At 44.4% G+C, this 283,691-nt stretch overlaps 16 protein-coding genes and 1 long non-coding RNA gene across 49 annotated transcripts in view; 8 read left to right on the forward strand and 9 right to left on the reverse strand.

Moving 5' to 3' along the window:
* Positions 1–93,694: 93,694 nt before the first annotated feature.
* On the reverse strand, positions 93,695–98,008 carry cfap45 (cilia and flagella associated protein 45). The gene is made up of 12 exons (XM_062472995.1): positions 97,347–98,008; positions 97,132–97,248; positions 96,908–97,032; positions 96,559–96,703; positions 96,273–96,443; positions 96,008–96,186; positions 95,769–95,898; positions 95,520–95,666; positions 95,271–95,384; positions 94,913–95,106; positions 94,484–94,708; positions 93,695–94,336 (listed from the first exon to the last, which is right to left on the reverse strand). Exons 1-12 carry the CDS (start codon positions 97,347–97,349, stop codon positions 94,261–94,263), a joined length of 1,626 nt encoding a protein of 541 aa, XP_062328979.1. The 5' UTR covers positions 97,350–98,008; the 3' UTR covers positions 93,695–94,260.
* Positions 98,009–98,678: 670 nt separating this feature from the next.
* Positions 98,679–102,756, forward strand: slc37a4a (solute carrier family 37 member 4a). The gene is made up of 9 exons (XM_062473062.1): positions 98,679–98,945; positions 99,032–99,204; positions 99,460–99,692; positions 100,027–100,273; positions 100,744–100,902; positions 101,193–101,278; positions 101,660–101,773; positions 101,934–102,072; positions 102,157–102,756. The coding sequence occupies exons 2-9, from the start codon at positions 99,057–99,059 to the stop codon at positions 102,321–102,323; spliced, it is 1,293 nt and encodes a 430-aa protein (XP_062329046.1). The 5' UTR covers positions 98,679–98,945; positions 99,032–99,056; the 3' UTR covers positions 102,324–102,756.
* Positions 102,757–102,830: 74 nt separating this feature from the next.
* Positions 102,831–104,169, reverse strand: trappc4 (trafficking protein particle complex subunit 4). The gene is made up of 5 exons (XM_062473063.1): positions 103,951–104,169; positions 103,673–103,847; positions 103,373–103,476; positions 103,160–103,286; positions 102,831–103,061 (listed from the first exon to the last, which is right to left on the reverse strand). Exons 1-5 carry the CDS (start codon positions 104,123–104,125, stop codon positions 102,983–102,985), a joined length of 660 nt encoding a protein of 219 aa, XP_062329047.1. The 5' UTR covers positions 104,126–104,169; the 3' UTR covers positions 102,831–102,982.
* Positions 104,170–104,341: 172 nt separating this feature from the next.
* Positions 104,342–106,292, forward strand: LOC134029084 (small ribosomal subunit protein eS25-like). Its single transcript, XM_062473065.1, has 5 exons — positions 104,342–104,457; positions 105,026–105,115; positions 105,412–105,595; positions 105,985–106,083; positions 106,231–106,292. Exons 1-4 carry the CDS (start codon positions 104,455–104,457, stop codon positions 106,077–106,079), a joined length of 372 nt encoding a protein of 123 aa, XP_062329049.1. The 5' UTR covers positions 104,342–104,454; the 3' UTR covers positions 106,080–106,083; positions 106,231–106,292.
* Positions 106,293–108,279: 1,987 nt separating this feature from the next.
* sgcg (sarcoglycan, gamma) lies at positions 108,280–118,014 on the forward strand. The gene is made up of 8 exons (XM_062473738.1): positions 108,280–108,560; positions 111,998–112,192; positions 113,259–113,363; positions 114,067–114,154; positions 114,879–114,998; positions 115,984–116,056; positions 116,377–116,500; positions 116,622–118,014. The coding sequence occupies exons 2-8, from the start codon at positions 111,998–112,000 to the stop codon at positions 116,787–116,789; spliced, it is 873 nt and encodes a 290-aa protein (XP_062329722.1). The 5' UTR covers positions 108,280–108,560; the 3' UTR covers positions 116,790–118,014.
* Positions 118,015–118,600: 586 nt separating this feature from the next.
* Positions 118,601–135,500, reverse strand: sacs (sacsin molecular chaperone). Of its 2 annotated transcripts, XM_062473739.1 has the most exons (6): positions 135,389–135,500; positions 135,073–135,219; positions 133,492–134,974; positions 133,247–133,338; positions 132,388–132,414; positions 118,601–131,510 (listed from the first exon to the last, which is right to left on the reverse strand). In XM_062473739.1, exons 1-6 carry the CDS (start codon positions 135,450–135,452, stop codon positions 119,950–119,952), a joined length of 13,374 nt encoding a protein of 4,457 aa, XP_062329723.1. In that variant the 5' UTR covers positions 135,453–135,500; the 3' UTR covers positions 118,601–119,949. The 2 variants fall into 2 exon arrangements, with proteins under 2 accessions (XP_062329723.1, XP_062329724.1); XM_062473740.1 differs by lacking the exon at positions 132,388–132,414.
* A 2,649-nt stretch (positions 135,501–138,149) lies between these two features.
* LOC134029578 (uncharacterized) lies at positions 138,150–140,126 on the reverse strand. Its single transcript, XR_009931645.1, has 3 exons — positions 139,993–140,126; positions 139,676–139,781; positions 138,150–138,797 (listed from the first exon to the last, which is right to left on the reverse strand). It is a non-coding gene; the product is annotated as an uncharacterized LOC134029578 (long non-coding RNA).
* A 2,360-nt stretch (positions 140,127–142,486) lies between these two features.
* LOC134029104 (tumor necrosis factor receptor superfamily member 19-like) lies at positions 142,487–156,246 on the forward strand. Of its 2 annotated transcripts, none has more exons than XM_062473090.1 (10): positions 142,487–143,023; positions 143,420–143,510; positions 143,836–143,949; positions 147,820–147,998; positions 148,136–148,221; positions 153,250–153,414; positions 153,589–153,714; positions 153,966–154,068; positions 154,443–154,753; positions 155,670–156,246. In XM_062473090.1, exons 2-10 carry the CDS (start codon positions 143,445–143,447, stop codon positions 155,672–155,674), a joined length of 1,155 nt encoding a protein of 384 aa, XP_062329074.1. In that variant the 5' UTR covers positions 142,487–143,023; positions 143,420–143,444; the 3' UTR covers positions 155,675–156,246. The 2 variants fall into 2 exon arrangements, with proteins under 2 accessions (XP_062329074.1, XP_062329075.1); XM_062473091.1 differs by having other exon boundaries at positions 142,487–142,901.
* Positions 156,247–157,422: 1,176 nt separating this feature from the next.
* On the reverse strand, positions 157,423–175,148 carry LOC134029216 (mitochondrial intermediate peptidase-like). Its single transcript, XM_062473260.1, has 19 exons — positions 174,586–175,148; positions 174,235–174,408; positions 174,020–174,108; positions 173,832–173,918; positions 173,605–173,668; positions 173,313–173,495; positions 172,702–172,858; positions 172,539–172,587; positions 172,091–172,151; positions 171,934–171,986; positions 170,183–170,336; positions 169,980–170,057; positions 169,608–169,815; positions 169,036–169,145; positions 168,771–168,845; positions 168,248–168,364; positions 164,802–164,923; positions 163,874–163,947; positions 157,423–157,951 (listed from the first exon to the last, which is right to left on the reverse strand). Exons 1-19 carry the CDS (start codon positions 174,733–174,735, stop codon positions 157,851–157,853), a joined length of 2,106 nt encoding a protein of 701 aa, XP_062329244.1. The 5' UTR covers positions 174,736–175,148; the 3' UTR covers positions 157,423–157,850.
* A 361-nt stretch (positions 175,149–175,509) lies between these two features.
* On the reverse strand, positions 175,510–193,400 carry brwd1 (bromodomain and WD repeat domain containing 1). Of its 2 annotated transcripts, none has more exons than XM_062472376.1 (43): positions 193,187–193,400; positions 193,028–193,086; positions 192,890–192,919; positions 192,616–192,675; positions 191,768–191,918; positions 191,534–191,632; positions 191,189–191,349; positions 190,845–191,066; positions 190,569–190,669; positions 190,366–190,436; positions 190,073–190,173; positions 189,863–189,903; positions 189,646–189,747; positions 189,397–189,550; positions 189,095–189,229; positions 188,813–188,941; positions 188,456–188,681; positions 187,341–187,496; positions 186,841–187,024; positions 186,562–186,652; positions 185,964–186,089; positions 185,786–185,856; positions 185,432–185,660; positions 184,784–184,900; positions 184,507–184,614; positions 184,075–184,199; positions 183,683–183,765; positions 183,415–183,526; positions 183,199–183,260; positions 182,897–183,052; positions 182,641–182,761; positions 182,400–182,525; positions 182,220–182,289; positions 182,035–182,088; positions 181,648–181,773; positions 180,605–180,757; positions 179,918–180,081; positions 179,627–179,802; positions 179,364–179,498; positions 179,089–179,250; positions 178,669–178,986; positions 178,313–178,462; positions 175,510–178,224 (listed from the first exon to the last, which is right to left on the reverse strand). In XM_062472376.1, the coding sequence occupies exons 1-43, from the start codon at positions 193,221–193,223 to the stop codon at positions 176,762–176,764; spliced, it is 6,717 nt and encodes a 2,238-aa protein (XP_062328360.1). In that variant the 5' UTR covers positions 193,224–193,400; the 3' UTR covers positions 175,510–176,761. The 2 variants fall into 2 exon arrangements, with proteins under 2 accessions (XP_062328360.1, XP_062328359.1); XM_062472375.1 differs by having other exon boundaries at positions 187,293–187,496.
* Positions 193,401–194,406: 1,006 nt separating this feature from the next.
* hmgn1a (high mobility group nucleosome binding domain 1a) lies at positions 194,407–197,700 on the reverse strand. Of its 3 annotated transcripts, none has more exons than XM_062473800.1 (7): positions 197,607–197,700; positions 197,453–197,490; positions 196,097–196,120; positions 195,958–195,987; positions 195,828–195,860; positions 195,586–195,720; positions 194,407–195,489 (listed from the first exon to the last, which is right to left on the reverse strand). In XM_062473800.1, exons 2-7 carry the CDS (start codon positions 197,468–197,470, stop codon positions 195,373–195,375), a joined length of 357 nt encoding a protein of 118 aa, XP_062329784.1. In that variant the 5' UTR covers positions 197,471–197,490; positions 197,607–197,700; the 3' UTR covers positions 194,407–195,372. The 3 variants fall into 3 exon arrangements, with proteins under 3 accessions (XP_062329784.1, XP_062329786.1, XP_062329785.1); XM_062473802.1 differs by having other exon boundaries at positions 197,611–197,676; XM_062473801.1 differs by having other exon boundaries at positions 197,578–197,668.
* Positions 197,701–198,135: 435 nt separating this feature from the next.
* get1 (guided entry of tail-anchored proteins factor 1) lies at positions 198,136–201,208 on the forward strand. Its single transcript, XM_062473799.1, has 5 exons — positions 198,136–198,297; positions 199,095–199,260; positions 200,213–200,280; positions 200,369–200,483; positions 200,830–201,208. The coding sequence occupies exons 1-5, from the start codon at positions 198,208–198,210 to the stop codon at positions 200,901–200,903; spliced, it is 513 nt and encodes a 170-aa protein (XP_062329783.1). The 5' UTR covers positions 198,136–198,207; the 3' UTR covers positions 200,904–201,208.
* A 127-nt stretch (positions 201,209–201,335) lies between these two features.
* Positions 201,336–205,523, reverse strand: LOC134029590 (lebercilin-like protein). Of its 3 annotated transcripts, none has more exons than XM_062473769.1 (9): positions 205,003–205,523; positions 204,454–204,740; positions 204,052–204,323; positions 203,479–203,721; positions 203,137–203,274; positions 202,827–202,896; positions 202,586–202,719; positions 202,324–202,411; positions 201,336–202,019 (listed from the first exon to the last, which is right to left on the reverse strand). In XM_062473769.1, the coding sequence occupies exons 1-9, from the start codon at positions 205,128–205,130 to the stop codon at positions 201,424–201,426; spliced, it is 1,956 nt and encodes a 651-aa protein (XP_062329753.1). In that variant the 5' UTR covers positions 205,131–205,523; the 3' UTR covers positions 201,336–201,423. The 3 variants fall into 3 exon arrangements, with proteins under 3 accessions (XP_062329753.1, XP_062329752.1, XP_062329754.1); XM_062473768.1 differs by having other exon boundaries at positions 202,318–202,411; XM_062473770.1 differs by having other exon boundaries at positions 202,318–202,411; positions 205,022–205,522.
* Positions 205,493–215,751, forward strand: sh3bgr (SH3 domain binding glutamate-rich protein). Of its 25 annotated transcripts, none has more exons than XM_062473771.1 (13): positions 205,493–205,675; positions 206,153–206,338; positions 206,440–206,520; positions 206,912–206,989; positions 208,193–208,519; positions 209,069–209,098; positions 209,187–209,213; positions 210,237–210,263; positions 211,117–211,140; positions 211,557–211,583; positions 213,583–213,612; positions 213,945–214,004; positions 214,923–215,751. In XM_062473771.1, exons 1-12 carry the CDS (start codon positions 205,631–205,633, stop codon positions 213,963–213,965), a joined length of 903 nt encoding a protein of 300 aa, XP_062329755.1. In that variant the 5' UTR covers positions 205,493–205,630; the 3' UTR covers positions 213,966–214,004; positions 214,923–215,751. The 25 variants fall into 25 exon arrangements, with proteins under 25 accessions (XP_062329755.1, XP_062329756.1, XP_062329758.1 ...); XM_062473772.1 differs by having other exon boundaries at positions 209,072–209,098; XM_062473774.1 differs by lacking the exon at positions 213,583–213,612 and having other exon boundaries at positions 205,494–205,675.
* Positions 215,752–216,349: 598 nt separating this feature from the next.
* On the forward strand, positions 216,350–226,723 carry igsf5b (immunoglobulin superfamily, member 5b). Of its 2 annotated transcripts, none has more exons than XM_062473720.1 (9): positions 216,350–216,505; positions 216,811–216,901; positions 218,282–218,590; positions 222,145–222,438; positions 222,924–223,055; positions 224,712–224,736; positions 225,315–225,403; positions 225,716–225,783; positions 226,350–226,723. In XM_062473720.1, the coding sequence occupies exons 2-9, from the start codon at positions 216,850–216,852 to the stop codon at positions 226,458–226,460; spliced, it is 1,080 nt and encodes a 359-aa protein (XP_062329704.1). In that variant the 5' UTR covers positions 216,350–216,505; positions 216,811–216,849; the 3' UTR covers positions 226,461–226,723. The 2 variants fall into 2 exon arrangements, with proteins under 2 accessions (XP_062329704.1, XP_062329705.1); XM_062473721.1 differs by having other exon boundaries at positions 216,826–216,901.
* Positions 226,724–245,059: 18,336 nt separating this feature from the next.
* pcp4b (Purkinje cell protein 4b) lies at positions 245,060–271,448 on the forward strand. The gene is made up of 3 exons (XM_062473085.1): positions 245,060–245,217; positions 264,903–264,954; positions 270,838–271,448. Exons 1-3 carry the CDS (start codon positions 245,209–245,211, stop codon positions 270,981–270,983), a joined length of 207 nt encoding a protein of 68 aa, XP_062329069.1. The 5' UTR covers positions 245,060–245,208; the 3' UTR covers positions 270,984–271,448.
* An 8,499-nt stretch (positions 271,449–279,947) lies between these two features.
* Positions 279,948–283,691, reverse strand: part of LOC134029329 (cell adhesion molecule DSCAM-like) — a 35,225-nt gene continuing 31,481 nt past the window's right edge. Inside the window, exon 29 of the mRNA XM_062473415.1 lies at positions 279,948–281,288. Coding sequence (XP_062329399.1) covers positions 280,813–281,288 — 476 coding nt within the window. The 3' untranslated portion in view covers positions 279,948–280,812. The remainder of the gene's footprint in view (positions 281,289–283,691) is intronic.

Raw genomic sequence — 283,691 nt, forward strand, 5'->3', positions numbered from 1 at the left:
CCATGGGTTATAGTTTCTCATTTCGGCCTCCATCTTGGCCTCAGCCCGGTCCCTCTCCACCTTCTCCAGCCTCCGGAGCTCCTGCTTCTCCTGGATCTGCAGGGATTCAAGGTTATGAAGGAACATGGTGAGGAATACTGACTCCCCTGGAACCACATGTACCAGAGGTTTGAGGATAGACTCAGCATAGATTATGACATCATCATGAACATGAGATTGACTTTCACTGGGTGAGACGGTCTAAATGGGATGAATTAAACTAACTTACAAATTATGTTAAAAGTCAATATCGATCTACAACTTTTATCATTTATCTGACCAAAACATTCACTCCTCCATTCTCTGTACCCTTCATGTCAAAACATGACATGCCCACCATCATTGCTCTACTTGTTTCAAACATAGACTAAGGTAAAACACACAATCTCAAGTCAAAGTTGATAAAGAAAATTCCATGTATCATAGTTCAGTCCATGTTTTGGTGAGTTTATACCTTCAATACCAATCACTTATCTATGAGCAGAATCAATAATATTTATAGTATTTTGTGTATTTTAGTACAGTATCCCAACTCATAGTGGGGAGGGGGGTCACCTGCTGTTCTAGTTCCTCTTTGTACGTTTGTGCCCTCCTCTCCACAGGCTCCACCCTTCCTAGTCTGGTGGTCCTGCTCTCTCGAAAGGGAGGTCCACCCTCCTCAGCCCAGGGACCCCTGCCCTCGGCCGGGTGGTGGCCCAGGTACACCCCTCTCCAGCCCTCAGTCAAGGTGGAGGGATCTCTTCTGAGGGAGGCACCGTACTCCTAGGGAAGAGAGAAAAGGCTTCATGCTATGAGCAGTGATCCATTTAAAAATACATTTACTCGTTACAAATGAGGTGCAATTCACAGATCAGTATTCCTCTCACACCATTTTTTAAATAAAAGCCAGTCAGCTGTCTATACTCTACTGAATAAAGAGAAACTCACCCTTGTTTCCATGTAAGGACCATCTTGTTTGAAGTTAGGGTTAAGCTTCATCTTCTGACACTTTGGCCCTCTGTTGCTTGAGGAAGTTCTCAAGTTCAGTTTTCTCAATTTTGCAGATGGAAAATTGTGAACACTTCTGTGAACACAAGACAGTGTTTACCTACTAATATTAGTGGTACGCATTAAGACGGTATCTCTGTACTGAGTTTCTGTTTGTGTCAGTCTTAGCTAATATCGGCTGCCAAAAAGCGTCAGGCGTGACATCATAATGCTTTGGAATGCCACGATGTGTCCGTTGCTATGTCAACTTCTGATTATGATGTCACGCCTGATGCTTCTTTGCATGGCAGTTCTCTAGTGTATTAACATAGGGTGACCAGATTCGAGTTTGTGGGATGGGGGGGGGGGACGGACTCTACAGTCAGAGCTCGCGCAAGAAGGTGGAACGTAAGGGAGATACCCTTTCCAAAACTTATAAGGGCGTAATAGTTTAATAGTTTAATAGCATAATAGAGAAACACAAATATCCGACGAGGCAAAATCTCGGACAATTTTGGAATCCCTGCCGGACGCATTTTTTAGTCTGGTCACATTAATTAACAGAATAATATCATCACAATGTCTAATATGTCGGCTAAGGGATAATATTATTAGGCTACAAAATAACAGACAGTGTGTGAATCGCGCATGGTCATTAACTTTCGTTCCTATGTTTAGTAAATATTTGTATCCCGCCTACACAATTCATAAATTATTTTTATAAGTTACATCGGAAAGTGATCAATACTAAGTAACATGATTAGATCAGTAACACTCCGGTAGCTGTAATTTATTTTGATTCTTATTATGAAGAATTTGATCTCAGTACATCTTACAATTCTTTGTCAAGAATGGTCTGAAATAAAAGCCTGTATATAACCTCAGTGTATTCCCTAAATGCTTTGAGCTGTGTGTGTCATCCAAAAATACTACAGTGGAACTATTTCTGTTGTCATGCTGTATTAATATTACAAGGGGAAATCTGTCAAAGGTTTAAGCAAAAGAATGACTTTGCTGGAAGGGAAATAATGGTAGAAATAAAAGTTGTGTCCAGTCAATCTTGAGTCTTATGTAATGAGTTTGTGTGACAAAGACAAGGTTCAGTTAGGCTACACCAACTAATAAGTACCCACAGTGGACCTTTTTTTATTCAGTCCACTACGTTTTCAACTGAAACATACAAACGCAATTCACGTAAAATGGACATTCAAATGTAAATAATAGACGTCAAATTATGCAGGTCTAATGATGATGCTATACAAGCTAGTTTTAATTCCCTCAACAAGCAATTCATTTCCAGATGTGATAAGAGTTGCCATTTATTCTCCACTTGGGAATTGTTTATAATGATCTAATGGATGCATAGAGGGTAAAGAAGGTTGCAGTCTAGAAGACACTACTCTCAGAAAGCCAACGAGAAAGAGAGAGGGGGGTGGGGTATTCTTATTTAGATCTTATTTACAGAAAATGGATAACTTCCCTAAACGCCAAGATGTTTTCCTATGTCACATTCTGTCCACAAGTCTGAGTTCGGTTGCACACAAAAAACATTGTACAGTGATCGGAACACGGAGTGATCGGAGTATCGTTCTCGTAAACAGTCAGCAATAGTCCCAGCTTTGTCACCACAGCCTCAATGTTGCTTCAGAGCCGGAAGTCTCCTGGTCCAGTTGTGGCGTTCACGCTCCCAGGCCCGCTCTGCTGACTCTGATTGGAGGATGTGTCACGGCCACGGTCTTGCCCCAGGTCTTCCCTCGTGTGTTTTCCATGCTCCCTAGTGTTTCCAGTCTTCCTGTAGGTCAGATTTTCTGTGTCTGTGCCTTGTCAAGTGTGAGGTTCGTAGCTTTCTCGTTTGTTGTAGTCAGTTCTCTTGTTGTCGTAGTTTCCCCTGTCTAGTTTGGTCCTTCTGTGTGTGTATATAGTTGCTTTTTGTAAGGATAGGCGCGCTCTACTTCCAAAATAAAGGCGATTTAGGGTGCGAGTGAAAAAGACTATTAACTTAAAGTAAAAAAACGCACTCTCAGGCTTGTCTCATTGCTTTTTTGTGACCAGTTTATTTAACAGACGCGTTTCGGCCTAAGCCATCGTCAGTGTGTGTGATATAGTTGCTCCCTTTGACAGTCCTTGTCACGTTCTTGTGTCTTCATGTTTGTGTGTCAGTATTTCCCCATGTTCTTTGGGTCCACCCTCTTCGACCACACCTTGACAGGATGTAGTCATCTGGAAGTCTGATAGGCTCCCCGGAAGCCTCCATCCTAAGCCACATAGAGAGATTTAGCGTCTCGTACTTAATGACCAAACTCTGTTCTACTCTCCCCTAAACTTTTCAGTAGTGCCCCAGTAGTGGAGGGTGTTACCTGTCAAGTGAGTCCAGCTCCTCTCACTCTGAGCGCATCATCTGGCCCTTTACCCGTTTCTGCTCTCTGAGCAGCTTTTTACGGATTGCAGTCAACTTACAGAGCACTTCCCTGTTGTACTCTGGTAGGCAGCCTGACACACATACACACACAATCATCACATACCAGTTACAAATAATCTACAATGTGTTGGTTCCAGCTATATGGAACATTTCGTGTTTTTGTGTGTGTGTTACCTGCAGCTCCCAGCTCCTTCCTAACAGCTGGGACAGAGGGTGTCTGGGACTGGGGCACTGAAAGAGAGCCCTTCTAAAAGGTGTTTGTGGAGGGGAGAGAGACATCAGTTTATACCCGTTTTCAGATGATGCTCTCCATAGTACGTTTATGGTTTATACAAGCGGGTAACTTACAGACAGGGGGGTGGTGGGGCGTTTGCTGTCCATGCTGGGGGGACTGGGGGTGGACTGGGGGGCCCTGTGTCTCTTCTGGAGGGTGGGGATGGGGGGCGAGATCTCCCTCTGCACCTGCAGATAGACAGTAAGATGGGGATCATACTGATATTTCTGTTTGTTCAAATCTTTCTAATAAAGTTTTGTGGTCCTCTCACCTGAATGCGCGCCTGTCTCTCTTTCTCATAGCGCATCCTCCCAGCAGCAATCTCCTCCTCCTCCACCTCTTTCTTCTTCTCCACCGCTTTCTTCTTCTTCTCCTCTGCAAGATGGACCAGCTCCTTGTTTTTGTCCGTTTTCTGTTGCAAGAAGACCAAACTTTACTTAGCTAATAACAGCTGAGTCATAAGAATATGTTACACTCGCTTAAAATCTACCCTTACGTCAAGTGTTTCCACACCATAAAAATCCAATTCTACTATCAAGATTGTTTAGCATTGTTATTCAAGAGTGTGTGGTCCAAATAAGATAAGTTGTATACTGTATATTGCAAACGCATAAACATTAATTTCTGCCAAATCCCTCTTAGCCAATCAGTGCCCAGCTGACCTTCATCTCCTTGAGTCTTCGGATCTCCTGATTCTCGTCAAACTCCCTCTTGATTTGAGCCCTCTGCTCTGCCAGCCTCCTCTCCTCCTTCACCTCCTCCAGGCGTAGCTTCTCCCTCTCCTCTGCCTGCTTAAGGTGCTTCTCCTCAATCTGGGCAGGGCCCGAGAGGTAAACAGTTTGTTATACAACATCATGTACCTGTGTGTGTGTGTTTGTGTACAGTACACAACATCCTTCAAATCAATGGCTTGTTGAAGCTACAAGACCCTACAGCCACAAGAGGCCAGGGTCTTGAAATGTAAACATAACACATCCCAAACCATATCACACTGTACCTGTTGTTTTAGGCAAAGCTTATACTTATCCAGTTCAGTGAGTTGATGAAGCGTTGGCTGGTTAGGAAACACATTTCCTCTGGCATACATGGAGGTCTGGACGGGGGCAAAACCTGCAAAGATAAAATAGAACAGCCATATGCATTGTGTGTACATGTGTATTACATTCACGTGAAATTATTGGTTGTCTGCAATGTGCCAGCTGGTGCAGTGACTGGCTACCTGAGACTGTGTTGATGGGAGGCAGTCTGTCCTCTCTCTGGGTGGGCCTGGTGACTGTGGCTTTATTCTGAGAGGTCTCGGGGTTAAGCCAAGCTTCCTCATTCTGCCTGTGCATATGCTTCAGGTCAGCTAGTGAGAAAAAACATAGGACGTTTTTTAATTTACAAGACCCTTGAAGTAAAACTTTTAACCACAGTAAAACCAGACCAGCAACCTTTTTACCCCACATGGTAGACATGTTAAAAATGTGGCCTTCTGCAGTGTGAAAATATCAAATCTTATTTGTATATCCCTCTTTACAAACAATGTCACAGAGGGCTTCACAGATCAGATGAGCACCTATATATAGTGGGCATAAGCCTGTAGCGTGAGCTACTTCATGGCAGTTAAAGCTACTCTAGTCCACCTTGTCCCAGAAACACTTCAGACAGAACTGTCTGATATCAATCTAACACAATCCACGTATAATATCCTGTAAGGTGAGCTAAAAGGGGATGCAAATGAAACATGCTACAACGTACTAATGAGGTCCCCTCGGGTGTCTCTGAGGGGTGCGCCGCACCCTCCCCGGCCCCATGGGTTATAGGTTCTCATTTCGGCCTCCAGCTTGGCCTCAGCCCGGTCCCTCTCCACCTTCTCCAGCCTCCGGCACTCCTGCTTCTCCTGGATCTGCAGGGATTCAAGGTTATGAAGGAATATGGTGAGGAATACTGACTCCCCTGGAACCACATGTACCAGAGGTTTGAGGATAGACTCAGCGTACACATTGACATCATCATGAACATCAGACTGACTTTCAACTTGTGGCGCAAATTGAATAATTCATCTTTTGTGAATAAAGATTGTCAGAATTAATACATTCATTGCATTTGGTGTATTTTGGTGCTGTATCCCAACAGATAGAGGTGGTGGTGGTGGTGGGGGGTCACCTGCTGTTCCAGTTCCTCCTGGTAAGTTGGTGCCCTCCTCTCCACAGGCTCCAGCCTGCTCTCTCTAAAGGGAGGTCCACCCTCCTCAGCCCAGGGACCCCTGCTCTCGGCCAGGTGGTGCCCCCAGTGCGCCCCTGTCTGCTGGTTAGCAAACATACTCCTGGATTTCTCAGTGGTCTGGACATGATCAAAACCTGCAAAGAATAAATATATTATAACCATGTGTATTCCATGCACGTTAATGTATGTGTTGTCTGCAATGTGCCAGCTGGTGCAGTGACTGTCTACCTGAGACTGTGTTGATGGGCGGCAGTCTGTCCTCTCTCAGGATGGGCCTGGTGACTGTGGCGTTTTTCTGAGAGGTCTCAGGGTTCAGCCAAGCTTCCTCATTCTGCTTGTGCATCTGCTTCAGGTCAGCTAGTCAGACAAAGTACAGTCAGACACTTCACACAGAAATATCTGCCATCAATTGAACTCCAATCAACTTATGCAATCCTGTAGGGTGAGCCAACATGGAATGTAAGTGAAACATGCTACAACGTACTAATGAGGTCCCCTCGGGTGTCTCTGAGGGGTGCGCCGCACCCTCCCCGGCCCCATGGGTTATAGTTTCTCATTTCGGCCTCCATCTTGGCCTCAGCCCGGTCCCTCTCCACCTTCTCCAGCCTCCGGAGCTCCTGCTTCTCCTGGATCTGCAGGGATTCAAGGTTATGAAGGAACATGGTGAGGAATACTGACTCCCCTGGAACCACATGTACCAGAGGTTTGAGGATAGACTCAGTCAGCGTACACAATGACATCATAATGAACGTGAGACTTTCAACTTGCGCAACTAGAATAATTCATCCTTTGGGAATAAAGATAGTCTTGTATTTACTTTTATCAGGTTATAAAAGCATAATGATTATTTCATAATGAAACAGAGTCGCTAAAGTGTCTAAATGGGAAGGATCCACTTTGTGAATTAAAGTAACGTATAAAAAACACAAATCTACTTTGATGTACAACTGCTCTATTTCATCTGACCAAAAGGTCACCTCCCTCCTTTTCTCTACCCTTCCTGTCAAAACCTTACATATCCACCATCATAAGGTCCAACTTGGAATCTCAGTCACCACATCTCAATTTCAACCACAACATCTCAAAGTTGATAAAGAACATTCCATGTTCTACAGTTCAGTCCACATGTTGGTGAGTTTGTTCTTTCAATCCTGAAACATTATCTATGAGTAGAATTAATTGCATTTGGTGTATTTTGGTGCTCTATCCCAACAGATAGAGGTGCGGGGGGGGGGGGGGGGGGGGGGCGTCACCTGCTGTTCCAGTTCCTCTTGGTAAGTTGGTGCCCTCCTCTCCACAGGCTCCACCCTTCCCAGTCTGGTGGTCCTGCTCTCTCTAAAGGGAGGTCCACCCTCCTCAGCCCAGGGACCCCTATCCTCGGCCAGGTGGTGCCCCCAGTGCGCCCCTGTCTGCTGGTTAGCAAACATACTCCTGGATTTCTCATTGGTCTGGACATGATCAAAACCTGCAAAGAATAAATATATTATAACCATGTGTATTCCATGCACGTTAATGTATTTGTTATCTGCAATGTGCCAGCTGGTGCAGTGACTGTCTACCTGAGACTGTGTTGATGGGCGGCAGTCTGTCCTCTCTCAGGATGGGCCTGGTGACTGTGGCTTTTTTTTGAGAGGTCTCAGGGTTCAGCCAAGCTTCCTCATTCTGCTTGTGCATCTGCTTCAGGTCAGCTAGACAGGCAAATCATAAGAAATGTTTTAAATACAAGATTCAAAAGTAAAAATCACCAGACCAGCAAACATGTTTACCCCTGACGGTAGAACAGTTTAAAATGTGGCCCTCTACAAAGTGACTATATCAAATCATGTTATTTGTATAGCCCTTCTTACAAACAATGTCACAGAGGGTTACACAGATCAGATGAGCACCTATATATATGTGGGGATAAGCCTGTATCTCTCATCAATTTAACACAGATCCACTTATGCGATCCTGAAAGGTGACCCAATAATGAAGGTAAGTGAAACATGCTACAACGTACTAATGAGGTCCCCTCGGGTGTCTCTGAGGGGTGCGCCGCACCCTCCCCGGCCCCATGGGTTATAGTTTCTCATTTCGGCCTCCATCTTGGCCTCAGCCCGGTCCCTCTCCACCTTCTCCAGCCTCCGGAGCTCCTGCTTCTCCTGGATCTGCAGGGATTCAAGGTTATGAAGGAACATGGTGAGGAATACTGACTCCCCTGGAACCACATGTACCAGAGGTTTGAGGATAGACTCAGCATAGATTATGACATCATCATGAACATGAGATTGACTTTCACTGGGTGAGACGGTCTAAATGGGATGAATTAAACTAACTTACAAATTATGTTAAAAGTCAATATCGATCTACAACTTTTATCATTTATCTGACCAAAACATTCACTCCTCCATTCTCTGTACCCTTCATGTCAAAACATGACATGCCCACCATCATTGCTCTACTTGTTTCAAACATAGACTAAAGTAAAACACACAATCTCAACTCAAAGTTGATAAAGAAAATTCCATGTATCATAGTTCAGTCCATGTTTTGGTGAGTTTATACCTTCAATACCAATCACTTATCTATGAGCAGAATCAATAATATTTATAGTATTTTGTGTATTTTAGTACAGTATCCCAACTCATAGTGGGGAGGGGGGTCACCTGCTGTTCTAGTTCCTCTTTGTACGTTTGTGCCCTCCTCTCCACAGGCTCCACCCTTCCTAGTCTGGTGGTCCTGCTCTCTCGAAAGGGAGGTCCACCCTCCTCAGCCCAGGGACCCCTGCCCTCGGCCGGGTGGTGCCCCCAGTGCGCCCCTGTCTGCTGGTTAGCAAACATACTCCTGGATTTCTCATTGGTCTGGACATGATCAAAACCTGCAAAGAATAAATATATTATAACCATGTGTATTCCATGCACGTTAATGTATTTGTTATCTGCAATGTGCCAGCTGGTGCAGTGACTGTCTACCTGAGACTGTGTTGATGGGCGGCAGTCTGTCCTCTCTCAGGATGGGCCTGGTGACTGTGGCTTTTTTTTGAGAGGTCTCAGGGTTCAGCCAAGCTTCCTCATTCTGCTTGTGCATCTGCTTCAGGTCAGCTAGACAGGCAAATCATAAGAAATGTTTTAAATACAAGATTCAAAAGTAAAAATCACCAGACCAGCAAACATGTTTACCCCTGACGGTAGAACAGTTTAAAATGTGGCCCTCTACAAAGTGACTATATCAAATCATGTTATTTGTATAGCCCTTCTTACAAACAATGTCACAGAGGGTTACACAGATCAGATGAGCACCTATATATATGTGGGGATAAGCCTGTATCTCTCATCAATTTAACACAGATCCACTTATGCGATCCTGAAAGGTGACCCAATAATGAAGGTAAGTGAAACATGCTACAACGTACTAATGAGGTCCCCTCGGGTGTCTCTGAGGGGTGCGCCGCACCCTCCCCGGCCCCATGGGTTATAGTTTCTCATTTCGGCCTCCATCTTGGCCTCAGCCCGGTCCCTCTCCACCTTCTCCAGCCTCCGGAGCTCCTGCTTCTCCTGGATCTGCAGGGATTCAAGGTTATGAAGGAACATGGTGAGGAATACTGACTCCCCTGGAACCACATGTACCAGAGGTTTGAGGATAGACTCAGCATAGATTATGACATCATCATGAACATGAGATTGACTTTCACTGGGTGAGACGGTCTAAATGGGATGAATTAAACTAACTTACAAATGATGTTAAAAGTCAATATCGATCTACAACTTTTATCATTTATCTGACCAAAACATTCACTCCTCCATTCTCTGTACCCTTCATGTCAAAACATGACATGCCCACCATCATTGCTTTACTTGTTTCAAACATAGACTAAGGTAAAACACACAATCTCAACTCAAAGTTGATAAAGAAAATTCCATGTATCATAGTTCAGTCCATGTTTTGGTGAGTTTATACCTTACATAGACTAAGGTAAAACACACAATCTCAACTCAAAGTTGATAAAGAAAATTCCATGTATCATAGTTCAGTCCATGTTTTGGTGAGTTTATACCTTCAATACCAATCACTTATCTATGAGCAGAATCAATAATATTTATAGTATTTTGTGTATTTTAGTACAGTATCCCAACTCATAGTGGGGAGGGGGGTCACCTGCTGTTCTAGTTCCTCTTTGTACGTTTGTGCCCTCCTCTCCACAGGCTCCACCCTTCCTAGTCTGGTGGTCCTGCTCTCTCGAAAGGGAGGTCCACCCTCCTCAGCCCAGGGACCCCTGCCCTCGGCCGGGTGGTGGCCCAGGTACACCCCTCTCCAGCCCTCAGTCAAGGTGGAGGGATCTCTTCTGAGGGAGGCACCGTACTCCTAGGGAAGAGAGAAAAGGCTTCATGCTATGAGCAGTGATCCATTTAAAAATACATTTACTCGTTACAAATGAGGTGCAATTCACAGATCAGTATTCCTCTCACACCATTTTTTAAATAAAAGCCAGTCAGCTGTCTATACTCTACTGAATAAAGAGAAACTCACCCTTGTTTCCATGTAAGGACCATCTTGTTTGAAGTTAGGGTTAAGCTTCATCTTCTGACACTTTGGCCCTCTGTTGCTTGAGGAAGTTCTCAAGTTCAGTTTTCTCAATTTTGCAGATGGAAAATTGTGAACACTTCTGTGAACACAAGACAGTGTTTACCTACTAATATTAGTGGTACGCATTAAGACGGTATCTCTGTACTGAGTTTCTGTTTGTGTCAGTCTTAGCTAATATCGGCTGCCAAAAAGCGTCAGGCGTGACATCATAATGCTTTGGAATGCCACGATGTGTCCGTTGCTATGTCAACTTCTGATTATGATGTCACGCCTGATGCTTCTTTGCATGGCAGTTCCCTAGTGTATTAACATAGGGTGACCAGATTCGAGTTTGTGGGATGGGGGGGGGGGGGGGACGGACTCTACAGTCAGAGCTCGCGCAAGAAGGTGGAACGTAAGGGAGATACCCTTTCCAAAACTTATAAGGGCGTAATAGTTTAATAGTTTAATAGCATAATAGAGAAACACAAATATCCGACGAGGCAAAATCTCGGACAATTTTGGAATCCCTGCCGGACGCATTTTTTAGTCTGGTCACATTAATTAACAGAATAATATCATCACAATGTCTAATATGTCGGCTAAGGGATAATATTATTAGGCTACAAAATAACAGACAGTGTGTGAATCGCGCATGGTCATTAACTTTCGTTCCTATGTTTAGTAAATATTTGTATCCCGCCTACACAATTCATAAATTATTTTTATAAGTTACATCGGAAAGTGATCAATACTAAGTAACATGATTAGATCAGTAACACTCCGGTAGCTGTAATTTATTTTGATTCTTATTATGAAGAATTTGATCTCAGTACATCTTACAATTCTTTGTCAAGAATGGTCTGAAATAAAAGCCTGTATATAACCTCAGTGTATTCCCTAAATGCTTTGAGCTGTGTGTGTCATCCAAAAATACTACAGTGGAACTATTTCTGTTGTCATGCTGTATTAATATTACAAGGGGAAATCTGTCAAAGGTTTAAGCAAAAGAATGACTTTGCTGGAAGGGAAATAATGGTAGAAATAAAAGTTGTGTCCAGTCAATCTTGAGTCTTATGTAATGAGTTTGTGTGACAAAGACAAGGTTCAGTTAGGCTACACCAACTAATAAGTACCCACAGTGGACCTTTTTTTATTCAGTCCACTACGTTTTCAACTGAAACATACAAACGCAATTCACGTAAAATGGACATTCAAATGTAAATAATAGACGTCAAATTATGCAGGTCTAATGATGATGCTATACAAGCTAGTTTTAATTCCCTCAACAAGCAATTCATTTCCAGATGTGATAAGAGTTGCCATTTATTCTCCACTTGGGAATTGTTTATAATGATCTAATGGATGCATAGAGGGTAAAGAAGGTTGCAGTCTAGAAGACACTACTCTCAGAAAGCCAACGAGAAAGAGAGAGGGGGGTGGGGTATTCTTATTTAGATCTTATTTACAGAAAATGGATAACTTCCCTAAACGCCAAGATGTTTTCCTATGTCACATTCTGTCCACAAGTCTGAGTTCGGTTGCACACAAAAAACATTGTACAGTGATCGGAACACGGAGTGATCGGAGTATCGTTCTCGTAAACAGTCAGCAATAGTCCCAGCTTTGTCACCACAGCCTCAATGTTGCTTCAGAGCCGGAAGTCTCCTGGTCCAGTTGTGGCGTTCACGCTCCCAGGCCCGCTCTGCTGACTCTGATTGGAGGATGTGTCACGGCCACGGTCTTGCCCCAGGTCTTCCCTCGTGTGTTTTCCATGCTCCCTAGTGTTTCCAGTCTTCCTGTAAGTCAGATTTTCTGTGTCTGTGCCTTGTCAAGTGTGAGGTTCGTAGCTTTCTCGTTTGTTGTAGTCAGTTCTCTTGTTGTCGTAGTTTCCCCTGTCTAGTTTGGTCCTTCTGTGTGTGTATATAGTTGCTTTTTGTAAGGATAGGCGCGCTCTACTTCCAAAATAAAGGCGATTTAGGGTGCGAGTGAAAAAGACTATTAACTTAAAGTAAAAAAACGCACTCTCAGGCTTGTCTCATTGCTTTTTTGTGACCAGTTTATTTAACAGACGCGTTTCGGCCTAAGCCATCGTCAGTGTGTGTGATATAGTTGCTCCCTTTGACAGTCCTTGTCACGTTCTTGTGTCTTCATGTTTGTGTGTCAGTATTTCCCCATGTTCTTTGGGTCCACCCTCTTCGACCACACCTTGACAGGATGTAGTCATCTGGAAGTCTGATAGGCTCCCCGGAAGCCTCCATCCTAAGCCACATAGAGAGATTTAGCGTCTCGTACTTAATGACCAAACTCTGTTCTACTCTCCCCTAAACTTTGCAGTAGTGCCCCAGTAGTGGAGGGTGTTACCTGTCAAGTGAGTCCAGCTCCTCTCACTCTGAGCGCATCATCTGGCCCTTTACCCGTTTCTGCTCTCTGAGCAGCTTTTTACGGATTGCAGTCAACTTACAGAGCACTTCCCTGTTGTACTCTGGTAGGCAGCCTGACACACATACACACACAATCATCACATACCAGTTACAAATAATCTACAATGTGTTGGTTCCAGCTATATGGAACATTTCGTGTTTTTGTGTGTGTGTTACCTGCAGCTCCCAGCTCCTTCCTAACAGCTGGGACAGAGGGTGTCTGGGACTGGGGCACTGAAAGAGAGCCCTTCTAAAAGGTGTTTGTGGAGGGGAGAGAGACATCAGTTTATACCCGTTTTCAGATGATGCTCTCCATAGTACGTTTATGGTTTATACAAGCGGGTAACTTACAGACAGGGGGGTGGTGGGGCGTTTGCTGTCCATGCTGGGGGGACTGGGGGTGGACTGGGGGGCCCTGTGTCTCTTCTGGAGGGTGGGGATGGGGGGCGAGATCTCCCTTTGCACCTGCAGATAGACAGTAAGATGGGGATCATACTGATATTTCTGTTTGTTCAAATCTTTCTAATAAAGTTTTGTGGTCCTCTCACCTGAATGCGCGCCTGTCTCTCTTTCTCATAGCGCATCCTCCCAGCAGCAATCTCCTCCTCCTCCACCTCTTTCTTCTTCTCCACCGCTTTCTTCTTCTTCTCCTCTGCAAGATGGACCAGCTCCTTGTTTTTGTCCGTTTTCTGTTGCAAGAAGACCAAACTTTACTTAGCTAATAACAGCTGAGTCATAAGAATATGTTACACTCGCTTAAAATCTACCCTTACGTCAAGTGTTTCCACACCATAAAAATCCAATTCTACTATCAAGATTGTTTAGCATTGTTATTCAAGAGTGTGTGGTCCAAATAAGATAAGTTGTATACTGTATATTGCAAACGCATAAACATTAATTTCTGCCAAATCCCTCTTAGCCAATCAGTGCCCAGCTGACCTTCATCTCCTTGAGTCTTCGGATCTCCTGATTCTCGTCAAACTCCCTCTTGATTTGAGCCCTCTGCTCTGCCAGCCTCCTCTCCTCCTTCACCTCCTCCAGGCGTAGCTTCTCCCTCTCCTCTGCCTGCTTAAGGTGCTTCTCCTCAATCTGGGCAGGGCCCGAGAGGTAAACAGTTTGTTATACAACATCATGTACCTGTGTGTGTGTGTTTGTGTACAGTACACAACATCCTTCAAATCAATGGCTTGTTGAAGCTACAAGACCCTACAGCCACAAGAGGCCAGGGTCTTGAAATGTAAACATAACACATCCCAAACCATATCACACTGTACCTGTTGTTTTAGGCAAAGCTTATACTTATCCAGTTCAGTGAGTTGATGAAGCGTTGGCTGGTTAGGAAACACATTTCCTCTGGCATACATGGAGGTCTGGACGGGGGCAAAACCTGCAAAGATAAAATAGAACAGCCATATGCATTGTGTGTACATGTGTATTACATTCACGTGAAATTATTGGTTGTCTGCAATGTGCCAGCTGGTGCAGTGACTGGCTACCTGAGACTGTGTTGATGGGAGGCAGTCTGTCCTCTCTCTGGGTGGGCCTGGTGACTGTGGCTTTATTCTGAGAGGTCTCGGGGTTAAGCCAAGCTTCCTCATTCTGCCTGTGCATATGCTTCAGGTCAGCTAGTGAGAAAAAACATAGGACGTTTTTTAATTTACAAGACCCTTGAAGTAAAACTTTTAACCACAGTAAAACCAGACCAGCAACCTTTTTACCCCACATGGTAGACATGTTAAAAATGTGGCCTTCTGCAGTGTGAAAATATCAAATCTTATTTGTATATCCCTCTTTACAAACAATGTCACAGAGGGCTTCACAGATCAGATGAGCACCTATATATAGTGGGCATAAGCCTGTAGCGTGAGCTACTTCATGGCAGTTAAAGCTACTCTAGTCCACCTTGTCCCAGAAACACTTCAGACAGAACTGTCTGATATCAATCTAACACAATCCACGTATAATATCCTGTAAGGTGAGCTAAAAGGGGATGCAAATGAAACATGTTACAACGTACTAATGAGGTCCCCTCGGGTGTCTCTGAGGGGTGCGCCGCACCCTCCCCGGCCCCATGGGTTATAGTTTCTTATTTCGGCCTCCATCTTGGCCTCAGCCCGGTCCCTCTCCACCTTCTCCAGCCTCCGGCACTCCTGCTTCTCCTGGATCTGCAGGGATTCAAGGTTATGAAGGAATATGGTGAGGAATACTGACTCCCCTGGAACCACATGTACCAGAGGTTTGAGGATAGACTCAGCGTACACATTGACATCATCATGAACATCAGACTGACTTTCAACTTGTGGCGCAAATTGAATAATTCATCTTTTGTGAATAAAGATTGTCAGAATTAATACATTCATTGCATTTGGTGTATTTTGGTGCTGTATCCCAACAGATAGAGGTGGTGGTGGTGGTGGGGGGTCACCTGCTGTTCCAGTTCCTCCTGGTAAGTTGGTGCCCTCCTCTCCACAGGCTCCAGCCTGCTCTCTCTAAAGGGAGGTCCACCCTCCTCAGCCCAGGGACCCCTGCTCTCGGCCAGGTGGTGCCCCCAGTGCGCCCCTGTCTGCTGGTTAGCAAACATACTCCTGGATTTCTCAGTGGTCTGGACATGATCAAAACCTGCAAAGAATAAATATATTATAACCATGTGTATTCCATGCACGTTAATGTATGTGTTGTCTGCAATGTGCCAGCTGGTGCAGTGACTGTCTACCTGAGACTGTGTTGATGGGCGGCAGTCTGTCCTCTCTCAGGATGGGCCTGGTGACTGTGGCGTTTTTCTGAGAGGTCTCAGGGTTCAGCCAAGCTTCCTCATTCTGCTTGTGCATCTGCTTCAGGTCAGCTAGTCAGACAAAGTACAGTCAGACACTTCACACAGAAATATCTGCCATCAATTGAACTCCAATCAACTTATGCAATCCTGTAGGGTGAGCCAACATGGAATGTAAGTGAAACATGCTACAACGTACTAATGAGGTCCCCTCGGGTGTCTCTGAGGGGTGCGCCGCACCCTCCCCGGCCCCATGGGTTATAGTTTCTCATTTCGGCCTCCATCTTGGCCTCAGCCCGGTCCCTCTCCACCTTCTCCAGCCTCCGGAGCTCCTGCTTCTCCTGGATCTGCAGGGATTCAAGGTTATGAAGGAACATGGTGAGGAATACTGACTCCCCTGGAACCACATGTACCAGAGGTTTGAGGATAGACTCAGTCAGCGTACACAATGACATCATAATGAACGTGAGACTTTCAACTTGCGCAACTAGAATAATTCATCCTTTGGGAATAAAGATAGTCTTGTATTTACTTTTATCAGGTTATAAAAGCATAATGATTATTTCATAATGAAACAGAGTCGCTAAAGTGTCTAAATGGGAAGGATCCACTTTGTGAATTAAAGTAACGTATAAAAAACACAAATCTACTTTGATGTACAACTGCTCTATTTCATCTGACCAAAAGGTCACCTCCCTCCTTTTCTCTACCCTTCCTGTCAAAACCTTACATATCCACCATCATAAGGTCCAACTTGGAATCTCAGTCACCACATCTCAATTTCAACCACAACATCTCAAAGTTGATAAAGAACATTCCATGTTCTACAGTTCAGTCCACATGTTGGTGAGTTTGTTCTTTCAATCCTGAAACATTATCTATGAGTAGAATTAATTGCATTTGGTGTATTTTGGTGCTCTATCCCAACAGATAGAGGTGCGGGGGGGGGGGGGGGGGGGCGTCACCTGCTGTTCCAGTTCCTCTTGGTAAGTTGGTGCCCTCCTCTCCACAGGCTCCACCCTTCCCAGTCTGGTGGTCCTGCTCTCTCTAAAGGGAGGTCCACCCTCCTCAGCCCAGGGACCCCTATCCTCGGCCAGGTGGTGCCCCCAGTGCGCCCCTGTCTGCTGGTTAGCAAACATACTCCTGGATTTCTCATTGGTCTGGACATGATCAAAACCTGCAAAGAATAAATATATTATAACCATGTGTATTCCATGCACGTTAATGTATTTGTTATCTGCAATGTGCCAGCTGGTGCAGTGACTGTCTACCTGAGACTGTGTTGATGGGCGGCAGTCTGTCCTCTCTCAGGATGGGCCTGGTGACTGTGGCTTTTTTTTGAGAGGTCTCAGGGTTCAGCCAAGCTTCCTCATTCTGCTTGTGCATCTGCTTCAGGTCAGCTAGACAGGCAAATCATAAGAAATGTTTTAAATACAAGATTCAAAAGTAAAAATCACCAGACCAGCAAACATGTTTACCCCTGACGGTAGAACAGTTTAAAATGTGGCCCTCTACAAAGTGACTATATCAAATCATGTTATTTGTATAGCCCTTCTTACAAACAATGTCACAGAGGGTTACACAGATCAGATGAGCACCTATATATATGTGGGGATAAGCCTGTATCTCTCATCAATTTAACACAGATCCACTTATGCGATCCTGAAAGGTGACCCAATAATGAAGGTAAGTGAAACATGCTACAACGTACTAATGAGGTCCCCTCGGGTGTCTCTGAGGGGTGCGCCGCACCCTCCCCGGCCCCATGGGTTATAGTTTCTCATTTCGGCCTCCATCTTGGCCTCATCCCGGTCCCTCTCCACCTTCTCCAGCCTCCGGAGCTCCTGCTTCTCCTGGATCTGCAGGGATTCAAGGTTATGAAGGAACATGGTGAGGAATACTGACTCCCCTGGAACCACATGTACCAGAGGTTTGAGGATAGACTCAGCATAGATTATGACATCATCATGAACATGAGATTGACTTTCACTGGGTGAGACGGTCTAAATGGGATGAATTAAACTAACTTACAAATTATGTTAAAAGTCAATATCGATCTACAACTTTTATCATTTATCTGACCAAAACATTCACTCCTCCATTCTCTGTACCCTTCATGTCAAAACATGACATGCCCACCATCATTGCTCTACTTGTTTCAAACATAGACTAAGGTAAAACACACAATCTCAAGTCAAAGTTGATAAAGAAAATTCCATGTATCATAGTTCAGTCCATGTTTTGGTGAGTTTATACCTTCAATACCAATCACTTATCTATGAGCAGAATCAATAATATTTATAGTATTTTGTGTATTTTAGTACAGTATCCCAACTCATAGTGGGGAGGGGGGTCACCTGCTGTTCTAGTTCCTCTTTGTACGTTTGTGCCCTCCTCTCCACAGGCTCCACCCTTCCTAGTCTGGTGGTCCTGCTCTCTCGAAAGGGAGGTCCACCCTCCTCAGCCCAGGGACCCCTGCCCTCGGCCGGGTGGTGGCCCAGGTACACCCCTCTCCAGCCCTCAGTCAAGGTGGAGGGATCTCTTCTGAGGGAGGCACCGTACTCCTAGGGAAGAGAGAAAAGGCTTCATGCTATGAGCAGTGATCCATTTAAAAATACATTTACTCGTTACAAATGAGGTGCAATTCACAGATCAGTATTCCTCTCACACCATTTTTTAAATAAAAGCCAGTCAGCTGTCTATACTCTACTGAATAAAGAGAAACTCACCCTTGTTTCCATGTAAGGACCATCTTGTTTGAAGTTAGGGTTAAGCTTCATCTTCTGACACTTTGGCCCTCTGTTGCTTGAGGAAGTTCTCAAGTTCAGTTTTCTCAATTTTGCAGATGGAAAATTGTGAACACTTCTGTGAACACAAGACAGTGTTTACCTACTAATATTAGTGGTACGCATTAAGACGGTATCTCTGTACTGAGTTTCTGTTTGTGTCAGTCTTAGCTAATATCGGCTGCCAAAAAGCGTCAGGCGTGACATCATAATGCTTTGGAATGCCACGATGTGTCCGTTGCTATGTCAACTTCTGATTATGATGTCACGCCTGATGCTTCTTTGCATGGCAGTTCTCTAGTGTATTAACATAGGGTGACCACATTCGAGTTTGTGGGATGGGGGGGGGGGGGGGGGGGGGGGACGACTCTACAGTCAGAGCTCGCGCAAGAAGGTGGAACGTAAGGGAGATACCCTTTCCAAAACTTATAAGGGCGTAATAGTTTAATAGTTTAATAGCATAATAGAGAAACACAAATATCCGACGAGGCAAAATCTCGGACAATTTTGGAATCCCTGCCGGACGCATTTTTTAGTCTGGTCACATTAATTAACAGAATAATATCATCACAATGTCTAATATGTCGGCTAAGGGATAATATTATTAGGCTACAAAATAACAGACAGTGTGTGAATCGCGCATGGTCATTAACTTTCGTTCCTATGTTTAGTAAATATTTGTATCCCGCCTACACAATTCATAAATTATTTTTATAAGTTACATCGGAAAGTGATCAATACTAAGTAACATGATTAGATCAGTAACACTCCGGTAGCTGTAATTTATTTTGATTCTTATTATGAAGAATTTGATCTCAGTACATCTTACAATTCTTTGTCAAGAATGGTCTGAAATAAAAGCCTGTATATAACCTCAGTGTATTCCCTAAATGCTTTGAGCTGTGTGTGTCATCCAAAAATACTACAGTGGAACTATTTCTGTTGTCATGCTGTATTAATATTACAAGGGGAAATCTGTCAAAGGTTTAAGCAAAAGAATGACTTTGCTGGAAGGGAAATAATGGTAGAAATAAAAGTTGTGTCCAGTCAATCTTGAGTCTTATGTAATGAGTTTGTGTGACAAAGACAAGGTTCAGTTAGGCTACACCAACTAATAAGTACCCACAGTGGACCTTTTTTTATTCAGTCCACTACGTTTTCAACTGAAACATACAAACGCAATTCACGTAAAATGGACATTCAAATGTAAATAATAGACGTCAAATTATGCAGGTCTAATGATGATGCTATACAAGCTAGTTTTAATTCCCTCAACAAGCAATTCATTTCCAGATGTGATAAGAGTTGCCATTTATTCTCCACTTGGGAATTGTTTATAATGATCTAATGGATGCATAGAGGGTAAAGAAGGTTGCAGTCTAGAAGACACTACTCTCAGAAAGCCAACGAGAAAGAGAGAGGGGGGTGGGGTATTCTTATTTAGATCTTATTTACAGAAAATGGATAACTTCCCTAAACGCCAAGATGTTTTCCTATGTCACATTCTGTCCACAAGTCTGAGTTCGGTTGCACACAAAAAACATTGTACAGTGATCGGAACACGGAGTGATCGGAGTATCGTTCTCGTAAACAGTCAGCAATAGTCCCAGCTTTGTCACCACAGCCTCAATGTTGCTTCAGAGCCGGAAGTCTCCTGGTCCAGTTGTGGCGTTCACGCTCCCAGGCCCGCTCTGCTGACTCTGATTGGAGGATGTGTCACGGCCACGGTCTTGCCCCAGGTCTTCCCTCGTGTGTTTTCCATGCTCCCTAGTGTTTCCAGTCTTCCTGTAGGTCAGATTTTCTGTGTCTGTGCCTTGTCAAGTGTGAGGTTCGTAGCTTTCTCGTTTGTTGTAGTCAGTTCTCTTGTTGTCGTAGTTTCCCCTGTCTAGTTTGGTCCTTCTGTGTGTGTATATAGTTGCTTTTTGTAAGGATAGGCGCGCTCTACTTCCAAAATAAAGGCGATTTAGGGTGCGAGTGAAAAAGACTATTAACTTAAAGTAAAAAAACGCACTCTCAGGCTTGTCTCATTGCTTTTTTGTGACCAGTTTATTTAACAGACGCGTTTCGGCCTAAGCCATCGTCAGTGTGTGTGATATAGTTGCTCCCTTTGACAGTCCTTGTCACGTTCTTGTGTCTTCATGTTTGTGTGTCAGTATTTCCCCATGTTCTTTGGGTCCACCCTCTTCGACCACACCTTGACAGGATGTAGTCATCTGGAAGTCTGATAGGCTCCCCGGAAGCCTCCATCCTAAGCCACATAGAGAGATTTAGCGTCTCGTACTTAATGACCAAACTCTGTTCTACTCTCCCCTAAACTTTGCAGTAGTGCCCCAGTAGTGGAGGGTGTTACCTGTCAAGTGAGTCCAGCTCCTCTCACTCTGAGCGCATCATCTGGCCCTTTACCCGTTTCTGCTCTCTGAGCAGCTTTTTACGGATTGCAGTCAACTTACAGAGCACTTCCCTGTTGTACTCTGGTAGGCAACCTGACACACATACACACACAATCATCACATACCAGTTACAAATAATCTACAATGTGTTGGTTCCAGCTATATGGAACATTTCGTGTTTTTGTGTGTGTGTTACCTGCAGCTCCCAGCTCCTTCCTAACAGCTGGGACAGAGGGTGTCTGGGACTGGGGCACTGAAAGAGAGCCCTTCTAAAAGGTGTTTGTGGAGGGGAGAGAGACATCAGTTTATACCCGTTTTCAGATGATGCTCTCCATAGTACGTTTATGGTTTATACAAGCGGGCAACTTACAGACAGGGGGGTGGTGGGGCGTTTGCTGTCCATGCTGGGGGGACTGGGGGTGGACTGGGGGGCCCTGTGTCTCTTCTGGAGGGTGGGGATGGGGGGCGAGATCTCCCTTTGCACCTGCAGATAGACAGTAAGATGGGGATCATACTGATATTTCTGTTTGTTCAAATCTTTCTAATAAAGTTTTGTGGTCCTCTCACCTGAATGCGCGCCTGTCTCTCTTTCTCATAGCGCATCCTCCCAGCAGCAATCTCCTCCTCCTCCACCTCTTTCTTCTTCTCCACCGCTTTCTTCTTCTTCTCCTCTGCAAGATGGACCAGCTCCTTGTTTTTGTCCGTTTTCTGTTGCAAGAAGACCAAACTTTACTTAGCTAATAACAGCTGAGTCATAAGAATATGTTACACTCGCTTAAAATCTACCCTTACGTCAAGTGTTTCCACACCATAAAAATCCAATTCTACTATCAAGATTGTTTAGCATTGTTATTCAAGAGTGTGTGGTCCAAATAAGATAAGTTGTATACTGTATATTGCAAACGCATAAACATTAATTTCTGCCAAATCCCTCTTAGCCAATCAGTGCCCAGCTGACCTTCATCTCCTTGAGTCTTCGGATCTCCTGATTCTCGTCAAACTCCCTCTTGATTTGAGCCCTCTGCTCTGCCAGCCTCCTCTCCTCCTTCACCTCCTCCAGGCGTAGCTTCTCCCTCTCCTCTGCCTGCTTAAGGTGCTTCTCCTCAATCTGGGCAGGGCCCGAGAGGTAAACAGTTTGTTATACAACATCATGTACCTGTGTGTGTGTGTTTGTGTACAGTACACAACATCCTTCAAATCAATGGCTTGTTGAAGCTACAAGACCCTACAGCCACAAGAGGCCAGGGTCTTGAAATGTAAACATAACACATCCCAAACCATATCACACTGTACCTGTTGTTTTAGGCAAAGCTTATACTTATCCAGTTCAGTGAGTTGATGAAGCGTTGGCTGGTTAGGAAACACATTTCCTCTGGCATACATGGAGGTCTGGACGGGGGCAAAACCTGCAAAGATAAAATAGAACAGCCATATGCATTGTGTGTACATGTGTATTACATTCACGTGAAATTATTGGTTGTCTGCAATGTGCCAGCTGGTGCAGTGACTGGCTACCTGAGACTGTGTTGATGGGAGGCAGTCTGTCCTCTCTCTGGGTGGGCCTGGTGACTGTGGCTTTATTCTGAGAGGTCTCGGGGTTAAGCCAAGCTTCCTCATTCTGCCTGTGCATATGCTTCAGGTCAGCTAGTGAGAAAAAACATAGGACGTTTTTTAATTTACAAGACCCTTGAAGTAAAACTTTTAACCACAGTAAAACCAGACCAGCAACCTTTTTACCCCACATGGTAGACATGTTAAAAATGTGGCCTTCTGCAGTGTGAAAATATCAAATCTTATTTGTATATCCCTCTTTACAAACAATGTCACAGAGGGCTTCACAGATCAGATGAGCACCTATATATAGTGGGCATAAGCCTGTAGCGTGAGCTACTTCATGGCAGTTAAAGCTACTCTAGTCCACCTTGTCCCAGAAACACTTCAGACAGAACTGTCTGATATCAATCTAACACAATCCACGTATAATATCCTGTAAGGTGAGCTAAAAGGGGATGCAAATGAAACATGCTACAACGTACTAATGAGGTCCCCTCGGGTGTCTCTGAGGGGTGCGCCGCACCCTCCCCGGCCCCATGGGTTATAGGTTCTCATTTCGGCCTCCAGCTTGGCCTCAGCCCGGTCCCTCTCCACCTTCTCCAGCCTCCGGCACTCCTGCTTCTCCTGGATCTGCAGGGATTCAAGGTTATGAAGGAATATGGTGAGGAATACTGACTCCCCTGGAACCACATGTACCAGAGGTTTGAGGATAGACTCAGCGTACACATTGACATCATCATGAACATCAGACTGACTTTCAACTTGTGGCGCAAATTGAATAATTCATCTTTTGTGAATAAAGATTGTCAGAATTAATACATTCATTGCATTTGGTGTATTTTGGTGCTGTATCCCAACAGATAGAGGTGGTGGTGGTGGTGGGGGGTCACCTGCTGTTCCAGTTCCTCCTGGTAAGTTGGTGCCCTCCTCTCCACAGGCTCCAGCCTGCTCTCTCTAAAGGGAGGTCCACCCTCCTCAGCCCAGGGACCCCTGCTCTCGGCCAGGTGGTGCCCCCAGTGCGCCCCTGTCTGCTGGTTAGCAAACATACTCCTGGATTTCTCAGTGGTCTGGACATGATCAAAACCTGCAAAGAATAAATATATTATAACCATGTGTATTCCATGCACGTTAATGTATGTGTTGTCTGCAATGTGCCAGCTGGTGCAGTGACTGTCTACCTGAGACTGTGTTGATGGGCGGCAGTCTGTCCTCTCTCAGGATGGGCCTGGTGACTGTGGCGTTTTTCTGAGAGGTCTCAGGGTTCAGCCAAGCTTCCTCATTCTGCTTGTGCATCTGCTTCAGGTCAGCTAGTCAGACAAAGTACAGTCAGACACTTCACACAGAAATATCTGCCATCAATTGAACTCCAATCAACTTATGCAATCCTGTAGGGTGAGCCAACATGGAATGTAAGTGAAACATGCTACAACGTACTAATGAGGTCCCCTCGGGTGTCTCTGAGGGGTGCGCCGCACCCTCCCCGGCCCCATGGGTTATAGTTTCTCATTTCGGCCTCCAGCTTGGCCTCAGCCCGGTCCCTCTCCACCTTCTCCAGCCTCCGGAGCTCCTGCTTCTCCTGGATCTGCAGGGATTCAAGGTTATGAAGGAACATGGTGAGGAATACTGACTCCCCTGGAACCACATGTACCAGAGGTTTGAGGATAGACTCAGTCAGCGTACACAATGACATCATAATGAACGTGAGACTTTCAACTTGCGCAACTAGAATAATTCATCCTTTGGGAATAAAGATAGTCTTGTATTTACTTTTATCAGGTTATAAAAGCATAATGATTATTTCATAATGAAACAGAGTCGCTAAAGTGTCTAAATGGGAAGGATCCACTTTGTGAATTAAAGTAACGTATAAAAAACACAAATCTACTTTGATGTACAACTGCTCTATTTCATCTGACCAAAAGGTCACCTCCCTCCTTTTCTCTACCCTTCCTGTCAAAACCTTACATATCCACCATCATAAGGTCCAACTTGGAATCTCAGTCACCACATCTCAATTTCAACCACAACATCTCAAAGTTGATAAAGAACATTCCATGTTCTACAGTTCAGTCCACATGTTGGTGAGTTTGTTCTTTCAATCCTGAAACATTATCTATGAGTAGAATTAATTGCATTTGGTGTATTTTGGTGCTCTATCCCAACAGATAGAGGTGCGGGGGGGGGGGGGGGGCGTCACCTGCTGTTCCAGTTCCTCTTGGTAAGTTGGTGCCCTCCTCTCCACAGGCTCCACCCTTCCCAGTCTGGTGGTCCTGCTCTCTCTAAAGGGAGGTCCACCCTCCTCAGCCCAGGGACCCCTATCCTCGGCCAGGTGGTGCCCCCAGTGCGCCCCTGTCTGCTGGTTAGCAAACATACTCCTGGATTTCTCATTGTTCTGGACATGATCAAAACCTGCAAAGAATAAATATATTATAACCATGTGTATTCCATGCACGTTAATGTATTTGTTATCTGCAATGTGCCAGCTGGTGCAGTGACTGTCTACCTGAGACTGTGTTGATGGGCGGCAGTCTGTCCTCTCTCAGGATGGGCCTGGTGACTGTGGCTTTTTTTTGAGAGGTCTCAGGGTTCAGCCAAGCTTCCTCATTCTGCTTGTGCATCTGCTTCAGGTCAGCTAGACAGGCAAATCATAAGAAATGTTTTAAATACAAGATTCAAAAGTAAAAATCACCAGACCAGCAAACATGTTTACCCCTGACGGTAGAACAGTTTAAAATGTGGCCCTCTACAAAGTGACTATATCAAATCATGTTATTTGTATAGCCCTTCTTACAAACAATGTCACAGAGGGTTACACAGATCAGATGAGCACCTATATATATGTGGGGATAAGCCTGTATCTCTCATCAATTTAACACAGATCCACTTATGCGATCCTGAAAGGTGACCCAATAATGAAGGTAAGTGAAACATGCTACAACGTACTAATGAGGTCCCCTCGGGTGTCTCTGAGGGGTGCGCCGCACCCTCCCCGGCCCCATGGGTTATAGTTTCTCATTTCGGCCTCCATCTTGGCCTCAGCCCGGTCCCTCTCCACCTTCTCCAGCCTCCGGAGCTCCTGCTTCTCCTGGATCTGCAGGGATTCAAGGTTATGAAGGAACATGGTGAGGAATACTGACTCCCCTGGAACCACATGTACCAGAGGTTTGAGGATAGACCCAGCATAGATTATGACATCATCATGAACATGAGATTGACTTTCACTGGGTGAGACGGTCTAAATGGGATGAATTAAACTAACTTACAAATTATGTTAAAAGTCAATATCGATCTACAACTTTTATCATTTATCTGACCAAAACATTCACTCCTCCATTCTCTGTACCCTTCATGTCAAAACATGACATGCCCACCATCATTGCTTTACTTGTTTCAAACATAGACTAAGGTAAAACACACAATCTCAACTCAAAGTTGATAAAGAAAATTCCATGTATCATAGTTCAGTCCATGTTTTGGTGAGTTTATACCTTCAATACCAATCACTTATCTATGAGCAGAATCAATAATATTTATAGTATTTTGTGTATTTTAGTACAGTATCCCAACTCATAGTGGGGAGGGGGGTCACCTGCTGTTCTAGTTCCTCTTTGTACGTTTGTGCCCTCCTCTCCACAGGCTCCACCCTTCCTAGTCTGGTGGTCCTGCTCTCTCGAAAGGGAGGTCCACCCTCCTCAGCCCAGGGACCCCTGCCCTCGGCCGGGTGGTGGCCCAGGTACACCCCTCTCCAGCCCTCAGTCAAGGTGGAGGGATCTCTTCTGAGGGAGGCACCGTACTCCTAGGGAAGAGAGAAAAGGCTTCATGCTATGAGCAGTGATCCATTTAAAAATACATTTACTCGTTACAAATGAGGTGCAATTCACAGATCAGTATTCCTCTCACACCATTTTTTAAATAAAAGCCAGTCAGCTGTCTATACTCTACTGAATAAAGAGAAACTCACCCTTGTTTCCATGTAAGGACCATCTTGTTTGAAGTTAGGGTTAAGCTTCATCTTCTGACACTTTGGCCCTCTGTTGCTTGAGGAAGTTCTCAAGTTCAGTTTTCTCAATTTTGCAGATGGAAAATTGTGAACACTTCTGTGAACACAAGACAGTGTTTACCTACTAATATTAGTGGTACGCATTAAGACGGTATCTCTGTACTGAGTTTCTGTTTGTGTCAGTCTTAGCTAATATCGGCTGCCAAAAAGCGTCAGGCGTGACATCATAATGCTTTGGAATGCCACGATGTGTCCGTTGCTATGTCAACTTCTGATTATGATGTCACGCCTGATGCTTCTTTGCATGGCAGTTCTCTAGTGTATTAACATAGGGTGACCAGATTCGAGTTTGTGGGATGGGGGGGGGGACGGGGGGGGGACGACTCTACAGTCAGAGCTCGCGCAAGAAGGTGGAACGTAAGGGAGATACCCTTTCCAAAACTTATAAGGGCGTAATAGTTTAATAGTTTAATAGCATAATAGAGAAACACAAATATCCGACGAGGCAAAATCTCGGACAATTTTGGAATCCCTGCCGGACGCATTTTTTAGTCTGGTCACATTAATTAACAGAATAATATCATCACAATGTCTAATATGTCGGCTAAGGGATAATATTATTAGGCTACAAAATAACAGACAGTGTGTGAATCGCGCATGGTCATTAACTTTCGTTCCTATGTTTAGTAAATATTTGTATCCCGCCTACACAATTCATAAATTATTTTTATAATTTACATCGGAAAGTGATCAATACTAAGTAACATGATTAGATCAGTAACACTCCGGTAGCTGTAATTTATTTTGATTCTTATTATGAAGAATTTGATCTCAGTACATCTTACAATTCTTTGTCAAGAATGGTCTGAAATAAAAGCCTGTATATAACCTCAGTGTATTCCCTAAATGCTTTGAGCTGTGTGTGTCATCCAAAAATACTACAGTGGAACTATTTCTGTTGTCATGCTGTATTAATATTACAAGGGGAAATCTGTCAAAGGTTTAAGCAAAAGAATGACTTTGCTGGAAGGGAAATAATGGTAGAAATAAAAGTTGTGTCCAGTCAATCTTGAGTCTTATGTAATGAGTTTGTGTGACAAAGACAAGGTTCAGTTAGGCTACACCAACTAATAAGTACCCACAGTGGACCTTTTTTTATTCAGTCCACTACGTTTTCAACTGAAACATACAAACGCAATTCACGTAAAATGGACATTCAAATGTAAATAATAGACGTCAAATTATGCAGGTCTAATGATGATGCTATACAAGCTAGTTTTAATTCCCTCAACAAGCAATTCATTTCCAGATGTGATAAGAGTTGCCATTTATTCTCCACTTGGGAATTGTTTATAATGATCTAATGGATGCATAGAGGGTAAAGAAGGTTGCAGTCTAGAAGACACTACTCTCAGAAAGCCAACGAGAAAGAGAGAGGGGGGTGGGGTATTCTTATTTAGATCTTATTTACAGAAAATGGATAACTTCCCTAAACGCCAAGATGTTTTCCTATGTCACATTCTGTCCACAAGTCTGAGTTCGGTTGCACACAAAAAACATTGTACAGTGATCGGAACACGGAGTGATCGGAGTATCGTTCTCGTAAACAGTCAGCAATAGTCCCAGCTTTGTCACCACAGCCTCAATGTTGCTTCAGAGCCGGAAGTCTCCTGGTCCAGTTGTGGCGTTCACGCTCCCAGGCCCGCTCTGCTGACTCTGATTGGAGGATGTGTCACGGCCACGGTCTTGCCCCAGGTCTTCCCTCGTGTGTTTTCCATGCTCCCTAGTGTTTCCAGTCTTCCTGTAGGTCAGATTTTCTGTGTCTGTGCCTTGTCAAGTGTGAGGTTCGTAGCTTTCTCGTTTGTTGTAGTCAGTTCTCTTGTTGTCGTAGTTTCCCCTGTCTAGTTTGGTCCTTCTGTGTGTGTATATAGTTGCTTTTTGTAAGGATAGGCGCGCTCTACTTCCAAAATAAAGGCGATTTAGGGTGCGAGTGAAAAAGACTATTAACTTAAAGTAAAAAAACGCACTCTCAGGCTTGTCTCATTGCTTTTTTGTGACCAGTTTATTTAACAGACGCGTTTCGGCCTAAGCCATCGTCAGTGTGTGTGATATAGTTGCTCCCTTTGACAGTCCTTGTCACGTTCTTGTGTCTTCATGTTTGTGTGTCAGTATTTCCCCATGTTCTTTGGGTCCACCCTCTTCGACCACACCTTGACAGGATGTAGTCATCTGGAAGTCTGATAGGCTCCCCGGAAGCCTCCATCCTAAGCCACATAGAGAGATTTAGCGTCTCGTACTTAATGACCAAACTCTGTTCTACTCTCCCCTAAACTTTGCAGTAGTGCCCCAGTAGTGGAGGGTGTTACCTGTCAAGTGAGTCCAGCTCCTCTCACTCTGAGCGCATCATCTGGCCCTTTACCCGTTTCTGCTCTCTGAGCAGCTTTTTACGGATTGCAGTCAACTTACAGAGCACTTCCCTGTTGTACTCTGGTAGGCAGCCTGACACACATACACACACAATCATCACATACCAGTTACAAATAATCTACAATGTGTTGGTTCCAGCTATATGGAACATTTCGTGTTTTTGTGTGTGTGTTACCTGCAGCTCCCAGCTCCTTCCTAACAGCTGGGACAGAGGGTGTCTGGGACTGGGGCACTGAAAGAGAGCCCTTCTAAAAGGTGTTTGTGGAGGGGAGAGAGACATCAGTTTATACCCGTTTTCAGATGATGCTCTCCATAGTACGTTTATGGTTTATACAAGCGGGTAACTTACAGACAGGGGGGTGGTGGGGCGTTTGCTGTCCATGCTGGGGGGACTGGGGGTGGACTGGGGGGCCCTGTGTCTCTTCTGGAGGGTGGGGATGGGGGGCGAGATCTCCCTTTGCACCTGCAGATAGACAGTAAGATGGGGATCATACTGATATTTCTGTTTGTTCAAATCTTTCTAATAAAGTTTTGTGGTCCTCTCACCTGAATGCGCGCCTGTCTCTCTTTCTCATAGCGCATCCTCCCAGCAGCAATCTCCTCCTCCTCCACCTCTTTCTTCTTCTCCACCGCTTTCTTCTTCTTCTCCTCTGCAAGATGGACCAGCTCCTTGTTTTTGTCCGTTTTCTGTTGCAAGAAGACCAAACTTTACTTAGCTAATAACAGCTGAGTCATAAGAATATGTTACACTCGCTTAAAATCTACCCTTACGTCAAGTGTTTCCACACCATAAAAATCCAATTCTACTATCAAGATTGTTTAGCATTGTTATTCAAGAGTGTGTGGTCCAAATAAGATAAGTTGTATACTGTATATTGCAAACGCATAAACATTAATTTCTGCCAAATCCCTCTTAGCCAATCAGTGCCCAGCTGACCTTCATCTCCTTGAGTCTTCGGATCTCCTGATTCTCGTCAAACTCCCTCTTGATTTGAGCCCTCTGCTCTGCCAGCCTCCTCTCCTCCTTCACCTCCTCCAGGCGTAGCTTCTCCCTCTCCTCTGCCTGCTTAAGGTGCTTCTCCTCAATCTGGGCAGGGCCCGAGAGGTAAACAGTTTGTTATACAACATCATGTACCTGTGTGTGTGTGTTTGTGTACAGTACACAACATCCTTCAAATCAATGGCTTGTTGAAGCTACAAGACCCTACAGCCACAAGAGGCCAGGGTCTTGAAATGTAAACATAACACATCCCAAACCATATCACACTGTACCTGTTGTTTTAGGCAAAGCTTATACTTATCCAGTTCAGTGAGTTGATGAAGCGTTGGCTGGTTAGGAAACACATTTCCTCTGGCATACATGGAGGTCTGGACGGGGGCAAAACCTGCAAAGATAAAATAGAACAGCCATATGCATTGTGTGTACATGTGTATTACATTCACGTGAAATTATTGGTTGTCTGCAATGTGCCAGCTGGTGCAGTGACTGGCTACCTGAGACTGTGTTGATGGGAGGCAGTCTGTCCTCTCTCTGGGTGGGCCTGGTGACTGTGGCTTTATTCTGAGAGGTCTCGGGGTTAAGCCAAGCTTCCTCATTCTGCCTGTGCATATGCTTCAGGTCAGCTACTGAGAAAAAACATAGGACGTTTTTTAATTTACAAGACCCTTGAAGTAAAACTTTTAACCACAGTAAAACCAGACCAGCAACCTTTTTACCCCACATGGTAGACATGTTAAAAATGTGGCCTTCTGCAGTGTGAAAATATCAAATCTTATTTGTATATCCCTCTTTACAAACAATGTCACAGAGGGCTTCACAGATCAGATGAGCACCTATATATAGTGGGCATAAGCCTGTAGCGTGAGCTACTTCATGGCAGTTAAAGCTACTCTAGTCCACCTTGTCCCAGAAACACTTCAGACAGAACTGTCTGATATCAATCTAACACAATCCACGTATAATATCCTGTAAGGTGAGCTAAAAGGGGATGCAAATGAAACATGCTACAACGTACTAATGAGGTCCCCTCGGGTGTCTCTGAGGGGTGCGCCGCACCCTCCCCGGCCCCATGGGTTATAGTTTCTTATTTCGGCCTCCATCTTGGCCTCAGCCCGGTCCCTCTCCACCTTCTCCAGCCTCCGGAGCTCCTGCTTCTCCTGGATCTGCAGGGATTCAAGGTTATGAAGGAACATGGTGAGGAATACTGACTCCCCTGGAACCACATGTACCAGAGGTTTGAGGATAGACTCAGCGTACACATTGACATCATCATGAACATCAGACTGACTTTCAACTTGTGGCGCAAATTGAATAATTCATCTTTTGTGAATAAAGATTGTCAGAATTAATACATTCATTGCATTTGGTGTATTTTGGTGCTGTATCCCAACAGATAGAGGTGGTGGTGGTGGTGGGGGGTCACCTGCTGTTCCAGTTCCTCCTGGTAAGTTGGTGCCCTCCTCTCCACAGGCTCCAGCCTGCTCTCTCTAAAGGGAGGTCCACCCTCCTCAGCCCAGGGACCCCTGCTCTCGGCCAGGTGGTGCCCCCAGTGCGCCCCTGTCTGCTGGTTAGCAAACATACTCCTGGATTTCTCATTGGTCTGGACATGATCAAAACCTGCAAAGAATAAATATATTATAACCATGTGTATTCCATGCACGTTAATGTATTTGTTATCTGCAATGTGCCAGCTGGTGCAGTGACTGTCTACCTGAGACTGTGTTGATGGGCGGCAGTCTGTCCTCTCTCAGGATGGGCCTGGTGACTGTGGCTTTTTTTTGAGAGGTCTCAGGGTTCAGCCAAGCTTCCTCATTCTGCTTGTGCATCTGCTTCAGGTCAGCTAGACAGGCAAATCATAAGAAATGTTTTAAATACAAGATTCAAAAGTAAAAATCACCAGACCAGCAAACATGTTTACCCCTGACGGTAGAACAGTTTAAAATGTGGCCCTCTACAAAGTGACTATATCAAATCATGTTATTTGTATAGCCCTTCTTACAAACAATGTCACAGAGGGTTACACAGATCAGATGAGCACCTATATATATGTGGGGATAAGCCTGTATCTCTCATCAATTTAACACAGATCCACTTATGCGATCCTGAAAGGTGACCCAATAATGAAGGTAAGTGAAACATGCTACAACGTACTAATGAGGTCCCCTCGGGTGTCTCTGAGGGGTGCGCCGCACCCTCCCCGGCCCCATGGGTTATAGTTTCTCATTTCGGCCTCCATCTTGGCCTCAGCCCGGTCCCTCTCCACCTTCTCCAGCCTCCGGAGCTCCTGCTTCTCCTGGATCTGCAGGGATTCAAGGTTATGAAGGAACATGGTGAGGAATACTGACTCCCCTGGAACCACATGTACCAGAGGTTTGAGGATAGACCCAGCATAGATTATGACATCATCATGAACATGAGATTGACTTTCACTGGGTGAGACGGTCTAAATGGGATGAATTAAACTAACTTACAAATTATGTTAAAAGTCAATATCGATCTACAACTTTTATCATTTATCTGACCAAAACATTCACTCCTCCATTCTCTGTACCCTTCATGTCAAAACATGACATGCCCACCATCATTGCTTTACTTGTTTCAAACATAGACTAAGGTAAAACACACAATCTCAACTCAAAGTTGATAAAGAAAATTCCATGTATCATAGTTCAGTCCATGTTTTGGTGAGTTTATACCTTCAATACCAATCACTTATCTATGAGCAGAATCAATAATATTTATAGTATTTTGTGTATTTTAGTACAGTATCCCAACTCATAGTGGGGAGGGGGGTCACCTGCTGTTCTAGTTCCTCTTTGTACGTTTGTGCCCTCCTCTCCACAGGCTCCACCCTTCCTAGTCTGGTGGTCCTGCTCTCTCGAAAGGGAGGTCCACCCTCCTCAGCCCAGGGACCCCTGCCCTCGGCCGGGTGGTGGCCCAGGTACACCCCTCTCCAGCCCTCAGTCAAGGTGGAGGGATCTCTTCTGAGGGAGGCACCGTACTCCTAGGGAAGAGAGAAAAGGCTTCATGCTATGAGCAGTGATCCATTTAAAAATACATTTACTCGTTACAAATGAGGTGCAATTCACAGATCAGTATTCCTCTCACACCATTTTTTAAATAAAAGCCAGTCAGCTGTCTATACTCTACTGAATAAAGAGAAACTCACCCTTTTTTCCATGTAAGGACCATCTTGTTTGAAGTTAGGGTTAAGCTTCATCTTCTGACACTTTGGCCCTCTGTTGCTTGAGGAAGTTCTCAAGTTCAGTTTTCTCAATTTTGCAGATGGAAAATTGTGAACACTTCTGTGAACACAAGACAGTGTTTACCTACTAATATTAGTGGTACGCATTAAGACGGTATCTCTGTACTGAGTTTCTGTTTGTGTCAGTCTTAGCTAATATCGGCTGCCAAAAAGCGTCAGGCGTGACATCATAATGCTTTGGAATGCCACGATGTGTCCGTTGCTATGTCAACTTCTGATTATGATGTCACGCCTGATGCTTCTTTGCATGGCAGTTCTCTAGTGTATTAACATAGGGTGACCAGATTCGAGTTTGTGGGATGGGGGGGGGGGGGGGGGGACTCTACAGTCAGAGCTCGCGCAAGAAGGTGGAACGTAAGGGAGATACCCTTTCCAAAACTTATAAGGGCGTAATAGTTTAATAGTTTAATAGCATAATAGAGAAACACAAATATCCGACGAGGCAAAATCTCGGACAATTTTGGAATCCCTGCCGGACGCATTTTTTAGTCTGGTCACATTAATTAACAGAATAATATCATCACAATGTCTAATATGTCGGCTAAGGGATAATATTATTAGGCTACAAAATAACAGACAGTGTGTGAATCGCGCATGGTCATTAACTTTCGTTCCTATGTTTAGTAAATATTTGTATCCCGCCTACACAATTCATAAATTATTTTTATAAGTTACATCGGAAAGTGATCAATACTAAGTAACATGATTAGATCAGTAACACTCCGGTAGCTGTAATTTATTTTGATTCTTATTATGAAGAATTTGATCTCAGTACATCTTACAATTCTTTGTCAAGAATGGTCTGAAATAAAAGCCTGTATATAACCTCAGTGTATTCCCTAAATGCTTTGAGCTGTGTGTGTCATCCAAAAATACTACAGTGGAACTATTTCTGTTGTCATGCTGTATTAATATTACAAGGGGAAATCTGTCAAAGGTTTAAGCAAAAGAATGACTTTGCTGGAAGGGAAATAATGGTAGAAATAAAAGTTGTGTCCAGTCAATCTTGAGTCTTATGTAATGAGTTTGTGTGACAAAGACAAGGTTCAGTTAGGCTACACCAACTAATAAGTACCCACAGTGGACCTTTTTTTATTCAGTCCACTACGTTTTCAATTGAAACATACAAACGCAATTCACGTAAAATGGACATTCAAATGTAAATAATAGACGTCAAATTATGCAGGTCTAATGATGATGCTATACAAGCTAGTTTTAATTCCCTCAACAAGCAATTCATTTCCAGATGTGATAAGAGTTGCCATTTATTCTCCACTTGGGAATTGTTTATAATGATCTAATGGATGCATAGAGGGTAAAGAAGGTTGCAGTCTAGAAGACACTACTCTCAGAAAGCCAACGAGAAAGAGAGAGGGGGGTGGGGTATTCTTATTTAGATCTTATTTACAGAAAATGGATAACTTCCCTAAACGCCAAGATGTTTTCCTATGTCACATTCTGTCCACAAGTCTGAGTTCGGTTGCACACAAAAAACATTGTACAGTGATCGGAACACGGAGTGATCGGAGTATCGTTCTCGTAAACAGTCAGCAATAGTCCCAGCTTTGTCACCACAGCCTCAATGTTGCTTCAGAGCCGGAAGTCTCCTGGTCCAGTTGTGGCGTTCACGCTCCCAGGCCCGCTCTGCTGACTCTGATTGGAGGATGTGTCACGGCCACGGTCTTGCCCCAGGTCTTCCCTCGTGTGTTTTCCATGCTCCCTAGTGTTTCCAGTCTTCCTGTAGGTCAGATTTTCTGTGTCTGTGCCTTGTCAAGTGTGAGGTTCGTAGCTTTCTCGTTTGTTGTAGTCAGTTCTCTTGTTGTCGTAGTTTCCCCTGTCTAGTTTGGTCCTTCTGTGTGTGTATATAGTTGCTTTTTGTAAGGATAGGCGCGCTCTACTTCCAAAATAAAGGCGATTTAGGGTGCGAGTGAAAAAGACTATTAACTTAAAGTAAAAAAACGCACTCTCAGGCTTGTCTCATTGCTTTTTTGTGACCAGTTTATTTAACAGACGCGTTTCGGCCTAAGCCATCGTCAGTGTGTGTGATATAGTTGCTCCCTTTGACAGTCCTTGTCACGTTCTTGTGTCTTCATGTTTGTGTGTCAGTATTTCCCCATGTTCTTTGGGTCCACCCTCTTCGACCACACCTTGACAGGATGTAGTCATCTGGAAGTCTGATAGGCTCCCCGGAAGCCTCCATCCTAAGCCACATAGAGAGATTTAGCGTCTCGTACTTAATGACCAAACTCTGTTCTACTCTCCCCTAAACTTTGCAGTAGTGCCCCAGTAGTGGAGGGTGTTACCTGTCAAGTGAGTCCAGCTCCTCTCACTCTGAGCGCATCATCTGGCCCTTTACCCGTTTCTGCTCTCTGAGCAGCTTTTTACGGATTGCAGTCAACTTACAGAGCACTTCCCTGTTGTACTCTGGTAGGCAGCCTGACACACATACACACACAATCATCACATACCAGTTACAAATAATCTACAATGTGTTGGTTCCAGCTATATGGAACATTTCGTGTTTTTGTGTGTGTGTTACCTGCAGCTCCCAGCTCCTTCCTAACAGCTGGGACAGAGGGTGTCTGGGACTGGGGCACTGAAAGAGAGCCCTTCTAAAAGGTGTTTGTGGAGGGGAGAGAGACATCAGTTTATACCCGTTTTCAGATGATGCTCTCCATAGTACGTTTATGGTTTATACAAGCGGGTAACTTACAGACAGGGGGGTGGTGGGGCGTTTGCTGTCCATGCTGGGGGGACTGGGGGTGGACTGGGGGGCCCTGTGTCTCTTCTGGAGGGTGGGGATGGGGGGCGAGATCTCCCTTTGCACCTGCAGATAGACAGTAAGATGGGGATCATACTGATATTTCTGTTTGTTCAAATCTTTCTAATAAAGTTTTGTGGTCCTCTCACCTGAATGCGCGCCTGTCTCTCTTTCTCATAGCGCATCCTCCCAGCAGCAATCTCCTCCTCCTCCACCTCTTTCTTCTTCTCCACCGCTTTCTTCTTCTTCTCCTCTGCAAGATGGACCAGCTCCTTGTTTTTGTCCGTTTTCTGTTGCAAGAAGACCAAACTTTACTTAGCTAATAACAGCTGAGTCATAAGAATATGTTACACTCGCTTAAAATCTACCCTTACGTCAAGTGTTTCCACACCATAAAAATCCAATTCTACTATCAAGATTGTTTAGCATTGTTATTCAAGAGTGTGTGGTCCAAATAAGATAAGTTGTATACTGTATATTGCAAACGCATAAACATTAATTTCTGCCAAATCCCTCTTAGCCAATCAGTGCCCAGCTGACCTTCATCTCCTTGAGTCTTCGGATCTCCTGATTCTCGTCAAACTCCCTCTTGATTTGAGCCCTCTGCTCTGCCAGCCTCCTCTCCTCCTTCACCTCCTCCAGGCGTAGCTTCTCCCTCTCCTCTGCCTGCTTAAGGTGCTTCTCCTCAATCTGGGCAGGGCCCGAGAGGTAAACAGTTTGTTATACAACATCATGTACCTGTGTGTGTGTGTTTGTGTACAGTACACAACATCCTTCAAATCAATGGCTTGTTGAAGCTACAAGACCCTACAGCCACAAGAGGCCAGGGTCTTGAAATGTAAACATAACACATCCCAAACCATATCACACTGTACCTGTTGTTTTAGGCAAAGCTTATACTTATCCAGTTCAGTGAGTTGATGAAGCGTTGGCTGGTTAGGAAACACATTTCCTCTGGCATACATGGAGGTCTGGACGGGGGCAAAACCTGCAAAGATAAAATAGAACAGCCATATGCATTGTGTGTACATGTGTATTACATTCACGTGAAATTATTGGTTGTCTGCAATGTGCCAGCTGGTGCAGTGACTGGCTACCTGAGACTGTGTTGATGGGAGGCAGTCTGTCCTCTCTCTGGGTGGGCCTGGTGACTGTGGCTTTATTCTGAGAGGTCTCGGGGTTAAGCCAAGCTTCCTCATTCTGCCTGTGCATATGCTTCAGGTCAGCTAGTGAGAAAAAACATAGGACGTTTTTTAATTTACAAGACCCTTGAAGTAAAACTTTTAACCACAGTAAAACCAGACCAGCAACCTTTTTACCCCACATGGTAGACATGTTAAAAATGTGGCCTTCTGCAGTGTGAAAATATCAAATCTTATTTGTATATCCCTCTTTACAAACAATGTCACAGAGGGCTTCACAGATCAGATGAGCACCTATATATAGTGGGCATAAGCCTGTAGCGTGAGCTACTTCATGGCAGTTAAAGCTACTCTAGTCCACCTTGTCCCAGAAACACTTCAGACAGAACTGTCTGATATCAATCTAACACAATCCACGTATAATATCCTGTAAGGTGAGCTAAAAGGGGATGCAAATGAAACATGCTACAACGTACTAATGAGGTCCCCTCGGGTGTCTCTGAGGGGTGCGCCGCACCCTCCCCGGCCCCATGGGTTATAGTTTCTTATTTCGGCCTCCATCTTGGCCTCAGCCCGGTCCCTCTCCACCTTCTCCAGCCTCCGGCACTCCTGCTTCTCCTGGATCTGCAGGGATTCAAGGTTATGAAGGAATATGGTGAGGAATACTGACTCCCCTGGAACCACATGTACCAGAGGTTTGAGGATAGACTCAGCGTACACATTGACATCATCATGAACATCAGACTGACTTTCAACTTGTGGCGCAAATTGAATAATTCATCTTTTGTGAATAAAGATTGTCAGAATTAATACATTCATTGCATTTGGTGTATTTTGGTGCTGTATCCCAACAGATAGAGGTGGTGGTGGTGGTGGGGGGTCACCTGCTGTTCCAGTTCCTCCTGGTAAGTTGGTGCCCTCCTCTCCACAGGCTCCAGCCTGCTCTCTCTAAAGGGAGGTCCACCCTCCTCAGCCCAGGGACCCCTGCTCTCGGCCAGGTGGTGCCCCCAGTGCGCCCCTGTCTGCTGGTTAGCAAACATACTCCTGGATTTCTCAGTGGTCTGGACATGATCAAAACCTGCAAAGAATAAATATATTATAACCATGTGTATTCCATGCACGTTAATGTATGTGTTGTCTGCAATGTGCCAGCTGGTGCAGTGACTGTCTACCTGAGACTGTGTTGATGGGCGGCAGTCTGTCCTCTCTCAGGATGGGCCTGGTGACTGTGGCGTTTTTCTGAGAGGTCTCAGGGTTCAGCCAAGCTTCCTCATTCTGCTTGTGCATCTGCTTCAGGTCAGCTAGTCAGACAAAGTACAGTCAGACACTTCACACAGAAATATCTGCCATCAATTGAACTCCAATCAACTTATGCAATCCTGTAGGGTGAGCCAACATGGAATGTAAGTGAAACATGCTACAACGTACTAATGAGGTCCCCTCGGGTGTCTCTGAGGGGTGCGCCGCACCCTCCCCGGCCCCATGGGTTATAGTTTCTCATTTCGGCCTCCATCTTGGCCTCAGCCCGGTCCCTCTCCACCTTCTCCAGCCTCCGGAGCTCCTGCTTCTCCTGGATCTGCAGGGATTCAAGGTTATGAAGGAACATGGTGAGGAATACTGACTCCCCTGGAACCACATGTACCAGAGGTTTGAGGATAGACTCAGTCAGCGTACACAATGACATCATAATGAACGTGAGACTTTCAACTTGCGCAACTAGAATAATTCATCCTTTGGGAATAAAGATAGTCTTGTATTTACTTTTATCAGGTTATAAAAGCATAATGATTATTTCATAATGAAACAGAGTCGCTAAAGTGTCTAAATGGGAAGGATCCACTTTGTGAATTAAAGTAACGTATAAAAAACACAAATCTACTTTGATGTACAACTGCTCTATTTCATCTGACCAAAAGGTCACCTCCCTCCTTTTCTCTACCCTTCCTGTCAAAACCTTACATATCCACCATCATAAGGTCCAACTTGGAATCTCAGTCACCACATCTCAATTTCAACCACAACATCTCAAAGTTGATAAAGAACATTCCATGTTCTACAGTTCAGTCCACATGTTGGTGAGTTTGTTCTTTCAATCCTGAAACATTATCTATGAGTAGAATTAATTGCATTTGGTGTATTTTGGTGCTCTATCCCAACAGATAGAGGTGCGGGGGGGGGGGGGGGGGGGGCGTCACCTGCTGTTCCAGTTCCTCTTGGTAAGTTGGTGCCCTCCTCTCCACAGGCTACACCCTTCCCAGTCTGGTGGTCCTGCTCTCTCTAAAGGGAGGTCCACCCTCCTCAGCCCAGGGACCCCTATCCTCGGCCAGGTGGTGCCCCCAGTGCGCCCCTGTCTGCTGGTTAGCAAACATACTCCTGGATTTCTCATTGGTCTGGACATGATCAAAACCTGCAAAGAATAAATATATTATAACCATGTGTATTCCATGCACGTTAATGTATTTGTTATCTGCAATGTGCCAGCTGGTGCAGTGACTGTCTACCTGAGACTGTGTTGATGGGCGGCAGTCTGTCCTCTCTCAGGATGGGCCTGGTGACTGTGGCTTTTTTTTGAGAGGTCTCAGGGTTCAGCCAAGCTTCCTCATTCTGCTTGTGCATCTGCTTCAGGTCAGCTAGACAGGCAAATCATAAGAAATGTTTTAAATACAAGATTCAAAAGTAAAAATCACCAGACCAGCAAACATGTTTACCCCTGACGGTAGAACAGTTTAAAATGTGGCCCTCTACAAAGTGACTATATCAAATCATGTTATTTGTATAGCCCTTCTTACAAACAATGTCACAGAGGGTTACACAGATCAGATGAGCACCTATATATATGTGGGGATAAGCCTGTATCTCTCATCAATTTAACACAGATCCACTTATGCGATCCTGAAAGGTGACCCAATAATGAAGGTAAGTGAAACATGCTACAACGTACTAATGAGGTCCCCTCGGGTGTCTCTGAGGGGTGCGCCGCACCCTCCCCGGCCCCATGGGTTATAGTTTCTCATTTCGGCCTCCATCTTGGCCTCAGCCCGGTCCCTCTCCACCTTCTCCAGCCTCCGGAGCTCCTGCTTCTCCTGGATCTGCAGGGATTCAAGGTTATGAAGGAACATGGTGAGGAATACTGACTCCCCTGGAACCACATGTACCAGAGGTTTGAGGATAGACTCAGCATAGATTATGACATCATCATGAACATGAGATTGACTTTCACTGGGTGAGACGGTCTAAATGGGATGAATTAAACTAACTTACAAATTATGTTAAAAGTCAATATCGATCTACAACTTTTATCATTTATCTGACCAAAACATTCACTCCTCCATTCTCTGTACCCTTCATGTCAAAACATGACATGCCCACCATCATTGCTCTACTTGTTTCAAACATAGACTAAGGTAAAACACACAATCTCAAGTCAAAGTTGATAAAGAAAATTCCATGTATCATAGTTCAGTCCATGTTTTGGTGAGTTTATACCTTCAATACCAATCACTTATCTATGAGCAGAATCAATAATATTTATAGTATTTTGTGTATTTTAGTACAGTATCCCAACTCATAGTGGGGAGGGGGGTCACCTGCTGTTCTAGTTCCTCTTTGTACGTTTGTGCCCTCCTCTCCACAGGCTCCACCCTTCCTAGTCTGGTGGTCCTGCTCTCTCGAAAGGGAGGTCCACCCTCCTCAGCCCAGGGACCCCTGCCCTCGGCCGGGTGGTGGCCCAGGTACACCCCTCTCCAGCCCTCAGTCAAGGTGGAGGGATCTCTTCTGAGGGAGGCACCGTACTCCTAGGGAAGAGAGAAAAGGCTTCATGCTATGAGCAGTGATCCATTTAAAAATACATTTACTCGTTACAAATGAGGTGCAATTCACAGATCAGTATTCCTCTCACACCATTTTTTAAATAAAAGCCAGTCAGCTGTCTATACTCTACTGAATAAAGAGAAACTCACCCTTGTTTCCATGTAAGGACCATCTTGTTTGAAGTTAGGGTTAAGCTTCATCTTCTGACACTTTGGCCCTCTGTTGCTTGAGGAAGTTCTCAAGTTCAGTTTTCTCAATTTTGCAGATGGAAAATTGTGAACACTTCTGTGAACACAAGACAGTGTTTACCTACTAATATTAGTGGTACGCATTAAGACGGTATCTCTGTACTGAGTTTCTGTTTGTGTCAGTCTTAGCTAATATCGGCTGCCAAAAAGCGTCAGGCGTGACATCATAATGCTTTGGAATGCCACGATGTGTCCGTTGCTATGTCAACTTCTGATTATGATGTCACGCCTGATGCTTCTTTGCATGGCAGTTCCCTAGTGTATTAACATAGGGTGACCAGATTCGAGTTTGTGGGATGGGGGGGGGGGGGGGGGACGGACTCTACAGTCAGAGCTCGCGCAAGAAGGTGGAACGTAAGGGAGATACCCTTTCCAAAACTTATAAGGGCGTAATAGTTTAATAGTTTAATAGCATAATAGAGAAACACAAATATCCGACGAGGCAAAATCTCGGACAATTTTGGAATCCCTGCCGGACGCATTTTTTAGTCTGGTCACATTAATTAACAGAATAATATCATCACAATGTCTAATATGTCGGCTAAGGGATAATATTATTAGGCTACAAAATAACAGACAGTGTGTGAATCGCGCATGGTCATTAACTTTCGTTCCTATGTTTAGTAAATATTTGTATCCCGCCTACACAATTCATAAATTATTTTTATAAGTTACATCGGAAAGTGATCAATACTAAGTAACATGATTAGATCAGTAACACTCCGGTAGCTGTAATTTATTTTGATTCTTATTATGAAGAATTTGATCTCAGTACATCGTACAATTCTTTGTCAAGAATGGTCTGAAATAAAAGCCTGTATATAACCTCAGTGTATTCCCTAAATGCTTTGAGCTGTGTGTGTCATCCAAAAATACTACAGTGGAACTATTTCTGTTGTCATGCTGTATTAATATTACAAGGGGAAATCTGTCAAAGGTTTAAGCAAAAGAATGACTTTGCTGGAAGGGAAATAATGGTAGAAATAAAAGTTGTGTCCAGTCAATCTTGAGTCTTATGTAATGAGTTTGTGTGACAAAGACAAGGTTCAGTTAGGCTACACCAACTAATAAGTACCCACAGTGGACCTTTTTTTATTCAGTCCACTACGTTTTCAACTGAAACATACAAACGCAATTCACGTAAAATGGACATTCAAATGTAAATAATAGACGTCAAATTATGCAGGTCTAATGATGATGCTATACAAGCTAGTTTTAATTCCCTCAACAAGCAATTCATTTCCAGATGTGATAAGAGTTGCCATTTATTCTCCACTTGGGAATTGTTTATAATGATCTAATGGATGCATAGAGGGTAAAGAAGGTTGCAGTCTAGAAGACACTACTCTCAGAAAGCCAACGAGAAAGAGAGAGGGGGGTGGGGTATTCTTATTTAGATCTTATTTACAGAAAATGGATAACTTCCCTAAACGCCAAGATGTTTTCCTATGTCACATTCTGTCCACAAGTCTGAGTTCGGTTGCACACAAAAAACATTGTACAGTGATCGGAACACGGAGTGATCGGAGTATCGTTCTCGTAAACAGTCAGCAATAGTCCCAGCTTTGTCACCACAGCCTCAATGTTGCTTCAGAGCCGGAAGTCTCCTGGTCCAGTTGTGGCGTTCACGCTCCCAGGCCCGCTCTGCTGACTCTGATTGGAGGATGTGTCACGGCCACGGTCTTGCCCCAGGTCTTCCCTCGTGTGTTTTCCATGCTCCCTAGTGTTTCCAGTCTTCCTGTAGGTCAGATTTTCTGTGTCTGTGCCTTGTCAAGTGTGAGGTTCGTAGCTTTCTCGTTTGTTGTAGTCAGTTCTCTTGTTGTCGTAGTTTCCCCTGTCTAGTTTGGTCCTTCTGTGTGTGTATATAGTTGCTTTTTGTAAGGATAGGCGCGCTCTACTTCCAAAATAAAGGCGATTTAGGGTGCGAGTGAAAAAGACTATTAACTTAAAGTAAAAAAACGCACTCTCAGGCTTGTCTCATTGCTTTTTTGTGACCAGTTTATTTAACAGACGCGTTTCGGCCTAAGCCATCGTCAGTGTGTGTGATATAGTTGCTCCCTTTGACAGTCCTTGTCACGTTCTTGTGTCTTCATGTTTGTGTGTCAGTATTTCCCCATGTTCTTTGGGTCCACCCTCTTCGACCACACCTTGACAGGATGTAGTCATCTGGAAGTCTGATAGGCTCCCCGGAAGCCTCCATCCTAAGCCACATAGAGAGATTTAGCGTCTCGTACTTAATGACCAAACTCTGTTCTACTCTCCCCTAAACTTTGCAGTAGTGCCCCAGTAGTGGAGGGTGTTACCTGTCAAGTGAGTCCAGCTCCTCTCACTCTGAGCGCATCATCTGGCCCTTTACCCGTTTCTGCTCTCTGAGCAGCTTTTTACGGATTGCAGTCAACTTACAGAGCACTTCCCTGTTGTACTCTGGTAGGCAGCCTGACACACATACACACACAATCATCACATACCAGTTACAAATAATCTACAATGTGTTGGTTCCAGCTATATGGAACATTTCGTGTTTTTGTGTGTGTGTTACCTGCAGCTCCCAGCTCCTTCCTAACAGCTGGGACAGAGGGTGTCTGGGACTGGGGCACTGAAAGAGAGCCCTTCTAAAAGGTGTTTGTGGAGGGGAGAGAGACATCAGTTTATACCCGTTTTCAGATGATGCTCTCCATAGTACGTTTATGGTTTATACAAGCGGGTAACTTACAGACAGGGGGGTGGTGGGGCGTTTGCTGTCCATGCTGGGGGGACTGGGGGTGGACTGGGGGGCCCTGTGTCTCTTCTGGAGGGTGGGGATGGGGGGCGAGATCTCCCTTTGCACCTGCAGATAGACAGTAAGATGGGGATCATACTGATATTTCTGTTTGTTCAAATCTTTCTAATAAAGTTTTGTGGTCCTCTCACCTGAATGCGCGCCTGTCTCTCTTTCTCATAGCGCATCCTCCCAGCAGCAATCTCCTCCTCCTCCACCTCTTTCTTCTTCTCCACCGCTTTCTTCTTCTTCTCCTCTGCAAGATGGACCAGCTCCTTGTTTTTGTCCGTTTTCTGTTGCAAGAAGACCAAACTTTACTTAGCTAATAACAGCTGAGTCATAAGAATATGTTACACTCGCTTAAAATCTACCCTTACGTCAAGTGTTTCCACACCATAAAAATCCAATTCTACTATCAAGATTGTTTAGCATTGTTATTCAAGAGTGTGTGGTCCAAATAAGATAAGTTGTATACTGTATATTGCAAACGCATAAACATTAATTTCTGCCAAATCCCTCTTAGCCAATCAGTGCCCAGCTGACCTTCATCTCCTTGAGTCTTCGGATCTCCTGATTCTCGTCAAACTCCCTCTTGATTTGAGCCCTCTGCTCTGCCAGCCTCCTCTCCTCCTTCACCTCCTCCAGGCGTAGCTTCTCCCTCTCCTCTGCCTGCTTAAGGTGCTTCTCCTCAATCTGGGCAGGGCCCGAGAGGTAAACAGTTTGTTATACAACATCATGTACCTGTGTGTGTGTGTTTGTGTACAGTACACAACATCCTTCAAATCAATGGCTTGTTGAAGCTACAAGACCCTACAGCCACAAGAGGCCAGGGTCTTGAAATGTAAACATAACACATCCCAAACCATATCACACTGTACCTGTTGTTTTAGGCAAAGCTTATACTTATCCAGTTCAGTGAGTTGATGAAGCGTTGGCTGGTTAGGAAACACATTTCCTCTGGCATACATGGAGGTCTGGACGGGGGCAAAACCTGCAAAGATAAAATAGAACAGCCATATGCATTGTGTGTACATGTGTATTACATTCACGTGAAATTATTGGTTGTCTGCAATGTGCCAGCTGGTGCAGTGACTGGCTACCTGAGACTGTGTTGATGGGAGGCAGTCTGTCCTCTCTCTGGGTGGGCCTGGTGACTGTGGCTTTATTCTGAGAGGTCTCGGGGTTAAGCCAAGCTTCCTCATTCTGCCTGTGCATATGCTTCAGGTCAGCTAGTGAGAAAAAACATAGGACGTTTTTTAATTTACAAGACCCTTGAAGTAAAACTTTTAACCACAGTAAAACCAGACCAGCAACCTTTTTACCCCACATGGTAGACATGTTAAAAATGTGGCCTTCTGCAGTGTGAAAATATCAAATCTTATTTGTATATCCCTCTTTACAAACAATGTCACAGAGGGCTTCACAGATCAGATGAGCACCTATATATAGTGGGCATAAGCCTGTAGCGTGAGCTACTTCATGGCAGTTAAAGCTACTCTAGTCCACCTTGTCCCAGAAACACTTCAGACAGAACTGTCTGATATCAATCTAACACAATCCACGTATAATATCCTGTAAGGTGAGCTAAAAGGGGATGCAAATGAAACATGCTACAACGTACTAATGAGGTCCCCTCGGGTGTCTCTGAGGGGTGCGCCGCACCCTCCCCGGCCCCATGGGTTATAGTTTCTTATTTCGGCCTCCATCTTGGCCTCAGCCCGGTCCCTCTCCACCTTCTCCAGCCTCCGGCACTCCTGCTTCTCCTGGATCTGCAGGGATTCAAGGTTATGAAGGAATATGGTGAGGAATACTGACTCCCCTGGAACCACATGTACCAGAGGTTTGAGGATAGACTCAGCGTACACATTGACATCATCATGAACATCAGACTGACTTTCAACTTGTGGCGCAAATTGAATAATTCATCTTTTGTGAATAAAGATTGTCAGAATTAATACATTCATTGCATTTGGTGTATTTTGGTGCTGTATCCCAACAGATAGAGGTGGTGGTGGTGGTGGGGGGTCACCTGCTGTTCCAGTTCCTCCTGGTAAGTTGGTGCCCTCCTCTCCACAGGCTCCAGCCTGCTCTCTCTAAAGGGAGGTCCACCCTCCTCAGCCCAGGGACCCCTGCTCTCGGCCAGGTGGTGCCCCCAGTGCGCCCCTGTCTGCTGGTTAGCAAACATACTCCTGGATTTCTCAGTGGTCTGGACATGATCAAAACCTGCAAAGAATAAATATATTATAACCATGTGTATTCCATGCACGTTAATGTATGTGTTGTCTGCAATGTGCCAGCTGGTGCAGTGACTGTCTACCTGAGACTGTGTTGATGGGCGGCAGTCTGTCCTCTCTCAGGATGGGCCTGGTGACTGTGGCGTTTTTCTGAGAGGTCTCAGGGTTCAGCCAAGCTTCCTCATTCTGCTTGTGCATCTGCTTCAGGTCAGCTAGTCAGACAAAGTACAGTCAGACACTTCACACAGAAATATCTGCCATCAATTGAACTCCAATCAACTTATGCAATCCTGTAGGGTGAGCCAACATGGAATGTAAGTGAAACATGCTACAACGTACTAATGAGGTCCCCTCGGGTGTCTCTGAGGGGTGCGCCGCACCCTCCCCGGCCCCATGGGTTATAGTTTCTCATTTCGGCCTCCATCTTGGCCTCAGCCCGGTCCCTCTCCACCTTCTCCAGCCTCCGGAGCTCCTGCTTCTCCTGGATCTGCAGGGATTCAAGGTTATGAAGGAACATGGTGAGGAATACTGACTCCCCTGGAACCACATGTACCAGAGGTTTGAGGATAGACTCAGTCAGCGTACACAATGACATCATAATGAACGTGAGACTTTCAACTTGCGCAACTAGAATAATTCATCCTTTGGGAATAAAGATAGTCTTGTATTTACTTTTATCAGGTTATAAAAGCATAATGATTATTTCATAATGAAACAGAGTCGCTAAAGTGTCTAAATGGGAAGGATCCACTTTGTGAATTAAAGTAACGTATAAAAAACACAAATCTACTTTGATGTACAACTGCTCTATTTCATCTGACCAAAAGGTCACCTCCCTCCTTTTCTCTACCCTTCCTGTCAAAACCTTACATATCCACCATCATAAGGTCCAACTTGGAATCTCAGTCACCACATCTCAATTTCAACCACAACATCTCAAAGTTGATAAAGAACATTCCATGTTCTACAGTTCAGTCCACATGTTGGTGAGTTTGTTCTTTCAATCCTGAAACATTATCTATGAGTAGAATTAATTGCATTTGGTGTATTTTGGTGCTCTATCCCAACAGATAGAGGTGCGGGGGGGGGGGGGGGGGGGGCGTCACCTGCTGTTCCAGTTCCTCTTGGTAAGTTGGTGCCCTCCTCTCCACAGGCTACACCCTTCCCAGTCTGGTGGTCCTGCTCTCTCTAAAGGGAGGTCCACCCTCCTCAGCCCAGGGACCCCTATCCTCGGCCAGGTGGTGCCCCCAGTGCGCCCCTGTCTGCTGGTTAGCAAACATACTCCTGGATTTCTCATTGGTCTGGACATGATCAAAACCTGCAAAGAATAAATATATTATAACCATGTGTATTCCATGCACGTTAATGTATTTGTTATCTGCAATGTGCCAGCTGGTGCAGTGACTGTCTACCTGAGACTGTGTTGATGGGCGGCAGTCTGTCCTCTCTCAGGATGGGCCTGGTGACTGTGGCTTTTTTTTGAGAGGTCTCAGGGTTCAGCCAAGCTTCCTCATTCTGCTTGTGCATCTGCTTCAGGTCAGCTAGACAGGCAAATCATAAGAAATGTTTTAAATACAAGATTCAAAAGTAAAAATCACCAGACCAGCAAACATGTTTACCCCTGACGGTAGAACAGTTTAAAATGTGGCCCTCTACAAAGTGACTATATCAAATCATGTTATTTGTATAGCCCTTCTTACAAACAATGTCACAGAGGGTTACACAGATCAGATGAGCACCTATATATATGTGGGGATAAGCCTGTATCTCTCATCAATTTAACACAGATCCACTTATGCGATCCTGAAAGGTGACCCAATAATGAAGGTAAGTGAAACATGCTACAACGTACTAATGAGGTCCCCTCGGGTGTCTCTGAGGGGTGCGCCGCACCCTCCCCGGCCCCATGGGTTATAGTTTCTCATTTCGGCCTCCATCTTGGCCTCAGCCCGGTCCCTCTCCACCTTCTCCAGCCTCCGGAGCTCCTGCTTCTCCTGGATCTGCAGGGATTCAAGGTTATGAAGGAACATGGTGAGGAATACTGACTCCCCTGGAACCACATGTACCAGAGGTTTGAGGATAGACTCAGCATAGATTATGACATCATCATGAACATGAGATTGACTTTCACTGGGTGAGACGGTCTAAATGGGATGAATTAAACTAACTTACAAATTATGTTAAAAGTCAATATCGATCTACAACTTTTATCATTTATCTGACCAAAACATTCACTCCTCCATTCTCTGTACCCTTCATGTCAAAACATGACATGCCCACCATCATTGCTCTACTTGTTTCAAACATAGACTAAGGTAAAACACACAATCTCAAGTCAAAGTTGATAAAGAAAATTCCATGTATCATAGTTCAGTCCATGTTTTGGTGAGTTTATACCTTCAATACCAATCACTTATCTATGAGCAGAATCAATAATATTTATAGTATTTTGTGTATTTTAGTACAGTATCCCAACTCATAGTGGGGAGGGGGGTCACCTGCTGTTCTAGTTCCTCTTTGTACGTTTGTGCCCTCCTCTCCACAGGCTCCACCCTTCCTAGTCTGGTGGTCCTGCTCTCTCGAAAGGGAGGTCCACCCTCCTCAGCCCAGGGACCCCTGCCCTCGGCCGGGTGGTGGCCCAGGTACACCCCTCTCCAGCCCTCAGTCAAGGTGGAGGGATCTCTTCTGAGGGAGGCACCGTACTCCTAGGGAAGAGAGAAAAGGCTTCATGCTATGAGCAGTGATCCATTTAAAAATACATTTACTCGTTACAAATGAGGTGCAATTCACAGATCAGTATTCCTCTCACACCATTTTTTAAATAAAAGCCAGTCAGCTGTCTATACTCTACTGAATAAAGAGAAACTCACCCTTGTTTCCATGTAAGGACCATCTTGTTTGAAGTTAGGGTTAAGCTTCATCTTCTGACACTTTGGCCCTCTGTTGCTTGAGGAAGTTCTCAAGTTCAGTTTTCTCAATTTTGCAGATGGAAAATTGTGAACACTTCTGTGAACACAAGACAGTGTTTACCTACTAATATTAGTGGTACGCATTAAGACGGTATCTCTGTACTGAGTTTCTGTTTGTGTCAGTCTTAGCTAATATCGGCTGCCAAAAAGCGTCAGGCGTGACATCATAATGCTTTGGAATGCCACGATGTGTCCGTTGCTATGTCAACTTCTGATTATGATGTCACGCCTGATGCTTCTTTGCATGGCAGTTCTCTAGTGTATTAACATAGGGTGACCACATTCGAGTTTGTGGGATGGGGGGGGGGGGGGGGGGGGGGACGACGACTCTACAGTCAGAGCTCGCGCAAGAAGGTGGAACGTAAGGGAGATACCCTTTCCAAAACTTATAAGGGCGTAATAGTTTAATAGTTTAATAGCATAATAGAGAAACACAAATATCCGACGAGGCAAAATCTCGGACAATTTTGGAATCCCTGCCGGACGCATTTTTTAGTCTGGTCACATTAATTAACAGAATAATATCATCACAATGTCTAATATGTCGGCTAAGGGATAATATTATTAGGCTACAAAATAACAGACAGTGTGTGAATCGCGCATGGTCATTAACTTTCGTTCCTATGTTTAGTAAATATTTGTATCCCGCCTACACAATTCATAAATTATTTTTATAAGTTACATCGGAAAGTGATCAATACTAAGTAACATGATTAGATCAGTAACACTCCGGTAGCTGTAATTTATTTTGATTCTTATTATGAAGAATTTGATCTCAGTACATCTTACAATTCTTTGTCAAGAATGGTCTGAAATAAAAGCCTGTATATAACCTCAGTGTATTCCCTAAATGCTTTGAGCTGTGTGTGTCATCCAAAAATACTACAGTGGAACTATTTCTGTTGTCATGCTGTATTAATATTACAAGGGGAAATCTGTCAAAGGTTTAAGCAAAAGAATGACTTTGCTGGAAGGGAAATAATGGTAGAAATAAAAGTTGTGTCCAGTCAATCTTGAGTCTTATGTAATGAGTTTGTGTGACAAAGACAAGGTTCAGTTAGGCTACACCAACTAATAAGTACCCACAGTGGACCTTTTTTTATTCAGTCCACTACGTTTTCAACTGAAACATACAAACGCAATTCACGTAAAATGGACATTCAAATGTAAATAATAGACGTCAAATTATGCAGGTCTAATGATGATGCTATACAAGCTAGTTTTAATTCCCTCAACAAGCAATTCATTTCCAGATGTGATAAGAGTTGCCATTTATTCTCCACTTGGGAATTGTTTATAATGATCTAATGGATGCATAGAGGGTAAAGAAGGTTGCAGTCTAGAAGACACTACTCTCAGAAAGCCAACGAGAAAGAGAGAGGGGGGTGGGGTATTCTTATTTAGATCTTATTTACAGAAAATGGATAACTTCCCTAAACGCCAAGATGTTTTCCTATGTCACATTCTGTCCACAAGTCTGAGTTCGGTTGCACACAAAAAACATTGTACAGTGATCGGAACACGGAGTGATCGGAGTATCGTTCTCGTAAACAGTCAGCAATAGTCCCAGCTTTGTCACCACAGCCTCAATGTTGCTTCAGAGCCGGAAGTCTCCTGGTCCAGTTGTGGCGTTCACGCTCCCAGGCCCGCTCTGCTGACTCTGATTGGAGGATGTGTCACGGCCACGGTCTTGCCCCAGGTCTTCCCTCGTGTGTTTTCCATGCTCCCTAGTGTTTCCAGTCTTCCTGTAGGTCAGATTTTCTGTGTCTGTGCCTTGTCAAGTGTGAGGTTCGTAGCTTTCTCGTTTGTTGTAGTCAGTTCTCTTGTTGTCGTAGTTTCCCCTGTCTAGTTTGGTCCTTCTGTGTGTGTATATAGTTGCTTTTTGTAAGGATAGGCGCGCTCTACTTCCAAAATAAAGGCGATTTAGGGTGCGAGTGAAAAAGACTATTAACTTAAAGTAAAAAAACGCACTCTCAGGCTTGTCTCATTGCTTTTTTGTGACCAGTTTATTTAACAGACGCGTTTCGGCCTAAGCCATCGTCAGTGTGTGTGATATAGTTGCTCCCTTTGACAGTCCTTGTCACGTTCTTGTGTCTTCATGTTTGTGTGTCAGTATTTCCCCATGTTCTTTGGGTCCACCCTCTTCGACCACACCTTGACAGGATGTAGTCATCTGGAAGTCTGATAGGCTCCCCGGAAGCCTCCATCCTAAGCCACATAGAGAGATTTAGCGTCTCGTACTTAATGACCAAACTCTGTTCTACTCTCCCCTAAACTTTGCAGTAGTGCCCCAGTAGTGGAGGGTGTTACCTGTCAAGTGAGTCCAGCTCCTCTCACTCTGAGCGCATCATCTGGCCCTTTACCCGTTTCTGCTCTCTGAGCAGCTTTTTACGGATTGCAGTCAACTTACAGAGCACTTCCCTGTTGTACTCTGGTAGGCAACCTGACACACATACACACACAATCATCACATACCAGTTACAAATAATCTACAATGTGTTGGTTCCAGCTATATGGAACATTTCGTGTTTTTGTGTGTGTGTTACCTGCAGCTCCCAGCTCCTTCCTAACAGCTGGGACAGAGGGTGTCTGGGACTGGGGCACTGAAAGAGAGCCCTTCTAAAAGGTGTTTGTGGAGGGGAGAGAGACATCAGTTTATACCCGTTTTCAGATGATGCTCTCCATAGTACGTTTATGGTTTATACAAGCGGGCAACTTACAGACAGGGGGGTGGTGGGGCGTTTGCTGTCCATGCTGGGGGGACTGGGGGTGGACTGGGGGGCCCTGTGTCTCTTCTGGAGGGTGGGGATGGGGGGCGAGATCTCCCTTTGCACCTGCAGATAGACAGTAAGATGGGGATCATACTGATATTTCTGTTTGTTCAAATCTTTCTAATAAAGTTTTGTGGTCCTCTCACCTGAATGCGCGCCTGTCTCTCTTTCTCATAGCGCATCCTCCCAGCAGCAATCTCCTCCTCCTCCACCTCTTTCTTCTTCTCCACCGCTTTCTTCTTCTTCTCCTCTGCAAGATGGACCAGCTCCTTGTTTTTGTCCGTTTTCTGTTGCAAGAAGACCAAACTTTACTTAGCTAATAACAGCTGAGTCATAAGAATATGTTACACTCGCTTAAAATCTACCCTTACGTCAAGTGTTTCCACACCATAAAAATCCAATTCTACTATCAAGATTGTTTAGCATTGTTATTCAAGAGTGTGTGGTCCAAATAAGATAAGTTGTATACTGTATATTGCAAACGCATAAACATTAATTTCTGCCAAATCCCTCTTAGCCAATCAGTGCCCAGCTGACCTTCATCTCCTTGAGTCTTCGGATCTCCTGATTCTCGTCAAACTCCCTCTTGATTTGAGCCCTCTGCTCTGCCAGCCTCCTCTCCTCCTTCACCTCCTCCAGGCGTAGCTTCTCCCTCTCCTCTGCCTGCTTAAGGTGCTTCTCCTCAATCTGGGCAGGGCCCGAGAGGTAAACAGTTTGTTATACAACATCATGTACCTGTGTGTGTGTGTTTGTGTACAGTACACAACATCCTTCAAATCAATGGCTTGTTGAAGCTACAAGACCCTACAGCCACAAGAGGCCAGGGTCTTGAAATGTAAACATAACACATCCCAAACCATATCACACTGTACCTGTTGTTTTAGGCAAAGCTTATACTTATCCAGTTCAGTGAGTTGATGAAGCGTTGGCTGGTTAGGAAACACATTTCCTCTGGCATACATGGAGGTCTGGACGGGGGCAAAACCTGCAAAGATAAAATAGAACAGCCATATGCATTGTGTGTACATGTGTATTACATTCACGTGAAATTATTGGTTGTCTGCAATGTGCCAGCTGGTGCAGTGACTGGCTACCTGAGACTGTGTTGATGGGAGGCAGTCTGTCCTCTCTCTGGGTGGGCCTGGTGACTGTGGCTTTATTCTGAGAGGTCTCGGGGTTAAGCCAAGCTTCCTCATTCTGCCTGTGCATATGCTTCAGGTCAGCTAGTGAGAAAAAACATAGGACGTTTTTTAATTTACAAGACCCTTGAAGTAAAACTTTTAACCACAGTAAAACCAGACCAGCAACCTTTTTACCCCACATGGTAGACATGTTAAAAATGTGGCCTTCTGCAGTGTGAAAATATCAAATCTTATTTGTATATCCCTCTTTACAAACAATGTCACAGAGGGCTTCACAGATCAGATGAGCACCTATATATAGTGGGCATAAGCCTGTAGCGTGAGCTACTTCATGGCAGTTAAAGCTACTCTAGTCCACCTTGTCCCAGAAACACTTCAGACAGAACTGTCTGATATCAATCTAACACAATCCACGTATAATATCCTGTAAGGTGAGCTAAAAGGGGATGCAAATGAAACATGCTACAACGTACTAATGAGGTCCCCTCGGGTGTCTCTGAGGGGTGCGCCGCACCCTCCCCGGCCCCATGGGTTATAGGTTCTCATTTCGGCCTCCAGCTTGGCCTCAGCCCGGTCCCTCTCCACCTTCTCCAGCCTCCGGCACTCCTGCTTCTCCTGGATCTGCAGGGATTCAAGGTTATGAAGGAATATGGTGAGGAATACTGACTCCCCTGGAACCACATGTACCAGAGGTTTGAGGATAGACTCAGCGTACACATTGACATCATCATGAACATCAGACTGACTTTCAACTTGTGGCGCAAATTGAATAATTCATCTTTTGTGAATAAAGATTGTCAGAATTAATACATTCATTGCATTTGGTGTATTTTGGTGCTGTATCCCAACAGATAGAGGTGGTGGTGGTGGTGGGGGGTCACCTGCTGTTCCAGTTCCTCCTGGTAAGTTGGTGCCCTCCTCTCCACAGGCTCCAGCCTGCTCTCTCTAAAGGGAGGTCCACCCTCCTCAGCCCAGGGACCCCTGCTCTCGGCCAGGTGGTGCCCCCAGTGCGCCCCTGTCTGCTGGTTAGCAAACATACTCCTGGATTTCTCAGTGGTCTGGACATGATCAAAACCTGCAAAGAATAAATATATTATAACCATGTGTATTCCATGCACGTTAATGTATGTGTTGTCTGCAATGTGCCAGCTGGTGCAGTGACTGTCTACCTGAGACTGTGTTGATGGGCGGCAGTCTGTCCTCTCTCAGGATGGGCCTGGTGACTGTGGCGTTTTTCTGAGAGGTCTCAGGGTTCAGCCAAGCTTCCTCATTCTGCTTGTGCATCTGCTTCAGGTCAGCTAGTCAGACAAAGTACAGTCAGACACTTCACACAGAAATATCTGCCATCAATTGAACTCCAATCAACTTATGCAATCCTGTAGGGTGAGCCAACATGGAATGTAAGTGAAACATGCTACAACGTACTAATGAGGTCCCCTCGGGTGTCTCTGAGGGGTGCGCCGCACCCTCCCCGGCCCCATGGGTTATAGTTTCTCATTTCGGCCTCCAGCTTGGCCTCAGCCCGGTCCCTCTCCACCTTCTCCAGCCTCCGGAGCTCCTGCTTCTCCTGGATCTGCAGGGATTCAAGGTTATGAAGGAACATGGTGAGGAATACTGACTCCCCTGGAACCACATGTACCAGAGGTTTGAGGATAGACTCAGTCAGCGTACACAATGACATCATAATGAACGTGAGACTTTCAACTTGCGCAACTAGAATAATTCATCCTTTGGGAATAAAGATAGTCTTGTATTTACTTTTATCAGGTTATAAAAGCATAATGATTATTTCATAATGAAACAGAGTCGCTAAAGTGTCTAAATGGGAAGGATCCACTTTGTGAATTAAAGTAACGTATAAAAAACACAAATCTACTTTGATGTACAACTGCTCTATTTCATCTGACCAAAAGGTCACCTCCCTCCTTTTCTCTACCCTTCCTGTCAAAACCTTACATATCCACCATCATAAGGTCCAACTTGGAATCTCAGTCACCACATCTCAATTTCAACCACAACATCTCAAAGTTGATAAAGAACATTCCATGTTCTACAGTTCAGTCCACATGTTGGTGAGTTTGTTCTTTCAATCCTGAAACATTATCTATGAGTAGAATTAATTGCATTTGGTGTATTTTGGTGCTCTATCCCAACAGATAGAGGTGCGGGGGGGGGGGGCGTCACCTGCTGTTCCAGTTCCTCTTGGTAAGTTGGTGCCCTCCTCTCCACAGGCTCCACCCTTCCCAGTCTGGTGGTCCTGCTCTCTCTAAAGGGAGGTCCACCCTCCTCAGCCCAGGGACCCCTATCCTCGGCCAGGTGGTGCCCCCAGTGCGCCCCTGTCTGCTGGTTAGCAAACATACTCCTGGATTTCTCATTGTTCTGGACATGATCAAAACCTGCAAAGAATAAATATATTATAACCATGTGTATTCCATGCACGTTAATGTATTTGTTATCTGCAATGTGCCAGCTGGTGCAGTGACTGTCTACCTGAGACTGTGTTGATGGGCGGCAGTCTGTCCTCTCTCAGGATGGGCCTGGTGACTGTGGCTTTTTTTTGAGAGGTCTCAGGGTTCAGCCAAGCTTCCTCATTCTGCTTGTGCATCTGCTTCAGGTCAGCTAGACAGGCAAATCATAAGAAATGTTTTAAATACAAGATTCAAAAGTAAAAATCACCAGACCAGCAAACATGTTTACCCCTGACGGTAGAACAGTTTAAAATGTGGCCCTCTACAAAGTGACTATATCAAATCATGTTATTTGTATAGCCCTTCTTACAAACAATGTCACAGAGGGTTACACAGATCAGATGAGCACCTATATATATGTGGGGATAAGCCTGTATCTCTCATCAATTTAACACAGATCCACTTATGCGATCCTGAAAGGTGACCCAATAATGAAGGTAAGTGAAACATGCTACAACGTACTAATGAGGTCCCCTCGGGTGTCTCTGAGGGGTGCGCCGCACCCTCCCCGGCCCCATGGGTTATAGTTTCTCATTTCGGCCTCCATCTTGGCCTCAGCCCGGTCCCTCTCCACCTTCTCCAGCCTCCGGAGCTCCTGCTTCTCCTGGATCTGCAGGGATTCAAGGTTATGAAGGAACATGGTGAGGAATACTGACTCCCCTGGAACCACATGTACCAGAGGTTTGAGGATAGACCCAGCATAGATTATGACATCATCATGAACATGAGATTGACTTTCACTGGGTGAGACGGTCTAAATGGGATGAATTAAACTAACTTACAAATTATGTTAAAAGTCAATATCGATCTACAACTTTTATCATTTATCTGACCAAAACATTCACTCCTCCATTCTCTGTACCCTTCATGTCAAAACATGACATGCCCACCATCATTGCTTTACTTGTTTCAAACATAGACTAAGGTAAAACACACAATCTCAACTCAAAGTTGATAAAGAAAATTCCATGTATCATAGTTCAGTCCATGTTTTGGTGAGTTTATACCTTCAATACCAATCACTTATCTATGAGCAGAATCAATAATATTTATAGTATTTTGTGTATTTTAGTACAGTATCCCAACTCATAGTGGGGAGGGGGGTCACCTGCTGTTCTAGTTCCTCTTTGTACGTTTGTGCCCTCCTCTCCACAGGCTCCACCCTTCCTAGTCTGGTGGTCCTGCTCTCTCGAAAGGGAGGTCCACCCTCCTCAGCCCAGGGACCCCTGCCCTCGGCCGGGTGGTGGCCCAGGTACACCCCTCTCCAGCCCTCAGTCAAGGTGGAGGGATCTCTTCTGAGGGAGGCACCGTACTCCTAGGGAAGAGAGAAAAGGCTTCATGCTATGAGCAGTGATCCATTTAAAAATACATTTACTCGTTACAAATGAGGTGCAATTCACAGATCAGTATTCCTCTCACACCATTTTTTAAATAAAAGCCAGTCAGCTGTCTATACTCTACTGAATAAAGAGAAACTCACCCTTGTTTCCATGTAAGGACCATCTTGTTTGAAGTTAGGGTTAAGCTTCATCTTCTGACACTTTGGCCCTCTGTTGCTTGAGGAAGTTCTCAAGTTCAGTTTTCTCAATTTTGCAGATGGAAAATTGTGAACACTTCTGTGAACACAAGACAGTGTTTACCTACTAATATTAGTGGTACGCATTAAGACGGTATCTCTGTACTGAGTTTCTGTTTGTGTCAGTCTTAGCTAATATCGGCTGCCAAAAAGCGTCAGGCGTGACATCATAATGCTTTGGAATGCCACGATGTGTCCGTTGCTATGTCAACTTCTGATTATGATGTCACGCCTGATGCTTCTTTGCATGGCAGTTCTCTAGTGTATTAACATAGGGTGACCAGATTCGAGTTTGTGGGATGGGGGGGAGGACGGGGGGGGGACGACTCTACAGTCAGAGCTCGCGCAAGAAGGTGGAACGTAAGGGAGATACCCTTTCCAAAACTTATAAGGGCGTAATAGTTTAATAGTTTAATAGCATAATAGAGAAACACAAATATCCGACGAGGCAAAATCTCGGACAATTTTGGAATCCCTGCCGGACGCATTTTTTAGTCTGGTCACATTAATTAACAGAATAATATCATCACAATGTCTAATATGTCGGCTAAGGGATAATATTATTAGGCTACAAAATAACAGACAGTGTGTGAATCGCGCATGGTCATTAACTTTCGTTCCTATGTTTAGTAAATATTTGTATCCCGCCTACACAATTCATAAATTATTTTTATAATTTACATCGGAAAGTGATCAATACTAAGTAACATGATTAGATCAGTAACACTCCGGTAGCTGTAATTTATTTTGATTCTTATTATGAAGAATTTGATCTCAGTACATCTTACAATTCTTTGTCAAGAATGGTCTGAAATAAAAGCCTGTATATAACCTCAGTGTATTCCCTAAATGCTTTGAGCTGTGTGTGTCATCCAAAAATACTACAGTGGAACTATTTCTGTTGTCATGCTGTATTAATATTACAAGGGGAAATCTGTCAAAGGTTTAAGCAAAAGAATGACTTTGCTGGAAGGGAAATAATGGTAGAAATAAAAGTTGTGTCCAGTCAATCTTGAGTCTTATGTAATGAGTTTGTGTGACAAAGACAAGGTTCAGTTAGGCTACACCAACTAATAAGTACCCACAGTGGACCTTTTTTTATTCAGTCCACTACGTTTTCAACTGAAACATACAAACGCAATTCACGTAAAATGGACATTCAAATGTAAATAATAGACGTCAAATTATGCAGGTCTAATGATGATGCTATACAAGCTAGTTTTAATTCCCTCAACAAGCAATTCATTTCCAGATGTGATAAGAGTTGCCATTTATTCTCCACTTGGGAATTGTTTATAATGATCTAATGGATGCATAGAGGGTAAAGAAGGTTGCAGTCTAGAAGACACTACTCTCAGAAAGCCAACGAGAAAGAGAGAGGGGGGTGGGGTATTCTTATTTAGATCTTATTTACAGAAAATGGATAACTTCCCTAAACGCCAAGATGTTTTCCTATGTCACATTCTGTCCACAAGTCTGAGTTCGGTTGCACACAAAAAACATTGTACAGTGATCGGAACACGGAGTGATCGGAGTATCGTTCTCGTAAACAGTCAGCAATAGTCCCAGCTTTGTCACCACAGCCTCAATGTTGCTTCAGAGCCGGAAGTCTCCTGGTCCAGTTGTGGCGTTCACGCTCCCAGGCCCGCTCTGCTGACTCTGATTGGAGGATGTGTCACGGCCACGGTCTTGCCCCAGGTCTTCCCTCGTGTGTTTTCCATGCTCCCTAGTGTTTCCAGTCTTCCTGTAGGTCAGATTTTCTGTGTCTGTGCCTTGTCAAGTGTGAGGTTCGTAGCTTTCTCGTTTGTTGTAGTCAGTTCTCTTGTTGTCGTAGTTTCCCCTGTCTAGTTTGGTCCTTCTGTGTGTGTATATAGTTGCTTTTTGTAAGGATAGGCGCGCTCTACTTCCAAAATAAAGGCGATTTAGGGTGCGAGTGAAAAAGACTATTAACTTAAAGTAAAAAAACGCACTCTCAGGCTTGTCTCATTGCTTTTTTGTGACCAGTTTATTTAACAGACGCGTTTCGGCCTAAGCCATCGTCAGTGTGTGTGATATAGTTGCTCCCTTTGACAGTCCTTGTCACGTTCTTGTGTCTTCATGTTTGTGTGTCAGTATTTCCCCATGTTCTTTGGGTCCACCCTCTTCGACCACACCTTGACAGGATGTAGTCATCTGGAAGTCTGATAGGCTCCCCGGAAGCCTCCATCCTAAGCCACATAGAGAGATTTAGCGTCTCGTACTTAATGACCAAACTCTGTTCTACTCTCCCCTAAACTTTGCAGTAGTGCCCCAGTAGTGGAGGGTGTTACCTGTCAAGTGAGTCCAGCTCCTCTCACTCTGAGCGCATCATCTGGCCCTTTACCCGTTTCTGCTCTCTGAGCAGCTTTTTACGGATTGCAGTCAACTTACAGAGCACTTCCCTGTTGTACTCTGGTAGGCAGCCTGACACACATACACACACAATCATCACATACCAGTTACAAATAATCTACAATGTGTTGGTTCCAGCTATATGGAACATTTCGTGTTTTTGTGTGTGTGTTACCTGCAGCTCCCAGCTCCTTCCTAACAGCTGGGACAGAGGGTGTCTGGGACTGGGGCACTGAAAGAGAGCCCTTCTAAAAGGTGTTTGTGGAGGGGAGAGAGACATCAGTTTATACCCGTTTTCAGATGATGCTCTCCATAGTACGTTTATGGTTTATACAAGCGGGTAACTTACAGACAGGGGGGTGGTGGGGCGTTTGCTGTCCATGCTGGGGGGACTGGGGGTGGACTGGGGGGCCCTGTGTCTCTTCTGGAGGGTGGGGATGGGGGGCGAGATCTCCCTTTGCACCTGCAGATAGACAGTAAGATGGGGATCATACTGATATTTCTGTTTGTTCAAATCTTTCTAATAAAGTTTTGTGGTCCTCTCACCTGAATGTGCGCCTGTCTCTCTTTCTCATAGCGCATCCTCCCAGCAGCAATCTCCTCCTCCTCCACCTCTTTCTTCTTCTCCACCGCTTTCTTCTTCTTCTCCTCTGCAAGATGGACCAGCTCCTTGTTTTTGTCCGTTTTCTGTTGCAAGAAGACCAAACTTTACTTAGCTAATAACAGCTGAGTCATAAGAATATGTTACACTCGCTTAAAATCTACCCTTACGTCAAGTGTTTCCACACCATAAAAATCCAATTCTACTATCAAGATTGTTTAGCATTGTTATTCAAGAGTGTGTGGTCCAAATAAGATAAGTTGTATACTGTATATTGCAAACGCATAAACATTAATTTCTGCCAAATCCCTCTTAGCCAATCAGTGCCCAGCTGACCTTCATCTCCTTGAGTCTTCGGATCTCCTGATTCTCGTCAAACTCCCTCTTGATTTGAGCCCTCTGCTCTGCCAGCCTCCTCTCCTCCTTCACCTCCTCCAGGCGTAGCTTCTCCCTCTCCTCTGCCTGCTTAAGGTGCTTCTCCTCAATCTGGGCAGGGCCCGAGAGGTAAACAGTTTGTTATACAACATCATGTACCTGTGTGTGTGTGTTTGTGTACAGTACACAACATCCTTCAAATCAATGGCTTGTTGAAGCTACAAGACCCTACAGCCACAAGAGGCCAGGGTCTTGAAATGTAAACATAACACATCCCAAACCATATCACACTGTACCTGTTGTTTTAGGCAAAGCTTATACTTATCCAGTTCAGTGAGTTGATGAAGCGTTGGCTGGTTAGGAAACACATTTCCTCTGGCATACATGGAGGTCTGGACGGGGGCAAAACCTGCAAAGATAAAATAGAACAGCCATATGCATTGTGTGTACATGTGTATTACATTCACGTGAAATTATTGGTTGTCTGCAATGTGCCAGCTGGTGCAGTGACTGGCTACCTGAGACTGTGTTGATGGGAGGCAGTCTGTCCTCTCTCTGGGTGGGCCTGGTGACTGTGGCTTTATTCTGAGAGGTCTCGGGGTTAAGCCAAGCTTCCTCATTCTGCCTGTGCATATGCTTCAGGTCAGCTAGTGAGAAAAAACATAGGACGTTTTTTAATTTACAAGACCCTTGAAGTAAAACTTTTAACCACAGTAAAACCAGACCAGCAACCTTTTTACCCCACATGGTAGACATGTTAAAAATGTGGCCTTCTGCAGTGTGAAAATATCAAATCTTATTTGTATATCCCTCTTTACAAACAATGTCACAGAGGGCTTCACAGATCAGATGAGCACCTATATATAGTGGGCATAAGCCTGTAGCGTGAGCTACTTCATGGCAGTTAAAGCTACTCTAGTCCACCTTGTCCCAGAAACACTTCAGACAGAACTGTCTGATATCAATCTAACACAATCCACGTATAATATCCTGTAAGGTGAGCTAAAAGGGGATGCAAATGAAACATGCTACAACGTACTAATGAGGTCCCCTCGGGTGTCTCTGAGGGGTGCGCCGCACCCTCCCCGGCCCCATGGGTTATAGGTTCTCATTTCGGCCTCCAGCTTGGCCTCAGCCCGGTCCCTCTCCACCTTCTCCAGCCTCCGGCACTCCTGCTTCTCCTGGATCTGCAGGGATTCAAGGTTATGAAGGAATATGGTGAGGAATACTGACTCCCCTGGAACCACATGTACCAGAGGTTTGAGGATAGACTCAGCGTACACATTGACATCATCATGAACATCAGACTGACTTTCAACTTGTGGCGCAAATTGAATAATTCATCTTTTGTGAATAAAGATTGTCAGAATTAATACATTCATTGCATTTGGTGTATTTTGGTGCTGTATCCCAACAGATAGAGGTGGTGGTGGTGGTGGGGGGTCACCTGCTGTTCCAGTTCCTCCTGGTAAGTTGGTGCCCTCCTCTCCACAGGCTCCAGCCTGCTCTCTCTAAAGGGAGGTCCACCCTCCTCAGCCCAGGGACCCCTGCTCTCGGCCAGGTGGTGCCCCCAGTGCGCCCCTGTCTGCTGGTTAGCAAACATACTCCTGGATTTCTCAGTGGTCTGGACATGATCAAAACCTGCAAAGAATAAATATATTATAACCATGTGTATTCCATGCACGTTAATGTATGTGTTGTCTGCAATGTGCCAGCTGGTGCAGTGACTGTCTACCTGAGACTGTGTTGATGGGCGGCAGTCTGTCCTCTCTCAGGATGGGCCTGGTGACTGTGGCGTTTTTCTGAGAGGTCTCAGGGTTCAGCCAAGCTTCCTCATTCTGCTTGTGCATCTGCTTCAGGTCAGCTAGTCAGACAAAGTACAGTCAGACACTTCACACAGAAATATCTGCCATCAATTGAACTCCAATCAACTTATGCAATCCTGTAGGGTGAGCCAACATGGAATGTAAGTGAAACATGCTACAACGTACTAATGAGGTCCCCTCGGGTGTCTCTGAGGGGTGCGCCGCACCCTCCCCGGCCCCATGGGTTATAGTTTCTCATTTCGGCCTCCATCTTGGCCTCAGCCCGGTCCCTCTCCACCTTCTCCAGCCTCCGGAGCTCCTGCTTCTCCTGGATCTGCAGGGATTCAAGGTTATGAAGGAACATGGTGAGGAATACTGACTCCCCTGGAACCACATGTACCAGAGGTTTGAGGATAGACTCAGTCAGCGTACACAATGACATCATAATGAACGTGAGACTTTCAACTTGCGCAACTAGAATAATTCATCCTTTGGGAATAAAGATAGTCTTGTATTTACTTTTATCAGGTTATAAAAGCATAATGATTATTTCATAATGAAACAGAGTCGCTAAAGTGTCTAAATGGGAAGGATCCACTTTGTGAATTAAAGTAACGTATAAAAAACACAAATCTACTTTGATGTACAACTGCTCTATTTCATCTGACCAAAAGGTCACCTCCCTCCTTTTCTCTACCCTTCCTGTCAAAACCTTACATATCCACCATCATAAGGTCCAACTTGGAATCTCAGTCACCACATCTCAATTTCAACCACAACATCTCAAAGTTGATAAAGAACATTCCATGTTCTACAGTTCAGTCCACATGTTGGTGAGTTTGTTCTTTCAATCCTGAAACATTATCTATGAGTAGAATTAATTGCATTTGGTGTATTTTGGTGCTCTATCCCAACAGATAGAGGTGCGGGGGGGGGGGGGGGGCGTCACCTGCTGTTCCAGTTCCTCTTGGTAAGTTGGTGCCCTCCTCTCCACAGGCTCCACCCTTCCCAGTCTGGTGGTCCTGCTCTCTCTAAAGGGAGGTCCACCCTCCTCAGCCCAGGGACCCCTATCCTCGGCCAGGTGGTGCCCCCAGTGCGCCCCTGTCTGCTGGTTAGCAAACATACTCCTGGATTTCTCAGTGGTCTGGACATGATCAAAACCTGCAAAGAATAAATATATTATAACCATGTGTATTCCATGCACGTTAATGTATTTGTTATCTGCAATGTGCCAGCTGGTGCAGTGACTGTCTACCTGAGACTGTGTTGATGGGCGGCAGTCTGTCCTCTCTCAGGATGGGCCTGGTGACTGTGGCTTTTTTTTGAGAGGTCTCAGGGTTCAACCAAGCTTCCTCATTCTGCTTGTGCATCTGCTTCAGGTCAGCTAGACAGGCAAATCATAAGAAATGTTTTAAATACAAGATTCAAAAGTAAAAATCACCAGACCAGCAAACATGTTTACCCCTGACGGTAGAACAGTTTAAAATGTGGCCCTCTACAAAGTGACTATATCAAATCATGTTATTTGTATAGCCCTTCTTACAAACAATGTCACAGAGGGTTACACAGATCAGATGAGCACCTATATATATGTGGGGATAAGCCTGTATCTCTCATCAATTTAACACAGATCCACTTATGCGATCCTGAAAGGTGACCCAATAATGAAGGTAAGTGAAACATGCTACAACGTACTAATGAGGTCCCCTCGGGTGTCTCTGAGGGGTGCGCCGCACCCTCCCCGGCCCCATGGGTTATAGTTTCTCATTTCGGCCTCCATCTTGGCCTCAGCCCGGTCCCTCTCCACCTTCTCCAGCCTCCGGAGCTCCTGCTTCTCCTGGATCTGCAGGGATTCAAGGTTATGAAGGAACATGGTGAGGAATACTGACTCCCCTGGAACCACATGTACCAGAGGTTTGAGGATAGACTCAGCATAGATTATGACATCATCATGAACATGAGATTGACTTTCACTGGGTGAGACGGTCTAAATGGGATGAATTAAACTAACTTACAAATTATGTTAAAAGTCAATATCGATCTACAACTTTTATCATTTATCTGACCAAAACATTCACTCCTCCATTCTCTGTACCCTTCATGTCAAAACATGACATGCCCACCATCATTGCTCTACTTGTTTCAAACATAGACTAAGGTAAAACACACAATCTCAAGTCAAAGTTGATAAAGAAAATTCCATGTATCATAGTTCAGTCCATGTTTTGGTGAGTTTATACCTTCAATACCAATCACTTATCTATGAGCAGAATCAATAATATTTATAGTATTTTGTGTATTTTAGTACAGTATCCCAACTCATAGTGGGGAGGGGGGTCACCTGCTGTTCTAGTTCCTCTTTGTACGTTTGTGCCCTCCTCTCCACAGGCTCCACCCTTCCTAGTCTGGTGGTCCTGCTCTCTCGAAAGGGAGGTCCACCCTCCTCAGCCCAGGGACCCCTGCCCTCGGCCGGGTGGTGGCCCAGGTACACCCCTCTCCAGCCCTCAGTCAAGGTGGAGGGATCTCTTCTGAGGAAGGCACCGTACTCCTAGGGAAGAGAGAAAAGGCTTCATGCTATGAGCAGTGATCCATTTAAAAATACATTTACTCGTTACAAATGAGGTGCAATTCACAGATCAGTATTCCTCTCACACCATTTTTTAAATAAAAGCCAGTCAGCTGTCTATACTCTACTGAATAAAGAGAAACTCACCCTTGTTTCCATGTAAGGACCATCTTGTTTGAAGTTAGGGTTAAGCTTCATCTTCTGACACTTTGGCCCTCTGTTGCTTGAGGAAGTTCTCAAGTTCAGTTTTCTCAATTTTGCAGATGGAAAATTGTGAACACTTCTGTGAACACAAGACAGTGTTTACCTACTAATATTAGTGGTACGCATTAAGACGGTATCTCTGTACTGAGTTTCTGTTTGTGTCAGTCTTAGCTAATATCGGCTGCCAAAAAGCGTCAGGCGTGACATCATAATGCTTTGGAATGCCACGATGTGTCCGTTGCTATGTCAACTTCTGATTATGATGTCACGCCTGATGCTTCTTTGCATGGCAGTTCTCTAGTGTATTAACATAGGGTGACCACATTCGAGTTTGTGGGATGGGGGGGGGGGGGGGGGGGGGGGGGACGACTCTACAGTCAGAGCTCGCGCAAGAAGGTGGAACGTAAGGGAGATACCCTTTCCAAAACTTATAAGGGCGTAATAGTTTAATAGTTTAATAGCATAATAGAGAAACACAAATATCCGACGAGGCAAAATCTCGGACAATTTTGGAATCCCTGCCGGACGCATTTTTTAGTCTGGTCACATTAATTAACAGAATAATATCATCACAATGTCTAATATGTCGGCTAAGGGATAATATTATTAGGCTACAAAATAACAGACAGTGTGTGAATCGCGCATGGTCATTAACTTTCGTTCCTATGTTTAGTAAATATTTGTATCCCGCCTACACAATTCATAAATTATTTTTATAAGTTACATCGGAAAGTGATCAATACTAAGTAACATGATTAGATCAGTAACACTCCGGTAGCTGTAATTTATTTTGATTCTTATTATGAAGAATTTGATCTCAGTACATCTTACAATTCTTTGTCAAGAATGGTCTGAAATAAAAGCCTGTATATAACCTCAGTGTATTCCCTAAATGCTTTGAGCTGTGTGTGTCATCCAAAAATACTACAGTGGAACTATTTCTGTTGTCATGCTGTATTAATATTACAAGGGGAAATCTGTCAAAGGTTTAAGCAAAAGAATGACTTTGCTGGAAGGGAAATAATGGTAGAAATAAAAGTTGTGTCCAGTCAATCTTGAGTCTTATGTAATGAGTTTGTGTGACAAAGACAAGGTTCAGTTAGGCTACACCAACTAATAAGTACCCACAGTGGACCTTTTTTTATTCAGTCCACTACGTTTTCAACTGAAACATACAAACGCAATTCACGTAAAATGGACATTCAAATGTAAATAATAGACGTCAAATTATGCAGGTCTAATGATGATGCTATACAAGCTAGTTTTAATTCCCTCAACAAGCAATTCATTTCCAGATGTGATAAGAGTTGCCATTTATTCTCCACTTGGGAATTGTTTATAATGATCTAATGGATGCATAGAGGGTAAAGAAGGTTGCAGTCTAGAAGACACTACTCTCAGAAAGCCAACGAGAAAGAGAGAGGGGGGTGGGGTATTCTTATTTAGATCTTATTTACAGAAAATGGATAACTTCCCTAAACGCCAAGATGTTTTCCTATGTCACATTCTGTCCACAAGTCTGAGTTCGGTTGCACACAAAAAACATTGTACAGTGATCGGAACACGGAGTGATCGGAGTATCGTTCTCGTAAACAGTCAGCAATAGTCCCAGCTTTGTCACCACAGCCTCAATGTTGCTTCAGAGCCGGAAGTCTCCTGGTCCAGTTGTGGCGTTCACGCTCCCAGGCCCGCTCTGCTGACTCTGATTGGAGGATGTGTCACGGCCACGGTCTTGCCCCAGGTCTTCCCTCGTGTGTTTTCCATGCTCCCTAGTGTTTCCAGTCTTCCTGTAGGTCAGATTTTCTGTGTCTGTGCCTTGTCAAGTGTGAGGTTCGTAGCTTTCTCGTTTGTTGTAGTCAGTTCTCTTGTTGTCGTAGTTTCCCCTGTCTAGTTTGGTCCTTCTGTGTGTGTATATAGTTGCTTTTTGTAAGGATAGGCGCGCTCTACTTCCAAAATAAAGGCGATTTAGGGTGCGAGTGAAAAAGACTATTAACTTAAAGTAAAAAAACGCACTCTCAGGCTTGTCTCATTGCTTTTTTGTGACCAGTTTATTTAACAGACGCGTTTCGGCCTAAGCCATCGTCAGTGTGTGTGATATAGTTGCTCCCTTTGACAGTCCTTGTCACGTTCTTGTGTCTTCATGTTTGTGTGTCAGTATTTCCCCATGTTCTTTGGGTCCACCCTCTTCGACCACACCTTGACAGGATGTAGTCATCTGGAAGTCTGATAGGCTCCCCGGAAGCCTCCATCCTAAGCCACATAGAGAGATTTAGCGTCTCGTACTTAATGACCAAACTCTGTTCTACTCTCCCCTAAACTTTGCAGTAGTGCCCCAGTAGTGGAGGGTGTTACCTGTCAAGTGAGTCCAGCTCCTCTCACTCTGAGCGCATCATCTGGCCCTTTACCCGTTTCTGCTCTCTGAGCAGCTTTTTACGGATTGCAGTCAACTTACAGAGCACTTCCCTGTTGTACTCTGGTAGGCAGCCTGACACACATACACACACAATCATCACATACCAGTTACAAATAATCTACAATGTGTTGGTTCCAGCTATATGGAACATTTCGTGTTTTTGTGTGTGTGTTACCTGCAGCTCCCAGCTCCTTCCTAACAGCTGGGACAGAGGGTGTCTGGGACTGGGGCACTGAAAGAGAGCCCTTCTAAAAGGTGTTTGTGGAGGGGAGAGAGACATCAGTTTATACCCGTTTTCAGATGATGCTCTCCATAGTACGTTTATGGTTTATACAAGCGGGCAACTTACAGACAGGGGGGTGGTGGGGCGTTTGCTGTCCATGCTGGGGGGACTGGGGGTGGACTGGGGGGCCCTGTGTCTCTTCTGGAGGGTGGGGATGGGGGGCGAGATCTCCCTTTGCACCTGCAGATAGACAGTAAGATGGGGATCATACTGATATTTCTGTTTGTTCAAATCTTTCTAATAAAGTTTTGTGGTCCTCTCACCTGAATGCGCGCCTGTCTCTCTTTCTCATAGCGCATCCTCCCAGCAGCAATCTCCTCCTCCTCCACCTCTTTCTTCTTCTCCACCGCTTTCTTCTTCTTCTCCTCTGCAAGATGGACCAGCTCCTTGTTTTTGTCCGTTTTCTGTTGCAAGAAGACCAAACTTTACTTAGCTAATAACAGCTGAGTCATAAGAATATGTTACACTCGCTTAAAATCTACCCTTACGTCAAGTGTTTCCACACCATAAAAATCCAATTCTACTATCAAGATTGTTTAGCATTGTTATTCAAGAGTGTGTGGTCCAAATAAGATAAGTTGTATACTGTATATTGCAAACGCATAAACATTAATTTCTGCCAAATCCCTCTTAGCCAATCAGTGCCCAGCTGACCTTCATCTCCTTGAGTCTTCGGATCTCCTGATTCTCGTCAAACTCCCTCTTGATTTGAGCCCTCTGCTCTGCCAGCCTCCTCTCCTCCTTCACCTCCTCCAGGCGTAGCTTCTCCCTCTCCTCTGCCTGCTTAAGGTGCTTCTCCTCAATCTGGGCAGGGCCCGAGAGGTAAACAGTTTGTTATACAACATCATGTACCTGTGTGTGTGTGTTTGTGTACAGTACACAACATCCTTCAAATCAATGGCTTGTTGAAGCTACAAGACCCTACAGCCACAAGAGGCCAGGGTCTTGAAATGTAAACATAACACATCCCAAACCATATCACACTGTACCTGTTGTTTTAGGCAAAGCTTATACTTATCCAGTTCAGTGAGTTGATGAAGCGTTGGCTGGTTAGGAAACACATTTCCTCTGGCATACATGGAGGTCTGGACGGGGGCAAAACCTGCAAAGATAAAATAGAACAGCCATATGCATTGTGTGTACATGTGTATTACATTCACGTGAAATTATTGGTTGTCTGCAATGTGCCAGCTGGTGCAGTGACTGGCTACCTGAGACTGTGTTGATGGGAGGCAGTCTGTCCTCTCTCTGGGTGGGCCTGGTGACTGTGGCTTTATTCTGAGAGGTCTCGGGGTTAAGCCAAGCTTCCTCATTCTGCCTGTGCATATGCTTCAGGTCAGCTAGTGAGAAAAAACATAGGACGTTTTTTAATTTACAAGACCCTTGAAGTAAAACTTTTAACCACAGTAAAACCAGACCAGCAACCTTTTTACCCCACATGGTAGACATGTTAAAAATGTGGCCTTCTGCAGTGTGAAAATATCAAATCTTATTTGTATATCCCTCTTTACAAACAATGTCACAGAGGGCTTCACAGATCAGATGAGCACCTATATATAGTGGGCATAAGCCTGTAGCGTGAGCTACTTCATGGCAGTTAAAGCTACTCTAGTCCACCTTGTCCCAGAAACACTTCAGACAGAACTGTCTGATATCAATCTAACACAATCCACGTATAATATCCTGTAAGGTGAGCTAAAAGGGGATGCAAATGAAACATGCTACAACGTACTAATGAGGTCCCCTCGGGTGTCTCTGAGGGGTGCGCCGCACCCTCCCCGGCCCCATGGGTTATAGGTTCTCATTTCGGCCTCCAGCTTGGCCTCAGCCCGGTCCCTCTCCACCTTCTCCAGCCTCCGGCACTCCTGCTTCTCCTGGATCTGCAGGGATTCAAGGTTATGAAGGAATATGGTGAGGAATACTGACTCCCCTGGAACCACATGTACCAGAGGTTTGAGGATAGACTCAGCGTACACATTGACATCATCATGAACATCAGACTGACTTTCAACTTGTGGCGCAAATTGAATAATTCATCTTTTGTGAATAAAGATTGTCAGAATTAATACATTCATTGCATTTGGTGTATTTTGGTGCTGTATCCCAACAGATAGAGGTGGTGGTGGTGGTGGGGGGTCACCTGCTGTTCCAGTTCCTCCTGGTAAGTTGGTGCCCTCCTCTCCACAGGCTCCAGCCTGCTCTCTCTAAAGGGAGGTCCACCCTCCTCAGCCCAGGGACCCCTGCTCTCGGCCAGGTGGTGCCCCCAGTGCGCCCCTGTCTGCTGGTTAGCAAACATACTCCTGGATTTCTCAGTGGTCTGGACATGATCAAAACCTGCAAAGAATAAATATATTATAACCATGTGTATTCCATGCACGTTAATGTATGTGTTGTCTGCAATGTGCCAGCTGGTGCAGTGACTGTCTACCTGAGACTGTGTTGATGGGCGGCAGTCTGTCCTCTCTCAGGATGGGCCTGGTGACTGTGGCGTTTTTCTGAGAGGTCTCAGGGTTCAGCCAAGCTTCCTCATTCTGCTTGTGCATCTGCTTCAGGTCAGCTAGTCAGACAAAGTACAGTCAGACACTTCACACAGAAATATCTGCCATCAATTGAACTCCAATCAACTTATGCAATCCTGTAGGGTGAGCCAACATGGAATGTAAGTGAAACATGCTACAACGTACTAATGAGGTCCCCTCGGGTGTCTCTGAGGGGTGCGCCGCACCCTCCCCGGCCCCATGGGTTATAGTTTCTCATTTCGGCCTCCAGCTTGGCCTCAGCCCGGTCCCTCTCCACCTTCTCCAGCCTCCGGAGCTCCTGCTTCTCCTGGATCTGCAGGGATTCAAGGTTATGAAGGAACATGGTGAGGAATACTGACTCCCCTGGAACCACATGTACCAGAGGTTTGAGGATAGACTCAGTCAGCGTACACAATGACATCATAATGAACGTGAGACTTTCAACTTGCGCAACTAGAATAATTCATCCTTTGGGAATAAAGATAGTCTTGTATTTACTTTTATCAGGTTATAAAAGCATAATGATTATTTCATAATGAAACAGAGTCGCTAAAGTGTCTAAATGGGAAGGATCCACTTTGTGAATTAAAGTAACGTATAAAAAACACAAATCTACTTTGATGTACAACTGCTCTATTTCATCTGACCAAAAGGTCACCTCCCTCCTTTTCTCTACCCTTCCTGTCAAAACCTTACATATCCACCATCATAAGGTCCAACTTGGAATCTCAGTCACCACATCTCAATTTCAACCACAACATCTCAAAGTTGATAAAGAACATTCCATGTTCTACAGTTCAGTCCACATGTTGGTGAGTTTGTTCTTTCAATCCTGAAACATTATCTATGAGTAGAATTAATTGCATTTGGTGTATTTTGGTGCTCTATCCCAACAGATAGAGGTGCGGGGGGGGGGGGGGGGGGGGGGCGTCACCTGCTGTTCCAGTTCCTCTTGGTAAGTTGGTGCCCTCCTCTCCACAGGCTCCACCCTTCCCAGTCTGGTGGTCCTGCTCTCTCTAAAGGGAGGTCCACCCTCCTCAGCCCAGGGACCCCTATCCTCGGCCAGGTGGTGCCCCCAGTGCGCCCCTGTCTGCTGGTTAGCAAACATACTCCTGGATTTCTCATTGGTCTGGACATGATCAAAACCTGCAAAGAATAAATATATTATAACCATGTGTATTCCATGCACGTTAATGTATTTGTTATCTGCAATGTGCCAGCTGGTGCAGTGACTGTCTACCTGAGACTGTGTTGATGGGCGGCAGTCTGTCCTCTCTCAGGATGGGCCTGGTGACTGTGGCTTTTTTTTGAGAGGTCTCAGGGTTCAGCCAAGCTTCCTCATTCTGCTTGTGCATCTGCTTCAGGTCAGCTAGACAGGCAAATCATAAGAAATGTTTTAAATACAAGATTCAAAAGTAAAAATCACCAGACCAGCAAACATGTTTACCCCTGACGGTAGAACAGTTTAAAATGTGGCCCTCTACAAAGTGACTATATCAAATCATGTTATTTGTATAGCCCTTCTTACAAACAATGTCACAGAGGGTTACACAGATCAGATGAGCACCTATATATATGTGGGGATAAGCCTGTATCTCTCATCAATTTAACACAGATCCACTTATGCGATCCTGAAAGGTGACCCAATAATGAAGGTAAGTGAAACATGCTACAACGTACTAATGAGGTCCCCTCGGGTGTCTCTGAGGGGTGCGCCGCACCCTCCCCGGCCCCATGGGTTATAGTTTCTCATTTCGGCCTCCATCTTGGCCTCAGCCCGGTCCCTCTCCACCTTCTCCAGCCTCCGGAGCTCCTGCTTCTCCTGGATCTGCAGGGATTCAAGGTTATGAAGGAACATGGTGAGGAATACTGACTCCCCTGGAACCACATGTACCAGAGGTTTGAGGATAGACCCAGCATAGATTATGACATCATCATGAACATGAGATTGACTTTCACTGGGTGAGACGGTCTAAATGGGATGAATTAAACTAACTTACAAATTATGTTAAAAGTCAATATCGATCTACAACTTTTATCATTTATCTGACCAAAACATTCACTCCTCCATTCTCTGTACCCTTCATGTCAAAACATGACATGCCCACCATCATTGCTTTACTTGTTTCAAACATAGACTAAGGTAAAACACACAATCTCAACTCAAAGTTGATAAAGAAAATTCCATGTATCATAGTTCAGTCCATGTTTTGGTGAGTTTATACCTTCAATACCAATCACTTATCTATGAGCAGAATCAATAATATTTATAGTATTTTGTGTATTTTAGTACAGTATCCCAACTCATAGTGGGGAGGGGGGTCACCTGCTGTTCTAGTTCCTCTTTGTACGTTTGTGCCCTCCTCTCCACAGGCTCCACCCTTCCTAGTCTGGTGGTCCTGCTCTCTCGAAAGGGAGGTCCACCCTCCTCAGCCCAGGGACCCCTGCCCTCGGCCGGGTGGTGGCCCAGGTACACCCCTCTCCAGCCCTCAGTCAAGGTGGAGGGATCTCTTCTGAGGGAGGCACCGTACTCCTAGGGAAGAGAGAAAAGGCTTCATGCTATGAGCAGTGATCCATTTAAAAATACATTTACTCGTTACAAATGAGGTGCAATTCACAGATCAGTATTCCTCTCACACCATTTTTTAAATAAAAGCCAGTCAGCTGTCTATACTCTACTGAATAAAGAGAAACTCACCCTTGTTTCCATGTAAGGACCATCTTGTTTGAAGTTAGGGTTAAGCTTCATCTTCTGACACTTTGGCCCTCTGTTGCTTGAGGAAGTTCTCAAGTTCAGTTTTCTCAATTTTGCAGATGGAAAATTGTGAACACTTCTGTGAACACAAGACAGTGTTTACCTACTAATATTAGTGGTACGCATTAAGACGGTATCTCTGTACTGAGTTTCTGTTTGTGTCAGTCTTAGCTAATATCGGCTGCCAAAAAGCGTCAGGCGTGACATCATAATGCTTTGGAATGCCACGATGTGTCCGTTGCTATGTCAACTTCTGATTATGATGTCACGCCTGATGCTTCTTTGCATGGCAGTTCTCTAGTGTATTAACATAGGGTGACCAGATTCGAGTTTGTGGGATGGGGGGGGGGGGGGGGGGGGGGGGGGGACGACTCTACAGTCAGAGCTCGCGCAAGAAGGTGGAACGTAAGGGAGATACCCTTTCCAAAACTTATAAGGGCGTAATAGTTTAATAGTTTAATAGCATAATAGAGAAACACAAATATCCGACGAGGCAAAATCTCGGACAATTTTGGAATCCCTGCCGGACGCATTTTTTAGTCTGGTCACATTAATTAACAGAATAATATCATCACAATGTCTAATATGTCGGCTAAGGGATAATATTATTAGGCTACAAAATAACAGACAGTGTGTGAATCGCGCATGGTCATTAACTTTCGTTCCTATGTTTAGTAAATATTTGTATCCCGCCTACACAATTCATAAATTATTTTTATAAGTTACATCGGAAAGTGATCAATACTAAGTAACATGATTAGATCAGTAACACTCCGGTAGCTGTAATTTATTTTGATTCTTATTATGAAGAATTTGATCTCAGTACATCTTACAATTCTTTGTCAAGAATGGTCTGAAATAAAAGCCTGTATATAACCTCAGTGTATTCCCTAAATGCTTTGAGCTGTGTGTGTCATCCAAAAATACTACAGTGGAACTATTTCTGTTGTCATGCTGTATTAATATTACAAGGGGAAATCTGTCAAAGGTTTAAGCAAAAGAATGACTTTGCTGGAAGGGAAATAATGGTAGAAATAAAAGTTGTGTCCAGTCAATCTTGAGTCTTATGTAATGAGTTTGTGTGACAAAGACAAGGTTCAGTTAGGCTACACCAACTAATAAGTACCCACAGTGGACCTTTTTTTATTCAGTCCACTACGTTTTCAACTGAAACATACAAACGCAATTCACGTAAAATGGACATTCAAATGTAAATAATAGACGTCAAATTATGCAGGTCTAATGATGATGCTATACAAGCTAGTTTTAATTCCCTCAACAAGCAATTCATTTCCAGATGTGATAAGAGTTGCCATTTATTCTCCACTTGGGAATTGTTTATAATGATCTAATGGATGCATAGAGGGTAAAGAAGGTTGCAGTCTAGAAGACACTACTCTCAGAAAGCCAACGAGAAAGAGAGAGGGGGGTGGGGTATTCTTATTTATATCTTATTTACAGAAAATGGATAACTTCCCTAAACGCCAAGATGTTTTCCTATGTCACATTCTGTCCACAAGTCTGAGTTCGGTTGCACACAAAAAACATTGTACAGTGATCGGAACACGGAGTGATCGGAGTATCGTTCTCGTAAACAGTCAGCAATAGTCCCAGCTTTGTCACCACAGCCTCAATGTTGCTTCAGAGCCGGAAGTCTCCTGGTCCAGTTGTGGCGTTCACGCTCCCAGGCCCGCTCTGCTGACTCTGATTGGAGGATGTGTCACGGCCACGGTCTTGCCCCAGGTCTTCCCTCATGTGTTTTCCATGCTCCCTAGTGTTTCCAGTCTTCCTGTAGGTCAGATTTTCTGTGTCTGTGCCTTGTCAAGTGTGAGGTTCGTAGCTTTCTCGTTTGTTGTAGTCAGTTCTCTTGTTGTCGTAGTTTCCCCTGTCTAGTTTGGTCCTTCTGTGTGTGTATATAGTTGCTTTTTGTAAGGATAGGCGCGCTCTACTTCCAAAATAAAGGCGATTTAGGGTGCGAGTGAAAAAGACTATTAACTTAAAGTAAAAAAACGCACTCTCAGGCTTGTCTCATTGCTTTTTTGTGACCAGTTTATTTAACAGACGCGTTTCGGCCTAAGCCATCGTCAGTGTGTGTGATATAGTTGCTCCCTTTGACAGTCCTTGTCACGTTCTTGTGTCTTCATGTTTGTGTGTCAGTATTTCCCCATGTTCTTTGGGTCCACCCTCTTCGACCACACCTTGACAGGATGTAGTCATCTGGAAGTCTGATAGGCTCCCCGGAAGCCTCCATCCTAAGCCACATAGAGAGATTTAGCGTCTCGTACTTAATGACCAAACTCTGTTCTACTCTCCCCTAAACTTTGCAGTAGTGCCCCAGTAGTGGAGGGTGTTACCTGTCAAGTGAGTCCAGCTCCTCTCACTCTGAGCGCATCATCTGGCCCTTTACCCGTTTCTGCTCTCTGAGCAGCTTTTTACGGATTGCAGTCAACTTACAGAGCACTTCCCTGTTGTACTCTGGTAGGCAGCCTGACACACATACACACACAATCATCACATACCAGTTACAAATAATCTACAATGTGTTGGTTCCAGCTATATGGAACATTTCGTGTTTTTGTGTGTGTGTTACCTGCAGCTCCCAGCTCCTTCCTAACAGCTGGGACAGAGGGTGTCTGGGACTGGGGCACTGAAAGAGAGCCCTTCTAAAAGGTGTTTGTGGAGGGGAGAGAGACATCAGTTTATACCCGTTTTCAGATGATGCTCTCCATAGTACGTTTATGGTTTATACAAGCGGGCAACTTACAGACAGGGGGGTGGTGGGGCGTTTGCTGTCCATGCTGGGGGGACTGGGGGTGGACTGGGGGGCCCTGTGTCTCTTCTGGAGGGTGGGGATGGGGGGCGAGATCTCCCTTTGCACCTGCAGATAGACAGTAAGATGGGGATCATACTGATATTTCTGTTTGTTCAAATCTTTCTAATAAAGTTTTGTGGTCCTCTCACCTGAATGCGCGCCTGTCTCTCTTTCTCATAGCGCATCCTCCCAGCAGCAATCTCCTCCTCCTCCACCTCTTTCTTCTTCTCCACCGCTTTCTTCTTCTTCTCCTCTGCAAGATGGACCAGCTCCTTGTTTTTGTCCGTTTTCTGTTGCAAGAAGACCAAACTTTACTTAGCTAATAACAGCTGAGTCATAAGAATATGTTACACTCGCTTAAAATCTACCCTTACGTCAAGTGTTTCCACACCATAAAAATCCAATTCTACTATCAAGATTGTTTAGCATTGTTATTCAAGAGTGTGTGGTCCAAATAAGATAAGTTGTATACTGTATATTGCAAACGCATAAACATTAATTTCTGCCAAATCCCTCTTAGCCAATCAGTGCCCAGCTGACCTTCATCTCCTTGAGTCTTCGGATCTCCTGATTCTCGTCAAACTCCCTCTTGATTTGAGCCCTCTGCTCTGCCAGCCTCCTCTCCTCCTTCACCTCCTCCAGGCGTAGCTTCTCCCTCTCCTCTGCCTGCTTAAGGTGCTTCTCCTCAATCTGGGCAGGGCCCGAGAGGTAAACAGTTTGTTATACAACATCATGTACCTGTGTGTGTGTGTTTGTGTACAGTACACAACATCCTTCAAATCAATGGCTTGTTGAAGCTACAAGACCCTACAGCCACAAGAGGCCAGGGTCTTGAAATGTAAACATAACACATCCCAAACCATATCACACTGTACCTGTTGTTTTAGGCAAAGCTTATACTTATCCAGTTCAGTGAGTTGATGAAGCGTTGGCTGGTTAGGAAACACATTTCCTCTGGCATACATGGAGGTCTGGACGGGGGCAAAACCTGCAAAGATAAAATAGAACAGCCATATGCATTGTGTGTACATGTGTATTACATTCACGTGAAATTATTGGTTGTCTGCAATGTGCCAGCTGGTGCAGTGACTGGCTACCTGAGACTGTGTTGATGGGAGGCAGTCTGTCCTCTCTCTGGGTGGGCCTGGTGACTGTGGCTTTATTCTGAGAGGTCTCGGGGTTAAGCCAAGCTTCCTCATTCTGCCTGTGCATATGCTTCAGGTCAGCTAGTGAGAAAAAACATAGGACGTTTTTTAATTTACAAGACCCTTGAAGTAAAACTTTTAACCACAGTAAAACCAGACCAGCAACCTTTTTACCCCACATGGTAGACATGTTAAAAATGTGGCCTTCTGCAGTGTGAAAATATCAAATCTTATTTGTATATCCCTCTTTACAAACAATGTCACAGAGGGCTTCACAGATCAGATGAGCACCTATATATAGTGGGCATAAGCCTGTAGCGTGAGCTACTTCATGGCAGTTAAAGCTACTCTAGTCCACCTTGTCCCAGAAACACTTCAGACAGAACTGTCTGATATCAATCTAACACAATCCACGTATAATATCCTGTAAGGTGAGCTAAAAGGGGATGCAAATGAAACATGCTACAACGTACTAATGAGGTCCCCTCGGGTGTCTCTGAGGGGTGCGCCGCACCCTCCCCGGCCCCATGGGTTATAGGTTCTCATTTCGGCCTCCAGCTTGGCCTCAGCCCGGTCCCTCTCCACCTTCTCCAGCCTCCGGCACTCCTGCTTCTCCTGGATCTGCAGGGATTCAAGGTTATGAAGGAATATGGTGAGGAATACTGACTCCCCTGGAACCACATGTACCAGAGGTTTGAGGATAGACTCAGCGTACACATTGACATCATCATGAACATCAGACTGACTTTCAACTTGTGGCGCAAATTGAATAATTCATCTTTTGTGAATAAAGATTGTCAGAATTAATACATTCATTGCATTTGGTGTATTTTGGTGCTGTATCCCAACAGATAGAGGTGGTGGTGGTGGTGGGGGGTCACCTGCTGTTCCAGTTCCTCCTGGTAAGTTGGTGCCCTCCTCTCCACAGGCTCCAGCCTGCTCTCTCTAAAGGGAGGTCCACCCTCCTCAGCCCAGGGACCCCTGCTCTCGGCCAGGTGGTGCCCCCAGTGCGCCCCTGTCTGCTGGTTAGCAAACATACTCCTGGATTTCTCAGTGGTCTGGACATGATCAAAACCTGCAAAGAATAAATATATTATAACCATGTGTATTCCATGCACGTTAATGTATGTGTTGTCTGCAATGTGCCAGCTGGTGCAGTGACTGTCTACCTGAGACTGTGTTGATGGGCGGCAGTCTGTCCTCTCTCAGGATGGGCCTGGTGACTGTGGCGTTTTTCTGAGAGGTCTCAGGGTTCAGCCAAGCTTCCTCATTCTGCTTGTGCATCTGCTTCAGGTCAGCTAGTCAGACAAAGTACAGTCAGACACTTCACACAGAAATATCTGCCATCAATTGAACTCCAATCAACTTATGCAATCCTGTAGGGTGAGCCAACATGGAATGTAAGTGAAACATGCTACAACGTACTAATGAGGTCCCCTCGGGTGTCTCTGAGGGGTGCGCCGCACCCTCCCCGGCCCCATGGGTTATAGTTTCTCATTTCGGCCTCCAGCTTGGCCTCAGCCCGGTCCCTCTCCACCTTCTCCAGCCTCCGGAGCTCCTGCTTCTCCTGGATCTGCAGGGATTCAAGGTTATGAAGGAACATGGTGAGGAATACTGACTCCCCTGGAACCACATGTACCAGAGGTTTGAGGATAGACTCAGTCAGCGTACACAATGACATCATAATGAACGTGAGACTTTCAACTTGCGCAACTAGAATAATTCATCCTTTGGGAATAAAGATAGTCTTGTATTTACTTTTATCAGGTTATAAAAGCATAATGATTATTTCATAATGAAACAGAGTCGCTAAAGTGTCTAAATGGGAAGGATCCACTTTGTGAATTAAAGTAACGTATAAAAAACACAAATCTACTTTGATGTACAACTGCTCTATTTCATCTGACCAAAAGGTCACCTCCCTCCTTTTCTCTACCCTTCCTGTCAAAACCTTACATATCCACCATCATAAGGTCCAACTTGGAATCTCAGTCACCACATCTCAATTTCAACCACAACATCTCAAAGTTGATAAAGAACATTCCATGTTCTACAGTTCAGTCCACATGTTGGTGAGTTTGTTCTTTCAATCCTGAAACATTATCTATGAGTAGAATTAATTGCATTTGGTGTATTTTGGTGCTCTATCCCAACAGATAGAGGTGCGGGGGGGGGGGGGGGGGGGGGCGTCACCTGCTGTTCCAGTTCCTCTTGGTAAGTTGGTGCCCTCCTCTCCACAGGCTCCACCCTTCCCAGTCTGGTGGTCCTGCTCTCTCTAAAGGGAGGTCCACCCTCCTCAGCCCAGGGACCCCTATCCTCGGCCAGGTGGTGCCCCCAGTGCGCCCCTGTCTGCTGGTTAGCAAACATACTCCTGGATTTCTCATTGGTCTGGACATGATCAAAACCTGCAAAGAATAAATATATTATAACCATGTGTATTCCATGCACGTTAATGTATTTGTTATCTGCAATGTGCCAGCTGGTGCAGTGACTGTCTACCTGAGACTGTGTTGATGGGCGGCAGTCTGTCCTCTCTCAGGATGGGCCTGGTGACTGTGGCTTTTTTTTGAGAGGTCTCAGGGTTCAGCCAAGCTTCCTCATTCTGCTTGTGCATCTGCTTCAGGTCAGCTAGACAGGCAAATCATAAGAAATGTTTTAAATACAAGATTCAAAAGTAAAAATCACCAGACCAGCAAACATGTTTACCCCTGACGGTAGAACAGTTTAAAATGTGGCCCTCTACAAAGTGACTATATCAAATCATGTTATTTGTATAGCCCTTCTTACAAACAATGTCACAGAGGGTTACACAGATCAGATGAGCACCTATATATATGTGGGGATAAGCCTGTATCTCTCATCAATTTAACACAGATCCACTTATGCGATCCTGAAAGGTGACCCAATAATGAAGGTAAGTGAAACATGCTACAACGTACTAATGAGGTCCCCTCGGGTGTCTCTGAGGGGTGCGCCGCACCCTCCCCGGCCCCATGGGTTATAGTTTCTCATTTCGGCCTCCATCTTGGCCTCAGCCCGGTCCCTCTCCACCTTCTCCAGCCTCCGGAGCTCCTGCTTCTCCTGGATCTGCAGGGATTCAAGGTTATGAAGGAACATGGTGAGGAATACTGACTCCCCTGGAACCACATGTACCAGAGGTTTGAGGATAGACCCAGCATAGATTATGACATCATCATGAACATGAGATTGACTTTCACTGGGTGAGACGGTCTAAATGGGATGAATTAAACTAACTTACAAATTATGTTAAAAGTCAATATCGATCTACAACTTTTATCATTTATCTGACCAAAACATTCACTCCTCCATTCTCTGTACCCTTCATGTCAAAACATGACATGCCCACCATCATTGCTTTACTTGTTTCAAACATAGACTAAGGTAAAACACACAATCTCAACTCAAAGTTGATAAAGAAAATTCCATGTATCATAGTTCAGTCCATGTTTTGGTGAGTTTATACCTTCAATACCAATCACTTATCTATGAGCAGAATCAATAATATTTATAGTATTTTGTGTATTTTAGTACAGTATCCCAACTCATAGTGGGGAGGGGGGTCACCTGCTGTTCTAGTTCCTCTTTGTACGTTTGTGCCCTCCTCTCCACAGGCTCCACCCTTCCTAGTCTGGTGGTCCTGCTCTCTCGAAAGGGAGGTCCACCCTCCTCAGCCCAGGGACCCCTGCCCTCGGCCGGGTGGTGGCCCAGGTACACCCCTCTCCAGCCCTCAGTCAAGGTGGAGGGATCTCTTCTGAGGGAGGCACCGTACTCCTAGGGAAGAGAGAAAAGGCTTCATGCTATGAGCAGTGATCCATTTAAAAATACATTTACTCGTTACAAATGAGGTGCAATTCACAGATCAGTATTCCTCTCACACCATTTTTTAAATAAAAGCCAGTCAGCTGTCTATACTCTACTGAATAAAGAGAAACTCACCCTTGTTTCCATGTAAGGACCATCTTGTTTGAAGTTAGGGTTAAGCTTCATCTTCTGACACTTTGGCCCTCTGTTGCTTGAGGAAGTTCTCAAGTTCAGTTTTCTCAATTTTGCAGATGGAAAATTGTGAACACTTCTGTGAACACAAGACAGTGTTTACCTACTAATATTAGTGGTACGCATTAAGACGGTATCTCTGTACTGAGTTTCTGTTTGTGTCAGTCTTAGCTAATATCGGCTGCCAAAAAGCGTCAGGCGTGACATCATAATGCTTTGGAATGCCACGATGTGTCCGTTGCTATGTCAACTTCTGATTATGATGTCACGCCTGATGCTTCTTTGCATGGCAGTTCTCTAGTGTATTAACATAGGGTGACCAGATTCGAGTTTGTGGGATGGGGGGGGGGACGGGGGGGGGGGACGGGGACGACTCTACAGTCAGAGCTCGCGCAAGAAGGTGGAACGTAAGGGAGATACCCTTTCCAAAACTTATAAGGGCGTAATAGTTTAATAGTTTAATAGCATAATAGAGAAACACAAATATCCGACGAGGCAAAATCTCGGACAATTTTGGAATCCCTGCCGGACGCATTTTTTAGTCTGGTCACATTAATTAACAGAATAATATCATCACAATGTCTAATATGTCGGCTAAGGGATAATATTATTAGGCTACAAAATAACAGACAGTGTGTGAATCGCGCATGGTCATTAACTTTCGTTCCTATGTTTAGTAAATATTTGTATCCCGCCTACACAATTCATAAATTATTTTTATAAGTTACATCGGAAAGTGATCAATACTAAGTAACATGATTAGATCAGTAACACTCCGGTAGCTGTAATTTATTTTGATTCTTATTATGAAGAATTTGATCTCAGTACATCTTACAATTCTTTGTCAAGAATGGTCTGAAATAAAAGCCTGTATATAACCTCAGTGTATTCCCTAAATGCTTTGAGCTGTGTGTGTCATCCAAAAATACTACAGTGGAACTATTTCTGTTGTCATGCTGTATTAATATTACAAGGGGAAATCTGTCAAAGGTTTAAGCAAAAGAATGACTTTGCTGGAAGGGAAATAATGGTAGAAATAAAAGTTGTGTCCAGTCAATCTTGAGTCTTATGTAATGAGTTTGTGTGACAAAGACAAGGTTCAGTTAGGCTACACCAACTAATAAGTACCCACAGTGGACCTTTTTTTATTCAGTCCACTACGTTTTCAACTGAAACATACAAACGCAATTCACGTAAAATGGACATTCAAATGTAAATAATAGACGTCAAATTATGCAGGTCTAATGATGATGCTATACAAGCTAGTTTTAATTCCCTCAACAAGCAATTCATTTCCAGATGTGATAAGAGTTGCCATTTATTCTCCACTTGGGAATTGTTTATAATGATCTAATGGATGCATAGAGGGTAAAGAAGGTTGCAGTCTAGAAGACACTACTCTCAGAAAGCCAACGAGAAAGAGAGAGGGGGGTGGGGTATTCTTATTTAGATCTTATTTACAGAAAATGGATAACTTCCCTAAACGCCAAGATGTTTTCCTATGTCACATTCTGTCCACAAGTCTGAGTTCGGTTGCACACAAAAAACATTGTACAGTGATCGGAACACGGAGTGATCGGAGTATCGTTCTCGTAAACAGTCAGCAATAGTCCCAGCTTTGTCACCACAGCCTCAATGTTGCTTCAGAGCCGGAAGTCTCCTGGTCCAGTTGTGGCGTTCACGCTCCCAGGCCCGCTCTGCTGACTCTGATTGGAGGATGTGTCACGGCCACGGTCTTGCCCCAGGTCTTCCCTCGTGTGTTTTCCATGCTCCCTAGTGTTTCCAGTCTTCCTGTAGGTCAGATTTTCTGTGTCTGTGCCTTGTCAAGTGTGAGGTTCGTAGCTTTCTCGTTTGTTGTAGTCAGTTCTCTTGTTGTCGTAGTTTCCCCTGTCTAGTTTGGTCCTTCTGTGTGTGTATATAGTTGCTTTTTGTAAGGATAGGCGCGCTCTACTTCCAAAATAAAGGCGATTTAGGGTGCGAGTGAAAAAGACTATTAACTTAAAGTAAAAAAACGCACTCTCAGGCTTGTCTCATTGCTTTTTTGTGACCAGTTTATTTAACAGACGCGTTTCGGCCTAAGCCATCGTCAGTGTGTGTGATATAGTTGCTCCCTTTGACAGTCCTTGTCACGTTCTTGTGTCTTCATGTTTGTGTGTCAGTATTTCCCCATGTTCTTTGGGTCCACCCTCTTCGACCACACCTTGACAGGATGTAGTCATCTGGAAGTCTGATAGGCTCCCCGGAAGCCTCCATCCTAAGCCACATAGAGAGATTTAGCGTCTCGTACTTAATGACCAAACTCTGTTCTACTCTCCCCTAAACTTTGCAGTAGTGCCCCAGTAGTGGAGGGTGTTACCTGTCAAGTGAGTCCAGCTCCTCTCACTCTGAGCGCATCATCTGGCCCTTTACCCGTTTCTGCTCTCTGAGCAGCTTTTTACGGATTGCAGTCAACTTACAGAGCACTTCCCTGTTGTACTCTGGTAGGCAGCCTGACACACATACACACACAATCATCACATACCAGTTACAAATAATCTACAATGTGTTGGTTCCAGCTATATGGAACATTTCGTGTTTTTGTGTGTGTGTTACCTGCAGCTCCCAGCTCCTTCCTAACAGCTGGGACAGAGGGTGTCTGGGACTGGGGCACTGAAAGAGAGCCCTTCTAAAAGGTGTTTGTGGAGGGGAGAGAGACATCAGTTTATACCCGTTTTCAGATGATGCTCTCCATAGTACGTTTATGGTTTATACAAGCGGGCAACTTACAGACAGGGGGGTGGTGGGGCGTTTGCTGTCCATGCTGGGGGGACTGGGGGTGGACTGGGGGGCCCTGTGTCTCTTCTGGAGGGTGGGGATGGGGGGCGAGATCTCCCTTTGCACCTGCAGATAGACAGTAAGATGGGGATCATACTGATATTTCTGTTTGTTCAAATCTTTCTAATAAAGTTTTGTGGTCCTCTCACCTGAATGCGCGCCTGTCTCTCTTTCTCATAGCGCATCCTCCCAGCAGCAATCTCCTCCTCCTCCACCTCTTTCTTCTTCTCCACCGCTTTCTTCTTCTTCTCCTCTGCAAGATGGACCAGCTCCTTGTTTTTGTCCGTTTTCTGTTGCAAGAAGACCAAACTTTACTTAGCTAATAACAGCTGAGTCATAAGAATATGTTACACTCGCTTAAAATCTACCCTTACGTCAAGTGTTTCCACACCATAAAAATCCAATTCTACTATCAAGATTGTTTAGCATTGTTATTCAAGAGTGTGTGGTCCAAATAAGATAAGTTGTATACTGTATATTGCAAACGCATAAACATTAATTTCTGCCAAATCCCTCTTAGCCAATCAGTGCCCAGCTGACCTTCATCTCCTTGAGTCTTCGGATCTCCTGATTCTCGTCAAACTCCCTCTTGATTTGAGCCCTCTGCTCTGCCAGCCTCCTCTCCTCCTTCACCTCCTCCAGGCGTAGCTTCTCCCTCTCCTCTGCCTGCTTAAGGTGCTTCTCCTCAATCTGGGCAGGGCCCGAGAGGTAAACAGTTTGTTATACAACATCATGTACCTGTGTGTGTGTGTTTGTGTACAGTACACAACATCCTTCAAATCAATGGCTTGTTGAAGCTACAAGACCCTACAGCCACAAGAGGCCAGGGTCTTGAAATGTAAACATAACACATCCCAAACCATATCACACTGTACCTGTTGTTTTAGGCAAAGCTTATACTTATCCAGTTCAGTGAGTTGATGAAGCGTTGGCTGGTTAGGAAACACATTTCCTCTGGCATACATGGAGGTCTGGACGGGGGCAAAACCTGCAAAGATAAAATAGAACAGCCATATGCATTGTGTGTACATGTGTATTACATTCACGTGAAATTATTGGTTGTCTGCAATGTGCCAGCTGGTGCAGTGACTGGCTACCTGAGACTGTGTTGATGGGAGGCAGTCTGTCCTCTCTCTGGGTGGGCCTGGTGACTGTGGCTTTATTCTGAGAGGTCTCGGGGTTAAGCCAAGCTTCCTCATTCTGCCTGTGCATATGCTTCAGGTCAGCTAGTGAGAAAAAACATAGGACGTTTTTTAATTTACAAGACCCTTGAAGTAAAACTTTTAACCACAGTAAAACCAGACCAGCAACCTTTTTACCCCACATGGTAGACATGTTAAAAATGTGGCCTTCTGCAGTGTGAAAATATCAAATCTTATTTGTATATCCCTCTTTACAAACAATGTCACAGAGGGCTTCACAGATCAGATGAGCACCTATATATAGTGGGCATAAGCCTGTAGCGTGAGCTACTTCATGGCAGTTAAAGCTACTCTAGTCCACCTTGTCCCAGAAACACTTCAGACAGAACTGTCTGATATCAATCTAACACAATCCACGTATAATATCCTGTAAGGTGAGCTAAAAGGGGATGCAAATGAAACATGCTACAACGTACTAATGAGGTCCCCTCGGGTGTCTCTGAGGGGTGCGCCGCACCCTCCCCGGCCCCATGGGTTATAGTTTCTTATTTCGGCCTCCATCTTGGCCTCAGCCCGGTCCCTCTCCACCTTCTCCAGCCTCCGGCACTCCTGCTTCTCCTGGATCTGCAGGGATTCAAGGTTATGAAGGAATATGGTGAGGAATACTGACTCCCCTGGAACCACATGTACCAGAGGTTTGAGGATAGACTCAACGTACACATTGACATCATCATGAACATCAGACTGACTTTCAACTTGTGGCGCAAATTGAATAATTCATCTTTTGTGAATAAAGATTGTCAGAATTAATACATTCATTGCATTTGGTGTATTTTGGTGCTGTATCCCAACAGATAGAGGTGGTGGTGGTGGTGGGGGGTCACCTGCTGTTCCAGTTCCTCCTGGTAAGTTGGTGCCCTCCTCTCCACAGGCTCCAGCCTGCTCTCTCTAAAGGGAGGTCCACCCTCCTCAGCCCAGGGACCCCTATCCTCGGCCAGGTGGTGCCCCCAGTGCGCCCCTGTCTGCTGGTTAGCAAACATACTCCTGGATTTCTCATTGGTCTGGACATGATCAAAACCTGCAAAGAATAAATATATTATAACCATGTGTATTCCATGCACGTTAATGTATTTGTTATCTGCAATGTGCCAGCTGGTGCAGTGACTGTCTACCTGAGACTGTGTTGATGGGCGGCAGTCTGTCCTCTCTCAGGATGGGCCTGGTGACTGTGGCTTTTTTTTGAGAGGTCTCAGGGTTCAGCCAAGCTTCCTCATTCTGCTTGTGCATCTGCTTCAGGTCAGCTAGACAGGCAAATCATAAGAAATGTTTTAAATACAAGATTCAAAAGTAAAAATCACCAGACCAGCAAACATGTTTACCCCTGACGGTAGAACAGTTTAAAATGTGGCCCTCTACAAAGTGACTATATCAAATCATGTTATTTGTATAGCCCTTCTTACAAACAATGTCACAGAGGGTTACACAGATCAGATGAGCACCTATATATATGTGGGGATAAGCCTGTATCTCTCATCAATTTAACACAGATCCACTTATGCGATCCTGAAAGGTGACCCAATAATGAAGGTAAGTGAAACATGCTACAACGTACTAATGAGGTTCCCTCGGGTGTCTCTGAGGGGTGCGCCGCACCCTCCCCGGCCCCATGGGTTATAGTTTCTCATTTCGGCCTCCATCTTGGCCTCAGCCCGGTCCCTCTCCACCTTCTCCAGCCTCCGGAGCTCCTGCTTCTCCTGGATCTGCAGGGATTCAAGGTTATGAAGGAACATGGTGAGGAATACTGACTCCCCTGGAACCACATGTACCAGAGGTTTGAGGATAGACCCAGCATAGATTATGACATCATCATGAACATGAGATTGACTTTCACTGGGTGAGACGGTCTAAATGGGATGAATTAAACTAACTTACAAATTATGTTAAAAGTCAATATCGATCTACAACTTTTATCATTTATCTGACCAAAACATTCACTCCTCCATTCTCTGTACCCTTCATGTCAAAACATGACATGCCCACCATCATTGCTCTACTTGTTTCAAACATAGACTAAGGTAAAACACACAATCTCAAGTCAAAGTTGATAAAGAAAATTCCATGTATCATAGTTCAGTCCATGTTTTGGTGAGTTTATACCTTCAATACCAATCACTTATCTATGAGCAGAATCAATAATATTTATAGTATTTTGTGTATTTTAGCACAGTATCCCAACTCATAGTGGGGAGGGGGGTCACCTGCTGTTCTAGTTCCTCTTTGTACGTTTGTGCCCTCCTCTCCACAGGCTCCACCCTTCCTAGTCTGGTGGTCCTGCTCTCTCGAAAGGGAGGTCCACCCTCCTCAGCCCAGGGACCCCTGCCCTCGGCCGGGTGGTGGCCCAGGTACACCCCTCTCCAGCCCTCAGTCAAGGTGGAGGGATCTCTTCTGAGGGAGGCACCGTACTCCTAGGGAAGAGAGAAAAGGCTTCATGCTATGAGCAGTGATCCATTTAAAAATACATTTACTCGTTACAAATGAGGTGCAATTCACAGATCAGTATTCCTCTCACACCATTTTTTAAATAAAAGCCAGTCAGCTGTCTATACTCTACTGAATAAAGAGAAACTCACCCTTGTTTCCATGTAAGGACCATCTTGTTTGAAGTTAGGGTTAAGCTTCATCTTCTGACACTTTGGCCCTCTGTTGCTTGAGGAAGTTCTCAAGTTCAGTTTTCTCAATTTTGCAGATGGAAAATTGTGAACACTTCTGTGAACACAAGACAGTGTTTACCTACTAATATTAGTGGTACGCATTAAGACGTTATCTCTGTACTGAGTTTCTGTTTGTGTCAGTCTTAGCTAATATCGGCTGCCAAAAAGCGTCAGGCGTGACATCATAATGCTTTGGAATGCCACGATGTGTCCGTTGCTATGTCAACTTCTGATTATGATGTCACGCCAGATGCTTCTTTGCATGGCAGTTCCCTATGGTAAAAGTGGGGGTACGCGAACCCCGAAGGACGCGGATCGTTCTCGGCTGTACGCGAAATAAATCTGTGATTTTCCTTCCCAAACAGTCCTGTTGATTGACTGCAGTCTCAGTATAAAAAATAAATACATGCACTCTAGGCCTAGTGTATTAACAGAATAATATCATCACAATGTCTAAAATGTCGGCTAAGGGATAGCCTAATGTTAAAATAATATTAACTTCAAAATAACAGACAGTGTGTCAATCGCGTCATTAACTTTTGTTCGTATGTTAAGTAAACATTTGTATCACGCCTACACAATTACAGCAATACATTATTTGTATAAGTTACATCGGAAAGTGATCAATACTAAGTACCTCTATTAGATCAGTAACACTCCTGTAGGTTTAATGTATTTAGATTGGTATTATGAATAATTTGATCTCAGTACGTCTCAGTTCTTTGTAAAGAATTGTCTGAAATAAGCCTGTGCTTACCGCAGATATAGCATCAGCGGAGTCACACATCAGCATGACTGTGTGGTGATCAAGTACCAGTGGAATGACCATATGATTGCCGTGAACCTGTAACATGACGTTTAATATGTACCATTTAGCAGCCTGATGGCCTGCAGGTAAAGGCTGTTGTGTAATCTGACTGTTTTAGATAGCATGATCCTGTACTGGCGGCGTCTGGTGGACCTGAGGGGCTGGCATCAGCAATGATCTTCTTTGCTTCCCTTTGGTACCTGGTGTGGTAGGTGCCTTCCAGGGGGGCAGCTCTCTTTGGTATAAAGGTTGGATCTATGTGTAATCAATGTGATCTCCTATTTTACACTGTGTTGTGGTAAAGAAGGACAAGTCCCATTGGTCCAAGAGTAGTTTATTCATGAGGTCACACTGACAATATCAAACATATAGCCTGATACTATTTTACTATTGTAAATCAAAGAAAGACTTAATAACATATAGACTGAGAGGAAGCACTGGTAGTGCTTTTCATTTTGAAGTTTTGATGGTAGTCAAAAAAATTCAGATGTTTTTTTCATATCTATTAGAAAACAATACAATCAGATTAGATCATGCAAAAGAAAAGATTCACTTGGAAGAAATCCACACATGGTTCAAAACGTTTATATATAGTTGTTGTTGGGTTATAAGTTGATCAAAACTTGATCTACTTGCTTGATCTGTCTCAGTGAAATGTGTATTTACCCTGTTAAGATCATTTAAAATGTTGCCCTGTTTCTTTTACCCTGTAAAGATAAACTAAAAAACACAATTCATGATGAATTCTCTGAGCCTTCATAAATAGCATCATCAGGAAATAGCTATTAAACTGAAATGTACTCAAAACAGAAAATGTCATTGATAATCATTCAGCTTGTTGTCGTTTGCCATTACACCACAACTTCCACCAATTATTCTTGGAAAAAAATGCATATGAGATATATTAATTATACAGGGATGATACCACACTGGTCCCATAGGAAAATCAAAATAATCATAAAGAATTATATTGTCTTCTTTCTCTGGTGTCTCCTCCGCACCGACAGATTGCGCGTCAGACGTCATGCATAGCCCGTTTATGAGATAAATAAATGTCTTAGTGTAAAATACAGAAGTCATCTATGGTAGCAGTGAAATATAGTCAACTGTTTTTAAAAATCTGGACTTTGTTTGTTTGCCCAAATATTTGCTTGTTGCACAAGGCAGATACTGTTTGTGGAATGCTTTGGAGGATGGTTGTTTAGGGAAAAGTGTAAATGTTCTGCAATATGGGGATGTAAGAGGTCTGGAGGGTTATATCTTCCTTTTAGAATGTTTACATTACATTTACATTTAGCAGACACTCTTATCCAGAGCGACTTACAGTAAGTACAGGGACATTTCCCCGAGGCAAGTAGGGTGAAGTGCCTTGCCCAAGGACACAACATCAGTTGGCATGACCGGGAATCGAACTGGCAACCTTCGGATTACTAGTCCGACTCCCTCACCGCTCAGCCACCTGACTCCCTATGTTGTTAAGTAGACAATGTTAAGTAGAGACCCCATTAGGCTAGCCAGACAGTATTGTGTGCCTTCAGTGGAATGTATTTCATGAATAGGCATACGCTGTTTAACTTAAGTTTGGTATGTGGATATGTATGAACATGGATGTATGTACATATGTGTATATGTTTTTTTGTTTTTTTTGTTTTGTGAATTTTGGATAAAAGCATAGTAATCAAACAGGAAGGTTGCTATAAGGGCATTTAGAAGTAGAAGGGGTATGAATAAATAAGTTTTGCTTCTTCATACCCCTTTTCAGAAAATTTTTATGAATTCATGTCATATCTGAAGGTATATATACTTACAAGTTTATTCAATTGGAAATCTTGTTTAAATTATCAGTTTCTATTTATGTTCAAAATGTATTTATGAATATGTATGTCTAATACTGGTGAATATGTATATGTTGTTCGGGATTGTTCTTTTCTTTTTATAACTACTGTTTACCAATCACTTTTGTGGTAAATTGTCTAAATTGTCTGAAATAAATTCATTCATTCATTCATTCAATAGGATTCATTTGCACTGGGATTAGTTATACTTGAACATACTCTAACTATTATTTCCATTTCAGAATGACACCAGCAAGGAGAGTTTATTTCAGTGTGCATGATGTCATTGATGCTATCTAAAATGGAGAGAGTGATGTTGACATGGAATCAGACACCAGTGATTCGAGTGATGAGGAGGTGGTTGAAGATTTTGAGGAAGTGGAAAAAGAGAATCAGGAAACCACTGATGGGCGGTGTGGATTTGCTGGACTCATTTGCAGCCAAATACAAGTTGCCCATGAAATCGCGCCGCTGATACAATTACATCTTCTGGCACACTATTATCATTGCTTTGATCAACGCCTGTCTCCTCTACAAACGGGACTGCAAGGCTCTCAATATTCCCAATAAAAAGATGTTGAACAGGAGACTGTTTCAAGCGCAACTAGCTTCCTCTCTCATCCTGACAAACACAGCTGTCAACACACCAAGCAGAGGGCGGCCATCTCCAGCCAGTGGGAGCTCTTTGACGTTGATAACTGTGACACCTCAGACACCTGTGACCGCTCAGAAGAGACCATCCTCAGGTAATGGGGGTCCACCAAATGGGGTCCCAGCCAAGAGGGCATGTGAACCACCAATGGATGTGCGCAGGGACATGGTCGCACATTTCCCGGTGAAGACAACGAGAGGACGCTGCAGACACTGCATAAACGGATATTCTAATACGCTCTGCAGAAAGTGCAATCTCCGTCTCTGCTTTTCAGAGGAAAGGAACTGCTATTGGGACTACCATTGCAAGTAAACAATGGTTTAAATAGTTATCCCGTTTTACATTTTTTATAAATTATGATTAATCTAAATATGACCGTTGGGTGATTATTATTAATTAAATGTACTGTTATATGTAAGCAATCCACACTCCAAATTAACCTTTAGTTGTTTTGTGTATTTGTTCTGACAGTTTGAGAGCAAATGCTGAAATTCTGCTCCCAACTAGGCCCAACGTTGCAATATTAAGTTTCCCTAAAAACGTACAATAACATATTTTTTTAATTAATCCTTCATTATCTGCATAAGAGTATTCCTACAACATCATCTGACTTACAAAAAAAAATGTTGACATGGATTGCACCATTAAGACTTTGATGCAACAGCATAGATATGGATTGGATTCTCAGCGTAGATATGGACTGGCTTCTCAGCTGTCACCAGAATGAACACAAAGTACAGGCACAGACTATGAGTGGAAAACAATTTAAGACTCAAACTGACTAATACACCCCACACTGCAACGTTATGTGAGGCCATTCAAGCACATCCCTCACGCTATTCTGTTGCGAGGTGAGGCATGATGTGTTCAAGGTCAAATACCCCCCAAAAATACACAGACCAATATTTTGACTTCATGTGTGCCAGGTGGAACATCCAGAGTGGACAGCAACACAATACGTATCTGTTGTCAAGGTAACACATCTAATGTAAAATGTACTCTCTTTTAGATTTTGCTTAACTAATTAGTTGTATATCATTGCATGCAACACCATATAGATCAAGTAATGTGTTTTATCTGGGTACATGAGGGGGGAGACTGTTTAACTCAGCCCCATCTGAGCCACAAGGGGGCGCCACGACTTACAAATCGAACAATGTGCAAAATTGTTTCCTCAAATGGAAACAGGTAGACACACCCAAACTCACACACTTACCTTGTGGGTTATGATATATATATATATATATATATATAAATATATAATAATTTTTTACAACTATCCATCCATTTTGGAATATATGGGTCATTCTACTACACTAGATTCGGAGATTACTGTGAACATGAAAAACATGAAACTTAAAATGAACAAAAGTTTTGGTTATCATGAACAGTAAATCAATGTAATTAAGTCCAGTAGCAACATGAAAGGTCACAAGGCCTCATGCACCCAGCCAGCATCATCTCCTTGTCACTCCCTCTTGGCCTCAAAGACCTGAGAGCACCACAAGTCAGAGCTGTACTCAGTGTGAACAGACTGTCTATGAACAATCATGTCCTCAGTTCTCATAAGTCTCAGCTGTCTTCTTTATCTGGGTAAGTAAACACACATATCATAGAAGGTATAGATAATGTAAGCTTTGTCAATGGAGAATCTATGTTGAGGAAACAAACCTGTATAGAATAATGTGTTTTTAAAATGTGATTTTATGTTGTTGCAGTGGTGCATTGGTCAGATGAATAGATAGTGTGACGTCACGAGAGGCTGGGTCCTGGAGGGGTGCTACATTCCCCGGAGGTGGCTGCAGCCCTGAGCAGCTGTGGCTCCCTCTGCTGGGGGAGCCGGGAGCTCCATCCCTCCCTAAAAACGGGGCATTCCCACACACCTGAAACTGATCAGACCCTGATGACCTAAAGGGTTGGGTTAAAGAGGGAGAGCCACAGTTAGGTGGGCAGAGTGGGGTTTGGTGAAGAGAAGGAGTCCTGCGCCTAGAAGAGGCGCCGTTTACGGTTTTTGTAATCCTATGTAAGATTTTGACGTTTTTTGTTAATTCTGAGGATCTTTAATAAACCCCTTGTTTTTGTTCGACCCCGGTGTCCTCGCACTATTTTGAGCTGTCCCGCTGAGGGCTGTGTAGCCTCTCGTGGCGTCACAATAGTAGTAGCTGTTACTGCTGAAATGTACAGTTATATGACTTCTAGACAGTTTCAATGGTTCTTACAATTGCATACTGCTTCGTTTGTGCAAACTTGTAGCATCAGAAGCTTCAGAGCTAAAGCAGAAGGCTGTCCTGCCCAAAACTCCCTACAAAATGTTTAGGATTGAGAATCTCAAAATGTTCCTTCGAGCTACCTGCAGTGGTACAGTCAGAAAGACGGAAAGCTGTTAAAAGGGTCTCGATTATGGCTACCAAAGATCTGAGAACACCGGAAATAGGAAAAGTGAAGACATTTTGGATCACTGAGCCTGGATTTGATCAGGTCTCAGCAGACGAAGCAGGAAATGACACCTACATTCTACAGATTGATCATTTAAAGACAACCGACTCTGCTACCTACTACTGTGTCTACTCGGATCATCACGGTGTAGACCACATTGCACATCCTGTGACAATAACTCTCTTTACAGGTACTTACAGATACAGCTACTGCTGCCAACTGTTTGGTAGGGGTGGGCGGGTCGATCTAAAGTATTGATAGTATCGATACCAATATTGCTATCAGTATTGATCGATACTCGCTCAAGCTCACTTGGCCCCTCCCCCATCTCCCCTGCTATGCTGGGAGTTGTTGCCGGCGTGCACCTGCAGTAACACGACTCAGCAGCACACTATACTAACAGTATTTTTGACAAAACTCTTTGTCCTGTGTTTTATTATGATCATAATCATGATCAACTCATTAAATATTATGAGCTAAGCAGCTATAAGCTGCTTTTCTAAGTAAAAAGTATTGGTATTGGTATAGGCAATACTGGCCCTGTATTTACTTGGTATCAGATCGATACCAAATTTTGCAGTATCGCAAACCCCTACCTGATAACTGTACACTTTCGTATCGACATCTGTACCACTCTGCACGATGCAGTGGCTATGATATCAAGCACACAAGCGCGCTGACATGGATTTCTGTGCAGGCATTTGTGTTTACCGTTAACTGTGTTGCTTTTACAAGCTTTATTTGGGTTACTGCGTTGCATTTAGATCCATATTTTTTCTCTGTGATTATCAATCTAAATGAAGGCACTGACAATGTCAATTGTTAAAACTCAAACGTGAGATTTATACTGGGGCACAGGAGATTTATACTGGGTAACAGGAGATTTATACTGGGCAACAGGAGATTTATACTGGGCAACAGGAGATTTATACTGGGGCACAGGAGATTTATACTGGGGCACACAAGATTTATACCGGGGCACAGGACATTTATACTGGGCAACAGGAGATTTATACTGGGACACGTCACAGAGTAAAAAGGGTCTAACGACGCCCCTGCTAGTGAGCCAGAGTAGTCAGGGTCTGGGCTTTCCGCTCCACTTCATTACAGTATTTGTCAGGTAGACCAGCAGCCCTGTGGACAGAGGAAACATCTGTTAAACAGGTTTGAACCCATCCAAAACGATCACCAAACACATGGTGTCCACGTCCCTCTCCTGCGCCACCATTCTAGAACGATCTACATCTCATTGTTCATGTGTTTCCCTGATGCTCCACTCACTTCAGCTCCTTCAGCTTCTTGTCCTTGATCTCGTTCAGGCGGAGGCGTCGCTCGCGAGCCTCTTCGTCCAGGCGGTCAGCCTCCTTGAAGAACTCCCGCCGCTGGCTGATGGCCTGCTGCTCGCGCTCCCTCACCTGTTGACGGACGCCGTCAGCGTGACGCAGGACCTTCTGCCTGTGCTTGGACTCCTTCTCCTTCTCCTTCTCGATGGACTCCAGCTGAGCTCTGACCAGGGGACAGTAGGGAGGAGAAAGAGAAAAGAGACTACTTTCTGCATTTTGCACACAAACCTTGCTCAAGATTTAGCCCACATTCATTTGTTTTTACAACGAGGTAGCCAAAGGAATGGACGTGAACTATGCACACGGCCCTCCACGCTCGTTACTCCAATGACTGTGGTCATCTCAGGAGAACAACATATCTGCGTACCGTAACACCCTCTCAAACTCGGCCCTCTCCCGTCCGGCTTCGATGGACAGCAGGTGTTCTTTGTGCACAACCTGCTCCAAGCGAGCTGCTTTCAGTCGGGCCTCTTCCTCGTCCTTTTTCTTCAGCTGCACCTTCTCTTTTTTCCTCCACTCCCTCTCCATGGCCTCCTGGTTCCTCCGGGCCCGAAGCTCATCCTAACACAAAATAATCACCGAGTGTTTGCTGTTTTCACACTGGCTGGGACAGCTTCCAGAGATCATTGCGATGGAAATGGTGTCCTTGTTGTCGTCGGGCTGTGTGTGGCGTGTGTTGTTTTCATCAGTGGGGTGAAGTGCTCTGGATGCCCATGTGTGCTGACCTGCTCGGCCTTGTGGTCTTTGTCCCTCTCCTGCAGGGCTCTCAGCCTGGCCACCTCCTTCTCCTTCTCCTTCTGGATGCGTCTCTGCTCTGCCTCATACTCCGCCTCCCTCTCCTGTAAGGGGCCGACGTCGACCACAGGTCAGTCACAGTCTGTGACCCCCTGGAGTCCCACGACACGGAGAGCAGAAATGTGAAGGAAAGAACGACAACCTGTAACTAGAAAAGGAGATTTAAGTGGCTTTCAGACCATTTTTTTGCGGGTGTACTCCATGGCTCTCAAGTCTGCCAGTTGCTCCTCCTCTTTCTTGCGTTCCTTAGCCAGCAGGTTCTCCTCGTTGATTTGCATGATCTCCACCTGCAACTTCATCTGCTGCTCCTTCTTCTTTCCTAGAGCCTGGAGACAGACAACAACCATGGACCACGTCAGTCAGCCAGTCAACATACACACACACACACAGACACACACACAGACACACACACTGTTCACATCCAATACCTCAAGTTCCTCTATTTGCATCCTCTCTAGGTTCTCCAGCATCTGTTGGCCCTCCTGTTCCCTCATCTCGTCAAGCAGCATCTTTTCCTCCAGACGCTCCTCAATCTGATTTACAATCAGCTGTTTCCCCCTGGTCCACACACACAATAATCAAATAGTTAGAGTGTTGTTGTCATGTCCTGCACCATCAGCTTGACGTGAGACAGCGTGTGTGAATGTCTCAACGGCAGGACCCTTACCGGATCATCTGTTGCTTTCGGATCTGGTCGATCTGCTCCTGGGCCTCCAGGGCCCGCCTGCGGTCCAGCTCCATCATGGCGTCCAGACGCCTCTCTTCCTCCTGCAGCTCCCCCAGAATCTGCTTCCTCTCCAGGATCTGAGCATCCCGTACCGCGTGGCACTGGGCACCCAGAATCAACTGAGGAGCCAAGGAGGAAGAGGTATGGGTGTGTGGGGACGAGAAACAGTCCCCTGGTGACATGAGGTCATTGAGGCTTTGCTTACCTCGTTGAGCTTCTTGACCTCGTCCTCCTGCTCCATCCTCATGGCGTTGGCTCTCTCCAGCAGGTACTGGGCCCTATCCCGCGCCTCTGCCTCTAACTCAGTCAGGCCCTGGTTCTTCTGACGGGACAGGTCCGCCTGGCGGATAAGGGCCTTCCTCTCTTCCGCGGCATCCTACATGGGAAAAATGGAGAACTAGTAGCCACTTTTTGGAACCGCTCTGTATTATAGTTGTGTCTTGTTTGATATGATGTGTTGAAAGTAGGAAGTTGTGTCGCTTCTTTCTTACCAGAGCTGCCTCCCTCTCCTTTCGATAGTCTTCCATCATGGCCTCTCTCTCCTCCTTTGTCGGTACCCGACATGCAGAGGCAATCCGCTCAATCTCAGTGGGTGGAAGTATTATGGACAGCCCAGAGGGATCTTCACTAGGAATTCTGGTCAAATTCCATGGTAATTGTTTTAAAATGTTTACTTTAGGTGGGACTCTCGTATATGTTTATGGGTGTAATCTTGGTTTATTGGGTAGGATGGCATTTTATTCATGAGCAATAATCATAAAGCATGCCCCTTAATGACTTTTGCTTCAGTTTTTCAGTTTCTGTTCAGTTTTGTGTATTTTACAGATTGGAGATACTTACTTTAGGTCACGAATGAGGTCTTTGGTGATAATGCGGATTGTGTTGGCTTTTGGGGACTTCTGGCTCTGCCTCTGAGCAGAATGAGACTGACCTGGCATGCGTTCTGACCGACTCCTGTCAGCGTCCTTGACATATCAGATGAAAAGTCGCTATAAAATGCTGTTTCTCTGACACACACACAAACAATTGAGGGTTTAAAATAAAGGACTACGATTGTAGCCTACCTTTTTAGGGGTTCCAAAGAGACTTTCGTCCACATGAGAAGTAAGGGAACGGGTACGGTAGCGACGTGTCTGGGAGCTGCCAGAGAGTCGACCCGATGGGGACCCCACACTTTGTGGCTGCGATGAATACAATGTTTTAAAATGGTACTGTTTGTAGTCTAGGTTCAAAGTTATTGGTATCTTGATATAGCTAATAATAATGTTCTTCAACTTACCATGATCCCAAGATCCCAAGACCAAAATGAATTGCTAAGACGACGACGAGGTAGTAAAAATCATAATACGATAATTATCAAGGGTTTCCAAACTTATAATGTGCCAGTTTTGTTTATCTTTGACCAGCAATAAATGAATGCTTCGATCGTCTCCTATGCGGTGTTTTGTTATTGTGTCTCCATGGAAACTTCATTGCATTCCTAATGACGGGTGAAATGGATGAAATTCATAAAAACGTGAAATTGAGCAAGATACTTTGTTGCAAGCTACTGTAATTGCAACAAATAGCTTAGCTGGAGCTGCACAATCACATTATGACTATTTAGGACATTGGTTCTGGTTATGGTCTGGGACAACTATCTTTACACAAGCCACTTGATGGCGCTATTTACCAATTTACACACAGACTGAAAATGCAACCCTGAAGAAACACGCTTAACTCGCACGTGCCAAGCGTCCTCGCAGCGTACGGAGCCTGCCGTTTTTTTCAGTAACCTAGTTATGTACACACAGCGAGTGTTCTTGTTTTAAATCACTTTATAGATTTGTCCCCGTCAGCCCATTTGTTATTATAATGGATATAGTGAGCGGGCGTACTTTGAACACTATCTGTGACGCCCATTACTCAACCATGGTTATTCAACCATAAGTAACCCATGACAATTAGGGAGACTGGCGTATTGGGCCATTTTTTATATTAAGAACCACTACGTCAAGAAAAATATAATTAGTTTCTAACATATATTTATTTATTATGTGCATTGCTAGGAATCCTAAGAAGCAATGTAAAAAATGCTTGTCAGAAAAGTGCTCTTAGGTTGGTGCAGGCACATTTACACTGGGTTGGGGATAGGCTACATTGAGCATAGGAAGGGGTTTAGATGACAAGGGAAAAGTGTACTGTATAAAATATAGCAAATATATTTTTAAAGACCATAACCATATCTAGACAGGATGAATACACAGGTGTACAAACCATAAACTACCTTTTATGTTTTCGTTCACTTCACACCATTGGTCATGACTACAAAAAGCACACAGATGATCACCCTTGATCATTTTAAGTTGTATAAATATCATTTTAAAATGTTTTGATGGTTGCGTGATCTGTTTTGTCCAATCATGGTATAATAGCCTAAAATATATCATGAATGTGTTACAATACACATTCATGATATATTTTAGGCTATTATACAAGAGGGCTTCAGTGTTCACTCATCACCTCCGCTGAGAGAAGAGCCTACCTTGGGGCCTGATGTCACTATTGGACTCCCCAATTAATCATTAACTGACCCAGAGTAAAATAACACCCACAATAACATCCTGCAGCTAAATGGACAGACAGGACTACAAAGACGGCGAGAAAAACAAGACCAGCAATCTTTATTTTTTTAATAACAAACAAGCAGGTGTTATTCTAACACCAGGTCTGCCCAGTTCCTTTATTTACATTTTGTGCCTGCTCTGTACTGGATGAGCCGAAGGAAAGTAGCCTAAGAGTGTGGAAGTTGACCATTAACCCCACTATTGATTACAGCAAGTCTCTTCTCATTTAAGCAGCCCTGGTCTGCACACTGGATCCTGAAACAAAGTTCACAGTTGAGTAGAACACAGTTAGTACCTCAGACGGCAGGATAAGACGTGTTCTTTTCCTCTATTCAGTGGTGTCTTCATTTTCTCATAGCCTTTGCTACTGGACTACATCAGCCATGTCGACTGCAGGGTATGGATACTACCGGACCACAATTTTCCTGGCCATGTTTGTGGGCTACACGCTGTACTACTTCAACAGGAAGACCTTCTCATTCGTCATGCCCTCACTAATGGAAGAGATCAAGCTGGATAAAGACGACCTGGGTATGCAAAGCCTTCTACGTTTGTCTCGCACATCGGTTCTCTTCAAGTGTCCGCTATAATGTCCTCAAATGTATCTGCATGAAGTCAGGCAACCAAACCGAGCGCAGCTATCTCTTCAAAATGATTTAGTAACCTCATCCCAAACACGTTACATTCTATGTGTCATTGAGACGAGTGCTCTTATTTGTAGTTCTCAAACACCCATGTTCAGTGTGTGACCTGTGCGTCCTCCGTCGTGTGCTCTGCCCCCTGCAGGCATGATCTCCAGCAGTCAGTCTCTGGCCTACGCTATCAGCAAGTTCATTAGCGGCGTGTTGTCGGATCAGATAAGTGCTCGCTGGCTCTTTTCAATTGGCCTGTTCATGGTGGGCGGCATCAACGTGATCTTCTCCTGGTCCTCCACTGTGGCCGTCTTTTCTGTCCTCTGGTTCTTCAATGGCCTGGGTCAGGGACTAGGATGGCCTCCATGTGGCCGTGTGCTGCGCAAGGTAGGGGCCCGGGCACCAGCTATGAGCGGCATGGTCCTCAGCCAATTAGATAGCTGTCAAGTTGTGTGATAGCGAGATATAGCAGTAACGTCATAGCCAATTGGTTAAGAAACATGCATTGCTGGAGCTAGACTAGTGAACTTCTTGTTACAGTGGATGACATTAGGCAATGCTTGGTGACTGGCACCCACCACTGTACAAAATGTCAAGCAAGATCGCCCATGTAGCTCTTTATCACTGTGTCCATTCAACTCCTGCCATCATGCCAAGCCTTGGGGTCACATCTCCTCAAGTCTGTCAATCCGATGTGTGTCATGTCCCCTGGTTCCTCTAGTGGTTTGAGCCTTCTCAGTTCGGAACATGGTGGGCTGTGCTTTCCTGCAGCATGAACCTGGCTGGGAGTCTGGGACCCATAATTGCCACGGTGATGGCCCAGAGCTACAGTTGGAGGACTATCCTGTCAATCTCAGGCCTGTCCTGTGTGGCATTCTCCTTTGTGTGTCTATTGGTCATCAGGAATGAACCCAAGGACGTAGGCCTGGCCAACATTGAAGTGGCGGGGGCCAAAAAGGGGAATACAGGTGAGGACAGTTTTGATCAGTTTGGTCATTAAGACATGGTGCATGCTTGCACTTGTAAACATAAGTCAGACGAATTATTTTTATGCATGCCCATTTTTACTGTTGCTTTGCATTACTTGGATGTATGTTTGGGATTGCATGTGCTTTTACACATAAGGGCCGGGTTTCCCAGATTCGTTAAGAAGCTCTTAACGCTAAGAGCTTCTTAGGAGCGTTCTAAGAGCGTTCTAGAGCGTTCTTAGAACGCTCTTAAGAAGCTCTTAGCATTAAGAGCTTCTTAACGAATCTGGGAAACCCGGCCAAGGTCAGTGACACTGAGCCATTGCACTCTGTACCTAAGTTGCCCCTCTCACATGCAACTGACGTGAGCTACATCTAGATTATGTACACTCCACGTGCTATCAGCAAGTGTGACTGAGTAACTGAATAGTGAGAGCCACAACCCTCAACATTTCCCTCCTTCTTCCCAGGCACCTCCAGTGATGAGAGTACCCTGAAAGAGTTCCTCCTGTCCCCCTACCTGTGGCTGCTGTCCCTGGGATACCTTGTGGTGTTCGGGGTGAAGACAGCCTGCACTGACTGGGGACAGTTGTTCCTCATCCAGGACAAGGGACAATCTACACTCATGGGTGAGGAAGGATTAAATGCTGTTCACTGCCTCTGTCTCATCTGAGATGTGCCTCTAGCAGAATGTCCTGTATGTTAAGTGGTGTGGTTAAGGATATACAAGGTACACTGTGAGCTTACAGTACCCACTTCGTTTTTCTTTTTAAAATATAATCACCACCGTCAAAACTGCTCAATACATGGAGATGGATATGAACTGTACTTTAGTCTCCCCTTGTACAACAGTTCTACTGCTCCGAGTTCCGACTGAGGGGTGTTGACATCAGATCACAGCTCATTGTGTTTCCTACAGGCAGTTCTTACATGAGCGCTCTAGAGGTGGGAGGCCTGCTGGGAAGTCTAGCAGCAGGGTACTTCACTGACAAGGCCGTGGCACAAGTGAGTTGACATGCATCTATGAACTTTTGTTTTGTGTTTGTGAGTTTTAAATGTCATCTGTCAAACAGAAAGAAGAACTTGGATGTTTTTTGTTTTATTCTATGATGCATTGCTTACTAAGGTGCATTGCATTGTAGACCTTTCTTTTGTATAAATGGACAATTCACCCTAAAATAAAAATACAACTTTTTTATCCTCTTCCCTGTAGTGTTATTCATCCAGATTGTTTTGGTGTGAGTTGCCGAGTTTTAGAGAAATCGTCTGTAGCGATGTCTGCCTTCTCCTGAATATAATGGAACTGGATTGAGCAAGTCTTGTGGTGCTCAAAGTCTTATGGCGCTTAAGGCTCTTTCCATGAAGGTATTGTGTTTCTTTGTACAGCAAGGCAAGCGAAACAATGGCAACCCTCGCCACTTTTTGTTGATCGCAATGATGGCAGGGATGTGTGCTTCCATGTACCTTTTCCGCGTCACCGTCACATCAGAGAGTCCAAAGGTAAAGAAAATAACAAATACAGAACATTTGTTCATGTCGGCAGTTAGCATCACTGAATACAGAGGCACTTCAATGTCCCTTTTTCTGAAGGTAGTCTAAGGACCAATGCTTTCTGTTGGTGTCTCTTTAACAACTTCCTTTTTTTTTTACCTGTTACCAGGTGTGGATCCTAGCCTTGGGGGCTATTTTTGGCTTCTCATCTTATGGGCCAATTGCACTTTTTGGGGTCATAGCCAATGAGAGTGCTCCTTCCAACTACTGTGGGACATCACATGCTATAGTTGCCCTGATGGCAAACAGTAAGCTAGTCTATTTGACAAGCTGTTTAGGAACATGGTTGCGTCTTTGATGAGATCCAGACTGAGTAACACTTTTGTTTTCAGTTGGTGGATTCCTTTCTGGGTTCCCGTTCAGCACCATTGCCAAGCACCATGGCTGGGAAATGGCCTTCTGGGTGGCAGAGATCAGCTGTGTCATCACCACAGTGGGGTTCTTCCTGATGCGTAACATCAGAACCAAGATGGGTCACATCCCCAAGAAGGATGACTGATCACCAAGCTTCCTCCGACCTGTTTGAAAAACTAGAGATAAGGATGTACTGTACACAAATCATTGGCCACTGTTTGTCTATGTTGTCTTTAGCAGTTTTTATTTCTAAGAATTATAAACTCCCTTCTCACAATTATTTTTTATTTGTAAGTGACAGCATCCAAGTGGGTGGAAGATGGGGCACTGTGTTTCCTACTTCATTATTAATCATGTTCTACAGTATGAGGGAAATAGTTGGCAGTATGTTATATACGTTAGATGAGGTAGATTAGGCTATTTATTACTGTAACTGTATACTAACTTAGTGGAGGATGCCCATTATAAAGTATTATTGTTGATGCAATGAAGTACATATATTTTTTTCTCAAAATGGCTCTGCAGACATATCCCTCCTGTTTTAGAATTTAAAACATAAATAAATATATATTCTTGTTTACTTGGCTTACTTTATCCATTTTTATCAAACAAAGTTGAGAGCAAAGGAGCGGTATGCAACTTTCACAGCCAACATGATACAATTGTGTTTATTAGTTATTTAGTATGTACAAAGGCAAACATTTAAATATGTACAAGTATCCCAGGATCACTCACGGTATGCACCTCTACAATATCGCAGATTTTCATTACAAACAATTCAGTTCAACTCAGACTGCTTGAAATTCATGATCCTGTTCCAAAGTTACCAGCCTTTTCTGCAACCTCCAAAGCGCTCTTCAAGTTCTGATCAAACAATTCACACCTGGGAACACACAAACAGCAGTACATTGTTTTAGTAAATGATATCAGTGCACTGGCATTTCATCTAAAGGGTGTCCAGTTAACAGGGTGGTTGTTTACCTGATCGGCATCTCCAGAGAATAAAACGGGTTCTTAAGAGCAAAGTCTGAATAGATCTCATAAATCTTCCGCAGAAGTGCATCAATGCCGGACTGTCGGGGGTCTGCAAGCACTATGAACTTTATACCTAAAAGCAAAAAGATTTGAAGTGTTCATATGTCACTTGTGTTCAGTGTTCATATGTCACCGCACAGTTTAAAATAACTATTATACCTGTAAGTGTCTGAAAGCAGTGGAGTTTAAATACGTCGGTTTCCAGCATCTCAATCCCAGAACTACCGACCTCAGGAGACAGCTGTGATCCGATCGCAAACAACCTAGTAGGGGACAGAGCAGCACATCATACAGACTTTTCAACAACAGTGACGGGTTTGAAAGCGGGATGGTTCCATTCACGATAGTCCGACTCCTTATAACATAGAACGAATGTTCAGAAATATTTTAGTTATGTTTACTAATCAATAGTAGTAGGCTAGTTGACCTAATCTATTGTTCTCATCGAACAACACTTACGAATGAAACATTGAAGCCAGCATCAGTTTTTCATTCGAACTCAAACGGGCTCTTCCAAATCGAATGGACACTGGATAATTTGCTGAGTCTTTCAAATATTCGATTATCTCCTTGCCTTCCGACGTAAACTTGCCATTGACGTCCACTCCATTGATAGATAGGACTGCATGACCCACTGAACGAGTACAATGCAATGTTAACATAATTAAGGGTGATTTACACAATTACAGCATAATCTGAAGGAAGGAAAGAAAATAAGTCAGTTAATGCTAGCATACCTCTGATACCATCACGTTGGCCGAATGATACTATAACTTTCTCGTCGTGGATCTTCAGCACCAAATCTAAAGGATAACTAAATGTTTTTTCTGCCTCTGCTCTCGGTACATAGTTGTCATATTGGTAAATTAGTCCTCCTGCCTTATTGACAACATACACACTGAATATCGCCATTTTCACCTTGTTCCGCACAGCTGACACAAGTATCACGTGACATGACTGAGAAAGCGCAATGACGTCAAGGGCTCTGATGAGGTTGAATTTAATGTAAATTATATTCGTTTATATTTTTTGTCCAGTATCAATGCAATTTATGCATATGTTATGGTAAGACTGATATTACGGTTCAGTATTTTGTAAAATATAAGCGATAAGCAACCCAATCAAAATTGAACTCAATATCCCATAGACAATCAGTCCCACTTCCTGATGCACGGGTTCGCTAAGGGGCTAGTGCACGGGTTTAACTTCCTTTCACGCCGACATCTTGACGAGGAGATACCATGGTGAGATTTTTAGGATGGGTTTTCATAAACTTCAAGAGAATATGCGGCTCTTCTGAGAACACTACACATACCGGGATAACGGGAATGTCAGCCCAGATACGTTTTGTTTCTCAGTAGCCACTTGAAGACAGTACCAGTGGGAATAGTCCACTGCTAAACTGAACAGAGCTAACGTTAGCTTGCTGGTAACCCATGCTTGCATGGTGTCATGGCTTATTTCATAATTGGAAAGAGCCGATCGTTTTAACAACCATTTATGTAACGACAACACTGGCCACAGTGTCTATTCAGTTTTACTAAGCATAACGCTCACGTCACTAACATAACGGGTAATGAAATGTCATAACTATTGTATCAAGCTGTCCAGACGGTTCGGGAGCTGTCAGGATTAGAGCTAGCTAGGATAGCTAACCCCCTCCCTCTGGCGGCCTTTAGCTCTGCTGTAGCTGACTTGAGGTGGCTGTCAACGATGGCTCTTGCAAGTGGAAACTTGCACGGGCGACGCATTAAAATGTATTCAGATGCTATTAATTAATACGTGTGCTTCGTTACCTTTCCTTTCCTCTAGCCTCCTAAGACCGATAAGAAAAAGGATGCGGGGAAGTCCAAAAAGGACAAGGACCCAGCCAACAAGGCAGGAGGCAAGGCCAAGAAGAAGGTAAGTGTGCAACGTCTCCTTGATATTACAGGGTCCTCGGGACCCACTGTCCTGCATGGTTTAGACATTTCCCTGCTCCAACACACTTGATTCAATTGAATGTTCGTTATCAGGCTTCTGCTGAGCTTCATAACAACCCATTCATTAGAATCAGGTGTGCTGGAGTAGGGAAACATCTAAAACATACAGGACGGCACCCTGAGGACCAGGATTGAACACCCCCTGTTATATGTGCTTGTAGCGTCATTTTCTATACTTTGCATCCTTAACCATCCTTTCCCTCTTCCCCTGAGCAGAAGTGGTCTAAGGGAAAAGTGAGGGATAAGCTCAACAACCTGGTCCTCTTTGACAAGGCCACCTACGAAAAGCTGTACAAGGAAGTGCCCAACTACAAGCTCATCACGCCAGCAGTAGTGTCTGAGAGACTTAAGATCAGAGGCTCTCTGGCCAGGAATGCTCTCCAGGAACTTCTCGCTAAAGGTGAACAGTCCAGTCCTCTGATCTAGAATGGATTGTGCACTTTTGAGTGAAGGCATGAAGTTTGCATGGCATCAGGATGTCAATTGATCGTGTGCACTACACTGTGTATGTCACACCTTTATACTCCCTGTTTTAAGGTTTTAGACTACCATAAGTCAAACGCATGTGATGTATGGGCAATATGAAATGTGATTATCAAAGCATTTTCTTCCAGTAAGCAATATCACAAAATACAATGTGAAGATGGTGCTGATGTCATGAATTTTGCAATTCTATTAATTGAAAGCATCAGTGCGTCACTTGCGATTGGATCAGAGTTTATTTTTAGGCCACTCACCGGTTTTAATATCTACCATGTAACTGATGGTGGTTTCCTGTGTACACCTCAGGCATGATCAAGCTAGTGTCCAAACACAGATCTCAGATCATCTACACACGCAACACCAAGGGTGGAGATGAGGCTGTGGCTGAGAAGGAGGCTTAAACAGGTGTGTAGACAAATATCTGTTTCAGGTGTGCTTGTTTATTGAAGACCATTTAAGATTCCTCCCACAATTTATTTTATTAAACTGGGACTAGGAAGATATTATTTGTGTGTGTCTAATATATAATTTTGTGGTAATTTTTTCTTTCAGGTTGTGCTGGTATGAGACCTGCAATCAGTTTGTAATGAAAGGTGAATAAAAGCTTGGAAAGATGTGTTTATTTCCTGTGTTCTTCATATCCTCTGAATATTTCAGCAGTGTATAGATGATTGTAACCTTGGTTGTCATTTCATAATGCCTCTGGGAAACATTTCAAGCTTACATGAAGTCAATGGTGTTTACAAGGTCGCTTGAACAAGGTCGTCTGCTTGAAAAAGCCCCTCAACAGCCACCATAACCTTTCTCACCTCCTAAAATGCCAACACTTATGTTTTCTCCTGATCTCCCATCGTCACGGTAGTGTTGCTTGTTTTTCAGCCCTGCATTTACTTCACGCCAGCTTGAAAATGTAATTCCCAGAAAGACTACTTGGGCTGTGGAGTGTAGCTTGAAAAGAAGTGATGTGGTTGAGAGGATATTATTCTGTCAAAACAGTGTTGGGGACTGAAGATGGAACATTGGTGGGCAGGGTGAAACTTCCCCGGGAGACACGGATGCGTTTACAGCTCGTTTGCTGTGCTGTGTTCAATTAGTATCAATGTTTCCAGTCTAATGGAAATCTCTAACCCGATTTTGGTGCTTTCAACTGAGCTGTATTTGTTAATTTGGTCATCCAGCAAACTAAATGAGACATCCTGCCTTATTCCATAATACTAGTTTCATATGAGAACGGTGCATCTGAGCTTTTTCTGCCAGAGTTCGTCCCTGACTGCTGAAGCCTTTTATGGGGGGTCACTGGTAGCCAAAGGCTTTTGAGTTATTGACAGAGTAATGACATTCAATAAAATCAAATCTCCACAGTCCCCCCCCTGCTTAGGGCTTGAGCTGTGGGCGTGCGAGACACAGGGTAGCTTTCTGATGGATGCTGTCAGCTGTCGCTTTTGTCATTGCACAGCGCTACCTCGAGCAGCGACGGGAAAACAATCCGCAGGGCGCTCCCACTGACAGATGCACAACCTGCCACTGTGAAGTCCTCTGGCATCACACGCCTCAGAAAAATACAAAACAATTACTTTCCCCATAATTCTCCCCCCCCTGTTCCGACGGATTCTTTGTGATTCGCCTCGTGAATGTCTGTCGCTTGATGAGACGGGCCAAATGTGTCACACTGAAATGTGTGTTGGAATGGATTGCCTCATCTCCCAGTCTTGAAGTGGAGTTCATCGAGCAAGTTGTTCCTCTGACAATAAACCTTTAAATCATCGGGGGATTTTTCTGTGAGGGAATTGTAATGTTCTCAACTGCCAGATCAAGTTACAAACAACTCGACCGTCAAATCATACTGATATCACAGACCAGACACCTAATGGTTGTGAAAGGTGCCAACTGAAGGCATTATCTCAATTTGGAGACATGCTTTACTTGCAATGTCTGATTGGCATAACCTCTCTGGGTGCAATACTGTTGTTTATTTTTGTGTTTTTATTTGGTTAAATTGCTTGCAAGGAAGTCTTGATTCATTTGTTTACCAAACGTTTCAACTCCCATTCCTGAAATGAATGCTTTGACATTCAGATTGACAGTAATTACCAATACATTTGACTTTGAAACTATCAACATGAAGATACGATAATGAACCTTCCTTAAATGGCTGCTTTAATGTTTCCTTCACTTTGTTTTTATCTGTTGATAACATTTAGTTTAAGCGCTCATTGCTGTGATGTTCTCCCCATGTACAACATCTTAGGTACCCAGCATTTGTTTTGCTACTGCTGATTCAATGACACCCCTAAATCTATTAATACTCTATGTAGTTGTAGCCTGCCTGTCTCTGTCACCAACTGCCCTCCTTAAGCAGATCTTTATCACACACGGGAGCTGTTTGAAGGACCAACTACCTTACTCTAAGTGAAAGCCATAGCTGAACTCTCAAATTAGACCCGAGCCCATGCCATGGCAGTGACTCACATTGGCATGCATGGAAGCAAAGGGCAGAGACCAGATTCCAGACAGAGCTGTGTTTTCTCTGTTCCCCTCGGCACACTATACTCAAGTATCCATCCCGCTGTCAGAGCAGTAGCTACACACACACACAAGGACTATTTGAGTAGATGATCAAAAGATGAGGGGCAACCCAAGGCGGATAGAGGGAGAGAGGAACATTGAATATGCAGGAAGTGGGAGCGCCGTCTCGTGGTGATTGGTCGGGGCAGTTCCACGGCTAGATTTATGGCACGCAGCTGTTGAGCGTCTGACAGACGTCCGAGAACTGTGCTGCTGCTGCTGCTCCTGTTGCTGCTGCTGCTGCTGCTGCCTCCGGTACGCACAAGCTCTGGTAACTGCACAGGAGCTGTGAGGACACTGCGCTCCAGCACACAACGGTAAGGCAACATGCTCTTTCCCCTGTGTCTGCACCGTCTTGTCAGTTGAGTGCTTTGTTACTTCGCTGCTCTAAAGTGTTGTTTTGTTTTTAAGACTTTAATATCTTTAATGTCTAAAGTTGGACCTGTGTGTGTTTTCGTCTGTGGGCTGTCTACCTCGTGTACTAAGTTTTTTGTTGCCGTTTGTTTTTCTTCACCTCACAAAGGAAAGCCCTTATTTGGGACTTATTTGGAAGTTACTGTTCCTGTGGTCTTGTGCTGTTCATGATTCGACCCTACATGGCTAAAAGAGATAGTAATAAGTCACTCTGTGTACTCTCATGACTGACTTACATCCATTTCCCCTTTGCGCACTCTTACCATTCTGTTGATTAGACTTTGCTCATGCTGTGTCCTGTGGCTCTTTTTAAATTTAGTACACAATACCATGCCCTATTTTTAGAAGGGGAAGCATTACAGCAGAGGGGCGACATGAAGACATGCAGCTCAGACTGAAAGACAAACTTCTAGTAGAGAACCCTGGGCTTGCCTTCCGATTGGCTCCACCTGTCTGACAGCTCACATATGAGCTCCTTTGAGTATTGTTCTTCTCCAGCTGTCTATATAAGTGCATATCCTCCGGCTAACAATTTGAGAAAGTAATTTCTAACTTGGTACAAGGCTCTGGAAGTTCTGCTTGGCATTTGATCAGGTCAAACTGAGGTGGGAAGAGAAGGCTGTATTCTCAATTACAGTCAGACCCTGGTGGTTTAAAGCAAAAGGAATACACACTTGTGCTTCATCAGCCATGAGTCATCATGGGAGCTGCAGTCAGAGAAGATTCCTAGTTCAGGGTTAATAGAAAGGGTGTCCCATGATAAAGAGGTACTGGTTAAACCCTGTGAGGTGAATTCAATACTCCTCATCTCTGAACAAGGGAGCCATTAAATAAGCAGAAGTCTTCAGCAATGTGTTTTCAATAATCTTTCTAGTTCCAGGACCCAATACTTCACTATGTGCAGCAAAGGTGAGGTAACAAAAAGGCAGCAAAAAGTATTTTGGTCATATCAAACCTATTTAAGGAGGATTTCTTCCTTGCGGTGCAAATGCAAACTTGTTTCAGGAATGTTTATTTGGGTTGCTATGGCAAGGTTGGGCTGTGGCTTGACTGGTGTATCTGAAACTAGAGATGTGGAAGCCTTTTAAAGATGCAGTCTCTCTCACACACACACACACACTCATTTTAGCAATAGATTGCTGTTTAATGCACCTGTTTAAATTAATTAGATAGTGGGGAAGTGTTCATTACCATCTCAGTTCAGTTGCCATTCCAGATTTACTCAACCCAGTTCATTAATTTACTTAAACAGCATTGCATGTTAATTAAGTTTTAATGGTATGTACGTTAATCATAGATACTTCACAGGTTTCCGGTCTGAAACTGGTCATACCATGTGTGTGTACATTTGAGTTCAAATGAGGCAGAATATTGCTTAAACGCTCAACTCAGTTATTCCGTGTTTTGGCAACTGTTGCTGAAATGCAGGTTGTTGTTATGATTTTGGTCTGAGAGCCGAGTCTGATTGATAATCTTAATGAGCAGCGTTACCATGGATACTAACCATTTCTCATACAAAAAGGTGGTCCTTATCAAGTCCCCTCTCTAAAGGTTTCGCTCGCTTTCTCATTTTTAACCAACATTATTTGTGTTGTTGTGGAATAAGGGCTATTCATCAAGTCCGGGCTGTGCCACTGTGACAGGTCCTGTGGAGACCTGGCTTCTGCCAGGGAGAGATACTCTGGAGCTTTTATGCCAACATGCTTGTTCCCTATGTTTACCACAAACAGCAGGAAATGAGCTGTTTGGAGCTGCAGCGACTTGGCGTTTATCATCGTCTCTGTTACATCTCCTCAGGAAGACCCAAGCATGGAGCGTGTGCGCTTTTTTAAATCCATTACTTTGACATGGTAACCAGGATATAGTGCTGAGGGTGCAAAATGCAGGTGTTCATTAAACATATATTTACAGGTCTGTTTGATCCCTGAAACCCTCCAATAAGGAGTTTGTAGCTTCTTTTTTTTCATGCATGTAAAAATCTTCAACTTTTCTAAAACTGGATGTGAACTAAAGAACACAGCTACATCAATACCAAAGAAACGTCTTGGTAACCTTGTTATTATTAGATGGAAAATTACAATGAGGAGGTGTGTTAGCTGAGCATCTGTTGATGTCATAGAAGAATTACAGTCCTGAATGAGAAGTTGCTCCTTAAACATGATTGAAACCATGTTTATGCTGGCCAAGAGACACAGCATCTGTCCATATGTAAATCACACAAGCTGCTAGTCCCATCCCAGCCTGGTGTGAATCACTGGTATAGGAGACTGCTGTTTGTTTACTTTCACTGTGACAAAGAAAGATGTCACAGCAAGTGTATAAAGTGAACAGAGGTACCTTTCGGGAATCGAGACGCTCGTTTTGCTTCTATATTTAGTGGAAAGGTGTCTGCCATACTTTTGTGAGTGTGGGCACAGCATGCATCTCATAAACAATGGTTCAAGTCACCACCATTGTTATTGTTCTGCTTTTACTACCACATTCAGGCTAGGATTCATAACAACAATCCTCTTCCAGAGGGCTTTTGTTCCCCTTCTATCCAAAGTCGTGTCTTGTCTTCTGGCATGGACTTGAAGAAAGGAACATTTCACCGTTTATAATTATTATTTATTCGTCATTTAGATCTGACCTGTCTCCGAGGCCCCGGAGTCTGAAAAGCTTTTCTGCATGCTCAGCCATGAGAATTTCCTGTAGCTCCTTATAAAAATCTATTACTGTGGTTTCAAGTTATGTCTGTGTCATATGATCCATCCATTCGGAACAGGGGAAACGCTTTCAAACAGCTTGAGGCCAAACACACAGATCCATTCGTCTTTGCAAGGAGAAAAACAGAGCAGTCTTCTCACCGATGCGTTTATCCTTTATAACATGCATCAAGTCAGGCGTGCGAGCAAGCATTCATTACTTAAGAAAGGATTCTGTTATGATTCATACACGCTGTGGCAGATTGCAAGAGAGCGCAAGGGTTAAGGTTGTAAGAGAAAAGCCAATGTAACAAGTGGGCGTTCTCTCCCTCTCTATTGCCCTCAGCCAGAACTGGTGGAAATGTATTCAAGTTTTCCATCAGTGCTTGAGCCAGATATCCCCCAGATCAGAGCATGAGCTAATGAAAAAGACTGTAAAGAGCAGACACTGTGCGTGACACACTACCCATAAAATGATTCAGTGAAGTAGAAGGACATAGAAGATTGGGATTAGTGTATCGAGTACGTATAGTACAAGTAGTGTAACGTAGGCTATTTATCATACAGATGCTAAAGACCACAGTGTTTGCAGTTCATCTCTATGATACACTATCTATGTAAAAAAAAAAGTGACATTTTATTATGTTCACTGACAGATGGTCCGGGAACAGTATGTTGCCACCACCCAGGGCCCCGACGTGGCGTCCCCAGTGCTCGACCACATCTACAAGATCGGCATCTATGGCTGGAGGAAGCGCTGCCTCTACCTGTTTGTCCTCCTGCTCCTCATCATCCTGGTGGTCAACTTCGCTCTGACCATCTGGATCCTCAGGGTCATGTGGTTCAACACGGTAGGACTGACGTCGGCGGGGACGGCTGTGGATTCTATCGTTGGCCGTAAACCAAAAGACGGTCGTAGACAAAGGAAGTCGCACACAAAAGACGGACGCTCAAAGACGTGTTTGTTGTTGATACATGTTGCTCCCGCTGTGGTTAATGATGTATTTAATATCCAGTATTTCTGGTCATGTGGCTTGTTCATGGGAATGGACGTGTACTCTCATGAGGTCAACAGTCATAGCCAAGGTTATGAGCTTGCCTTTTCTGGTGAAATCAACATCTGAGCATGAGCCTCACTCCAGGTGGCCAGTGTGGCTTGTATGGTACCCTTCGCAATCCATGTGTAGGAGGAGCAGACATATAACATTTACATTTACATTTAGTCATTTAGCAGACGCTCTTATCCAGAGCGACTTACAGTAAGTACAGGGACATTCCCCCGAGGCAAGTAGGGTGAAGTGCCTTGCCCAAGGACACATCGTCATCTGGAACGGCCGGGAATCGAACTGGCAACCTTCTGATTACAAGCCCGCTTCCCTAACCGCTCAGCCACCTGACTCCCACATATATATATATATAAATCCTTCCTGGTTCAGCCAGTGGTCGTGGAGAGCACGGCATGTCTTTTACAGTTGCCATAGCCTCATTACACCCTAAGGGGCAAGACACTGGATTTATCACAGCTTTTCCATTATAATCTCCATCATATAAGGCATCATTGCCCCCAGCCTGCCAGGCTTAATGCACATGCGTTATCAATTATTTGTTTATTTTTTATTTTACACCTCTGGGGAGTTTGTTTCATACACTGAAACTGGATCATTTCTCCATTTGTATTCACCCGCTCATAATCATCAAATTTGTGGAGTTGGAATGAGAGAGATGTTGGTACATTTTCCCTTACCAAGATTGAGCCTGATCCAAGATTTTTTTCAACAACAACATTTCAACATAGAATGTCCATTAAAGGGGTTCCTATGTAGTCATGGATTTTGTGTTTGCCATGAAGGACTGTGGGTCACCGCCATGTCTTGTCTGATCACGGTGCTGATCTCTCTACTGTGGTTGTCATTTCAGGAGGGGATGGGATACTTGAAAGTAACATCCGATGGGGTGCGGCTGGAGGATGGGGAGTCTGAGTTCCTCTTTCCCCTGTATGCCCAAGAAATCCACTCTAGAGAGGTATGGTAAACACCCAGGAAGACACACACACACACACACACAGCTCCTCAAGCACCTACACAGAATGGGTTTGACATTGAATTCAACAATCTGTCAGGTGGAACTCCTGCTATCGGGAAACAATTGCTATTAAAGTTGATTGTTTGTTGAGGGCAGGGATTCCGCTAAACTCAAGGTAATTGCATGCATCCAAGCAATTTTCCTTGGGTGTTATGTTTGGAAGCTGCATTTTTGACAGTCGTAGCAAAGCTGAGAAATGCGTTGAAGTGAACATGCTTTGGCAGGCCCTCTGTGCACACAGAACAGCAAGTTCCGTATTAACCTTTTGGATATTTGCGGTGAGAAACAGTTTATCATGCTCCCTCCAGCAGCAGATGGGAACACTTTGCTGCAGTTGTTTACATGTTTTGGTTTTCCCCCATAGTGCTGTGTTTCCTCCAGTTCTGTCTTTATGATCTTCGTTAAAAATGCAGTGTATTCTGCATTTATGAATGACACTTTTACCGATGCTACAGTTTCTAATGAGATTCTGGGTTTATTGATGTACAACCTGTATCCCTTGGATTGAGGTATATTTCGAAAGAGTATATTAGCCCTCCAGACTAGAATTTTCTATTTAATTTAACAGTTGGTTTTTCCATTTGATATCTGATAGGGATGTACATTTTTTGTAGGATGTTTCTAACTCCCAGCTTTTTTGTAGGACTTGTCTCTTTTAGTGCACTCATCGGAAAATGTTTCTCTCAATGCCCGCAATGACAATGGAGATGTTACAGGAAGCCTTTCTGTGGGTAAGAAGGCACACACACACTCACACATAAGCAACGTTCATAAAATGAATCAAACACAAGTGACACTGTACCAAAGGATGGTATTAAAATTATATATGAGGTCTACAGCAAAGTCATTCATGGAACTTTTCCTGCAGCAAATTCTAATCTGAGATTAACAGTGACAAACAACACATCTATCCTGTCATTATTTGTCAGACTCCCATTAGAACCCCATTTAATCAACCATTCCATTTTCCACCATTAGTGTAAGTATGGCCTATCTATTACACAAAGACCCTAAGGCTTACCAAGACTGCTATTTGTGCACTTTTTACGACAGTCATACAGGGTTTGTACAGCAGTGTACCATAATGAGATGGGTAATAAATGGCTAAATTGCACTGGCTAACAATCCTGTTAGAACATGAAATACAAAGGACATGAAGAAACTACTGTATATGTTCCCTGTTGTTAGAGACTTGACCAGACCAGGTGGCCTGTTTCCGCTTAAAGGCAAAGGCCACTCAGAAAGATCGTTCCATCCTGACCCTCTATATAAGAAGTAAATAATTAAGGCTAAGCAGTGCCGGTCCTAGCACATTTGGTGCCCTAGGCAAGGTTTACCTACACCGCCCCCCCCCATGGGTGAAAGTATATTTTACATGAAAATACTTTCAAATGTTACACCAGATCCTAATAATACAGTCCTCTTAGTCGCTCAACTTTGATATATTTGTTCCAGGACCAGGTGAGGCACATGGCCACACACCAAATTTGGTTGTCACCTCCAACAACGACAAGATATTGTTTTCTGCTAATGCCAAAGAGGTAGTGGTCGGGACTGAAAAGCTACGTGTCACAGGTACATCAATACTTACCTCCACAATGTTGTTTATGTTTGTTTACTGTATGTTTGCAGTTAGTCATTTGATCTTGTCTTGGAAAATAATAAGAAACAGGTCTTTCATATATTGTAATAATTTATTATCATGCCATTTGGATATTTGTTAAGTTTATGAGACAAGGTGTCTTTGAAAATGAATAGACTTCATTCATCTAGAAATGACAGGACTGTGTCAGAAAGATGTATTTTCAATTAAAAAGCGTATAATTAGATCAGATTTGCCACGTGCTGAAATAAAATCTAACCAAATGCTGAAACGAGGATTACAACCACAGCAACCTTTTCCAGATCAAAGTTGCCTCTTTTCTCCTTAGATGTCTGGTTTGTGTGTTGATGGGAGGTCAATGACCTCATGCTGTCAGGGCTAATTAGCAGAGTAGACTGTCCACTTATAGCTTCATTATTTTGGGGGTTCTACACCCAGTGACTGACAGACAGTGATGGTCACTTTTTGTGAGCATGGCGCTAACGCTCTAAGAAACAGAACCTTCTTACTGTATACTAAAGCATCGACAAATCAGTGCATGTCCAGGGACTTAAAGCTAAAGACTAGTAGCATTGACTAAAATACTCACCTCAGGTATGATAGATCACATAACCTCAAGCCAGCTTAGTATTGCTACCCTGCATGCTACAATTGGCCCAGGCAGAGGGTAATTAAGATGTCATTAGTTGAACTAAGGGGGCTGTCATCTCCATAATGAAATCCCAGTAAACACTCTGTCCTTCAAGCCTGCTGGTTGGAGGTGACTGAGGCAGTGCACATGTAATCCTCCTCCAGCTAACACCAGTTGGCATCCATCTAGGGAACCAGTTGGCTGCTGAGACACATCCAACCAGCTGTAATCTGGTCTACACACAATGCTGACATTCATGGGAGAATGTTGCCTGCCGACCTCAGGATGACCAACATTTGAACCCACTCGTCCATCTTTCTCCTCAGGTCCAGAGGGGGCTTTGTTCCAACACTCAGTGGAGACGCCCCTACTGAAATCGGAGCCTCTCAAAGATTTGCTGTAAGTGTCAAGTCCATTTGCTGTTGTTGAGTTGGTGCACTGCACAGTACGTGTTCGATAACTGAAACTTTGCCCACCTGACATTTCATGCTGCTCAGCTACTTAGAGTCATGTAATACAATGCTGTTCATATTTGTTTCAATGCCGCACAAGTTCTGACTGGACACCAAGAAATATTCGAGAGTGGCCTTTGTGCAGCATACAAATGGCTTTTTTTGCTGACGGTAAATGTGGAATGAGGATAATGTGCACACAGTCATGTACTGTATAAGGATGATAAGGCATCTTCTGTTGTATTTTGCCATCCTGTGTTTTTTCAGAATGGAGTCTCCAACACGGTTTCTCAGCATGGAGGCACCAAAGGGGGTTAATATCAAAGCTCTGGCAGGAAACATCGAGGCTGCTTCCAACATGGATGTTCTGCTGCACTCTAGTGAAGGACTGGTGAGATTACAACATTATTTTGTGTAATAAAGGAGACCAATATAAAGTAAATAATTTCACAATTCTCATCAGTCTGACTTATGTTTTGGACTAATCCCTTGCTTGTCTTGTGTCTGTGTAGCTGATATTGGAGGCAGAGACAGTGCGCATGCCGAGGCTTCCCAAGTTTGAAGGAGGGGTGTCTGGAAACGCTCAGGGGCTCTATGAAGTGTGTGTCTGTCCCAGCGGCAAGCTGTTCCTGTCAAAAGCTGGACTCACCTCTACCTGTAGCGAGAGCCAGGAATGCTAACTACAGTATGTGTATATTATACTTATGCTGATATACATACACAATATATACTGTATATTGGGTAACATGATCAAAATAATCATCTAAAAGCACAATATATATGGAGAAAATTGCCAGCTGACCTGCAGAAGTTTTGCAATTTGGAATGGTTGTCAAAAAAGTTATAATTTGGTGCATTTGCAGCCAATTAACTATTTACTTATCAATACGAAAAATGTTAACAGTTAAAAGTGGCTTACTCCTACACTGTGGCTGTTAATACCAGCTTTTTTGCTGTGATTTTTTATATTTACAGTATTTTGGCTGGGCAATGAGGAGCTGGTTAACAGGTTACATCCTATGCAATATGTTTTTTTGTGATGCAATAAAGTAATTTAGGAACTATTGTATGAATGTGTGTTTATATGTAGTGTATAATATTTGTTGGGGGAGACAAGCATGATAAGACAAGTCTAACTCTGGTTTGAAAAAGTAGATTTTTTGTATGGACAGCTGAGGCAGAAGATATTGGATTTATATTTATGTTTCACCAATATTCAAACTATATGTAAGGCTGAGTCACTCATTTCATCCTGTCGTGACTCAGGCAGATTGGTAATTAAAATGTATTATTTTGTGCTGCTGGTCCATCAACTTTTAAGAAGTTTAACACATTTTACTGGGTTAATACATGGTCCTGCTTAATATTACAGTCCTGATGAATTTTGCCTGCCAAGGTAGTAGTTATAGTAAATGTACTGTGCAGGTAAACTCCAGCAATTTGCAGGTTGCTAAAGAAAGTACTATCAAATGTAGTTATGACATAATATCTTAGCCAACAGCTAATAGTTGTAGATGACTGAAAATTTGGGAAGTGATATTGCCATGTCCATTTTTTATTACCTTCTTATTTTTTTTAAATTGTCCTGTGTTTTAAGCAAGTACCAAATTACATCAATCCAAGCTCACTTGTGGCCTTTGTTATACTTCTTGTTATGGACAATACCATGTATTAATTGCATTAAGTCACAGCATCATGGTGACATCATAATGTGTTACTCTTGGGATTTAATTTAAAGCTATGTTACAGTAGGTAATGTGTTGTGTGATTGTATTCCAATCATGGTTTTACATTTTAGTGTTCAGCTCTCTACACTGAAGATGTTCTGATGCCAAAATGCAAACTATGTTATCTTGTCTGTTTTGTAAGTTTCATGAAGACAAATAAAATGTACTATTCTTGTAACATTTGTGTCATTTATGTATGCAGATATTACAACACACCATTTGAATGCATAGAATTGTCTGGGAAAGAAACCTTTTTATTTTGATAGGGAATCTCTACATTGCTGTCTTGAAGCGATATCATATATAGTAGATCTTATTTATATTGCTCTCTAATGCACTCTAGTGGAACATTTCTGCAACAGTGGCACATTCGGTATTTTATGAGAGTTCCCGTAACCATGATGACCAACAAACATATTGGAGTTGTTATCCACTGTTCATTTTCTTCAGAAAATGAAGTCAAACATGCAATATTTCGTCATCCTTAACTATACATCCACAAGATCCCATGCCATTACCAATAGTCAGAATGCATACATTGAGATAACACTTCAGTGTTTCTGTACTTGGATTCCCTATTCCACTTATATCCATCAATGTGACATACATATGAAATCAAAAGTAAATTATTTCAAAAATATTCTAGAGTTGCCAGCAATGTGACAGCAATTTTCTTTGTTTTATTTTTACAACTATATGTAAGTTCATTTCGGTTACCCTTTTATCCACTGTTTGGAGGGGCTACATGAGAGGAGCTGACACAATTTACTTTGAGGGGATTTATTGACTATGGCACAGCAGCGTACATCAAGACAGATATATGGTTTCCTCTTCTAAGGTCTTTCAAACGTATTTTCAAGGAAATGCCCTTGGCTGGACACCTCGCAATTATATGAGGTGTTATGTCATTAAACATGTAAGAAAATAACAAACAAACAGGAATCAAATGTACATTAACAATATGCTGCCAGTACCAGTGTATCTGTAGTCCAAAATCATTCATGAAAATACATAGTACAGCAAACAACAAAAACTAGCACCACATGAGGATGCTGCCTGAAATACCCCAGTAATATGAACAAGTCTAACAGACAGTGAATTGGCAAAAGTAAACATTTATCCCAAATGGTACACTAATACAAAATTGTCCAATCTAGTATTGTTAATATTTAAAGTTGGCTTATTATTAATAGAACTATAATGTAGACGAGTACACAGATTTGTAGTAGCTTACGCTCCAAAATAGACACCCTTCTGAATTTGACTATTTGTCATATTATTGTATGGTGACAAGTAGAAATATTCAGCAATGGATGATATGTTCTCTAAGTACACACGAAAGCTACTGCCAAGTGGACCATTTGGAAATTTCTGATGACATTCAAATTCTCCCTATCTGCTGAGGTGATACAAGCTTACCACAAGTGTGAGCACAAGTACAGGAGGTGTTTCAAGAAAGTGCTTTAAGCATTTACAAGCAATGGGCTATGATACATATGCATTAGAACTGGTACGGATATAACAGCAAATAAAAAAATTGAAATATAAGACAATTGTACAAATACGTTTGTAATGTAGTTGATTCGTTTTCAAATCTTGCAAATAGAATACACTACATGACAACATTTGAAATGTGAAAAGGATCAATTAGCATTTTGAATTACGTCAACAAATTACAGTCAACTGCTTGTCTGTGGCAGGAAAATATAATCTTATAGAAAATCAAGTAAATAGCAGCATAGTTGCACTCAGTTTACGGAAAAAATATAAACAGGGGACTTTGGTTAAAAACTGAGTATTGCTGGGATTTTATATGTACAGCAATTCAGATCACTATTATCATTGTAAAAGGGCAAAGAACCTAATTTACTTAAAGACACTAATTGTTAAGATATGGTATAATTATACTGTACATGTATACATTTTGCATGGGCCAGCAAACCAATAAGGGTATTGTACATCTAAGCTGACAGCTGCTGGATTCTAGTATTTGCCTCAAAACAGTAAGATACAGATCAACATCGCATTGTTAACTAGATTTATTAAATTTTTCGTAGAATCTATGCATATTTTCTCAATCTAAAGTATAATATCTGTTAGCAGTGTGACAGTATTATATTTTTTGCTGCACAAAGGTTTCAAGTTTGATGATGATTCGTGCTGTACACTCCATCACTCTCATGGCGACCTCAGATGTGAATCTGTCATTGGGGATTTGGGGAAAGGGCAAAAGGTCAGGATAGCGGGTTCGGAGGCTGTCCACGCCATAACCCTCCAGGATTTGGACATCATTGGCAAGTCCTTTGAGCTGTGAGTTGTACTCTTCCACTTTCTGTGCCAGTGCAGTGGGTTTCACATCCTTGTCTGACTTTCCCCTGACAGAGTAATCAGCCGCTATCAATGCTAGTTTTGTGGCCAGGTAGCATTTGAAGCACACCCACTCATTGGCATTTTTGTGAAGGTCATTCCGAGCAGCTGAAAAGTTAGCTCTTGCTTGTCTGAGCCACCTGCGGGCTTCTACAGGGTTACCAACAGACTTGAAGGTGGGGGGGACAAAGAAACGATTAGAATGAGATGAACCTGCATAGCTAGAGTAATGCTCCCGGAACTGTTGACGCTCTGATTTATGGCTTGTTGCCTCCTGGTTCCATGATGTGTAAAACCTTTGAAAAGAAAACTTTTCTGATTGGAAACGAGTGGAGGATGTTGAGAAAGGCCTCCTGGATGCTCTTTCTGTACCCTGCTCAGTCATAGATTGCTTCTCCATCCTGTTGATCTCATTCTGTAAGTGCTTGAAGACCTCTGTAGCAATGTCTAGATTGTCTGCATTCTTGTCAGGATGCCACTTGAGATATAGCCTGCGAATAATCTTTTTCCTTTCAGTTTCATGAAGTTTCCAGGCTTGCTCAATTACTAAGGTCACTTCTTTCAGAATTTCTGGCAATGCACTTAGTCTTATCTTTTTGGGAGTTTGTTTTGCTGGAGGGGCTCTGTGATTTTCTTTCCCGGCCAAATGAGGTGGTACCATTCGTGGGCCAGATGAACGGCTTTGCGCTGGACTTGTTGGAGTCGATGGGGAGCTGCTATCCCGAATGTTTTGGGTACTGTCATCTTGTCTGGAGAATTTGTACAAATCCAAAGAACTAACTATTTTGTATTCACTGTAACCAATGTCAATCTGGAAACATTTCCCAAGGACGTTTGGGTTGTCTTCTTCTTCTTTCTCCACTTCTTGAACAATTATGGCATATGTGTAGGTTGGCTGGTAGGAACCATATATGTCCCCTCCTTCAGAGTCCACAAGATAACCCACATATTCTCCAGGGTAAAACACATTCATGGGGTCCATCAGCAGAATATGATGTATCTCCGCTGGTATAGGAGTTCCAGGAAGGGGAAGTTCAAGTTTTGAGGGCTCTGTAGAGTCATACTTGACACCCAGGTTGTCAAGCTTCTCTGTGATCCTGTAGATATCATTACAGCCCAGCATGGCAATCAGATAGGATGTGTCAGATATCAAATTGTCGGTTGCAGACTTTAAGGTCATTGCCAGTGCCAAAAGGAAATTAATGTCCTTGCTGTCAGAGTGCTGGATGTAAAGATGAATAACAGCTGTCCCGTATCTTTTCAGAAATGCCAATGTCTCACTCCGACTATGTGGGATGGGGCTGCAACCTTTGACTCTTAGTGTTGTTTGAAGTTTTTCGAAACAGGACACCTTCAACCCCTCACAAAGTGCTTTGCATAATCTTATGGCTTTTTCTTCATTCACAAGGTACGCATTGTCATTTTCATGCTTCATTATTCTGATCAGTCCTGTAATGAACTGTTCTGATGACAATAGTAGCTGGAGGCGACCCTGAAGTGAGCAGAGAGCTCCAAACTGGCACATTTTGGGACAGTCTTCGTCCAGCTGCTCCTCAAGGATGCCACTCAGTAGTCTTGGCCTTAGCTTCTGTGGGAGCAGCATGATCAGCTTTGTATGGAACGAATGGTCTTTGCCAAGATAACACTGACTCATGTCAACTAGCATCTGGACACCAACGTTGCCCTGAATTCTGCTTTTGAAGTGTGGAGCATCATCAAACACAAGACTATTTGATTTGGCTAACCTACCATCATGACTGGGTAGATAGAATGTCAAGTCTCTGAGGCCTTCGAGGTCTTTCCGTATTTCAACTGGGTCATTCTGGAGACTTTTGAAAAGTCCAGACACAGCCCTTTTCACTGTTCTCATTTCATTGGGGTCAAGCTGCTTTCCCTCTGAATTTCTGTAAATGCGGCACAGCACTTCAACATATTGCTTTGTTGAAACAACATCCTCTGTGCCCAAGAGCTTAAACAACTGGTGAAAGGTTCCCAGCTCCAGGGGTAGTTTGTAAAGGTAGGGTTTGAAGTCAGATTCATTGTCCAAGTTAATTACAACTTCCTCTGGTTTTAGAAGTTTCCAGCCCTCCTCAACCATGACAAATGCCACTCCTCGTAGAAGGTAGCGAAACTCTCGCTTGTCTGCATTGAGAAACTCGTAGCTGGACCTCAGGATTTTGTTCCTACTTTTCACCATGTCGTCATCCAGGTTGGATATATTGCAGATGTTTTTGCAGTTGCAGATGACTTTCTCCAGTGGGGGTTCTAAGTTGACGCCTAACATAGTCAGCACCTGGTCAAGTTGTTCTTGGCCTGTGAGTGTGCTGCCTTCCTGATCTTTGAGGCCTGAAGGCGTGGCTTTCTCTGAAAGAATAGGGCATGATGTCCAAAGAAGCTGAATTATATCCGTTTGCTTGAATTTTGGATTCACTTGAGATCCATTGAATCGAATCATAGGAAGCATCCCACTCATTTCTTGGTATTGGGAGTGTAGCCGAATCAGGTCTGTGGGTGCACGTTCAGGACACAGAAATGATATCATTGATAGCTCTTTAAGAAAAGTGCCTACAAATAGATCTGTCCTGTCATTGAAGATATGGTTTAGAAGAACATCCACAATGTTTTGGGCTTTATCATTTGACCAATTCTCGGTTTGAGATTTGATACTGACTTCTTTTGCAAACTGAAGAATTTGCTGCTGCGAGACAGTGTACTTCAAACCTACGTTCCTTAGAAATGTGATCCATGATGTCATGAACGCCGTTCCATTTTTTGGATTTGATGCATGCTCAACTTTCTTAAAGAAGTCATTTGAAATGAAGGACTTGGATGGCAGCATTACTTCAAATACCTTCACTGTTTCATCATAGAACTGTTTGGCAGGCTTGAGTCTGTTTGTGTAGTCATAGATGAATGACAGACTTTCTAGTTTCTCATACAGCTGCTCCTTCATCACACATGACTCTTCCATTCCCAGAAGTCTTTCCTTCAAATAGACAAGATGTTCGATTTTGCTATCGTATGACAGACTGTCAAATTTTGGTAGGAGGTGCTTCAGGTAGACTTCCAGATCATCAATTGGACTACATCCAAGAAAGTTGTACAATTCCTTTAGCTGTGGATTGTCTGCCAAAAAGCCAAAGGAGGTTGTGTGGGCCCATTTTTCCATATCTACAGAAGGGATGCTTTTAACTAGAACATAGCATGAACCAAAGTTAGCAATGCTGATGTATCTGCCACTGGCTGCTTTGAAGCATGGGAGCAATTTCAAACTGTGTGTGTCTTCAGGAGATAGGTTGGTCAAGTTGGAATTAAAATACAACAGAACAGCCTCAAAATCTTTGTCAGACAAGTTTCCTGCTTTAAAAGCTGATGTCTGAATCATGTACTCTAGTGCTTTTAGAATACTGGATGGATTGTCAATGTTTGCTGTATGGTGTGCCAGGAAAGGTAAGAGAGGGCTCTCTTTGACACATATTTTGTTCACTGCAAGCTGAATGCACCCACTTTTCATTAGAGTGTGGAAGACTTTGTCATTTTGGCCATTTGGAAAGATAGCTGTGTTTATCAAACTCATAGGCAACAACACATCGTGTTCAGGGACAACTAATTTGTTGCTTGAAACCATGAATTTGATTCCAGGCAGCAAAGCCCAGTCTTTCAGGATGTCAAGAACTGTATCAAAGCTCGGTTTGATGTCTGCCTGTTCTTCCTTAATAGCAATGTTCTCGCCAATGAAGTGCCATACACTTTTGAGCCAGGATTCACTGGCAAAGCTGTCTCTCCACTTCACAGTGATCCTTGTCCGATACTCACGAGGTAGTACAGAACTCAGTAGTTCACCAAAACTGCTGATGTCAAAGACCTTTGCAACACCGGATTTAATCAAGATATTGCTGTACTTTAAGTACAGTGTGTTCATGAACAGCTCTTTCCTTTGGGTTATCAAGTCATGGTGTGTGGTCAGAAACTTTGGTCTTTTTGAGTCAAACACCTGGAGTATGTTGTCCATAGTCATCAGCAGTGGAAGGCCCTCAATGCTGACTTCATTCTCTTCTATATCTTTAAAGCAGTAGTCAACGATCAGCTTCAGACTGTGGAAGAGTTTGTAATTTGACTGCTGGAGTCGACATGGTAGTTTTCCAACCTGGCAACAAGTGTCTGGGGATGAGAAAGTGTGGAGAAAGTTGCGGACATCTTCTGAGGTCACGTAGCTCACTGGAATGCCTGCATCCTCCAGACAGAAGAAAAGACTGGCTGTTTCATCACAGCTGTAGACCAAGTTGAAGCCCACATCCAAGAGCAGAGTCTTGAGTCTGTATACATTCTCAGCCACTGACTTCCGGGTTGTAATGTTGTACTCTGTGTTTTTCAGATGTTGAAGTTCGTCTTGCAGCAGGTTGTCAAAAAAGGCTTGACCTTTGTTTGCAGAGGATGTGTTCACCCATGAGATATAGATGGCAGAGTGCATGTCTGTGTTGTCAGTGTGCGGTGCCCTTACAACAGGAAGTAGACGTTTCAGGTCTGCATGAATGCAGTTGTACACTGCTTTAACAAGGCAGTACCAATCTGGCTGTATGTCAAGTCTGTTGACTGGGAAGAAGTAAATAAATTTTCTCAGAGAATCTTTGACAATGTGAATTGGTGTTCCTTGTAAAACTGTCATGGTAGGATCGGGTCCCTGGAAGTATCGTCTCTTAAGCTGGATCAACAGCTCAACATAGGCTGGGGCTATCAGAGATGTCATCAAATTGTTGTTCCAGTCACTTCTCACGCCAACTCCATTGTCATCTCTCCAGAGGTTTCTCCTGGCAGAATCCAAGGCAAAATGCCCATTGACATGAAAGGGCAAACCAGTTTCCAATGAGAGAGGTAGGAAGCAGAATGCTCTGTGAGGTTTTTTGTAATTATGACTAATGCATGCAGCCACTCCCCCACGAGGAAACAGAGTAATGTCTTCATTCTTGTGGGCTGAGATCACACTTTTAGAGACACTCTCAACGCTGGAGAAGCCAGATCGGTTGCAAACCATCCAGGTTGTTAAATTGCCATCAGAGTCTTCAATATCCATTGTGTAAGTTATTTGTTGGACTGGGATTTGCATGAGCTGCTTCTTTTTTGTCACACTATCCACAACTGAGGCATGGAACTGCTTGCGCTTTAGACGGTCACCGTCTGTGATTTTGGCGGTCACAGAGTAGAGCACTTTGAGGTCACCAGTAGCATTCTCAATTTCACAAATTGATATTTTTTCCATGTGGTTGAGGAACATAAGGAGCTCCACCCCATCAGTTTTAAGTTTGTCCAAAAGGTTTTGCACCATTCGGTCTGATGCAGGAACAGAGCTAATCTCTGATATTTTTGCCATTTCCGTAGATCGTATGGGGAATCTGAACATTGTGGAGTGTTCAAGCTTGAAATGAGCACCCAAGTACAGACCTAGAACATCGGAAAACTGAGATCTAAAGTCTGAGTCCAAATCTCTAAACATTCTTCCAGGACTGACAGATGTTGCCCCGGGTGCATATAGTGCATGTGGATCAAAGATGCAAAGAATGTCATTGTTTGAAATAAAGGATGGACAGTCAGTGATATGATAGACTGAGTTGAATCCTATGCCATATTGTCCAGTTTTGCCTGGGTTGGCTTCTTTTGTTCCTCTTCCTAAGTTTTGGATTCCTTTGACATCGTCTTCAGTAAAAGGCTGATTGTTATAGACACAAAGTGATGGACCTTGCATTGGGAACCATTTGTCATCAAATATTCTGTCTGTGGGGTGTGTTCTTGGATCAAACACAAAGTAGATTTCAGTGGCTTTGGCATCATCTGCATTTTGAAGGAGCTCCTTCAGCATTTCCTTTTCTGACGGGTAAGCATTGAGAATGCTTTTGATTCTACTTGTAAGTTTTTCTTTCTGTCCAAACTCACTTCCAAGTGTAGTAAAGCAGATGTTTGAGGCATACCTTTCCAAAGCTTTGTGACGTTTGGGCACTGCTCCCAATTTTACAGCAACTTCTCTTGGAATATCTGAATGGCAATATTTCACAGTTGAGTCTCTGACTTTAATCCATGGACAGTCATTGTAGCACAGGGATTTGGATGGCTGCAATGTAAAATGGGTATCAGGTAGGAGAATCTCTCCATAATTGGCTTGGCAAAATTCTTGGTTTTTGTCTCTGATTAAGCTCCAGATGCCTTCACTTATGATTCTGCGAGACAGCTGAAAGTTCTCCTCAGAGAGTGCCCGTCGCCCACATTCCTGTCTTAATACTTCGAGGACTGCAGAGAAGTTCTCGACGGTGAAGCTTGACTGGACACCGACATTCTCAAAGAGCTCACGACAACTGTTTCTGTACTTGTTGGGAAGTTGGTACAGATAAGGTGCTGCGTCAAAGTTGAGGTGGAATGCAACCTTTGAGGGATTCACATATGTGTTTTCCACAAGAATAGAGCTAAAGGTTTTCAGCTCCTCCGTGATTTCTTCCTTTGTTGTACTATCTTGTAGCATCTCCTCATGCAGGTACTTGTAGCAAGCATTTGTTATGTTTTCCTGATACAAGGTAACTCCATCAAATGATTTAGAAAGTTCCCTGAGTTGACCAATGACTAGTCCAATGGTGGGCTTTCGTATCAATCCAAGAATGTCTTTCACAGCTAGTGTAATTGGGCCACAACCTTTGAAAGATGGGGAATTTTCATTCAGGAGTGGCTTCATCAGGCACACTGTGTCCTGATGATCAGTTGTAAATAGATCTCTGGCGGAGAACATGTTGGAAGGAGAGTAATTGTTCCCATGCCAAGGTAAGGAAAAGCCTGCAGGTTTTGTCAAAAATGGAAGGAAACAAATACCCTTTAGCTTTTCCAGAAGCTCTTCGGCTCCAGAGTCTTTCACTTTGAGCTTTTCATCAATGAGACTGAGCAGTATGCTACTGCGAAAGCACGCTGCAGTGTGATCAGTTTCATTTAGACCTATCACTGATTCGGCACGTTCAATCAGGTCCTCCCACAAGAGGTCGTCCTTCACCATGCCCAGCTGCAGTAACTTGACTAAGCACACTGGATTCAGGTAGTCTTTTGAGGTTCCTTCAGGAAAGCGACCATCATCAGCATTGTAAAGTTTGGCAACTCTCCCTTCTGGATGGATTAGCTTGGATGGTAAGACCAACTGCTGATCTGGACCTGAGCATGGAATGCATGGTGTCTCTTTCAGAATTGATGCAAATTCATCCAATTTTTCATTCAAGACATATTGCATCAGGGGGTCTCGGAGCTCTTTATCAATGTCTTGGATATGGGGGAAAAATACATCTGAGAAGAACTGTTTCTCTGTGAGGGTGTTCTCCATCAGCTTGCCCTTGCACCCAGCATCATCAAAACCCTCCTTTACCCAATCAGGAAGCTCAACTGCACAAAGGTCTTGTGAACCGCTCTTTTTGAGATACTTCAAGAATATCTTGAAAGCAGCAGGGCCGATGTCTGGCCTACAGAGCAAGGTGTCATCTAGAAACCGGACTTGCTTGATTGACACCCAGGTATTGCCATCAGAGAAAACTCTTGCTTGATCACTGTCACCTCCTTTAGTTATTTCTTGGTAGACACCTTGGCTGATCAATGTGAAGTCGTCATGCACAACACTTGGATCAGGCCATGCTGCAAAGTAGTTGTAATCAAGCAGTTCTCCACTTTCTGCCATGGAGCGAAGCATACTGAGGGCTTCCAGATATGCCTTCACAATCACATGCCTCATGAACACAGAGTTCCAGTGGCCTTTGGTGTCTGTTTTCCAGATCTCCTTGCGATTAGAGGTCACAGCAAAACAGCCATTGACATGGACTGGCAAGCCTGTTTTGATTCTGAGAGGTAAATAACAAAACACCTCACCTATTGGATTGTTGTTCGTCTTGACTGTCCATTTTCTGTTTTCCTCTTCTGAGAGCAAAACAGCCACCGCCCCACAAGGCACTAGTCCGAGTCGTTTTCCAGTCTCCCCTAGGGAGAATTTGAGAGCTTCGGTTACATCCATACATGAACATATGAGCCAGTTTGTTGTTTCAATTGCCTTTTGGGGCATTTCATCTGTGAGTCGTCTCGATTGAACACCTTTGGCAGCCATCTCAAAGTATGAGTTTGGATCCTCTTCAGAACCTCGGAAGAGGGGGGACTGGAGATCAACTATGCGCTTGAACACATTGTGAAACTCTTCCACCATTATGCGTATGATGCAGCCGGACTTGGGAACGTCGGCTGGCACCCTGTTGGTGCTTCCCACCTTTTTCATCACTTTTGCAGCAGACTTCAGGATGCTTAGTGGGCCATACGCTGCTTTGGATGACCAGACACTTTTGTTTATGGCAACGACATCTTGTGCTGCAGCAGGGTTTGGCTCTTCATATTTCAGATACTTCAGTACCATGGAGCCGACATGCTGTGTGAAAAGAATGAGCCGATGGCCACATATGCTGAACTCATCGACAAGGGAGTAGATGTCTGTGGTGTTGTAATAGATGCTGCTTATCTCACTCGCTGATGCCTCCTGTTCTGTCCTGAACGGCAGTCTGAAAAGTGTTCCTTCATACTTGTAGGGGCACTCTTGAGCCAGAGGGAGTTGGCAGTTGAACACGTTGATAAAAGGTTTGAACTGATTGGGGAATTTTCTCAGTCGTTTTTGTTGTTTGCTCCAGTTGATTTTAATTCCTGGGTTGGACCTGTCTCTTATATGCTTACTGATATGGTTGATATTTGGATCAAACATGATCATGAACTCTCTGCTCATTATGATGGGGATGTCAGTGATGTGATACACTGAGTTGAAACCCAGGCCAAATTTTCCAACTTTGTCTGCTTCACATCTCTTCATTGATCCACCTAACCTTGTGATGTTCAGGAAGTCAGTGTCTGAGAATACAGAGTTGTTGAATGACCACAAGGCAGGGCCATGGCATATAATCATGCCAGGATCAAGCAAGTTTTCTCGAATATCAGCATTCTTTCGCATGTCAATTAGGAAGCTACACTCTGTAGCATTAGCATCGTCTGCATTCTGAAGAAGCTCTTTAAAGATATCGGAGACTGATGGATATTCTTCCAAAATGTTCTTTATTCTCACTGTTAGAGGTTCTCGTTGACCTGACTGCTCAAAGCCAAGATTTTCTGGATTGATCAGTCTCGTACTCAGACAAGGTACTTTCAGCCACTCTGCAGTTTTCATAGGGATGTCATCATGAACTAAGATGATGGGTTCCGACGCATCGTCAAGTAGGTCGTTCAAATCATCCACCTTGATGTCGCAGTAGGTGCACTCATGAATAGGTTTCATGGCGAGTTTGCTTGGGTCCTTGTAGGAGAGGATGGGCACATGCATGTCAATCTCCACAGAAATTTGACTGCTATACAGCCATCTTAAAATGTTTATCAGGAGGTGCAAATTATGTTTGCTTTCTTCCTTGGTCATGTCTCCTTCACATCTTTGCCGTATTGTGTTTATTACCTCAAAAACATGGCTTGGGACAACCTCGTCAATTGAACCACAGAATTTGAATAGTTTGTTAAACTTTGCAATCGTTTTTGGCAAAGAATACAGGTAGGGTTGCAAATCCAGGTCAGAAATAGGTTTCAAGACTGTTTGGCCAGGTGATGAAAATGTCTTGCCAGTCCAAACCCAATCAAAGGGTAATGACTTCATAGCCTCTCTTGCATCCTCAAGATGTGCTTGCATGAAGTTGTAAATCTCAAATAAAATCTGCTGGAACTGATACCAGTCTTCTGTGGTGAATGCCTGAGATCTATGCCAGTCATTCACTGCTTTTAGGTGCTGTAGCACTTGGTCAACCTGTGGCTCGATGGACAACTTCAGGGCCTTCTTCATACCTGCAGATGTACGCTCCACAAGTGCAACTGGGGATCCCACAATCACTGCATGAGATATATCGCACATTTCCGAGAAAGAGGAGATGTTCAAGGAGTCTCCCATCCAAGCAAGCGACTTTGGGTAATTAAGAGGTCTATCCTTGCACACTGGCACCCATTTCAGTGTCTGCAGTGAAGCTTGAGCTTCTGAAGATTTAACCAACTTGGTTTGTCTATTCAGTATTTGCAGCAGTGTTTTAGCCTTCTTAACCAATGAGTCCCACACTGGCTCCTTGCCACCTTGTAATTCTTCTATCTTCCTGGCCACTTGGAGCACATCTTTTTCAGTGAGTTGCACTTCGTTTTTAAGTCCAAGTTGTCTTAGTGAATGGAGAATATCAGGGGAAGATGTGTATGTTTTAGTGGGAAATCTAGTTTTTTCCTCCATGTAAAACAGGTCTTGCAGAATCTCCAGTTCAGGATCAAACAGGTCTGTGGCTGCAACAGGTTTTCCTGAAGTGATATGAATAAACTTCAGACTGGAAAGCCATCCAATCACAGCTGAGTTTTCATTCTTTAGGAAGGACAGATGCTTAAGAGCCCAGAGCATGATTTTAGTTATCTCATCTTTTGTGTAGAACCCCTTCTCGATGTCTTGCACAACCAGCTTAAAGCACTCTGTAGTTTTCACCTGTTCTACATTAAGCAGCTTGATGAGACGAATGGATGCCTCATCACAACAGCCTACAACATTTATCGACAGTTTCACCTCAGGTGGATACTTGGCAGTATGATGTAATGCTCTGGCCCCCTTCAATGAGGTAAACGTTGGGGTGCTTTTGTCTGAGCAGGGCCCTACTTTCTCAAAGATGGTCAGTTCCTGGAGGATTCTCTTCTCTTTCTCTGTGACATCAGCCAGCCCAGCAAGAAAGTTTCGGAGTGCTACCTTTTGTTTGACAGAGAAGGATGAAACTTGGCTTGCGACTCTTTGTGTTGATGTTCTGTCCATAATTTGTAGGAGCATGCTGGGAGAAACAGGGTGGATGTAGTTCTTCAGCAGAGGATGCTGCAGAGAGGAATCTAATTTTTGGACTACTACTGCCCCAAGCTTTTTCATCAGTTCAAGGAGGCTTTCGGAAAGCGGGGCCTCTTCCTCATCCACCATGATAATGGGTGAAGGATTTTTCAGACGCATGAGCTCAATAGTGTCATCACTTTCCTCCAGGGGCACATTTGGGATCAAAGGCATGTCTTCAAAGGTACTTAGGTCATCAGGAAAGTTAATATAGAGATGCTTCCAGACCCTCTTCAGCCATGAGAGAGTGGGATGCTTCTTCTCTCGATTCCCAGGACACCATTGGACAGTGAAGTCTCTGGTAGGCCAGGCTGTTGAAAGGATGTCCTTTATGAGTCTTGCTGATCGGTCAGGTGTGAGCACTTGTACCTGAGTGCAAGGTCTTCCTATAAGCAATGCAAAAGCACAAGTCAGCCACATTTATTAATTATTTAATAACATTCACTTTTTAATATCCCAAATAAGGTACACGTTTTATCTCATTGGATAGACGGGGGCCACACCGGACACACACAAGCCCATTTGTAGCTGCACACTCCCTTAAAAAACACACACATTTGAACACACATTGCACATATAATAACGTATATATGTATTAGTATTAAAGGATCATCAATTAAGTTTATTAACTTAATATGATTTATAGCTATATTATCTGTATCATTTTGACTACATTGACAGTATTTGAATAATGAAAAGCACTAAACAATCTGATTCACCATGCAGTGCATGACATGCACACAACACACCAGCTATATTAGGTAGTACCAGGTACTAATATTTAGTATCTTTATCTTTGATGCACAGATCAAATCCCAAGATTACCATAACATTGGACATTTATTTTGACTGCCATATCTAAGAGTCACACATTGGGTTAAGATACCTTTCAGCCTAGTGTGAAGTACACTTTTATAAATAGTTCAAAGCTGTTGAGGTAATTACTGATATGAGTGCAATATACACAGCTGGAGAACATTTCAAGGAACTCATAAGTGAAAACCAAACAATGTCCCAATAGTAGCACGAATAGTATGTTAAAATGCTTATAGTAAAATAGATAAGCACATCCCATTAAAATACACAGATTTTTATTTATTTACTGTATTCTATTCAATATTTGACTGAACAATGTTCAAAGCAGAAATTACTTTCTCGAAAGGGATTCTCACAGTTGTCATAATGCCCACTAAATATCTGCCATTGGTTTGGGTTACTGTAAAACTTTGATTATGACGTAACAGCACACCTCACAATACCTACCTGAACACCCCCAAAGATACTGTTGCACTGCAATTTAGTTCAAAGGACATGTTTTAGAGATTTGAGCAATGGTTCCATTTACTCTACTGCACAAACAGTAGATCCCAAATAACAATCATTTAGTAATCAAATATTAAATAATGTATTACATTTAGTTGATAGCTGAGAACATAATACATCGACCCCTAATGGTGGTCTGGTGGGTCTGGAGAGGCCTGCAGCAGCAGAATACAGGGCTGATTTACTGAATGACTTTGTGTTTACAGTGCAGCTGCTGTAAGACCATGGAGACAGTGTTATAACAGTAATATGTAAATGAGGAAAAAAGCTTATTAGGCGTTTAACAGGGATGAGGTTGCGGACAAGTTAGCACTTTGTGTCTTCAAATTCTGTGACTTCAGCATTTTCCCCCAGAGTTGGGCCTTTTGGCAAACTCCAGGTTGGATATAGGCGTATGCGTGTCCAGGATCTGATAGCTGTGAGTGGAATGTGAGGCACAAAACCGACTCTCCCATCTGCCAGCTCAGCAGTAATAAATTATCTATCAGCAGTGCACCAGATTTCATGTCCCAGGGGTGCAGCATGGGAGCGGCGGGACCAAGAGTTATTACAACCCGGTTTAAAACATGCATACGCCTTATACCTTAACCACTAACAGAGTTTCATTGCTTTGCAGTCTATTCTATTGAATCTACTCTGTATGTTTACATTTTAGGACAGTAAGCAATACTTGGATATTGATTATAACTCAAAGACATGTGGGGCCAGACTCTAAGATTTGGATTCCTCACTGACAATTATCCAAGACAAAATAAAGTGTTAGTGCAGCACGTCATGTTTCTTGTGAGAGGGGATTTACCTCTGCTTTTGGAGGCATCCTTTAAGCTATCCATCACTGAGGGTTTAATGCTGTCCATGATGAAGCGCCTTTCTAGACCTGGGTACAGGGACCTTCACAAAGAATCAGACATTATTACAGAAGTAGTAGTAGTATAGTTGTTCCACTGAAATGTCACTAATAACTTTATATATTCCAAATATGCATTATGCTAACACAAACTGGGTTGATCAGGAATGAAGAGAGTGTGATAAGTTCTACAGTACCTCGGGTACTCCTCAGAAGCGATGTAAACGGCATCCTTATCACTGACAGAGGATGAGAAAGCAGCAAACGTCTCATCTTGCAGGGGTAGGAGCTCCAGCCCAATGAGGTCACTGTAACAGGCATCGCTAAGAACAAACTCCAGCAACAGGAGCTTCTCCTGCGAGGACCCTTTGTGTCGGGTCTTCCTTATCACCTGCCGTACCAGAGGGGGGTTCACCTTCTTCACACAGTCCAGCCCGGTTCGATGGGCGGCCAAGACTGAGTCTACTGCGGCGGGCACCTTGGACACCTGCATCCCTGAGCTTTGGAGGTAGCTGATCACAGTTTCTTTGATGTCCTCGTCCATGTCGAGCTCTGAGAACACAGCCTCTTCCACACGGATCCAGCTGTTACTGAGAGAGTAGATGACTGGCTGCTCCAACAAGTCACGGAACAGTGGCTCCAGGATGGGCCTCCAGCGGGGCCTGGTCTGGTTCAGATCCGGCCAGGCCCCATACGTTCCCCTGGGGGACAGGGGGAAGTCTTGGTCCTTCTTGGTTTGGATCCTCTTGATGGCCTCAGTGATGAGGGTGAAGTAGGCCCGGGGAATTACAGTGATGATCAGCAACTCATTCCAGAGGGCTGCAGGGTCCCTCCACTGGTCCACCTCCCGCCATTTGATGCTCCTGCGGTTGTCTGTGAGGCCGAAGAAGCCACTGACATGGACGGGGAGCCCCGTCATGCTCTCCTCTCCGGGGGGCAGCGGGAGGAAGCAGAAAGCCCGTCCTGAGAAACCTGAAGTGGCCCCTTTGTCCGCGTCAATGAGGGTGAGAGGCAGGGCGATGCCAATAGTGGGGATGAACTTTAGGTCGTCCGCCAGCGAGTCCAGGTCACTGCACATTCCCCGGCCCCCAACTCCGTTGCACACCAACCAGGTTGTCCTCTGGGTCTCCTTGGCTGTCTCATCCTGGGTCTCGATGTTGACCTGGTAGGTGGCACAGGTGATGGTGCTACTCGGAACACTATTGCTGTAGCTGTCTGTGGCCAGACCAAGGGTCTTCAGGGAGTTGGGCCTCTCTAGCTTGTCCTCGGGATTCTCACCCGCTGTCACTTTAAAGAGCATGCGCTCTGTACCATCCGACTCTCGCACATGTAAGGACACCTTCTGGACACTCTTGAGGAATAGGAGAACTGTGTCAGCATCGGCCTTGAAAGACTCAAAGAGCTCCAGAACTTTCTCTTTGTTGTAAATGTTACCACTTAGCAGGGATGGCTTCACTCGCAGGGGAAAGCGGAACAGCGTTCCATTGAAACTTCCGTCTTTGATGGTTTTCTCTGAGTTCTCAAATAAGCCGATGTAGGGGGAAAACTGGTCAGTCAGCTCTTTGATCTCCTTAGCGTCTGTCTTCAGGTTCCAACATTGCCCAGATTCATGGACTCCGAACAGAGTCTGGTGAGGATCTAGTATGCCAATCTGGTCTCCACTGAATATACTGGGAACATCTGGGAAAATCCAGTTAAACAAAAGAAAACAAATATGTGATGCATAAACGAAGAGAAAAACACACAAACTAAAAATATTACTGAAGAGTAAAGCTCACCTGTAATGTGATACACAGAGTTGAACCCAATTCCAAACCGGCCAACTTTCAAAGGGTCCTCTCTTTTTCTGCTCCTCGCAATCTCTTGAATTCCATTCCAGTCCTCAGTCGTGAAAACGGCATTGTTGTACACATACAGCGCAGTTCCTGCAACCAACACAACAAATCCAATGCAGAAATGAGAGCCCATTTTCAAGACGGAAACTAAACCACAGTCAGACAAAACCTTAATATCAGTATAAACCACTTTTGTACTTACAAAACTAAAATGAGCAATGTGTATCTCGTCAGTTCACAAATGAATAAATCTTGATACCTTGATACTGGGCCATTTCAGGTGACCACAGTGACTCCAATCCATATTCTGTCTCATCAAACATAAACTTGACCTCCGTGGCACCAGCATCCTCAGCATTCTGAATAAGCTCCTTAAAAATAGAACAAAATGATGTAGGGTACTGTAGCGGACACATTCAGAGACAATGCTAAAATAATATATTTTCATTAGAATATTTACTGACAAATCAATTCTCTGATCCTCCATGTGTACATTTAAGTTTCAGCATAAGCAAACTTGCCTTGTCCAAATGATTACATCTTCCATTTCTACTGTGAAATGCCACTAGGTAATGATAAATGATTGTCTTAAGGAAGAGTAAAGCCTATTTTGGCAATTGTTTTCACAACTGTATCAAAATCTTAAATAAATGACACTCACTTTCAAGATTTGGCCTCCTTCCGGATATCTTCTGAGAATATCTTTCAGAAACTCAACCAAAGGGGGTGTGGTCTGTCCAAACCTCCCTGCAGTCCAATTATGAAAGTACAAATGATTGAAAAAGTTACAAATTAACTTCAGAATGATAAATATATTTATCTAACAAACAATTTCTGTTCACCTCAGTGTTTTCGTTCACCTTTAACCATCATCTTACCTCCCCCTTTCAGTCCCCGCCCTTCGAGGGTGATGGATATTTCAGATGTTCTAGGATGCACCAGGGTCCCAATCTGCAATCTGTCATCCAGCTAAAGTCAGAGGAAGGAGACAGCAGAAATGACTTGAACTCTGCAGTTCACACAACATGCTCTCGTCTTTTCTCAAAACCAATCTGATTACATTTGTAACTGCACAAAAAGAACACGGATTGTGCATTTAAGGAGTGCGTACACTAAAGAGCATATCTTTACATGCTAAGTACAGTTTTGCAGTATACAAAGTAAAGAATACAATTATAGTAATAATATTTTTCTTTATGCTCACTGATTTTCAACTTAATAAATACTAGTGGTCTTCCAAGCAAATGATCTTCCAAGCCTCATAAAGAACTAGCATTACACTGTCAACAATCTTGGGGCCTTATGGGTAAGTGCTATTGCACATGTGTGACTGTGATACACAATCACTTTGTCTCTCACAGGAGGATCAACAGTCAGCAGTCTGTGCCTGCACCAGGCCTGAGTCTGCCGTCTGTGGGGCTCCAAGGTGAAAGCTCTTCATCTGCACCGTCACCAGCTTCACTCAGCGCTTCTGGCACTGCCTGCAGCCTGGCAGGACGAGGCACCTGCGATCTATGCACAGCCAGCCTCTCATCATCTGAGACTGACTGCTCACATAGCTGACTGAAAATACTTTGACGGTATTGCCTGTTAACAATGATGCCTGCCTCGCCTCATGGTTTGAGATGTTGACGCGCCCGCAAATGACTTTCTCTTTGTTTAGCTGCAGCTAAAACATAAGCTAGGAACATGGGTTTGACAGAGGAACCAACTGACTGACAATTATAGCCAACTGAAACTCCTTTGACGGGCTGTAACATTAAAATTCAGTTGACATCCAAAGAGGCTTTCCTTTGCTCTGAGGCCAACCGTTTTTAATTTTAGAGAATCAGGACTTTCAGCAGCACATTGGAGCATGTACGGAATTTGAAAGTAACAGGGGGATGACTGAACATGTTGCTGCCTTGAAGTGTCCCCCAAAGCAAGACGTTCCCAGCTAAGTATGGACGCTGCCATGATGCCAAGCTTTCAGACAGCTGCTTTCAAAAGGCCATTAGATAAGGCAACGCAATATTGAATCTCAATTTGCATTGAAGGTCAGTTGCCTTTCATCTTTCTGGTTCTAGGGAACAACTCTGGATGTCGGGAAAACTGAAGATAATCTGAGGGCAGTTTGTGGGTGTGGTCTGTGGCTAATTCCTGAGTGTGACATCAACAGAGAGAGACTAACAGGAACACCATCTGCTCCTTTCCCTCAGTTTGCCTTAGTGTGGAAAAGAGTGCAGTTCACTCCAGTCATGCAGACCATGGCACACACACCAATCTAACACTAGCCAAAACATTAGCTAAAACATTGTTCGGGTGTACTTTAGATCTACATGTATATGAATATTGGTTCAAGAAACATATTCAATATTTGCTAAGAATAGAAGAGGATCTAAATGCCAGTTGTCATCCAGTGGACTGGAAGGTCATGTCTCACATTATGCGTCAGGTCCACTGGCGAGCTGTCCAAGTAAGTCACACACAGCTGAAACAGTATCTTCTATACTTTAGCTGCCAAATATGTGATCATTCTGTAGGCAGCAGACATTGTTGTCTTATCTAAAAATATAATCCTGTATTAGGGGAGGGTTCCTGTGTGTAATATGTAAATACTTCATTTCAATCACAACAATTTAATTTTAAGTTCCTCCAAAATTTAAATAATGGATATGTATAAACAGCCAATACAAAATAGATTTCTGTTATCATATTTTAAAAACTCATAGTGGAGCAGAAACCAGTTACAACTCCTCTAATTCAAGTAATGAAAATGATTAAATGTAGTGAAAGGGTCACAGAACTGAGAAGTCAATCTCTGTCCTCTCTAACAGCAGGGGCACATGTAAAAAGGCTTCAGTTAGATCAATGGCACCATTGATTATGGTGATGATTATGTCATAGTTGATGTTTTGTTCATGTGCAAAGCAATTGGACACTTTAAAAGGGGGCAATTATCTAATGGCACTCAAGGCAATATGTTTTTTTTTACTTTAATCCTGAACATGCAGTAAATTGTTTCCTTAAACAACACAACAACGAAAGAATTGGAAGGTAAAAATTGAGATTAAGAGTTCTAATCTTGTCCTGGCAACAACTGACAATACAGTTGGCTACGATACAACTGGATCAAAGTCTTGTGTCCGATTATCAAGCAACATCTCTGTTCAAACAATGTGCTTTTGTTGTTTCACAGTGGAGCACACAGTCATTCTAACCAGTCCTGATGTTGTCTGACATTATCTGAATAGAATACTTAGTCTATTAAAAAACCCTTGATACGTTCAAAACACTGAACAAATGAGGAGCGCGGGATGCTGCCGGGAGACAACAGCAGTGTGACACACAGGATGTGCCGCATGCACACTAGGAATGGTCACTCACTAATCGGATTTGTATTGTGCAAACCAAATATGCACAATACCTGCTACTGTGATAAAAAGGGCATACTCTTCAACATGCTCCAACTCTAATTTGAAGTTAACCAAATCTCCAATTGGGACTCCATGGCTGAGACGGGTTCCTTATGTCTCACCACTTTGCCATTGTGTATGAGCTGCTGTTCTGTAATGGGCAGGTCTGTCTCCTCGTAGATGAGTTGCTTGACGTCTCTGACAGCTGTAGAACGAGGGAGCTGGTAGTTCCTCGGGCCCATGTACTCATGACGGATTGTCACCCATGGCACCCTGTAAATACACACAAAAATCTTTTTGGACATTCTGTGTTTTTTCCCGGGATGTCTACGTGATATACTGTAACTAATCCCAATAAAACACCACGATGCGCCATCAGCAGTAAAAGGGAAACTGACTCCTTACAACATCAAGTGTGTCCTTGTAATTTTGGGAACTCAATGTGAATGTTTTGTACATTCATTATACTGTACATGAAAGAGCACTAGGTCACACTAACCCTAACCCGATCTTCATTGATTTTGGGAGTAACATGAGAATGTAAACTCAGAACAGTCTTGTCATCTGTTCATACAAAATATGTCCATTGTGTTTGTGTTACCCCTTTCTCACAAATAATAGGTCTATAAGCACTATCTGCCACTACGAAGTTTTTTCGAAGCAGTGCATTTTTTGCGATGTCAACAAACCATTATTAACTGTACCAATAACTGTAGCACCTAGCCCTGCAATGTCCATGCATATAGCACAATTGGCTTGAGGCATCAACAGTGGATGGATGTAAAGAAAGGACGGCAAGAAGCAGGGACAGCCCAACCCAATAAACAAACTAAACATTAGTTTAGGGCCCCGCGATTAGTTCGGGTCCCCCCTCCCCAAAAAAAAACATTTGTAAAAAAAAATAATAGTCAATCAAAGGCCCCCCTACACTGCTTTTGTTTATGGACCCCAAAACCCCAGGGCCGGCCCTGGCAGGAATTCCTTAAACTCTGATCATAACTTCATCCCTGCATTGTTTATAATTGTCCTAGAACAATTGTGCACCCCACAATCATCACAATCGCTTCACTTCAGAGGTAGGCTAAATGAAGCGATATAATTTACACCAACAGTTTAGCCCATTCACACCAGCACATTAATTCCTAACTTACCATGGGTCTCGACACTTCGCCATCATTCCAGGGACGTTTGCTTGCTATGTACCATTGGACTTCTATCTTCTGCACTGACTGCAGACAAACTCCACCCGGAAAAAGACTGTAGCACAAACAGGACCGTTATTCTTTTTACGATACACCTGTCCATCTATTACATTGGTACGCACTACATTCGTTAGTTTAAAAACAAAATAGACCTTGTCAGACAGTTTTGAGACAGTTGAAGCTCAAAACAACCGCACCTTTCATTGCGTATAAAGTATCATTGCAGTAGCCAGTTCTTCGCTATAGTATCAGCATTATTTACTCACTTATGGCCCTCCAAGACATCCGTTTCATGGCCTTAGCAAAGAGTTGACACCACTCATTTTCACTTCCTATCCTGCAAAGAGCAACATTGGGATTCATACGCAAGTAAAACCGTTACTTCCTACATATTAATTCCTTCAAAGGCGATGTTCTAATAATGTATTATGCGTGCATGTGATTGCTGCGGCGGGTGCTCGTTGGTCGGACGGATGGTAGGGGGAAGCTACTGAACGATGGTACTTGTAGTCTCTACAGTAAGATTAGAAACCAACAGGGCACTCCGCATGTTGCGTTTGTACTTTAAGGATAGAAAGGCATGCAGCTATGTGTGACAATCAAATATTATGTTTCAGTCATCAACATGGTTGATTACAAATATATGAAAAAACGTTAAGCCTATAGGTTACAGCTGTTTAATTCCATGCATCCTCCTGAACTACAGTTTCCTTGAAATGTGTTCTACAATCGTCTGCATAGGAATGAATACATAATGTTGTATGAAGTTCATATTAGGCCTGGGTATCTGTACAGATAGACCTGGAGTCACCAAGGAAGTATTTTGCTGTGTGATTTTGGTGCAGTGCAATTGGCACCATAGTTGACTAATGCAAACGTACTAGAATGACATCATCTATCCTAAGTCAATGACTTTCAGCACTTGTGAACGATCTGAGCACCTTATTTATATCAAAATCATTCAAAATGCAGCATTCACATACCAATCAGTCTAACACGTAGAATGCAACCTGATCCTTTCTATTAAGGCCACACAATATCAGTATTGGACTGCAATTTAAGCAAGTATTTTATTCACGTTGTACAAAAGCATTTCCCATACTGTTCCTGCTGCAGAGTCAGAAGCAGGGTACTTACGTTTTAGTGCACGATTCTGTCTGCAAGCATCACTGTCCACGCACATTGCGGCATCTTGCCCTGTCCTCTACATCCTTTCACACCTCGTGAAGCGCAAGTCCCTGTTGGACTACCACAAGAGAGTCTGGATAACCCGCCAGACACATCCGCTCAGTATATGATGTTCCATAGATTTTATACCAAAAAAATCTCTATGTTACCCTATAGAGAGGAACCGCTACTGGGTCGTGTCTAAACATCTCTGGACAAGTTCAACACTGCAGGTTCAATGTACGCAACTCTTAAAGTGGCAGTAAAAAAGAAGAGAAGTCCACAGTGGTCTGCATTTGCCACGCACCTAACATGGATTACAAAATATTGGAAACATATTTATAGCCAAGATTCAAAGAATATGTCTATGCCAGAATATACATTGCTTAAAATAGGAGGATATCAATTATCCCATGGAAAACACATCTGGAATCATCTGGGACCTTATCAAGTAAACAATGAAAAGCATAAGGGAAAAGTCTAAGCCTTATTTGTAGGCCTACATGAATATTTCAAGAAGGCCTAAGTCCATTTCTAAATCATAAAAAACCCAGGAACAACCACGAAGCCTACAGACAAGCACAATCACATGACAGTTTACAAGGCTAAACTAAAATATGCTAAAATTCCTACGCAGAAGTCCATTGACTCCATATATCCAGTAGATGGAGACAAAACATAGGCTCCACCCTGTCGCGGAGGTCTCTACGCAGACGAGAGTAGCGACAGTATAGTAATGCATGTAAAACTAGATGGGCAAAACGATGTCCAAGAGCCTTGTACCCACCAATGCAGCACATTTCGAGATGAAGGAATTATTCAGGAAGTCTTGAACACTTAGACCAGAGAAGCAGATATCTGTCGTTGTCAGGGAATAATATAATTTAATTATGAATCCAATGCCAAGACTAGACAGACATTTGCGTCTGTGGGTCTAAACTAAAATGAGCATATTGATTCATAAATACAAAGAAAATAGGCTACAATATTTAACAATTAACTATCAATCTATTTATGAATAGACATGCACAATTGAAACAAAATAAGTTTAAAAGGATCATAGCAAACTGTTTATTTCATATGCTATGTGTTCACAACCTGGACACAAATTATGTAATTAACAAGCCCAGACATGTTCACTAACTGGCCGCAGAGCTGGACTTTGGTCACTATGACTTTTTGTCATTATGTTGAACCTATTAATGTTATTTAATTGTCTGTAGTTGATTGTCGAGGTTGTGATTGTGCATTGCATGAATAGTCTTGTCACAATTAGTCCACTTGCATTTATGATCATAAAAGATTATTAGGCTATACACCCTGTCTCAACCTAGTTCATTCAGAGTGCCGATTCCCTAACCCTAACCGGAAACTAACTCGACGTTTTATGAACAATTCAATAAAGACATTATTATCAAAGCAATTATCCAAACTGGCCACGAATAAAGTCAAAGCCCTCTCTGTTTGTCAACTTGCTTGGCACTGACTTCCTCTCCAAAACCTGCAGATAGGACAGCCCAGCCAATCCTCGAACCGTGGAATGACGTCATGACATCTGCAGCTCATTGAGATGAAAGGGAATGTTTGAGGGCTGTGCTCAACTTCAAACCCGAGGCAGGCATCAAACAGCGAACCCTCAGATAAACCAAACAAACAGTGCAGCGATCGCATAGGGGGAGGCGGTGCTGGGAGCGGGATGGCAGGCCATTTCAAAGCGGAATAGCAATAATCCTTTCGATTTCTTGCTCTTTGCAGACTTTTTCTAGTCCTACGTTTAGCCTGCGAGTGTATCGAATGTTTTTGTTTTGTAATTGTCATATGATCATATTGATTCGTTTTGAGCGCTAATGTCCACGCACTTAGTTGTGCTTTCATCTAGTTGCTGATCAGGGATCCGATTACATGCTTTAGGTCGCAGCCATCCTTGCCTTTGATCTCTGCGCTGATTTTGTCCTCATTTCGGTGCTTCGTGAGGACTGGAGCGGAGCGGGCGCAGGGAAGCACTTCGGTGAGCTGGAATGATCTGGAGCCCGATGTAGGAGGCTCAATAGTCGGTATCGGGGTGCTACTACAATCGCAGTACTGGGGGGAACGAGAATCAAGTCCCAAGTGTTCTACAAAACATTTATAGTAGGTAGTTTAAGTCACGGAATGTGTGCACACGGAGGGCGTACGCGAATATGTATTCATTCTAATACAATCATATATCACTCAAGAGGGTATGAGTTTTTTTTAGAGGTTATTATATATCTTTATAGGCCACGGCATGTGGGCACGAATTACCCCAAACAAGCTGCATCGACTTACTATTTTGTCATGAACACCAACTTGCTTGCAATACATAGTCGTAATACTTTGTGATAAAAAAAAATGTAGTAAACGTTTCAAAATAAAGCACCTAGGCTATAAATGAAACTACAAATTAAACTAGAGTGGATTACTTGTGACGTTTTTTGTGAAAGGATGACATGGAAATGAATTTTGATTGCTTAATAAGTCAATTTACCATCTCCTTTTTTTCAACAGCCACCCTCCAACACAGCCGCTTAAAATGGCCTGGATACTTGGACACAGCTGCTTGCTTTTACTGTCATTACACATAATTTGCTCATCTCTGGTAAGTCACTGAACTAAATATTTCTTTAAACTTTGCACAAAATATAGAGATGTTTATTCTTAACAGTTCTTGTCGAAAGTACAGTGGGTCATATCATTGTGTTTACATGAACAAAAGATAAATTACTGGGCAACAGAATAGGACTTTAAAATTCAAGAGAGTCAAGGCCTGTGGATAAATAGTGGATCTATCAGGGTGGAGGTGGTGGTGGGGGGGGGGGGGAGCAGTTACTGGCTCTGGCCCACACTATCTCTTACTGATGAAAGCGTTGTTGAAACACAGGAATCTAACTGGCCAGTATCAAATGGTTGTTATTCCCTCTCAGGTTCCTGTGAGGGCGGAGGAGGAGAGCAGAGACTGCAGAGAACAGGAGTACAAGGATCAGCTTGGGAACTGTAAACCCTGCAAGCAGTGTGACGCTGGACAGGAGTTATCAAAGGTTTGGGGCCTAATATCATGACATACTGTATAGTCTTTAAAACAAAAACTGGGTAATTGAGCTCTACGTGCATAACTGTACCCATCGTCAGAAAAAATGTAATGTGCTTCTAACTTGGACTCTTACCCAATGCTACAGTTGCTTAATGTCCACTGCGGTTATGAGGAAAACATTTGCTGTTTTGCCAAATTATCTTTAAAAAGGAACAGAGCTAAAACTATGATCAAGCAGAAGCTAAACAGACTCAAATCGCATTGTAATTTCCATGGACTGAATGACCTTGCGAGAGAGAAAAAGTCCAGTTCACGAATAGACATGCAGGACAGCAGTGTTTAGAGAAGTGAATCTTATCCAGGGGACCTTGGTTATTTATGACTTCCTCTCTTTCACGGGGAAAACGGCCACAGTGTTATTAGCTTTTGTAGAACACCGAACCTCTTTAATCAGTCACACCCATACTTTTGACCCTCTGCAGCTGAATGGTGTCCATTGTTTTTTGCTGCGTTCCTTGTTCGACTTATTTTCTCAATTGTTTGAGAGAAGCCATGCATATAGTCGCAGTATACTGAGTGGATTCTGACTTTTTCCCCCTGGCCTTGCCAAAGACACTGATTTTGATACACTGTGTAGAATTCGCTGGAAGGTACAGAGGCAATTAGTGAGGCAATATTGTTCAACCAAGCCTTAACTCGACCCAACTTAGTAAAGTATTTAACAATGTTCTCAGGTAGGCATTTGTAGAGAGAGGGAAAGAGGGAGACAGAGAAAAGGCTCTAATGCTTTTTCAACATCTGTTTAGCACATGCTGTTTTTCAACCATGTTGCCTTTTATCTTGGTACACATGGACATGCAGTCACCAGAGGCATGCTTCAGTAGATCTCATGTTCCTCTCCCAGTTCAACAGGCACGAATGCTGGTTGATAATTGTCTGCATCCTTCAATGTGTGCAGCAGCGAGATGCCATCTCAGGTTGGATCTCAGAGGAGAGGAGAAGTGCATGTTGGTGGGATGAGTATTGGAGGCTGCCATAGTTCCACAAGGAATGTTCTTTAGTTTTCCCCCCTTTCTTTCTTTCTTTTTTTTTTTTCCACCCCCAAACTTTTATTGACTTCCCTCTGGAAGGAAGCCAGTGGAAAGCGAGCTCGCAAACCTTAATTAGCTTCCCAGCTCAAATACCCACCCAGTCAGTAGAAAAGTCCTTTATTAAAAAGATCCTCCTTTGTATTGTCACTCCATCAATAGCATCCTACCTAGCTTGGTGTGGTGCTATTTCTCTTGGCAACATATCAAACCGGCAGGGCTAGATGGATGTTAGAATGGGAAACTGTGCATGAAGCCACTGGCATGAAAAATAAAGCCGCTGGCAAAGAGCGAGATCTTTTTGATGTCGAGAGAGATGCTGAATGCAGACGTTTTAGGGCAGAGTCTGTGAGAGTGTGTGCGTGGAGAACGTAAGATGGCACAACGTGCTAACAACCTCACATTGTTTCCCCCTGCTTGTTAATTAGCAGATCAGATAACTGGCCTCCCCTGGAGACTCTTGTGATTTGTTCTTAATCTCTGATCTTCCTGCCTGAACATGTTTACCCCAGCGCACTTTCTTTCTTTCTCTCTGTCTCTCGCGCGCTCGCCTTTCTTAACCCTTGTGTTATCTTCGGGTCATTGTGACCCAAAGGCAGGCAGCACAAGGGTTAAAAAGCAGTATAGCCTAAAAATCTGTTGTAAAGTTAACATCCACTTCTGTTTGTAAAGAAAGTTGAAAGAGATTTTTATCTTCCTTTTATCAGATATGTTACCTTAGTGCAGTCTCCTCGGCAGGGCATGGGTGAGATCTTCCACTGATGTCTTATGTTACCTATGACAAAGTAATGACAGGAACCACTCCTCAGTGGAGTTATTGAATGTTTGAGGTACATGGATATGGATATAGACGTCGGCTCAGAGGTCCTATTCTTCTGTGACCGGCCCTGCCCTGTGTGCGTGCCAGTGGCTCCTCCTGCCTTGTGCTGCCACATGGGCAAAGTTGGTGCCAGCGCTAGGCTTTGCGGCAATGGATGAATCTTCCCGGGGGCCCCATCTGGAAATGGGACACTATAGCCATCCAAAATGACTTTGAGGTGCTCCGCAGCAGCTGGCCTCACTCACTCTGGTACAAAACCCCAGGCTCCTGGGCTCATTACCAGCGCTGGAAGTCAGCTTCTCTGCCTGGGTCTCTGTACTTGATTAACCCTACAGGGCAGCAATGTAATGCCTTCCGAGTTCTAACCATGAGAGGCCAGTGGTCATCTTTATTTCCTCCTAAGTTGTCAGTCATCATCATCCCCCTCTTTTCTCTCTCTCTCTCACTCTCACTCGCACTCACACACATTATCTGTCTTCAGCACCCTGTCCTGCATTGCTGGAGAGCAGGGCCTTATATGGTTAGCCCACAACAGCAGCTGCAGCCTTGCCCCCTGGCCCTCCTGTGGCCACAGTCCATCCCAGGTCCGATGACGGTTAGCATGTGTTCGGCTGAAAGGACCAAATTCCTCGTCTTCTTCTGCTCCGACTCCGTGGTGCCACCATGTGATCGGGGTCTCTGCTCTTGGGCCAACATCCCGCCCCCTCCCTCACCCCCTTGCCAGCCCCCCTCCCCCTGGCTCCTGTGCCCACATTCCGTCGAGACTGCATGCCCAGGCGGTGAAACGGAACACGGGTGAAGAGAGAGGCGCAGCGTTTGAAGCCGACATTCACGCAAATGATATATGAGCCCCCCCACCTCTAATCCGTGCCCCTGGCCTGGGAACGCAGGGGGCAACTGTGGGTGAGCCAGGGAGGACCACGGCAGCTGTCACACACAATACAAAGACTGATGTCATTCCAGTGGGCTCCTTTTCCTCGGTGTGGGATACGACGACCAGCCGGAATGTAAATGTCCCTGTACGACCAACCCAAATCAAGGTTGCCCCTCTGCGAACCACAGAAACACGATACAGTGTTGAACTGGAGCAGTACGTCGCACGCTTGGCCAAACACACACACGGTCACATGCTACTGAGTGATGATTTACACTCCGTTTGAATGGCTTTGCAGTCGGCATTGTTTGCAACATGCTCGTTCTGGGTGGAAGTAGGGCTGTGAAGGGTAGATCTACATTTAGTCATTTAGCAGACGCTCTTATCCAGAGCGACTTACAGTAAGTACAGGGACATTCCCCCAGAGGCAAGTAGGGTGAAGTGCCTTGCCCAAGGACACAACGTCATTTGGCATGCTGGGAATCGAACTGGCAACCTTCTGATTACTAGCCCGCTTTCCTAACCGCTCAGCCACCTGACTCCCTGATCTAGTCTGTCGTCGACCGCCCGCAGAGTCGGTCTGTGTGTTCGATGTGAGACAAAAATATGGGAGGGTTGCGGTTATCTCTGGTTAAGAGCAGTGCCTGCTGTAGGGGGCATGGGAGGTGTTCAGCATCTTACGCCTGTGTACCTCTCTGGAATCCCTGCCCCCTTATGGAAGCCCTGCCTTCACATGCTGGTCTCTCAATCACTAGCACACTCTCTGAGTCTCCTCAGAGAGAGGAAGGAGCACAAAAAGCTCCAGCAATAAATTAGCCATAATACAACAGTGGGTGTCCACCATGGCCTTTATCATTTAAATGGACGGCCATTCCGAGGCCTGCAGCGGAAACCCACTCATTGATTTGGAGAGTCAGGGAGATTATTGCCAGTGTAAGATAGACTCTCAAAAAAGGCTATTGTTCCCTTCCCATCGTGTGAGCCAAGATCATTGTTTGATTCTAGACCCCTGGTTGTCCACATTCACAGTCTTTCTCTAGCGCTCCCCTCGCCCCAACCTCTCCACCAAGGGATTTCTCCTCTTAATCCCCCCAGGAATGTGGCTTTGGTTACGGAGAGGATGCCCGGTGTGTGCCCTGCCGGAGCAGTCGCTTCAAAGAGGACCGGAGTCTGCAGAAGTGCAAGCCCTGCCTGGACTGTGGGCTCATCAACCGCTTCCAGAAGGGCAACTGTTCCACCACCAGCAACGCAGTGTGTGGAGACTGCCTGCCTGGGTAACGCCATCCCTAAAAATAATTCAGCTGTACTGTACCATGATATATATTCCCTAATAATTCCAGGCACAGCCTTAAAATTGCTCACAGCTTGAGTAACTGTTGGCCATTGATGATTGGTCCTCGTATTTTAACAGATTTTACCGGAAGACAAAGCTGAGTGGGTTCCAAGACATGGAATGCATACCCTGTGGAGACCCTCCGCCTCCATATGAACCACACTGTAAGTTGTCATTCACAAACATTCGTCCATCTGTATGAAACGTTTTCAATCATTTGAACCATTCAAGTCAGGCCAAGGAATGCAAGCAGTGATATTTGAGACTAACGAAAACCTTGAATGAGAATGTCATTAACTGCTCAAACTATTGAACTTGGGGCCAGATGTACACCCAAGACCCTAAACGCACGTCAATGCAGTAATGCCACAACAAAGCACATACCTTCTTATAAAACATGCCAGCACAAAGTCCTGAGAGTAATCAGGACCACAACCCTTAAATAGGTGGAGAAAAACCTTGTTCATACACTCCTTCTCATTGTGCTAGCCAGCTATGCTTTATGCCCTAATAAATGCTTAGTTTTACAAGCGAGGCTATAAAAGTTGAAATGGATACGGCTAGCATAATAGCCAGTCTTGCCAGGACTGGATTTATTTAGGTTTTAGTAATTTTTGTCCACCATTAGGTATCCATTCTCACAATATGTCACATCAAACACAAAAAACACTGAAACTTCACTATACTTACCTTATGTTGGTGGTGTGGAAGTGATCTTTTACATCCTACAGTGTTGTTAGCTAGCATGTTAACCACCAAGACATGTTTAAACAGTAGGGTGATTTAACACTACTTCATATTTATCCCCAGATGCCTTATTTCAAGCAGAGAGGGGGAGGGGGGAGTGGGGGTTGTATTTCCACAAAGAGGGGATTAAATTCCAGTAGGCCACACGTCTAATTACCATCCGTTTTTTTTCCGGTCATTAGGGGTGCTTAAGTAGAACCTTATGATTTTAGACACCCACGCAGAGCGAGCATTCTAGCTAACTTATACCTTTTGGTAATTGAGTGTGACTTCCTGATAGTTGTCTCTGCAGACTTGTTTTTGGCAGCGATGGAGTTCAAACCGGCTGAGCCAGGTCTAGCACCCCTACGTCATAGAGAAGAAGACGTCTCCAGGATCTTGAGAGCGTTTGTTCCTCTAGATATAGGGGTCTGTGCAGGGGCGTCGTTGGACCCTTTTTACTGGGACACGTGCCTCAGTATAAATCTGCTGTGCCCCAGTAAAATCAAAAGTTTGAGTTTTAACAATTTACTTTATTAGTCATGCATGAATGCAATGCATTCATTTAGATTGATAATCCCGGAAAAAATAAACGCAGTATCCCAATCAACGCTTGTAAAATCAAAGCAGTTTAACCGAAAACACAAAACAATGCCCGCAGAATTCCATGTCAGCGCGCTCTTCTGAGCTTGCCAAATAGCCACTGCAGGACGCACACAGAAGTCCAGGTGTCGGACTCGGCACACAAGTCAGAATTGAGGTAGGCTAAGAAAACATTACAAAACTAAAGAAAGTTTCTAAATGATAGGCCTACCGATCATCTTATTTTGACTAAAACATTAAAACAATATTACATGAAGCTCAAAAAACAGTATCTGTGCTAAAATGAATGCGAAAAAGATTTGGGTGCTCGCATTAACTATTGATGTCCCTGCCAAAGCTGATATCAAACTTGCGTTCCTGTACTGTTGTATAGTGGGTTAAGCAAGGGGAGTTTCTATAGCCGAGTATTGTGCGCAGCAAGTTTGGAAGAAAAAAAGGGATATGAATAAGGGCCTGTGCCCCAGTAGAGCTTTATGTCTAACAACACCCCTGGGTCTGTGTAACATTAAGCCATGTCACATTCCCTTCTTTGATTGCTCAATTTTGGCTGGTGGATGACCAGATAGCAACAAAAGAACAAAAAATAAATGAGTTATTATGACAAACTATTTCTGGGTCTTTGTCAGTCTGCTATCAAAAGTGCAAGACAAGCAGACAAAGGGCAAAGGTGGCCACTGTGTCTCGATGCAAAGCCGGCCGGTAGTTAGCTACTGCGAGTTCGGCAGAGCGCTCACTGTAGCTTCTCCTCCTTCGGCGGAGAGTGGTGAAAAGGGCACATCACGCTAATAGGCTACACTAGCCCAGAGCACCGTTGCAGCTGTGCGGTGATGCTGCTGTCAGAGAAGGCCGTAAATCTTGACACACTCCGGCCCCCAAAAGTTTCTGGAGTGGAGTTTAAAACGAGATTATGTTTTATGGATTCTTTCAGCCCGCTGTAATGTATTTCATCTGCTGGAGCTCTCCCCCCCCCCCCCCCCCCCCCCCCCCCTCTTCAGTGTCACGGTAGAATTGTTGAAGTTGGCTGTTTCCGTCATCCCTTTCAGTGTTCAGCCATTTGTATTAATCTCCAAATAGATTTATGGCGAGGTCTATCTACTGGTTTTATAATCAGAAAACATCAACAATCATTTTGGCTTTGACTTTGTGCCTTGAACAGTCTGACGTTCTGTTGTTTAGAGGTCTCAAAATCTGTAAACCTTGATATTGTAGGCACCAATATGTTCAGATCCAGGATTTCACAGTATGCACAAAGGATGTCTGTTCAGTTTCATTTGAAGCAATGCGATACAAATGGCCCAAGCATGCAGGCCCAGGCCTTTGACAGGGAACATTCTCTTATCACTTTTACATGCTACAGTAACACTTTTCCTAGATATAAGGCCCGTGGCTAGAGTTTCTCAAAGACATGAACATCTCTTAACCTAACTTAAAACCTCAATTCTTTACTTTTGTACATTTCAGATCATCTCAACCTTTCAGCGTCTTCTGCAGTATCTGTCCTCACTTTGAAGGTGCATGCTTGAGTGTTCAGAAAATACCTTAATGGGAGCTGTCTGGAACTTGTCTCCATGGAAATGCCTGTACAAGCAGCAGCCAAGCAAGAGCAGTCAGCCTTCAAAACCAAAAAAAATACTTTACTGTACATCAATCCCTTACATACATATTTATGCTCAGGGCAGCAGATCTCTTTATCTCTGCCTGAATCAAGCAAGTATCCAAATGTTAAAATCACACAAACACAGGAAACTTTGAAATTGCTGCAATTATGAGAGCATCTGTTGATCCAACTCTTGGGTAAATTCCAAGTCATTTCAATAAAGTGGTCAAAGTGCCATAGGTTAATAACATTGGAATTTGAAACGTTCAGAAGCTGCCATCGGTTGGTTTGAGTTCCCTTCTCCCGTCAGGTCTGGTATAGACGAGCCCTGTGCATTAGTTCGGCAATCCGCAAAATCGACACAAAGGAGAGCAGAGTACCGCATATCAACAGCAGTGGTTTCTTGATGGAGTACGGTGGGTAGCGATAAGGCAGGTGAGGTCTCTTCAACAGGCCGTTCTGTGTTTGCTGCAGCTGTGCCTGCAGGTAGGTGTTGATAAGACAGTGCGGTGTGGGGGAGATGCACCATTTTGAAAGGCGGGCTGAATCAGAGCTCTAGCTTTGAGGGTCTCTTACGCCGTAGAGATGGAGGGAGAAAAGGAATATGCTTGCAAAGAATACTGTGGGGTTGGATCGGCAGGTGTCTCATCCTTCAGAAGATTTCGTGGATGGTCTGTCATTTGGGGAAATTTCTATTTTCTAATGTGTCGATGGAAAGGACGTATCAAAACTAGTTTGATGTTCTTTGAAATGGGGTAGAGTAGAATGCCCTCGACACTCCGTCTTAACTGAAAAGAGCAAGGACTCTTGTCAAACCTGCTAACTCTATGTACTTAGTTACTATCTAACAGTTTTGAAGACTATGCTAAAACCTGCTAATCCTGTTTTAATAAGGTGTTATCACCTGTTTGCTTACCATGTATGTTTGAAAGTGTCATTATTTTTGCCCTAGGGCCACACTGAATTTTGAAGTGCAACTGACTGAGAGACAGAAAAGGAAAAAAAAAAACGTATTACCGGTACATGGAATTCAAAAATACCCTTATCCCCTATCCGCTTAAAAATATTAAAAGCTGGGCAAACACAAAGTACTGTTTACGTTGCATCACAAAGAGGTCTTGAATCCAAAAATGCTAAACCTAGTTAGCTTTATGATTCCTGTACTGTAACTCCAAGATTGCAAGCCAACCCCCCATGTAGTCATTCACAATATTTTAGTTATTCCGTTTCTTACATTTTTTTGTAATGACGGGTAACTAGCTGGTCTCATGTTTATGGTAGTCTCAGTCTCCTAACATGATCCCTTCAGGAAGCTTTAGACTAAATTAGTTATTTTAAATGTTTCCATACAATTGCAAAAAGTACCGTCAAATTCAGCTTTTGTGTAGAGTTGAACAGATTGTTTCACAAAGGTCGTTAAAACTGTATCATGAGAGACTGTTACTAAAGTTATGATTTCCAGAATACTAAATCCAAGTAATTCATTTCTGGGAAACTGTAAGGAGAAGTCCTTTATCAAAGCCAGAACTCTTGATGTGACAGTGTGTGAACAATCTGGGGTTGAGGCTGGGAGCAGACAATGACATCAGATTTCCCTCTGGGCTATGACTGTGGCTACAACAGCTGCAGTCTTGGGTTTAACACACACACATGCACAAATGCACAAACACACTCTCATGCACCCACATGCTTGTGCACACACACTCAAACCTGAGGCCTGTTTCAAACGTCTGGTCAGACTGCCTTGATCATAGGCCTAACGACTTGTCTGACTGGCATGTAAGAGCCTTAGGGTTGGAGGCATAGAAATGACTAACACCTTCTAGAGAGAGAAGGAGAGAGAGAGAGAGAGGCACAGGGAGAGAGAGGCACAGGGAGAGAGAGGCACAGGGAGAGAGAGGCACAGGGAGAGAGAGGCACAGGGAGAGAGAGGCACAGGGAGAGAGAGAGAGAGGCACAGGGAGAGAGAGGCACAGGGAGAGAGAGGCACGGAGAGAGAGAGAGAGGCACAGGGAGAGAGAGGCACAGGGAGAGAGAGGCACAGGGAGAGAGAGGCACAGGGAGAGAGAGACACAGGGAGAGACTGTCGGGATCTCATCCAGGCATTCTCTCTTTGAACTGTTCAGCCCCTGGCCTAGGAAACTCCACAGGTCCAAGATGAACAAAACACAAGTCCTGTGCCAATCACGCATCACTATAGACTCAACCAAGTCAGAGTACTGCCTCGTAAACTCGTGCCTCGTTGTCCCTCCTGCCTCCCCTGCAGGTAGCGGCCGTGTGGACCTGGTGCCCATCCCCTCGGTGGTGCCCAGCCCCAGGGACATGGCCCTGGCAGCAGTCATCTGCAGCGCCCTGGCCACCGTGATGCTGGCCTTGCTCATCCTCTGTGTCATATACTGCAAGAGGCAGCTACTGGAGAAGAAGCCCAGTGGTGAGTCGACCATGACGCGCACACACTTTGTATTTGGCTCAACTCAAAAGGCAACTCTTACGACACAGCATTCGATTGAGTATCCCACCAGTGTTTTTTCTCTATATAGGCGCTAAAGGGAGTGTGGCTATGCCGTGCACTGTCTCGTGGTGATGTTGTGTCCCTGTCTCCCAGCATCTCTGAGGCCGCAGGATGGGCCGTACAGCGGGGCGGAGCTGTCCTGTTTGGACCGCCGCCGGCTCCATGAGCTCCAACAGAGACCATGCTGCCAGTGTCACCTGGCCCCGGGCCATGCCTGCGGTAGGTTCGGGGTCCGGCCCCGTGACGGTTTCGGATCTACTGCAGCCCACCCACACGTCATTCAACATACACTTCTTTTACCGGGTCGTCGCAAAACATTTGACCGAGAGATCCATCTTTTGAATCCTTTTTTTTTTCCATGTCACATTAATATCAAGATTCTTTTTCGAGAGCACAGTGTGTTCATTTATGGATGGGGAACATCTGGTGTCTGGCGGGTTGGTGGTGACTCGATTTTGTGCGGCGTCCAGGTCCCGTCCACTTGATCCCCTCGCTGTGCTGTGACGAGAGCTGCGGTCGGGGCCAGAGACGAGACACCAGCCCCTTCCCGTCTCAGGACAGCCTCCACCTGGGGTGAGTTAGCAACGCACAACGTCAGCATTTCTCATCATGCACCGTGAACCAACCAATTAACACGAGAACAATCGCCAAATTGCTCGCGCTTTTTCCACGGTCGATGGGAAAGCACATCCTTTGTAACCCTAAGCCCAAAGCACGTCACCCTGCAAAAGTCCTAAACGGAGACGGTTGCGGCGTTGCTTCAAATTGGATCAGTGACACATTCTTTCACACGTCAGGGCTGGGCCAGCAGTCTTGTTATGGCATCTGCAGGGTCTGTTTGGGAGATCACTGTCAGAGCTCTCCCTCGGCACTACAGATAGCCTTGGTCCTCACAACCACGAGAGATTTATGTCGACCCTGGCCTCTGCACCCCCTTCTCTCCCTAGACACCTACACCCCCTGGAGGAGCCTGCTCCGGCCTGTCCGGGAGAACGTCCAGACTCTCTCTCAGGAGAGACCGACCAGACTTGGCTGCTGCCACAGGACCCGGACAGGGTCGACGACGGCTTCGGCCACCAGGAACCAACGCGCAAGGCGGAGGCGGAGGAAGAGGAGGGCAGGGGAGAGGACGATGAAGGATGCAGGTGGAGGGCGGAAGCCCAGGAGGACTCGGTGGCACAGGCCAGCGAGTGCTACGAGGACGGCGGGGCTCTGACGGAGGTTCTGCTCCCGAAGCAGCAGGCATCCTCCCTGGAAGGTACACGCCCCGCAGAAACTAGACAAGCTACCGAGACACAAATAATGGTTCCTGTTGTATATTGTCCATGCAATGCAAACGGTGTGTTCCTCAGACAAGGCTACGGTGTCGTTTGTAAAGTATAAAGAGCGTGGGAGGACTGAATTAATTGAAAACACTCAGGCATTTCCATGGTGCTCTCCAACCATGCATTGACTGATAGACGTTTCTTTACAGTGTCAAGGACGTGGGGGGAAAGTATGCGAGCGCAAACACTCTCTAAGCTCAGGAAACCAAAGGCCTTAAATAAACGACGGCATGACAGAGCTGTGAGGGGGAAAAAAAGCCTTGCTTCTTTCCCTCAAACAAATGACCAATTCTCCTGCGCCTGTTTCTCACACAGGCACCGATAAGAAACGGTTGCAGCGGGTTGTCAGTACAGTGTGTATACAATGCACTCACACACAATTTGCTGGTGTATTCGAATAAGCTTCTTTGTTTCTGCCAAGTCAAGCTTCAGCTGCACCAGAGGGGAGGGGTTGGCCAAACTGAAGCAGAGGAGTCAAGACAAACTGATTGAAAAGAGATTTACTAGTGCGCACACAGTCTCACAATACGTGTGCGCGCAAACACACACACACACACACACACACACACACACACACACACACACAGAGTACACAGACACACAGATTCTTTTTGGTGGATAAATGATTCAACTGTTGGACTCCCTTTGATGGTTGGGGCCAGTGGTTTGTCGATGAAAACAGGAACCAGCCAGAGAATACAGCCAGGCAGTGTCCCAGTAGTCCAGTCTTCTGATGTAGTGAAGTGATATTGTTCTGAACTCAGTTTCCCCCCTCTAGTTTGCTTTTGGTGGATAAATTACTAATGACTGTGGTCTTTTCTCCACTCTCTCCCCCGCCCCCCCCTTCAGGATGACATGGATTTATTTGGCTCGTGTTCCACCCTTGAACCGCCCGGGACCCGACAACGGCAAGATCCCGTTTCAGATTACGGCAAGCCCACACACACCAATTCATCAACAAACAAAAAAGAAAAAGAAGAGAAAAACCAAAACGATTTTCTTTTAATCGACTTGTGATCCACAGCCTATCACACATCTGAAGAGACTATGTAAGTAAACGCAAACAAAAGCACTTCGGGCGAAATAAAAGCATCAGGGAGGAGACTGAAAGAATAAAGGAAAGGAAAACTATGCACAATGTGAGCCTGCTGGACGAGAGGTTGACTTTTGAAGTTCAAACAATGAATGAGACGTGTTGACTGACTTTTGAGGGACAATGTGACTAGAAGTAGTTCCTCATATTGGACTTGAGAATGTCGTGCACTCACTCACGTGACTGTAAACTGTTTTAAGTACAGAATATGGCAGTTGACGTTTCATGAAGCAGTTGTTTCAAGTTTACAATTGATATTTCCTCCTAAGAAAAACATGTAAAAAAAACAAACCTGTGATATGATGCACCTTGTAGAAAATCTAGATACAAAAACTGAACAAGACAATGTTTGAACGTATGATATATGAATTGTTTGTAGATATTGTAAAATAGGAAATAGGTCAATATTTTTGTAGACTGACAAGTAAGTATGCCTGCCTTTTTTCAACTGAAGCATTGGTGGTTGCACATTCTATTCACTTCCACAATGCATTTGATATTTTACATTTGTAAATAAATAACTTCAAACAAGAAACGTTCTTTTTATTTTTTTTTGCCTTCCCACCATTGTGTAAGAGGTCCAGCTGCAAAACTGCATCAATAGCAGTTTACACTATTTAAAGGAATTAGTCGAAGGGTCTTCTCTGACACTCCCAATTCAAGACATCACTTGCCCAGACAAGAATGTTAAACTGGAGAAGGATCAAAATAAGACAGAAACAATTACAGCCCTGCTTCCAAAAGTCATTTTAGCATTGTTTTTTTAATTTCTATTAATGTCTCTCTGGAAGGGATATACATGTGGTTACACGGAGACTGCTCACTTCCTTTGATAGCATGTTCACACGTTGGTGAGGTCCTACCCCAGCGCTTTCACATCCTCACTAGGCAAGTAAGGACATTGTTTAACCCTTGTGCTGCCTTCGGGTCACATGACCCAAAGGTTCATAACGAACCACCGTTGTGTTTACCCAATTATACCCAATACAAAAACAAATATTTTTTTATTTATTTTAACCTTCACAATGTGGGGGGTCTGAGACAGCCCGACGGTTAAAAGAAAATGCTTCACTTTGTTTTTGTATGCGGTAAAGTTGTCGCAATACAACGGTGGGTCACAATGACTGATGGGTCAGAATGACCCGAAGATAACACAAGGAGCAGCTGCAGCCTCGGCCCCTGATAATTACAGCAGGAATCTGTTGAAACAGATGCAACAGGCGGCAAAGCTTGACTCAGTCGACGCAGTCGGAAGTATACTTGATGCGAATGAACAGAAATCCCTTAAATCGTTCTTCATAACACCTAGGAATGATCGGATCCCTTACCCCCCCCCCCCCCCCCCCCATTTCCTTCTCCTCCTCGTCCCTCCTGCACCAAAAACGCTTTAGACAAAACACAGGGAGCAGTATTGCCTTGAAGTCAAAACACTGGCAAATGACAGGAAGAACACATTCGGTATTCTTCCCCTATAATCTGAACAGGAAATAACAATTACTGAATCATACCTTGGAGGAATTTAGTCAGATTGTCGATTCATTTTTATTAAGAAAAGTATGGAGAAAATCACATAACCACAACAAAGCAATATTCTGCTTTACAGGATAGTAAATTCTAGAAATCCAGTACATTACACTGCACTTTTATGATAGTCATTCATAATACTGTAATATTTGTAGTACTGTATAATTGGCTGAAAGTTTTATGAACCACATGTCCTCTGTAATTCATAGTACCACAGTAGTTCATATGGATGTATATGCAGGAAAGAAACATATTTTAAATTGAGACTTCAGTGACATTCAACAACAATAAAGTGCCGTTTGACAAGTATCAGTGTCCTCCCTGTGTTCTACCTGGAGGGACACCGGCCTTCGATTGCCTCGTGGGATATGTAGTTCTTTTCCCAAGACGTTCTCTACCCGGACGGAATTGTGTCAGCCCTCAGAGTCCATGATGAAGGTCTCAAAGTCAGGGTTGAGCTCAGACACCAGGGCGTCCACAAAGTCCTCCACTGTCGGCCTCTTCTGCAGCATCCCTAGCGGAGACAGAAACACCATCAATACGACGTGGCTCATAACACGCCCTGTCGAAAAGGTCTTCCAAGCTATCACATAGCAAGCTGTGATACCAGCCCCCTTTGAAGATGTGTATCTTTGCACGGGTGGGACAGCATAGTTGCTGTTAAGTATAACCATTTAGCCTGTAGAGGACGTGACCTACAGTCAGTGGGATTGAATTAGCCTACATTTCCATAGCAAGACTACTAGATGACGAGTTACACATTGTCTAACCTTGTGTTGAAACCTCTCCTAATTCCAATAGCTTGAATGTACTTTTCTAGTGTCATGAAGTAATACCTTGGGACTGCATACTGTAGAGCTCTACCGTTAACAAGCTGTTGTGAGCAGCCCTCGGAATATCTGTCTGTGTTGTGTGTCTGCTAGCTCATGCACGGAGCACACACACTCTCTTTACAATTCCGCTGCACTCCCCGCTTTGAAGTCAGTTCATTTCCCCTTGTGTGGCTGCCAATGTAAATATGCTCTCTCCCCCTTCCCCTCTTTCCGGCATGGGTCACCTCCAACACACACACACACACACACACGCACAGTGCACCCTTCACCTATTCTCACTCTTACACACACACGCACACACACACACACACACACACACACACACAAAAAAAGGCCAGGGATCTCTGAGAAGTTGCGGTGCTAGAACTGGCTAAGCTGGTGGAAACTGAGCCCTGGTGTAGCTGGGAGTCTCGCATGAGAACCACGCCAGGCTGCTCTTACCCAGTGGTTGCGCCCTACCCCTGGGCTAACGCGGCCTGGGCCTCGCCCTGTCCTAACGCACACGGGGCCACGACCACAGCATAGCCGCAAGGCCTCTGAAGCCAAGGAACAAGACGCCCACATGAAAAGAGTTGGTTTTCACAGATTAACATGATAGGGCTCTATTAAAGACCAGTTCCTGCTTGTGGCTGTCGGTGGTAAAAACCTATTTTCGAAAATTGGGGAATTAATACCTCCACGAATCAAGACGTTGCTGTGTTGTTGGGGTTGGAGGACAGTGCAGGATGGGACCCACCTACTCTGCATGTGTCGACAGATCTCCAGTGACCTGGTCAAACCAGGCTGTCCACAGAATCGATTGCACTTTCTCTAATGACCGAAATGTCCTCACTGGGGTTTCTGCAGGGGGACATGGCTTGCGGTGTGGCAGACTTGGAGACAAAAGTTAGGGGAACAGGGAGCCTAGGACTTGACTGGTTTTGATGAATAAAGTAGTGTAGCACCAGGGTAAAGGCCCACTCAGCAATACTGTAGACTGGAAACAGAAGAGGGGGACGACGACACCGGGGTAATTTGACCTACAATGCCTGGGTATGTAAGAGCAGCACTGCAATGGAACCAGAGGTTGGTCATTTGCTTTGCAGCTACTGGACATGTGAGTCAGCATAACGCTTGGAGACTTCACTATGTCACCAGTGGATCTTATCTCTGGAGTTTAATCTCTTGTTGGCTCATCAAGTTAGGTTTGGAATTTGAATGGCAACATCCGGACAAAACGAGTTGACCGACTCTCTCTTAAATAATGGATATTAAGGTCATATTGGTTTTGTGACATATGCTATATCTTGAATGTGTAAGCAAAGTTGCCAATAGCCTGTAGTTTGTTACTCTGCTGACTGTAGCGTTCATAGGCCTGGGTGGTCAAGAGTTCTCAGGGTAACCAGCCCAACGTGTTGTCAACTGAGGAGCAGGAACCAGAAAACAGAACCAAACAGAACCAGGGAGAGAGGAGGAGGAGGGCTCAGAGCTGGGGGAGAGGAAGGCAGGAATGCAGAGAGATAACCTCACAGCCATAACACCCACCGTCATATCTGATGCGAGAGCCTCTGGTTCGTCGGGGAAATCTAACTCCATGGAGGGATGCGCCAACACAACACAGATATCGGTGTTGTGAGTTAGGGGCTGTGGAGTTTGAATGCGTGTCTGGAAATTCAAACATAAATCGAACTAAAGAAGTCTACTGGTGCCGGAATCCGATTTGAGATCTCCATGGATCGTTCCACAGCGTGGTGTCTGCCGTGATCCGGGCGTTTCTTAACACGACAAACTGTTGGACAATGTTGGCAGATTGAAAGGCATTAACAGGGAGGGTGGAAACTGCAGTAGTCTTTGTACCATATGGACATGTGTGGCATTGAGCCCTTAAAATATTGGCACATTTACGGTAGTTACATATAATGTACGGGTATATTCTAATTTTTCATATGTCATTAGTATATTCTAAATTCTTACACCATCACCCACGGGAATAACACCAGCCAAGTTGACCATGGGTATCTGATAGAACGCAATCTCTTCCAAACTAAAATCACCACAGGGTGCGGCTTCTTCACCTGTCGACGGAGGCCTTGGGATTGGAAGCCGCAAACACGCCAAGATTCAACAATAAACAGGGTTAGGTAAACAGGCTATCCCAAGTCCAACCAGGCCTCCTCCCTGAAAGTGTCTGATTAAACATCATTTCACAACCTGCCAAAAAGGCCAACAAACACCAGTGAAATAATGACCATTGTGCTCCAAGCACAACTTGAAATGAATCCAAAGTAATAGATCAGTGAGGCCGTGGCATTAATGCATAAGCCATTTCTCTGGTGGTTGAAAGGGTGTAATTTGCAGGGACAGCAGAGGTATAATATTTCAAAAGTCTTTTATCCAAAAGAAGGACCAACCCTTGTCAGTTCAAGACAGGTTTGAAGAAGGAAAAAAAAAAAACTCAAAAAGAAACCATTTCTTAAGAACCAGTTGCTCACAGGGTAACGTGGTAGCCAGCAGATATCCATTTCTAACAGATATTTCGGAACATTTGAGAGGCTTTGATGTGTATGTGCTTGCTATGACCACCATTTGGAGAGATTGGTTACCAACTTTCTCTGAGCCTTGGAACACAGCACTTCAGAATCATCAACAAAAACGGATTCAGGCTTGGATACCGTGGATAGAGGCCTGCTGTATTTATTTACACGGGTCGGGTGGTGGGAGATGGGTATCTGTGAAATGACCAAAAGCTCCGGGATCAGAGCGATGGGGGCCATGGGGACAGTTCAGCTCTCAGTTCAGCAGCATCCGAGTGCCAGCCCAGCCAGGCCAACTACACCGATGGGACGTCATTTTGATCCACGGGAACAGCCACACCTTGACACACCTGGGCAAGGATTACCAGGGGTAACATGCAACGCAGTGGTATAAGCGACGTGGCCATTTGGCAATAGACGTGTCATTGTTTGAAATCGAAATGATCAACCTTCCTCATTACAAGAGATTCAAATAGCAATATTAGAGGGGCAAGGTAAACACAACCTATATTTAAAGGTCACTATCGGGTTGAGGTAAATTCCTACTGATTAAAAGTACTTCCCAAGAGATTTCTCTGGCACTTTAGTTTCTGCTCATAACAATTTGAAACATGTCAAGTTGCGCAAAGCAATTAACTCCTCTCTCACCTGGAGGCAAACTAGTTTCCTTCAACCTCTGTCATTTGGCTTTGAAGTACTGGAAGGCCGCATTCTCTCAAAACAGTGTTTTAGGAGGACCAAAAAAAAAGGCAAACATGACAAGGGCGATGACAAACATTGGAAGGAGCTGTTTGGAGGTGCGGTTGTGTTGGCAGCTTTGAGGTGGCCGGAAAAAATAAAATAATGGAAAGAAATCCTGAAACTGGAATGAACTCTACATGAATGCCTACATAAATACTGCAACCCAGCCTCCAGTACTGCCACTGTGTGACACAGAAGGCCTACATGCAAACAAGACGATGACATATCCATCCAGTGCTCTGAGGACCAGAGCCACTCTAACCAAGAATTGACCTGCTTTGGATTTGAAGTACAGATGAAAAAGATTCAATATGAGTTTCATGAGCCAAAGAACAAACAATGCCAGTTCAATACAATACCAGACCCAAGAGGTTTATTAGCTTCAGAACAGGGGTCATTCTATCCAGACTGGACTGGGCCAACTGGGCCACAAAGAGCCCCAGGCAGGGTCCTGGGACCTCACTCCAGTACCTGGGTTGCTCCATTGTTCCGTGGTGTACCCCCTGGTCCTGCCTGGGCAGAGGAGGCTATGGGAACCAGCCGGCCCATGAAAGCCCTCTCTGTGGCGGGTCCAGGCTTGTGTGCGCCCAGGAACAGAGGGCTTCAGTCAGCCGGGCCCGACAGTCGATCACCTTTCACTCTCTCCCTCTCTCCCTCTCCATCCCTCAATCTCCAGCGCTCGCTCTCTCCTGCTGCTAGTTCATCCTGGGAGCTACTTTTCAGCACTCGCTCGCCTGGGAAACGTCCACAGGCGGGCAGGGAGCCACAGAGATAAAGAGGCCGCCCTCCGACGAGGCTTTCTGGGCTCGATCCGGTTCCACGGACGCATTCTGACCCATGGTCCTAACCTGGGGGTGACTGGAGTACAGAGACAAGCTAGGTCTCTTCACCACCTTCAGGACAGGTGGCCTCAGGATTGTGCCGAGCGTTGTTTTAGTTTAATCCTGGGACTAAGACCGCACATTTCACATATCACACAAATACTGAACTGTGTGGGTCATAATACCGGTAATAATAATAATATTATGATTCCCTACTCTTCAATATTATGGAAACGTTTCTACGAACAGAGACTAGTGTAGCCTTCCCGACAGACTTCTGACATATCTCTGACAGTAGAGTAACTGAAACAGTCATGATAATATGGTGTATCAGGGCAGATGTATGGCAGAATGTCGAGCGCAGTCCCCCTAAGGATCTTGAGTTAAGCCGATCTTCAGGCTTCCCACAGACCATCACTGCCATCATGGGACAGAAGATCCAAAAATGTACGGCATCTCTGAACTCAACTTACTCTACTTGAGTACTTCCACTTTCAACCAACTGGAGCATTTCTCTCCGCATTCTGAGAGCGTGTGGGATCTTCTCTTGGATCCCACAAGAGAAGCGAGCGTCAGATAACTCAACCGCACGTGCATTTGAGAAACGGATCTAATAACGGGGAAGCGGTCCCTTGGTGGCTGGGGGTGACCCTGGGGGAGAGATTTACAGTTAGGTAGCTGTCGTCACCTGATCTTACACCCCCCCCCCCCCCCACCCCTGCGACTGCATCGCTCTGCTTTTTGTCTGTCTTGTCCCGGCCTGCCCCAGAGAACACTCTCAGGGAGGCTTTGGCCGCCCCCCCCTGGGTGCCCAACGGGAGTGGCTGAGGGCATGACGGGACCTGACAAACACAGGTCAAAGGTCACGCGAGGGGGGGGGGGCGACAACGACGACTTGGTCCAGTGGTAGCCGAGTCCACCGTTCATGAGAATAAGGGTTAGAGAATAAGGGTGGTGGTGGAGGGAGGGGGGGTAATGCTGGTGTGATGATGGGAGCCAGGCGGGTCCCAACCTCAACATGTGGGGTTGTGGCTGCGGGCTCGGGGCGTGGAGGGCGCTGGGGCATGCTAAACATGCTAACCATCCTCCATTGTGAGGCCCCTAGCATGATCTCACAAGCTCCACTACAACAGGGGCAGGTGTGAATACCTAAGTGAAGGACTTATGACCAGGCTCTTCACTGACTAGCCACTACCTTCCATAAACATTAGCTCATATCAGCAGCCAGTTACAGTTGCAACATAAATAGAAAACTGAAGGGGTGAACTGCCAAATAACTTTGTCTTCCAAATCTATAACATATGATGCTTCTGACAATTCTCCTGCTTATCCAAGATAAAAGATCGTGAAATGGTAATGATGAATAATCATAGTGTTTTCTGGGACACTACCAGAACTGGTAGACATTTAGCAGGGAGATATGCAGGAAAGAGGTGGGGTAAACTGTGTAAAGTGCCTGAAGAGGGTCTGCACAGACCAGGCAGGAATGCGGCCTGTGAATACAGAGGTCTACACCCCGAGCACTCACCCTCTACCATCAGCATGGGCTCCTTGGCACCCCCATGAGCCAGCATCTCTCTGCGGTAGCGCTCTCCCATGTCCCTGAGGAGAAACCAAAGAGAGGGAGAAGGAGTGAGTGACAGAGAAACGTAAAGGGGGGGGGATACGGAGTGAGAAAGAAAAGAGAGCGAGAAAGAGAGCGATGATGTGAGATTACAGCCACCTGCGTTTCTCCCTCACCTGCATCCAGCCCAGGCCTCCCTAACCCCCCACCATACTGAGCCCAGGCCTCCCCAGCCCCCCTGCCACCAGGCTCCTCTCAGCCCTGATGACAGCAAGCAGAGATCCTACCTACGCAGGTGGAACTAAAACAATGTCGGAGGTGAACGGGTTGAAAGAAAGGAAGACAGGCCCAGGAGGAGGACAAAAAAGTCAAGGCTGAAAAATGCGCGACGGGTCCATGTCTGAGGAAGGAGACGATATGGGAATGTCTTTTCAGTGAGGATGGTGGTGCGTGTATGGATTCCTGCACCTGCCAGGAGGCTGTGGGTTTCACATGAAGGTCATGTTCCGTGTCGAGGACGAGACGCAACACTACCTGGGGAAAGCTGCCTGTCAAGGAGCTGTCGCTTCAGTCTGACAGGAATCAGGTTTAGACCTCGCGGTCAAATGTAACTTCAATTCTTCCTTTGATATAGCAACACCCATGCTACCGATAAAATGCCGTGCCTTACGACATGGATTCACTCCACTTTCGGAATAGTTGTGGGAAGTGCTTGGTGGATTCATATTCGTTTGAGGTGGGGTTTTGAGTAGCAACTAACAAACAGAAAAACTTACAGTTGACAAACAGGCAACCTCACACCTTAATAAAAAGTGGTGCAGACAATTGTTGAAACGGTGAACTTATCAGGGGTTGGTGGTTATACAGAGGCCAGTCTTAAAGGATCCCTCACCTGTTAAGAGGATCTTGGACAAAACAATGCTTCCACAGCATGGAGGCCACCGCCCGCGACATGAGGTAAGAGTAGTACTTGGCTCCGTAGCCAATCAGATGGCTGAATCTCAGCTGCCACGCCTACACACAGGAAGAAAGCATTACAATGAAACATCATTAACAAGAGCAGTCAAATATACCTCAACAGTCCAGCCTTCAGCACGTCCCAATGTATCCATCTTGATTTAATGAATCTTTAAATCCGCTATTTTTCCTTTGAGAAAGTAAGACAAAATATCACATTTTAATGACTTTTCTGTGTGTGGTGAGAGTGAACTTTGGAGAGCCAGGCTTGTGAAGGGCTTAACTTTTCCTGCTCATAAAAGTTGCTGAAGGAAGAAAAGAAAGTAGAAATTCGGCTGTCGTCACGACTACCCTCTCCCCTCCCAGGAACAGACAGTCCCCTGGAATTTCTAGCCCATTACCTGAACAGAGACCTCCTGTTAGCATTTTTTAAGTAAATTGAAGTAGGTTCCAAGGTGCGGACAGGACTTTGGAAACAACTGTCAGGTCACTCTTTTGTCTAGTTTTTGAACATGCAGCCTCTAACTGTGTTTGAGGTAAATACGGACTTTAGTTTTAACCATCACCGTCACCTAGTCAGCAGAACAAAAAGAATGGGAATTTCTTAATGGCAGAAAGAGCCCACTTTTTATTTTCTGCTTTGTTGCCTAGGGGCTCCCTGCCTCTTATGTATAAAGGAGACGTCCTCTATGATCATCAGAGGTGATTCTGAGACTCCGGGGAAATTCAGCTGGCAAACACTCAAACATGCAGTCAGTCAATAGCAAGCAGCGGAACCCAGCTAAATTATAACTGCAGTCCTCAGGAAATGACTGCAATCCCTTCTGTAACACTGAAGGCTAAACCTGAGCAATTATAGTGTAAAAGTAGATTATGGCTAAGAATACATTGCATTTTATTACACTGCCTAGGTCTTTCAAATCCAAAGGGCAAAAAAAACGAAATACTGAAATAAAATGAATGTGACCGGTTCTTGGTCTTTTAAAATTATTTTATTAAAGAATATTTTTGAAAGGATAAAAAACAATAATTGCTTATTTTACATTTTTTAGTTAAGCCGGTCTTCAGGCTTACCACAGACCGTCACTGCCATCATGGGACAGAAGATAAAAAATGTATGGTATCTCTGAACTCAACTTGAGTACTTCGACTTTCAACTAACTAGAGCATTTCTCTCCGCATTCTGAAAGCATTCTGGAGCACTTTAATGAACTGAAAACAAAAACGCACACTGGAATTCCTTGCTCTCTCCTCACACAACAACGTTTCACACAAACTTTTCCATCAACCATCTATTCTGTTATCAACAGTCTTCAGATCAGAAATAGCAGTTCTGCTGTAAAGGCTTGTTTAGAATGATCATAACGTGTGAGTTGGGAGAGAGTTCCAGGGCATCAGTAGGAGCATCCTCCAGTATGAGACCATTTCCAACGAGCCTGGTGACTTTATAGAGAAAACCCACAATTCCCACGAGGAGGCTGCATCTCAGGGAACCATAAGACTGGACAACATTAACAATGCAGGTAGTGAGAGAGAGGGCAAGACCAGCTAATCAAACCAAACCAGGACCACCTGCTTTTCAATTTAAGAGTTTAAATTTTCATTTCAAAATAAGAAAATCCAATAAGCTTGACTGATCTTTTGTGCTAGGTTGGTATATCCAACCAGACCGCTCTTTATTCCGGGTCATTTTCTTTGCCTGAAGGACAGCTGGGTAGTAAGTAGTCGTGAAAATACACAACAAAAAGACCAAACAATTGTCACAATGCACTGAAAATCGTTTCAGACAGTCATTTAGGCCCCCACCACTTTGTTTTGGACGTCCAGTCATCTCATGATTAATGGGAACTTTTGGAGAGAGTGTGAGTAGGTCATAGCCCAGTCAAGTTAGCATGTCAGCCAAAGGTCCTGTTGATCTCCGCACACAAAAGGCAGGCAAAGTCAGCTGGGCACGATCCTCCTTCATTCTGACTGAGAGATTAAAGACAGTTTTGTTCTAGAATGTTCTGCTGGTGGGCTTTTGTTCGGGGGTGCTAAAGACCTACGGGTTTGTAAGTATGTGGACTATAGGCTTTACACAACACTATTCATGACAGGCAGACAAATCAGGCGCTTTAACCTCTCAGGGAACATGAAGAGATTGACTACAGTCAACATGGCCAGAGGAATGTCATGCTTACTGCCATTTTTCCAAATATTATCTCCGGGCGCCAGGCCCTAAGGATCTACATTTGGTCCCGGTAGTCCACAGCTGATCTTCTCCTTCCAGAGGGAATAGATATCCCTCGCTCTATAAACTATACACATGTCACCATCACCCCCAGTGTTTATCATCTGGGCCTGTCTGTAATCTCTTAGCCATCCTAATACTCAGTTTAGGGTGGAAAGTTTGGCTTTTGCTGCTTTTTTTCAGAGCTGGAATGACAGGGAATGAAAGAGGAGAAAATATGCTCTGTTAGCGTGGAATATAAACAAATCTGTTTTCACTTGCTCCGGTCCCATGACCGATCCTTTCAGAGCTAAACAACGCAATTAGGGATTTTCTTCAGAAGGTGAAAGGAGAAACAAAATCATGGAAACTATCCTACTGTGGTAACTTGAGCAATTTGAGCTAAATGTCAGCTTTCAGTATGGTTTTACGGCCAAAAAAGAAATTGGGCAAATGTGAGGGGAAAGTATAGAACTTCAGCACATTCCCCTGAGAGAAACACACCAGGGTACAAGTGGAAGCACTGTAGGGCTGGCTGCAAGGTAAAACACAGAGGCTGGAGACATTCTATATGAGGAAATATAGCCTAGCACTAACGCTGTGTGTTCTCTTCTCTTGATGGCCGCCACATAATTACAGCCCGGTAGGAATGCCTTATGAAGGCCATTCCTGGTTAAATGATGGCTGTGTTTTAGATTCTCTAGTCCCTCGGGCCTCAATCCCCCCACCCCACCCCCCTACCACCACTCCCTTTCCCACAGCTGCAAAGGAATCAGCTTTTTTTTTTTTTTTCATTAAAGGACCGGGAGAAAGAAGAGTTTCAAATATTTCCCCCAGGGAGTGCTCATTCAAAGTATACCTCGGCTTTGTTATTTTAGCAGGGCCTCTAGAAAAGCTTTAATCCCTTAAACGGTGCAGCGTCTGAGGAAGAGATATAAAACCACAGAGAGAGAAGCCACAGAGGAAGAGGCTCGCTCTCTCCGGTCGGAGATGTTTTCGCCTCTGCGTTGAACGGCGGAAAGCAAGCGGCGTGGTGAAGTTAGAGGGGATTAGACTAAGAATGTTCCTCAAACAATCATTAACTTTAAAAGCTGTTATGGAGCTTATTATTCAGTGTCTGCAGACCACCAACTAGGTAGACGAAACGAGGATTGAGAGAGGGAGATACAAACCGTGTTTGGGATATAAGGCAGGCCATAGAATTTCTGTTGCATGTCCTTTAGGAGATCGATTGTTGACCTGTTTTGAGGATTGCCGTGGTAAATCTGGTCCAAGGCAGAATAGAAAACCTGCAAACAAAAATAACAATAGAAAACAGAATCCTAGAGTTACACACTAAACATAATTGCTGAGAACCATCTGACAGCAGTCTAAGTGTTGTGTGTTGGCTCAGAAGAGCTCTGTTAGTTAGAGCACTACACTTATCTTCCATCAATCACTCACTCAAAACACTTACAAGCCCCTTATGCCTCTTGTGACAGTGAGTTTTTTTAACCGACGGTAACTACATAGATACCTTGTGAAAACAACCATACAGATTAGAGGATAAAGGTTTTCGGTGTTTACCGGCTTGCAGGTAAAGGATAAAACCATTTAAAAGACAGTGTTTCGTTTATGAATGTTTCGTTTCGACATCTTGAAGGACATGTTGAGCCTTGGGCCCAATCTGACTGACCCCCCCAGCATCTCAGTTACCTGTAGTTGGGTATCGGCAGCGCCACATACTTTTTTGGATTCACACAGACGGGTCACCATGGTCTGAGGCAGAGGCTGCAGAGAGACACAAACACCGCGTTACAGGGCAACCAAACGCCTTAACCTCACATCTCTCTTCATTATCTTAACACTATTCAGCAGCATGATGGGAGACCCCTGTCCACCATCTTGGACCACCATGAACGAATTGCACATCCAGCATGTGCAACAACGCCAAGACAAAATGGAACGCCTGTTTGTGTACCTGTCCCGTTTTATAATGGCGGGCGAACTGGCTCACAACGCGGTAGTCGGTGGCAAAGTACTCCATGAGAATAGAGGGCACCTCTGCAAAGTCAGTGGCACATCGGGTTCCTGAGGAAGACAAAAGCACAGTCTCATGTTGCTGTAGCATACCTCTGAGCTATAGGAGAGAGGATATTTCTGTCTGTGAAATTGACGTTCGGAAGCTTCTTGAATTACCAACCAAGGTGTGTCAGCCCTCTGTAGTTACTTTACCCAGTGGCAATGATATTAACGGTAGCATTGACTTTCGGATCATAGTCTTCAACAATGGATCAACCTCGCTCTCTTACAGCCCCTACACACCTTGACAAACTACATAAACGTACCCGCTAACACACGGTGTATGCCTGTCACTGTAAAATGTGGAAACAGAATAGCTATCATTATCAGATTTAGCGGCTACAATACCACCCTATATCCACAACAAACTGAGCAGGTGCAACAAGATATCCTCGTGTAGTTTGCGCGTGTGCATGCATGCCTGTGTGAGTGAGTGAGAGAGAGAGCGAGTGTGCAAACACGCCGGTTTACCCGTGACGTGCTGGTAGCGTGTTCTCCCCAGCATGGAGTGCATGGCGTGGCCCATCTCGTGGAACAGGTTCTCCATCATGCCCGGGGTGAGCAGGGTGGGGGCGCTCTTGGTGGGGTGGGGCAGGCTCAGCATCAGCACCACCACGGGCAGCTGGTACTGACCACTCTCCCGGCACCTCCGCCCGCCACGGATGGTGAAGTGACAGTCCTGGTGGAGAGGAGGAAGACAGGGGTGGGGGTGAGAGTGTCGGGGAGTGCATGCGAGAAAAAGAAACACTAAAAGAACATTCTAGTCCCTTGCCCCCAGTAAATTGGACACAATAATACATGGCGTGTCCAGAATGGTTGTCAGGTGGGTTTGTGTGCTTCTACCTGATGAGGTTTATCTGCTCGGTGAAGGAAGTCACAGTAGATATATCCCATCAGCCCCTCTGTCTCGTGGACCACAGCCTGGAAGAAAACGAAGCAACAAAACGTTTTCAAAACCCCACCATGAAATCTCCCCATCCCTCCCAGTGTCACCAGAGGACACGTCAGGCCGCGTGCGGGGGGGGGGGGGGGGGGGGCACACTCGCCAGCTTGCGGACGTCCTCGCACCACACCTCCCCTGCTTTGGGGGGTTCCGACATGAGGGAGACCCCGTACAGCTGAGTGAAGAGGTTGTTCAGACCCTCCATGCAGGCCCCCAAGGAGAAGTAGGGGCTGTACAGGCTGGGCTCAATGTTGAACCTGGAACCAAAACAAACAGAGACCCACATGACTGGAGCTGGACGCCATGAACCACTGCATAGCTACTTGTATTTAACCCTCGTGAAAATGAGTGGATTTGCATTAGCTATTTATTTATTTGATGTAAAGCTAGTCGACCATTGTGATTAAGGTTTGTGGAAATGAATTGTTGATCATCTTTCTGCCAGACCTTCCTGCCAATACCCCCCCCCCTCCCCCCAAAAAAAACAAGGACGAGAGAGAGAAAAAAGTAGCCCGTTCGCATAACTGTCTGTTTATGTGACTTAAGCTCTCTGAGGGGGAGTGGACCGGAACAGAGAAAGGGAAAGCCCTACATGCTGAATCGCAAGGCTCCTGTCAATCTCAGCAGCAGGCACGATTCCCCCTTTCTGGTTACGGACAAAGCATACCATCTGAAGCGTGGCTTAAAGGCATATCCACGTCCCTTCGCTTTAATTAAAATAATTAACGCAGTCAGGGGCTCGGACCCGACGCGCAGGTTTATGAGTAATGACAAAGATGATCACTATGAAATAAGACAGTTCTAGACAATGCAGAGGGTTACCATACACTGTGTGCTTCCGGCTACTCTGAATGTGTGTGTGTGTGTGTGTGGGGGGGGGGGGCTGGGTGAATGAGTTCAGTGCTCTACTGTTCTAGCATACGGTGTCTTACGAGAGAGATGACGGAGATTGAATCACCACAGACCGCAGCACATTGATGGCTACTGAGCCGTTCACCACGAACACAATCTGTTCTCCATTTTTAAAAGAGATGAGCGTCCTGACTTTGGTAGGAGCAGCTAGAAGAGCGAAAGAGAGCTGGTGGAAACTCTGGGCGAGGAGTCTTTAGCTGGACGAGCCTCGCTCAGGAATCGCTTGACGACCGCACACACGCAAGGAGAAGGAGGGGATAACCATTCGGGAACACATTTTCCTGGGTCCCAAGATGATGGTGGTGGTGGGGGGAGGGGGGTGGTGGAGTGAAGTACCCAAGACACCACTCCCACTGGTTAGACAGATGCAATGCCAAGGCCCAATGGTGGAAACAGCTATATGCCCTCCCCTACGTATGAGCGCGACGGTCTGCGGTAACGCTTTCATAAACGCTTATCCGCCATGCTTGGCTCTTCAGCTTACTGGCCTCTGGTGAGCAGTGGGAAGGAAGAGCGCAGCTGATTAATAACGTCCGTAAAAAAAAGGACGGCGGCGGGGCCAGAAATGGAGAGTCTATCTGGGACAGGGCCAGCTCTTCCATTCAGTCATGTCGGCTCTGCTCGCCGGGAGTACAACCACTTCTACAGCTGTAAACGATTTATAAATCACACCTGGCAGTGCAGATCAGGGGGCTTTGGGAACCATCTAAACCTCGATCAGGTAATAAAGCCCAAGCTCCCATGACACTACGGAGGACCTAGAGGATGTAGCAGGACGTCATCAGCATACATGATACTGGTTCTCTTTGGGAAAAAGGACTGATCTGCGTTCCCAGGAACTGTCTCTTAAAAAGGATCAAATGAGAGGCTTGAGTGGGTTAGGAAACATCGCTAGGTTACAAAGATAGTGGATGTCAACGGTATTCGATGCTCCATTCTTACCTTTCGGCACGCAAAACACTGCTGAAGTATGGGTGGTCCCATGGCATTAGCTCCTGTGGAACGTCATCTTTGATTAGACAAGGCTACAGACGACAGCTGGGTAGGTACCTAGGCTTAAGCTGGGAGAAGTCATATTGAACACAACGGCAATTCTTACTGCATTACGAGGGTTGAGTTTAGTCTTCATGCCTTTCATCATGTCCAAGTCTTTGGCTGTTCTACGCGGTCAGATATGAATAAAGAAGCGTTAGATGTAGTTGGGATTGTTTTTTCTACTATTTGGGGGGAAAACCAAACAAATCACTATCGATCAGAAGACGCTAACATGCTATTGGTCCTAACTGAAGAATCTAACATCATGCATTCTGATGTGTGACAGTATTTACAGAGTCACATTGTCATCTTGTGGACAAACTGATAAATGGCACCTTTTCCAGGACAATAAGAGGACAAACTGATAAATGGCACCTTTTCCAGGACAATAAGAGGACAAACTGATAAATGGCACCTTTTCCAGGACAATAAGAGGACAAACTGCAGGCCTATGAATGTACACAGTTTTTTTCCTCACACAGGATTCAAAACATGTCTTATAAGCAGTGTACCTCTCAGAAAGTTTTTCTGTTAGCAACTGTAGAAACGTCATCACGTTCTCTGTGGGCACAATCGAAGGCACAACACAGACATCGTTAGAACAGCAGAATAGGAGGACCGTGCGACCTATGACCAAATATGGCTCTAGGGAGGCTGGAAGCACGGTGCATGTACCTGGGGTCTTTGCCATGGTACCTTTCAAGGCCCTGTGTGCGTACGTTTCATAGCCCAATAGCTTGGCCAGTTTGTTTCTGTATTTCAGCAGTTCCTCTAAACACTCCATCAAAACTGCATTAGGGTAGAGGAAGATTCTATAGGCGATCTCTCGCACCTGAAAACAAGTGGAAAGGGTCAATGTCATTCATTTTACATTTAGTCATTTAGCAGACGCTCTTATCCAGAGCGACTTACAGTAAGTACAGGGACATTCCCCTGAGGCAAGTAGGGTGAAGTGCCTTGCCCAAGGACACAACGTCAGTTGGCATGACCGGGAATCAAACTGGCAACCTTTGGATTACTAGCCCGATTCCCTCACCGCTCAGCCACCTGACATTCACTTGTAATTTCAACTGCTGTTACTCATCCTGAAATCATATGTCACTGCAGGACACACAAAGCTCAACTTTATCTCTCCCGGACAACAAGTCGTGTAGCTTTATGACGTCTACGCAATATGCAGTCCATTTTCCTTGGTATTCACAATAACGCCAACGGCCTTCCGAGGTTGAAGTGACATTGGTGCCCCCTAGTGTCGGAAAAAACATTTGCATCCTCCCCACACTCACCATGTCATCAGGGGAATCAGCATGAAGCCCCCCAATCTGAATAAAAGTCCCCTCTTTAGCGAAGTGACGGTGAAGGTTCTCTGGTATGGCTGACTTTGCTATTCTGTTTGGCAAGTGAGAACCAGTCAGAAATTCATGGTTCAGATCCAGGAGCTTGACATGAAGAGCTACTGCCTCTTTTCTCTGCAAAGGAGAACAAGTCATATAATGAATGGAATAATGCTTTATAGGGATGTGAAATGTGAAATGGGTGGTTATTCCCAATAGAAAGTGTAACAGAGGGGTATCCTACCAGTTTCTCATCCAGGTGAATTCCACTGATCTCAAAGTCAAACATGAACAATTCTGCAACTGTCCTTTACAGCAAAAAGGGGGGAAACAGTTTTTCACTGTGACCTGTTGTTCTTACTGTCTTAAAGACTCAGCAATGTCGCTCTCAAAACCAGAGGGGCAATAAAGGCCAATTAAATCAACATTTAAAGTACAGTGTTGTTTATCACGACATAACAAGCTGAATACCTTGTATCTGGGTCCAGTTTAGACGAGACCTCCGGGTCCTTCAACAAATTCTTTAGACTATTGCAAAGTTCAACGTTAGTGTTCAGCCTGGTGGAGAAAAAAACAGAAAATCTATACTCGCACATATTGTCAAATTCTTCGATGTTCAACATGATATCTTTCAGTAGAATATGATGAGTAAGGCTTACTTTTCTACTACAGTGCCAATTTCCATACAGGTCTTCTCTGCTGCCTCACGGTAGGATTGATCTGGATGGGACACTTTTACAAAGTCAGCCTGGATAGGGATGAAAGTAGAACTTTATAACCTGATTATAGTAGGCCTACGATATATTTGGGATGTAATTTAAACTAGATGAAGATAAACTACTGATTGGTATTCTTTCGAGCATCTTAATCGTACCAGGTCTGCCACTTTACACAAGCCATCTGAAAGTTGATCAAAATATTCCACAGTCTCAGGTCCAGGAAGACTGTTGCAGGTCTGGTTGACCAGTCGATCTGTCTCCTCCAGGACCCTCTTTGTGGCGATCTCAAAGCCAGCTGGGGACGTCAGCTCTGGCATTCCAAACAAACCCTGAGGCAGTGCAGTGTTTAAATGGTAAGATAGATTATTCACTTGGCTACTGTTAGACCTGCCGGTTTAAATGCACGTAAAGCGCCTAATGTAACTTCGATGACAGCATGTCATTTTTCAATACATTACAATAAAACATATCTACTCAATAATTAATTGCGTGATAATTGTACGTACCACATTTTTCTCAAACAACTCAAATCTTTTGTGAGGTCTAGTATTGAAGGCAGATCCCACTGGTGACCAGTTCGTGACATTTCTCCACATGACCGACGTCCATATTTGTCTGTGCTTTAAAATGCACAGTAATCTTTTACAAGCCAACATGGTTCAATTTGATATTCAATCTGACTAGAATATGTAACGTTGGTTATGGCAAATTGCCTGGGGTAGCTAATGTCTGCTGTTAAACAGGGATGAGTGTTTGCAAAAAAGGACGCACCAAACCCTATTAGCTAGCTAAGCTAGCCAAGTTATATTCTAGCTACGTTAGGCTGTTCAAGTTGGAAAGTAGTTCAATTAAAGTTTTGAATCCGTAAAATACTTAACATTAGAAAAGACCACTTTGCGTTATTGAACACGTTATTTCCACATATACATAGTTCCTATTTACATACTGAGCTAGCTAGAGCTAGCGTCCACATGTCCGCTGTCAATTTGCGGATAGTTAACTTGTGACACCGACACACACATTCGCATTCACAGAAGTGCAATACGTTGTTCAAAAATACTACACTTTTTTTTGTTCATTACATGTATTTTTTTACATCAACATTTTACTGGGAATGCATGTATTATCATCTGTGTTCACAATAATACGAAAACACAACGTAATGTTTGCCAAGTACATTTAAACGTCACAGACATGCGACAACCTACAATTGTAGTAGCCTATTGTAAACAGCCCCTCTAGTGTTTGATATTTGTAACAACACTCTTCCGCTATTTCTCATCTCCGTTTGTTATTTAGGTTGAAGTTTTAATAATCATAAAAGGGAACTACAGAAGTCTAAGAATGTACACTAGATACAAACATGTTCTAAATCAGACACACACACACACACACACGCACACACAACACTAGATACAAACATGTTCTAAATCAGACACACACACACAACTGACAAAGAAAAACTTTAATTGATGTCTTTATTAACATGAAGAATAAGCTCTTCTGCACTCCGTCACCATATTGTGTAATTTTTTTTCTGTGAAATCTGTTTATTAAAGTGTATGAAAAATATTAAGCAAAAGGTCATAATGCAACTGTGGGCCTAATTCAAGACCCCCCTCACCCCAAGCAAACAGGACTAAATTATGTGACTGGCAAAAACTTTAAGTTAACTGGAAAGTAATTTAATACTGAGAGTACATAACACATAACTGCACTAAAATGTCTTCCCAATATGAGAAATCACAGCATTTTGCTATAAGTACTTTTTGGTTTCTTGTACTTGGCAAAAAGGTACCAATTTGTGACACATGGCAAGACGATGCATTTTAATGTCATAAAAAAGGAAAATTAATGCTCAAATTTAAATAAGCAAAGCTTTGCTACAGAATGACCCTCAAAATCCTTTCAAAAGACACCATTATCAATCACATATTTACATCCTATTTGACCAGAAAATACACAACACAAAAGAGAAAAAGAACAGAAACAAAATCCTATGAAAAATTATCAAAAGAAATGGGGAAATGTGAATTCCTATTTGTACATTTTGGCTCATATCAACAGCTCACAATACAGTCACAAAATATTGATGTGGATTTACAAAGGAGTGTTGACGTTAGGAAGGGTGAAGTTGATTTGTTTTGTCCCAGTGAGTGTGCTTGGACTGAAACTGCCATCCTAGAAATGTTTCCTGTCCCTACTCTAGCTCTTGACATTGCAAAAACAACTGCATGTCTGAGACTACAGTAAACTTAGTTGACCCCTGAGTTTCTAATGCAAAACTAGTGTATGAAATACCTCATTACAGTGTATCTTAGTGCAAGCCAGCAAAATATGCTTGATTAAACCGAGGTATTTTGAGATAGCACCCAAGCTGATGAAGCTCCTCAGACTGGTTACTCAGCTGGCCAAATCACAAAAGCAGTATGGGAGGTGGTTTGTTCTATATCCTGTGAAACCCAGCAGTTCAAATGCTTAAATTCATATTACATTATAAACGTGTGGGTTTTCTCTCTCCTTTTTTCATAGAAAATATAAATATCCCTGAATGAAACATTCACAGCATTTTCTCAAGAGGACTCCAGTGCTACTACCATAATGTGGTGATCAAGTGTCATCAAGCGCTCCAGTTAGTGTCTCTTCTGACCATACACCCCCCCCCGCCACATTTCAAGTCCTTCATTCACTGTCATGATATGTCACTGTCCGTTTGCCACGGTTTCTGGTCCTGACGCGTGCTCCTCGCTGGGGCTTCGCGTACGAGTCCTCGCTGTCCTCCTCCGAGGCAGCTTTTCGCTGCTGTCTCGGCTGGCGAGCGGCGGCCCTTTCGCTGACCCTTGGCCCCTTCTTGTGACCTCTTCTCTTTGGACTGCAGTAGGATCTTGAGCTGGAGGATGACTTCTCGGAGGCCGAAGCGGATTCCTCGTGGTCCGATGCCAAACTGTGGTCGCTGCTACTGCTGTAGCTTTCCTTTCGCTTGCGTTCCCCTCGCCGCGGCCTTCTCCCGTCCTTCTGACGCTTGATCGCTTCCTCGTCGTCTGACCCTTGACCTGAGGACACGTCTTCCTGACGGTTCTTCCCCTCTGGTTCGCACTTGATCTGAAGCTCCCTCTTGGGTCTTTTGGGCCTGGACCTTTTCGTCTCCCTCTCTTCCTTCGCTTCGCAGTCGCTCTCAGCCTCGGGGACAGGTGGCTTTTCCTCGTCTGCGCTGTCTGAGGAGTCTGAGGTGTAGATGCGCTTTCTCTTGGAAGACGACTGACGCTTTGCTTCTGCCGGAGATACTCTCGTGGAATCACGCTGAGGCTTGTCTTTAATGGGAGAGGAACTCTCCTTTTTGTTCCTACGGCCGTCCGAATCGTCTTCAGAGTCTTCGCTGATGTATTTCTTCTTGGGAAGGGCTCTGAGACAAGGCCGTCTGCTGGGGAAGGACGTTTCTTTCTTGCTAAAGTCATCGTCTGACGAGCCGGCAGACTGTTTCCTTCTTGCTCTCTTACTGGACAATTCTTCCTTGCCGGACGTTTCTGAGGCGGAGGAGGTCGAGTTGTGTCTTGGCCTTTTTAGTTTGCTCTTGTTTTGCGATGGGTGCTTCCTCTTGTATTTGACCTCAGATTCCTCGTCTGAGAGATTGCTATCTGCTTCATCATCTTCCTCCTCCTCCTCTTTATATTTCATGTGTTTCTTGAGTCTGCCCGATCTTTTTGGAGCGTCACTGAATTCTTCGTGTTCGCCCCGCACTGCTGTGTTTGTTGAGGCAGATGTTTGTTCTTGGCTTTTCGATGGTGTTTGACTCTTTTTCTCAGAGTCTTTAAGATGATGTTTCTCCACCTTCCTCCCATTTCGATGAGGATGCTTCTGGGCGTTGCGATCGTGGTCCTCTTCGTCGGAATTTGCCGGAGCTTTGTTGTGCTCCCTGGCACTGGTCTCCTCTTCCTCCATATCGCTGGTGAAGGAAACGGTCGCCACGTTCCTCGAGGACGTCTGAGGTACGACCACCTCTTCCTCTTCTTTTTCCTCCTCCTCATCATCATCCTCCTCCTCCTCCTCTTCACTATCGGAATTCTCCTTTGCAGCTTTGTCCTTTTCGGAGTCACTGGCAGACCTCTGAGGTGTTGCTTTGTGTCCATTCACCTGTGATGGACCATCTAAAAAAACAAACAAAAAAAGACATTAATGACAAACTATGTTCTTTTGAATCAACGAATCTGAAACAGGATCACGAACGGCAATTACCTTTTTCCTCCAACACTACAGCCAGCCTCGTCCGTCGGACACCGGACTTGTAGCTCTTGCTGCCTCCGTTCTGTTGACACCGCGAGGTGGCGTCGTCACTCTCAATGCTGTCCTCTGACTCACCTGACGACTCCTTGCCTTTCTTAGAGCCTTGAGGTGGGAAAGCAAAACGCGCATTCTCAACAAAAGAACTCCATTCCCGCCCCGTTTAAAAAAAAAACGACGCCGGCTTTGACAGAGGAGTGGAAAGAGTTGGCATGTTAAACCGCACACTTGTGGCGATAACCCAGGTATTGGGCGGTCTCGATGCCTAGGCTTCACCTTACTGGGCTGAGACACGAGTGGAGGGTCCTTACCCCGTCTCGATGGCTGCTCCTCTGACTCGGAGCTGCTCTGGATCACGGCGGTGCGCTTGCCGACCCTGGTGGCGGGGCGGCCGCTGCTCCTCTTGGGCTCTTCCTCCTCCTCGTCTTCATCGGAAGCCTCCAAGAGCTTCATCTTGCTGACAGCTGCCCTGGCAGTCTTCCTGGTCATGGTCCTGCGGCCAACGTCCTCCTCCTCCTCCTGCTCCATGTACATGTCTGAGACCTGGGACGGGGTTCTCTCCGAGTCACTATGACGACGTCTCTCCCGGCGAGACGATCTGCCGTGGCCATTCATCTGGGCCCTGCTCTCTGTGTGTGAAACGCACGACCGAAACAAACGTTTGGCATCAACAGCATTGACGCTTCGGGAAGTACCTTCGTTTAGTCTTTATTTTCCCATTTCCTGTTTACCTGGCCGTTTCCTGTCGGCGGTGCAGTTCCGGGTAAGCTTCGTGCACCTGCCTTTGGTCCTGCTGGGGTAGCGGCGGGATGAGGCGCTGGAGGACTTGCCCCTGCCCTCACTCTCCTCCCCCTCGCTGGAAGACAACTCCTCCTCACTCTCGCTGTCAGCAGCTGGAAGGGGAAGAAAGGGAACAAAGAGGTGCGGGGTCGCAGTTAAGAGCCCGGAATGTGGAGAAGGTTGGTTTGGGTGAGCCGTCGGGAAGGAAGTGATGCGATATCCTCACCTTTTCTCCTCTTCTTTTTCCCTGGCTTCTGGGCGACTCGACCTTTGCCCTTGGCCTCTCGACTCCGATGGTGCCGCGAGGTGTGCTCTTCGTCATCGGAATAACTCATAGTCAACTCACTTTCGCTGTCAGAGTCTACAATGTAGGTGGACGGGGACAAAAACGAATCAAATGTAATCAATGGCGTGCCGAGTTTGAATCAGTAGGTTTGAGGTCCATGTCGGGGTATTTCATGCACATGTAAGGGAGGGAGAAGTCGTTACCGGGAGTGGAGGAAGCAGCTTTGGACCCTGAGGAGTCGTCGTCGGAGGTGTGGCCCGAGCTGCTGCTGTGGCTCCTCCTCTTGGCTCTCTCAGGAGCAGACACTTTGGCTGAGGTAGATTTGGTCGTCGATGACGTCTCCACTTTTTCCTGAGTTTTTGGTGCAGCCCTCTTTTGACTGAAGGACACAAAATAAACGTTGTGTTGACTTTGGCCTGTAAATGGAGCATCTTTTGTCACCGTTTGTTCACTGTCCGAAGGCCTGAAGAGGCCGGCTGACAAACAAAGCCCACCTCATGGTAGTGACGCTGGCCGCAGCGGGCTCCTGGTGCTTCTTCCGGAACCTCTGGCTGCGACGGAGCTTCTCGCTGCTCTTGACGGCAGTTTTGTACTGAGATATGATTGTTCTGATTCGCTCTTCGAAAAAGGCGGAGAGACGCAAGGTCATGCTGTAAATCTGGAGGTCAGACATCCGTTTAAAAAAAAAAAATAAAAAAAAAAGCACAGAAACAAAAGTGAGTGCAATGTCAAGGAAAGGTTGGTAAATTACAAATATTTTTTTTTGTTCTTATCTTTTCAATATCTGTTTACCAGTGTCATTGCCTGCCCTAACTCTATGCTCTGTCTCTCTCATCCCCTCATTGGCTTTAAATCACATCCTAGTTCGACAAAAAACTATTATCTGACCCTTTACTGTCAAGAATGACAGAATGTTCCCACTACAAATGGAAGATTTAAAAAGATTCATGATTGAACCATTATGTTTATGATCAAACTTGAAATCAAAGACATTTCAACAAGGTTTAAAGTATCAAAGTGTAGCTATGTCATTAACAATTATTGCTGCCTATTTAACTTTGAGGTCTTTACATTTTTACGTGTTCACTTTCATTCATTATTGTAATTTCTATATGTGTCTGGCGTAGTACATTACATAACTAGGCTGAATCCTACAGATGAAAGTAGCTGTCCAGCCTAACCTTAGACCGCTTGTTCGGCGTGTAGGCCTTAGCGTTGACAAAAATCAGCCTGGTGTCTTTACAGACTTCGATGGGGTTTTCGTAGCGGTCCTCATCCAGGTTCCCCTTCACCGTGCCAAAGTCCATGGGCGTGTCGATGATGTCTAGGTAGTCCTGGAAACCGGCAGAACACGTTATTACCGCACCTGATCAACGGCACGGTGTGAAGCATGGCTGGACTGGGACCTAAAAAAACATTTTTGCTCAGACCGGCCCACCACAATCGGTCAGACACCACCCACCAGTACACCATCCTTGAGGTCCCCTGTAAGTATGCCTACCTACTGTTCCATTCCCCAAAACCCCTACAAAGCTGAGGAGTAAGTGCCATGGACCAGTGGACCAGTGCAAGTGTACTCACTCTCTGTTCCCTGGTGATCAAAGGTGGCAGTGGAGTAGGGCATACATGTAGCTACCATGCTTACCACTTCAATTACACTCTCCTGCTCACTCTGTCCCTCCTTGGCTTCCCTGTCAGACACCTGCTCCTCTGCCCGACAGGTGCCATGGCCAGTCACCTCTCCTCCATGTTCTATGTTCACCTGTTTTTGCAAAATGTCAGGTGCTGTAGGCTTAGAAACTGAAGCTACAGCACTAAACGTGACAGTTATCTTTGCACATGTTGACGCATCAACCTGTCGACTTTAACTTTTTTGGGACCCACAACTTCTCCGCACCCCCCTTGCCCTTTTGTTTCTCCATCCTAATCCACATATTTTTGGCTCTGAGCCACTGCATCTGACACAAGAAAGAGGGGGAGGGGTGGAGCCTGTTAAGAGATGTGATTGGGCCAGCCCAGTGTCAGTATGGAAAATGAACCAATGGGCCGCTGTTCTTGCTTTATGGGCCGGTAGTTGGCCAATTTTAAGTTAATAAAAAAAAAAAATATATATATATATATAAAATATCACATCATATCGACCCCAAGTGCGTCGACTTCACACCAGTCCAGGCCTGGTGTGAAGTCATGTCGCCGTGACGTTGCAATCTCCAGATGGTCTTACTGGGTATGAGGTAGGGTCCACAGGCTTTCGGAAGGGCTCAGAGTCCTCACACTCGAAGATGTAGTTGAGCAGGCGCTTGCACATTCCCTTCCAGGCATCTCTGTCAGGCACGGCCTCCACAGAGTTCTGTTTGGATCAGGGACCAAAGAAATGTAAAACCACACGTGGCTTTCTAGTGCACTGCTCCTAAACTGTGGAACGTTATAATCAGGTTTTTTTTTTTTATTGCGTCGGTACTTGTTATCGCATATTAAGTTTTATGATTGTAACTTTTACTGTACTGTAATGCTTTGAGTGCAAGAAAGGCGCATTGCAAACAAATTGTATTATTATGCAAATCCACAACTTAGTCTAAGTGCCCACGATCATTGGGACATTTCACAGCACCTGGCGCAGTCTGGATCCTGAAGAGGTGCCGGGGGCCTCCACATCGTCCAGGTCCTGAAGACGACACAATTGGACCCAAATCAGTTCACGCCCATGTGTAGCACTGCTAAAACCTACCCTGGGTTAGTGTCCGTCACCATGGACGACGTCGGAGAGCGCAGGGCGACGTGGAACCAAGGCTTTACCTCATCGTCCGTGTAGTCCATCTCCTCAATGCCCATGTAGATCTCCATCACGTCGGTGCAGCTAGGTTTACTGGAGAATCAGAAAGGAAGACTAATGTTACCCACGTTTTACGTGTGCGGTCACCTTCACGCGGCGACCCCCCCGATCGTCCTTTTGCACTGCGCGGCCCCCCCGCTCACTTGACAAACTTCAGGAGGACGTCCGTGATGAGCTTGGCGGAGTGCGCTATCTTGCTCCGGGGCTCGTTGAAGATGCGGGCGTTGTGCACGATGTATCTCGCGTCCCAGATCAGCGCTGACAGGCGCCTGCGAACCGCGACAGACAAACAAACTTTGGAGCGTTTCCCCCAGCGACGGCTTTCTAAACAAGGAAACGCCGGCGGAACGACCGTGTTCGCGTCACGGACGAGCTGGGGCTGACCTGTAAAACCTGTTGATCAGTCTCAATCGGATCGTTCCCAGGTCTGTGGGGTAGGCGATCACCGTGCAGTAGGTCGGGTACTGGACCGTGTCCACGGGACCAGAAAACGGAGCTACGATGTCTGCCGGTGAGATGAGAAAGGACTTCAACGTGGACGCAACCAAATCGGATCTTTGGCAATATGGCGAGTGCGCGGCTGTCTAGCTGCAAGCGCTTATACATCTCTCGGTATGCGTGTGCGTGTTAACATACGTACCCACGGTGATGAGCTGGTCTAGGGCAGCTATGATGCGCTCGCACTCGTCGTCTCGGCTCCTGTCGCCCCACTCCCCGGCCTGGGGCTTATACATCACCTCCCTCATCTCCTCTGCAGTCACCGGGACTCCGCCCCCCACCGAGTCTGGCTGCTGGGCTGCAAAACACACACGCGCATGTTATTATTCAGGTCACGTAGTGAGCACACACCCCCACGATTCAATTCCTGTTATCCTATTCGTGTGAGGTGAAAATATGACTGTGTTTGGCCCGTGTGTCGACGCTGCAAAGTGGGATACCTACCATCCTCTGGAATAGCTTCTATATCCCAAGGACTCAGTTTCTCCGTTTCCCCATTGTCCCATCTGGTGAACGGACAAAGCCAGCCACGTTTAGAGCACGGCCACACGGGCCGCATGTCGGCCATTTTGAACACAGCGTATTTGACATTCAAAATGACAGCCAAACAAATGCATGTGTGTGTGTGATTGGGGTTAGGGCTTCTCAAGCACATCTTACCGGACTTTGAAGCACTGAAAGTGGCTGTCAGGGTACTCTGCCTGATAGGGCTCCTGACATACTATGGTCCCAAACCACCAGGCATCGTCGATAACCGACCGGAATCTGTCATCTGATCAGGAAGGGATGGCATGTTTTGGTGGATGTAGAAAACAAAATGTTACCACACTTTCAGGACAAAAATAATGAAGAAAAACTGTATATAAATGCATATACACGCACACACTTATTGTTACTAAGAGCAAACCCCCAAACAAGTCAAACTCACTCGGTTGCCAGACCCGACTGCGTGCTTCGTCGTAGCTCTGCCGCAGCACGAGGAAATCGATCACGTCTGGCATGTCATGATACCTGGGGAGAGTCCGGCCAAACACAGATGTCACATTTGGAATGGGCGCAGCCAACACTGACCAGTTGATTTTGGTCACGCATGGTTTTTACATTTAGTCATTTAGCAGACGCTCCTATCCAGAGCGACTTACAGTGAGTACAGGGACATTCCCCCCGAGGCAAGTAGGGTGAAGTGCCTTGCCCAAGGACACAACGTCATTTTGCACAGCCAGGAATCAAACCGGCAACCTTCTGATTAATAGCCCGATTCCCTAACCGCTCAGCCATCTGACCCCATCTTTTCCCCTTGAAGTGGAGTGCAGGACTCACTTGACATAGAACGACTTGTCTGTGATCTTGCCGGTGCCGTGGTCGATGAGGGTCAGCTTGAGACAGCACAGAGTCGGAGGACACACCTCGTACTTGATCCCAGTTATCTTCACAAACTCTTGGTCCTTCCGGGAGAAAATTAGGAGGGATCGTTAACGTCAACCAAGTGATTTTTTTCCGGAACACCGTCGGGGCGAGTTTCTCCTCAGATCTAGCAACTAAATACCAACAAAGTGTACACTGACCACGGCCTGCAGAAAGCACTAGCAGAGCTAATGTGGACTGTTCATTGGCAGGTTGTGCACGTGGATTTGATAGTAGGGGCCCCTTACAATACATTGTTCCCATGCATGGGAACTGTTGGGAGGTGGAGAGGGGTGTGGAGCCAGTGGGGAGCTACTGGAACTGGACCTGAGTTCCGCCGGGACTCACCCTCAGCTCCATCTTCCTCCAGGGCTGCTTGTCCAGGTTGATGGGGTACAGCTCGGTCCTGCTCACGGCCTCCACGTACGCCTCGTGACCCTGCCGGAAGTAGATCACCTGAAGGGGGGGGTGGGGGGAGTTCATGAAGACACGCGGAGATCATTTCATGGATCACAGAGAGAAGCGAGGGAATGAGGGAATTATGAATAAATGTCAACGGAGACTCCTAATGGAAAGGACGTCATGGCAACATGCGACAGAGGTGCAGTGACGTTTCCAAACACACCTCGTCTCCCATCTGGGGAACGAAGGGTGACTTTCTGGGAATGACATCAGTGATCCATGCAGACGGACGGAACTCGTTGGATACTTCTCGGTTGATCGATGGCCGGGCTTTGGGACGCTGTTTTCAATGTGGACATTTTTTTTTTTTAAGTTAACATTTCTGGTACCTGTATCAACATGTTCAAAATGTTTTTGTTTTTTTATGTAATCTTTGCTCTGTTTACAGTTTTTGTCAGGCATGCAAACAGGTCAGGGGTAAAAAAGGTGAGAATGATACGGCGAACCCCGACCCTGTAGGAGGGTCCGGAGGCATGCTCTCCCGGAAGAAAATGTCTTAAATTTTAAAGTTAGACGCATCAATCTAGTGCACTTTGAGAGCAAAATTAAGAGGCCAGATTAATGTAGAAAATCTCTCCCCACTCTGCCCCTGATTGGCTGTGAGGTTTAGGCATTAGGAGTGACAATTGGTTCCAGAGCCAGTTGTAAAATGCTGTGTTGGCCAAGGCCACGACCCGGTGAGGAGTTTGCATGCCTGATTTGTTTGCTAAATGAATGCTGTAAGAATTTTTGCATCGTGACCTGAAGTAAAAACACATTTGTTTAGGAAAACAGGTGAAAACTGCAGATAATCTCAAGCAACTTGACCAACCTTGAGTATCTTGCTTTTGGGCTTTTTGGATTTCTGCTTGCTCGTCTTCTGCGCTGGACGCTCTTCCTCGTCGCTGGGCTGCTTCTCCTCCTCCTCCTCGTTCTCTTCCTCTTCCTCATCGGAGCTGCTGATCTGGCGCCGTACCCGTCTCCGTGACGACAGAGGGGTGGAAGGCTGCAGGTTGATCCCGGCGTCTGCCGTCCAATCGGAGTACTCGCTCGACGAGTGGCTGTGGGTCACAACAGACGTGCTGGTAAACATTCAGGACAATGTGACCGCTGCAGACTGGACAACAGAAGGTAACACTGTGAGACAAAAAGAAGGAAATGGTTGTGTTTCTCGGCTGTTTTTTACCTTGATGTGTCGCTCTTCCACTCCTCCTCCTCGTTAGAGGAATCCAGTTCGCTGCCTTCCATTTCATTATCCTGAAGAGAAAGAGGGTTACTAGGTTACTAATATGTAGCCACATGTCAGTGATGCTGCTCGCTACACCACAGAAAATCAACAAGAACGTATTCCCGGTCGTTTTCACCTCCGAGGTGGCCGTCTCTTCGCCTTCCTCGCATGAGACGTCGAGGAATTCTCGCCCCTGGGTAGGTTTCTGCTTCTTGCGGGACGGAGGCCGCTTGACGCAGGGCAGCTCGTCGTCAGAGTCGTCCTGCCGTGGGTCCAAACAGAACGCAGTTCAGGTATGTGCACTTTATAACAGGTTTGCCTCGTCTAGGATTGCATTCGTTGGCAATTGTATCCAATATCATCGTTAAGAGAACCCATATAAGATATATTCTGAGGCATTTTCATGTTTTATTGGACACTAGAAGTATGAGATAGATAGGAAATGTAGGTGAGAGACAGGGAAAGAGATATGCAGTAAAGGGCCCGGGCCAGATTTGAACCCAGGCCGCTGCGGTAAGCCCTCAGCCCACGTTGGTATGTGCACTTAACCAGGTCAACCACAGGGGAGCCCCAGTGAACCCATATTCAACTAGCTTCATACAGGATGTTACACAATGTAGTAACATCCTGGAGTAAGATAACTGGAATTCCAGCATATCTTTGCTAAAAACGAATACAATGTCTAGTTCATCCCTGAAGGGGCGGATTTTTGGTTATGCCACAATGTAACTGACCCTGCAGCTGCCGTAGGTCAGTCGACGCTTCTTGGCGATGTACAGAGCGATCTCGTCCTCTCCTTTGGCGGTCCGGAAATCTTCCTGGCTCCTACAAGACACATTCACACCCTTTGTCAAACTTGCTCTACGAAAGGCAACCCTGGAGGGGCGGTCCTGATACATGATACCATAACCATTCCCCTCGTTAGAATGAGACGTGGCAGAGGTATTCCGCGCGCGACCGACCAGGTGAGCGTGTCGGGCGGGGAGGACCCAGACCGGAGCAGCCGCACTCACCTGTAGCCGCTGGGCGTGAGCTCGGGCACCACCACCCTGCGGCGCCACGCCTGCAGGTCCCGCTCCGTGGCCATCTGGCTGCGCGGGGCGTTCTGGTGCATCTGCCGCACGCCCTCCACCTGCCCGCTGCGCCGCAGCCCCACGTTGGGGGGCGACTGCACGTCGGCGCGCTCGTTCACAGATGCTGCCGAGAGGAAAGGGACGGGGGGGGGAGTTAGGAAGACCAGCCCCTTTTCGTGACGGAACAACGGCGCACAGCGAGAAGGGATCGCGCGTGAAAGCTAGCCTGGGCGGGTTTCCGACCGACCACGCCGGTCTACGCCACTCCGTGGGGACCGCGGGGCGGTGAAGCCTAGTCGAATCAGCTCTATACTTATTTTGAACGGGAGTCAAATCAGCTCTATACTTATTTAGAACGGGAGTCGAATCAGCTCTTTACTTATTTAGACTACCTCTGCGAGGCGTGCCGGGAGCAGGGGGCTCCGGGCGGTGAAGCCTACCTCTGCGAGGCGTGCCGGGAGCAGGGGGCTCCGGGCGGCCCTGCCGGTCCTGCTGCTCCCGCAGCTGCCTGATGGCCTCGTCCAGCACGCTGCGGCCGGACTCGTCGTGGTCTGCCGTCTGCTGGCTGATCACCTGCTCCACCACGTCTCCATCACCTGGGGGGGGGGGGGGAAGTAGATACAGTAAGTAAGACTTTATTTATATAGCACATTTCATACAAGAATTTCAGCTCAAGGTGCTTTACATAAAATCAATAAAAACAATAATACAAGTGATAAACAATTCAAACAAAAATAAAAATCCCAATAAGATCTCTGTTCAAGAGAGAAACCAACTTTAAACATGCATCTTAAAAGTAACAATAATATAATTAATAAAAGTAGGAAAACCCTTTTGAGATAAAATTACTTAAATGCTTCGGTAAAAAGGTAGGTTTTAAGCTGTCTTTTAAAAATGTCTAGAGTGTTTGCTTCCCTAATATTTATGGGTAATTTGTTCCATAGTTTTGGGGCGTAATTGACAAAGGCCGAATCACCAATCTTCTTATGACTGCTTCTGGTGACCTCTAATAGGCCTGCATTTGATGATCGCAGTGTTCTAGCTGGTGTGTAGTTTATAAAGGAGTTAGCAATGTAGCTAGGTCCTTGTCCGTGTAGAGCTTTGAAGGGGGGAATAGACAGACACATAGACACTTTGAGAACATAGACACATAGACACTTTGAGAACATAGACACATAGACACTTTGAGAACATAGACACATAGACACTTTGAGAACATAGACACATAGACACTTTGAGAACATAGACACATAGACACTTTGAGAAGGGGGGAATAGACACAGCGTTATGCCGAGGAGGAAAATACAAACGCTCGCCTGGTGCGCGTACGTAGAGGCTGCACAGGTCGCAAAGAAGAACCACAGTTCACATTTTAGACTGAATTCTGTTGAACGAGCCCAGGCAATAACCGTGTTGACCACTGGCTTATCAAAGACCCTGCCTTGCAACAAAAAAGCCAACCAATCAGTCAGTCAGTCAGCCAATTGAACAATGAATGCCGAAACGGTAACTACGACGGGTGGGTTAACAGATCCAGTAGGGGAGTATAGCGTACTTGTGGCGACGTATCCAAGCTGGGGCACCAAGTGCTGGGCGGCCACGTTCTCCCGGCCCGGGACCAGGCGCTGGTACCTGGGGGGGTGGGGGTTCCCGTCCACGTCCACCAGGAAGGGCGGGGGCATGAGGTGAGGGGCCTGCTGGGTCTGCTCGTCCAAGACGAAGCCGTTGGAGTCCCGGATCAGGGGCCTGTAGTCCGTGTGGAAGAACACCTGGTCTGGAAGCTGCGGAGGCGACGTCAAGGGTTGTTACGTGTTCACCGAGTTGTTCTTTTGCGCACCCCAAAAGAAGCCCACGACGGGAAAGAGACCGACACGGCTGAATGTACGGTAACGGAAGCGTGCGAATCACTTGCCTTTTCGTACGGCTTGGAGCTGCCGAAGCCGAAAATGAGCAGATGGCCGTGGGAGTCGGTGCAGGCGAAGCGCTGGCCGTCCGGGGTGAACTTGCAGTCGAAGACGGCCCCGTGGCCCTGGCCCTCAATCTGTGGCGAGGGAACAATCGACCGGCAGGGATGAGTGGACAGAAGCGCGCGCAGTCACAGCACGACACACAGTCAAACAATGAGGAAAATGCAGAGTCACGGTAAAGGTAAAAGGCAACGGGTTAGTCCTGAGGGAGATGGGCGCTGCTGTACCATGTTGAAGTAATGCTGGGTCTTGGTCCCCTTGACGATGTCCCACACAAAGACGTTGCCGTCGTGGCCAGCGGACAGGATGATCCGGGGATCGAACGGGTGGGGCTCCAGAACAAACACCTCGGCCTCGTGGCCCTGGGAAAAAACAACAAGGCACGTTCAGGTTACAGCGTGCTCGTGGCAACCAACGGTCTAGCTGTTCGACGGCCGCAGCTGTCGGAACAGCCGGGGCTCGAACGTTGGCACAGGAAGGAGAAGAAGAAGACAAAACTGAAAGCCCAAGACAACAAGCTCCCTCGTACTTTGAGGATGTGTAGCAGCTGTCCCGAGTAGGAGTTCCACACTTTGAGGAGATAGTTGTTCACCGCCGTGATGACCGAGTTGTCGTGGCGATCCCACGCCACCATGGTCACCTTGGGCTTGACGAAGCTCTCCTCCGACGACGCTGGTTCAGAACTGACAAAGAGGGGAGAGAGGAGGGGGGGTGATTCGGGGGTACTCGCGGTCGTGTTCGCGGAGTGGGCGAGCTGTCCGGACGCTCGTTCCCTTACCCTGGCAGAGTGGCCGCCATGTTGAGCAGGACACTTCGCCACTGCTGGCGCTGGTGTAGCCTCCAGACCCTCGCCGTGCCGTCCCTGCTTCCGCTCACAAACCTGAGTGGGGGTCGGAGAGGGCAAAACCAGCTTTAGACCACTCACGTTGAACGGAAGTTTAGACCGTCTGAGTGAACGGCATACGACGGACCAGTGTCGGGAACATTGACCATACCTTTCTCCTGAGTGGCAAAATTGGATGCTGTCCACCTTGTCCTAAAGTGGAGTTCAGAGGATGAAAGGTAGAATAATGAGATTGTATGGGCATGTTGGCAGGGGTTGATATGAAGAAGTTATGGTATGGTAACTCCCGACCGCTCTATGTGATAAGCATGTCGCTGCTCTGCTGTGTGGCGTGTTCCTCTGAACCTGCGTTGACTCTTACCGTGTGGGCATCAAGCTCAGATATTTTTTCAGGGTTTCCACAGCCCAGGTAATATATTCTGATGACATCATCAGTGCTCCCCGTGGCTAAGAACATGCCCCCTAAATATTTTCGAAAGAGAAATGTATGAATAAAAGCTCATCGTCAATGTTGCTGCATGTTTATCTCTAAAATATTCTTGGTAACCAAGCCCGAACGGTGTTCTGTCCATCTCCGGATGATTCGGCAGATTCAGAACATGAAAAGTAAGAGCGTGTCACCACTCCACGCCTCATGCCTCTTCCTAGTCTCACCTGGACTGAATGAGGAGCACACAGTCTGAACTCCTGGCCTGGGTCTCTCTGTAAACTTGTGCGGGCGCTCACTACAGGAAAATAATTATTAGAAAAAAGAGAAAAAAAAGGGGAAGCGTTCATGAAAACAAAGCACCTTTCGCAGTCAAAACCAATTTAAGGATGTTGGCATGTTTTCTGAGGGTGAAACAAACACAGCTGACCTGAAATTGATGTTGTTGACATCCCACTGCCAGAAGCAGACTGTTGCATCAGTTCCAGTGGACAGCATGTATCTCTTGGAGCCCTTGGCAAATGGTGAAAACTGAGGGGAGGAGAGCCCCATTATGATCATTCAAAACACATCAAACAATCACTGTTTTATCCTAAACTACGAACTCATCTATACAAATAGCCCTGATGAATAAGATAGGAATAGATAAGATACAATTAGATGGTTACCCGCCCCCCGCACCCCCACCCCAAATGTGTACCCTTACCTGTAGGGAGGTAATGGATCCACTGTGCCCCTGTAGCACAGCCACGGGGGCACAGGTACGAAGGCACCAGACACGGATGGTCTTGTCACAGCTGCCCGCCGCGATCAGCGTGTTCTCGTAGCTGACGGCCAGGTCTGTGATCTCCGCCGAATGTCCCCGCAGGGTCGAGTGGAGACGCCCGTCGAACGACGACCAGATTTTCACAAGGCAGTCATCCGAGCCCTGGAACACAGTGGTGCACACAGGAAGTGAACCAAGGAGGCGTCCGAAATGGTGACCCGACACAAAGGCCATCTTTGGTCACTCGATCGAGATATTGATTTTTCTCTCACGGACGGACTCACGGTGAAGATCCTGAGTCCAGATCGATCGAAAGCGATGCAGTAGACGGCAGACAGATGACCCAGAATGCGCCTATGCATCCGCATGTGCTGATAGTTGCTCACGGGGTGGATGGTGTTGTAACACTGAGTTCCTGTCAGCTCTCTACCTCTGTGCACCTCCACTGTCAACCACAACACAGCAGCGATAACAAACCATCCTAATGACAATACGCCACACAAAATGGATGTTTTGCCAGAAACAGATCAAGCTGTGGAGAACTCAGAGACCCTTTTCATGTAGAATCTCTGTTCATGTGATTGTTGTGATTGGGTTATCGCTGTTTTGCATAACCAGGGAGCGCTCACCAAGGTTGGGAGGATTTTTGCAGCTCAAAGGCCTCTCTGGTGGTCTGCCCCTATGGAGGGCTGCATATGATGAACCTTTCCACCGAACATCGCCACAGGCTGAAATAGAAAACATTCAATTATATTATACATACATTTCAACCTGTAGAGACGGAAGTAGCCTTGAAGTTCTTTGTCAAAGCTTTTTGATGAAACGGAGAAGATATGATGTGCGGTAAAGATCAAAATCTGTACCTTTTGATTTTCGGAGTAAGGACTGTTTCCCTGTTCCCAGGAGTGAGTGTACACCTGGAACACAGGACGGCACCTCTTTGTCCAAAATGGGTCCAACCTGCTTACATATCTGCAGCAAATGGTCCGGTGCGATATGTCTATTGGCAGCAACCTATAAATGAAAGCAAGGTGTAAATTCTGTATTTAAATAAAGCCACTATGTAAGAAGCGCAAAGCTGCTGAATTTATAAAGTGTGAGTTACATTAGCAATAAGACTAATGTATGATGAAGATGAAATGGGATTCATAAGAGACAATTCCTAAGGATATACTTTAGGTATTTTAAGTAAATATCTTAAATATGTGAACAACTTTTTTATTTTATTTTTTATTAACTGTTCTTCACGTGTATATCTGCTCTCTTGCGCCGACCCGTGTGTTCGGTATCTGAAGTGGGCGGGACTTTCTATGCAAACACATTGTTGCTACTGACGAATCACAACACAGGTCAGAAGCAAACTAACGTAACGACAGAATATCTAGGCCTCCGATTGGCTAGACAAGAGATCTTGACGTTGCGAAAACCGAAGAGTCCCCACCCTATCTGCAGTACAACACTTAGATATATAATATAAAAGCTCTATCAAATTCGATTCTCTGCACAGTGCTTTAGACGTAAGAACAAAAAGAGAATGGCTTGTTCTTTCAACGTTGAAATCACAATGACAGGCACAAATTACAAGATGGTAATACGGCTGGCCAAAAAGCAGGACAAAGGGGGGTAAACATGCTGAGGCATGGACACACTGTCATTCAACAATAACAGAACATTTGACAATGACTTCACATTAGCAGATTAAAAATCTTACCAAATCTTCGTATGATCTTGGATGTTCATTGCCTTGCCAATCTAACCGACAGGGTAAGAGCTGTCAAAACAGGAGATCATATGAGTAATCGTTTCACTAGAGGTGCTGGAAACACAACCAGAAATTAAGTTAGTAAAAACGTGTGATGTCAAACGAGTGAGACGGTCTGAGAGGCATTAAAAGTCGAGTTGAACGAAACAAGTTTCGGTTCCAGACAGACCAACCGGGATGCATGCAACACCAACAACGCGTAGTTGCTGCGAGAAATACACACCTGATATTCTTCCAGTTCGCTTGCTAGAACCTGTAATAGATATAAATTGGTGTTGCTGAGATGCTATATTATCTATTCGCCAACAATTAAGCATTGTAATACAATTCTAGCTTTCACTAAAGCCGCACGCAAGCTCACCTCAGCCGCTCGTCGACATGGACCCGTTGTTAGAAAACGAGAGATCAAGTAGTACAACTCTATGAATGAATAGATGAAAATTAAATTAATTGGATATCAATTAACTCAAGCTTTATCTCTGTAAATTGAGCAATACATTGGGCTACTTGTGCGGCTTACCCGATTCAAGGAGCGAAATATTCCGATTTTTGGCCATTGAATAGGCCGTGATTTGGTGGGTGTACAATTTTAAACTAACTTTATGACTAGTGAGAGTATGATATATTTATTTAATTTCGGTTACACTGCTCTGACCCCCTCCACGGTTGCTCCCGCTTTCTATTCAGCTTGTTTTCAGTCGCCATTGGAAGGATGAGGCCTCAGCAATACGAGTTACTTCCGTCACAGCAGAGGAAATAGGGGGTGGGGAAGAACGTTTTCTTCTGTGTTGAACAACAAAGACAAAGCGAAACTTCCAAATTAAATGTAAATGCATCATAAATTGAACACATTTGGAAGCATTATATCAGCATACACGAAAAAGACCTTTGATATGACAAATTGTGATTCTACTATCGTTTTGTGGTCTTTTCCTCGACCGACAAGGTCGAGTATTTTGTTGATGACGTCACATTCGATGGCGAGACAATTTTGTGCATGGTCTCTCAATTTCTGTTTTCCTTCATTATCTGGTTAATTATTCTATCCGTTTCTTTCATAACCCATGCACACGTAACTCAACGCGAACGTTTTTCATAATTTTAGAAATTTGGGAGAATGAAACCCTTGGTGCCTTTTTCTGTGTGTTACTATTATGCAAATTGTGTATCAGAACAATGTTGACTGTAATAGATGCTTAATTTTCCAGTTGCATATTTTCATCATAAAATAAATGGGTACATGGTCACCTACCATGTCATGCTTTTTAGGCTACATATTTAAAGTCATTGCCAATTCAATATTTCAAAATAATGGACAATTGTGTATTTACCTCAGCAACAGTTCAATAATAGTCTGACTAAACCTTTAACTATAACTTCAGTATCAGTATTTTTTTGATGTAGAAACATGAGATATTTAGAATATTTGGATATATTTTACATTCATGGAAATTGAACTTCTCAAAATGTGCTTACTTAGACACCCAACCGTCAGGTGCATGCATCAACCACTCGTTCTCAATGCTGTCAGTTGACACAGACAGGACATCATGGCATTGTTTCATCAAGAGCACATCATGACTTCCAAAAGTCCAAATCAAGGCAGACATTAAAACGTAGACATTACTGTAGATGAAAAATGCATTCCACTGCATTGTTCAATTGTTTTTTTACCCAAACGAATACCCCTGTTTCTATATGTATTACTTGTGTGTTTTAAATGAAGAAAAAGACAGCAGAGATTTTACAACCATTTAATTGGCATTTTCTATACCAACCATTACACAGACACAGCTACAAAAAACTGAGAAAACTGTACATTGGTACATAAATCCTAAAACCACATGAGAATGTTGCTACTTTGGGTATGTTCACTTGTGATCTTAAGTGAAATTACAGTCATTTGTTTAACAGTATATCCCAGAAGGATATTCTAGAGCCAGTATGTTTAACACTGTATTGTGTGTGACGTTAATTAGCTTGGCTAACAACACCCCAGTCCATTTAATCATCCTCACAATGTACCGTTACATACTGCATATCGAAATAATGAAAAACCTACTTTCACAGCAGCTATACAAATGTTATTGCCAAACAGAGACAAGAACCATTTCACATAATGCACGGGTCTGACAAAGAAATCCAGTACTAGTGAGTATGATTAACCAAAAAAGGGAAAAATAACTGCATGGATAAAGGAGTTAATATTCATAGAGAAAAGTTTTAACAGTCAGCCCCCTCCCCCTGTCCTACACCCCCATTATAAACAAAAAAGTATTAGCCCCCCCTGCCCCCACCACAATACAGGTTACTTACACAGTCCCTCATATAGCCTATGGAATGTTAGTCTTAGGCAACCTCTCCTAGTTGAACAACAAATTCCTGATATTGGCATGATTGCATGTTTTAGCTCCAACCTGTCCCCTCCCCTTGTTGAAAACAAAATTAGACAATAAAGAAAAAAAGAAACATTGACCACACAATGACCATAACATTTCTTTCAGAGATGTGTAAGTGTGGGATACAACGGAGACAATCTCCAAATGTCTTTTTTTTTTCGTATAAAAAACAAAACAAAAAATAAAAATGTGTTTCTACATTCATACTACTAAAAAACCTGTTTTGTTTTTTTAAGAAAATAGTTGATAAAAATATCCTCTGCATTGTACAAGAAAGGAGGTACAGGGAGCACTGGTGACCAGGCAGTTACTCTGCCTCCTCCTCTGCCTCCTCCTCTGCCTCCTCCTCTGCCTCCTCCTCCTCCTCTTTCTGCTCGGGCTCATCGGCCTCCTCAGCTTCTGGCTCCTCTGCTGCTGGTGCCTCCTGGAGGAGAGAAGAGGACATTTGTCAAATGTGACCGTGTGTTGTGACTACAACCCTACTACCCCCCCTGTGTAGAAATGAGCCATTGGGTCTCACCTCCTCCTCAGCCTTGGCCTCTCCGTTCTCTGCTGGGGCCTCTTCCTCTTCCTCCTCCTCCGGCTCTTCCTTCTTCTCGGGTTTGGCCTTCACTACTTCCTTTGCCTTTTTGGGTTTAGCGGGTGACTTCTGTGGCTATGAAACCCACAACATTCATAAGCTATGGTACAAAGCCTCTGTAGAAATGAATGTTTCTATAGGGGTTGGGGAGAGCTGACTTTGACATTAAAATAGAAATTTACCTTTGCCTTTGCCTTGGGCTCTGCCTGAGGTTTCTGCAAAAAGTTATTATCAGATTAGTGGTCACATTGAACATGCATATGCAGCATATACCTGTATTTTCTCTGGCATCATAAACAATTATGAACTTACAGATGACAGCCTCTGGGATCGCCTCTTTGGCTGGTGAAAAACAAAATTAAGTCAGTTATTAAGAAAAACAAAAGCAAGTGTCAATAACACAGGCACCATAGTAATAAAAAAATTATATCTCAAAGAATGAAATACTAACCTCCACCTCAGTTTCATTATTAGCCTGTGGAGGGAGGGAAAAACAAGGACAGAATCTTAGTAAACCAAGAACAGCCCCCACATTCGCGAGTGTGGATAAGTGGGTGTGTAATGCAAGGGGGGATGGGCTCACATGGCTTGCCCCCCACACCCCCCAAATTAAAGAAGAATTATGTAATCTAGAAGTGGGTGGGGGAGGGGCACTTTTCGCATTGACAATACAACAGCCCGCCATATGGCTTCTTATAATCACGATGCAAAATACAGCCTTTATTCAAATTGTTCTATTAAACGTGAATGTGCAACAGAAAGTATATTGCACAGACAAAACACAATAAACATACAGGCTGTAATACGGCCCCGCCCCCTGTGATTTTTCATTCAACACACGTTTTTTTTTTCTCTCTCTCATGAACTCATCCAACGCTACGTACCAATGTACTATATGTTCCCGCCATTTGTTCTATTTAATTACTGATTCGCTTCAAATCAGTTTTCCTAACCCTATTGATTTACCAAATTGCATAATCCGAAATTCGTAGCACACCGAACGAATATGCCCAGTTTTTTGTAATTAAAATAACGCTGTTAACATTTCACCAATTGCAATGAGTTTTCCCTCGATACACTTTTTTTTGCCATTTTAGCACGGTACGATCAATAGGCCACTGCTGTGGAAACCGATGCTTTTCGAACGTGCAATAGCTGCCATGACACCAGTAGACTGTACCCTTACCAAGAGAGCCATAGGGTGTCGCGCATTACAATACGCTTTACTGCACATAGGTCAAGAAGTGGTCGCTATAGAATCTATCTTCATATCAAATATGAAAAATACCCATACCGTTATAACGTTGGAAATCAAATTATATATATCTAGCAAATCTGGAAGCTCAAAAAATACCTACCACAGCTTGTTTTACGCACGAATTTATACGATAGCAACATGCACATCGTTGGTGGGTTACACCCCTTTGTCTGATCTCATTTCTGAGAAGGCTAATTAAGCTACTTTGAGTTAGGGATCTGATACATGGAATAAATTATATATACGTTCGTGTAGATTGCACAAAAAATACATCTACACCGGTTGTAAGATCCTAAATACGCGAGTCAGTTGGGTGATCAAATGTTACAGTGCGCTAAGTAAAAAGGCGCCACTTCCATATCAACAGGACAGACACATGAAAAACCTCCCGACTCTCTTAAAAAAGGTCTAACAGTGTATTAAACATTGTTAAGAGTGCATGCCCATGCAAATTTTAGAGTATTTAGAATTTTTTGCAGTGTGAAATGATAGCCTACATTGTAAATTAGCTTGAAATCAAAGATGTACAATGTACACATTTCAACTTACTTTGTTTCTTTTCGGCATGGTTGCTTAGCTTGTTTTGTCTAGAGGACAGAGCACAAATACGACTTAAAATATGAAAATTGAGTGAGCTAGCCTACTGAGCGTGAACAGTGTAACTCAGTCAGTACCTCCAGATCCAGAACACACTGTAACTTACTAACATAAATGTTCTATCAGCACAGGAACTAGCTCAAACCGGATTGGATCCCCCCTCTGTATATTGTATTCCTTATCCTACCAACCTGACGGGCAACACAAATTCTCCGCCCCTTGTTGCCATGATTGGCTTTAAGGTCTAGGCAACACAGTTTTAAACCATAGCAAGTTACCTGTGTGGATAGGAAAGTATGCCAATCAGACTCCAACTCTCCCTTTTTTATAAAGGGGTGGGGAATAGAAATCAAAAGTTGTGTTGTTGGTTAGTGTGGCTGTAAGACTGCAGAAAGCTTAAAAAATAGTAATACAAAAAACATACTGGAATTTTAGATGGCTATCCATTTGTAAACTCAAATAGGCTAGCCTACACATTACATATTTGCCTACAAGTCAATGTCAATAAATCATATCGGTTTAATCTTCGATCTTGCGTTCAACTATTTGTATATTTTTCTTGAATCGAAAAATTTAATGAGAATGCATATAGCTTTGCTAAGTGTTTTTTATCGTGGCGCAGGCCATTGTGTCATTTTCTGACGAGCACATCTGCTGCAGCAGGACAGGGTGCAACAAAGGTAGCTAGCAAGACGGGATAAAGAAAAATGGCGACTGGGTACGCTTGGTTCCTAGTGCTGGGGTCGGTCTTTTTATGCAATATCGTCAAATCATTTTTACCGACTATATCTTCCTTCGTAAGTAAGGTTTATTTTGGCCATTCAGAGTGTGTTCATCAGAGGTTATCTGGCGTTTAAAAATCCCGGCATCTAGAGCTATTTGTCTACTGTAGGCTACTGTTCGACTGTAGACGACACATTCTGCTAAACCGATACCCTCTCTTACCTCCATTGCTAGCTAGTCTATCAAACTGATAGTTTGTAACAGTTAGGAGGGCGTGGTCGAGTTGGGACAATGTTCCTCAGACACCAATGCAAACACATGTACCTCCAATGTTATCTTTAGCTAAGTTTTCTATAAATTCATTTTTTTCGTTATTTGTTTGTCACACTATTGTTTTTCGCCGCCAATGTGCAATCATTATGCTTGTGTCTTGTTCTGAAAATGTATTCAGTTAGCTTACAGTAACTGCGAACAAAATTCCAGGGCTGCTGCCTTCCAAATTTCATAACCTAAACAAATAGCTACTAGTCAAGGTAACGCTTCTGCTTACTAGGCTACGTGCTTCTACGGCATTTGCCACATTGTTTACGTATGTGTTCTGACGCTGTGCTGAAATAGATTACTCAATCTCTCATCCATGATGTAGCGGAAATAAATGATAAATAATCCCTGGGTTGTACATTATTGTATGCATACTGATAGGTATTGGTTAAAAGTGTTCTGAACCTGCACTAAGGGGACAGATTTTCAGGCAAAGTAGGGGTATATAAGCATTCCATTGGCACATTGATACAAAAACGTATTGGTTGATTTTACATTGAGGACTTATTATTGATAATATCATTTCTCATTTGTGTGTTGGAATATCCAGCTTTCAAAGGTCCTACAAAAAGATGCGGAGCAGGAGAGAGAGATGAGGGCTGAGATCCAGGACATGAAGAGGGAACACTCCTCCATCAGCATGATGGATGAGTTTGCCAGATATGCCAGACTAGAGCGCAAGATCAACAAAATGACTGATAAACTGAAGACCCATGGTAAGAGGCATCCACCATACAGTACATCAACCAAGAAACTAAATAAAAATGTGTTTTTCCATCAAAGAGTTATCATGTATGTAACCGCCAACTGCCTTCATAGCTCAGTGGCACCATATAAATATAGGGGAAAAAAGCGGGAAACCCAGCTGACTCACAAGTCAAGGGTTTTCAAACTGCTGCGTGGCCTAACACATTAGAACACCAAGTGTGGGAAGTGGCAGGTGGGGTTTGGATAACACATTGAGGGGGGGCTCGTGGTGCAGCTGCTGTCTGTTGCAGTCCCTCATTGTCAGCCCCAGCGCTGTACCCTATAGAAACAGGAAATGTAGATCTCCATTACAAGGCACACACAAGACAGACGCTTGGTTAACTTATTTAAGTTTTCTCTCGAGCCATTAGGTGATAGTGTTGTAAACGTTGTCGTCGCGTAATGATTTAGGTAAATCTACATGCTTAACTTTGGCAAAACTACACATGAAGCTTACTCGAACCTCAACCGCCACCATGAGACCTAGATGTATGGTACATATAGTATGCTTTTTTCCCTCCTTTCAGAAAAACCGCCTCCCCTCCTACTGTATGCTCCGCCCTAACAGCTGTAACTGACTCTTCTGTGTTTCTATACCAACTGTTCCTCAAGCAAGCAACCCTATATTCCCACAACCAAATAGCTCACAGATGTACATGCATTTTATTTATTTTTTTATAGTATAATTTTTCTCTGGAATTTTCAAAATGATTCCCAACATGTGACATGTATGGCTTATTTGTCTTTTTCGCTCCTCCCTTGACCTGTACAACACAAAGAATCCACTCTTCTGATGTCACATACTGTCAGTACAATGAGGAATACAAAATAAAAAATGCAGTATGAATAAAACATAAATGTATGGAATACAGTCCATTATGATATTGCTATGCCTTAATCGCTTTTTTCCCCCTCTTACAGTCAAGTCAAGAACAGCACAACAAGCCAAAATGAAATGGGTGGTGAATATAGTATTTTACATTCTGCAGGTAGGTTTGGAACACTAGAAAATACAGGAACAAAATTAAATAAATGAAGAGCATGGTAACCTTTGAGTCATACTTTTCGTGTTGCTAGGCTGCTCTGATGATCTCGCTGATTTGGAAGTATTATGTGGACCCTGTGACCGTGGTGCCTAGCAAGTGGATTGCTCCATTGGAGCGTCTGGTAGCCTTCCCTACTGGAGTAGCAGGTTAGTGAGATTACAGACTAAAACCAAATCTACTTTCGAATATAGATAGCTTGAGGCCTGTTCCCTTTTGTTAAAATCACAGTATTAAATGTTAATGTATTGAGGAATTTAAGGGTTCAGATTTGAATTCACAGTACTTTTCCATTTTAAGCTTTTATAGTTCAGAAGAAAACCACGACATGTTTCTTTCACCTAACAAGCAATTGGCACAGAACTACATTGAGTTCAAAGCCTGCCATGTTGAATGCAAATGACTATTCTGCTCCCTTTTGAACACAGACAGCACATATTTGCTCTGTGTCTTTCTGTCAGTTTCCATCTTAACCAAGCCTTTGTCTCATCTCAGGTGGAGTTGGAATCACATGCTGGCTGGTGGTGTGCAACAAAGTGGTTTCAATTGGCCTCCATGCCGTTAGCTAAGGAACATTCTTCTTTAATGTCATTGCTATCTCTCAGTACTCAGAGTAAATGTTCAGGCAGTGTAAGTGATAAGCGCCATGTTGATAAACTTCATCGGCAAAGCTTTGTTAGAAAACACTCAAACTCATATCTTACATTGTCTTATGTTGCCAGGATGATTGCACTCGGTTTTAGAAAATTGCTACCTGATGCAGATTGTTTTCTGAAGTCTTAAGTTTGCATTATGTTTTTTGACGTTCTGAATTGCTGTGACAATGCCATTGTTTATTTAATACAAATGCATAAGTAAAGATGTTTAAAACATGGCTTTGTCATGTTTTAAGTCATTTCTATGAAGACAGACTGTTACATAACCCAATTTACATAATTAAACACAGTCATTCATGACTGTACACCATTATGTGTTGCACAGAGTAGGCCCAGTCTATTCCATAGTGTGCTTAGTTATAGCTAATTTATTTCAGACATTCAGCAATGAAGTTATCAAAATATATGAGGTCTTGTACATTCACCAAGTCAGTCATAGATGGTGTTGGTCTCTCTGCCAAGTGAGATGAGGCTCACCCGTGTGGTAGGTGGACAGCCTGTCCAGGCCAGAACCTTGACCCCTGGATCTGCCCCTTTGCACCGGTAGCAAATCAGTGATCTGTCCTGGTCCAAAGAGCTCTTTCATCAGGCTGCTCTTCTTACTGTGGAGCCCCACCTCCTCCGTCTGGGGGCTGACCCGCCTCAGCCCAGTCCCAGTCGGCAGGGTGACGAAGGAGGGCTCGTATGCCCCGGACCCCAGGTTGTCAACCCTCGCCTGGCTCTTGATGACCTGCGGGGGGCTCCTCCTCAGACTGGGTGTGTGGGTGCTGTAGGCTGGCTTCCCACTGTGGAGGTTAAGGGTGGTCTCCTTGAACGTGTAGTGGCGCCTGATCCTCGAGGGGGACTTGAGGTCCTTGTTGGGGAGGTTTTCGGTTTGTAGAAAGTGCTCCAGGGTGAAATGGACTTGGTTGTCGCTTGGCTTGGGTTGCTCTCTCTCCAGATCCTGGGTGGAGGTTGCCTCTTCCACTGCAAGGTAGCCATCTTCACGTGGGCAACCATCTTCGCTAGAAAGGCCATCCTCAGGCTCATCTTCAGTGGAAACATTTGAGGAGTTACAATGAGGCACATGTGCTTTTATGGTATTCCATGACTGAAATAACTATAAATATTTGATAAATCAAATGTTTTCTGGGAATATTAGATGTTTACTATGTTGTCTGCATATAATCAAAAAGACCAGTTTCACACCAGAAAAGAAACCCTATGGTTAGTTGCCAAAACATTACAATACTCTCTTGGATTTAGTTTGTAACAATATTTCCATTAATAGAGAGAAAAAATGTTTGCATTTCAGAGGATGTTGATTTCAGAGTATGAGAATGCTGACCAGAACCCTCTTTATTGTCCTGAGGCCATTCATCCTCCCCTGACTTCTCTGCCACTTCCTCCTCGGGCACTGTGTGGTCAATGGCTAATGGTGTCTGAAACAAACAACCATATATCAGCTTCTTCAATTCAGTAAATCAGTACTTATCTGTGAGAACACTTTACATTTGAGAATTCACCTTCCCATGAGCCTATCAACTAAATGGCTCTCACAAACTAATTCCCTGAACAATTTGAAAACAGCGTGTGATGGAAGCTGGGTTCCGTACCCAGTTGACCAAACTGGTGTGCTTCTCCAGCTGTGGGTCTGTGTTGGGATATTCTAACTCCAGTGGATAAGCAGGCGCCTCGATCGGGAGAGCAGACACGGCGTCAGTCTGAACCAACTTGGATTCTTTCAAACCTACAACAATAACAAACATACAGTGAAAACAGTCCAATCTGGGTCACAAGTGATGTAGATTACCATATTGTTACGGATTATAAATGAAGGTAATGACGACAGCATACATTTTCCGTTCAAGCCTTTTGGAAACCTGTGCGAGTAGATATTGTTGATCTCCAATTCTCTTTCCCTTTCCTATTTTTTAAAGGTAAAATAGGGGTACAACACCTTAAATGTTAATATTGGCTGTTTTATTCTCTCTGATAACACAACAATCCAAATATTGTAACACCATTGCAGTATTTGACTCCCTCTAGTGTCCTTCTGCTGTACTGCATGTTCAATAATTCCTACTCCCTCTCACAACCAACACTACAGAAGCAAGGCCATCTATGCTGATGATCATTGAACAGCTGTATACTTGAACCAACCTACCTTTATCTTTTGGGTCAACTGACAGATCTGCTCTTTAAGATATTCAGACAGCTGTCGTGCCTCATTGGTCTTCCTCATTTCAGACGCAATTTGGCGATTGAACGAGGCATGGCTCAGCTCAAGATTCCTCTCCAAGTCCTGAACAACAAATCAATAAATGTTCTCTGTATGATCAATTAATTCCAAATGAACCATAAATTGTGGACTGCCATTTTGTCACAGAATCAGCATCACGGCAGTATAATGAACAAGAGGGTTGTTGCAACAACAGCCGTTTTCCTCCACAGCGGGGCACAGTGGTGACCTCTCCATCGGACCGATCACGCGAGAGCCTGTCGGTACCTGCATCCTCCTGGTCTTCCCCTCCAGGTCTGCGGTGGCCAGGGCCAGCCTTTGGGTCAGCTCGTTCCTCTCCCCCAGGCTCTGGTCCTGGCTGAGCAGCCGCAGGCGCCGCAGGGCGTCCCCGGTGCGCAGCAGCTCGTCCTCCGTGGCCCTCAGGCGCCGGGCGAAGCTGTTGCGGCGCATGCGGGCCTTGCGGAGCAGCTCCTGCAGGGAGCGTGTCTCGCAGCTGTGGTTCTGGAGAACCTGGGGGGGGGGGGGGAGGGGAGGGGGGGTTCAAGTTGAATGTGTCCCACGCATAACTGTCAGAGAATGTGGACAAGTGCGTTGCTTCGGATAACCAGTCTGCTAAATGAGTAAGTGTGCGTAACTTGATGTCATCTCCCCCCCCCCACGTTTATTCTATTTTGTCCTTTAGGCCTATGTTCTCCTCATGTTCCAAATACCCTTTCTTCTTGTTATAGCGTGGTTTGGGAGTGTTCTGTCTGTATTTACCAGTGAATGTTCTGAACGTTCTCTCTGTTTGACCTTGTTTGCACTGAGTGAATAGAGTATAAGAACCTCAGAACGACAAACCTGTGGCAGGTCACTCTGAGCGTCCTGGAAGCGCTGCAGTGCGGCTGTGTGGCGACCCTGGAGCTGTCTCAGCAGTCTGTTCTCGGTGGCGGCCCCAGCAAGCTGCTGCTGCAGTGCCCACACCTGGTTGGTCAGCTCCTTGATGCGGTGCGTATGGGCTGACCTGATTCGCTGCTTTAGACCATCCTGAGGCTTGATTGGAGGAAACATCGGGGCTTTGCGGCTGGCTTTGTGAGTCCGCTTGAAGAAATGCTGTCCTCTCTTGTTTTGTGCTAAGGGAAAATAACATTCAGATATTCATGGTCTTTGGATACTACCTAATGATAGAGGTAGAAACATCATGAACCATCAACCTACGGTTCTCAAATGTTAAGCTAATACCCAAAAGTCAACATTTCATACTTTGAGGCTTTGATGTCTTTAAACCTTTCTTCTTGAGTGTTGAAGGGGTCACAGTCTTGTCTTCATAGTCTTCATATTCACACTGGGATAGAGAGCCCTCAGAGCCCTCCCTGCTGCTATACTCCTGGCTGGATCTTAAAGGGCTGCATCGGTCTGAGGTGGAGTTGTTGCATGAATCTGCATCCCCAGCACCCTCTTTACATTGAGCCTCCTCCTGCTGAACTTTGCTGAGGCGTCTCACAGACATGGCTAGTGCGACCTCAAAGGGGAATCTGCCCTCTGCCTTTCTACAAGAAAGCACATGCAAAACCAAAACTTGTTACTTTGGATGATATAAGTTACATGAATGCAATTTACGTCCCGACGACATCTAAGTTGTCAGCACTATTGGTAGTACAGTAGGCTACAGTGTTAGCTAGCTAGGCTACAGTACCAGCAAGGTTTGGCGAAATTGATTGATACAGTACAGATAACCAGCGTATTAAAAGCGCAGTCTATATGCAATCGAAACGATTAATCACAAATAACCAAATAAATATAGCGACATACTTCTTCGTTTTGTACTCACTTGCATTCCGTTGATTTTTTGTACTCACTAACTGGTGTAATTTATGAACTTTTTCGTTACGCTGGAAAAGTATTTTGGTTGCCTTAGAGACAATCGATTTGTTCGTCATAAAATGGAACCTTGGGAAATGTTGTATCTGGGCTGCTCGATTACAAATGGCTTCGTTCTAATTACTATGATTGTCAAATCCATTATCTATCAATTCAAAAATACTTTTTGTACCTTTGTTGAGCTTGAACAATAAGATTAACAGTTTGTTCTCCAACAAATGCCAATAAGCTAAACGCTATTCAAACTACGCTCCATTATGGTTTCATTGGAGTGTCTGTTGGTCAGTGGCTATTTCTGTCCATATAAGCACTTTGCATGTAGCCGCAAACTATATTCATGGTCCCCATGTCGACAGACAGCTGAAGTTGCCAATCACCCTGCCAGTGCTGCACCCGTACAATCGGGGCCCAACCAATCCTGCAAGGATGGAGAGTTAGGGGACAAAAATAACCTTAGTGGTGACTGTGTGTGTAATGTGCTGGGTGCGCTCTAATATTAGGGCAGTCTGCTTGTGTCTTTAAAAACCTTTTTAGATTTAGTAGAATACTTTGTTGCAAAATGGTTATTAAAGTTTTCCTCGCATCTTCATCTGGATCGACAGCGGTAAGCTTTTATTTCGTGTAGGGCCTATCTACTTGCAAGGGGAAGTTTGCTGTTTTTCGCAGATCTTTTATTGAAGGCTAGCCCGCGCTTGGTAGGCTACAATGTTTAGAGTCATATTATTTTAGTTAGTGTATAGGCCTACTTAAGTTATCTTTTATTGAGAGGGATAGGCTACTGAACTTTAAATATTTCTCGACCATTCTGTGCCGAGTAGCGCTACCCTAGTTTCCTTATATATCTCGTAAGTCGCTGAGATCACATTCCAAACCTGCAACAGTTGGAAAGGGTATAGCCTATCTTCATGGACCCTTGCAGATGATCTTGTTGACTATAAAACACCCTAAAAGAATAGGGGTTGCATTTAAATGGTTGAGAAAATGTTGTCAAACTAAGTTTGGCTCATACACGCTCAAAGGTTATCACAATGTGTGTACGCAAAAAGTAAATGAGTCACGCTCATTCATGGCCATCTTTTAGATCAAGAAGAAGCAGCAGGATGTAGTAGGGTTCCTGGAAGCCCTCAAGGTGGAATATTCTCAGATGGACATTGCCTGCAATGAGGAGAACCGCATGTGGATGAGGGAGAACGTTCCTGAGGAGAAAAAGCCCAGCAATGGGATTCCACTGCCCCCTCAGATCTTCAATGAAGCCGGCTACTGTGGGGTGAGCCTTGGGAAATGTACCATTGGGTAAAAATGGTGGAGATCCTATGCATTCAATGAGATAAATGCAGCTAAGAATGCAAATTGCTATATTATCTACAGGATTATGAGACGTTCTTCGATGCCAAAGAAGACAACCAGGTGTATGCCTTCCTGGGCCTGCCTCCTCCTCCAGGGTCCAAGGTTAGACTTCTCTTCATTTAAACAAAACAAAACATAAAACAGACTCACAACTATAAAAATGTATTCTTCCTTTCAAAACCATGTTTCACTAACCTGTCTGGCAGTTTTGATCTAATCCTCTTCCGGTTGTGTTTGGATTGCTACAGTATTGTTAGTTTTGCTGCAGATCTCAGCCTTGTATTGTGCTCTGGGTCTTTTATGCTCAATTGACTTGAGTAGGTCAAACCATGGCTCATTGCACACTCCCTATATCATATTCCTGTTCTGGGTTAGTGAGAGGCTAATTGTCTGTAAGGGATATGATGTGACGAATAGCCTAGCTGAGGATAGCCCTGGTCTATAGCCTTTTCATACATGTTGAACTTAACTGTTTTCTTGGTACACTGGACAGGAAGCCCTACAGGCTGAAAAGGCTCTTATCGTTGAGAATGGGAATGATGCAGAGGAGCACCCTGATGATGACACACTCGTAAATTCTTCTTTTCCCTTCCCCCTCCTCTCACTCATTGTCTTTTTGACTATAACTCTTTTACCCCTATTTGACCATAATCATGCCCATCTTTTCCAGTTAACTCCCGTCACTCCTTTGTCATGGTTCTGAGTAATCTGCACTTACATGGACAAATCAGAGTTTATATTTTGTGCATGTAGGAGTGAGGGTTGGTAATGTAGCCATCTATAATTCTTCCTAATGTGCCATTTGGTTGAGAGCTAAAACCATATTTTCATGTTTCTTGTATAGTATGTGGAGTTAATGATACTCAGACAGGTGTGTCCCTTTCCATTTTGGCACAATAATGTAAGACTTAAAGTAATCATTTTGTCGTGTAAAATTTAACAGATGCATGCTGTTTTTCTTCAACATATTTTCTCCAAGGATCCTGCATATCAGTCAAGTTTCACCATCATGCTGTAAAAACATACTGTAACCACTTCAAATAGTTAATGAATATGTACACATGTGTGTATGTATACTATAGTATACATAGTATGTATATATAGCTCTATAATGCTATTAGCCTTTGATTACTGCAATACACAGTATTTTTACTGCTTCCTGCTGCAACACTGAACTTAAAGTAATGACTACAAGAATTCAGATCAGTCGTTGCTTACAAATAGCCTTTTTAAAATACGGGTTAAGGTTAGATACGAGTTTTAGATAAGAAATTACATTTTTGTTTTTGTCAGAACGTGATCTATATATATATATGAACTGGACCCTGTTTCAGCTGTTAACCAGAGAACAGGGACTTTAATTTATCATTCAGGTTGCAGAGTTTAAATAACTATGCTTTATTGGCATTGTTGACCAGACTGATTTAGACCAGTTCAGGCTCTTGGCAACGAGGCGTCGTGTGGCACCATTCTAAAGCATCCATCAATCCAATCTTGTCTCCATTCACAGTGTGTGTGTGTGTGTGTGTGTGTGCATATACATAAATACAGATGCTGCTACTCACCCCTTTCTTACCATATTGGGTTCATTTATTTATATCTCTCTGGTCCTCCTGATGTCTTTGAACATGAGTCTCCTGCAGTGGAGCTTCCCCACGCGTGGTGTTTGATGTGTGCCACTGACAGCTGCAGCATCATTATTGGACCACAATATAAATAAATAATAATAATCATGTTTTACTTCCTTCATGGCAAGTTGTTTTTTTCACTCCAGAAAAAAGAAATTCCGGCAGAGGAGTGTAACGGAGGAGTACATGGAGAGGAGGAGGTAACAGAAGAGATACTATCAGAGGAGGGAGGTGAAGTGGAGGAGAGTGGAGGCGCTGAAGAGAAGGCTGCTGAGGAGGCAGAAGGCAAGGCGGCAGAAGACGAGACAGCAGAAGACGGGGCGGCAGAAGACGAGACGGCAGAAGACGGGGCGGCAGAAGACGAGGCGGCAGAAGACGAGGCGGCAGAAGACGAGGCGGCAGAAGACGAGGCGGCAGAAGACGAGGAGGCCGAGGAATCAGCCGAAGACACAGAGGAAGCGTCAGAAGACACTGTAAATGGCTACCCAGAATCCCATTCTCTTCTGTGTCTTCCCGTCTAGCTCCTCCTCAGTCCATTAATGTTGTCCTTATCCCCCTAAACCAAGGTTTTGTCCCTCTCCAGTACTCTTGTCAAACCTGAGAACCATAGTACTAACCCTCTCGTAACTGTTCCTTCTGACATTGTGTTTTTATTCATCCTGTATAGATGTATTTTCCTGTTGGACCGTAACCACTTCCTTGTTGTTCCTTGTGCACATGTTAACTGGTTTTGATTTGTTTCCTTTTCATTGACATAATCCCTATTTGCAGCATCTGTGTTTTCCTGGTGACATTGTGACTTCCACTGGTCTTGATGCCCTTTACATTGCACCTCATGTCCATCGCATTGACTGTCGGTGGTAGAAAAGTGTGTGTGTCAGTGTGTAGATAGAGGTCCTTGAACATCCGACATGTTGTGTCTGCTCGGCGGTTTGTTCATGTCGTTGTGTCTGTCGAGTGGACTGGCATTCTGCTGTTTCTGATACAATCCTTTCTGCCCTTTTGTATTTATTTTTTATCAGAAGGCCCGTGTAGAGGAGGAAGAGGCTGAGGTAAAAGAAAAACTAGACCAGGATAACTTGTATTCCAAATCGCATTCATGGAATCTTGTTTCACTGTGTTCTCTCTCATGTTAAACAGGAAGAAGCAGAGGATGAAGAGGCAAAGGTAACATGGGACACTGTGTTCACAGAAGTCATGCCTAATATGAAGGACATAATTATAAATAACAACAACAATAGCGTCACTGGCCTCAACTGCATGGTGCACCACTAAGCAAGGCCTGGATAACAGACCTGACACATGGCTTCTCTTTACTTATTTCTAATGATGTTATTAGGTATATCTACTCAATCATTTCAGTATGTTAAGATGAATTTGAGCCTGTAAACTACACATCCATATGATGGGTCTAAATCTTCCTGGCCGTAGTCACTGTTTCAGTGTACTATGCGATCATGCCACCCATGCCCAGCTATGTCTGTCAGCCTCTGTAATAAGACATTATTACAACAAATACTAGGTGCTTAATAACACACCTACACTACTAACACTACCTACGCTTTGCTAAGTTTTCATAACTCACCCTCAGCTTAATTAATCAATCGATGATGGCATTTATTGCAAAGTGAAAGCTATATTAAGAATCGTTACCAAAAAAAAGGTTTTCAAAGAGGTATCTATTGTCAAGGCTATGGAGGATATTTGATCTTAGAACGTCGGGGCTGATGTGAAAAGGTCACATATGACATTTCTCCTCTTACCAATGTTATGGTGGGGTCTGACTCAAAAGAGAATGCCTGTAATTAATAGAAAGTGAGACAGGCAAGCGACAAGAACAACATAGGAAAGGAAAACTAAGTGGGTCAAGTGTAAAACAAAAGGTGTCCTCAAAGTTTTGAACCTTCCTGGACCCAGGACCTGTACTATAACTCTGATTCTAAACATATACATTCCATTATATACATTAAAATAATCTTTTGTAAAATTTTAACAAGCTTATCAGTACACATTTACATTCCCATAAATTACATATGTGCGAAGGATGTAAATGTAAAGTAACACACTATTTTGTTTTATTATTGCATCATAACTAAAGACAGTTCATCTCTTTCCTCTGTTTAGTTTCCATAACCTGGTGAGACTTAGCCCAGTCACTCCCAAGCTAATCTTTACTATCCGTTGTTTTAGGGAGAAGACGATCAGCCGGTCTCTGAGGTATAGATCTATTTCTGAATGGTGTTTCATGTTCGTTAGCTGTAGCAATTCAATATTGATAACTCATTCCATATTCATAGAATAGTCTCCATTTCTGTGCCGAGGGTTTCGGGTGTTCAGTTTTGACGTAGCTTTGTTTGCATCCCAGTGAGTGTGTTTTCTGTCCGACGTCCAGACAACTAACCTCTAAAATGTTCCTCTGTTGTAGATTCTCATAGCTGTAGAATGCCTTGACCCCTGACCCCTTCTTCATCTGTAGGTCACCTGACGTTCACACCTGACTTGATCACGTTTGCTTCCCCTCCCTCACTTCCTCGCAGGTCCCTTGTGGAAGGTTTTCTATTTTAACCCATGTATTTCCTTTGAATCTTTCAAACAAACTGTGTATGCATGCCTTTCATACAAAAGATCATAGGTGGTCTATATACCAGAAAGCAGGCATTCATGAGAACTTTACTATTTGATTGATTGCCAACATCTTACAGATTTAACTTCAAACACAACTACAACTACTTATATAGAGATACTGTATCTACAGTAACTAATTATTTGGTGAAATAAGTGGAAGTGAAAATGAATAATGCCTTTTACCTATAGCTTGAAACCACTGGCATAGTTTAGTTTGTCTGTTTTAACAGTTCACCATAGGCTTGGTTGTTCCAGTAGAAATAGGCATGTTTGGTATTTAAAATTAATGTAGTTTAACATTAATGTAATTAATGTTTTTTCAAAGTGTCTCTCACTTTTATTTTTGCATGACGGTGGGTGGGATAAGTGTTTTTCGAGCTACAACAGTAGATTTCTTCCACACCCTACATACTTGTGTGCATCTCTTGGTTTGGTCTCCCTGTAGGAGGAAGAGGATGTGGTGTCGGAGGTAACTGGGCGTCCACTGCCGTGAATTTCATCAGTTGTTCCCTTTAGTCACCAGCTGTGTGGATTTGTTTTTGATATTTGGACGGAGATCAGAAGAGGCTTTTTTTTTGGCGTTGATGGAAACCTGGGTCTTTCCTTCTGCTCTGCTGACCCCTGATCCGTAGACTTTCGTTCACCTCCCCCCCCTTTCAGACCTCCTCTCCATCCCTTCTTTTTCTTCCTCTATCCCCTCTTCTTTTAACGTCCTCTTCCTCGTTTCTCCCTAGTCTTGTAGCGGTTTCTCTCCAGCCTGATTTGACCCCCCCCCCCCCCCCCCCCCCGTAGATCCCATTTGAAACACCCGACTAGCGCATGCTTCTGGTGCCCTCCCAACCCCACCATCCACACTTCTGACACTCAATCTGTTATCCTTTCTAGGAGGAAGAAGAGCTGCTGCAGCTTGAGGTAGATTGATGTGAATTTCTTTGAACTTCCCTCGCCTTCCTTCTCTCCTTTTCTCTTTTTCAATCTGTTTTTGCCTTTCTTGCTTCCACCATTTGCCACAGTTTTCTCTGATTTACTTCTTCAATTTTACCCTTCACTAGTTTTAGGTTGATTTTACAGACCTTATCTACTCCAAGGTTAGCTGTTGGTAGGCCTTCAGCATATGTTGCTACTCATGTAAAGAGAAATATCCCATTTCCACAGTTGGATACACAGCCTGCTGGGATTGTTAAGTCATCACAGCGATTAAAAACACGAGCACTGGTTGGTCATACTGGAAAATATTTTTGACACTCAAGTGCTATCTCTCTCTCTTGCACAAACACACTCAGGTGCACACAAACGTACGCGCACACACACTTGAACATTCCAATCAGCCACTGCTTGCCCTGCTACTCTCACACGCTTCGCCGCTATTCCTCAGCATTTCCTCTCTCCCGTTCTCCCTTTCACCCTTTCCCTTGCACTTCTTGTTCTACCTTCCTTGCAGGAGCAAGAAGAGCCAGTCAGTGAGGTAGTTTCCTACTTCTCAAAGTCTCTCTCTTCCTCCGTGTGCTGCATGGGTTTGTTCTATCAATTTCTAAGTTACAACATGCACAGCATGACCAATGTTCACTGCGGAGCACTCGATCCAGTCTGCAGGTAGATCTCGTTCATGAACACAAGGCTTCCTCCACCTCTCCTCGTGTCCTCCCTGTTAGCAACAGGCTGTTTCTCGTAAAACGAGGGCCCATTTTAAACCTTAGGTTCCCTCCTTGACATTGAAACCCTCAAACTTGATATAACACCCATCCCTTAGGATGAAGAAGAGGCCCAAGCATCAGAGGTACCTGCTGTACTTCCAGCCTCACTGCATGTTGTGACCCCTGACGTGGAGTCAATGGATCTTAAGCATGCCATGACTGCGTTCAGATGCAGTGTGCAGACATGACGTTTTCTACCCTTCTTATTCCTGTGGTATGGCGTTTCATAGGGTCTTTTGTAATTTTGATAAGACCCTGTATGATCTGAAGTGGTTGAAATGTGTCCCGGTAGATTTAGTTGTGGTCTGTTTAGGTGGTGGCCTTAACTTTTTTCTGCTTGCATCGTGCCAAATCTTCCCAAGGGACTTGCCGCTCAATCGTTTTTATTATTTGGAGTGGTCAGGAGCAGGTGGAATGCATTGTTTGGTGCGAAAATGTGCCCACGTGTGAATAAGTATATTAGTCAGCCACATATAGATGGTTATGTGAGCACGATGTTAGTCAGAAACCACACTGCCTTTATTTTTTTGTTGGCATCTGGGATGTATAGAAAGCCATGGTTATGGACATGGTCTTGTTTTGAACGGGGGAGTCTTGAGATTTTGGATAAGGTCTAGCACACAAAATGAGGGATAGTGTTACCAACACCTGTCACCCAGTGAGCTGTCTGGCCTCAAAATCGTTTTTGTAATGGTTGTTGCGACAAGTTTTCAGGAGCAACTACTCACCAAATCAACATGTACTTATTTATTAATAAGGCTGCAATACACGCGTTAAGTTATCTTACTCAACCTGCAGGGTATAGGCTGTAGACTTGATACAGCAGTAGCAATGTGCCATGCCAAGTAGATACATGTTCCGTGGACATGGTCTTATGACATGGAGAAAGTATGCAGTACCTTGCACTTTCGTGCCACATGATACCATCCCAGAGAGGCCTTGTCTGAAAGACCTCCACAGCGCTGATCTAGTTAGCAAGGGGAAGATGGTTCGCTACACCGGCTATTTCCCTTGACCCCGTTGTAGGAGAGACGTGTCCATCTCTGCTTGTTGCTCACCTTGATTCCCTGGATAGACCGGTAGTTTTAATGGTGTCGATTTTTGGACCCTTTAGCCTACCAGCGCTTCATCCGCTAACTGTTCCCTTCTCCCCCTATGCTGCTGTGCCTCTGACTTTGCAAAACGCCTTCTTTCTATCTCTTTCCGCCGTTTCCAAGGAGGAAGAAGACGAGGCGGCAGAAGCAGAGGTAGTAGAAACTGCGACACAGTAAACACTGTCTGTCACGTGTGGAACAGCTGCCTTTGCTACACCTGCCTGCAAAGACTCTTGTTCCGTTGGTGGGATTGAATCTGAACCCCTGCTGCCAGAATCACTGATGAATCTGTGTCTTGGTTCCTAATGATGGCTTTTTTTACATGAATATCCACCAGTTTCACGCCGCAAGCTAGTTTTCTTATCCAAAAGCAATGAGGCAGGGCACTGGTGGCGGTTTTCAGAGAGGAAGGGTGACCGATGGGTCCCTGTAAGATTAGTCCGCTTTGTGTTGACGTTGTACTTACTCTGTTTTCCTGTTTGCAGGAAGAGGGGGAAGAGGAGTAACCTGGAGAGAGACTAAGGATGCCATGTGTTGCTGCCCAGGTAGAACACTGCTGATGATTTGTTGTAGTTTGTCTAATTTCCACCAGGGGGTGGTATAAGCTAATGTGTGGACCTTTGATATGCACCGAAAGCGAGCATAGCTAAATCAAGCCATTTTGCATTGGACTCTGAGTTGTGTGTGGCTAAATGAATTATAAACATTGAGTGTACACAGTATGATGTGTTTATTTGCCAGTGACCCCATGACCCTGGTGTCCAGTGTGCAATCCTCAAAACAGCCCTCATCAACAAGACGATTTATTATTTAGTGTCTCAGGTGCACCAAGGTATTAACCTGTCTAGGATCCTTGCCCCAGTCTGTGGCCTAAATCCAGCTAACCTCACAGGGCCCCTGTGGTGGGGTGGCAAGGCCAACTGTGAAACCGCCACTGTGTTTTCATCAGTATCCTGCCAGAGAAAGGCAAGGGCTCCTTTGGTCTATATAACCAGCGCTGTTGTGAATCTCCCCCTTCTAAACAGCTTGAGCTAGCACAGAACGCCTGAGGGATCCAACAGTCATTCACAATAATGATATCTCTTGAATTTGCCTTGTCTTGTCCTGCGGCAGCGATAAAGGAAATAATAATCATCATAATCTTCAAAGCCACACTCCGCTTCTCCCCGCTCGTGTCAACGGGTTGGCTCGGCTCGCCGCAGGAGATTTTGGGGTTAAGGAGATGGGAGAGTAGGGGTTTGGCTTCCCCCTTACCACCAACCCCCCCAACCCCCGCCAGCCCTTCAAACTCCTGTCACGCCACGTTAGCCAAAGCTACTAAGCGCGAGCTGCAGATGAGCCACCAGAGAGAGCGGGGCACCGAGGGTGGCGTGGGCGACACGGGCACCGCGCCGGTGGGAAGCTGAGCGCTCACCGGCCCTAGGGAGACGGGCTGCTGTGACCTCTCTGTCTTGTCTTCTCAGCTTGGCCCTCCCAGACCCTGCGACTGCCCCGTCCCTCTACCCGTCAGCGCCCGGAACGCACACTCACCGCCCGCTGGAGATCTAATGCTGAACGGCCCACCCACACGACACACATCCCTCTCCCCCATCCCTCCTCTTCAGGACTGCAATGTTCGCCGAATTTTTATATTTAGCATTTGGCGGTTAGGACATTAGAGAACAATGTTTACTACTGTTCATAACATGTATAGCACTGGTTGTTTTCGAAATACAGTAGCTTCCATTCAAAAAAAGCGAGCGTAATCTTTAGTTGTAGCAATTATTTGTTCGAAACTCTCTTTGTTTCTTATTGTACATAAAGGCATGATGTGACAGATTTCAGACATACATCTATATGTTTTCAAATTGGAAATGGCCATTTTATACCAGTTTGTACAGGATGAGAAGTCTTTAGGAATTGGTCTGATCTGTCAGTATTTCAGTGAACAGATCATTGCGATTTTCTCACAAAAGGCACATAATGAAGTGAAACAAGTCAATTTCCTTGACTCAGCGGCCTATCTGACGGACTTTTTCTTTCTGACTGAAACCTACATATCAATGCATCTGACACAATGTAAATGTTCTATCTACATGTATGAATGCAACATACTTGCTCCATACCATGATCTCCATGCAACATGCCATCCATTATATACCTAATGACTGTTAGCTTCTGTGTACGACTACTACTACACTGTCCACGGACCTATGCACTTTGTTGAATGTAGAAGGAAACGAATGAATGACTCATAATACCCATCGATGTATAAAGAATATGCCAATAAAGTAGAGTGGTTTGAACAACCGATGAAGATGTATTGTGTTCCATGTTCTGCTTTTCTATTGTGTTTATTTATAGATGCATGGGCAATTTAAGGGCTGGGTAGTGCAAGTTGAAGTCAACAGGATGGAGATCGTAATGCTGGTATCCCTGGAGATAGAAACATGTTAAGGTAAAGGGGAAGCCCTATGGCTGTTTCATAAAGTGATGTTTCCTGTTAAACAAAGACATCAAGGAGACTAAGAACACAATACATCTACACACATACGGCAAAATGGATAGCAAAGTCAAATAGTTTGAGAGGCGATATTTGGGAGATTTCTGTGCCTTGGAAAGCTATAGGTTCGGTTAGACACCCTAGTTAAACACAGCAATCGAATTGTAAGAGCTGGAACTTAAATGTGAGTTTATTTATTCTCAATCTTGGTCCACAATTGATGATGGACTCTCGATTCAGAGGTCTAAAATACCTCTGATCCTTATCTCCAAACACACACGTCATCCTTGTCTGCTCACATTCATTCTTCTCCAGAGGGGTCAACAAAGTCCCCTGTGTAATGTGGGGAGTTTCTGTGGTATTGTTCCTAGTGTGTGCGAGGTATTTTCTACAACAGATGCCTTTCTTTGGATGGAAAGAGCAAAGTTCCCTTTAGTCTGGTAATGTTTAACAGACTGGTCAAAGCTCCAAACCAAACATGAGGAGATACCAGCATCGTCCAGACCGTTACTTACAGAGCCACTAGTGCAGCACCTGGACATTTCTTTGAGAAATCACACTCTGGTAAGTGAGATACATGAAATCCTGAAATGAAGTTTCAATGACAAACCTCCTATTGTCAGTGTTTGCTGTATTCTTCCGCATTGTTCAAATTGGTCTGTTCAGTTTCCCAATCTGGTGTTCAGAATGTCACACAAGTGTTCTTGCTTCGGATTTTACATGGACTAACAATGTTCAGATTCAAGTCGATTGTTTTCTTGTTTTACAGGACATGTTAAACACAGTTTGTTGTCATGTGTGTTGTTGAATGACTTGAAAGTATGCAATCACAATTCATTCCCTAAAACACTTTGATTCAATACACATAGAATCTACAACGTCAGCATCGGCAATGGCTTGACAGTTCCATGGCAACGATGGACAATCTCATGATCTTGCTTTTGACATACACGACTCAAGGTGAGAGGTTCCTGCAGACATTGCCTAACCAGAATGGAAAATCATTTAGGTTAGACTGCTAATATGCCTATATATCTAATGCCATTATGTGCATGATCACTACACCCTTGATATCAAACCCACAGACGCACTAATTAGACCGCATAATGATCTCTCTGCTCAGCATAATTAATTTTCTCAAAATGGCCGGCTTTTTTTTCTTGCTACTGAGCTATAGCCTGGGATGTGAGAGTCAATTGTTCACCTCGCAAATTAGGTCACAAACGACGTTTATTTCTTAATTCCCTGATTCGAAAGAATGGAGCTGTATTAGATGGCCAAAGCCTACATATTTCTTAGACCTAATTTCTTAACTGGTGCATCATTTATGACACTGGTCCACACACGCAAGGTGTGTACACCAACATAGTTAGTGGTTCACAAACAAGTTATATATCACCAAGATTACACAGGCTTAAGCCTACTATTTCATATTCAAAAATTACCGCCCGTCCCATTAATATTCACCGCTTTTCTCCTTCATCTATCAATGGAATGAAGTTTCGAAGCAACAAAGAAATTCAATAGGGGAAGGATTTTGATGAAGGCGAGGAGAAACTGCGGTGCCTCACAGTAGGTTATGGATATTCTTTTCGTTGCTGATTCTCAGTCTATTCAGTCAATTGCAACGTAGTCTCTGGGGATACACAATCAAGCGGATCCTTTGGGCGGTGGGTGGACTGTTTCCCCCTCCAGGCCCCAGGCCCGCAGTGCAGCCTCCTCCCAGTTGTCGTCTGTACACTCCCAGTCTTGTACTCCTTAAATCCCGCCACCCTGAATCCCGTTCCCCAGCCCAAACTATGCTTCCTATTTGGATGACTCGGTACAGATGAAGTCACTTTCTCTCTTCCTGTCTCGTCTTTTTATATATCAACTACCCACATGACCCCTTCTCTCCCTCTTTGGACTGCTGTAACTTTAACATTCTCTTTCTCCCTCGTCTCTTCATCCCTCTCAAACTCCTCCTCTATCGCCTCAAATTGGGTCTGGCTCCCAAGTATGGGTCCTTTTAGATCCCTTCTGTCTGAGCCTTTCTGAGATTTGTACACAGCTTCTTCTTTGCAGGGCAAATCTAGATTAGATGCGTTTATCTTGCAAAATGACGTCTTCTGGAGTCCTTTTCAGAAGACTTGATCACTTGGTTTATTACAAACTTGGGGATGACTAAACCTTTATGGCTGCTACTGCTTAACATACAATCAACATGGCCCCATTTGGTCCATAGGACATTTTGATATTGATGTTTATCGCATGAGGTCAAATTCAACAGTTCCCATCCCCTATATGTTTGTGTGTATGTTTGTGTGTTGTGCGTATATTGTGTGTGTGTGCTGTCAACAGTGGAGCTTGTAATGCACCTCGAACCCAGAACACTAACGTCTCTACGGGGGGACCAGGCCCAGTTCACCTGCAGCACTAACGAGGACTGGGAGGTCATGTTGTGGTCCGTTCACAACGCCACCGTGTTGACCATCTCTGCTAAGTACGGCATCCTGTCCAAAAAGCCCAGCGTGACTGCAAAGAATCTCTCCGTGGGACGAACGTCCAGGTGGGAGATGGTTCTGGAGAGATCCGAGCGCAACCACCAGGGGCTGCTGACCTGTGAGCTCCCAGAAATCGGGAAAGAAGCAGCCACTCTGATTGTACAAGGTGGGTGCTTGTGTGTGCTTCTCTTACTGGCTGCCCTTGAGGTTTCCTTGAGCTGACTGGCTGATGGACCATGGCCGAGAGACAAAAGGGGAAGAGAGACACAAAAAAGATTTCAAAGGCAAGGTGCAAAGTGATGTTTCTCCCTTTTCTCAAGGATTCTCTCGTGCACTCCCACACGCATACACACACCAAAGGAAATACACACACACACACATACACAAAAAGCACACGGCAAACCTCACACGCAGGCACACACTCACACATACACATAGTGTTTCATGTGTTCACCATGTACACACACGCAGTAACGCACACATACACATAGTGTTTCATGTGTTCACCATGTACACACACGCAGTAACGCACACATACACATAGTGTTTCATGTGTTCACCATGTACACACACGCAGTAACGCACACATACACATAGTGTTTCATGTGTTCACCATGTACACACACGCAGTAACGCACACATACACATAGTGTTTCATGTGTTCACCATGTACACACACGCAGTAACGCACACATACACATAGTGTTTCATGTGTTCACCATGTACACACACGCAGTAACGCACACAGACATACACCCCGACGTGCACACACACACACAAATGCACTGAAAGCAATTGGAAACTCGTCTTGCAAACAACAGTTCTGACAATGCAGACAGTTCATTTGACCTTGACCAGGACTCTTGCAGGGTAAAAAGAGGGAAACCACAAGTAAATAAAAGTAATTCCTCATCTTTGATACTGGCGCATTACCACCCACACACTAAGGCCATCTCCTCTCTAACATTTATAGAACACGAGCATATAAACATCCCGTATTTGCCCTGAGCCTGCATCTGTTAATTGCCTGCCTTTGTTTTCATTTGTTTTTATGCTTCGAGCAGTTATCCCCCAGACTTGATCTAAAGCAGCTGATTTAGTTATGGCCTATCGACCCAGGTGTATATCAGTGGGGAGAATTCATTTGGCTCTGTCTCCGTGGAGGAGTGCAGCCCTGGCGGGCCTAGTGACATGGTTGATGCAGCTTCAGAGGCACGCGGAAGGGGTATGGATCGGCCAGTTATAAATACACCAGCCGAGGGGTTAGGGTTAGGGTGTGGCCCTCGCCCCAGCGGTGCTCAGGGGACCCTGGCAGAGTTGGCCCTCCCCCCTTCACCTGCTGCAACCTTCGCTGTCGTCCATCTTTCTTGGCATGCCCGCTGCTTTGTCACGACAACGGAATGAGCACAAGAATCCTCCCGCTAAATGACGACGTAGCATTTCTATCGGTCTTCATCCCAACTCGTTTTTTCTTTACGCTGAGGACAGGACATATTTCACGAGGTCTTTGAAGGAACCGTACAACTTGGACTGGTGTGGTAACTACTGGGCGTGTCTCTGCAGGGCATTCAGGTACAGGGGGATTAGTGTTGAAATGTCATGTCTGCATAACCATGAATAGGCCTCTGCAGTTTGGCTAAAGTTGCTGTCTCAAAGGAGAGCTGTTTGCCTGTTGAAAGGAATAATAATGACATTGTTAGACCACAATGGCAAGGAGGGCAAATTAGGAGATTGGGTTACTTTTTGGGTTACCTATAGTATCACTACACCTACTGAACAAAAATTAGGGTGTGCAGATCAACAATAACCCTATTGACGACATGAAACTAAATCCATGAGGACTAATGCTGAAAAAATATCCCCATTGCCTAGTCATATTCAGCAGTTCTCCATTCCCTGGTATTATTCAGCTAATTTGGCCCTTCCTACAAACTGAGGACTCAGCTAAAACCTGTGCAAAGTCGCTCTCTGGGAGCAGCGCAATGAACCATCGCATCCAATATATTACAGGGAGGGGCCTCCTTTATCGCCGTGGCCACAAATCCTTGCTGACATATGTACCCATTAACAATAGTGTATGCTGGATCAAGCTCTACAGTGTTGGTGCAGAGGATCTCTCAGTCTTGACAGAACCTCGGAAATTAATCGTGCATCTTGGCGTTTCCAGTTAACAGTCAGCAACTCTGCTTGTGATTTCTGACCCGTTTGTCCAAATATACCATTGGAGGGGAGCCACAAATCTAGACCAGATGCCCGCCCTCTGCTCTCTCCTCGTTCCTCCACTCTAATTGTCCAATATGAATCTGAATGGAAATACACACAGAGCACACACATACAGTAGGAGCGTGCACACACACACAAACACCCCCACACACATGCACACACAAATCTGTACATGTATGCATGTGCAGTGGAGCACCCAAACACCCACACACTCGCACGTAAACAAATCAATATGGCTGTATTATAGGCTGCTGAATCGGAGCAGAATCTGCAATAGGGGCTGAAGCTGATGATGAAGCCACTTTGATGTAAATCAGAATGGAGTGGACATGCCTGTGGTTAAAGGCTACAGAGGCACACTGCGTTGTTCATTTTGATGAAGCGCACACACACACACACTTTCACTTTCTCTGGTCTCCCTCTGCCTCTTGCTCTTAATCACACTCAGACAAACACACACTCACACACAGTCTGAAGCACACACAAACATACACACACACACACACACACACACAGTTGATGTTGTAGACAGTGGCATACTAAACTGCTCATCTGAGCAGAAGGGAACCATACTTCTTCTAGATTAAATGCCGGCATCAGAGTGGAAATTTCCTCCCTGAGGGTCCTATTTAAAAATCACCGGAATTAAGCCAGGCTCTGTGCCCGACCAGGCAGCCCCACAAAGATTGCAACTGTTACAATGATTCACAAAATCGAATATTTAAAAAGAAAAACGTGATTTCAAGGATCACTTAGGTTGACATTGTGGGAGAGGGGGTGGGGACAGATCTCTCCTGATTCTTTCTCCCGTACGTCTACCCACTGGATTCGTTTTTTGGGAGTTCTGTGTCAGTTTAGGGAAATGAGACTCACCAGCAGGTTCCGACATTGCGTCCTGGTTTTGCCTTTGACGGGAAGGCCAAACCAAATCCAAGCTCCATCAGAGTATACGACACCCAGTCAAACAGAAAGGCAGGAGTAGGAGAAACAGATGGGAATGGGAGATCCGAAGCTCGGACGCTAAATCAACATGGACACGTAACTCATTGAGACAAAGCGCCACAGAGCTTGAGTAATTATCTGTCTGTCTATAACAATCGTCTGTTGCACCCCTCTGCCGTTCTCCCTGCCAGACATTAGACTTCACATATGAGATCTATCGAGGCCTAAGTGGCTTGGCGGACGGTTGCCGTGCAGGATGGGTAGAAAGAGAGACGCCAGCCAATTGAGGCGGAGAGAGACGAGATCGATCATTCAGGGAAGAAAAAACCCTCCATAAGAGAGCAGATCGCTGGGGAGGGGAAGAAGCGTTTGTCTGAGGATGGATTTGGCTAGCACACGTGTGGCTCAGCGAAGAAGGAAAAAAACAAACATCTCCATGAAATCTCCTCCATTCCATGTTCCCTCCTCACCCTCCCCATAGGGGTTGAACATTGGAAAAGAACAGTCAAAGATGCTGATTCTGAATACTCAACTTCTACCCCCTTGTCGTTCTAGAGCCGGGCACCATGGGCATCACGGGGGGCAACGTGTCGGCGGTGAGGGGGCAGCGGGTAGTCTTCGAGTGCCAGGCTACCGGATGGTACCCAGAGCCCAGCCTGACATGGCAGGTGAACAGCAGGAAGGTGGATGAGGGTCAGTACAACGTCAGCGCTGGAGTTGCAGCCGAGGGGCTCTATAACCGGACCAGTGCCCTCAGCATGCAGGCGCTGGAGACGTCTCACGTGGAGTGTCTGGCCTCTGTGTCGGCCCTTCCAGCGCCCCTGGCCAGCCGTGTCCGCTTGACTGTTTGTAAGAACCCACGCACACGCATGCAGAAACACACACAGCCACACACACACAGCCATACACAACTAAACACACAGCCATACACAACTAAACACACAGCCACGTACATACACACTAACACGTACTGTATGGGGCACACTTTTGATTTTGCTCTCTTCCTCTTGCTGATCTGTTTACTCTGTTGTGGAATGCCAGGTCTCCAGTTTGATAAAACCTACTACGAACATAAAGAGTTCTTTTATAAAAGGTGGTCCTTGTCTCTTAAGACATCCTCCACGATCAAATGTCGTCGGATTTCTTCTGTGCATTTCATCTGATTAGTATTGAAAAATTATTCAATAGTCTACCTTTAACAATAACAATAAAACCCATTACCAAGGCTACACTCACAAAAACATCACTAACTTGAAATACGGTACGGTGCCTTCCGTTTCTTTTTTCATCAGGCCGCAACTTACAAAATATATTAATATATTTTTTGCTTGCAGTTGCAGAAGTGCTTGTGGAAGAGAAGGACCGCACGGCCCTCGTTGCAGTAGCGATCTCATCGTCCGCCATGCTCCTGTTCCTGCTCCTCAGCCTCTGCATTGTCCTCTGTTACAGACGGACGAGAAGAGCGAGTAAGCACCTTTTCTCCTCCTCCTATAGCGCCCGCTGAAAAATGCCTGACCGCCGAGTGCCTTCCCGGGAACAATTAAAGTATAATGAAGAAGTAGCACGGTCACACGTTGTGACTTGGCAATGCCCACGCGCTGGCGCTCAGGCAAGGGCACCGGGGTTCACAACTCCAGTTGTCAGCAGAAAGCTTGAGTTGTGTGTGAAGTGCTTGCTCTGCGCCTGACCTCTCCCACCTGTCTGTAAAAGCCGTGGAGAACGTCCCCCGTACAGAGAGAGACAGGTGTCAAGGAGAGGTGAGCTGTACACAACACCCCCTGGTGGCCAGGGAAAGAACAGGCAGCCCTAGTCCAACAAGATAAATACATTTATTTCAGTTACTCGTTTTGTTTTGTGTAATGTATTATAATAGCAAATTGATGATGTCATATGATGCTGCTTCAGAAATACCAAACTCTCCAAAGAGAGAGTTGTCTTAAATGCTCAAGTCAGATTCTTAAGGTTAAAGCTAAGTCATCGCCAGACAGTTTTCTGGAATGACCCCAATTCCTGTCACCTTTCTACCCTTAGGATTAATGTCTTACTGGTTTACCAGTCAGCAAATTAAAGTGGATGTGGTGCTCTAGTGCCTTTGGGGATGATAGACTGAGAAAAAGTGGGAGACAGGGCAAGAAAAAGAGACAGAGGATTCAGTCAGAGTTAAAGAGAGAGAGAGAGAGCAAAAGAGAGACAGAGAGAGAGAGCTAGAGAGAGAGAGAGCTAGAGAGAGAGAGAGAGAGAAAGAGAGAGAGAAACAGAGGGAGAGTGAGGATGAGAAAGAGCGAGACAGAAATGTTTTTTTTTTAAGTTTCTGGAGAACCATCTCTGAGGGGATGTTGTTTGGGTGGTGACTAGGAGAAGGTGGCCTGTTTGTGTGCGATAACAAAAAGTGCCCCTTAGTTATACGTTCGACTTCCTGTAATCCCTGTGACTGATTTGGGACCAGTGCAAATCAGGGCCATGATTTGGAGCGCTGGGATTATCTTAAAGGCAGGTGTGCCCTTCTCTTCTGCAACACTAGTCATCCTATAGTCTGCCATAGTACCTCTTCACTGTCATCGATCGAGGCTGCTTTTGCTTGTACAGATTCCCTTCAACACCTTGGGTCAAATCAACATAATCAGGAGGTTTCATATTGAACCAAATGGCAGGGCTCCAAGTCAATATGACTCTCCGTTTAGCAAAGTCACGGAAGCATTGCAATTACAGTGGGGAGAATAAGGATTAAGAATAGTCACCTTAATGACTTTGGACAGTGTGGGGTTTAACAAAAATAAAAACTGTGGCAATTACTCCAACCGGAAAAGGGCCGGTTTAGAGTTGGCCAGGGGCGAGGACCATCTGTACTATTGTCTGACTATTTTCTTTGGCTTAAGCCAGGACCTTTGGGAAAGAAAGCAATGAGGATGTGAGATGAGATTTATTAACAGCCATCTTAGTTTCGGGCTCCACAAGTCAAATGTTACCGTGGGCTACGGTGTATGTGCTGGTTGGAAACTACTTGGATAAGTACCAGGGTATTTCCCAGCTGCCCGGCTCGATCAGGACTCTCAGTGAGAGTGATGAAATGAATGCATGCTCAGTGTGATGTAAGGACACTGGGATTCGTTTTTGTCTTTCAGAGTCGGGTCAAGCTGAAGCAGCAAGGTAACTCTCTTCGACCTTACTACAGTAACACTCACATCTAACTTTCTTCATGGAGGTGTACAACTATGAAACACCATGGAATGTCATAATTAGAACAAGATGACAAATGAAGATCCATTATCATCCTTGAGTATTTAGGTGGATGGGACTAGCCATCCATTAAATCATGAACAGAAACATTATTAAATAAGGAGCTATCACAGTAACGTCCCATGGATTAAGATATTTCATTAGTTCTTTGCTGGAGCAAATGCCATGCTTGAATAAGGGAATTTGAAAATGTAATTAAACTGTATACAAAGCACTGTTTTTAATCTAATATACGGATATTTTGAGGCTGGCAATGTATTTGTGTTGTTTCTGTACTTATTAAAGATTAAATGTAAGCAGAGGTTAATGAAATTGTTCGAATAATGATAATTATTCATTTACAAAGAGCTTTTCACCAAGCCTGCTGTGCACTGGGAATTGTTTGTTTTGTACGCTGTTGATCACAAAACCCCCTGCTTCCGACAAGGTGGATGCACACTATCTTAAGGTTATCTTTTCCATTGCGTTGCTCCTGTGGGTTCCCTCAGGATAGACGAATCAGAGAGCAGAAGGAGCTCGGCTGCTGAGGTGACAGGGGGAAAGGTCAACCTGGGATATGCCGCAGAGGTCCTCACAGGTGAGCCTGTGACGTAGACACAGCCTACTCATTAAACAATGTTATTTCCTACAGTTAGTCACCGGTGAATTCTAGAAATCATTCAAATATGACATTTTGCCACATTTAATCTTTTTTTACACTGTGGGGAATTAAATAAATGAACAAAACTTAAATGTGTCTAAATCCATGACCGAATACAATGGTTTTTGGTAATCCAGTGTGATGTAATGACATGTACCATGTTCAAGCTAATATAACACCTTCCTGAGTGCAGGAGAAATGGTCAGAGGGGATGTCAGGTCAGGTAAAGTCCTGTTTTTCTCTCGACAGACATCGGCCACCATGACCTTCACGTGGATGCTCACAGCCAAACAGACTTTCAGTCTGGCACTCACAAGGTAACAAGAAAAATATAGAGAGGGGAAAGAGGTACAGTGAGAGAAAGGAGAGGAGAATCGAACTATAAATAGAAAGGTAGTGTAAAGAGAGAGGTGCAGAAAGAGTAGTGTAAAGAGAGGGAGAGAATGGGGGCCACAGAGCCACACACTATCAGGGATATAGAAATATAAATAATATTCATCTATACAACTGATAGTAGGCTGGTGACATATGACAACAATTCAAACAGATCAATCTAAAAGGCTTGTAAACTGAATGACATGATATTAGGCTAATACCCCAGAAAACAAAGTGCAAAATGTCACCTCTTGGATATACAAGGTGACCACTACTTAATGTAAAGAATGTCCAATTTGTAGTCTATCAATACTTAAGGTAAGAGGACTTTGAAGAAGCTCCCTTAGGGATGGCTTAAGGTGACCCTGTTGTAATCGATTGACATATTGATCCCATTGGACACATACCAATAGGTGTATCCTAACATCTAGGGTTGACGAGAGGGGTATTTTGAAGTTGATCTGATTTGAGAAAATGTATGAAGAGCCTTCTGTTGATGGTTTGGCAGGTCCCTGATGTGGTGTCCTCCAGTGCCTTCTCAGAGCACAGTCCTGGTTTGGCCCACGTCAGCTTGGAGGGAGAGGAGGCGACGAACATCCGAAGAGTCACCACGGTGTGATTGTAGAGTTATGAGATGGTTATGGTTAAGATGTATCGTACCGTTTTTATCCTTTTTCATCATTATCTTTGTCAAGAAGATATGTCTGGCCATGTTTTATCCTTTTTTGTATTTTTTGTTGATTAATGTAAACTTACAGTGACTATGTACACTATATTTAACACTTTAAATCAGATATGTTTTTATTATAAATTGGTGTAAATCAGTAACTTCTTTACACAATTTTTGTATTTCCACAGCAACAATATCTTTTTTTACATTCATATGCACTGATATTGTATACTAAAATCAGCAACCACTGTTTGACATATTCTACGGAATGTTATATATTACAAATTTTGGAAAGAAGCACTCATCAGTTTCCATACATGGAAACATGGAATTAAGAAACCCAATATCTTTAAACCCACTGACTCATGCGATCATTGTTGATGTGGATATGTAAGACAATCGCTGTTTTAATCCTCTTGTTAGCAGTTACGCACATGCTTAACTCACCATCTTCATAATGGTTGGCTTGATTTCATTTTGTGGAATCTGACATGCAGACTATTGAGAGGGACAAAGCAGGTGACATTTTCCAGGTGTGTGTTGCCTGTGGTAGACTCCCAACATTTAAGGGGATCTCATCCTGTAAAAGAGATATAGTACATCAAAGTTGTCAACGTAAAAATGTGACTGTTCTTGCTTGACTCTGTCTACAACACTGCAATAACGTCATTTGTTTATCACTCCCTATTATGAGAGGATTTCTTCCATAACGTCATGAATTAATCATGGGAACATCAATAATGTATAATATTATGTTCTACAAAGATCCCCAAGGGTCAGAAAATACATCAGAAAATGACAACAGCCATCTTTGCCTACTCAGACATGGACTTCAGAAGGTAGCTTTGATGTCTCTATTAAACATGATTTGACCATTAGGATACCACGGGAATGATAAGGTAAATGCAACACTATCATGCTGGCTGAAGACCCACGTTCAAAAATGCCCAGTCAGTCGTTATGCTTTTCATATCAGTCTTTCTGAGCTCAAACCCAACATTAAAGCCAAGCACAGGAGTAACCAGACGCCTTGGCAGCCCCAGGTCAGCTAACGTTCCTCACAACTCACATGAGCAGGAACGAGAATCAGAAACGTTTAATCTAGGCAAGGTTTTTCACCAACAACAATAACTTTTTTTTGTCCACAGAAAGGTGCCGTATCTGCTTCATAGGTCCTTCTTTAACAAAATGATCATGCAAAGGGAGAGTGTCTCAACCCCTAATTCTTGATCCTCATCATCATTTTCTTAACTGGGGAGACAATGGCTTCAACAGCCACTAAATCCTGGAGAGGATGTTAACAGTGTACAGTACGACCACCATCTGGTGACATTTAATGATGCTTGGCAATGCATCTGTGATATTGCTACATTCCTGTACCAGAATGTACAAATGAAGGCCGTTTGAAGGACAATGGTGAGTACATTAGTGTATGTCCACCTATAGCACCACAGCAGCATTTCTGTGGGAAAACTAGCATTTCTGTAAAAAAAATCCAAACATGCCTGATATCAATTTCAGGGCTAGTTTAGCACCTGATTGGCTAAGTCCTTTCATAGCTAGTTTTGAGGAACGCAATCAGTGGCTTAAGCTCTGTGGGAAGGCCGATTTAGCACGTTGATTTGTGCAACCTTGTTGGAGAGGACAGATCTGTGGACTCTCAGAGAATGCTTCCTAATGGTGGAAACTGGGTTATATCAAACTGTTGGTTAAAGTTCCTATACAGGATCAAATTTTAAACTAAAGAACATTTTGGCTATAATCCTACTGTCTGTTTAAATGCAGACAATGTCATGTTTCATTTAAGTTTGTTGTCTTGTGAATGCCAACTCAATCTCAACAGCCTGCAGATATAGGACTTAATAGGAAGTAAATTAAAGACATGGAGCATATTCACGGGTGACATTTCAGGGCATTCTACTCTGGCCTCCACTGTCAATTATGGCGTGAAGACAGGCTAGCATAATTGTGTACGCTATACCATTCCAAACATGTCCCACCACACACAAACACACTCACTCACATACTCCACACTCCACCCCCGCAATTTCAGCAAACGGTTGACGCGGTTCTTCCCTGTCTAGGAAATCCTCCACGACTAAGAATGAGGAGGAAAGGTACTTGTCCTCATCTGCTTTTTTCCCTTCTTCGTCTTTTGTCAACCTCTGCCACCAAAATGGTAGCTATTAAATAAATGAAAGGTCCTCTGGTGGCGCCTGACAAAGACCAGCGTGATATGAGAGGCCTATTACATGACCTGCTTCTTTGTTCTGTTTTCCAGACTAACTCTACCCTCCCAGGGGCTCACTTGTTGCGCCATGCTTCTCAATTACGCCTTTCAAACAGTGTATTCATATCGCACGGAGCCATCTAAAACCTCTACACTTGGGCCAAGCAAGGTGAGCTTTCACTGTGCCAAGGTCTTGGCAGCCTCCGCCATCTCTCCCTCACTCATTCTCCGTCTCTCCTCCTCCTCCTCCTCCTCCTCGTGTCTCTGTGTCGCTCGCCCCGCGCCCTGCTCAGGTTCTGGTGTGAGGCGACGGTCACGTTGACCCCGCTCTTGCTCAGGTGACACGCGGTGACACGCGTCGCCGTGCTTACGTCATCGCCCCGTTCCCTCTCTCTCGGCGGTGGCTCCTGTCATTTCCAGCGGTTTCTCCTCCCCGACGTCTTGCGGGGTGTTGGCGATGCGGCAGATGTTCCAGGGGCCGATGACGAGAGGTGGCTCCCTCGCAACCTCCTGCTGCTTCCTGTAGCATTAGAAAGAGGGGTTGCTGGGCCTTCTCCTAATGCGTGAATAAATACGTTGAAACTTGGCTAACAGCTCCCTGGAGCTTGGCAGGTTGTCTCCAGTGTCTTCTTATGTGCTTTCTCCACTTCCTGTAGGACTGTGTGTATAGCTAAGGAGCCAGAGCTGCACTGTGGTGCGTGGTGGAAATGGAGAAAGAGAGAAGCGCGCTTCGACGCAACAGCGCCACTGAACACTGACCTCAAAATGCCCGAAACGTGTACCTTTCAGGCATGTTTAAGCTGTGCTCCCTCAACAAGCTTGCGTTTCTGAGGATCGGAGTTTTCACCGGTACAGAGATTGATGGGGCAAATTCCTCTCGTTTCCAAACATCAAACGTGATGGCAAATCCATCTTTTGTCATTGACCCATGAACGTACATTTTCCAGAGTGCTACACACTGTCATTTCAATATGAATATGATAATAAGATGTAAAGCCTAAGAGCTCTTCATCATGCCTATAAATATCTATTCATGCATATTAGACCCCAGCAACATGGAAGGGCTCTGCCTCTTTAGGACACTCCTTTGTTGATGTGATTGACTTGAATTAAATGGGCCCTGTTGGCACTGGTCAGGGCAAACTAAACAGTTATGCTTGTGGTTGTGGCTCTTAGGGCCAACCCTGATGAATAACTTAACGCATCCTCCCCCTGATCGAAAACCGATGCTCTCAAGTGCATCTTAGCAGTATTGGGCACCAGTGATGTGCTTCCAAAACCAACCGTTTGCCACTGTATTAGATGTCGAGGCTATTAAAAGCAATTGGAGCCAAAACAAACTCCCCGATGAGACCCTGTTAGGGTAATTAAGGCTCTTTTAATTAGCTGAATAATGCAATTTGGGAGCGAGTGCAGTGGACCGGCGAAAGAGGAGTGTCAGGAGGCAAAGAGAAACCGACGCAGTGGTCCGTTGGTCGGTGTGAGACGGAGCGAGCGCTGCATGCCGCGTCCCTCAGGGACCCGGGGGCACACGAACTGGCTGTGGCTGGATCAGGAGCAGGGTGGAAAGATGGCCTCTGTCTGTGTCTGGCTAAAGCAGAGCACTTCCACTATTAAGCCTCCGAGGTGTCTTCGTTGTGTGTGTGTGTGTGTGTGTCCCGCCCAGCCCCGCACATCTTCAGCCTGTGTGTGTGTGTGCCTGTCTGTTCCCTGTGTGACTCACTGTGCTGTTTGTCAGATTCCATCCCATATCCTATTCCCCTGCAAAAGAGAGGCAGCAGTAGCTACTCTGTTTTTGGCAAATGAGGCTTACCAACAGAATCGACTGCACAGGCCCCCTGGAGAACTGCATCTTGGTTGAAGAAAAGATGTCCCTCACCAAGGTCACCTTTAGTCACACTAGAATGAAGATGACTGTGCAACAGCCTCCCACTGTAGACCCAGACTAATGTAAGCATTGTGGGAAAACTCCACATCGAAGCTTTTGTTTTCGTCTTTGCTTTTGTGGTAGCCGTTAATCCTATTAATAACTCAGTTGTAGAAAGCAAGACAGTGCTTTTTTGAGTGACACTTGCAAGGTACACGAAAAACCTTTGGGAGAAATTGTGTGCACTGGAATTATTCGTTGCAGTCGAATACTTTCTGCCTCATTTCTTCCGGGGTGCTATTTCTGCAGCATGTGTTTGTATTACCCCTGGCAATTCACTGGGAAGCATAAGTAAACCGAAAAGGAGTTTTTTGTTTCCACGGAACAAAAATAGAAAATGAATTCATGCTTTAATATCTTGATTTGGGGAATTGCTTTGTAGTGTGTTGCTAAGGGCTGCCCCATGCTGTTAAAAGGGAGGGATGAGAGTGTGTTGCATCACTTCACTGGCAGCCAGTGCTCTTGTATTCTGTCTTATTTCAGGAGAAGCTGACTTTTCTTCCTTTCCTTCACTAGCATCTTAGCCTGACCAGCATAGGATCCCATTTCATGACATTACAGAAAAGCAACTTCGAAAATACTGTATTTTAAATTAATAACCTGACAATACAGCATCTCATCGTTACAAAACGAAGTCTTATGCCAATCTGCATCCACCCCCACGCTCTCTTATACTCTGTCTGCAGTGGAAACTTCCCTAAAAGACCACATCTCTGTTCTAAAGTTGCTCAGGCAGCTGAATGCCACGGCCGAATTGGTCCGGCCCTCTTCCATATGCCTCGGCCCGCCCATCTGTCACAGTGCATGGGGCTCAGATGGCAGCGAGGCTGGCAGTGAGGGGGCAGCAGTTCAGCACATCAGCGCTTCTACAGACCACGTCCCCTGGCAGCTCTCGTCCTGTCTCCTGATAGATGACACCCGGGCTGCCAGTCTATGGGACTTATGCAACGGCCCCTCTGATAAAGTACCTACTCGGACTATTTACCATGGGCTCGATGCTCCTCCACCATCCTCAAGGTGGTTTATTAAAACAAAGGCCGTGAGGAATAAAGGGCTGGTATCCTGTGGTGTTAAAGAGCTCAGGCGTTTTTCTACAGGCTGCTAGCTTGTGGTTTTGGCCAAAAATATTCACCATGAAAAACACCATGCGTGGCAATGTTCTGGAACCATCCTGGAGTTGTCATAAGCATCAACTTTTCAATATACCGTAGCGTGAAAAACACAGTCCTGGACTGTATCTCAGCATGGCTATCAACTGTAGCGTTGGCGTTTGTTTAGATTGAGACACAAATGCCCCTGGGGCCTTCTCTCCGTTTTTTTGAGCACTGGATTCAATTCTTTCTGGGGATCTTCTGTGAGATAAAGGAGTCGGAGTATACCCTGCAGTGGGCTGTGACGTAGTTCACCTCTGGCTCTGTGAGAATAGTCAACCCCTCACCATCTGCTCCGAGACGTAGAGCCAGCCATCGTCAGCGCTTCAAAAGAAAAAGAAAAAAAGAAATCAAAGGTGTGTGCTCGCTGGTATGAAAGGAAGAGGACACTTTGATATTTTCCCAGGGCTTGCCATATTTGAGGGACCTTTCTCAGCACTGCCGGTGACCTGGTTCTTGTTGGTCATTGGATGGAGTCTTTGCCACAGTATGGATGGGGACCAAGGAGCATGTCTCCACAGTCAGCAGGATGTAGGCTGAATCCCACCAGGAAGCTCTTTTCTGTCACATCAAACAAACATGAAACGGCGATACAAGCTGGGCCGGACAGCTCCCTCTCAATTCTTTATTGAACACAAGGATGCGGTCATGCGACAGCACACTTAGGACTGAGATAACTACTGAGTTGGCCTGTTTTGAAGCTGATTTGAGGGATTTGCTGCATGTTCTGCTGCTGAACTTCCAGTGCTGTGTCAGGTGCTCTGAACAGCAAGTTGAAAACGTTGAGGGTCTTGAAAAAGAGGCTTTCGGTTTATCCCAACAGGCTGCTGCGGCTAAACTCTGTGCAGTCTTTTATCGAGACTCACAGCTGTCAGTTTTGGATGAACCCCTCTTGGGAAGAACATTGTATAACTTTGGCATGTAAAGTTGTTGAACCTTGACATAGGATTTTTGTCTCAATAAAGATTGTGGCGGTAAACACTCAAATGTTGTGGATGTAGATATATACTGGTTTTCTTAGATGTTTCATTCTTCCTTAGACTTACAAAGAAGTTATGCTGTGAGATTCTCTTCATCAACTTGTTTTCCCAAGAGACATTTAACGCTACATTAACATTTATTGTACTACATAAAGATCAACACATCATATAAATAAGATTGTGTTCGTATGGCATTAACACAATAAATATGCAGATCTATTTTGATCTGTCTTGTTGTTTGTTGAGACGCTAACTTTCTTTTTTATATTCCCACTAGCCTACATTTGATTCGGATTAGTTAGCAAACTGATAAGAGGCACAATGGATGAAATCAATCTATTAGGCAAGGAAATGGCTAATCCCAGCCACTGGCTCGTGGATCTCAAAAGGCTTAAGGTCTGCATGTCTACCAATGACTGAGAGGACTGAGGAAAACCTGACCATAAGGCTTTATAGACGGCGGTGGAAGCTTTCATTTCAACTGTGTCTATCCATTCAATGTTATCGCTGATGGAAGTCACCAAAATTACCTATCTGAGTGTTGACCAGAAACTCCTTCGGGCTATCAGCAACCAATTGAGCAGTTCCCTCTATTTAACTCACATGCACCATTACATGACAGTCTAGTGACAAATCTGCTCCTTTCATGAGTGATGACATGGAGGGTTTTCCTGTGATAGCAGACACATTTGTTAGTAGTGTAATTTTTCATTTTAACCACTTCTGACAAGCAACATCTCGCAGCGCTAATTTGACAAATATGTTAGAAATGAGATATGGACATTATTTGCTTGAGGTGACAATGAAATTGCCTTTCCCCTGACTTAAATAATAAATACATACTGTTGATGTATGTTCGTCACAATCACTGTTTGAGTGCAGATATTGTTATAGGAAATACATTCAGAAATGTATGTCTACTTTCAAGATGTCATACAGCAGGCCTAAAGGCAATGCCCTTATGACACCTGACAAGAAGAGTCAAACAGATAAATTAATGTGAATAGTTGGTCCATGATAAGGGCAGGAATATTTGTAATAAATAAAAAAATGTCTTCATTTAGCAGATGCTTTTTATCCAAAGCATTTCAAAAACAGTGCCTAGAATCTGCAGGTGGTGAGAGGCTTAAACCCATGATATAATGTACAGTACGCCAAGTGCAGCATTGCATCATGGAATTTTTCTTCCTGGGCCTGAGTGGGAAACTGACAGATAGAGGAGTTTATGAAAATAATCTTCCACACCTGGGAATCCCTCAAGAATAGCTCAACATGTCCTATGTAACGGTTGGGATTGTTCTACTTTCACCCCTTCTGCCGATCTTACTCTCATCCAAATGACCATCCTCCTCATATAGGATTATGGTGATGTCATGTATAGATCTGCATCCAAAGGTATGCTCAAACAGCCTGACATGCTTTACCATTCTGTTTTTCCGGTTTGCCACAAAATGCCAACTTCAAAACATATCACTGCATACTTTATTCTCAAGTGAAGTGAACCTCCCTGCCTCGTCAAAATAAAAAAAATATGAAACACGTTACAATGGAAATATTTATCAACTTATCTGCCTTCAAAGATTCCGTCCAAGACATTCTCACAGATACATGCTAATGTTTTACAGCAACTAGATTCTTCCCTGTCTGCATATTATTTTGTTATGCTACTCCTTGCTGCAATTTCAGCGCGGGTATGTCCTTTGCCCTTGTTTTCACTGATGTTATCATTGTTTTATGTGTTTAAATTTCCAGCCCTTTCCCCTCAAGTGACTTCTGCAACTTGCCTGGCCGCCATACGCCATAAGAATGGGTTCTTAATAACTTGCCTGGTTAAATAAAAGTTAAAATAAGAAAAAAAAATAAGGTCAGTAGCTTTTCAACCATTGGCGGAGTGAGAAAGAGAGTGAGAAAAAGAGAGTGAGAAAAAGAGAGAGAGAAAAAGAGAGCCTTTGGCCAAATCCCACTCCACACTTAAACACTGCCCTCTATTATTTACACATCGTTAAATACCCAATTTGCATGCATTAGACGGGATTCCAGAGATAACTACCTTGGCTAGCCAGTGGCATCTGCTCTGGGTCGTGGTCCTGTGTCGGTGCCTAGCCCCCCAGCTCTTGTAACATGCTACCATAGCTGTCTCTCCACAGAGAAGGATTCAGAGCTATTAATGACAGGGCATGAGTAATAGATCTAAGAGGACATGATTTACGCCCCAATGTTCCACCTCCCTTTGTGGAGACCTAGAGCCATCGATTACTACAGTGTCTGAGCTTCTTAGTCTCATTTAGGCTAAATAGACTAACCTTGTGTGGAGGTCATATAGCCTCTTTCTTCCCCCCTGTCCTAACAAAGACATTTGTCCGGGCAGTGGGAGGATGAGAAATAATTCTCAGGGTTTTCAGCTAATGGGTATTGATAGGCCATCAGTGCTGTAACCTCCTGGCTTTTTAAGGCCTGTTCAGGGGCCGTTTGACTTATCTCAGCAATTTTGCCTTGTATATAAAACGACTTAACTTAATCTGTCAAAACAGTTTTCAATAATGTAATTGGAGTTAACCAAGGTCTTATGGCTGTGCAGTAATTAAGCTTTGAGCCATCGTTCCTTTGATCTTTGAATGCGGGGCATTGAGGTCCACACTTTGTCTTCAAGCTCCAGCCAGTGCTGAGTCTGAGATCTACAATAGATTGTGGTATCCTTTCTAAGGCTGGTTTGTGGATAAGGTGATGTAACCTAGTTAAAACCAGTGATGTATTTCCCTCCTTTCATCTCTCATCCCTCTCTCTCTGGCTCTCACTGACCAGCCTATTTTCACAGGAGAGTTTAACACCTTTCATGGTGGAAATTGAAAGCAAACATGGATGCCGTTTCCAGGCAACAGGGCAACAGTGTAAGATTATACTTGTCTTTTACCCTTTTCTAACCCTGTTCTTCCGTATCCTTCAAGCTGGACTAAGTCAAACAATATGGAGTGTTTGTTTACTTCCAATGGAAACTCTCTGTGTGTTTACAGTTGGAAAATCACGTGTCGGCCCCATTGACTTACCCAGACGTTTTCGTTGCGGCTGCAGAATGCATTTCATTTGAAGGGACTGAGCTGTAGACATTTCCATTCAGCCTTTTACAATATTGAGAAGCGTTCAAAGTTTTTTTTTTTTCGTCGATGCATTTTGCCAAATGATAAGTGCCCTTGGTTTTTCCAGTCAATCATATCTGCAGTTAACCACATGCTGAAATCGTATAGATTTTTAAATCTCTAAGCTCATTGTGTACTCGTTTCACTTATGTTGACGTAACGTATTTGCAGTACTGAGGTGGATTCATCAGGCAATGTTATTATAATATGCTTATCAATTGATTTGAATTAAAAGTCTATTGATTATACCCTAACAACAATCCACACTATAGGCTAACTATCATTCAATATATAGATTCAATTATTTAAAGAAGGATGCATTAAATTGACTAATTGCTATTTGGATTTACTTACATGAAATGACTTAAAGCATGAGGTCTTTTGGGTTGGACATATACCCCCGTTGTGGCCAGTATTTCTAAACACATCCATCTATGACAATTGCTGACAGTGCAAATCGACTTGGTACAGGTCCATTTGTAATACAGTTGGTATTGATTAAGAACACAGCAAGGGAAGACAAGTTGAGGACCACAAAGGGGCAAAACGGAAAGTCGTTTTTGTGACTAGGTGCAGGGAGGACCCAGGCGCAAGAAGACAGATGAGGCAGGATGCAGGAACAAAAGGCTTTACTGGGGAACATAGAGACAGCGGGGATAAACCACAAGAAACACACCACAAGAAACATGCTACAACAACTGACCAAGACCCAGACCAAATAACATGGACTTAAATACCAAACCAAACAAGACACAGGTGAACGCAACTACACTAACGAGACCATTGAGAGACGTTCAACAGGGCAGGCTAACATAGACGTAGGTACAACTGTGGGAGTGATAGTTTTACTGATTGTGCACAGGAGGCCTATAGGTTCAAATGTTCTTGCTGATGTCATACTGCTAACCCTGGGACATGACAGGCTCTTATCATGTTCTGGGATTAGCACAAACCATAATAATCTGCATATGATTACAGCACTGGACACTGTATAAGGGTGAAACATGATCTCTCCTTTGGGGAGACCAGTATAATTTCCTCGGTTCTAATAACAGTAAAACGTGTGTGTGTGAGTGGGGTGGGGGTTACATTTTGCTGATTGGGATCTTTGACAATAGCACGTGTTCATAATTCCATATAAACAGCACACTGTATGTGTACACTGTACATTACGCCAAAGCCTCCATGAACAACATGATCCCCAGTGTGTTGCTGTTTCACCATTACAGACTTGACCACGAAAGTAGCTTGTATTATTTCTAAAGCCACCATTTGCATTCAGTCCTGCTCCTGCCACACGCAAGCAGGCGAAACCCATGCATCTCATTACCGACACCCCACTTGTCCTGCACCGAGTTTGTGCCTAATGGAAGCGAATGAGCCCTGGGACGACACCATGCCTTGCAGTTGTTAGGGCAATCTCCGTGCACACTCTGACGAGGAGAAGAGGGAAAGCCGACTCAAGCGGGGACCTTCCTAGTCGCCCCCCCCCCTCCCCCCCACCCACCTCAGCTTCAGCAGCTGGGGGGAGCAGGGGGCCACAGAGATGCACCGAGTGAACAGCAGTAAGGCACGCGATGGCCGATTAGGGCGCTCAGCAGAAAGGACGGAGGGAGGGGGGAGGAAGAGAGAGAGAGAAGAAGCAAGGCATAGAGAAAGGAGGGAAACAGAGACAGCCCGCGGAGCCTTAAAATAGCTGTGGAGGCAGCAGGGCCCATCCAGTGGGCTGTTGGGCTTTCCCTGTGTGAGATTTCATTATGCAGCTGTCTTAGGCCGGCTGGCGGTGGCCATGCTCACAGGATTAAATTAAGTTGCCTGACACAGTCGTAAAAACACAGGCTGTATCCCCGGGCTCTTTTGACACTGGGTTTGTTTGGAAAGAGGGTTGGAGATGCACGCACCAGGCTGGGTGCAGGGTTTGTATGTGTCGGGTATGTGCAGAAAGGGGTAATGGAGGGGTAGGGGGGTGTAATATACTCTCCCTGTCTGTCTTTCTCTCTCACCACACCCTAGGTGGAGAGCTAATACGATTGCTAAGGCATAAGACGGCAACCTCAGCTAATGGTGATTCAGTGACCGGGAGCGAGTTACTGAAGACAGACTGAGCAATTTTGCCTGAAGTATCCACATAAGTGTTAGTTTGTGTGTGTGTGCGTGTTATCGGAAAGTGTAAAGACATTTAAGAAAGATTCTTTACGACTGAGAGAAAGACCTACTACTGAGATGAATGTAGGCTCTCCACACTTGCAAAACAATGCTTGAAATATTGAACTGCTGTACCCTCTCGCTCTCTGTATGTTTATAAAGCAGAATACTCCTTTCAGAAGGAACACAAATAGCACAAATAACACAGAGGCCGACTGCTCACAGCAACAACCAAGTAAAAATATTCATGCTGTCGTTATAACCATCACAATTGGAAAAAATGAATAATTTTTACAGTATCAGTTCTATCCAGTCAAAAAAGTGATTTTATCTTCTGGTACTTCCATTTCCAGAGACTAAATAGGGTCTCCATATTGATGGATGACTGTGATAAGCACATCTAAATGAATTAATTACAGGAAGATAACATTAGTGGTTACTCTCATGTGTGAAATGAACTGTTTATTTATGACAGGAGGCTGTAACCATTCGCTTCACCATATTCCCGATGGAAATCATATAAACACCATGAACTTAAAAAAAAAGTGTAGCCAAAGCTATTCACATTGTGCCGTCCACTGTGGCCTCTCGTGTTCATTTCAGTAATAGAGCAACCTTTTTGTGATTTGTAATATAATGCACAGCAAGGAATACACTGTCTTTTCAGTTTCTTGTAAAACCTTATGAAATGACACACTTGGACCACTGATTCGGAATCCATTGTTTTAGTGAATTCATTTGCTTTCCTTGGTTGTTTTTCCTGTATCTTTGCACGCAAAATCCTCCTGCTGCCCAGAAGTTGTGTTTGGTATTGCTCAGCCAAAACAGGAGCCTAGACTGGTGTGATTGTTGATCTCCTAAAGGGGCAGCGAAGGACTCCCAACACATACCATATTGATGACACGGCTACATGACAGAGTCAGGTATCACCAAGATGCACTCTACACTGAACTATTGGAACTGCTTGAATTGATTTGAATATATTTGAATGCCTAAAAGCCCAGCTAGTTCAGAAATACTCATGTTCAGTGGTGTTGTGCTTGAAAATGTATTCGGCCTAGCTTCATTAATGTGTGATTATTACTTTGCATCGTCACAGGTAGCCGACGAAGGCATGCTCTTCTCTTTGTTTTTGGCTCCCTTCATCCTTGTGCTGCATAAGGTGCGCTCTGAAAGAGATGAAAGGAAACACTGTCTATTTATGGTCTAACAGCTTCCTGTGGCTCTTGTATTAAAGATGAGATTGATTCTGACCTGTGCATATGCCAGGAGCTGTAGCATTGGGACAATTCTATCTTCATTTTACCTTGGAACACACACACGCACACACATGATTGGACTCATAGCAACAAACTATGGGACGGGCATCTACAGAACATGCATTCCAGTTAAATAAATGACCTGATGGTTTATGCCCCTGAAAATATGAGTGACAAGCAGCCTATGCAAGTAACCTCCCTCAACACTGAAATAGAATATCCAATGATTTGTCATGGGTTCCAGTGAAAACATGATCATAGGATTCAGTGAAGGAAAATATTGGGCGTTGCTCATCTATAAGAGGGAGTCAGTGATCTGGCAGAGTGTAAGGATGTACCAGACGGGGTTGGATCCAAGCGCAGAGCGCAGATTTATTAGAAAGGTCGGACAGGCCAAGATCGGTACACGGTAGACAGAGCAATACAGGAGATCCAAAACGGAGTAGGACAACTAGCTAAGGTCAGTAACAGTAGACATATTCTTAACAAGGCTCGGGCTGAACTGGAAAACAAGATCAAGACTTCGCACGGGACAATCCACAAACAGACACTTAAATACTAATACTAAACAAGACACAGGTGTAGCCGATTGTCCTAATATTCCGGGGATGCAGAGCGTGGCAGCCAATTACCAGCTGCAGAAGGCTCTGGCGGTACAATACACCTCCCTTCCACGGGCGGCCCCGGAAGCCGACCCACGAGAGCCCCGAGGCTGGCCACGCTCCCCCGGAGCGGGAAAGGCAGGATGGGACCGATGGAAGTCCGCGATGAGGGCGGGATCCAGAACTTCACTGGCGGGAACCCAGGACTGCTCCTCAGGACCATACCCCTCCCAATCCACCAGGTATTGGAGCTGACCCCGCTTACGGCGAGAGCGCAGGAGAGCCCCAACCGCATAGGCTGGGCCGTCATCCAGGAGCAATGGGGGAGGAGGAGCCACCGAGACCTGGGACGTGTCCGAGGCAACAAGGTCTGAAACCGTTGCAGCCGGTTTCAACAACAAAACATGGAACGTAGGCGACATCCAGTCGTGAGGGGGTAACTGCAGACGGTAAGAAACAGCGTTAATCTGCTTCAGGACAGGAAAAGGACCAATGAACCTGGGACTTAGCTTCTTGCAAGGCAGCTGCAGCTTGATGTTTTTCGTGGAGAGCCAGACTCGTTGCCCCGGTTGATAAACAGGAGCCTTGCGCCGCCGCCGATCAGCCTGTATCCTTTGGCCGCGCACTGTTCTCTGGAGGCGGACATGGGCCGCCTGCCGGACCTCCTCACTGCGGCTCAGCCAGTCATCCACCGCGGGCACAGTTGTGGTTTCCCCCGGCCATGGAAACAACGAAGGCTGGAATCCAAGGACACATTGAAAAGGCGTGATGCCCGTACAGGAGCTCGTCAGGGAATTGTGTGCATACTCAGCCCAGGGGAGGAACCTGCTCCAGTCCGTCTGGTTGACGCTGCAGTAGGAGCGGAGAAACCGAGACCGAGTTTCTGATTCAGCCTTTCTGTCTGTCCGTTCGATTGATGATGGTAGCCTGAAGAGAGACTGACATTGGCGGTAAGGCATTTGAACAAGGATGACCATACTCTGGAAGTGAACTGTGACCCTCTGTCCGAGACAATGTCCTCTGGTAGCCCGTAGAACCTGAACACCTGGTGGAACAGGGCTTCGGCCGTCTCCATGGCCGTAGGGAGCTGTGGCAGAGGGTGTAACCGGCATGATTTAGAGAACCGATCGATAACGACCAGGACAGAGGTGTTACCCTGAGACTTGGGCAGGTCTGTGACGAAACCAATCGCTATATGAGACCAGGGGCGGTGAGGTATGGGGAGTGGTTCCAAGAGACCGTCAGGGAGCTGCTGTGGTGTTTTGGCTTGAGCACACACAGTACAAGCACTGACGAAACAGATCACGTCTTTAGCAAGAGATGGCCACCAGTAGGTTCGCTCCAGGAGGGAACGCGTCTGCCGAATCCCCGGGTGTCCTGAGGCAAGCGTGGCGTGAACCATAGAGAGGAGTTGAGAGCGAACTGACTCAGGGACGTACACCTTCGATGGAGGACATGCAGCCGGGGTCGGATCTGAGGCCTGAGCCTGACGGATGGTCTCTTCTATGTCCCACCTGCTCCCCCGACCGGTGATGGGGCAACACGGTGGCTCGGGCTTTTTTGAACACTTGTGACAAATCCTGATACACCGGAAGGATGGCAGTTGGCTCTTGATGTGTGGGACTTTCCACCTGAGTGGTGTGGCAGGGCCTCACCCCGACAGGCCAACTCAGACTGCAAGGTAGTATTAAGCCCTCGTCGATATGCCGTACGCAGTGCCGTCTCGTTCCAGCCGCTGCCAGCAGCCAGGATGCGGAAAGACATGGCATACTGCGCAACCGGCTGATCTCCCTATCGCAGAGTGAAAAGCTTCTCGCCATCGTCCTTACCCTGGTTGGGGTGATCGAAAACCTGGTCCAGGAATTGCTCCAAGGAAGCCGTGGAAGACCCCTGGCAGTTCCATGCAGCGGTTGCCCACTTCAGTGCATCGCCGGTAAGGTCAGAGATGATGAACGCCACCTAGGCGTTCTGGGGTTGCCACACGGACGTGCGTAGCAGCCACAGGAGCCGGAGGAAGAGGGTCGGGAGGAGGCGCCGACATGTCCGCCAGGTGTTGAGCGACGAGGCGTAACTGTGCATCGTGTTCCCCGAGTAACCCTCCAGGGGCGGACACGGACAGGGCAGCACGCATGGCAGCTGCTTCTGCTGGATCCATGGTTGGCGAAGTCTTCTGTAAGGATGTATCAGACGGGGTTGGATCCAAGCGCAGAGCGCCGATTTATTAGAATGGTTGGACGGGAAAAGATCGGTACACAGTACACAGGGCAATACAGGAGATCCAAAACGGAGTAAGACAACTAGCTAAGGTCAGTAACAGTAGACGTATTCTTAACAAGGCTCGGGCTGAACTGGAAAACAAGATCAAGACTTCGTACAGGACAATCCACAAACAGACACTTAAATACTAATACTAAACAAGGGGATGCCAAGCGTGGCAGCCAATTACCAGCTGCAGAAGGCTCTGGCGTTACACAGAGCACTAGGACTGACAGTGCTATGAAATAACACGATTCCCATGTCTAAACGGCACAGACTTGAAGCCTGCATTTGTAATTATTCTCTCTTCCAGCTGTCAAGTCTCTCTGTTTCGAACTTAACTGGCATTCCAACAGTCCCCATGCGTGCCAGTGTTTCTGTACCCCTCCAGTAGGACCTGCTTCAAAGGCACAGAGAATAATAATCCTCAGCAAATTCCAGTTTGTCGTGTGATTTATATTAAAGAATAGAAAGTGGGAACATAATCAATTGGGGAGAAATCATTGGTCCTTTATCCAGACAATTTGGAGTGAAACAAAGGATTATAAAGAAACAGATGATATTTGTATGGCTTTTGGCAACCCTTCTGTTCCTCACTCAAAATGTTCAATTTCAAAGTTTTTGGAAAGGAAAGAAAAAGGTGCATTGGTCTGAATAATTTCAGAGCCGTATATCCGGACAAAATGTAAGCCTACTGGACACTGGCCATTCATTTGATACTATATCTGAACTAAATTTCTGCCTTCTGGACACTGGCCATTCATTTGATGTTATACCTGGACAAGAAATGTCAGTCTTCTTGACAGTTGTTCTGGTAAGATGTTGAGCTGGTAAATGCAAGGTCAGAGGCTCAAATACACACCCAGCCATCTTTTTTAGTCTTTTGGATTCTGACAGAAATACTGGTTTTTGGTCTTCCGGTCAATCCTCTGGTTGTCAAACATAGCAATGATTCATCTGTAGTATGTATTTATCTCATGACACTCCGATTATTTGTTTAGCGACTGTAAGCCACTGCAAAGCAGGACAGGTACACTTAGCTACCTGTAGCTGTATAGCTCTAGTCATAACTCTAGCCCATGGTAAATGGTAAATGGACTGCATTTATATAGCGCATCTTCTACCTTTACATTTTTACCTTTTGTTCACCCATTCATACTCACACATACCGACGGCGGCGGAGCAGCCGTGCAAGGCGCCGGCCTGCCCATCGGGAGAAACTTGGGGTTCAGAGTCTTGCTCAAGGATACTTCGGCACATGGCCTACCCTCTCAGACAGCGCTCTCCTCTCCTTTCACTTCACGTGTGAAAAGTTTTGAAAGGTCGAACAAATAATTTAGAAAAAATGCTTTTTTTTTTGTTGAAACAATATTTTCGAAAAATGGTTCGAAAAAAAGGTTTGCATCATTGATGAGTACTTGATGAGGACTCTGCTATACTCTATTGTACTCTGCTCTGTTTTACTATGTTATAGGCTTCTCTGTTATCATCACCCCACTCCTCTCTGTTCTCATCTCCTTTCCCTATTTATGTGAAAAAAGATTTTGAAAGGTTAAAGAATTATTTTCGAAAAAAGGTTTGCCTTATTGATGAGTACTTGATGAGGACTCTACTATAGGCTTCTCTGTTCTCCTCTCCCCTGTCCTCCTACCCACCTCTCCTCCTACCCACCTCTCCTCCTCTCCCTTCCTCTCCTTTCACTTCATGTGTGAAAAGAAAAACTTTTCGAAAGGTTGATTTGGAAAAATATATATATATATTTGGGGGAAAGGTTGAAAAAGAAAGGAAATGCCAAGAAATGCACCACCTGCTAACTCTGAGTAGGAAAGTGCCACATGCATGAAACTTACTCTGGTTACTCATACTAGTCCCCTCAATGTACAGTAAGAATAATTTAATACTGGGATATACAGAACATGAATTACATGGGGGGTGCATTTCAAGGCAGGGCTGTATTATGTCTTGCCAAGAAATGCACCCCCTGCTAACTCTGACTAGGAAAGTGCTACATGCATGAAATTTACCCTGGTTACTCATACCAGTTCCCTCAATGTACAGTAAGAATAATTTGATGCTGGGATATACAGAACATGAATTACATGGGGGGTGCATTTCAGGGCAGGGCTGTGGAAATGAATTAACTGCAAAAAAATCTTCTATAAATTCCAGAACCCTGCTTTCTTGACTTTCTCTAGATCTGCTTGTTTGGTCACCCAGTATACTTATTTTGAGGAGGAATGCGCCATTGCTGCTTGCAGCAATATTTGATATATTTTTTACTTACAAAGTCCATGAATTCCAAAGGCAACTAAGCCTTTCCGAGTCAATTCTTTTGAAGCCTTATTAACTGGGGATGCACCAGAGATAGTCTAATTAGTTTTCCTATAAAAAAAGAAAATTTCGCATCTCAGTTCACCTCAGAGATTCGGCGCCATAAATCCACGTCTGTGGTGGGATAAAGCAGAACTACTGTATAGGACTATTATGTAGGCTAATGTTAGGCCAACCATAATTTAGACAAAGGCGAACTGGATTGTTCTACCCTGTTAACAGCTTGATCACAGTCTACTTGTGGTTTACACTGAAATAAAAAAACAAGTGTATACAGTTCTTGGATCTTTCTCATTTCCATAGTGATGGAAAAATAATAATGACTTAGGTTTTCAACGCACTGACCACAACGTCTCCCCGTTTTAATTCATGACCGAGCGTTTGTCAGAATAAAAGAGAATGCATTTTTGATTATGAAGAAAAAGGCTTACACAGTCTATGAATATTTTAAAGAGTTGGGTGGTGACTTGTGAGACAAATTTGCCAAAGGCGTTCCCATTGGTTTAGTGGGAACGTGATGACACGGAGGAGCTGGCCATAATACTTTATAAAGCTTCTCTGTCGGCAGTGAGCCACTGTGAAAAAGACTACTGTTACCGTAACTGCTGATAGACTAGCCTAATTGCTGATAAGCAAACTCAAGATTTGGAAACAGCGATCCACATCGAGATTACTGTACATCATGAGTGAGGTAGGATACTTTTATTTTAAGAAAGGATAGCCTTGTAGTTCAAGTACGCAAATTGCGCAAAGGCTCGTCTATTGTGTATTTAAGATTAATAAGACAAACAACCTACTTTTCTGTATATATTTGGTTCCGTCAAAAAATAATTATATGAAACCATTCTGAACCTTTCTCACGTGTAATTCTGTTGATACAATTGGGTAGTGAACGATAATTATAGCCTACTAAACGATGAGTTAGGATGCTGCAGCATCAAAGTGTGAGCCGCGTCAGTTTGGAACTCCACGGGCGCATCTCTGATTGCCGACTACCTCCCGTGTATCCCCAGTCCTTCTATAAGATTGTAAAATATATTTTAGTGCTCTATATGCATTGAATACATAATCTACATTTGCGATTACAGTCATGACGCGCGCATCACAGAGAATGGTTACAAAAATTAAATGAAGATGGACTTTCAGAGAACCACCGTTGAAACAGGTCAAGTAATTGTTGCATGGACAGGTAGATATTGACCAAACTACCTTTTTGGGATGAGTCGATTGATAGTACATTCTCTAAAAGACAAGAAAGAAACACTAAAATTGCTGTTGCCGTGAGTTTCTATCTATGAACACAAATTAAAATCAGCCACTATTAGAATTTCCCTTTGTTTGAGAGCATATTATTCAAACACACCTAGAATCCTGCACGGAATCACTTGTGGTCCACAGTAGGCTTCTCTTGGTGAATGCTATATTCGGTTTCTCATTTATAACTGTAACTAGCACGGTCCTAGCAACCAGTACCCACATCACAGGGGGGTTTACAGCTTGGAATGGAAAACTGCTGTTAGGATTTCCCACAGCTAGCTGCCCTCTGATCCCCAGTCACAGATGTTCCCGCTCGATTCTTTTCAAAGTGGTTAGAGTGGGATATTAATAGATTTTTTTTCAAGAACACTTTATCCGGCACAGTCTCAAAAGTTCATTACTAAATGTTCACACGTAGATGGAGAGGTCACTGATAGCGTTTAACGGTCCCCTTTGCAGTCATCGTGTTAATTTGACAGTATGTGACATAATGTCATAAACAAGACATGAACCTCTAATGGTGGAAAGACTACCCTCCAATGTACATGTAAAAAAATAGATGGACATTTTCTACTCAATCCAAGAAAATGCGTGAAGTACCCTACATTCAATCTTCCAGAATATTTTGTAATAGTAATAATTTTGGCAATAGCAAAACAGTTCTTCAGCACCTTTGTACCTAGTACCATCAAAGAGCAGTCCTAAAAGTAGTTAGAGTGGCTGACACTAGTGATGTCCGCTGTGAGCAGCATAGTGGATGAATGGGAGCAAAGATGCTGTCTGAGAGGTCTGTCAATAAATAAAGAACAAAGATTAAAGACAGATTTTCTGCAATCCAGTGACTGAGGTAGGCTTTGTGTGCTTACTGTGACTTAATGTATTTCGGGAAAGTGACACGTTAGAAGACAACTCACTTGGACTGCATATCACAGCATACATTTTGAGACTTTATGCAGGTGTCGACTGGTGCCAGGATACAATCTCTACAGGGACCTTTTGTGCAGAAAAGAAACACCTGCCTATTGAGTGGGTTTGGAGGTGACTTGGTGTGTCTATGTGCTTGTATGAGCGTGTGTGTGTGTGTGTCCAGTATAGGATAGAGAGCACAGGTCTGCCAGAGAGCAGAGAGGTGGTCCCTCTGGCCTTGCATCGGCAGCAGACTGTTAACCTCTCAGGATAATGTGATTCCTCCCCACAGACTCAGAATAAGAGGGGGCTTCCAACCAGACCAAGTCTAAGGACAGGAAGTGTGTCTCCATTTGAAAGAGCAGGATGAGGGAAAGGTTATTCAAGTGCACATTTTCAGTCTGGTGGTTATGCAATCTCTCATTACCTAGACTGTAAATGGATGGATGATTTAATCTACCTCAGCGAGTCTCCTAGCGAGCTGTTTGTATGGTTACCACAAGGAAAAATGCACTGTCTACACAGCAGGCATAATAAGACGATAATAACTATTCAATTATTGAGAGCCCATCCCAGACTATCGGGATATTAAGCGTCCCTCGTAGAATAAGCGAGGTACAGCGAACACTCTCCAATTCCCTATCTGCTGTGGAGGAGTGTAATTTCAGGCAGGATTGGCTCGTTGCGGGTGGTGGACAGAATTCAAAGCGCACTTTTAAGCGTAGTTGATATGTTATGTCAGACTCATGCAGAGAACTTGTTCTCAATCAAAGTGGACTGCTTCTCCCCCTCATAGCTTGACGCAAGGCCAGTAATTGACTGGAAGCAGCCAGCATGTTCTGGATGGATGAGCCAGGTAGTGGTCAGCAATGCAGCTCTCCCCCTTTGCTTTCCCTCCCCTCCTGCTCTGCGCTCTCTCTTCAACGCATTGCCTGTCAGCACATTGTCCAAGTGCCCAGTTTGGAGCTTGTATTTGACAGCGTTTCACACTTGATGACTTCAAAAAGAATGGGAACGTTTTTACCTCAGCCTTTTTAGCTTGCGGTGTATTAATACCGCAGTTCTTAGAACAGGGAATTATTTTTTCTCTCAACAACTCAACTCACTCGTCTCATAAGTCTTTCACGGCTTTCGAAGTGCTTGTAAAGAAACATTTCTATCCCAACTATGGAGCACTGCTATGGAGAAATGCTGACATAGCTGTGTTCCCACTGCCTCTCAGTGAGGAGTGTAACTTATTGACACTTTAACAGCTTCTCCCTCCGTGTGTTGGCTGTAGTGTTCCGCAGTTCACTTCATGTTCAAAGTCTCCCGTAAACACACAGTATTTGTCCCCTGGTCGTTTCTGAGAATGGCCATGCACATTGTCAACCAAGTTGCCCCACTCAAGCAACTGGCCAATCGATCACAGTTTCAACTGTTTCTTGGCCTCTGGAAGGATCTTCTGTCTGTTGTGGCCCCGGTTCTGGGATGAAGATACTAGATACAGCCTTCTCTTCGGTTCATGCTCAGTGACGTAGCTCCTACTCTCCAATCTGAGTTCAACCTGCAGTTCCTTGCCACACTTTGAACAACGTGTACAGCGCACAGACTTGGTACTGTATATATATACTGTCATGTGCATGTTCTTCCATTCACTGCCATCAATGGTTACGTCTTGTAGTAGAATGATCTGTATTTTGAATGTGTGTTCCAGGATCCCTGCTCATTTTAGATTCTGTACACGTCGTACGTGTACAGAAGGTATATTCTTGGATCTCATTGATCTAAACCAAGACCTTCCTTCCACTCCCTAATATATACTAATTAACATCAAAGAGATCTTGTTTCTGACTGATGTTACATAATGCACCAACACAGTATGGGTAGGTACTGTATGTGTGTGACCGCATCTCAGCAAGTGCTCGTCTCAGCAAGTGTGTTTTTACCCATTACATTTTTAAGACTCGCAACACTTTCAAACAAGTCAGCCCAGCTGTAAAGTGGATAGGGATGCTAATTACGAGACAGGAAATTTGCATAAGCTCAGCCCCAGATTGGCTTGCCAGGTCATTACCACATGTTTCTGCTCGTTTGGGGGGGGGGTTAGAGCTTCTAATATCCAAAGAAAGCCCCCAATTATTTGGATGACTGCCGTGAGAGACCATATGCTGTTATCCACCAGTTTGCATTTGCCATATCCCCTTCTTTCGTCTGTGGTAACAAAATAACCTGAGACAACGAATATAAAAGTCCAGTTGTAAGCATTTTTTTTTAAAGATTTTTAGTAACTACTGAACATTTGTCAAAGAAAGTACTATTGGGAATAAACCCTAGTTCAACTGTGATGACAGTCTGTAACATTCAATGATATAAGACTTTAAAGTGAAGACTCACGGATAGGTCAACCTGGAAAATCATTCCCTTTTGCCAAAGATACCATCAATTCACATGGGGGCAATGGTGAATCTTGCAAGCAAGGGAGGATCTAGCGGGCAGTGAAAATGAATTATACTGGGTTCATGAACCCATCTAGATGCCCCTCACTCATCACATCCCTATCATTTTTAGATGCTTTCACTCATACACTCACCCACACTCTCTCCGGCTAGGATGCCATTACAGTCCGCTTTGAGCGGCTCATACGGAAGAATGTTTAAATCACACAGGCACCATCGAGCACGTTTAATCGTATTTTGACAACTCCCCAATAATTGCCATCCTCATTTCCTTTTCTTGCCCCCCTCTTCCTCCTCCTCTCTCCTCTAATTCTGGGCTGACATCTTCACATATCATTGCCCTCCCATTTCCCAGACTGCATTGCTGCTCTGGAGACAGAGCTCTGAGAGACACTGGGAGAGAAGCTGCTCTCAGATGACACGTACCATGAGCTACTGCACATCCACTGTTTTATGGTCCTGGAGTTTTAAGTCAGTTGCTGTTCTGCTACAGTTGATTTATTTGTTTAATAAAGTAACTGGGGGTAATGGCATCTGTCAATTGACCGGGCCTACTTAAATCATCATGGGTGAGGGTTATGCATGATTGATGGATAAATTAAAAAAATCTTTACATTTTCATTTACCTACTGTGCTTTATTACCATGTGGCTGATGTTGGCAGAGGGAACATTTGATCTGAAGACACTTTCTACCAAAATTCTCAACCCTCTCCACTTTACATCCCAGTTTAAGAGATGCACACCAATCAGGTCCAAGTATGGGATTCCCAGTGGCCAACCAGGCTAGGTTCAAAGGCGCTTCTTTAATCTTCAAAGCACAGTCTGTATCTGAGGGTTTAAATCTGCATACACACCAGGCAAAAGCCAAAAGATAAGTCCTGTCCCAGTCTTTCCAGATTGGTTGCCTCGGAGATTCTGCTGGGCTTGTCCCCACACTTGAATATTAAGCGGATTTATGCTTTTGTTGCACTGCTGGATTAGTGGACTTTCGTGGATTGTGTCGATCTGTTGGACTGTGGTCTCCCATATTGCCATACTGATGGTTGGACAGTGTGTACCACTGGCGCACTGGGTGAGCTGGGAGATCTTCCTACGCTAATGACACTCTGGGGTTAAACAAGCTTAGCCCCTCCAAATGGCAATGTACCGTTACTGAGATAAAATGCAACCTGGCGGGAATAAATCGTCACCAGGATCATGATTTTATGGCAAAGCTTAGCAGAAAATCCCCCTTATGTCATTGTTACAGACTCTGTCCACTGTGTTGATGAGACGATATGTTCTCTATGACAGATGTTTGTTTCTCAGAACCTTGGCTCCCATATCCAATGTGACAGAAGAGGATGGCTGTATGTGGGGTGACATCATTCACAGATTTCTGAGAGATTCTACCCCAAGACCCAACCCTACTCTATGACAAGTCAACGCGTTAATGGCATGCTCCTTCCTTGTTTGATGGATCGTACTGTGGGTTATTTGTTTCAATGCAAGTCAATTAAACATGCAGTATATCAACTAACATGGCCGCTATAAACAATGCAATGAAGATTTGGATAGCAATTTTCTTTAATCAGAGAATTGTAAATCACGGCAGACATCCAATGATTCACACATTCTGTGCATTAGGTGGTTGAGTGTCTGAGTGAAATAAATAGCCCTTGCAGCATTTGTTGGATGACTATCCAGCCGCCAGTACATTTGTCCAGCTTTGCACAAAAGGTTTTAACAAGTATTGGCTGCCAGTGTGCATATGATATTGCAGAGCTAATTGATATTAGAAAATGTATTAAATATATATATATATATATATATATATATATAATTTAATTAATCCAGGTGCTTTTAAGATATGTGTTGGAGAGTAATAACATGTTTTAATCTTTTAGAGGATCCATCATTTATTAAGTGTCAAGTAGTTCTTCAATAATATTTGAATATTCTTTTAATGGATGCAAATAGTGAATTTTACCTTTTTATTTTGCGCAATAATTGATTGATGCCTGGCTTACCATTGAATACAACCCAATCTGCTCAGGTAGTCTAAGAAATGTGTCGGAAAGGTTTGAGCTGCAGTCAAAGCTGTCATAACAATATGATGATGGGACTTGAAAAGCTATCATTGGATTCCACAGGGCCCATCTCCTCTTACTGTGCTTCCCCCTTGCATGAAAATCACGCTCATTTCAGCAGTGTCAGCAGTATCGCGGTGCCCTGTGAGTTTAGTCACTCACCTCACGAGATGAGTGGGTGGAGGTGGGGTGCTGATTTAGCACAGTGTTATTCTGTCCCTACACTGCAATTTAGCCTTCCACCAAAATCATTACAGCAATACAATAAAATAAAAAAAACTCATCAAGCTGGAGATTCCTGTAGTTTCTGGACCAATCTAAAATCTAACCGAGACAAATGTAGTTGAATGTGTTGCAAACATGTGACATGAGAACCAACAGATCCAAAATGGAGGTGCCTAGGTGGCTCAGAGAATGCATACCACATGGGCTGAGGCCCCTCTCTCTCACACATACATTTCCTGTCTCTCTATAACTGTTTCTGCCCAATAAAGCAATAACATAACCAAAACAGATCTTAAAACAGATCCAAAGGCTTCTATGGGAAGAGAAAACGCAACTGACCTACATTTACATGTGACAGAGCTCACTGTAATAATGCTAAATTGATTGGATGTAACCTAATTGTGTCAATTTATTCACAATTTGAGGTAGGAAAATATTCTAGTGACACTCTTGTCAGGCAAGAGCACAGGGAACATAACTCCATATTAGGATGATTTTTGTTTTTGTTTTGCTACCTTGGATTTATTTAGATTTGGGGCAAATATACCATGATGAAGGATGTGCCTGAGTGAATATGGTTGAGTTAAAAGGAGTTGCACATTGGAGGGTAAAGCTGGTTGTATTCTCTGGATGTGGAGTAATCCCCATCCAAACGAGCTAAATTAATCTGACAGCGGAGAGGTGGAATTCTGTTGGGTTGTGTCAAAGAGCCCTCATAATTGTCGTCAGAGTTATTTCAAAGCTCGAGGGTGAAGTCAGAGTAAGTATCTTGAATGGGGTTTATTAATTTTATTCCAAGGCGAGCTGACAAGCTGTTTCGTTTTACAGTAAGACATCCTTAAATGGCATTAAAGGGCCTGTGCTGCAATTACAGTATCTGAACTGGGCTGGTAATGACTTTGAAGGGAGAGTTTGAGTTCAAGACCGAACTGCCCTCCAGAACACTTAGCTTCCACCCTAAATCTACTGGCAAGTTGCCATACAAACTGTACCGAGCTTGCGAAAACATGTGTGTAGTACTGCAGTAATGGCAATGGAGCACTGATGAAAGAGCACTAAGCTGTTTATGACTGTGGTGCGCATTGCACTAATGCAGTCTCAGCATTGAGTCCTGTCTGTGTCCATCAAACGGAGAAGGTCATTAAGGTGAGACACCATGTTGCTGTCACGTGTCTCCAAAGCCCAAGCTGGCATGGCCAGGCGTCAGGTTCTTGGTGTTATGGATGGTGTCCCCACGAGTCTTTGCATTATGAAAGTAAACTAGTCACACTGGTGCACTCATCTTTGAAACGTATTCAAGTGGAAGAGAAATCTGCTCCTGGGAGTGGAAGTCAGTCTCAGGATGGATTGGCGGAACACAAAGATCAAGCAAAGACAACTGCAGTGCGGAAAGAGATTTCAGAGCATTCCCCCGCTGTGCCGAAATGTGGGACCACCTGACAGGTGGTCATCAATCATCATTTGCTGACAGATAACATCTGTCATTCAATCTCTCAGACTTCTAATCAGCTTGAGACTCATTTGTCTCCTTAATGCCCTAACATCCCTGTAGTCCTTTACTTTACATCGGACATATTCGTTTTTTGAACTCAAGAAGATTAGTGAAGTATTCTGGGACCTACAGTATTCCAATTTGGCAGATGAAAGATCATTTTGTCTGCTCAACAGTTATCTGACTAGTAAACTAAGATAAACGTATATACATTAGTGTGTTAATTTATCAGACAGTTTATACAAAGCAACATACAGAGGGGGAATTAAACCTGCATTCTTCACCAATGCTCTACCAAAGTGCTATTTCCATCCCGCAAAAGGTCTGCACTTTTAGACATTAGACTCTATAGACAGTGTCATTTGCATTTCAGAAGAAGTGTTGAGGTCCTTGGACCAGCTTTGTGACTGGTGTTTGGCCTCAGGAACATTCTGACCTTTCCGGAAGGTTTGTTCTGACATTGGCATTTCTCAAAGTGACTGTTAGAATCCCCTCTCGGATGAACAAGCTGTCTGAGGCAGGAGCCTGGCAATGCCCTCCATGGAGTCACAGAAATGGGACACGATTTATTATGGCACATATATGGCACACATTAGTAGATCATTTAGTAATAGAAATGTAGTGAACAGTTACAACTATACACAGATCAGTCAAATGGAATTCAGGAGATTTGGACAAACTTGGGACCTTACATTATTTATAGTCTACAAATTCTTCATCATCATCATCATCATCATCATCATCATCCTTTTCTTTGACATTAAATGTGTGTGACATCGAATACCAATGAGGAGCCTAGTCTAATTGTATTACAACAACAAAAACATTAGCAAGTTGTCCTCCTTGTGGCATGTTACAAGAGTCCTCCAAATTCACACTTGACTCATGAGTCTGTTCCTTGAGCCTCTTTGTGGGAATGAGCCCGCCTCTTCCCAGAGCATAAATTGAAACAATTGTCCCCAAGATTTCCTCTCTGGTGCGGACCTGCTTCTCCTTTGTCACTTCTCATATTCCTGAACAAGAGGCAACGGAAACGTTTTCGTATTTCCAGTTCCTTCTGCTTGAATTGTCTTGTGGCCTACTTCTGCGTCTCTTCTTTAAATTCTTAATGTCCGTTGAGTGCGGCGTGCAACTCTTTCGGCCTGCCCAAGCTGCCAAAAGCCTTAAAATAGCCCCACAAACGGCTGCGTAGGATTATTTATTTATTTGCGTAATTCCATCACCCATACTTGCTCCTACCACAGATTTGCTGTTATTTTGGTCAAAGATTCGTCAATTTCTTACTTTATTCGGAAAAGCCTGAGCTTAATGCGCTGTCTTAATAACACTGTAGTACTGAACAGTACATAAATGAAATGCACACGATGGAGGATAGATTCATAGTTTCACTCAAATATGGACCCACATCTGAACACCTTGCTCTTTGAATCATTTGCAAGCTATTCTCCTGCCATGTGGCCCACTAAAGCAGACTGGAGTCTGGTTTGGGGTCACATGGACCCATCTTGGAGCACTAGTTTTTGGTGCCGGGAAGGGCGATACTGGCAGTGTTAGTGAAACTTAAAAACAGTAACAGTTTCAGATGCCAATACACCAATATCTGTGCACAATGCAAAAGGTGTAAATGAATCTAAAATCACGGATTAGCCCATTTAAAATGGTCTGGAGAGCTGTTAACTATTGATAAATCGATATTTCTGCATCCGCTAAACTCCAAGGTGCTTTTAGGTGTGAGTGTTCTTGTGCTACCGTGGAAGTGAGCTTGAGGACAGGGGAAATGCCTTGGAGACAGAACATGGAATGTGCTGCATGTTGTGGGTCTCCCTTAAAAGCAGTTTGTCTGCAAAACAACGAATTTCCATTAAAATGTAGCCTATTACTGCATGGAAGTGAACATCTCTTATGTCTCTTTGGCACAGATCATTTAAAGGCCTTTCATTCATACTCCTCTAGTGGCTGATTCTCCCCCTTTACAGCAACTTTAACCAGCCGTGCTGCACCTGCAAATCAGGGAGCCTAATGGCACCTCAGCCCTGGTGATTAGGGGGACTACCTCACCTATTTACTAGTCCACTGGCTGCTCTCTGTAGCAGTGCCGCAGCTCTGTCATGCGCTCAGCGGCGGCAAGCAGTACACAGCCTCCATCTCAGGGCCCCAATCCCAGAGAGATTAGAGACCCACTCGCTAATGAAAGTAACACACTAAAAGTAATTTCCCCAATTTCAAGGCTCATTAAACTGTGTAACAAATGCGAGTTTGAAGAAATAATTTGAAGAGAAGCGTCGATGTGTTGTTTTTCCCCCTCACATTGTAATTGGCGCAAATCAAAGCTGTATATATATATTTTTTTTTTTACTGTAGCCGTTGTATTAAAAGAAAAATACATTTGTTTTGGAGAGATAGCCTTGTTTCTTTGGAGTGAATCTTTGCAGCTTTGTTGCCTGACCATATAGGGGTGAGAAGTTGAAGGCAATTATGTACGAGAAACTACAGGGCAGTAAATACCAAAATAAAAAATCTGCGTGGAAGTTCAATAGTATGAGATGGCTCTCTTTCAATCTATCTCTTACACACACGTAAATGAGCCATGTACCAAATGTACCAAAAAAACACGTTTCGCTGCAGACTCGCACTCAGGATTTCAATGCAACCAGTCACGTGAACGTGCACGTGCACACACCTCCAGCTCCTGTTAGAGAGAGTCTCAGGTGTGTATCCATCAGCGTGTGAGGCGGCGGGCTTGACGGCCGCTGACAGAGCTGCTCACTTCATAGAGCGTCGACGGCAAAAACGTTGCCACAGAGAACCATGGCAGCTGAGCATTTCGCCGCCCGGCCCACCAAGCCGACTGTGCCTGGACTTAGCCTCACCAATCAACGTCAAAGAACTGATATTTATGACAAGCAAATCTGCCAGTCTCTCATCCCCCTCTGAGGCTAGACACGGTTACCCTGTACCTGTCTCCCAGGCAATCTCTTCTGGAGCAAAAACCATCTCCTCTCTGACTCCTAGATAATGGGAGATATCATACAGCCTTCATTTCATTCTCACACCCGCACACTGCGCACAGCTTCGGGATTAAGGGAAAACTGGTATATCTAAATCCCACAGTATTTTTTGCCATATTCTATGATCGAGTGTGAAATGGAATAATAGTGTATTAGCATAAGCTCCAGTTCCGTGAATGAGGATGCCACATGTGATACCTTCAACTAAAGGACGTGACACTACTTGTCATGATAATCGTTTTTCATTCTCTTTTCAGAGTTCGTCCTTCAGTATAATATTAGAGCCATGCATATTCAGCTTGGCTGAACCAACAGATTCGATCTGCCTCGCATTAAACGTCTTCAGCCCAATGGACTTTATTTTGTGGGCTGTTTGTCTTGCACCACCTCCAGCCCTTTTTCTTACGGTAAGGAGGTTTATCATCCTAACTGTGGGAAAAGAAACCTCCGCAGCCTGAAAGAAAATGACTAATGATTACAATTCACCGTTGTCATTTGTTCTGCACTATTCATGCGCCCACCAGATGTAGTCTTGCCTACCTTCTCTAAAAGATTGTATCTACCAAAGCTTGGAAGTCACAAAACAAGGATGAGGAATATTTGACCTATGATGCTCTAACTTGCCTTGAGGGCCCAGTGATAGCATAGTTTATGTAAGCAACAGTGATGAGTAAATGAAGAATTTCCCTGATCCACAGCCCTCCACCACCCCCAGTCTGTACTGGGAGGACACGGGTCATTACTGGGCAGTGGAGTAGGAGGAGGATCTAAAGGATGAAAGTATTGTAATATTTAACTGTCCTCCTAGTCCTCCTATTTGTGTTTCTCTTGTTTGCGCTTTGACGAGAACATCGTGCCAACACAACACAAACCACTGAGAAGATGGTAGCCATGTTGAGTCACATGGAGTCACATGGTTTCACTGGTAGCGAGTTTGGCACAATTCATGATGGACCAAAATAAAGAGACCCTCACAACCGAACCAATGACTGGTAGTGGTCAAATGGATGGAGGTGCAGCAGCCCTGTGCGAATCTCAAACAACATCAGAGAGAAGGGATGGATGGATGGAGTATGCCAAGAAGCTGAATCAGGTACAGTTCTATACCGCAGAGAGGACGTTGACTAGCAGTTTTGGAGGGAATCAAAATGGAAGTTCCCCTCTCAGCAGAAATGAGGCGTAGGAGGCGAAAATCACGTTAAAAGATTCTCTCTGAAAGCACTTCCAGCTCTCCTCTCACAGAGGGTGCCCTCCAAAGAGCATGCATCTGAGGAAAGCATATTTACATTTTTCTGGTGTGCTATGTTTACATATATTATATGGAGCTTCTGCCTTTTTTCTTTACTTGGAAAATGACTTCCCTCTCCCTGTTCGCAGTGTGTTAGTGTGTGTTGGAATGTGTGTGTTTTCCCCCTTGAAGTATCCTAATTGACAGCCCGGAGGCTCAAACGCTTGGCGCAGTCACTATGGAATTTGTAATGAGAGAATGAGTGTGGTGCGCGGTCCCGTGCGCGCGCCAGAGTGCAGGCATGTGTGGCTGCCTTGTGTTTGTGTGAGTATAGAACTCCAAACGCTAAAAAGAAAGGCACACGGCGTATCGCTCGGTTCCCTTTCCACTCAGTGCTCAGCAATTAGTGTCCGTCATAGTGCGGTTCTCCCTCCTGACCTCCCTCTCCAACGACACACTTCTCCATCCCTGCAGTGTCCCTCTGGAGTCCTTTGAGGTGTCCAAAAGCTCCTTTTCAACGTTCACCTCGACTAACTCCTCTTTGCTTGGCCTCGGGGCAGCCAAAGCAGCACTGAACTGTACATTACTTCTTGGGATACCTGCCAATCAGTCCTTTCTCAGCATGTTGGATTTGAGTTCCTATTGTACACCTGCCTGGCAAGATACTGTGGTGACTTTGCACTGTGCTCAGTAAATGTAGAATGTTCCTTGACTCTGGCCACCACTACATCTAGAACAATGCCCTTCGGATCCTTGATTATCCTTGATTGTGCATTCTACATGCACTATTTGTATGTCCCTTGCGAGATAAAAGGGCCAGCTAAATGAAAGGAATTGTAAATGCTATATACTGGATGGTTCATATACACTTTCATACCTCCAACTGCAGCACAGTCTCTAAGTTCTGCCGAGTGTGTACTTTGTGTGTGTGTACTTTGTGTATGTGTGTGTACAGTCGCTGAAGAATAGGAGGATAGCCATCCTCTAGGAATATTAACGGATGAGTATCTGTGTGTGTGTGTGTGTGACGGTAGCCCTTTCCCCATCAGTAATCACACTCACCGAGTCTCTGTTATTGCAATTTACACTTATCTCAGCTCCAGTCTGGCTCAGTAATGTTATTTCCGCACCCCTTGTCTTCCAGTGCATTAGTGTCTTATCACCTTTGGAGCAATCCAAAACTTCTCCGCTTCGCCACAAACAATATTACTTCCAGCCTTGTCTACAGAGGCCTAAGTGGATTATTTATGGCAATGATTTAGTGGCCTTGTGTTGTTCTGTAGTCATAGTTAATGAGTGGGTGCGACAAGTACAAAGGCTTACGCAGTTCTGCTTAAAACGTTGTGCTTGAAGGTAGACGCCCCTCAGCCCAGCATTTACATGGGCGTCTCCACGGGGGCATGGTGTGTGCCCACGGCTCCTTATTTGATCATCTCGAAGATTTCACAGCGTTGCTGCAATAATGCGTCAACATCTCCGCTCCCAAACAGGGGGGGGGGGGGGGGGGGGGGGTGCCAGTGAGCTGGGACTGAGCTGGAGCGCTGCTCTCAGCTTCAGTTTTTTTTTATATAATTTTTTGGTTTGGGTAGTTTTTGGTTTTGAGTGTGTGCGGGTGTCTGAGCGCCAGGACTTTGTGATCCTTCTCCTCCTCCCCGATCGCAGTTGATGCTGGCGATGGTTGCCTGCTCAGGACTCCAAGGCAAGATGAGGCCCCCGTTCATTTCATGGTCATTAAAGGTCCCCAATGTGGAGACATGGTGCTTCCCTTTGAACCTGGATTAGCCGAACAAAGCAGCATCCTTATCTGCTGGGTTTTGTTTGGAGAGCTCAGGGATGCCAGGAGAAGCCTTGCCAATGCGCCTTAAGAAACGTCGGGCTACGTGGCTGTTGTGATAGCTCCTCTTTGTGTTTCTCCGACCGTACATTTTTTTGACAAGCTAATGAAAGATGTAGTCTCGGGCGAGATCAGGTATTGTTCTGACAGGTAAACACCAGCCGCCAGGCTCATTTGCATACTCTGTAGAATAATAAGACGCTCTGTTTTGTGAACTTCAAAGTTACCTGAGTTCCGTTTTCAGAATTAGACGCTTCCTTCCTGAAAGGGCCGGTGATTAACTTGAGAGGATGCCTTGAATCCCCTTTTCCCTCCCCATCTACCCCCCTCCCCCACGACCACGATATTCATGATATTCATTGAAAGCGTTCGGTTAACAACGTAGGGTGAGAGATGCACAGGACGTGGATGGGCAGCGCCACGCCTCATCGCCCCCCGCTCGAGCTGTTAGAGCCCCGGGAATGTTCCGGACATGACCACATGGGGGGTACCTGCACACCAAAGGCAATGGGTTTCAGAGGGTGAGGTGGGTAAGGGTTGGGGGGTGGTGTGAGAGCTGTGGTGACGACAGAAGCAACGGTAAGGACCAGGCCAAGCGAGGGGAAGCCCTTAGGGACCCCAGTACAAGGTCTATAAATGAAACAATTTCCTCCCCAGTTTCTATTGCCCTGTTAAGTCAAGTGTTGTAGCACCTTAGATTAATGGGTTTTGGGAACAAGGATGCAAGGGGCTCGTGAACTGTTCTACTGATAAATAACACAGCACTCGGTGATCATGAGATCTCAAATATTGAGGGGTTCGTCCGATGGGCAGGTTTCCCATCTCAGACACTGCCTTGCTAACCAATCAGCAGACGCCGCCTTGCTAACCAATTAGTAATGATTGTTGTTGAACAGAAGTAGCGAGGACACATTTTTCCAGGTTCCAGGAAGACACTGCAGGGAAGGGAGGGACACCTAATGGCTGCAAGCCTCCCCCCCCCATCTCACCCCCCCCCTCCTCACCCCCCCCTCCTCGCCCCCTCCCCCTCGCCTCCCCTACTGACTCAGATTAGAGCGGACAGTCAGAGACTTGATTCAGACCATCCGTCTTCCCATTGCCGATGTTTGTTGGAGTGAGTCTTGGAACTGCAGGAAGTATCGACCCCCCCCCCCCCCCTTCTCCTCCTCATCCACCGCGCCTCTCTTCCCCTTTCACGAGGAGAAATCCCCCTCATCAGGCACAGCACACGGCTGAGCTGATCATGGGGCGTGTGGAAACAGGAGCTGACAGTCTCTGTTCTAGTCTGCCCAACATCCAGGGAACAGCAGGGGGACAGAAAGATGATGATGACCAAGGTGACATTGCCATTTCTGGAACAATGTCATGAAAAGCCGGTTGGCATTCTTCACTTTTCAAATTCAAATTTTCAATATTAATGTATGGACTAAAAAAACATAAAAATAATAAATCCTGTTTTATCTGTCACAGTTCTGTTTACTAGGCAGGATGGCCTGTGTTGTTAGTATCATTAATTACAACTCATGGTGTGATTTTATTGGGGTTATTTCTCAAAAATTATATAAAAAGGCTTTTCTCTTGGGCTGTTTTTTAATTATGCACATATTAAATTAATTTTGTGGCAAGGCTTGTGGCAGTGACGGAGTATTGGAGTCTTCACACTCATTTCATATGGTCTTACCAGCCCTTTGTTCTGGTTGAGAAGATGAATTGGACATCAGGGTAATCCTCAACAGAGGCACTGAGACATCAATCATCAGAGCAATGGCTGCCTCAAAATAAACATGGTCAAATATGCAAGCAAGGCAATGCAGATGCAATATAATCGCCTTCCTTGAGGTTTATAAGAATCTTTCATTGTGATGAACGAGCTTCGGTATTCAAAGTTTGGTAACACTTTATAATAAGTCAACGCTTTTTGGCATTTACAAAGTGTTAACTAATAGGTAGTTAACCCTTTATAAAACATTTTGAAACATTAACAATACATTATTAAATAGTTAATAAGCTTATTATTAAATGCTATGTTAATCATTAATAAACACTGTTAAACATTATGGATTTGATTCATAATACAATTCATAAGGTGTTTGATAACTGCATTACCATACTTTATAGACAGCTTGTTAATATAGTTGCAAACCAGTAGTTTATAATCTGTTAATGGTACATGAGCTGGTATAGAAAGCATTAGCAAATGGTGAACAAACCATTTACATTACCTTTACAAAGCATGAGTAAATAACTAACAACATATTAACTTATGTCTTTAATTAATGTACGCCAAGTCGAATACATGATGTACACTAATACTTAGCAGATGTCTTAACAACTATTTTATAAACACTTACTAATGATGCAACTTGTGATTAGTAATGCAAGTTATAAAGCATTTACTAACTGTTAGTTAAGGCTTTTGTGTTATTTATTAAGGTATTCTTGTCCATTCTCAAACCTCACATTCACAAAGGTATGTAACAACTATTTTATAAACACTTACTAATGATGCAACTTGTGATTAGTAATGCAAGTTATAAAGCATTTACTAACTGTTAGTTAAGGCTTTTGCGTGACCTAATCTAAAGTGTGAACTATCTCTGCCTTATTAAACATTTATAAGTTATTTATTAAGGTATTCTTGTCCATTCTCGAACCTCACATTCACAAAGGCTGAACATACGTTTCTCAAAAGGAAACAGACACAACACAATGTGATACACAAAATGACTATTTTATTGAAGTAATGACAGGCATGTGTCTTACTAACTACTTAGCTCTACTAGCCGAGAGTGACAGCGGTCGATACGTTAAAACCTCATTTTGATATTTCCCGGCATGACTGAACGGTCGAGGTTAGTAAGTTGTTTATTATATGGCATGTTTAGCTCTTTTCATTTAAAACATGTAGTTTTGTTCAGCTCTACTCGTCTTCTCACGGTGTGTTTCAGGTGTTAGCACCTAGCAACCAACTGAAATCTGAGCAACCAAACCTAGCAATCTGCCTAGCGCTTGTCGTTTATCTCTTTGTGTTCACACTTTTCTGCTCTTTTAGAAAGTTAAGAATGTCCTCGTCGCTGTTCATGTCTTCATTGTCATCTGGATAGTAAAACTCCTCGATTTCGCTCATTTTGAAGATGACATCAGCGGAGGGCAATAAGAATACGTATCAGACCGCAGATGAGGTCAATACGCGCATAGATATATATAAAGACTTAATACGCGGCTGGCATGACTACCCATTAGCCAATCAGAACGCTCGTACTGTTGTTGCAATTGAACCAATATTCTGTTCTTATTGGTTCAGAAGACGTTCTCAAAAGAGTTGTTGATATGTTGCCTTGGAGATGTAGTGACGTCACCAGTACAAGTGCAGCTGATTGCTCTGACAAGATGGCGTCTGCTCCAGATTCGCCGTGTTTGATTTGAGATCTTCCCACGTATTGTTGTAACTAGTATATAAGAAACCAAATGTTTACTCTTCGACAGGTCAGCAAACGCTTTGTCGCCTCAATTTGTTAAAACGATTTGTTTGTAAACCTCGACCTACGATCTCGGTTAACAAACGTTTTAACAAATCTCTGCTTTCAAAGGCGTTTGCAGACCTGTCGAGGAATAGCTAAACATTTGCAGTTTATTACAGCCATTTTTGGAAAATAAAATACAGCTTCGGGTAACCAACTTTTATACCAATTCTACTGTATTGCTTCTTAATGGAAATAAAATACTATTTTATTACCCAGGTAAATAAATTAACAGCTATTTCTTCTAAAAAACAAAAACACAACATCTATAGGCCTATAGTCTTTCTATAAATGCTTAATAAGGCATAAATAGTTCACACTTTAGATTAGGTCACGCAAAAGCCTTAACTAACAGTTAGTAAATGCTTTATAACTTGCATTACTAATCAGAAGTTGCATCATTAGTAAGTCTTTATAAAATAGTTGTTAAGATATCTGCAAAGCATAGTGTACATCCTGTATTCGACTTGGCATACATTAATTAAAGACATAAGTAAATATGTTGTTAGTTATTTACTCATGCTTTATAAAGGTAATGTAAATGGTTTGTTCACCATTTGCTAATGCTTTCTATACCAGCTCATGTACCATTAACACCTTTTAAACTACTGGTTTGCAACTATATTAACAAGCTGTGTATAAAGTATGATAATGCAGTTATCAAACACCTTATGAATTGTATTATGAATAAAATGCATAATTTTTAACAGTGTTTATTAATGATCAACATAGTGTTTAATAATAAGATTATTAACTATTTAATTGTTAATGTTTCAAAATGTTTTATAAAGGATTAACTAACTATTAGTTAACACCTTGTAAATGCCAAAAAGCGTTGACTTATTATAAAGTGTTACCCAAAGTTTAGTCTTTTTATCTTACAGGTAAGACTGACTACTCTATAAACATTGTTAGATTTGGATCGAAGATTATGCACTGCATATAGCCTAATATATTTATTGTGTAGTAGCTTTTAAGTTAAAATGGTCATACTTGATAGATCCATAGGAATTAAAGCTGTGGTGTTTAGATTACTGCCATTCATACTTGCCAAATGTAAACAGCAAGTGACATGTTCCACAAAAAGAAAATCTCCACTGATTGGCTAATAAGAGGCTTACGCTTCGACTTTTCACCACACCTCACCATCATCTCCTCTATCATTCTCTCTGATTCCCCCGTCTCGCTCTCACGCGTGCCTCAACTGCATATTAAAAGGATGAGTATAATACGATTCTAAGAATAGCCTCCCTAATCTCTCCTTTGTGATATGGAGTTCCACTCCTGTACGCCTCTCTAATGTAATATGTGCTTTTACCAGCTGTCTCTCCACAGAGATAGCGCCCGTACCTGTGCCCTCACTCAGCACAAGCTGTGGCTGAGCTCCGTGGCTCCTCAGATGGAATATCCATCACGGTGTTCGCTGTTCTGTCGGACAGACGTGGACAAAACGCACCCGGCGCACCGCGCTTGCGATCCAAATCAGACGAGAATCAATTTCACCCACACCCGCTCTCGGTATGCTCAGTGTGTCCCCCCCACCCCCCTAGAGAATGGAACTTATTTGCACGTTAATGAGAGGGAAGGTAGAGCAGTTGGAACGAGCAAGCCATGACGTGGATGGAAACAGCCTCCATCTTGCGTTTTTTCGACGGTTGGTAACTCCGACTGACATGCCACATCAGATATGGAAACCGGTTTGGGATACGGTTTGCGCATCTTTCCAGAGACTCGTGGCGTTGCTGACTAGATTATCGAGGCATCTGTGAGTTGTTTATGCAGAGTTTCCACACAGGCCTGCTCCCCAGATGCCTCATCCCCTCAGTCTCCTCCCTACACCAGGCAGTCAGCTTCCACACAGGCCTGCTCCCCAGATGCCTCATCCCCTCAATCTCCTCCCTACACCAGGCAGTCAGCTTCCACACTGCTGCTTCGTGTGGCAATGTCAAACACCAGCCAATGACAGAACTCTGGGGACAGCAATGATGTTCAACATTTCCACTCAGAGCTAAACGTCCCCAGCCCCCACTAACGTCACTGGCCCCCAGCCCCTGGGCCACCTCAGCCCAGCACAGTCAGTGAGATGAGGCTGGCTACTGGCAAGATCATGCTGGGCTGGTAGACCAGATGAGGAGCTAGGCTCCTGGTGAAGTTGACGTCAGCGCGATCTGGTGAAAACAACACTAATGACAAGGGGGGCCGCGGATACTCTCCCCTGGAGTCACAACCCCTCTCATGGCGGCTTCTGTCAGGGTCTTACACCCCGAGGATCATGGGAAATGTCACTTTGTCTCTCACGGAGTGTTGAGGGAGGACGGTGGTACGTGTTTGCGCGTGGTTGTGTGTGCGCTTTGGAGTCACAAACCTGAACTTGTGCTTCTGTTGTTTCTCTTGCAGAGACAAGGATCTGGAGCAACTGCCGGCAACAACAAAACGCCTGGGGGACAAGGTAAAAAAACTCTCTTTGTGAGATAGTATAAAACCAGTAAACATTTTAATGTGTCATTTATGAGTCCCTTTTGTGTTGGTTTCACATCTTATCTGTCGAATGGAGATTTCCAAATTACATATATGTGCAGACTCCTGAATGATGTAGGTATATTTGATGAAAAATTACTTCATGCTCGATTTAGTTTAGATAAGCAGCCCTCTAACTTTCAAAATAATTTAATGTTTTTAATGCCTGAATTAATGTTTTTCAGAACCTTTTCAAGAAGAAAACTTTTTGTATCATTTGAGATACAGTACCAGTCAAAAGTTTGGGAAAATGTATCCAAACTTTTGACTGGTACTGTATGTAAGGAAGCACTGTACATAGAGGACTAAGGAAAAATATAAAAAACACTGGATGTGGCTTGCTGCTTAATCTACCTCATGTAAAGTAGCAAGCAGCAAAGTCAAGGTTCTGCTTTTTCACTCGCTGAAAAATGTCACCCCAGGGGACAAAGTGCCCAATGACACGGCACTGTTCTGCATTATAGCCTGTAAATGAACACAGAGCCTTGTAAGCACTTTAGAACAGGATTTTTGCGTCCTTCTGCAGAAAGAAAGGCTAACAGCTGGGGCTATCGCTGCAGTCACTACGCTAAAGCCACATGCTGACTGAGACAGAGAAGGAAGAGAGAGAGAGGCGAGAGAGAGAGAGAGAGAGAGAGAGAGAGAGAGAGAGAGAGAGAGAGAGAGAGAGAGAGAGAGGATAGTAAGAGGACGAGAGAGACAGAGTGAAGGGCGGAGGGGAAGTCCAAAACTGACACACTAGGCCATGCATCTTAGATGAGCCTTAAAAGGCTCACTTCCTGCTTCGCTCTTCCTGGTGAAATCACACGTTTGACAGTAACATGGACTGAAGGGCAGCGTTCCCTCTCAGCATGCAGCCAGAGCCAGGCGACAGCCGAGGAGCTGTCTGTAAAAATGAAAGGATGGACAGGGTTCTAATTGTTGGGTCCGAACCCATGAGGCTTCTGGACTCGAGCAAACCTTTATTTAAAACAAATGACGTTGCCTGTCGTCGTGCCTGCAATGGTAGCGTGTGCGGGAACTTAAATGCACATCTTATCTCATCCTCAAATTAACAATATGCGTAAACTGTTTGTCAAGGTACATTTGCGTATAGGTTTAAAATAAATCAAAGCGTCTAACAAGGAGTTTTAGCGAATAATAATGTTTCAACTCTAACTTCCAGTATAGTTCAATCCTAGTGTACTCCAATCCAAATAAAGTCCTCATGAATCCCAAACGCAATTTTGGGATTAATAAAATATCATTGAACTTTATTATCCTTGCTCCATTTGATGAAAGACAAACCCTTAAAGGAAGGATGACCCTCCATGTGTTCAAGCCAACCTCCTAATCGTGATAAATGTCTCAGCAAAAGATATAGATGTATTGTCTGTCTCGATTCAATCCCCTGGGAAATAAAGGCTTTAGCAGAAAAAATAAACTAATTTCTCACTCCCTGATGTCGCAGAGATGGGATGGGATTCTGGAATCTTGCCTTTCTGACTTTTCATCGGTTCACCCCATCCCCCTTCCCACACAGGCCCAAAACACACTGGAGAACGTTCTGTATACAGCTGACATGGCATTAGATGATTATTTAGGATGGTATCACAGGGATTAGGATGTCCTGATTTCACCAGATTATCACAGGATGTTCTGGAAAACGAAAAGGCTGTGTGGACAATCTCGGAGCTGTGAAAGACCCAATCAGAGACCTGAGACGCGTTTCACAAACGATGACTGATCTAGCTGGTGGACTCCTCGTTCTTTGCCTGAGTGCATCATGAAAGGGGAAGTGACACTGGATAAACAGTCTTGTTATAAAGATTGAGGTTCTCTCGTAAGAAGTTACTTTACAAGCTACTAAATCCACTCGACTCGGGTGGTTCGATGATCCATGGTGGAACTTTAAAAGATACAGCACCATAAAACGCCGTTATACATTATTCAGAGGCAGCAATTACAGAAATCCAAATCACCTCGAGCTCTGGACAATTTTTTTTTTTTTTAATTTCTTAGTGCTTCAGGAAGCTCGACGCACTGTCTTTGTTCATTTAATTAAAAAGGAACGAAAAAGAACACCACACACATACACACAAGCACGCTCATACCCCCCCGCCACACACACACACACAAAGGCTCAAAAACAACACAAAGGGCTCGAAAATTCCTTTCTTGCCTGACCTTGACAATTAATTTAATGCTTGGAAAACTGCTTCCCCTAGCATCGCCACCCCTCACTCAATACAGAAAGCTTGTAAGCTGCTGAGGAAGGTAGTCTGCATGCTAGTGCTATTGACTCCCTCACGCTCAGCATGGTAGTCCCCTGCCTATAGAGTCAACCCTTCAGACACCAACGACATAAGCAGCCCAATGTATTCCTATTCATGAGTACACTCAGAGCATTGCCCAGACTTTCAACTGCGGGGTGGTTACTATTCTGAAGAAAATGGAAAAGATATCAGGAGATAAGCAAACTTTGAGTAATCATCAGGCTAATCAGATAATCCTTGCGGAGGGGGGGATTGAAGAAAGCCTGTGTCCCCCCCCCCACACACACAGGTGTAATGAGTTTGCCGTTGATGCTCCAGTTGTCCGGTACTGCAGTGGATCTAACCCAGCTGTCATCCTTTCCTGGAGAGGGCTGTGTGGATGACGGATTAGAGCCGGCACAAAGACACACCTTGGAGCCTTACAAAACATGAGCTGGAGCCACGAGTGTGGAAGTCATGACAGAAGCACTAATGACAGTTTACAAGCCCCTGAGAGAAAGAGGGAGAAAGAAGAGAGAGAGAGAGAGAAATTTGCCATAAAAGTCCAATAACAAAGACTCAGGCCACTGTATTTGTAATGCCAAAGTGCACAAGCGGTTCTTTGCTGAGGCCCATTCTCATAATGTGCAGGGTAAACCACACTCAGACGCTCAAGCCATAATAACATCTTGGAACATGTGTTGGGAATATGAACGGGTTGAATCCCAGCTGTCATACACTAGAACCATATGGAGCATAGGTTCCCTGGCTGAACACAGACTGACATTCTCATACAAACAACTGATAGGAGAAATTATATAGTTACATCATTAAAAAAACAGCCATTACTGGAATGAAAGGATTCATTCATGTTGATTAAGATTATAACCAAAGTATTTTGTATTTGTATTTCGCAGTATAATGCACTGTGGATTCATAACAAAGCACTACGCTCACATATGGAGAAACTGTGGCGTCTATGATTTCGTAGAGGGCCTTGAATAATTGAAAACTCCCTCACCTTTGAGATCAAAGTCATCATGCGCTATTATTATCACGAGACTCGCTCTCATTGCGAGGCGGGATGACCTATTTGCTTATGTACTTTTTAATTAGCTTTACTGTACTCAATTATAGCCATAATGAATTCATCCACTTCTGTCAAACATTGTGAATATTGATGTTGCAGCACCCAAGCTATCTGCTCAGAAGAACCTTCAGACGTATTATCCCATTGTAGTTTTTATATCCTTGACACTAAATCATTTCCGTGCATACATTTTGTGAGTCTATCCTCCCTGAGGACAAATAAAAGTACATAACAAGACTATAGGGAAAGCAAACTGAAAAGGCACCAATCGATGTAACATCCACCTTTGATGTAGATTTCTGGATATTGATCCTGTGGGTCTCTCTCTCTCTCTCGAGCTAACTGTGCGCCTCAGGTGGTCTTAAAGAGGCAAAAGCGCCACTAGGGTTAGTGATGTTTCCCTGACCTTCAGACACACACACACACACACACACACACACACAGACACTGCCCTGAGCAGGCACTTCCTCTGATTAAGCAGAAGACGATCTAGTTCCCCAACTGTTCAAACGGTTCATCTCTCTCGCCATGTCATAAGTCCTCAGGGATTTGAGTAAAACGACGTTACAAGGCCTGCCTTCATTGTCTTTGGAATAACGAAAAGCAAGGTTTTTTTGTCAACAGAGTGTAGTGCTAGCATATGTCAGCAACATGAAATTGCCATAAATATAGCCTGAACATCAGACACTATTGGTTCCTCTCAAAGATCAAAGATTATTACAGAGTCGAACTGTGCCCTTCTCTATTCCTTCATATTATATGGTCCTGGATAATCTTAGCTGGACTGCATTGAAGCCAGCCTAAGAATTCTGGGGCCTCAATGTTTCTGTCAGCCAGGGCGGGCGATCATGGCAGGGGACAGAGTGAATCGATCAGAGTGAGTCTCAGCAGGATGTCGTGCAGCCTCAAATCCAACAGTTACCAGCAGTCACTGCCATGAACGTATACATTTTTCTGCTGTGCCAGAAACCCTGTAAAGACTATTCACAGTGGCACAGTGACACTAGACATTACGGTCACACATGGGGCGAAGACAAGGCTATTGAAAAGGCTGCCAAAAGTCATAAATATAATAATTCATCCTGCATCGGGAAAAGATGAGTCTTCGAGGCATCCTAGAGGTTCTCGATCCATCACTGTCATTCAGGGCTACTGGTATTTCATTGCCTGATGAAAAATCCAAAAAATAGCTGTCCAGAAAGCCTTATCTTCTGGTCCCCCCATCCCAAAACGTCAACACGAGTGTCGGGAAAGTCCAAATAAAGATATTCTGGTTGTGGAACACTCTCTGTCCTCTCTCTGTCCTCGACTTTACCACTGGGCCTCATGTCAATAGGATGGAGGGCTTAGCTCAATACCTAAGGCTGAGAGATGAAAACAGTGCACATTAGAGCTTCGGAAAATTCGATACCAATTAATGCAGGGCTTGAAGCTAGCCTTGAGACAGCGGTTAGCGCTTCCCACTTGAATAGGGAAATAAAGACACAAGAGCCAACCCCTGCCCCGAGGGAACATTAGATAGCCACATAGTCGATATATGAGTTTGCTTTTCTTCTCTCCTCCGTTTCTCTCTCTCTCTCTCTCTCTCTCTCTCTCTCTCTCTCTCTCTCTCTCTCTCTCTCTCTCTCTCTCTCTCTCTCTCTCTCTCTCTCTCTCTCTCCCTCTCCCTCTCTCTCTCTCTCTCTCTCTCTCTTTCTCTCGCTCTCCCTCTTGCTGCAGATCAAACCAAAGCAGATCTATCTATGGCAGCCATGTTGCTTTGGCGAAGCAGTCGAGTTAAATAGCCCACCATATCTTTGCTTTGCTTTGCTTTGCAGATAGACGTTTGAAAAGGATAAATATTGATGGTTATGGTTTCCACATTACCTTTCACGACTGTGCTTCTCACCAGCTCTGAAGAAGAAAGGCCAAACTCTCTTGTATTCAAAGTGTTTAAATTAGACATCTGCAGAAGACAGGCTTCCTTAGTTCGAGAAAGAGCTAAATCTCTTGTAGTCATCTAATTGTCTCTACTGGGACACATTTAGTAGGTCCAATCTATTGAGATTCATGAGTTTAGGATAGGTAAATGGGTCTGGCTATAAATACAAAAGGAACTATCTTTCCTCTCCCAGATATTACACAGGTCCAGCTTTGGTAGTGCAGTATGGATCTGAGAGGTTACACAACAATGTAACCTCTCACAGCAAGTACATTTGTTCAGCCGCTTGCATATGGCCTACATTTAAAGTCTGGCAGCAACAAAGAGCATTTTAGTCCTTTCTTGCAATCTGTGAAAATCCTAAACTTCTACCATTTGTCTTGGTACACACTGGAAAGTAAAAACAACACTTTCCCCCACAATGATTTTATGTAAATTAAGTAATTAAAATCTTAAATACGATTTACTGGATTATGCAATACTTTGTGAAAATGCAGAATGAATCATTCTAAATGGGACGTGTTTATGAAGTGATTCACATAAACAGACCTTCGCTTCCTGTTCCTCCAGACTCGTCTAAGAAGAACGTCCCTGCTGACGTCCCTGCGGACGACTTCGACATCGACATGGGCGCCCCTGAGACCGAGAAGGCGGCCGTCGCCATCCAATCCCAGTTCAGGAAGTTCCAGAAGAAGAAGACTGACGACAAGTCCTAGTGGCCTGTGGGGTTTCCCCTGTTGCCCATGGACACCAGGGCGCGTCGCCGTGGCACCTCATTTGCATGTCAACTAATTCATACCCGTACAAACTCTAGGGGACGAGGGCGGGGGGTGGGTGGTTGAAACCGGGGGAAGCAAGCAAAGACAGAAGCCTGTCGATCACTGACATGTCTGTGAAGTCCCGTGACCTATTATTTAATTGCTGTACCAATAAATGAGGAAAAATATCTGTTCTCTGTCCGCCATTTTTGTCCATCCTAACATGTCTATAGTAGTTGGTGTTAGGGAATGTTTTTTTTGTTTTTTTTCAGCCTTAGACTCCAACCTGCTCACTCTACCATCTTGTACCTTAGGGCTATCCATGTAGACTAAGTCACCAAGAGGCATTTTCTTTTGCACATGGCACAATATTAAGCTATGATCTACTGTATAACACTGTACATTGAATAAATAAAAAACTGTGTGGAACAAGTGAATATATCGATGAAGCAATTAGACACACAGAAATGACCTGAAGGTGTGCATCAAAACATGCTATTGTTGGAAAAGCTGTTAGGCTATGTGTGATGAATTACATTAACATACACTTAGCAGGGGTGACTCATATTCCCATAGTGCACTATAAATAGTCTGGTCTTTAGAATGAGGATGGCTGGCTTATTATCTTCCCCACTCTGGGACCCTCCTCATTAACCGTCATGGTAATTGACTGCGTCTGATTATTGAATTATCATGGTCAGATATTGAAAAACAATGTTTGGAGCATAGCTACACAGTACCTACTGGGTACATGTGTAAAAAATGTCTAAAACATGGGCCATGATTCCAGAATGAAAAGGCAAAAACTTCCATCAGATGTAATTATTTCATTTTATAATTAATGTTTCAAAAGGGTAAACAAAAAATGGTTTGCTCAATCGTAAAACGTGTACGTTGAATAGAAAGGTTATGGGTAGTCATGTGAAACCATTTACTGAGCATCTAAAACATTCCTCCTCTCCCGAAGCCCTTTTCCTTGCTGTCTGCTGAGATGTCCTGGTTAAACCTTGTAAGCAGTCTTCACAGGGTCTCTCCAAACATGGACTAATAAAGCATATTTTTGATCACAGAGCAGCACAAACCTCCCATAATGCATCAGCGCACTTGTACAGCGTCTTCTTTCTCATTTGATTAAACAGAGAGAGAGGACAACAGCGTAAGAGAAAAATCAAGCAAGAGGAACATTTTTCAAATTAGAAATATAAAAACCTGTTCTAATCATTTTACCATACACACAGTCACAGTATTGACGCTGATTACGTTGTGTGTTCGTCTACAGTAAGTACTTGTAAGTCGCTTTGGATAAAAGCGTCTGCTAAATGAATACATGTAAATGTACAGTGTTCCGTTGTGCTGTCTCAAACAACGGGCCGTGGGATTCTGATCATCATATAATTCTCTGGGATGATTCAGTTCATTAGAGGGATTAAGACTCCTGACCCTCTGAGACTGCGGCGTCTTTACTGGGATTACGGTGGTTCTGGTGCGTTCGCTCAATTGTGCTCCTTTCGAGGTCACCGAGGACCTCTGAACTGCCCGTCATCGATCCTTCCAACAGATTGACTCAACAGCTATGGGGAATTTTCCTGGCCCACCTTCTTGATGTATATTGGCATCTAGAGGACACTGGCTGGGGTTCACAGAACAGGAAGTGCCATAAGTGTGCTTGGCTAGTCTGCACTCATGGAATTTAGAAACAGAACAACAGAATGTACCAGCATTTCTTTTTTGAATGTGGCTTTAAATACATCTACTACCGCACGTTCATGCAACGTAGCTTACAGGTTTTGATAGACTCTCTGCACGTCACGTTGGACTCGACCTGCAGTTTAGAATCACACCCTTTTAAGAGGCTTTTTGAATGATTAAACCTCTGTTTACACATATGTAAACAGAGCCTTATAACGGAGGATCGCAGAGCCCGTTTTTAGTCACAACCTAGCGGTTCTCTGGAGCCTCTCTCTGAGGGCCTCAGAAGAGTGGCCTTAAGAACGTCAGAGCTCCTCTGAAGGTCAGCTTTCATGTGAGGACCTAATCCATCATTCACTTCAGCTTCCAATACAACCGCCACTGCTCTGCAGGACCCTACTGAGACCAACCCCCAGGCCCCACAAGAAGAGTCATATTTCTCAAAAACACCTAAGTTCTGTGTGTGTACATTCACATATCAGTCCAGCCATAACTCAGCCCTGCACCTCCCTGCAACCATTCCAGGATTTTTTGGTTCTGTCTCTCCCAAAACCAGAAAAACAGCACCCCTACTCGTCTCATCTCTCCCCCAGGTAAAACATTTGGACCTGGAACTTTATCTGGAGCCAGAAGTGTAAACACTTGCAGACATAAGGACAAGATGGGCTTTAATTCACATAGATAATTCTAGTAAGAGGATTATAGAACTCCATTGGATTTTTTATACATTTCCAAAATAATAAACTCAATAATTTGTTGAGCATAAAGACAAGATTTGTTTACATTCTGTGTATCTGTGTAGTATCTGTATCTTTTTCTGATACAGAAGCATTGAATAGGGAACTCAAGAGAAATCCCTCATAGGAGAATGCTCCATCCAAACAATATTTACCTTACTCTCCACTACCCCTTAGAAAGCAATTGCTAGATGCATAAAATTACTCAGTCCTCATCGCTGGACCGATACATCAAGTACATCTCACAGTTTTTGCTCACTGATGATCATCCGTGCTGTTATAAGAACTGACAGTTCATTGATTGTTTCCCGCACCACTGCAACCACCCACTTCCAAATATACATTTCAAAGAAAAACCAAAACACATGGCCTGATAATTTCCTGTCAAGCATGCTCTTTTGAAATGAAACCATGTTTTGGCCATCTTATCATCTTCCAATGGCAAAATTGCGAGATTCCTGTCCTCTTATTGGTTGGGTAAGAACTGTAGCTCTTTCCGTGACCACACAGAAACAGACAGAATGAAATAAGAGAATAGTTGTAGTTTTTTTCACATTCAAAAACTACACTAACTCACAGGGATCCCATTTCACAGGGAATTGCATTGTGCAATTTCATGTAGGCCTACTCATAAAATAAGCATTTGATCACAGGGTAGACACATTTTGTGCTAAAAATATATGGAAATGAAAGAATTTCCCATAGGGATTATGTCTGAGCATAAGCACAGCTGCTACAGTTTTGACAAACGGAACAAGGTTTACCTTAACAGCGCTTTAGTTATTTGGCTGTGCATTCCACACCTGCCGACTGATCTCAAAACACAGAACTTTCTGTCAGTCCTGAGTTTCCCCAGATACATATTCTGACACGGTGGATGCTTATCCTGGGAGACAGTGGGAATCGAGTGCTGATAGCTCAAATCCAAACTTTGTGCTGAACGCAGTCGTTCGCATTTTCTGACAGCGCTGAACAAAGCCATGTCACGCCGTCACTCTGAATGCTTGATTAAAACTTGATGATTGAATTTCCACATTCTATGTTGCAGGGCATCATTGACACATTAAAGTGGCTGCAAAGCAGAACTGAAAAGGAGTTTTAAGTTCATCACACCACAGAAGAATGTGTTGTTAACTACCCATCAAAATTAGAATGAAAAAAAAAAACACAGACAAGTATGTTAAATTAGGCTTTGAGATTGTGAGAAAATCGTCAGTCTTCTCGGCTTGATACTGGGGGGGCGTGTCGCCTGAAGGAGCTGAAGCTCCGCAACCTCGAATTTATTGAATTTAGCAACAACAGCAACAACTAGCTAAATCAATTGCAGATATCAGAAAGACCTACCTGCAGTCTCTGAGTGTTTTATGTGTTAATTACTTTGTCTTTGCATCGTACCAGCTGAGTAACAGAATGCAGGTTATATAAACCGTCTGTGATCTGACGTAGATAGGTGGCTGTGAAATTTAAGTGAAATGTGTCAAACGCACGGTGCAACTGAGCCAACTGCAGAATGAGGATGGGGCTGTGAGGGGGTTAACCATACTGGAACTCATCCCCTCATGAAACATCTGAGAAACTATGGCAAGGCTGCCAGATCCTTGCCTGATATGAAATAGTCCCATTCAGTGAGCTAGTACATTATAACATGTATAGTATTTACATTTATACATAGTTGGACATATTTTGACAACGATCACAATCTGAATGCACGCTCGGAGTAATGAGCTCATAGTGAAGGCAGACAGTGCTCGTCTGTGCAGCCACTGGGACATGGACCCAGTGAGGGTGTGTATTCATTGGTCCAGGCATGATAGATTCATGTACCATTTGTATATTTATGAGGAAACGGGGTGGGGGGTTGGTTAACATCCAGGTTTCTGCCTGTAGTGCAGTGCCTGGATGAAATCCAGATCCTAATGCTGTTCTGGGAGTTAATACAAGGCCTTGCTGAGGAGTCTAATTAAACTGCTTTACAGTCATCCTCCACTGCTCTACAGAATGCACCATCACTTTCGCTACTCTCTCTTTAGAACCATCACTGTTAACACCAGGAACATTGCCATCATCAGAAGGCATTGATGTACTGTACTGTGCATCCCAACCTTATCTCCAGCAGAGCCAAGAGGCAGCTGGTTTGCTGCTTGGTTGGAATGCTGATAGACCATGCCAGGCTTTGGTACCAATTGCACGTAATAACCTTTTCTTTCCAAAGGAGCAGTGGAATCCAGGTGGTGGATTTTATTGGACCCCAGGGGTGGGTAAAACTGATTGGGTTGACGTAGAGTTGAAGGGGGGGCGATGAGAGCCTGGTATTGGTTGTCCTTGGCCTTCTTAAGGCTGGTGGCACGGGACTTCTCCTCTGACGGAGTTCCTACAGGGCATTGTTGATCACACATGGCCTTCATCGCAGCAAGGATTGCACACACACACACTTACTGCAGGTAAACGCTCTCTTTCTGATTAAAGGTGTTTCTTATTACATTAAAGTTGAGAGAAGTTTTCCGAATCAATGCATTACTACGCTCTGGATAAGAGCGTCTGCTAAAATGACTAAATGTACTACTAAAATGTAAAGCGCACTGTATGTCCTCTGTTCTTGAGCTATGGGAAAGGAAACCCCCTCCACTTAAAGAACAATCCCCGGGAGAACATAAGATGTCTTCATAAGAACTCATGGAGGTCATTGCTGGTGTCTTTGCTGGTGTGTTCCAGAGTCCTCAAGGTGGAGAAACTGCTTACTTGGGAGGCACCTGCAGTCAGCTTTGAATTGTTTCACCAACTCCTCGTTTCTGGTCGACTGGCCTACTTTCCTCTTTACCCCAGACTATCACTGACTGTGGTCGACAAGGACCTCATAGTAGAGCGGAGCAGTCTGCTGCTCTACAATTAGATGATTGCTGAACCGTCCTGAAGTTACTGAACCGGCGCAAAGTAGAACAATTAAAGGTGGACTGGGTAGGTTTTCTTTCAGTGAAAACAACTTTTTTCACTGTCAGCTCAGTGGAGCCCATGGAGAAGCCTGCTACTTTCCAGCCAATTATGTTTCAGCAATCCTGTTCCGACCAATCGCTTTTGGCAAGACAAGCTTTCCTCCCTGATTTATTTGGTGAAACCACTGTCAATCAAACTCTGGAGCTGGAGGGGAGCTTGAGGAAAGTGTGGAAGTTCAGACAAGAATTTGGGGTGCTGTTTCTCATATCAGAAATTATTTAATAACATGACCTAGTGCAGCTTTAAAGGAGTTGTTCACTCAAATATTTACCAACGTCATTTTACACTTACGGGCAGACTCACACAGGTCTCAGAACATTGTTGAATACTTCACCCCCGTAATAATGCATATCTTTATGCACACAGTTTCGGGTCATAAACTAAACTGTAAGTTAGTTGTGTTTGTTAAATGTAAGTCATACAGTGTGGGAGGTCGACAGTGAGCTTGCCAATAGGCCTTCCTGCTACAGTATGTTCCCTGCGATCCTGACTAACTGCACATTGCATCTGCAGTCCCTTGTGCATTAGTAACACACAGCTTGCCCTTTCGGGTGCGGTATCGATAGTAATTACAGGGAACTAATTAAGAGGAATGGAGAAAACCCACCCGCCCATCAGGACTTGTCTATCCTGGAGCAATCAATACACTCCAACAAGGAAGAGCATATTTCTCCCGCCTATCAGATGGGAGACTTCTGTTGGCTAGGAGCTTGTTTAGAGCGAGTTAATAAACTTGGAGCGTGGCGATGTGTAAATCTGGAAACGCCACGCTTAATTTTGTGTCTGTATCAGAGGAGGACTGAGGGTGGGTTGGGAGAGAAGGGGGAGGGGGGATGCAGTTGGGTGACTCAAAGCGATCAATTAAGTGTTACACTGACGCAAACCCCAAGCTTCCCAATTCCGTTTGACAGCGAGGACTCCTGGGAGACAACGTCTTTGCGGAAACATCCATTGTTGATCTGGGTCTTCACTCTGGACAAGAGAGATTCTGGATCAATAGAGCGATCTGTGGAGAGAGAGTCCGAGAAACGAGAAAGAGCAAGGGATTTACATTTACATTTAGTCATTTAGCAAACGCTCTTATCCAGAGCGACTTACAGTAAGTACAGGGACATTGCCCCCGAGGCAAGTAGGGTGAAGTGCCTTGCCCAAGGACACTACGTCATTTTGCAGAGCCGGGAATCGAACCGGTAACCTTCAGATTACTAGCCCGACTCCCTAACCGCTCAGCCACCTGACTCCCTGGGATGTGGAAGAGTGAAGACCGATGAGAGTAGCAGGGAGTTACAGACAGACAGACAGACAGGCAGGCAGGCTGACAGTTCACGAACACACACACACATCAAACACTCTCCGACTAATGGCTGGTCTTCAGGCACCTCATTATGAAGTTCAGCTGGGATAGCGGTGGTCTGTTTTAAATCCGACTGCACCAGACATCACAATAAAACCCCCAGAGCACCCTCCCGTCCAATAGAAACTTCCTTCCACAATGAATGCATTATCTCTGACCTCTAGATTAGTCAGCTTTCACACACGCACACACACGCACACACACACACGCCTAAACAATGACGACTTTGTGCCATAGACCTAAGAGTTTCAGTGAAAGATGAAAACCTCCTAAGTGATCTCATTAGCTCCCGGTATCACATGATCAATACATTAAGATGCAAGGCACGATAACATTAAAAAAAGGTGAGCAAGTTTCATTATTGACACAGTAAGCCGTCCTCGGCTCTTACCCCCCCATCCCCCCCCCCACCCCCCCTCCCCCCCAGCCCCGAGGGAAGGCCGCAGCTATCCACTATCTTATTAGATTTGGAGGTTCTGCCTCCACGGTGCACGGTGGGAGGTAGAATAATGTTCCTCGGTCAGAGATGGAAACACAGCCCTTCAATCTTCTGTTCCATACTTAATGCAGAAGGGTGACTGCCCTGTCATAGCTCTCAGTCACTGCACTGTATCTTTATTATCTCATGTATCTCTATTATACAGCAAATGTCTTAGCATGGAAGAACATGGATTCAGGCAAATAGAAACGTGTTGTGAGTAATGTGGGATGTGTGCAATTACATGCTTTCCTTTTTTACTGCGAGTGTCACCTTGTTATGTTAAACTGGAACTTTGTAGGCATTGTGAGTCTGTTTGATTTAGTGTGTATCAGCAAAATGTGCAGAGATCACAGTATGTGTGAAGCCCTATTTGGATGCTAAAAACAACATTGCATCTAGATCTGTCGTTGACAATGTAATTATTGAAGAGCTGCAGATGAATTGACATTCACCTCCTCTGCTTTAGCATGGGTTGTGTGTGTGTGTGTGTGTTGCACGAGTGCTGCATGTATGGCATCGCGTGATGTTTCTTCGTGTAGGTTCGGTGTATTTGTGTGTGTGTGTGTGCACGCAGGTGTATGTGAGTGAGGTGACGTGTCTAAATCGGCATACATCCCGTTCTGGGGCGATGGGGGCCGATGTGGGATCACCGTGACAACGTATACCTGATCTGGGCCCCAGAGCAGGACTGAGGATGAATAATTCATGGTGTTCTGTGCGGTACGACGCTCACATTGGCAGGGCCCAGCTCAGGTTTGGGCCCTTCCCTTCCTGTCCTTGAAGCTTAACACGGAATTGTCAAAATGTGTTCTGTACAATCCTCCAGCAAACTTGATGGGTTCTCAGTACAGTCATGCAGACTGTACTGCATTGCTACACAGCTCCATCTGTTGGTGATCTCAACTACATGTCAAAACACTGAAGCGGGAGTTGAGCTATAGGACAGGAAAGATTCAGACCTCAGAAATGTGATTCAAGAGTGCCATCTCGCTGATCTAAGGTCAAAGGTCAGGCATGGAGATAAGTACCCTAAGCAATGCTAACTGTTACTAAATGTATCATGTGGTTCTGCACAGACACTGCAATGCAGATAAATCCTTCTAATAATGGTAATTTCTGCGTTTATGAGCTGTTAGTAAGTGATTTATCATTCATGACACATTTGTTTGACCACATTGCGGGATTTGACAAGTTAAATACCTCAGGTGGTTTACATACCTACCTAGACTACCTCACCAGAGTGCTCCTTCCCGCTGTGTAACAAGATATACTTGACCCTTTAGAGTCATTTACACACAAATCAACATACTGTGAAGTAGAGGGTTGTGTTATACCCACACATACACACATCCTGTACCGATACACATACTTATACACACCTAGTGTATAGGACACATCTACACACAGTCACACACACGCAGGCATCCAGTGTTTGTATTAGAGAGAGTGAGAGAGAGAGAGAGAGAGAGAGAGAGAGAGAGAGAGAGAGAGAGAGAGAGAGGGAGAGGGAGAGGGAGAGGGAGAGGGAGAGGGAGAGGGAGAGGGAGAGGGAGAGAGAGAGAGAGAGAGAGAGAGAGAGAGAGAGAGAGAGAGAGAGAGAGAGAGAGAGAGAGAGAGAGAGAGAGAGAGAGAGAGAGGAAGAGCTTGTCACTCTGAATCAAACCCAAATGTGTGCAAACATGACTAAGGACTTTATTAACCAAATCATTTTCCCTGTAATATCCACAAATAAAAGTGATCTCTTTATATGTATTCACATTGTTTCATTTCAATAGTGTGACAAAAAAAAAGGATTTTCTTTTTGGATTTCCAGCCTTTCTTATTAATTGTCATTTGATCAGTCGCCATGCAGTCATCGGAAAGGTTAAAAATCGAAGCATTGGAACTAGACAGGTGGGACTGTAACGGACACAGACCCACTTCACTGCAGTTCTCTTCCTTGGCTCCTCCCTTTTTTTGAAAAAACGTCAGCTACCCAATCATTGTTGTGATCACACTGCGACATACAAAAAAGAAATAAATTAAGAAAGCGTTGTCCTCCTGCCGAGAGCTCCAGTCCTTTTCTTTTCCTCGCTCTTGTTTTTAGATGTTTTTTTTTATTTTTTATATAATAATAATAATGACTATAATTATCCTCGATATAAATTCAATAGTATTTTTCTCTGTCAAATTTAAATAAATCATTTTGGCAATCTTCATATGGTGACATTTTTAATAAAAGAATACTCGCATAGAAAATAAAACTGTGAGAAATCAAAACAGCCAGGAGAAGAAGGGAACAAAAGGAAAGACAGAAAGCAACAGAGAGAACCAGGCAGAAAGAAAGGAAGAGAGCAAGAATGAAAGAGAGAAAGAGAGAAATAAGAGAGAAAAGATAGAAAGAATAGAGAGGATCGAAGAAACTCATCCACTGGAGTTCAGAAATAGATCTATGTACAACATCAGTTGTTGCCCAAAAATGTCCATATCCATTGTCCAGTGTCCTGGTAACTGCAGTAGTTCAGTAGTTCAGAGAGTATGGGCGTACGCCTGCTGTTATACCAGTGTGTAGGACTTGGCGTAAGGGTTGTTGCTCTGTTTTAGGTGTCCTCTGGAGTCCAGCAGCGACTCCTGTGAGCTGCTGAGCTTGGCTGCCTGGGCCTGGGCTAGGTCTCCTCCAGCCTCCCTCTGGGCTTCCCTGGGGGGCTCTCTCTGGGGCAGCGTGGAGGCAGTCCCTGGCTGCCACTGCTGCACCTCCCGCGGAGAGGGCACCTCCATGGGGGTAGGCTCCAGGGGAGGGGGCCTCTTCAGGGTGCGGCTCCTCTGGGGCTCCAGGCACACCTGGCCCAGCGCCCCTCCTCCTCCTCCTCCTCCTCCTCCTCCTCCTCCACCGCCTCCCCCCTCCCCTCCGCTGGCGACGCTGCTGGCGCTGGCCGTGGCGCTGCTGCCCCCGGGCCGGGTGGACGCCGGGACGCCGCGGTTCAGAAGGAAATCCATGCGTAGGTAGGGCGGCAGGTGAACCAGCTCTCCTCCTGAGGAACACACAGGGGACACACACAAGCCAACTCATTTAGACCCAATACTCAATGATAGAGATAGCTCTTATGGTTCTCATGCTCTTATGGTTCTTCCCTTTGGAACCTATTTGGGTTTTTTTTCACAATGTATGCCTTCGTGTTTTGGCTACCCACAATGTTTGGGGATATCTCATTGTTATGATCAGTGACCTATGCACTTTTGTAAAGCTCTCTCTTGGAAGTCGCTTTGGATAAAAGCATCTGCTAAATTAATAAATGTAAATGTAAATAGTACTCAACAGCAGCACTATTTTGTTGGTCTGCAATGTCCTTATGGGCCTAATCCCAGTGAATCTAGGGTACAATACAATGTGTGCTGTTTGACATGACTGGAATCTGATGGGGAATGTAATTCCGGGATTTTGATAAGAGAATCTAATCTATATGTTCTTACTGACCCTGCGTAGAGATTCCATTTGGATTTGGAACGGCATCATTTCTCATGTTCACGGAGAGTGAGGATAAGTTATGAAACAATCCTGCCTATAATGACCTCATTGATTCACATTCAAATCTCTCATAAGAGTTTCTGGGACCGGCGCTGCTAACTCCAAATGTCCTCGTCTCCTCCTCTGTAGCTTTAGCCGAGGCAGGACGAGCGTTTAGATCTCATTTAGACCAAGTCTTTGGCAACAGGAAACTGAAATAACTGGAGTCGGTGGCTGACGTAATTCCAGTGTGCATTTAGTTAATGATACTGCAGCATTTAAGAAGCCCTCCCAGTGAACTAGGCGGTGAGGCTTTCTACACAAGTGTTGACCAGGAGTGAGAGAGAGAATTAGAGAAAGATGTGCACACACTCACATTATGTACACACCAGCGAACACGCGCACACACCCTTTTGTAAACGTATCTCCTGCACTGAATAAATTACACATTTAACTTAGGAAATTAGCTCCTCACAAAAAAGGGTCTGGTTTCAGGATGTCCAAGTAAAGATTTAACACTTGATTAGAAGTGGAGGCCTGTATTGTTCTGGCTAATGCAAAAGCAGATCCTGTCTTTGCATTCAACTCTCACAGGCAGATGAGAAGCCTTGAATGGGGTGGCTTTTCAATAACCCTCATGCGTGCACACTCACACACATCAACCTTAAAGTCACACCAAAGTGGAGGTCGTGGAGCTTGCTATAGATTCAATCCCACCAGTGACCTTGGTGACTGAACCTATAGTTCACTAGGAACATGAATAATTTATCGTGTATATAATAGGCTTTATTAAAACCAGTAAAGATGATGAATGACCAGCAGTTTTAATTGAATTAAATATAGATTTAGGCTTTCTTCAGGATCTCATTAAGCATTTATTTCTCTTTCTGGACGAGTGTGTTAACAGTGTCTTCAAAGGCCAGTCAAGCTGTAGGAGAAGGTGACGTTTTCATTTCCTCTTTTTTTAGCTCTCCCATAAGACACAATTTATGACATCACAGGTTTACTGGTCTATCACATGTTGACTCTGGACAGTTCCCCGACTATTACTGGTGTTGCTGTAAATGTTTATTACCTCGGCGTTCAAGAACACTCTCAGTAATAGGACAGGCTATTTACGAGAGGTCAACCCCCATTCCGCAGCCACCGAGCTTGCAAAAGCAAACATACTTCAAACATACCATTCCAGTCCCAACCGTCCAGTCACACATCCTCTCTCTCACCCACACTCATGTGACACAGTTTCCCGTCCCCTCCCTGCCGCGTTTGACAGACAGGTTGTCCCCAGGTCAGAGGTTTGATGCTAGATGGGGAGCAGGGGCCAGGTGGGGCCCAGTGATCGTCTGTCAATCAAGTTGCCTCAGGTCAAGGTCTTGAGCTCAACAGACAGCGGGATGATGTTACCATACTTTAGGTGTTGCCAGTGTACCTCACCTCAGTGTTGTGGTACCACTTTTCAGACTTTTCTAATAATAATAAAAAGAAATATATATTAAAAAAATTCTAATCTGGCACAGAGTATTCTGTCCGTAGATAAAAACAGCCCATCCGTTCATTCTTGCAATGCATTCCCCCCCCCACGAACTAACACAGGCCAGACCAAGAATGTTGTCTTTGTATCTGCCACAATAGAGCTGATTAGTACAGTTCAGTCCAGACAAGCGGTCTACAACAGCGACCCGCAGACTCTCCGCCACGTCTCCTGTCTGCGTCTCCTGTCTGCGTCTCCTGTCTGCGTCTCCTGTCTGCGTCTCCTGTCTGCGTCTCCATCTCCCCGCTGCTCGATGAAAGCGACACGGAGGCTGGTGGGGCGCTGACGGGGCCGACTGCGGCGGCGGCGTCTGCAAAGGCTGACGTGGCGTTGATCGCTCGCTCATTGTGTTTCTAAAGTGCTGTTTTGTATTGACAGACGATAGCAGTAGATGAGGCT

Source organism: Osmerus eperlanus, chromosome 11 (genome assembly GCF_963692335.1).
Source record: "Osmerus eperlanus chromosome 11, fOsmEpe2.1, whole genome shotgun sequence".
Lineage (NCBI taxonomy): Eukaryota > Metazoa > Chordata > Actinopteri > Osmeriformes > Osmeridae > Osmerus > Osmerus eperlanus.

What these genes read in the sequence shown, in the direction of transcription:
- cfap45 (XM_062472995.1), bottom strand. An exon ending in TGCAAATAGAGGAACTTGAG is followed by an intron (nt 95,667 to 95,768) that starts GTATTGGATGTG and finishes GTCTGTCTCCAG; the next exon opens with GCTCTAGGAAAGAAGAAGGA. An exon ending in AAGACCACAAGGCCGAGCAG is followed by an intron (nt 95,107 to 95,270) that starts GTCAGCACACAT and finishes ATTTTGTGTTAG; the next exon opens with GATGAGCTTCGGGCCCGGAG.
- slc37a4a (XM_062473062.1), top strand. Translation starts at nt 99,057, where the DNA reads ATGTCGACTGCAGGGTATGGATACTACCGGACCACAATTTTCCTGGCC. An exon ending in TCACATCAGAGAGTCCAAAG is followed by an intron (nt 101,774 to 101,933) that starts GTAAAGAAAATA and finishes ACCTGTTACCAG; the next exon opens with GTGTGGATCCTAGCCTTGGG. An exon ending in AGTTGCCCTGATGGCAAACA is followed by an intron (nt 102,073 to 102,156) that starts GTAAGCTAGTCT and finishes TTTTGTTTTCAG; the next exon opens with TTGGTGGATTCCTTTCTGGG.
- trappc4 (XM_062473063.1), bottom strand. Translation starts at nt 104,125, where the DNA reads ATGGCGATATTCAGTGTGTATGTTGTCAATAAGGCAGGAGGACTAATT. An exon ending in CCAACGTGATGGTATCAGAG is followed by an intron (nt 103,848 to 103,950) that starts GTATGCTAGCAT and finishes GTACTCGTTCAG; the next exon opens with TGGGTCATGCAGTCCTATCT. An exon ending in TCTCTGGAGATGCCGATCAG is followed by an intron (nt 103,062 to 103,159) that starts GTAAACAACCAC and finishes GTGTGTTCCCAG; the next exon opens with GTGTGAATTGTTTGATCAGA.
- LOC134029084 (XM_062473065.1), top strand. An exon ending in GAGGCAAGGCCAAGAAGAAG is followed by an intron (nt 105,116 to 105,411) that starts GTAAGTGTGCAA and finishes TCCCCTGAGCAG; the next exon opens with AAGTGGTCTAAGGGAAAAGT. An exon ending in CCAGGAACTTCTCGCTAAAG is followed by an intron (nt 105,596 to 105,984) that starts GTGAACAGTCCA and finishes TGTACACCTCAG; the next exon opens with GCATGATCAAGCTAGTGTCC.
- sgcg (XM_062473738.1), top strand. Translation starts at nt 111,998, where the DNA reads ATGGTCCGGGAACAGTATGTTGCCACCACCCAGGGCCCCGACGTGGCG. An exon ending in GGGTCATGTGGTTCAACACG is followed by an intron (nt 112,193 to 113,258) that starts GTAGGACTGACG and finishes TTGTCATTTCAG; the next exon opens with GAGGGGATGGGATACTTGAA. An exon ending in GAGCCTCTCAAAGATTTGCT is followed by an intron (nt 116,057 to 116,376) that starts GTAAGTGTCAAG and finishes GTGTTTTTTCAG; the next exon opens with AATGGAGTCTCCAACACGGT.
- sacs (XM_062473739.1), bottom strand. Translation starts at nt 135,452, where the DNA reads ATGTTTGATGAGACAGAATATGGATTGGAGTCACTGTGGTCACCTGAA. An exon ending in CTCTGTGTATCACATTACAG is followed by an intron (nt 134,975 to 135,072) that starts GTGAGCTTTACT and finishes GGATTTTCCCAG; the next exon opens with ATGTTCCCAGTATATTCAGT. An exon ending in GCTTCTGAGGAGTACCCGAG is followed by an intron (nt 133,339 to 133,491) that starts GTACTGTAGAAC and finishes TTCTTTGTGAAG; the next exon opens with GTCCCTGTACCCAGGTCTAG.
- LOC134029104 (XM_062473090.1), top strand. Translation starts at nt 143,445, where the DNA reads ATGGCCTGGATACTTGGACACAGCTGCTTGCTTTTACTGTCATTACAC. An exon ending in TGTGGAGACTGCCTGCCTGG is followed by an intron (nt 147,999 to 148,135) that starts GTAACGCCATCC and finishes GTATTTTAACAG; the next exon opens with ATTTTACCGGAAGACAAAGC. An exon ending in GCCTCCATATGAACCACACT is followed by an intron (nt 148,222 to 153,249) that starts GTAAGTTGTCAT and finishes CCTCCCCTGCAG; the next exon opens with GTAGCGGCCGTGTGGACCTG.
- LOC134029216 (XM_062473260.1), bottom strand. Translation starts at nt 174,735, where the DNA reads ATGTTGGCTTGTAAAAGATTACTGTGCATTTTAAAGCACAGACAAATA. An exon ending in CTGCCGATACCCAACTACAG is followed by an intron (nt 168,365 to 168,770) that starts GTAACTGAGATG and finishes TTTTGTTTGCAG; the next exon opens with GTTTTCTATTCTGCCTTGGA. An exon ending in TGCCTTATATCCCAAACACG is followed by an intron (nt 164,924 to 168,247) that starts GTTTGTATCTCC and finishes TCCTGTGTGTAG; the next exon opens with GCGTGGCAGCTGAGATTCAG.
- brwd1 (XM_062472375.1), bottom strand. Translation starts at nt 193,223, where the DNA reads ATGGCCAAAAATCGGAATATTTCGCTCCTTGAATCGG. An exon ending in ATGGCGGCCACTCTGCCAGG is followed by an intron (nt 189,551 to 189,645) that starts GTAAGGGAACGA and finishes CCTCTTTGTCAG; the next exon opens with TTCTGAACCAGCGTCGTCGG. An exon ending in AGAAGCTATTCCAGAGGATG is followed by an intron (nt 183,053 to 183,198) that starts GTAGGTATCCCA and finishes TGTGTTTTGCAG; the next exon opens with CCCAGCAGCCAGACTCGGTG.
- hmgn1a (XM_062473800.1), bottom strand. An exon ending in ATAATGAAACTGAGGTGGAG is followed by an intron (nt 195,988 to 196,096) that starts GTTAGTATTTCA and finishes GTTTTTCACCAG; the next exon opens with CCAAAGAGGCGATCCCAGAG. An exon ending in AGCCCAAGGCAAAGGCAAAG is followed by an intron (nt 195,721 to 195,827) that starts GTAAATTTCTAT and finishes TGGGTTTCATAG; the next exon opens with CCACAGAAGTCACCCGCTAA.
- get1 (XM_062473799.1), top strand. Translation starts at nt 198,208, where the DNA reads ATGGCGACTGGGTACGCTTGGTTCCTAGTGCTGGGGTCGGTCTTTTTA. An exon ending in TAGTATTTTACATTCTGCAG is followed by an intron (nt 200,281 to 200,368) that starts GTAGGTTTGGAA and finishes TCGTGTTGCTAG; the next exon opens with GCTGCTCTGATGATCTCGCT. An exon ending in CTTCCCTACTGGAGTAGCAG is followed by an intron (nt 200,484 to 200,829) that starts GTTAGTGAGATT and finishes GTCTCATCTCAG; the next exon opens with GTGGAGTTGGAATCACATGC.
- LOC134029590 (XM_062473768.1), bottom strand. Translation starts at nt 205,130, where the DNA reads ATGACGAACAAATCGATTGTCTCTAAGGCAACCAAAATACTTTTCCAG. An exon ending in AGTGAGTACAAAACGAAGAA is followed by an intron (nt 204,741 to 205,002) that starts GTATGTCGCTAT and finishes GCTTTCTTGTAG; the next exon opens with AAAGGCAGAGGGCAGATTCC. An exon ending in ACACCAGTTTGGTCAACTGG is followed by an intron (nt 202,412 to 202,585) that starts GTACGGAACCCA and finishes TGTTTGTTTCAG; the next exon opens with ACACCATTAGCCATTGACCA.
- sh3bgr (XM_062473771.1), top strand. Translation starts at nt 205,631, where the DNA reads ATGGTTATTAAAGTTTTCCTCGCATCTTCATCTGGATCGACAGCG. An exon ending in CTTCATCTGGATCGACAGCG is followed by an intron (nt 205,676 to 206,152) that starts GTAAGCTTTTAT and finishes GCCATCTTTTAG; the next exon opens with ATCAAGAAGAAGCAGCAGGA. An exon ending in ATGAAGCCGGCTACTGTGGG is followed by an intron (nt 206,339 to 206,439) that starts GTGAGCCTTGGG and finishes TATTATCTACAG; the next exon opens with GATTATGAGACGTTCTTCGA.
- igsf5b (XM_062473720.1), top strand. Translation starts at nt 216,850, where the DNA reads ATGGCAACGATGGACAATCTCATGATCTTGCTTTTGACATACACGACT. An exon ending in CAGACGGACGAGAAGAGCGA is followed by an intron (nt 223,056 to 224,711) that starts GTAAGCACCTTT and finishes TTTGTCTTTCAG; the next exon opens with AGTCGGGTCAAGCTGAAGCA. An exon ending in TTCAGTCTGGCACTCACAAG is followed by an intron (nt 225,784 to 226,349) that starts GTAACAAGAAAA and finishes ATGGTTTGGCAG; the next exon opens with GTCCCTGATGTGGTGTCCTC.
- pcp4b (XM_062473085.1), top strand. An exon ending in CAAAACGCCTGGGGGACAAG is followed by an intron (nt 264,955 to 270,837) that starts GTAAAAAAACTC and finishes CTGTTCCTCCAG; the next exon opens with ACTCGTCTAAGAAGAACGTC.